The 288,358-nt window shown below is 39.0% G+C and overlaps 4 protein-coding genes across 7 annotated transcripts; 3 read left to right on the forward strand and 1 right to left on the reverse strand.

Moving 5' to 3' along the window:
• Nucleotides 1–18,663: 18,663 nt before the first annotated feature.
• On the forward strand, nucleotides 18,664–227,670 carry GRIP1 (glutamate receptor interacting protein 1). The gene is made up of 24 exons (XM_041411206.1): nucleotides 18,664–18,796; nucleotides 128,021–128,101; nucleotides 151,705–151,840; nucleotides 152,771–152,916; nucleotides 155,738–155,821; nucleotides 156,667–156,742; nucleotides 158,070–158,215; nucleotides 179,506–179,653; nucleotides 181,252–181,421; nucleotides 186,631–186,786; nucleotides 191,622–191,808; nucleotides 193,159–193,304; nucleotides 194,358–194,438; nucleotides 201,730–201,799; nucleotides 202,057–202,202; nucleotides 206,081–206,225; nucleotides 207,264–207,403; nucleotides 207,570–207,758; nucleotides 210,371–210,524; nucleotides 212,729–212,929; nucleotides 215,291–215,402; nucleotides 217,997–218,230; nucleotides 224,654–224,800; nucleotides 225,838–227,670. The coding sequence occupies exons 1-24, from the start codon at nucleotides 18,664–18,666 to the stop codon at nucleotides 226,069–226,071; spliced, it is 3,462 nt and encodes a 1,153-aa protein (XP_041267140.1). The 3' UTR covers nucleotides 226,072–227,670.
• HELB (DNA helicase B) lies at nucleotides 227,556–242,944 on the reverse strand. Of its 4 annotated transcripts, none has more exons than XM_041411207.1 (13): nucleotides 242,741–242,944; nucleotides 241,261–241,635; nucleotides 238,774–238,982; nucleotides 236,602–237,465; nucleotides 235,368–235,539; nucleotides 234,476–234,617; nucleotides 233,380–233,510; nucleotides 232,271–232,355; nucleotides 231,325–231,384; nucleotides 230,564–230,768; nucleotides 229,776–229,910; nucleotides 229,128–229,565; nucleotides 227,556–228,635 (listed from the first exon to the last, which is right to left on the reverse strand). In XM_041411207.1, the coding sequence occupies exons 1-13, from the start codon at nucleotides 242,925–242,927 to the stop codon at nucleotides 228,546–228,548; spliced, it is 3,093 nt and encodes a 1,030-aa protein (XP_041267141.1). In that variant the 5' UTR covers nucleotides 242,928–242,944; the 3' UTR covers nucleotides 227,556–228,545. The 4 variants fall into 4 exon arrangements, with proteins under 4 accessions (XP_041267141.1, XP_041267142.1, XP_041267144.1 ...); XM_041411208.1 differs by having other exon boundaries at nucleotides 241,261–241,441; nucleotides 242,741–242,937; XM_041411210.1 differs by lacking the exon at nucleotides 241,261–241,635 and having other exon boundaries at nucleotides 227,557–228,635.
• Nucleotides 242,945–276,408: 33,464 nt separating this feature from the next.
• TMBIM4 (transmembrane BAX inhibitor motif containing 4) lies at nucleotides 276,409–283,358 on the forward strand. Its single transcript, XM_041411243.1, has 7 exons — nucleotides 276,409–276,589; nucleotides 277,662–277,770; nucleotides 279,029–279,134; nucleotides 280,206–280,239; nucleotides 281,190–281,307; nucleotides 281,792–281,837; nucleotides 282,515–283,358. The coding sequence occupies exons 1-7, from the start codon at nucleotides 276,496–276,498 to the stop codon at nucleotides 282,719–282,721; spliced, it is 714 nt and encodes a 237-aa protein (XP_041267177.1). The 5' UTR covers nucleotides 276,409–276,495; the 3' UTR covers nucleotides 282,722–283,358.
• Nucleotides 283,359–283,885: 527 nt separating this feature from the next.
• LLPH (LLP homolog, long-term synaptic facilitation factor) lies at nucleotides 283,886–286,760 on the forward strand. The gene is made up of 3 exons (XM_041411244.1): nucleotides 283,886–283,993; nucleotides 284,108–284,291; nucleotides 286,532–286,760. Exons 2-3 carry the CDS (start codon nucleotides 284,111–284,113, stop codon nucleotides 286,693–286,695), a joined length of 345 nt encoding a protein of 114 aa, XP_041267178.1. The 5' UTR covers nucleotides 283,886–283,993; nucleotides 284,108–284,110; the 3' UTR covers nucleotides 286,696–286,760.
• Nucleotides 286,761–288,358: the final 1,598 nt, after the last annotated feature.

Below are 288,358 nucleotides of genomic sequence, written 5' to 3' on the forward strand. Positions count from 1 at the left end.
CACTTCTGCCTGGTGACACTTCTGGTTTTACCCTTAGAATGTCTAGTTAGTAGTCTGTGCAGCTTCTTGAAATTTTCTAGCTCTAAGTAATCCACCTAAGTTTTACAGCTCTTAATTTAATCCAGCTCCTGGTTTTGTATCTCTCCTGGTCTAGTAACAAGTTTAGCCCAGACATGAGAACTTGTAAATTAACAAAGATATGTAATTGAAGTGTGTTAAATGCAGTGTTCAGAAGAGAAGTGGTATTAACCTAATCCCTCTCCTAAGTCTGTGTTTCAGAATCCTCTCTAGCATGTCTCTTAAATACAGTATTTTATGGGATCAGGTTACAACAGTCTTTCCAGCAGCGCTTACTGTATCTTGTTTGCTAAGGAATATATTTTAAAAATTAAGCAAGTCATTGGTATTACCCATTTTCAACAAGCTGGTAAGCAAACTAATTTGATTAGAATGTTAAAAAAAGGAGTTTTTATTTTTGTCAAGTGCACAAATTAAGTGTATAAAATCTTCAGAAGCTCCCCACCCAATCAAACAGCATTTACATGACAAGTATCATTATTGACAAAGACTGCTGTCTGTGTGCCTTGTTCTGTAAGTAGCTAAATGTCATGTTCAGATAGCACATAAAATGTTGTGACAATTTCTGCTTTTCCCAGAAGATACACAGTACCATAAAAATCCTATCCCTGGAACTTTGCACTTGCAAACAGTAGATTGCCCTTGTAAGTTGAAGCAGAAATTTCTTTTCTTGTAGGTAACCCTTCTTACTGGAGAGAACCTCTGTCAAACATCTTGGCACTTTTCTCAGTTTGGCATGTGGGGGAATAATGTAATTTGCTGTGAACCCCTGAGAGTTGTGTTGTTCTTTTCTACCATTAGTTTAAAATTTTTCTAAGAGGGTGCCAGTTGGTTTTGAAGGATAAAGCTTCCAGCAGCGATTGCTGAAAAAGTACAGAGTGTAAAATGATAAATTTTGTTTTTCCAATTTTCCTGTTATTTAGGAGGGTTAATCCTCCTTCATTTTTCTGCCGTTAAATTATTACTGAAGTCATGCATACATTGATTATTGTAATTATGAAATCTTTAGCTTGGATGTAGGGAAGTGAGAGAAAAATTACTCACTTCTAGTATATATAGTTTCATCCAAGGTTTTTTTAATTTTTATTCCTATTGCACATGCATTTGTTCTTGTTTCCTGGGTAACAGCATGTTTTACAAACTCAGATTTTTACTGTGGTAGAAGTAAGTAAAGCTAATCTCAGATAAATATGTAGCTATCAAAATCCTACCAAATCTTAATATTCTAAAATCTAAATTTCATATTTCAGTAAAATATCTGTGTGTGCATGCTTTTACATATACGTATATAGGTTCTGGAAGATAAAAGCATATATACTTGATTAACTTTAAATTGTAGCAGAATTGCTAATTTATTTCATGTTATACCTACACACTTTCAAGTTTAAAGATCTGCCTTTATTCTCTGTGGATGATATGTATATATGCATACTTTATGTAGCTGAATCACCAAAAATACTAAGAATGACTCTAAAAGGAAATATGTATATATAGTTATAAAAATAAATGTTTATATGCAGGTCGAGATTTCAGGCTTCTCAGAAAGAAGTAAGCATTCTGTTGTTTTCTGCCTATATGAAAATAAGATTTTTTTTTTTTTTTGCCATCCTGTGAGATGCATCTAAAGAACTTTCTTCACAGAGTTTGGGAGCCGTCTGGACTATTGTTTGAGCTACAATATTGAAGGACTTTTACAGCTTTAGTTGGAGGAAGGGCAATCTTGCCTTTTAAAAGAGTTATGAAAAAATAGTCGCCTGGCCAATATTTCATCTGGTAATCATGTTTTTTTTCTTACATAAAATATGTAAAAAACTGTAGATCTTGATAATGCAAGCAATATTTATTCTTTTAAGTTGACAAAATCAGTCACATGAAGTAATTGCTAATACTGTAGTCTCTCTTGCCATTAGTGGATTAATGTAAGCAGGTCCAACCAAGCTCTTTCATTTATCAACAGCTTTTTTTATGTTCATTATGAACATAATGTCTGCGCCTTAAAGGAAATTTGTGTTAGTATAAAGTTTTAATAAAGCATCTTTATTTTGCATTTGCACATTCAAAATGATCTCCTGGCATGAGAGAGGAAATGACAGAATTTTGATTTTATAATGTCTTTAGTTCTTTTGTCAGAAGGTATCAGCTTAAGGTTTAGTTCTCCTCCGTGGACTGCATACATCCTCACTGCTCTCTAAACTCTGTGAGATATGGAAAATAGGGTTGTATGATCATCCTTCCAGTGTAAAATTAGTTTTAGAAAGCTTATGGGTGATCAGCTGAAGGATCTTTGTTCCTGCCTTGAGTATTTTTGGGTTATCCAGGTAAATTCCCTATGTGATACAACCAATCTCCCTTTGTCTTTTGTGCTGTAAAGGCCTTGAAAGTTAAAAAGGGCTTTTTAAAGAGATTGTGCACAATGTATTCCTCTCTCAGTACAGACTGTCAGCCCAGCACTCAGAGAAGGTTCCAGTTTTGGCTGTCAGCAAAGTGCCTGAGAGCCTCTCTGGGAATTGCAGATAGGATAAGGAAGTATTTGAAAATATTGTTTTATGTGCTGCCTATTATAACATTCTCCCCTATAATTCTTCCCCTTGTTTTCCATGCAGTTTGGTATCTAAGATTAATTTCTGAATATCATTGCTATCAAATTTCTAAGTATGCAATATGCAATATTTGTTCACATTTATAACCCATTAGCTAAAATGAATGAAGCACTGTACACACAATAGGGAGAAAACTCACATTCTGTCTGAATATTTATTTGTGCCTTTCAGTCTTCAGGACTGCAGGAAAAAATAGCTGGAATGAACCTCTGGAGATTGTATAGCTGGTCTCCTAGCCCAAGGCACTATCTTTGTCATTCTTCACAGACGCTGTAGAAGAATTATAAAATTTAGGTAGGAAGGAACTTCTGGAGGTTGCCTGGTCCAGCCTGCTGTTCAAGGCAGAGCCACCTTTGAAGCTGGGTCAAGTTGCTTAGGGCCTCTATTCAGCTGAATTTTGAATAACTTCAAGGATGATAAGTCTTCCCTGAGAAACATGCTCTAAAGTTTTACCGTGCCTCCATGATTTTTTTCCTCCCCTCTGCCTAATTAGAGTAATTTGAATTTCACTTTCTGTAACTTAAGTCTGTTGTCTTTTGTCCTTCCACTGTGAGTCTCTGAGAAGAGCCTGTATCAGTCTTCTCCAGAGTCTTGAAAACAGCCCTCAAATTTCCCTTAATCTTTTTTCTAAAGGTTAGAAACTAAACAGACTCAAGCCCTTCAGCTGGTTATGGTACACTGCATGCTGCAGCCCTTCATCACTGCCATGCCCTCCACTGGGCTGGCTTTGGAATGTCTCTGTCCTGGACTGCTCCAGATGAGACAAAATGCTGCACATGCTGTCTCACAAGTGCTGAATTGTGCTGGAGAACCACACCACTATACCTGCTGTCTGTGCTGTTACTGATCCAGCCCAGTACGGAGTTGGTCTTCATTTCCACAAAGCTGCACTGCAGGCTGATGTGCAATATGCTGTCAGCCAGGACCCCCCAGTCCTTTTCAGTGGAGCTGCTTTTCTTTCCAGCTGGTGCCTGTACTGCAGGTCTTGGCATTTGCTTTAGTTCATTTTCTTGGGGTTTCTGTCAGATCATCACACTGCCCTTATCTGCTAAATGTTTTATTTTATGTTCCACCTGAATCTTCCAGATATCTCTGTAGAAAATGGAAAATAAATTTTATTTCTTTTTCATGGTCTTTGATGTTTCTATGTATTCTGTTTCCACTTCAGTCCTCTCTGCTTCTCTTTTATTTCTTATTCTGATTAAATTTTACAGATCTTTAATCTATGCACACGTATTTTTTTCTAAAAACTCTGACATCTTAAATTTGGACAGAAGCATCTAGTTCAGGCCTTACCATTGTAGGAGAGCAAAGAAATATCTGTGTGTGTTATAATGCTACTAAATATATCTTTATGATTGAGTAGTTTACCATAGTGGGTATTGTGGAGCTGGGTTTAACTACTGAATGACTGTGGTAACCAGATGCTTTCCAGGGTAATGTCTACCTAATCACTTGTTCTTCATCCCGAGGTTATATAGTTGCATATTCCTGCTTATTGGGATGTCTGGCATTTCTCCTTATTGAAAGACATCTTGTTTTTTTCAGATGATTACTTCAGTCTGTTTATTTTCTGTTCTAGTCTGCTCATCAAGAGTGCTTGCATTTGGTCTAAGATTGATGATGTCTTGGGATTTATTTGTGACCTAGATAGATAAAAATGGAAATTGCACATTGAGGATTGCATATGCATAATGTATAGAAAGTAAAATATTGAGTAGCAGTGGATCCACATCTTCCAAATTATTTCTTTTCTGGTTGGATTCAGTATAGCTTTCCAGTCAGTTTTGCATTCACCCTGACATAGGCAAACTTTCTTTAAGAGAGTGACATATATTGCACACTTGTGAGAATATTTAGTTAGCACATATGACATCTGTTGTGCTCTGTCTACATGGTTTGCTGTCTTGCTGCTAATTTGACACTATTTAATCATGAGAGATCCAGGTTGGCTGTTAGGTTTTTTCCCAGGCGTTGTTTGTTGATTTATTGTTTAAATGTTCTGTTTAATTTTTTAATCTTGGTATTTTCTTGAGTGGAAGTTTAATACAAATCATATAAAGATCTTCCTCTCCCACCTTCCATCTGCTTTAAGACTGAAGTTGACCTTTTCTAGTCTTGTATCTCCATGAGTTCTCAAAGATAACAACTAGTGGCTTGCAGACTCTAGAATTAGAACAAGCCCAGCTACCATATCTCCAGTTGCAATACTGAGGAAAATCTACCTCATGCAAATGTAGTGGAATTACCAGCAGTTGCTGAGATTTTGTCCAGTAGACACATGTGTTACATCAAAGTGCCATGGGCTGTTTAAATAATCACAGATGACTGATCCTTTATTTTAGATCCACTTTGAAACTACCGGAAGAGTCTGATTCATATTGACCATAATTGTGACTGGGAAGAAGAAATTAATTCTCTTTGTGCTAAATGGATGTTGATGTGCCCGTTAAAAATAAATACACACGAGTTTGAAGGAAGGTCTTCACATAGCTCAAATATTGCATTTCTTCACTTGCGGTCAGGCTATTTGTATAATTTAAACATTGTTTGGCATAAATTTTTAAGCAAATGTACACATACATTAGCATAACCCCGTTTCTAAACAATCCCCTGCAACTCCATGCTGCCAGTTTAATACTGTTTCAAGTGATTTGCCTTTATCTGCTGGCACATTCACTATCTACTAACTTGCTGAGAGTGTAAAAAAATCCTCAAAAGTGTTTTCATTTGGTAAATAATTGCCAGTCCATGTGTAACTCCTGGAGTTTGTGGTATTGTAGTATTTGGCCCTTTGAGCTCAGACTGCCATTGCAGGGGCAAAAGAGTATGGATGAGTGAGAAAAGGAAAGATGCTGGTAGGATGAGCCAGGGATTAACCCATATACATGATTTCATTGTTTCAAGGTGCTGGTACCCTTTGCAATTCTATGAATCACTGTGATCATAGAATAATTTGAGTTGAAAGAAACCTTGAAGGACATCTAGTCCACCCTGCCTTTATCTCTGCCACAGGCAGGAGCATTTTCAACTAGATAACATTGCTCAGAGCCCTGTCTGGTGGACCTTTAATGTTTCCAGGGATGGGACATCCACCGCCTCTTTGGGCAACCTGTGCCAATGCTTCACCACAAGCATTGTAAAAAACTTCCTCCATATATCTAATCTAAATCGACCCTCTTTCAGTTTAAACCCATTGCCTGTTGTCCTGTTGCAACAGGCTGTGCTGAAAAGTCCCTCTGTATCTTTCTTATGGGCCCCCTTTAATCCTGAAAGGCAGCAGTGAGGTCTTCTTGGAGGTGGTTGGCTCAAAGTCAGCTTGGCTCCAAGTCAGCGGTGCCCTATCCAGAGTGAAAGGGCAAGTCCTACTACCTCAGTCATGAGCTGATGTCTCACAGAAATATGGAATGTTTTTTCACCTTGCATTTTGTAAATGGGCTTGTATTTTGGTTTTCTTGTGGTTTTCTCCTCCCTCTGTTTGGAAATGTGGATTTTTTGTGAATGTTAGCCCACTCTGTGGGTTAGCTTCTCATTGCACGAAGATTGAAAGATTCTGAATTTGATCAGCTGAACAATATTGCCAATATAGGACTTCAAAATATTGTACATAGAAGGGGGAAAATTAAGGAGAGGGATAAATTCAAGGAGTTAGTAGGGAAGGATCTGATTTTATTTGTGTTTTGTCTTTCGACTTGAAGAGTATCTTTAAATTACATTTTCAAGATTGTCTCTTAAATCTTGTCTGCTTTCAAAGTACAAGTTGAAATTCTCATTTACTTTAGTCCAGTAGCTAGTTTTAAAGCAGCTTATGATATATTAATAGGCACACAATACCTTCAACAATGTAGCTTTCAGAAACAATGCTTCCAACTTAATATTGTGTCACGTTTTCTCTTTCACCTCTTGGAAGTCACAAGTGGCATCAGAGGGAATTCTGGGAAGATTGCATTGGCAGATAGAACCCATCTCATTAAATTGAATTTAAACCCTTGCATGATGAGCTTAATCGTGATTCATAATTTTTTTATCTTTCCCTCAAGAGGTTATTGAATACACTAGGTAAAATAGAAGACATAAATATTCATAAATCGATCATGTGTTCCCATTAGTATGTACTTGATTTTAACCCAAATGGTTAAACACTATTAAGGAGTATAGACTAGTCTTCCTAAACCCCAAAATTAGACTTTTTCCAAAATTAGCAACAGAAAATCTTCCATTCCTATGTTTATATTGCAAAAAAATAAAAAAAGGACACTGTAGCAGGCATCAGTTCTGTGTGCAAATACACTGTGTAAAATCTTAAAGCCAGGTATGCAAGTTGGATTTTTTTCCTCAAACTCTTGCAGGCTTTGGTTTTGCAGATACCTGCCAGGTCTTAGCTTTTGGACTCAAGAGTAACAGTTGATGACATCAAGGATGTGAGCTGCAAAAGACAGGGTCATTCCCCACCTGTCCTTTCATGCTACCATTTCCTTTTGGTTGTCGTAAAGTAACCACTAAAGCTTGAAATCAGAATTTGACAAAACCCCCTGCTTCTAAGTTATAAAATCGTTGAATGGTTTGGGCTGGAAGGGACCTTAACAATTATCTAGTTCCAACCCCCCACCATGGGCAGGAATGTCATCCCCTAGATAAGGTTTCTCAGAGCCTCATCCAAGCTTGAACATTTGCATAGGGCATCCACTTCCGACAGTGGAAGTTTTTCCCACTGTCCTCAGTAGATGCTAGTATTCAGAGAAGGTGTTTTTAAAAGTAAGAGTAACCAAAATAAAACAATTAACGTAATGACCAAGAGAGAATCTGGTCAAGACATTTTGCATTTTAAATCCAAAACCAAACCATGTACAATTTAGATAGAAGCTATGTCTGTTTCCGGACATGGTGGTGTGGAGCTTGATTTTATTCTTTGCAGAATCTTTCTGATTTCAAAGTAGATCTGTCCCTGTGGGGAATCAGTTATTGGGATATTTGTTGGTGGGGTGGAGATGGTGGATCTTTCAGAAGGGAATCATTTGAGACCAAAAAAAAGAACATACTTAGAAGCAAACAAGCAGTACTTCAGATTAACTTTTGTTTGCTTTTTATTTTCTTTTTTCTTTCAAGATGCAAAATGCTTATTTTTCAACTTCCTTGTTTATTTACAGTAGTTTACAACTCATTAGAGATCTTAAATCCTTTCCAGAGTTTTGCAATTCTTATTCAGTTAGTCTTCTTATTTGGTAATTAAGCTGAAAAATGTGATTTGATGTATTCAATAACATTTGAATTGGTAATGAATGTCTTGTAACTGAACAGGATTTTTTTAGGTAACTAAATCATTAAAAAAGGTATATCATTGCATATATTTGGTTGTTTGGTATAGTGACTCTGGTGTAGTATATCAAATGCGGTAAGAGTATCAGAAAGCAATAGCTATTCCTTAAGAGAACAGGGTTGGAATTTTTCCTTTAGTTTTCCCTTTAAAATAAACATCAGAGTAGATTTGGCCCATGTGAAAAACCCTGATGAATTTACGCCTGTGTTCTGTAACATTTCATCATCCTCTCACACAAGACCATATGTTTTCACTGGCTTCCTAAACAGGAAGCTTTGGTTTTGACAATGTATTAGAAAAATAGCATACAGGTTTACTTTTTATGTTTTGTCAGTAAAAATAATTCTAGGAGTATTACATATATAGAAAAAATTAGCTTCTGCATTGTCTCCACATTTTTAATTTCAAGACTGAATTTTTCATGACAGTTCAGACACATGGTTCACTAATGCACTTTTAGTGACTCTTAATGATAATGCAGTTTGTAAAATTATTGTGAAGTGAAGTTAGAGTAAATGTGACCTAACTTTGCAATTCTGCAAAATGTGTAACAAAGGGACTAGCAAAGTGACTTCATCCATCTGTGGAATATTTCAAGGTCACACCTTTATTGACTACAAGATTTCTAACTAAAAAGACAGAGGATGACAGTACTTACGGTTTGATAATGTTTGCTTACTAAGCGTGAAATGAAATTTAACAGTGCAGCATGCCTACATTTGTGAATTTATTGTGGTTGTTTAGACTTCTTGGAAAATGAAATGTCAAGTTATCACTCTTGGCTTCCAGGAAGTGATCTTCAGGCCCAGCAGGAAAGTTCACTTTGTAAACTTTTCTTCTTCAAATAAGTGTGACAATAATTTTTAAAAATTTATTTCTTAAGCGAAACAAAACTCCTGGCATGATTGCATCTGAAGTTAGGATGTGGCAATACCAGCACAGCTGGGAGCATCTAATACAGCAGCTGTTCATTATCATAGCCCTTGATACCACCAGGTATCATTTTCAGCTCAGTAGGACAGTGAGTGAGGTTAGTTCTTAAAAGATTTTGAGATTGACATCTTATATCATAGCAGTACAAAAATTGTGTCATCTACGCCTGAATAAGTAGTGCATGAAGCAATTTGCAGGAAAGACAACTCTAAGAATAGAAATTAGGATGGTCAGTTGTAAATACCTGAGACACCTTTTTTTAAGGGATTGAACTCAGACCTAAGGGGATTTTTATAAGGAGGAAGAAGAATTGCAGAATAGTTTATTAAGGAATCCTAACTGTCAGTCAATACCCCGTGCAGATATTTTGTGCAGATACTCTACACAAAATTGCATAAAGCTGGGGAGAGTGCATGAGCAATCTACAGAATTGCTTTAGTGCTTCTGAGCAAAATATTAATGGTTGGATAATCCAAATATCAATAATTATTAAGTCAGTTCGTAAAATACACATCCTGTCTGAATTTGCATCTTTCATAACTATAGATGTATTCTGAGCAGCTAAAAGAGTGAAAAGGTTTCTTGGGATATCTGCAATAATTACAAAATTCTTTGGGATTGTGAAGTTTTAGCTGTGTCAGTTTTGCATGCTAACTGATAATGATTTAACTGGTCTGGTGTAAAATTTCCTTAGTATTTTCTTTTATTATTTTGTTAGTGTGGGTGAAAACTGAGGTCTCTCAGTATCTTGGACTCTTGAATCTTGAGGTGATTAACTACATGCTCTGGCACTTCATGTATGTGTTAGGAAATAAGGAATTTGCTCTTTGAGCAGTATATTCATTTTCTGTTGCTTTAATAATTAACAAAAAGGAATGGTATATATTTATTGATATGCACATTTTTAGTCATGTGACCAAATACATCATACGGTACAAAATCTCCAGGAGTTGTGATTTCCCACATTAAAATCTTCATACCAAGAGAGAAGCAATGCCTGGAGGTATGGATCTTACTGAAGAGCATGGGGCCGAGTGTGAGGATGAAAATGATTCTTAGTAAGTGTTGTAAAGTGGATGTGTTGGGGATGACTTCTTGAGAACAGCTTGAAAAGCATTTGTATTTACCATGGATGAGGAGGGCCACAGAAGAGGAATGAAGCAAATCCTGGTGTATAAAGTAGCTCTAAAGAGAAGTTTGAAAAATCAGACTTATTTTGTTTCTTCTGAGTGTCACAGAATGTAAATTCCAAGTAACCTTTCATTCGGGAACTATCAGCTTTCAAATAGAAGAAACCTCAACTATTCTGTTGTGTCTGAAATGTATGCTGAGGTCAAGGATCTCACAGTCTTTACAAGTAAAATCAGAATTATTTGTTACAGCCTTTTATTTTACCCTGTAAAGAGTGCAACATTGAACAAGTGATTATATTTAGTCTCACAATTTTATATGGCAAAGTTGTTATTGTAAGAGTGAATTTACAGCAGAAAATGTCAAACTGTATAGCAGAAGTAAATGAGATTCAGAAGCTCAGGATGTGATGCTTTTTTTTTTCCCCTTTGGTTTGCCTCTTAACATTCAAACACAGAAATGTGTTTGAATGTTAAGAATGTTCTCATGGAGGACAAAGCAGACAATTTTGAAGTCTGTGCATTTGCTTTGTCTGTATTTCTTTTGTTAACATCTTGGCAGCAGCATTAAGCAGATTTTCTCTATTTTTTTGTTTTCTTTTAATTTTTCCTTTTTCTGTTCCCCTGGATGGGAAAAGGTGGACTTGAACTAGGAAAGAAATTACAAACTGAACAGCAGAACCTGTTCTGTGCCCTTGGAATAGGGACAGAAGGGAAGTGAAACCTCATACATAAAGAGGTGTCAGCAGCTCTCATTTCCCAAACTGCTGTTTGGTGTGAGGGAGATGAAGTACCACACTAATGTTCAATGGGCCTTGCTACTGAGAGCTGCTGGATGGAAACCTCCATCCTTCAGTGCTGTGGGCATGTACTTGGGCCTCATTACTGTGAGGTTACGTGGGAAGTTGTCCTTTTTGCCTTTCAAGTATTTTTGCTTTGTATGCTTTGCAGTTTCAGACTGTGTAAAGACAACAGGAATTACTTAAAACTGGTTACGGAGGGTATTGAGCGAGAAGGAGAAGGGTTAATCCATCTGAGCAACTGGATTCTTCATTGCCATCATGTTGTCCTGTGCCTCTAGGGCAGTGGAGTCCAGATGGATGGTTTAATTTGCATATATATTTACATAGTCTTTTATTGTAAATTCATGTGATCATAATGAGGATTTCTCTGTAGTAGTCTTTTCTTGACAGTTAAGCAGAATTTTCTTCTTGTCAGAGCTCACCTGCAATAAAATCTTTCTATTTATCTACTGTATCTTGACCCTGATAAAACATGGAGTTCAGGATACAGCTCAGCTTCTTTATGCCTGTGGGTTTTTTTTTTTCCCAGAGGTGCTTCTCCATTACTTCAATTTCATAGTTGCCTCCACATTTTTTGTATTTTTCCCTTCAGATTTCTTTCCTGTTGCCCATCTTTTATTACTTCTAACTGCTATTGCAGTTTATTAAACAAATTACAGAAGCTTTTTGTTGCAATAATTGGTTCATCAGAGAAATGCAAAATATATGACTGGTGGATGTTTTCAGTAATGAAACATAGCAAGGTTTTTACTGCTCTTTGCAACTAAATATTGGTAATAGAAGAGGGGGAGCACAGCAAAAAGTCTCTTACATGAACTTTTACGTGCAAAGAGATGTTGAATGGTTTATTCTCTTGTGACTTAACTTAAATCTCACACAACATATTCAAAGAGGTCTTCCACTGCCAATTAACTGTGAAATCCCACCTTCTGCAACCTTGTTCGATGGCACGCTATAGCTCCTGTGGTCTGCAGCCTAAGAAAATATTTTGATGCTTTTGTTTTAAGAATTCATTTAATGCATTAGCTAGGTATTTTTGTTCTGACCAGCTGTAATTTCATAAATTAATTATTCTTTCCAGTGCTCTATGTGCATTTTAATTATTGTTAGAGTTGAAATGCAGTTGTTGAAGAATCGAAAATAGGGAAATATAATGTTGTTTTTACTCAGGAGGATAAAAACCATATCTATATTCTAAACCACTTTTTCATATGTATTTCATAGTTGATTTGAGATATCCTTTGTGCATAAAACAGACACATGATGCAAAATCTTGGTAGTGTTCCCTCTAGCCATTTGCTGCGTTTCTTTAGAAAGATGAAAACACCTTTTACTCAGACTTTCCAAAGAACTGTGTTCTAGTTTTACTATTTTAAAATTTCAGTCTTCTGCTTTAACCCTGAAGGGATTTTACATATGGTTGTAATAGTTCTCTGCTTAGCTTTTCTTGGAGAATGATTATTGGTGTCACAAAATATTAAGGAAATTCAAACTTTTTTTGTACTTAATTTTACCTGAGCAGTATTTCCTTGGTGGTGGTAAAATTAGCATTTGTTAATGCATATATGTATATTCTAATTAGCCACTTACTTAAAGCCAAATAGGCTAGAAAGACAAGAAAAAAATAGAATGTATGCAAACGGCTTTAGCTGAATTGAAGGGGGAAAAAAAAGTGTTTTTTCCCCTGAAGCATACATTTTGCATGAAATTCAACTTGACAAGTGACCCTTTCAAAACAGCTCCACAAAGATTTCTCGGTATTCTCTATATATGAGAGGCAGCATTCTTGTATTGTACAGACGAGCAGTCCCCCAGTTCCCTCTAAATGAAAGTAGCCTCTTCCTCTATCCTTTGTGCACTATTTTACCCTCATCCCCGTGTTGGCATTCACATTTATGGACACACTTTTATGTGAGAAAATTTTGCAAAAAAGCAAAACCACTGGGGATGTTAATACAAAACAACATATATGATCAAATACAATAAAGAACTCAAGTTCTTTATTTTATTTATTTCAAAGTATTGAAAATGTGTGTGTGTGTTCACTTGCAAAAAAAAGAAAAAAAGAGGGAAAAAAAAATATTTGGCAGTTAATTTAATTTACAGCTACATGACGCAAAAGCTGAACTCCCAAGTCTCAAGTCTTGCATTAATTTAGGAGCAGAGGACAAAAATGGTCTATGATTCTGTGTAAGCAATTAATAACAGGAATGTATGACTTGTGAAACTGAATGTAAGGCATTAAAATCAGAGCAAACTGATAATTTAACAGTGTATAACAAGTATCAGATCTTAAAAATAGCAGTACGGATCAGCAGTATTTTATCACCATTCAGTTCTCCTGCAGCAGCAATCTAGAGATAGTGCACTAGGTTATCCTGCGTGTATATAAACTGTCAAATGGGAGAGATGTGCAGTGCAATATTTAGTATGTCCCATGCCTTCATATGGGATGCTCTTTTGAGATGTCTTTAGGAAGAGAACAAAACTTGTTCAGAATCTGGCTTGACAGAGGGGTTTTGGGTGGGGCAGTGCTACCTCAGGGGGCGGTGGGCTGCTGTAGGTGCTCCTCACACACAGTATTAGCTTTGAACACAGCGCTGCTTCTGTGCATATGGGTCATATGTTCTGAAAGAGTGTAATAGATTGTTGATTACAGGCTTTTTATAATTTTCAAATTGATAAGCTCACATTTTGCACCAAGATATTTAGGGCAAAGAGTGGAAAATTGCGGCCTTGGCATGAGCAATTGTCGTGTGTGAACAAACATCACTTGAAAAACTAGAAAGTCAGACAAGATGATACTGTAAGATAAATAAGGGGAATAGTTCCTTTATTAGTTATTACTGGTCTTCAAAAACAATGACAGCGGGTTATCAAAGACATCCCTCAATTGAAGGAGAACCAGAGGAGAAACGATAATTTCTTCCCTTTGAGGTTTGCTGGACCTTCCTGCTTAGGGGTTCGAGGGAGGTGGGGAAAAAACCTGTTTCCTCTATTCAGCCAGCCTCCAAGAGCTGTTTATATTAATCTTAATTTTTGTACTGTCCATGTATAATTCTGTGGGATTTTTCCACAAGGGTAACCTGAAGCAGGTAGCTCTCTCCAAGCCATTGTGTGCTCTCTTACATAGTTGCCTCCCAATGAGGAGCATTGCTTCCCCCAGCAGATGACTTATAGGGGCTGCCCAGAGAAGCAGAGGGAGATACAAGAGGGTAGGAGGGTTCATCAGTCTAAACTATTCTTCTTTTAAACCCTGCAACAGTCTGATTAACAGGGTGCAAAATACTGCCCCAAACTGTTACTTGGTGCCCATTCCATTCTGTATTTATGACGCATTTAGAGAGTCTTGCTTCATATACAGGCTCTAGTTTCAAAGCATCATGTTTGCAAGTACACTCAAGTGGAAATACTTGTTAAATATTTACTACCATAGTGGCTTATCCTTGGATACCACGACATTTTTCCTGCTGCTTTTCCCAAATACTGGGAAGTATGTCACTTGTGAAAGTTTACCTTGATAACTGTATAGCTAATTTTGTGCAAATAAAATCTTAAATGCAGGTATTTTACATGTTGAGAAACCTAATCTTTGCTTTGAGTAGGGTATAAAGACGAGTTAAAGCTTAAATGCTGACATCTGTCTTCTAGAAAATTTTCCATGGCTGCAAAAGCATTTATGTTTCAGCTCAACTTTTCAAAAAGGACTGTCTTATTTATGTATGTTTTATTATTGCTGTGATGTCTTTTCCAGTAAGTCACTGACATGAGAATGATTCAGTTTGATGGAGCTTCTCCTTAACTTAAACAAATTAATTATCAGAATGGAGTATGCAAATATTATCTAATCAGTGCCACTTGGCAACATTTTTGTTGTGCCAATCATGCTGGAGACAGCACAACAATCCTTGCTTCTTCTAAGAAGTCCCCTTGGAAATGGTAATAGAATGCTTGCTTTGATTGGAGTAGGCCGAAAGGATGAGCCAAAGAGCTTCAGACATATTTACATTGCAACTTTCTGTTGTGGCATTAAAACACCAGAAAACTGATTCTCCAAATTCTAGTTCAGAGACAGCTTCAGAATATAAACCAACATCTAATTTTATGCCCTCTGGGCACAATTATCTATTCTCTTTGTCATTAAGGATGAAACTCATTGTCATCTCTGATGTTTTGCATTTTAAAAATTTGAAAGCCAGTGTTTGTTTCTTTCTCTGCTTGTCCTGTACAATCTATATACCTTTCTGAAACTGCCATATGCCTCTATTAGTTTCTGCTTTTTTATTTCTTTTCAAGCAGAAGGTTGCAAGAACCATGTTCATGTTCACTGAGAAATGAGTTCTTCTCCACAAGAAGCTGCAGAAGGGTGAATCCTGAGCAATGGGGGAAGCAGTAGTTAAGCTGTTTATTTGGGTTTTATTTCTAACTACTGTGATTATGAAACTGAGTTCTCTGTGTATACCTTTGAAAGTAGGACTGTGATTAAATATTTACAGGTGTGGCATGAGGAGTAGCTAATGAATGTCTCCAGCATTTTCAGCAAACAGTAGCAGTGGTATGTAATGCATATGAAACAAAAGTGTTGTTGAGAAATCTTGCTAGTATAGTAAAGCTTTTAATGCTCTGCCTCGTATTAATATATAACAATGTCCTCAGTTAAGGTATTTCCTTCTCTTTAAATTGCCCCAAATACCACAGTATTTTAGGTCAGAGAAAATCCAATCAAAAGCTTGGGTTGCTCTATGCTTTTTAAAAAATATGTAAAAATTCTGAATTATGTGTGTCTGTTGTTTGCATTCATTTAAAAGGAAATGGCTGCATGATTTATGCTGGCAGGATTGTGTTAGAAACTGCAGGCCTGCTTCTGCATCTTTAGCGTAGGAGATGGAGCCTGGTCTGTGTGGAGAGTGGTAGGTGGTGGGATAGAGTGAAGTGCAGCAGAGCTTGAACCCCCTCTGCTTATCTGAGGAGAGCTTGTGCTGCCCCGCAACCCCTTCATACTTTACACACAGCATGGGAGGGAGCTATTACCATGAGCCCTGGCCAGTAGTACCATTTGGTGCATTATTTGCTGCAGCCATATAGCTGTGTGATGCATCTCATGAGCATGAGAGAGGAGGGGAAGTCCATTGCACAAGGTAATAATGTGCTTTCCAAAGCTCAAAATTTGCCCAGTCTTACACTGGTTCTCTCTAGACAGTGGTCAGGCAGTTGATGTCCTGCACCTGCTGCTTGTCCTGCTACTTTGGATCATTTGGTTGCTCCCTTATCTGCTTATTTGCTGTATTTGTTTGTTATGGAAAGGCCTGAAGTCTCCCTGGGGTGTGCTGAGAACTAGGGAAACTGCTTCTGCTGCAGCATGTTGAGAAACAGAGGCACTGGAAAATGTTGTATTTACTTAGTAAAAGCCAAGTGTGTCTGCTGATTCCAGTTTTCAGCTTCCATTTAGAAGACAGTTTAAAAGCCAGAAAGTTTTACATTTTCTCCTTTTTAAAAAGTTTCGTAATTTTTAATTAAACTTAATAATTTAACTTCATGGGGCAGTGATAGCTGCAAGACTTCTGTCTTGACTGTTTCTGACACCTACAAATACTTTTTTCACGTCTGTCAGGGAGAGTCCTCAACAGGGGCAACAAGCCAACATTTCCTTCTCTGAAAAGAGAGAGTCCTGCCCCTGCTGTAGGCTACATCTTTGGTTTTCATGTTTCGTGACAGTAATGTTTTTGCTGCTCAGTGGCAGAGCACAGAAGAGATGCAAGTTGAAACCTTCAAAACTTACAGTGATCCCTACCTAAAGTCCATAGGTGAAGTTTTATTGGCTTTTTAAATTTTGGTAATTTGCCTGTAATACTCCTCTAAGGTCTTTACCATTTGAAAGTTGAAAGCTGTGTGATAAAAACACAGCTGTGTGTAATGAAACACAACTTCCTTATAGAAGTCTCACTAAAAATAGCTCTGGTGGTGCCCTGGGGGTGTTCATCAGCTAGCGACAGCGACTGCATTTTCACAGCGGGCAAGCAGGGCTGGTGAGGTCAAGGAGGATGAATGTATTCCTGTGGGGAGCTTGGCAGGAGCATCCAGGTATTTTTGAGCTTTTATGGATAAAATGAGTGTGGGTTTGTGACAATACTGTTTTAAAATACCTGGAAAGCTGGAACAAGCCCAAAAGAATTCCAGTTCCATCTTCCACTGTGTGTGAGTGTTTTAGGATCCTCAGGTATCAGGTCTAGGTGACCTCTACTTATAACTTTCATGTTTCAAAACTAGAAAATTCCAACTTAATACCGATTAATGTCTGCATACTTCTTTTGAAACAGAATTGCTAAGTTACAATCCTGATTTTTGCTTTACTTTTTCTTTTCTTCTTTTGAAAACATTGCCCTGGTTTACTCTTTGCAGAATGACTCACTGAAGTGTCTGCATCACCAGAAACTAATCCCTGCTCTGCATGCTCTTCCTTTTCCAGACGATGAACCTGTAAAATCTGTTTTACAGGAAGACTTTCTGACTTCCTTATGCTCTTAAGTGCAAAATGATATCTCTTGGGAGCCTGGATGCAAGTGACCATGTTCAGCACATAGTTTGACTGAGGTGACTGCTTGATCCCTGACTTGTGCCAACAGACAGAAGTCCTGCTGGACTAGAGACTTCCCAGGTCTTGCAGGAACGTGATTACAATAAAAAGCCCCTGACAGATGTCAGCATGATAAAATTCGAGCAGTTACTGCTTTTGTTTTTGTGTGGGAGGGAAACTTCATCAGAAACAGGGATGAAATTCCAGCCTTATCTCAGGGAATGCATGTGGGTTTCAGGCACGCAGCAAGAGAAGAAAGCCAGCGCCTTTTCAGGCTTTTTGCTTCTCTCACCCTGAGCAAAGGATATTCTGCTACGTCTTAATTTTAAAGTTTTTTGAACTCTGATGGGATTTGAAATGAGTATTGCCATAGTGTGCTTGTGTTGTCGCTTCCTTTGTTTGCCTATTGCCATATTCCCTGGCCAGCTCTGTAGGAGACCTGTCTGGAGTGCCTTTTAATGTTTAGATCTAGCAGTGATTAGAATACACTGATGCCCAGTGGGTATATGTGTCATCTTTTAACAGCTGCCGAGCTTTCTCCCTGCTGCTCCAATTAACGCATTCGGTGCACATTTGCCAGTGAGTGGGCTGTGTGTATGGATTAAACCACTTTGCTATTTATTCATCCAGTGTATGAGATGCCAGAAATGGATTGGCATGTTTCCTGTTCTTACAACAAATGAAATCAAACGTGCTCCTGAGCCTTTGCCCGGGTAGATATGAGGGCAGCATTTAACTGGCGAATGGAAACCTGTTTTGCCGTGAGATATGGTTCAGTCCATTGACTAACATCTATCCCCGCCTCCCAGCCCCTCTTCAAATGATGGAGACACAGGATAGGGAGCTCTCAGTGCTGGGCTTCCCCTTGCTGACAAGCAGATCTCTTCAACTTTGTCCTCTGCTGCTTAATAACAGTGTGAAATGCTGAAATTCTCCTTTTGCTTCAATGCTTTCCTCCTTTATTTATTTTCAGGTTGAAATATTCCAGTCAGTGATAAAGTGTGTCTGTGTGTGTGTGTCCCTTTTTTTTTAAAAAAAAAAAAAAAAGGGAAAACAATATGCTTCCTAATCACAGCTGAGATAAGGGAGGGGTTGTTTAATGGTAGCGGAGCGGCTGGTGGGAGCTGCAGCTCTGCTCCGGCGCTTGCGGTTGATTCATGCTGGGACAGCTCTTTGTGAAGCACAGGGCGACGGGGGCTGCCGGCTGGGGCTGTGAGTGAGGAAGGACATGGAGCGCTTCTTGGGCTTTGTCAAGCAGATAAGAAGATCGAGAAGAAGAAAAGGCAAAAAGTACCGGCCAGAGGAGGATTACCACGAGGGCTATGAGGATGTCTACTATTATGCCTCAGAACATTTTCGAAGTAAGTGTTTTGCATAACCTCATTTTCCTTTGGCTGTGATAAACGTTATGTTCTTAAGATGTTTAAACTCCAAAAATGCAAGCAGTATTCCTCCCTTGCTAGAACCTGAGCCTCATGTATGTATTAAAGTCCGTTCCTGTGAGAGCTCTTTCTGGCTCTGCTGCCGATGAACAATACAAAGCATCTGAAGTGGCACAGAAGCTCTCAAAGTAAAGAGGGTCTGTTTGCAGACCATGGTGAGATTTCAGATGCAGTTAATCCAGTCTGACTGCTGGAAACCTTTTGTTAAAACACTGTGTTGAGGAGCGAGTAGGGTGCCTTTGGAAGGCTGTGTGGATATTTTTAAAGCACTACAGAGGCAGCAAGCACTCATTTGTAAGTTGAAGTTGATGAATAATGTTTGCTATTGAGGGAGAGTCAGTTTACTAAGCCTCTGCCATGACCTGGTCTTTCCAGTAGTGAGTAAATTGAGTGGGCTGGTTCCTCACTGCAGGTCCAAGACCACTGCTGGTGAATTAAGTGGGCATTTTTTGTGCTGGCACTCACGTGGTGGCACTCAGCAGCTCTGCCAAAACCAAAATAAACCACCCGCTCAGAAATCCCTGTGCAAACTGTATGCTGGACCCTGCAGCTTCTTAGAGTTTGTCCACTGTGCCTGTCAGGTTTCAGAGCTGCTGGTCTGCCGTGGTATTCTGGAGAAGAGAATGTGCCCAGAGGTGCCCACAGGGAGGGTGGGAAGGAGGGAAGCCACATGCAGCCCCTTCCTTGGGTCATGTGTGGCACTGTCAGGACAAGGTGTTGGCAGTGTGAAAATAATTCAGCCATGAGCAGAAATTGGCTGTTTCTGCTTTTGGCCACTGGTTTGGGACCTTTGCAGTGAAGCTGTGCCTTGTTCAGTTGCTGAAGTTTGATGCACTTTTTTTTGTTGTTCTTGTGAGTGACTGTCAGTATCTTTTTTCTTCATTTCCACTTTGCTGAAATAAATCATAAGAACCTTATATTTGTTTTAAGATAGCATGATAAATGTGATTGTACCTTACCGCACCAGAGAACTGTTATCTTGTGGAAAATTGGGGAGCAAGAGTTATTCTTATTGGCTTTCTCCCAGTGCACCATGCTTGCCTATCTTCCTAAAGTGTAGCATGCTTGGTTGTTTATGGGGCTTCTTCCTGATACAATTTTGTTTTTTTTCCATTTTTAAGAAAACTTATCGTGCTGATAATTCTAAACTATATGACTTATCTATGTTGTTAAGAGGGAGTTCTTGCAAGAAAAAGACCTATTTGGGAGGCAGTGCAGTTATAATGGGTAACATAGTGACATGAACTCTGCTACACAAAATCTACTACACAAGAACTAAAAATTTTAAATCTGTTTTGCCCTGAAGAATTTGAAAGTGATATATGTTAGTGAAAGCACGTGACTTCTCCTTGCTTTAATGTGTAAATCAAAAGAACATGTCAAAGCCTCAATATATCAAAATATTTCCCTAACTGATTCTTGTTGTTGAAGGTCCTTTAAAGAAGAAAGCAAAGCCCCTCCAAAAACTGTCAAATGTAATAAGGATTTCTTGACTGATGATTAATAAATTATTAGCTCTTAATGTATGGCGCTAAGATTGAGCTAAATATCTAATAGGTTTTTCCTTTTACTCTACTTAGAAAATAGAAGAATAGTATATACTTTAGATTGTGGAGGTCATAAGTATTTCAGACTGGATGAAATGTGTGTCAGATTTTGAAGTGATGTTTACAACAGTGTTCAAGTACTCAGATTGAATTGAACTCAAAATAGCACACATCCCTATGGAGCTGGATGCACAAGGAGTTAGCTACTTCTCACAGTTACTTAAACCAAAAAGTCACAGGAGACTTGAGCCATGCAGTCTTTATAGAGATGCCATCTCAAGCACAATTCCTCTTCAAGTGCTTTTGTCTGGTCTTTCCATGTGCTTTATGTGTCAGTGTTTTGGTTGGTGTGGTAGTTACTTAAAGCAATGCGCAAAATCTGAAAAGATGCTGCTGGTGCTACTACAAATGCACTCTTCAAATTGAATTTCATGTGTTTGGGACAATGAAATGTTTCATATTTAATTTAATTATGGTCTGGTGTTACCCTGTTTACAGTACAAATTTAGAGTAATTACAGTGCTTTTAATAGCCATTCCTTCTGCAGTCATTTACTTAGAAGAAATGTGTGTGCTTGCAGGAAGGATTGTATTTATTGTTACGATTTTTAGAATATCAGAGCTAATGAACTCAAATGCCTATTGTTCACTCAACTGAACGGAGATGAAGCTTTTTTAGATTTAGTTTCCTTTCTCTATGTTGTTAGGCATCCCTTCTCCATCATCATTTATGAGTTATATATCCAATTAGCCAGTACATTTGAAGATTGTCTGAGACGATCACTTTATGAGCTTGTTACTCTCTCTCTTCTTCCCCCATTTGTAATATGGCTTAGAGTGTTGTACAGGAAGGCAGAATTAATGGAAACATGCAGAAACTGCATTAGAATTACCGCAGGATCAAACAAAGACAACAAAGTTAAAAACAGAATAGGCCTCCGGGAATCACAGGAAAAAGGTGACTTTAGTTTGTCCTCAGCCCAGCTGTGCCTGGATACTGGGATATTGTGGCTCCCACTGTTTGGTATGCTGTCTTTACTCCTCCAAAGCTGTGCCATGGAACACCATATTAGCTGTCAGCTGGATGACGAGAACATGCAATGCTGCCTAAAGCTCCCTGAGTAAAAAAAGACACCCCAGCTCCTGAAGCAGATGTGTTTTTTCTTGGATGTTTCATCCACTTGTGTTCAGTTAATGGATAACCTTAATTTGACATGCAGCACCAGCTCTCCTATATTTCTGAACTTTCTGTGCTATGTAATGCTAGAAAAACCAAAGTAATAATTTTGGTACACAAGCACATATCGACATCAGTAGTGCAAGCATCATACTCACTTCAGTGAGACTTTGCAGTGAGAACATAATGGATGATGAAATTGCTACCCAGCCTACTCAGACAAGTTGGTGCTTATTTTATAAAACACTTTAAAAAGCATCATACTTATCTTGAGCAGCATTACAGCACTGCCATTCAACCTGTTCCTTATAACAAGGCTTTGTGTGAAAAAGGCCCTTGTTATATTATTGCAAAGTCTGTTTGCAAACCATCAGGAACACTGCGTAGCAGAACTTGCTGGAATGCTCCCAGAAATTACATAAATCCAATTGCTGAAGTTAGGGTGTTGTGCCAAGACCTTTGAGTTTCTGCCTAGTCTTGAGTGGGAGTGTGGTTTTGGGACCCAGCCCAACTTGGTCACCTCTGACCAAAACAAACACTTTTTCCCACACCCTAAAATAATTTCAGCACTAAGTCTTTATTTTTCAAAATACTTGGAAGGATTTGGGTATCTTTTTGGAACTTCACAGGTTTCATGAAACATGCAGGTCTAGAGCGTGAATGCATCTTTTTAAATTTTGCCTTATTTATGGTACTTCTGGTGTCTGTCATCCATCTCCTCAAAGATCTTTTTTTTCTCATTGGTGGTTCTTCTTATGATGTTCTCCTCAACATGGTTCACAGCATAGTCTGTTGGCATAAAGATTTTACTTTCTGTGTAGCTACAGTAATGATCTCAAAAAGCAATGTCTGAAGAATTCTGCTAGTAACCTGAAAGCTCCCATGATTTTAGCCTTGACCTTAAAATGTTCCATTTAGTCACCAGGGTCCAATAAATAACTTTCTTCTATCCTTTGTCAAGGCCTAGTATATGTTGTGTAACAAGAGCGTTGATATGTTAGACAAAGTAATCTGCCGTAGTCTACATCTGCAGTGAAGTCATGTATCATTTCCCTCTCTGATGCCCTTTATTAATTATTTCACAATTCTGGTTTAGAATCGTCTGGTTCCTCAGTTTAGGACCATCAACCTCTTCAAATTGGTTCTCTGAATACATATGGTGGTCTCCCCAGTGATTTGCCCTTCTGGCTCCCTGTGTCAACACTGGAAAGTGAAGGGAAGGTATTTGATTCCTAGCCTAGCAAATAAGGTTAAAAAAGGAAAAACTGAAGGTTTTATATGACTCAGAATTGAAAATGTCTCTTTGTTGATTGAAATCTGGGAATTATTAAAATTAAAATTGTAGGTATGATACACTTCTCAGGATGGTGTCAGCAGAAAAACTGCACTTGGGCATTATGCACAACAACAGCTCACTGTTATGGTTTAGAAACTCCCGCACCATAGCTGCAAAATGTTAGGAATAACTGTCTTTGCATTTCATACCCAGGGTAGTTTTGAAGCTGTATTAAATACATAAGACAAAACACCAAAGGGAGTGACATGCCAATGGTTTCTTAATGATGTGGTCAGTAGCAACATCACTCTTGTCAAGATTTTCTCCATTTTGTAAATTGGTAAAAATAGTTCTTGTTTGTAGCAATCTCATGGATTTGATTTGGGTTGTAGAAGAGTTAATGATTTTATGAGTCATGTGGTGACAAGGTAATTAAGTATCTCTTGCTCAAGCTGTAGAGATGTTAATTGATCCTGAGGAGGAGGAATGCAGGACAACTGCTTTTTATTTTACAATTTTTGTGCGTTGCTAGTTTGCAGTTAACTGGATGTGCATGTGTGGGGAGTTGTTCTTCACCTGTCACAGATCTTGTCATGTCAGTACAGTAAAATCTCAGCTTTCCTAGAAACTAAAGTATTTGTTGAAGCCTACAAGAAAAGGAGGCTTGGTAACCTGAGTAGAGGATATTGCAGGCTTTGAAAACACTATGAAAATAATATTTAAAAGAAATAACTAAAATTTATTTAAACTTCTTATTTCCTTCATCTTAATAACTGTTTTATGGTTGTTGCAATCTGGAGATTTTCATTAATGGACCACAGGTCTTGAGTATTTCTATTTTACACATGTATTTCTGTTTTCCACTCTTTTCCTGATATATGGATAGCCCCAATGCCTCCTTTTCATCATGGGTGTGATGCCCATGTCCAGACAGACTCTGTCATCACAGGGCTACCACCCCGTGTCAGTTTGCAAGCCAGCCACGGTGATAAAGGAAGCTGCTGTGTTTGAGCTTTATTGCTGAGGCAGGCGGTGTCAACTTCCCCATTCAGGGTTTTCTGAATGAAACAAAAGTGGTAGCAAGTGATGTTGGCTCTGCTTCCACTGCTAAGACTTCCCATGTGACAATAGCAATATTTTCCATTTTGGATGAAATTCACACAGTCGTTAGATAAGGGTCTACCCACATGCTATTTCTCTTGCTTTTTCATCAGCACACATAGGTGTTAAAATTGTTAAAAAACTGTTGGGTTTTTTTTAAGCAATTGGTCATTGCATCTAGTGCAGTTTTTTATTTCATGACATCCATCCTCTTGCAGAGAATCGCTTGACTTCTGATGAGGTATGTGTGTGTTTTGGAGATGATCCCATTTATCTACCATCCTGTTCATTGTGGTTGCTAGTGAAAATGTTCTTTCCAGTGGAGCCTAAGTGGAGGAGAAGAATTACATACTATGCTCATTTTGCAGACAAGCAGACTAGTAGGAGTAGGTAAAAAAAGAAGACTGTTAGCAGCTCTTCAGCCTCCCGTGAAATTATTTATGTTTTCTAAGCACATAAGAAATATGCATATATTAAAATCTTATTTTACCCCTTTTATGGTTTATATTAGTTAAAACATGTAAGTCTTGGGATGAGGCTTGTGTTTGTAGATGTTTAGTCTATTGAATAGTAGCTTTAGCTGCATTATGTTGTTTATATAATTAAAATATAATAAATTGGTGTTGTTCCTTGTGCTGCAGTAGCTACACAGTCTGTTGGTGTGGCACCTAAACCGAGGCTGTGGGGTTCCCTGCAGGACTGGAGCAATGCATCTCTTCTTGCTGAGCGAGTGTGTGCTGGTTTTGGTGAAACATTTTCAGTATTTGTGAAACAGGTCACAAAAACCTAATTTTGTTTTTTCCTTAAAACTGGCTGTCGTGCAACAGCAAGTCTTAAGTTTGTTAGTAATAGGATTGCTTTTTAAAATGACCCTTTTGCTCTTCTACAAGTGACCATTAGGCTCCTGGGGCAGCACAGAGCATGGATAGTAAAACACTGCTTTGGAGTTACTTCAGGGAAAACAGCTTATTTATTTGAAGGCACTGAAATAATGAGACCTGAGTTATATAATTCTTTGCATGAAGTGGAAACACTTCTCCTTGCTAGCAATTACAAGCATGCAATTTCTGTGCCACTTTTCTTTCATTTACTTTCTAGTCCTATTCTTTACTGAATAACTAAAGATTCTGATTTTCCCTGCTCAAGGAATGTACTCCTTCTAGGTCTTCCTCTTCTTACAGTGGCTGCTGGTATAAGGTTGTACTTCAGTGTTTTAGAGAATTTGGCATCCTTTGTGTTTTAGTGTGTCTAGAATATAGGATGTTCACATTCAGACAAAGAGATTCAGAGAGATCTGGGCTTCCTGCTTCCTGAAATGATGTGCGAGTCCTTGGTTTTAATCATGGCTTTGTCAGTTTACATCATGAGCATGTAGTGATGTGATTATTTTTTCCCCTTGGATATTGCAAAGTGAATGAAATATCAGGTTTTATGAACTAAGATTAAAGAGAGAGGTAGAAGCAACTATTGAGGTGTCAGTTTTAATATCGGCCTGCAGTTCCAATGGAAGACTTGAAACAATTAGTGGAATGAAGAAAGAAACAATATAAGTCTCCTGCTGAGGAGATTATAAACATTTATTGAATGATTGCTGTGTTTTGTTAGCAGGGCGTGACAGCAGCTGTCGTTAATCATCATCATGAATATAAACACACCTGTTTACCGTAGTTATTACTTCTGTAAGACAAATGTGGTGGTACTCATCGTGTGTACAGAAATTATTGGGCAATTTTGTGTGGTGTTTTTCAGCAGAAAAGCACAGGAGTTGTGCTGTGACTGGGTACTGGGGCTGACAATGACTGTACTGCTGCTAACCCAGGCACCTTAAAGCTACTGATTTTTTTCAGAGGGTTTTCTAGTTAACCTCTGAAACCCAGGAAATGATACACAAATCAGCATTTTGAGGGCTCATAGTCCAGATTTAAAAAGCAGCAGAACTAAGGGTGCCTCTAGGACCTTAATTTGGCCTCTCATTAAAGAGTCCTTAATGAAGGATCTGATTACGTTTGCTGTAGTGCTGGTGTGACAGAGGCTGCACCAAATCCTGTCAGGGCTCATCCCTCGTTTTCCTCACTTGAGAGCATGAACTTGCAGATGTCTGGCACCAGTTGCTGTAGCCAAGGGAGGTTTGTTTTTTATATACAGCAATTACATAAGCCTCAGTAGTCTAAAAATCCAGCCATAAGGCATCTCAGGCCTCAGCCTTTCAATTCTTGCATACCTTTGATGATAATCTCCCTGTACTTTGGTTCTCTGCCTGTGAGGTGGGGTTAATGATACCTCTCCTTCACAGATATGATGTGGAAATAAACCAGTGTTTGCTAAGCTAGCAAATGCTACAGTGATGAGCAGCACAGAAGAACTTGGGGAGAAATGAATGTCTGTCCAGAGAGAAGGGCTTGAATAGAGAGTGAGAATTAAGGTATGGAATTACACTTTGAGCAGTGAGGGGAAAGCAAGATCTGAAACAATTCATCAGGTAGTTAAAATAATTTCTTTTGGGCATTAAATGAAATGAGGTCTCATGCAAGAAGTAGATCAGGTAATTAAAAATTGTGTTGTAATGCATATGCAAAAGGAGGCCAAGTTGAGAAATTCTTAAATTTGGAACTTGCAGTTTGCTTTTTTAATGGTTTGTGTGTGTGCACATGCATGCAGTAGAGAACATGGAGCCAAGAGTTCCTTGGGGTTTAGCATGCCATGGAAATTTCATAACAACATGTTATGGATGTAATATTCGCTATAAATGAGCCAAAATCTCCTTGAAGTTAAGATGCAGAAGTGAATTTTGATGAGTGGCCATAGGATCTGATCAGATGTGTATCACTTCAGTGCATTCTGTAGTAACAGTCCCTGTGCTGGCACTTCGAGGGGACACTGTGGGCAGCTGTGGGACAGAGGAGGGAGGAACCAGACTGATGTTTTGGCTGTCTCTGGGCACTTTGAACAGATGATAAGGGACACTTGAGGTGACTTATCTTTGGAAAGATTACCATGGGAAGAGCCAAACTTTGGAAAGCAGAAAGGAGAAAAGAGATTTAAGACAGCTCTGGCGGAAATACTGTTTGAATGAAACTGTGAAAAAGAAAGTGAAATCAAAAGTACACAGTAACGATGTGAAGTATTAACTCAGTAAATTGTTTTCAAGTCTGTTTGCAAATGCTTCCTCTGGGGGTGTTTAACAAGCTCTGTGGCTGCTCAGGTCTATTTTATTTTGATAACGTTGTCACTCTCCCAGAAGAGTAAAACTCCTCACTTAACAATGCACTCTGTCAGCTGGTAGCATCTCTATTAAAAGAGAAGAGAAAGTATTCACAATGTATTACAAGTAAATGCAGTAAAAAATGAATGGTATGCAAACATATATTAAAAACAGACACGTATACACTTTTTGCCCTTGCTTTCTGTAGGTTGGAGTAGGAAGTACTTTAAAGCCCTGATGACCCCCTACCTGCACCCCATTTTTAGGAGCCCAGTTAAGTTGTGTGGTCATCAGGGGATGAGTCACAGCAGTAGCTGCAGGCTGCGGTGCCAGTTATATTAGCGCCGAGTGCGTGGAAATCAGAGGGGATGTTTGCCACACTGTCTGATAGGGACGCTGCATCTGACAGCCCAGTTTCGGGAAAATGAGAAAATGCTTGTGAAGGAAAGTTGGGAAAGAGCCTGGATCTGTGGCAGAGCACTGCCAGCAGCAGCAGTAGTGCTCAGGTCAGTTGTCAGTAAAGCTAAATACGTCTGGTGGCAGGCATTTACAGTTTGGAAGGCAGGAACGCGGATTTTCCATTGCGTGGTGGTAGAATGTCACGTGACGTGTCATGAAAATGCTACGCTCCCTTTCATTGCTAAAAGAAGACCAGAATGAATTCTGAAGTGAAGAAATCAAAGCTGTTCAGGCTGGTGGTTATAGCTGCCCATCAGTAATTAAATAGAGTGCAGCGTGGTGGTGGAACTCTGAAATCCCCATGAATTTAATGACATTTTGGTTGTCTCTGAAATGGTCCCTCTGTAACTTGACCCATATTTCACCTGGGCTTCACAGATTTGCAGAGGAGTTACATAGGCATCCCCAGCACTTCTAAATCTGTTGGCATTCACTTCTGCCATATCCTGGCAGGAAAAAAGAGAGGAGTCTTCTGAAGCTTAAGTTAATTACGATTTACCTATGATTTTCTTGGTTTACACTAAACATCTCACAAAAATAGAAGTGTATTTATGAATGTGGTAGGTCTTGAAAACAATCAGCTGCTCTCCCAGTTGTTATGTGTGTGTTAGCTGGCTTCTTCAGGCAGGGAATACCCAGCCCTGTGCTACAGGAGAGCAGGGAGGGTGAGGTTTGTCTGCTGGAAGAGCACAACCATCCCTTTAAAATGCGGCCACTCCCAAGCATATCACAAGGGATGGAGAATGCACTGAACAATTTTGTTTTGTAACTGGTACTTGATTTATGTGCTGCAAATCAGTGTTCATGTTTTGTTCTTGGGTGGGTAGAAAATAGTGCTTCTTTCTAGTTTATTTTGGGTTTTTTGGTATCTTTTTTTTTCTTCACTACTCCTTTGAACTCAAGCTCTTATAATAATATGAAAGGCTGTGGATTTTATAGGGCAGATTGTGTCATGCAAATTGTTTCCACAGACTGAGCAAAACTGTTGAAGGCTGTTCTAGTTACAGCCTGGAGTTTGTGGTCCTTTGTCTTGTGCAGATAATTGAGCTTTTTACAGCCACATGTCCATTCACAATAGGTTGTTTTCTTCCTTTTAGATAGTGAAAGAAGTTTATTAGCTGTTGGTTTAAGTCTCTTACAAAAATGTTGCTCATGGCATAATTATTAAGGAGGTTACATCAGTGTGAGTAGAGGAGCAGGCCAAGGTAACACAGCATGGATGAAAATATGTTTAATATATGGAAACTGTTCAAATCTTCTTTCTCACAAAATTGAAATTAAGACAGTTTTTTAAATTCCCTAAAAGCAGTTGATTGGAATTAATTCTTACACAGCTTTAATATGATGGCACTCCATGCGCTAGTAAAATGTTGGTGGATTTTCAGATAAGGAAAATGTAATTTTGGGGAGTGAGCTCTTATTTTGTGATAAAATTTCTTTTAAGTCTTGATGACTTGGTAAGTATGTCTTATATGATTAATTAATGGATGGTTAATAGCATCAGCTTTATGCCTTAGTTTTATGTAAACTACAACCAGCTGATAGGAACATATAGAAATAAGGAGAAAAATGAAACTTGATTTTGAATAACCTACAGAAGGTGATTAATAACCACTTATGATCACTTCTGCTCATTTTATCTATTCTCTAAATAGTTAAAATTGTTCTTGAAATTACTGGTAATATTTTCTTGGTCACAAGTTAAATGCACTGCAAAATTAAGGTGAAAAAAGACTCTAAGAAACAAGCAATATTTAAAAATCTGTAATAGTTGAAGAGGTGAATTTTCCTGAGTTTTTCACTTGATTATTTTACTGTTAGAAAATGATCAGTGCTTCCCAGAAGATCACTGAATGGTTTATTTGTCTATAAGCTTCTAAACTCAGCTTGTGGAATCTGGAAAATTTGTCCAGTTTTGAAGTCCAGTCTAATATAGTAACAAGGGCCATGGTGTGGAGATAAGGGTTAGGTGATCATTTCTAAATGAGAGCATACACTTACTGGCATTAGATACAGCCCACTGTGTACTACTGTGATGACTTTTTTTTTTTTTTTTTAAATCCTCCCCCAACCCCCTTTCTCTCTGCTGATGCATGTAGTTCTGTAATTCTTCAGCTGGGCCCTGGGCAATTGGGTAACCCTGGTTTCTTAATTTTTTTTTTCCCCAAAGTGGAACTTTTATGTATTTTCTGAATTACATACATGGAACTTCTTTCTCCTCGTGTATCCTGAAGTCCTTTAAAGTACTTGAAAAATAAAGTTAATGGCACACAGTACCTCCTGAATTTGGAGTCTAATAAGGGTTTTTCTTGTAGTTTTGTCATAAAAATCAAACCACTGTTGCAAAGGGGACAAAGCCAACTCATGCCATCTGCAGTCATTAAAACCCTCAGGCAAGGAAGGCTTTCTGGTCATATTCAGGCAGGAAAGGGTGTATTCAGAGGTGTGTGTCTTACTAATGCAAAATGGAAAATGCCTGCTCATGATCTACAGTACATGGTTTACTTTTAAAAAGCATAAGTTCCTTGTATTCTGGCTGCCAGCTGCTCTTTCTGCTTGCTTATTTATTTGAACAGACTAGTGTGTGCTGCTCAGCAAGCCAGGGGACAGTCAGTTGTTAAATGTGACAGCACAGTCTAGAGCTCAAGATGTGTGTGTCCTGCCTTTAGGCTTGACCCAGGGCCTCTGGGGGTGCCTTAACTTAAGGCTAGGTCAAAAAAATGTAAATAGGAAGCTGTCTGGGAAAGAAGCAGAGGAAGTGAAGTTCAAATGGCCTTTGCATTTGCAAATTCAGCTGTTTTAGTCGGAGGTTCTGGTCTTGGGTTTTAATGTGTTTTCCTGTGCATCTTAAAATGCATGGGGAGATTTATTTGTTTATAGCTGCTGCATGGAAAACAAAGCTCGCAAAAATCTGTTTGCAGTAATTGCACTGTTTCTGCTTGGTGTTTATTTTATCAAGCAGATTTGCAGAGCTAACAATGGGAGGTTTTTTTGAGGTTTTGTATTGTCTCAGCTGTGCCTTGCTGTAGGGCAACCAGAGACTTGGTCCTGCAAGTGCCAGGCATGTAACTCCAGTAGTGTGAGTCGTGCCATTGGTACAGGTTCAATATAAGTCTGTAGTTGGCAACCTGAAAGAAAGTGCTGTGTGTGGGTAGAACAAAATAGTAATTCTAGTGGTTTCTTCCCAGTGTTTGTTGTCTGTATTGTGTTTCTATACTCTGTACCTATTTCTGACAGAGATAAAACATCTTTTAAGTGAGAGATCAGTATCTCTGTATTGTTTCCTCTAAGAGAATTTGTAAGCATGGTGGTTCTATTTCATTTTGGTTCTCAAGGAAATTGCTCAGACTTCAAAAACAAAGACAGTTGATTAGTTCTGCATTATTTCATTTCAGTGCATTATTTCAACCCTGTTCATTAAAGCTGAAGAGGAAAACCTGGTTCTGAAGGACCACTGTTGACAGGAACCACTGGTCTGGAGCACAGAATTCAGTAATCATTGATTAATACACTTTATTGCTGATTTCTTTTGTTTGGAAAAGCCAATTATTCTTGCCAATATCTTTTATACATGAGCCTTTACTTAGAATTTAAAATTGTAACCTATAATAATATTAACATTTTAAACTGTATAATGCTTGCTGGAGGGCAGGAGGTGGGGAAAGAAAGAAAAGAAAGACAAGAAGTGAGGCTTATTTGATGCTGACCCTAAATTGCTGTTCTACTGGAGCAAAACCTGAAGTAGATAGATGTATTGTAGTAAATATTAAATGTGTTAAATTGCCCGCCAAGTGCAGTGATTTTTTTATTTATTTCATTTTTATTCACTCTGGATGAAAAATGAGTTTATATGGAGTTTTATAGAAGATATGACTGCTGCTCTTTACTGTATGAAAGCCAATTGCTGTTACAGAATCAAAGCAAGTGAATGTGTGCTTCCTTTGGTAGGAAGGCTATTGGGGATGCTGTAGTCATAGACTGATTTTTGGACAGGAGCTAAGCACGTCTGTATGTGCACGTAGAAGATGCACGGGGGCTGGATAAGTGACAGCCTGAGGTTCTTTGGTAGGGTATGAAAGATTGGAAATGTCAGAAGATGAGCTGTGTGTTTATATTGATCTCTTTACTTAGAGCAGCTCAGTGTTGTTTCTTCAGATGTGTGGAAAGAAGGACCTGAAGAACTTCCAGCAAAGCAAACTTCAGAGGTGGAGTCACTGTAGAATAAATCATTTACGTCTATAACTTAGGGTTGCAGCAGGAGAACAAAGGTACAAAGCTTTGGTCTCTGTGTCTGCACTTAGACCTTAAGTCTAATGCAGAACTGAGTGACTGCCCTTGCTGTATGAGTCCTGTTGGTGTCCATGGGGCAGAGGGCAACAGGCATGGGCATTCCTTCTTCTGAGCTTCTCATGGGAGAGCAGCTATTAGGGGAAAAAACCCTTGATGCTGAAATTTTAACTCAGATACCTAACTCAGGTATTTCAACTCAGTTATGTCTCTGTGTGTGTGTGCAAGAGTTCAAACATCTTCAAAACCACTTCAAACATATTTGGGTATTTATCTGTAAATTATTTTCTTGGCTCTGTATTTTTCCATAGGATATGAGGAAGTAAGTATTTATTTGACACAAAGACCTTATTTGTATTGAGTGTGCTGGGGACACCTCCCTCCCAGGCTTGTCTGCAGGCTGCCTGGCTGTCCCCTGAGGATGATACTTCCATGCTGCTCAGGATCTGATGGACAGCACTTGGCATGTGAGAACACCAGCAGTTTCTTTTATTAATATTTTCTATTTTTTGCTGATGAATTGTGTATTAAATCTTAGCCTGCCACTTCTTGAAGAATGATTGAAATGTAGGAGAAACTTTGTGGGGGTCTTTTCTGTTTTGTTTTGTTTTTGTTTTCTGGGGCTTTACTGGTAGTCTATGTAGTTCAGTTTCAGGTGGGAGCAGAGGTGCTGGGTGAGGAGGTGCCAGAGGCAGGACAGTGTTCATCTCCATTTCATTAAGGTTGGAAAAGACGTCTAAGATAATCAAGTCCAACTGTTAACCTAACACTGCCAAGCTCACCACTGAACCATGCCCCCCAAGGGCCACATCTAGATGGTTTTCCAAAAACTTACAGGGATGGTGGTTTCACCACTTCCTTGGGCAGCTTGTTCCAATGCTTCACAATGTCAGTGAAGAAACATATTCTGATATGTAATTTAAATGTTGCCCATGCTCATATCTGCTCCGTAGCAGGCAAAAGTGCATTTTTCCTAGACATATCTCTAGCACCAAATCTGGCCTCAGTCCACCTTCTCCATGGGTACATCCTACACAGTCCTACTGAAGACAAAATAATGTGTGATTTCTATGGGAGCTTCAGTTTATCTTGACATGGTGAGGAATGTTAAGGCTAAGAACAGGTTTGTCTCAATAGGATTTTATTAAATGTGCACATGGAAACAAATAGATGGGCTTCTCTCCTTGCCCCTTTGTATTTTTTTTCTGTACAGAACAGTGCGTGTCAATCTCAAGATTGGGAGTCTGTTCTGGGAAAAAGGGTTTGTGACTTTTGGATAACCTTTAACTCTAGTAGCCGTTCAGAGATGCAGAGTTAGAAAATTATTTTTAAATGTCAGCCTGTCTACAACTTGTTTATCAAGTATTCTAAGACTAAAGCTGCCTTAAAATATTTCATCAGTGTTTCTGTATTGTAAAAGTTGTTTTTACTAAGCAACCTATGGGACCACCACTCTTGTAAAGTACTGAAGACTTGTTTTCGCTTCCTCACTTTATTTAATTTGAAACCAGTCTCAAAAAATGTGAGGGAATGTGATTTATTTCTACAACAAGTAATCTGAGGGGCCCACATACACCCTCAAGCAAGACTGATGAGTGTTATAAATGAAATACCATGTTTAGAGCAGTGGTGTATCAGACAGGAACAGTATCCAGTAGAAGGCCAGAGATTCCTTTTATGTCTCAGCCACATCCTCTGTTTGTCTATTAAGGGACCTGCTGTGTTTTTTTCTAGCTTTAAACACTGCTGGAGGCCCAGATTCACGAGCCCTGGCGTTAAGCTGGTCTGTCACTGTTCAGGTCAGGAGGGTACTTGGGCTTGTGGGGCTTCCTGGCGCTGCTCATGAGGTGCAGGCTGGAGGCTGCATCCCAGCCCCAGTTGTCCCTCGTCACCTCTCCTGAAAGCCCTCTTCATAGGTGAACACCACTGATGCAGCAGCTCCTGGTTTTAGCTTTTTCTGGGCCAAATCAGATCCCACACTTACTCACCTAACGTACTTTTCTGCAAAGCATTTAAAGGAAAAATAAAGTCTTTCTGAAAACAATGAGGAAGAAAACAAAGAATAGTTAATTCTTCTTGTCAGCAAGACTTTGTTTCCAGTCATAAAATGCTTGTAGTGGTGACTTTTTGCTTGTCTAATTAATACTGGCTAGATATTGACTATATGTATAATTTTTTTTTTCAAAGACACCTATTGAATTAAGGGAAATAAAAATACTTTGCAATTATTAACTTTTGCCTTAGCTGTTTTTGGTGTTTTGATGTACAGCCTTTTCCTGTACTGACTGATTGCCTAACCTGAATATTTTATTTTTCTCTGCATGTATTTGATACCAAGTAAAAATTCTTTCTATGTGAGAAATACTTATTAATGTATTTATATGTATATAAAATATAGAAAATGTGTAATATTTGAATTGTCTTTCTGAGCAGTCTTCATGCTTTTGACTTGGAAAATGCCTGGGCATACTGAATGAAATTAAGTGTAGGTTCAGTGATTGCAAAGATACTATTTTTGAAAATTGAATGTCAGGCTATGTAGGGAATACCAAATATATGTAAATCTGTTGAGCAGGGTTGTGGGGAAGCCAGACTGAGGGTGTATAGATTAAGTTAAGTGTGTTTAGATGTCTAAAATAATTGTTTCCAAGCAACTAATGCCAATTGTTGAGAGTGAAGTTAATTTGCTAATGGGAACATTGGACCCTTTGAAATGCCATTTCAAGCACCAAGTTCATTTTAGAGATTTAATAATTAATCAAAGCGACCGTATTAAATGTCAGTGACTATATCTATGTGTTGCTGTCATACCTCTCTCTCAACATTAGTTTCCAGGCTCTTAATGATTAACACAGTGTAATGTAGTAGTAATGCTGGTGCTCTGGAAGGCACAGTACCTCTTGAACATTCTTACTGCAAATTTTTCAGCTTGGACTTTGTTACAAGCAGTGGTTATAAGGAGTGCTTTTCATGAGTTAACCCACACCCACATCTTGCTTAGAGGTTGCTTTTCTTCTTTTCAGAATAGACTCCAAAGATACAGGGCAGGCTCTTCATCTCCCATTGTCATTGCCCCATGGCTTCCCTGTGCTGCTCTACTGGAATAGCAGATGTTGCAAGGAAGATGCCAGGGTTGCAGAGAGCTGCATTTAGCACAGGGAGCTTGACTCATAGAATTTGTCTTTCTGGTGTATTTCTTGTGTCTAGATGCACATTTAACTATTCATGTGGTCATTCATGGTGTGCTTGTCCTGTGAAGGAGGATTAAAATTATTATTATTATTATTATTATTAGAATGTCTCATTTTACACACGTGCAAGTGTGCATGGATCACTCAAGGCATCAGAAATGGTAATGCAAGAAATTTGCAATAGCAGCTATATGTGATACAAATAAACTGAAATTGCAACTTGTAGCATGTTTTTCCATGATTGTGTTCATGGAAAAGCAGCAAATCTTTTGCATTAGCAGAAGTCTCTCTGTGGTTGTGTGTTGTTGCTGGTAGTCCTGTACTGCAGTGGATTACAGTATGTGGCTGTACACATGCACACATTTGAGATAGCTCAAGAAAAACCTTCCAGCCTTCTGGCAACAAAGAAATCACTCAGGTCCTAAAAATCCACTTATACGCAGAGCGGTGTACTGTCTAGAGTGGCTTGTAGTGCTCTCTAGAGCAGCATTGAACCACTGAACACTTCCTCCAGCTCCTTCATAGTGATCCTCTTTTCGGGAGAGGCACATGCTTGATGCATTATAATAAAGAAGTCATGTCAGTAGTGAATACTTAGATAATGTAGTTGCCATATAATCATGGCATGCACAGGTCAGAAAGGACTCTGGAACATAAGGTTTGGTAGTGGACTTTTCAAAAGCTTGTAGCTCAAGCTGGTGCTTGAGGGAAGGTGTTCTGGGCAGTGGTGATGTTGTGTTGAGGATTTGTGTCATAATAGTCTGAAGAGGGCTACTAGAGCTCCCAGTCAGTAGACAGCATTGGTTCCTTGAGGACTCAAGTCACTCAAGGTAAGCTGCCAGGCTGTGTTCTTTTGGTATTTCCCACAGCTTCCCTTGTAAGAGATGACAGTCGAATTGCACAGCTTAAAAAGTCTTGGGGGGAAAAAGGCGAGGCTGAATTTCTAAATGATCAAAATTATCAGAAGACCAGCATCAAAAAAGACATCAGCTTTGAAAAGGCATATTATAAGGCAGTAGGATCTGTGGGGGCTATGATTCTTTCAGAGCTGTATTTTTATCTCTCAGAATCTGTATGGTTCTTTAGAGACACCATCACCCATAATCTAATATTATTAGTGTACAAAAATATTTGCAACATAAACATTGAGGGAAACATGGCCTGAAATAGGAGGCCATTGAAGTAAGTAAGCTATATGGCATTTGCTTCTGGAAAGTTTGTAGTTAATCCAGGTAGTTAACATCCTAAAGTAATTAAAGAATTCTTTTTGCTATACAGCTGCATGCATCCTGTCACTCCATGAGTTTTATTCACAACGTTGTTTTCCCAGAGCTTCAGAAAATTGTTAATTAAAACTAATAAAGTTAGAGATTACTTTGTATTTTTTATTAGATGTAACTCAAATTCAGAGATGTTTTTTGTTCCAGCTGCAACACTGAGCTCCCACCACTTCCCTCCCCTTTCTGAGGGAGCTGGTGACTGCTCTTCCATTCAATATGTGCTCATCACCTGCTGGTAGGTGCAAACAATGCAGGGGGTGATTGTATTGTCAGTGGGCAAGAATTAATAGAGTGCAGTAGAGGCAGTTGTATGCTACAAAACTGTATTGTTTTATCACTGAAACTGTGCTGTCACTGGAGGCTTTGAAAGCATTTTGTGGCTGTGGGAAATGTTTTTCTTCGTTTACTGGAAAATGTCTCAACTCCGGATGGAACACTGTACATTAAGAAAGGAAGCAATTAAATGTTGCAATGTGCCTGTTTAAAAGACCTAAAATGGGAATTGCAGGAAAAATGGAATTTCTTCTAAGCCTTACTCTGCTAGAATTTTCGATAATGCAAAGATGCTCAGAATCTTTTTGTTTTGCTCTGCTGAAATTTGGCAATAACATCCACGTTTGTAAACATTTTCATGTTTGTACAAGATTGTCAGAGTAGTAAAACAGGGATTAAAATAGTGAATATCATTGTTCTATTTTTCTATTTTCATTCATAACATTTACTTTACATAGTTTTTTTTTATAACCACTTCATTAGTTGTCATTGTTTTTATCAACCTTTGCTATAAAATTAGGAGAGAGTTCAAAATACCGTGAAAATTGACATGAAAAGGAAGTTCCGTCCTCTACAGCAAATAGAGCAGAGCAGGGTGAGCTTGGGTCTGTTTGCTCTCATTCATGCAGCTGTACCGTGGGTTTCCCCTGAAGTCTGACCCTTTCTTGTTAGTTCTCCTTCTTACATATATACTTGTATAAATTGCATATATCTAGATATTATCCACACGTATTTGTGTAAAGTAGGTAAGAAATACAAATATATCAGAAGGCAGCATTTTCCCTTCCTGCCTGTGAGGTGGGGGAGCAGGCAGAGCTGAGGCAGTGGCAGCTGCGTGCCCAGGCCCCAGCCATGCGTTCCACTGGAGCGTGAAGCATCGCCAAGGCATCGCTTGAGCCTTGACTGCCAGGCATGACAGTCCTTCTGCCCTGAGAACATGTCAGAGTGCCTTGAAAGACTCTTATGTCAGGAAATCCTCTGGGATTAATTTCATTTCCTCAGAGCATTTTTCCTTTCAGTCACCTTCGTCCCTGCTTCCCAAATTTCAGATACAGGAACTGAGAGGGGAGATGAGTCACCAGAGCTGATTAAGCGACAGGAGAGCATCGTATTAACTGATGCTCTAGAAAGAACTTCCTCCCCACAGCACATGGGAGCTGCCCCAGCTCCATGGGATCATGTTCTGCATTTGCCAGGTCAAACTGTGCAGTAAACCTATAAACCAAAGTAAATTCCCACCCCACTCTCCTTTTCTACTGCGTATAAGAAACCAACAGACACTCTTTTTGTCTCTTGAAAATCTTCCTAAATGTTTACCTGATTTCATTCTAGCCCTGCTGAGTAGAAATTCTAGAAATGGTCCAAATGGGAAAAATGCTTCCAGAAGTGGTTGTTCTCTTGCCTTTCTGGAAACATAGCTGTTGCCCAAACTGCTTTTATGGGGGAGCAATCTTTGCCTGTCCTCCCAAGTAAGCAGAGTGGAAATGAGATGGATATTTATATACATACAGTGTAGGCATGTAAATATGAAACTAACTTTCAGATCTCTGGACAGCTAAAATTGTTTTCCAAGTACTCCCCATGAAGGTTAGAAATTGTGTTTTTGTCTTTGCTCTCAATATTTTGCCTCAGCTGTGTATCCCAGAGCTTGGCTCATAGCAGTCAGTGAATTGTTCTTCAGGTTGGAGAGAGAAGTCTGTTTTAGAGAACCAATTATTGATAAAATACACATGCTTTTAATAATGAAGGTAAGAACAGTAGCACTGAAGTTGTGTGATTGCTTGTAAAATGGAAATGCATAGTAGAGACTAAAATTCCTCTGTGGCTACAGCTGGAGGATTACTTTCTGGTTTTCCTTTGCTTTTCCCCACACTGTAGTCTTTGGATGCCACAGCTGCTAACACCTTCCTTTGCATAGGGATTCTCTCTTGAACATCTTTCTTTCCCTCAGTTTTGTTGTACTTGACCTACTTTTCAGTGTGTTTCCCGTCATTAACCAACATCCTCCCTAACTGTCAACCTGAGAGGAGCAGCTAAATGACCATGACCACCCCTCAAGACAGTGCATAGCTGGGTATTGCAGAAAGTGCAGCCCAGTAGTTCTTGTGGACTGCAAAGTGCTTCCTAATGAGTTGCAGTTGTTTCCTTTAGGCTGTTTTTAACAGCAGCACCCACAAAGGAGATCACTATAGTTATCTTCGGGTAGAGGAACAGTCCCTAAGCTGTGCACTCAGGTCTGCTAATGTTGAAAATGAGTCTGTAAGGGGAAAAGGTGAGAAAATTATCAGCTGAAATGAAAGTAACTTTTATTTCTGGGAAGTATTATAAGCCAGTGCTTTGACAAGGTGTTGTAAGAAAAATTTCAAATAACTGTGTATTCCAAATCAAAAGAAATCTTGACATTTTGAGTTGACACTGAGAATCAGAACAAATGGTATTGTCATACACAAATGTCAAAGGATTTTCTATATATATTTTTGAAAGAAACCTACTGTGCATGTAGCTCCCATTGTGGCTGCAGGCCTGTAAACAAGGCTGAGTTCTTTGCCTGGTTGAATCTTGCATGGTTAGCACAGATGAGCTTCTTAAACATAGCATTCATTTAGCATGTTGAAATGACCTTCATACTCTATATGTGGGGCCCAAGCTGTTTGAGCCTTGAAATAGTTGGTTAGCCAAATGGTAGACTCATATGTGGTTGAAATCAGGAGATTTTGGAATAGAAGATCCCCAAATGAGAGTCTAATAGATGCTGTGTGTTCCAGGATGCAGTATGTGAGCCTGTGCTTTCCCTATCATCTTCCTGTGATGCTCAGAAATACAGTGCAAGTAATAAGCCTGCTGTTGTTGAGAGAAACTCCTGCAGATTTGCTGTCCATGCACATTAAATTCAAAGACAAAGCTTTTGCAACCCAGTGGAATTTCAACTCTTAAATTAATCTACTGAAGAAAAATTCCGGGAGGCATCCCTAGAAGTCTTAGCTAAATCCAAGCAAAAAGGAAGATAAGATTATATGTAAACTTCGGGAGATAGTTTGTGTGATGTGGCATTTAAGGTGTTTGTCAGAGACAGCATGAAATTATTATTGTGACTGAGAGAGCTGAAGTAAGAAAGTATATAAGCTTTTATCCAGTTGCAGCAGGTCCATTTTTAGTCAAAATACTAATTTACCTGTGTTCAGAACTGTGCCTGCAAAGATGAAGCACTGTGGACTTCTGCTCTTGGCAATGTCCTTACATATATGCTCTTTCTGGTTGCTGGACACAGTGGAGGATGGATTATACTGAAGAAATATGTGTAGCCAGTTGGCAAATGATGAGTTGTGGCAAATTACACTGAAATCTGCAGTGTTTCAAGTGTCATATTAGGGCCAGTCCTAAAAGCATGATCAATTTCTATCTTCCCCAACAATTAAGAGGGTCAGAGTGTTTTGAAGGCCAGAGGATCAGAGATTTTGGTGAGAAAGGGCATAAACTTATTTGTAAGTGTCTCTGTCCAAAAGCCTGCTCCAGAAAAGCAAAATGTATGTGTTTTGTATTATCTGCCTTGTTCTTTTGGGACATTTGAGCCAAAAGCTGCAAATGGAGAAAGACCCTTGTTAGGACTTTGCCAGCCATCTCAGTAACTAACTTTTCACAAACATTGTACCAAGAACGTGGCTTGGAAATACGTTAAGCTAGAGAAGTCGGTATCAGAAATGGAATTGCCCCCTAACACTGAAATGGTCTGTTTGAAGTGTAGAGCAAACCAATCTTTTTTCCTCATTCCTTCAAGAACAGTTGTCCATAGACAGTGTCTTATTGTAGTGTATTGCCCACAAGACCTAAACACATAACTTAAAAGGGTAAGGTTATTGAATATGGAAAACTGAGGCTGATGGAGAAATAGAAGTATGATTCTGTATATAGGAGGCCACTTGTCATATATTGTTGCTTAAAGACGACTGGAAACAGGTAATATCTTCCATCATATCAAGAATGTCTTATTTGTGACACAAATTAAAATCTGCTCTCCTGACTTCCACGTAAAGAGGACCAGGAAATTATTAGAACACCTGTTGGTTCAGGTACTAGAACTGCTTTGAATTCCCCAAATTGTTATATCCCTTGCTGCCTTGTTTTCTTTCCTGAGAAGGAAGGCAAGCTACACCTGTCTTTGGTTAAACTTAACTTTTTCTCACCTAGTGCTGAAGAGCTCTTGCAGCCCATTATAGGTATTAGCTATGATTTGATTATGAATACTGAAGATGTACCAGCATCACAAGGGTCCTTAAGAATTGCTAATTCAGTAAGCACTCCAGATTAAATACTTTGGGATTAATTTATCTCAAGAGAAATTGCTTAGGCAGTTACAAATTATGATATTCTGGGAGGGTGAGGGGGGGCTGCTCAGCTTTCCATGTGAGAGAGCAGCAGGGATGCATGGTTCAGACAACTGAGAGCTTATGGGTCAGGCAAGTGCATAGACCAGCATAGGTGACATTGTGATGGGTGTTTGCTACAGTCTGCTCCATCAGGAAGAAGCAGTGCATGATGCCTTCAAGCAGCTGGAAGAAGCCTTGTATTTGCAGGAGCTTGGTCCTGGTCCTCAGGAGGACTTTTTGATATTTATTGAAAGAATAACGCAACAGTGCATAAGTAATCCAGAAGGTTTGTGGAGTGCACTGATGATAGTAACTTCTTAACACATGTGATCAATAAGCTCATGAGCGGAGGTGCTTTCCGTGACCTTACACTTACCAGTGAGAAAGAACTGGGCAGGCATGTGAAGGTTGAGCAGTCTTGGCTAGTTTCCATAATAAGGAAGAGTTCAGGATCCTGCAAGGAAGGAGCAAGACAATTAGCAGGTTGAAAATGCTGGACCTCATGAGAGCACATTTCTGTGATAGGAGGCCTGCAAGGAGCTCGTGAGGAGGATCCAGGGAGTCACAGGCTGGTTAACCTCACATCAGCCTGTGGGAATGTGATGGAGCAAACAAAGAATCCTATGGGCAAGAAGGTGATTTGGAGCAGTCTGCATGAGTGTAAGAAGGTGAAATCGTCCCTGACCAACCTTGATAGTTTTCTACAATGAGATGACAGCTGAATGGATGAGCAGAGAACAATGGATGTTCCTTATCTTGACTTTCTTTTGACACTTGACTTTCTTTTGTCCTCTGTATCATCCTCACAAACTATTGAAGTATGGACTAGGTAAGGGGTCTGTGAGCTGGGCTGAAAAATGACTGAACTGTGAGGCTTAGAGGATTGTAATTGGCACCACCAAGTCCAGCTGGAGGTCAGCCATAGGTGGCATACCCTTTGGTCTGATACTCGCACCACCACTGTTTAACATCTTTAATGACCTGGGTGATGGGACAGAGTGCACCCTCAGCATGTTTGCTGGTGACACAATAATGGGAGGAGTGATGGATACAACACATGGTTGTGCTCCATTCAAAGGGACCTTGACAGGCTGGAGAAATGGGCAAACAAGAATCTCATGAAGTTCAGCAGAGGGAGATGCAAAGTCCTGCATGTGGGGAGGAATAACCCCATGTACTGTTCTATTCTGGGGTCTGACCAGTTGGAAAGCAGCTTGGTAGAAAAGTGCCTGTGTGTGCTGATGGACACCAGGCTGAGCAGAAGGCAGCAATGTGCCCTGGTGGCCAAGAAGGCCAACAGCCACCTGGGCTGCATCAGGCACAGCCCTGCCAGCCGGACAAGGGGGGTGATCCTTCCCCTCTGCCCATCCTGGTGAGACACACCTGGAGTGCCAGATCAGTCCTGGGCTCCCCAGTGTGAGGGAGACATGAACAGACTGGAGCAGCTCCAGGGAAGGGCCGTGACAGCACCTGACATTGGGAGGGGAGGTGAGAGCTGGGGCTGTTCCACCTGGGTAAGGGAAAGCTCAGCAGGGTCTTACCAAAGCACGTGATGAGAATGAGAGAAGAGGATGGCTCTTCTCAGGGTGCCATCAGGCGCCGATGGTGGCAGGGCAAAGGTTAACAGGAACAAATAGGAGAAATTCCAATTGAAAATAAGAAAAATGTCTCACGACTGTAAAATGAGAGATTGCCACAATAAAATATTAACAAATACACAGTGAGTAGACACCTTAACAGTACTGTATGTACTGCTCTGCCTGTAACAATTTACAGAGTGCCTCGTCAAGGACGAGGAAGTTATTAATCATTGTAAGTAGCAAATTGATCTTGGTTTTACAGACCAACTGAAAATAAATGTTCAGCAGAAAATGAGTTGATTCTTTTTCGTTTTGTTGTTTTGCCAATTTCTGCTAAGAACGCTGTTATGATTCTAGCAGTTTGTCAAAAAAGGCATGATTACATCCTAAGTACTGTCAGGAAGAATATAAAATTCAGCACTCTTGTGAGGGAAGTAAATGAAAGTGCTTCTGTGTGTTGCTGGCAAAAAAGGCATACTAACATTCATCCAGAAATGCTATTTTTAGTCAGGCTGTCTAATAAACTTTACAGATGTACTTGTTACCCTAATTATTACTTAGCTTTTATTTGTGGTGATTATTCTGGTTTACTATAATCCTTTCTATTAAATGACATATATGTACTTTAGAATTAGAATGGTATATTAATATAGATGGGAAGATTGTAATCTTTATGGGACAGAGGAAATAATTCATAGGTCATATGCAATAAAATGTAAAGAGGGAAGATTAATGTGCCTCCATACCTACAGACTACTAAAAGGATTGTAGTGATTTCTAATAAGAGATGTAAAGGAAAAAGCAATTCTATAGTCCATATCATAAATGAGACGTCTGTCTTTTTTCTACCATCTAGACTACTTAATGCAAACTCTTACTGTGTTATTTCTGTAATAAAATCTTGCTAACAGACAGGATGCAGATAATACGTTTCTGGATAAAATGTAATATCAGTAAAAGTTAACATTTCTTGATTCTTTATGTATTATGTTAAATCTTGTTTGTTGATGGAATATTTTTATTTATGTGCCTTTAGTGCAATTGCTTAGAAGCTCTCTGGTGCTTGTCTTCAGTTATATTTTCAGGATACGAAGCTGAGTTAAAAAAGAACAGTAAAATAAATTACTAGTTCAAGTGTGTGATTGTGGCACTTGATCTTGTATTCTGTCCTTGGGAGATAGATGAAATAATGATTATAAAAATAGCAGGGAATGCAATCAGAGAAATACAACCAAAGTATGATTTTATATGCCAAACTCTCATTGACTGAGATTGGGAGGGCATGACTGGTGTGTACTTATTGAATGTGACTGCTCTGTGTTTGAATCTTACTGTAACATCAGTGGTTAGAGCATGCAGAAATGCAAATCTTAAGAAGTAATAGAGGTACATAAAAAGTGTGTAGCACATTGTTAGTAAATGCTTCAGAAAGTGGAAACTGGGCATTTATCACAATTTATAACCAGTTTCTGTGTTTTGACTCAGAAAAGCCATTTTCTGAAACAAGAAAAAAGCCTTCATTGCGCATCTGCAATGAAGATCATTGTGGCACAATGGGTAGTTAGAGCTGTAAGCAGCAAGCTATCTGATGGTGCTACCATTTGTCTTCCTAGGGAGTGCAAGCACCTGCTTCTCTACTTTATAATTTCTGTCACTTGAATAGAAAAGGAAGACTTAGCAAGTTTTAAGGGAAAAAGTGGAAAACAAACCCTTTGGTAATCTGGGAGAATAATGTGTGCTTAGCAGCTGGCAATGTCATTTTTGATTTGTATGTAATTATTATTCAGTTTTTGGTGCTGCTTACAATCTTTGCTCCTGATGAGAAGATTCCTTTGTACACATCATTATTATCTCTTCTGACATATGCCTTAGTGACATTAATCTGTGTTTTATTTTCTGCAGTGCTAATAGTGGGCTTGTCTTTCCCTAGCTTTATTATGTTGTCGGGCTTTCTGAAGTTGTCCTCATAGTACAAAGGAAAAGTATAGCATAGGGATATTCTCTAGGGAGAACCAAGTAACACTGAGTGCGGGGGAAGCAGCTCCTCTCATCTTGCCTCCTCCTTGCCAGGCTGTGATGTGCTTTCCTAACACTGGTGGGCAGGCAGGCAAAATCAAGTTGTGCAATTGAAAAATACTTAATTAAATGTCTCTAGAAAGGGTGCAGCCATAGAAGCTTTATATTCTTGACAGGAACATTTAAATCCTCTTTGCAGTTTATTCAGGAAACATGAAAGATTGTTGGGGGCAGTTAGAGATTTATTCACTTTTAGCTGGACTGAAATAGCCTCATTACTTTCAGAATGCGAGCTGATAAAATGACTCACTCATTTCAAACCATTCAAATAGTGTTTTTCCAGAGCCTCTGATACTCTTTGCTTTATTACGAGATGCTAATGAGTTGTTGTCAGACTGCTGAGGAAACTTTGGGTCCACTGTGCTGTGGTACATCCTGGCTAGTGCAGTGGTGTAGATGTACTGTTTTCTTCTGTTGTCTTCTTGCTTTCCTGTTTTTTTTCCCTACACTTACTTTTTTCCTACACTTACACATACATACTTTATGTATTAAGATCTTTGTTCTGTCTGAGAATATTTTTTGAAATTTTCTATGAAAATTCAGTATTAAACCTTGCACATCTGATTGTACTATCAATATGACAAAACCTATGATATGAAATGTAAATGGAAGATGGAAGTTTCACCTGAGTATCTCCACTTTTCTTTCTGCTTATGTTCATTATCCTCCTCCTCCTTTGATGAATTACTGTATTTGAGGAAGATAATATATGCACAGTAGTCATATAAAAGAAGTGTATCAATATTAAAAAGTGAAAGGTTAAAATTAGGGGTTTGCCTTTGTTTCTAGTCTGCCAGGTATCATTCCTTTCCCCTTATTGCCTCCATTATAATACTTGGAATTTATTCCCCATCATATAAAGTCTTCATCTTCACATATGACTAAATGACTTTGTATTATGGAGACTTATTTTATGAGAAAAAAAAATACCCTCTCTTTATGATGTTGCTGGAAATGTTACCCATTGCTTATTGAAATTTTTAAAAAGAGGTCTCGGATTCCATGAGACTGAACTGTCATTGAAGGCAATGTGTTCCATTGGTGTGGATAGCTAAAAGTCTGGGGCAGGGTGGTGGTGGAGGATTGGTTCTAGCTTATACATGGTCTTGGATCATCTTTTTCTCTCATTTAAGAAAAAAAGCCAAGGAATTGGGCTATCCCTTGCTTTATTCATTAGTGTATTCACATGACCTGGCAAGGAAGAGATGTTGCAGTTAGAATGTGATATACCTCTTTAGAATGTGACTATATTCTTTTCACTGAAGAACCGGAACATTTAAATAATATTTATGTTTTCCCAGATTTCAAGAGACTCCTGAAAATTCTTGTTTTGATGCCCTGTATTTTGCTATTCTCTAGTAAGGTTCCCCAAAATCCTGCATGCATGGCTGTCATGACTGTACTGAAAATTAAAGCATAGTCTCATTGTCCTTCAATGTTTTGCAGCATAAAGTGCAAATGTGAGAAAACTGTTGTGTTTTTTCCCCTTTTCTTAGTCTGAACAAAAGTATTTTCTTTTACAGGCATTTAATCCACAAACAAATAAGTCTAATTACTTGTTCATCTGTGTGTTAGACTATGCAACACTCTTTAATGTGCTTGCAGTTTTGAATTTATGTGGCTGCTTTAAAATAGTGATAAACACCTCTTTATGGTGTGATTACTTAGGAGTGGAGGTGCAGGGTGATATTCATTTTGGCAAAGCCCTATTGATTTTGGGGTTGTCAGAGATACCAGTATGGTATCTCTTTATGTTACTACATAACCTCATTTACTGGTGACTTTGCTTGACAACATTTATTACAATCATTACTACTTTTACTTACCTTTTATCATTAGTGTTTGGCTTTGTTGGAACAATAATTGGGTATCTTGAAGGCATGAGCAGTTAGTGGAATAGCAGTATTTGTGAAAATATCAACTCAGTAGTTTTGTAGGGTGTGAGAGAAGATACCATTGCCATAGTGTACAATGGATCCATCAAAACCTTCCCCTGCAAGATACCCTTGATGGACTCCTGCAGACAAAACCAGGCTCTGTGCTGCATGGAGAATTGAGTTTTATGAGCTACAATGTTGAAAATAATGTTATATCCCCTAAATGAAAATACAGCTTTTGGTATTGTTGCCATTTTAACCAGTTTCCTTAAAGATCATTCCACATGTTTTTGTTACAAGATGAATAGGTCACAGGACTATTTATCTGTCTTTTAGAAGGAAAAATGCTGCTGTTGCCAAAGATCATAGCAGACCATAGTTATTTGCCATTGTTCTCAATGTGTACAAGCATTCTGATTCTGAACATGTTGCCAGAAGCAGGGTTTATACTGAGGGTTTTTCCTCCTGAAAGGTTAAATGTATCAGTACACTGTCATGTAAATGAATGTAAAGCAATACATTAGACAGTAATTTTGGGTAGTAAATAAGAAACAAGCAAAACAAGTCAAAAAGTAAGTCTCCTATTAGGAAAAAGAAGGTGAGAGGTCTTGCAAGATAAACTTCCCATGATTGAAAAGAATTTCTGCAATTTCTTCAGGACGAAATCCCATGCAGTTGGTTCACTGCTTGGAGAGTAGTTGGATGCCCATGTTGTACACAGCTTGGTTGGTGTTCATCCATGTAGGATGGGTGCACAGTGCAGTGGTCCTGGACATGCTCAGCCTGTCACCTTAGACTGCTGTTGATAGGAGGGTATTTGTGTGGGAAAGCCTGGTCACAAATACAGACAGACACTGTTGTCTCTCCTGTTTCTAGTATGTGTTAGAGGAACATGTAGCTCCGAGCAAGACAAGGGACCTGCAGCGATAAGCCTTGTGTATGTAATTAAAAGACAATTTCTGCCCTAGAGAGATCCTTGATATAGCTTGTGGCACAGATGGATAAAAAACAAAAGGAGGATGACAAAGAACCACTCTTGCACTTGTTCTGATGGAGTTATACAGTCTAAAATTTTCATCTGTGCTTGTACTGTTCGTGGACCACTGGTTTTGTGGTAAGGGCTGAATTTCCAGCTATCACTGCATGCTTTCATGAGGATACATCTTGTAGAACTGCTGTTGAAGGCTGCCTGTGACCTTATTTATAATTAGTTATAATTATACCAACTATCAATCTTTGTAAAATCTTTTCATTTTTTAAGAACTGTTGAGCAAGTTCTTATAAAGCCCCTCAGGCAGCCTGAGATTTCCACAGTTGAGAGATTTGTAGTTAGACAGTAGTCTGACTGATGCCATTTATGAGCCAACTCTTGGTAATAGGAAATATGTCCCTTTTTAATAAATATTTTCTCCAAAGCAATATTTCTCATTGCTGTAAAATCTGGTGCTCAGCTTTCCAGCCTACTCCAATTATCACTGATCTCCGTGTCTTTGAAATTCAGGTCACTTGGGCTTTGGCAAATAAATTTAGCACCTCAACTTTAGTCACCCAAAACTTACAACCCAGACTGTATTTTTTTACCCAAATTTCTACCCACTTTTGAAGAATAAAAGTGAATTGGTAATAAAGTTAGACCTTTCCTTGGCACAGTATTCCCCTGTGCCCTATTTCTTCCATTGTTTAAAATGAATAGCCTGTCTTTGCCCCTCTGTCCTTGCTGACTAAGTTGTTGGCTCTGCTGCACCTCTTATGTATTGCTTTTGCTGAAGGGCATATTTTCCCCAGCTTTCTCTTGGAAGAGAATAAGGGGATTGTTGCTGATAAGATATACTTCCTTGTGGTTGGTGATTCCTTCATACGCACAAACCTTGAGTTGTGGAAGCCGTTAATAGCCAGAATTAGTCTGTGGACTGAACCTGGTTCACAACGCAATATCAAGCCTTGGCACTACAAAGGTAGAGTTTGGCAAAGCCAAACAGTTAGGATGAGCAGTGGCATGGGGAGCGATCCAGTAGGTTTTTGAAACATCCAGTATTGCCTCCCTGGGTAGGTGTCTTGTTTTAGGGTCCAGGTTGAGTGGGATAGGAGGTGTTGATGGAGAAGGAAGACTTGCACACCAGATGATGAACAACAAGTCTCAAAAGTTTATTGGATAGGCACACACATTTATAGCAGTGTTAATAAGGCTAATGCATATTGCAAAAGTTGAGCTCATCATTGGTTAGTCATTTATCAGTCAACTACGTCTACGTTTACATTCTTGTGTTCACCTTGTTATGGTTTCTGCTATCGTTCCTTCATTCTTGCTAGCTAACGAGCTTCTCCCACAACCTCAAGTTTCGGCAAGGGCACAGTGACCTTGCCACTTTTATCCTTGTCTCCTTCTTGCTTCCAGCATGATCTTTGTTAGGTAGCTAACTATCTACAAAATCCTCTACATTTCTCCTGTTTGTATCTTGGGCAAATTAATCTAGCTGTGGCCCTTATCCAGGAGCCAGCTTGTTACAAAGCTCTCAACAAGGTGTACAAAACTGGGGGTGACAGGAAAGCTCCTTCAAGAAGAGCATTCTGGGCCCTGGGCAGAGGGCTCAGTTTGGCCTTGGTTGCGTTTGCACTATGTAGAAAGCTGAAGAGCTTTGAGGATGAGTATGGCAGCAGTTTCCTTGCTAGGACTATGTGCGCAAGTGAGGAGGTACAGACCAGGGTGATGGGCAGTGCCACTAGAGCAGAGGTTTGTAGTGCGCAGTGACTGCTGTACCAGGACATGGAGGTGTGTGCTGTCATGGCTTGGGTCTGTGTGTGAGTTGAGGTTTGCAGTGCACTGTGACTGCTGTACCAGGACATGGACTGTGTGCTGTCATGGCTTGGGTCTGTGTGTGAGTTGAAGGGCACCATCACCCTTCAGCAGTCTGGGTAGGAGAAATACCTCCTCTGTCAGGAGGCGCCGTGGCTGTGGGGTGCTTGACCATTGCCCAAGAATCAATATGCAAGGCAGGGAAGGGACCACGAACTCTAGAAAAATTAGGGGAATATTTGGAAGACTGGAGCTTGTGTCTGTAAGAGTAGCCATAATGTCTCACTGTCCTGTCTCCACCTGTGAGCTGCTGCCTATGGAGTAGCCAAACCAGTGTGCAAACATAAACAACTTTTGTAACTGAGTAACTGAGGCTACCCCTTTTGTAGCCTCAGTTATTTTTTCTGGTTCTGAAACCACTTGAAGAAGTGGCTTTGCAGTTAATAACCATCAACATATCTTTGTTTTATCTTGTTATCCATTTTCCTCTTGAAAAACATTAAACAACAACAGCATCCTTTGGCACTGAGTTCCCCAGGTGTTCTTGGCTGCTGTCTGGGGTTAAACCACAACCAAGAGCAATCACAGCGGTCTGTTGTGCATAAAGCAAAGCTAAGCATGGCTTTAACACAAAGTTTGTTTTCCTGAAGCAATTGTAAAAAGCTCACAGTGATAAGACATTTTATTTTGTTGTTTTTCAGCACATCAGAAAGTCATTTAATCAAAGTAACTGAAAATCATTTTAGGCTTAGCAGCATGTTGGGACAAATGATGAAGTATTTAAAAGCCTCATTTTAGTGAAGAATAACTGTCCTTAACAATTAAACTAATTTTAAAAAGCTTTCAGAGAGGTACAAAAGAAATTTAGCTTACAAAATTGACAACAGTTTGGGATTTTTGGTTATGTACAGCTTTGCACTGATGGTTTCACTGAAGCTTCAGAAATACAATTAAGATCAGCTAATATTGAAGACTTTGGCCGGTTTTGTTTTATCACTGTTACTTTCCTAGTCTGCTGTATCAAACATGAATTAACACTTTACTGTCCCTATTCTTTGTTGTTTTTCATATTCAGTGTGATATAAATATCAAAATGTCATAGTTCATTTCAAGTTTGAATGTCTCAAAATTCTTAGAATAATGTTCATGTTATTTATTTCTCCAAAAAAAAGAAAGGAAAATAACACGGTTCATTTGTTATGTAGACACTAGATTCAGACTTGAAATAAATTTATGTGTTTATATAATCATGTGAAGTGTTGTGCTCATTGCACTAAACCTGTGCTTGGCCTTAACAGCTTATTTTTCGTACTATTTGGTATTTCACTATGCTAGAATGCATTTATAATTATTTTTACTGTTGTGTTAATTAATTATTCATTACCTAGACATTTCCATTTTAATGGATTCCCTTGGTTTGGATCACCCAACAGCCATTGGCTCAGGCATTCTAGTTCTTGACTGATGCTGCATGGAAAAGTTGTCATGGGATATTGCTGTGTCCAGAGAATAGCTTGTATTCAAGTCTGGCTTGACAAGCAAAAGTATTGGAAATGTCTCTATTTTGGAAAAAACTTTAAAAAATAAATAGAAAGTCTAGCATGTTTTACCCTGCACATTTCTTTGGTTTCCACTATACCACCAGTTCATAGTTTTCCTTGGTCCTACAGTCAACACAAGCTTTTCCAGACCCTTCCTTCTGCATTGCCTCTGCTCGCCAATTTGAAGGTTTTCTTGTATTTGTTTTATTAATAGCAAATAATCTTAACTACCAGGACAAAAGAAAAATTAAAAAAAAAAGGAAAATAACATGCTTCATTTGTGATGACTTCTTTATCTCTGTAGCTGGTGAATCCTTTCCTCATGTTTGTTGATTCAGCTCAAGTTAAATCTTTTTTAAACCCCAAGTTTTCATTTTTTGTCCCTTCCTTTTATTTTAAAGAATTTCAGTTTAAAACTGTTATTGCTTCAGTGCCAATGACATAAGTGTAGACTAGGTAGTGCATACATTTTTTGTATGTAAGTCTATCCTGTAACATTAATACAATTGCATATTTTTTTTCCTAGTCTAATTCAAGAAATATTGATTTCTGTCATTGCTGTATACTGCTCTGTCCCCCTTCCTCCCTCACTCCCTTAACTGAACTCTTATACAGGATGGCTTTTTTTTCTTTTTTAATTCATGTGTCTAATATTGTTTACAAATAATTTAATTCAAGTTTGTGTGCTTCATAATTTTGAGACTTAAAATTTCTATGAAATTTTCCCTCTTACTGAATTTCTACACTTGGAGACTTTACCTAGATTCATGGTAATACATATTACTAATTTTGATCCTTGTTCACAGTTACCAAAAAAAGATAAATCTTTCTTGTTTGCTCTTCATATAGCATGGCGTTCTTCACAGAATCACAGAATGGGCAAGGTTGGAACGGACACAGTGGTTCATCTGGTTCAGTCTCCCTGCTCATCCCAGGGTCATCCCAGAGAACATGGCATAGGATAGCACCCAGACACTTCTTGAATATCTCTAGTGAGGGAGACTCCACAACCTCTCTGGACAATCTCTTCCAGTGTTTGCTCACTGCACAGTAAAGAAGTTCTTCCTCATGTTCAGGTGGAACTTCCTGTACATCAGTCTCTGCCCATTGCCTCTGTCCTGTTGCTGGGTACCACCAAGAAGAGCCCAGATCCATCCTTATTCCTTCAGATACCCATAGACATTGATGAGGTCTCCTCCCAGTTGTCTCTTTTCGAGGCTGAACAGCTCACTCTTGCAGTCCCTTGTAATGTACTTGCTTTATTCCAAATGTGCCCTGCTTTCCAGATCCCCTGGTTGCCATTTTGATGAAATACTTAAATTTATTTTTTTATTATTGTGTCAGTCCATTCAAAAAATACAACTTTGCTGGGTTTTATTTCTCTATCAAATTGGGAAAACTAACTAGGCATGTTATTGTGCTTTTCAACCCTCAAAATTAAAGTTTTCATTGCAGACACTGTTGGAGATCTTCTGTATCTCTGTGCTGTATTTTAAGTGCAATTAAATCAGTTCCTTTTTCAAACCATCTGGTTGGGGCGTTTTTTCATTATAACTGCAAATGTCTAAATGTAGTTTCAGTTTTTCAGTGTAAAAAATGTGGTCATTGTAAATAAATTTTTCATTTAATTGATTTTTCATCTCTTTCTGCAAAAGGAAGATGGTAAGCCACAGAGAAGAAAAAATGGAAAAGCTAAAGCTTAAAGACATGGATATTTGGTAAGATAATTATGCTCAAATATAGAAGTATGAAAAATTTAAATGCCTTTTTAAGAAGTATTTGCTGTCTAATGCGCACTAGACAGTTAAATTCATGAGAAATCAGTAGAAGACAACAATGTGTACACTTCTACAGAGGTGCAGAAAGCTGGAAAAATTTCTACATAGAAATGTATCCTATCCAGACCTCTGGAGTAGTTTTTAAGTTGTGTTTATTATTTGTCTCAACAAATGCCTAAATTATTTGCCTATATAATTTAAAAAATACAATAGAAGAGTTATATAAAACCTCGTTGTATTGCAGCACCTGTGGTGTGATGGTTTGGTTTTTAGTGAGCTTTCCAATGTGTTTGGAATGTGGACAGGCTTGGACTGGAGTTGCTGGATTGGCGCCTTGCCCTTTCTGCCCATCTATATCCTGTCCAGCACAGTAGGCTCTTTGGGGCTTACATGCACACTCTGTGCTACACTCTCTGTTTCAAATTGTGTTTGGAGACATAATTTGGCTTTTTACCTCTTAGAGTTACCAATCATCAATGATTTAAAATGGTGTAGGAGTACAGTTTCATCAGGTATACTCAGCCTTTACTTATGGCTTCCCAGAACTGACCATGGTGTGAATCTTAACTCATGTTTCTGAGAAATGGTTTGGCAGTGCTCAGGGTGCTCTGGAGTGTATGAGTCAGGCTGGGTGTATGCCACCAGAACCTTCTTTCACCAGCTGGTGAGCACATCATGGGATTGTGGGCAGGGTCCACCACAAATGCAGCTACCTAGTGGGTGTGGTTTTTTAGACATACTGTATCATTATGCCTTGGGGCTCTGCCTAAGGGATTTGAAAGGGATCACACAGCTGTAGAGGATGCAGGACTGAAGCTTGGTTCTGTAACAACTGGAGAATTTTAGTAATTTGCCTTTAACAAATTGAAGTAACAGACAATTAAAACAAGCTTCAGGAATAGGAGAGGGGAGGATGAAATAAATATGGGCTGGCTGTTTATAGGAGTGGTATGTCTTGAGAGAGAGGAGATATGCAGAAAGGATGTAAAAGCTGCATCAATCAGAGACAAGTGTGGGGCAACTATTGTGGTCAGAATGTGGCCTCCACAGGCCACAATGGCTGGAGGAGTCAGGGTCATTTGAATTATTCTTCAGAAACTCAACATCTTTTGTAATGGGGGCACTGCATTAGTAAAATCATTGTAAATGAAGACCTAAGAACAATTTGTGTGTGCTGTTAGTGACAACCTGTTATTTCATGTTGCACCATCCCCAGAGTCATCTGAAAGTTGCTGTGCATAGATTTTGAGCTGAATGACAACAATAAATACAGGCTGTATCAGAAGCAGAAATGTATCCAGAGTCTGCGTATTTCAGCAAATGTGTGACTGAAGGAGAAATACTGTTTGTTCTAAAGCCTTCCAGTAGGATAAGATTTTGTTTATGATGTGTGGCAGTAGTTTCAATCTACGTGATGCACTGTGAGCCGCGCTGGTTATCCACCAAGCTTGCAAGGGAGTAAATAGACTGTGTGCTCTGACTGTCAGCAGTATGACAGATAGCTGAGGTGTTCTGGGACATTACTCCTAAGAATTGTGTTTTCTCGGGGTTTTGTGTTTTACATGGTGAGGTTCTTGTTGTTGTTTGCGAGGGGGAAGGCTGGTGTTTAACTAGAAGATTTGTTTTTATGATTCCTAGTGCTTAGAAATTAGATACTCAGCTGTTACCATTCTTTAAGGCCAGCATAGACGTTCAAGTTAGCTCCCCAAAATGGCCTCTGACCAATCTCTTGTGTCATTTTTGTAGGGATGCTGTAAGAGTTGTGTTTCCAGTTTCAAGTCCCAGATACTAACACTGCCAAGTTTTTAAAATGAATGTTAAAAGTGAAGCATCCCCAAAGAAAAGCAGTGCCATCTTACAGGTCCAATGTCTGCATTAGTAATTTTTCAGTATGTTATTATAATGCAGTAGTGTCTAAAGCCATGAATAGGTGGAGGGGTTTAAGGGTGAAGTAGTGAGGTAAGAAGTAGCAGATACACTTGAGAGAGTTGCTTGTCTAAAGGCTTCAAAAGCCTTTTTGGTTTGAGGTGTAGTGCTTCAGTTTTGCTACGGTAACATTTTCTAACAAAGTCAGTCATGAAATCTCAAATCAGATAAAATTGTTAACTTACCCTTTCCCCATCTTAACTTTTAAAAAAATTGAGAAATGCCCTTGTGTTTGAGGCATGCTGGGCACAGTGACAGAGCTATTGCAACTTATGTAATGCTCTTCTTCTCCATCATCTTCATATGTAAAGAAAGATGGAGGGGAGCAGTTCCTCTTCAATGACAGGATATTTCCTTCTCACCATTGATGTTATAAGAGCTATTTTGCCTCTCTGTCTTTATTTTAGTTTCACTGTCATGAATGAGAGAGGCACAGGATAGATTTAGGAAACAGGTCTGTGCAGTGTGAGGTGGGGTGGTTTGAGGGAGGGAAACGAGTTGTGTTTTGGAGGTAAGTGAACTTGATGGAGAGAAGTGGAAAGAAATAAAATGAGAAGTACTTGCTGAATTTACAGAGGAAAAGATGTGGTGTGAAAAGAAACGAAATACGCAGGGGCAAGATAGGAGGAAAGTAATAAAGCACCAAAAATGTTTCATTACAAAAAGAAAAAGTTAAATTGGTCACAGCAGTATGCTACAATTTAATTTAAGGCCTTAACAGAGAAAGTACACACTAGGAGCTCTAAATTTTATAATTTTTAATTATTACTGTTTTGTTCAGACAAATAAAATATTTGACAATAATTAAAAACTTCTTCCAGGCTGAGGCTTGTGAGGTTTTCCACAAACACATTTGTAGAGTTTGGTTATAAATGCCTGGAAATAGATAAAAATGAAAATGCTGATACAGTGTAGAGTGTGGTGATGATAATATGCTTCAAAGACATGAGACATTTTATTGCATTATGTCTTAGGATCTTAGTGTTGAATAATAATTTCCCATTCATATCAGTTTTTTAATTCCCTCCTCTTCCTCTTTTTTCCACTCTTCCTCCCAGTCTGAGAGTGGTTAACAAGCACTGCAGAATTCTATTTTGTATGAGCATCTTCCAGTGCACTTCACTATAATAGTGAATGTGCTGCAGTTCCCAGGCGAATTGCTCTTGAGCTGGTGTGTAGGTCATCACCTTGAGCTTTGCTTTGTCTTGTGTCCAAAGAGCTGCTAAAGCTCACATTGCTGTGCTGTGGCTTTCCAGTGGCTCTTGCAGGTTTGTTAGAAATCAGTGTCATATTCCTGCACCTGCAGCACAGCTTTTTGCTGTTTGCCAGGCATAAACAGCAGGTGGTCCCCTTGTAGGAATATTTTAGGTAAGCAAAGCCTTTTCACATTTAGCTCTGCTCCTGCTTCATTGCCACTTCAGGCAACAGGCAGCAGCTCCTCCAATCTCTTCAGAAATGTTCCTTGGTGAAAGAGCTTTCTGCAACTGCGGAAGAGTTAAAATTGTTGCTTAGTTCAAATTATAATGGGCCTTGTATGTTGGGCACTAGCATGTGGCTCCATTGGGGCATATATAATTGAGTATACATTTTTTCTTTTATTTTGGTCTCTCATTCTCTCTCACATGAGAGGAAGCTGCATTTCTCCATTGTTCAGCAGTCTGAGCATTCATATGTCCCATATTACTGAATGAATGAACTGAAACAATACACAATTTCCTATTTCAACTGGCTTTTATGAAAATCGGTGGCCAGAAATGTTAGACTGACATTTGGTTTTCCACAGCTTGAAATGATTTGCAGAATGGGATTCACCACAGCAGTGTGATGCTGGCGGCACAGGGACTGTGTACACAAGGCTGCTGGGTCAGTTCTTCAGTCATGTGCACCAATTTCACACCGCTGTAGCTCCAGTTGCCACATTCTCCTGACTCTCACTAGCTAGCAATACACCAAAAGGGAATGCAAGTTGGTTTTCCCATGATCTTGATGCTGATTTAAAAGCAAAGATGGCTCTGTGCTCAGCCTTTAACATTGCTTTCAAAACATCAGCGTTGTTTCTGTTGCCACCTCTTTGCTGAGTTTGTGCATCTAGGGCCCAGATGCAACCCTTGAGGCCATTCCCAAAACTCACAGACATCCACAGAAGTGCTTTGTCAGGGATGTGGATGATGTGCTGATTCAGGACTTAGGGCTGCCCATCCCCTCCCCACTCCCCATGGGCAAGGGTATTGTCATCACTGCTCTTTCACAGAGACCTCCCCTTCTAGAATGGCTGGCTCCAGTCAACTCTATGGAAAAGGAGCATCTCTAAACCTTCCTACCCCATTGATGTGTCCTTGTGGAATTGCCACAAAATGTGGCAGTCAAAATTTAGCAAGATAGAGGGCATCAGCAGCCATGCCCAGCTGTAATGTTGGGTTTGTTTTTTTTTTTAAGAAAACTAGAGGTTATGGTAAGACACAACATATCTCAAATGAAAAGCTTTTTACTTGAGGAAAAAGGGATACTGCGGCAGGAAGGAGAGAAATGGAAGGGAGAACCTCATGTGCTGAGTGCTCAGGGCTGTGTAGCAAGGAAACTGAAAATGTGCAAAATAATGTAGAAGAGGAGACTAAAGGAGACTAAAGGTTTAGGTTGTTTCAAATCAGGGGTGTCTGTTGGAGTTTACTTCAGAGTACTTAGAAATCAGATAAAAAAATCTTTGAGTCATTAGGGTTCTTAAGAAGCCATGGAAGGAGAGAAATGCACTTTGAGAGGATTAGGGAGGGACAGAGATGGATGCCTTTTCTAACACAGAAAGAGAAGTTATTGGTAACTATAAAACAGGTGTTGCAAAAAATGGAATACATTATTAAATAATTTGCAAGTACTTGGCAAGTAGCAAGGGAATACCCAAATGGATTTGTCAAGAACAAATTATGTTGAACTAGTCCAATTCCCACTGTTGTCAGACGAACTGGCATAAAGTCTAAGGAAGAAGTATTAGATGTGATCCATTCTGACTTTAGTAAGGCTTTTGACACTATTTCACTTGACATTGTACTATGCAAACTAGGGAAGTAATTTAAATGAGGTATCTCTAAAGTGACTTCTGCGGTGGTTGAAAAACTGCAGCAAAGGTTTGGTTTTCAGTGACCTGATCATCCAAGTGGTGGGAGTTCATTTTCCCAAGGGCTTTGTCACATGCCCTGTTCTCTTCAGCATCTCTTTTATGATTTGCATAATGAATTTGAAAATACTTATGAAAATAGTGCAAGGTGCTCAGCTGAAAGGGGTAATGTATGTTTTGCAGACATGACAGACTTCAAAATATTCTGGAAGCCACAGCTGGGAAGGAAAAATCAAATATAAAACAGGAAATAAGGAGCTAAGCAGCTGTGCTGCAGAGCAGAATCAGTGTTCATTTTTAGTGGGTGATAAATTAAGCAGCTTAGTGGTGTGATAGCATTGCAAAGAGCAAGAGTCTTGCTAAGTTTTATAATGATTGTGTGTCCCATGTGAAGCTGTTGTGGATGGTGTCTGCTGTATTTGGCTATCACACTAGGAAAGGAATAGACAAACTGAATAGGGAGTGGGAGAGAGGATTGTTTTGGAAAACATGATGTGAGAGAGGGATGAAGAACTAAGACTTTCTTTACTTGAATTTAGGAATTTTCTGTTTTTCTGGGCTTTTCAATTTAACAAACATCCCATTACTCTAAGAATAATACAGCACTTTCAGACCCACTGGACTAGATAAAAAAAGAAGCAGGAATTGGCACCATCTGAAATTGGAGACTATGAAGTTGAGCAAAATGAAAAAGACTTCAAAGAGGTGTACAAATTCATGGAAAAACTTTGAGGAGCTTTGGGGTTTGACTGTTTTCTTAGCAAAGAGAACTTGAATTCTTAATTCAACCTTGTTACTCCTACTGCTTTTTCCCCACTGGAATTAATAGCACTGCACATAACCTTACTATTTAAACAACCCCTAATTAGGATGCCAGTGAGTTTGCCTTCCAGGTTCTCCCACAAGTTGATGCCATGCTGCCTTTTCCTTTTCTTGTAAAGGAGACAATCCAAGTAATTACCTTGTCATTTATACTCTCCTTAGACACCTACTTCATTCAAACTACTCTTAGGTATTTTTCCTCCTTTTCATAGGGAAAATGCCAACTCAGATTCCCCGAAATTACCATTTTGCTTATGTTCTTTAGAACAACTTGGTCACTGAGAAGTTTTCTATGCTCTTATGTTGCCCCTGATGCACTTTTGTGGTTGACAGTGTTCCTTCTTTACAGTCTCTGGTTTGTTCTGGAAGACTTTGGCATCATCTCCCAGAGCAATGGGCCACAGCTATGAAGGTGAGGTCAGCAAACCACCACCTTCACCACTGCTGAGTTTGTCACATCATCTCTCTTGCTGTAGAGACTGATGATGTCTGGTGGAAAGTGCTCACCTGACATCTGCTTTCAATCCCCACCTTGCAGAGCAGCATTGCAAGCTCAGCAGCTTTCTGCACTTCAGTTCTGCTGTGAGATGCATGGAATACTGTCACCTGGTAATTGTTGGGCCTTTGGTCTTGTGTCTCAGAAGATCTTTCCCTCTAACACTGGAACAATAGTTACAGTAGTCTATCATGTTGAAGTTTCTGTATAGCATTATGATGCATTGCAGTAATTATTAGTAAAGTGAAGAATGTGCAGGGGGAAAAAGCTACGAATGCATCTAGCCAGAAAGAACTGTAATGACTAATGTTTTATAAAGACAGAGTGAGAATCTATGTACCATATAACATCTATGCAGATTTTCCCAGGGTATTCAATATAAAGTCTATGACTTCAGTATTTGCTCTATTGGCAGAATTTCTCATTCTGTTAAAAAAAATGCCTTTCTGTGTATGAAATACCTCTGGCATATTCTGTAGGCATATCCTGAAATGACTACAAACTAGTTACAAACAGTTATATTCTGTAACAGAGCACAAGGGTGAATATTTTAAATATCTGTTCATCAGACTAAAGAGGGGCTTTGGAACTGGATGTGGCCGAAGTCACTGGAATTGTGCTCTAAAAACAAAACAAAACAACAAAAAAAAAAAAAAAAAAAAGTATTCCTTTCACCTGACAGTGCATTGGGCTTTGGTTCAAAACTTGGTGCTGCTGATGCACACAGAATGTACAGCAGTAAGAAATCTCCTGCTGCTGAGGAAGGGGGAGCAGAAGCAGAGAGCTCTCCTTTAACTGTGTGCAACATCTATGAGAGGGGAGGAAAAACCACAAGGGAGGCTTTTTTTTATTGCTTGCTCTAAGGATCCCCTTTTCTTTCATAGCCCATGGCTTAGTTATCTTTCCCTTAATCTCAGGGTTGGTGGCAGGCTGCAGCTGTACAGCCTGTTGTTGCGTGAGTTAATGATGCGAAGGAAGCCCCATAGGAGTTTCTGTGGGGGAAACTTGTTTGGTTCTGCTTTCCAGGTGGTGAATGACAGTTCATTTCAGGAGCTTGACAGTCAGTGAGGAGGGGACATGGGAGCAGCAAGAGGTTTTCAAGCTGGTGCTTTTTTGGCCTTTTCAGGCAGGTGGCATTTGGCCACATACAGAATGAAAGCAGCAGGTGAGTTTCTTTACACAGCAGGTCTGCCTGCCAGGCTGTATAGGACCCCGTGTTTTCAGTCAGAGAAGAGGTTGCTTTCTTTTGAGTTTTTTGGAAACATTGATAAACCAATATAAGACAGTTCTACGTGGTGACAGTGCAGTTGTTCACTCTGTCAGAGCCAGGGAGAGCTGCAAAGCCTCCAGTTGCAGAGGAGTTGAGTGTCACTTCATGTGCACTTAGGAGTCTTGCTTTAAACTGCATAGGGAAGAAAAGAAGGGGGAAAGTGTGATGCCTGCACCTAGGAAACAAAGGAAAATTATTATATTTGAGATAAAAATGGAGAAACAATAAATAACAGTTCTGTCTGTTGGTGCCATTTTATAGTCCAGTTCTGAGTACAAGCTTATATTGAATCTCATTTGACCAATACATTCTGCTGCTTAAGCTGCCCTTGAGATGATCACAGTTTACCTGTGGTAGTTTATTATAGCTAATGCCAATGCTGATGTTTTTCTAAAAAGAAATCTCCAACAAGCAAATGACAAAAATACCCAACTACAGTGTTATGCAGAATTATCTTTTTCACTCGTAAATCAGATTTCTTCAATTATCATGTGCAAAGCTGCAGTCCTATTTTCATATGAGCTATTTGCCTGAATACAGGTCTTTATTTCTGTCCTGGTTTTGGATGGGACAAAGTTAATATTCTTCCTAATAACTCTTCAGTGTTGTGTTCTGGTTTAATATGAATTTAATGTTGATATCACACTGATGTTTTTGTTGTTGCTAAGTGGTATCTACAGTAAGTCAAGGACTATCCAGCCTGTCATTCCCTGCCAGTTAGAAGGCTGGAGAGGCACCAGAAGTTGTGAGGGGACACAGCCCCACAGCTGATGACCCCAGCTTGGCAAAGGGATATTCCAGACCATACAACATCATGCTCAGTATATCAGCTGGGGGCAAAGCTGGTCGAGGGGTGCTGCTCAGGGACTGGCTGGACATCACTTGGTGAGCACCTGCCTCGTGCATAACTTGTTTTGTATATTTTACTTCTTTTATAATTACTGTCATTATTATTATTATTATTTTCTTCCTGTTCTGTTCCATTAAACTGTCTTTACTGCAATTCATGAGTTCTCTCACTTTTACTCTTTTGAGTCTTCCCCGTCCCCCTGTGGAGGGGAGGTGAGGAGGAGGAAGAAGTGAGGAATTGGGGGTGTGGTGCTTAGCTGCTGGCTGGAGTTAAACCATGATACTCTCAAATACTTAACTGAGAAGGGTCTGTCCCTCACCATCATAGTTCAGGCATAGCTGAACTGAAGCTGACACAGATCAGAGTTGTCCACTGTGCAGAGAAAATACTTTGTGCTGCAGGGTGTCTAATGATTCTTTGATGCAGAAAGAGCCACATCAGGCAGAGGCTCTGCTGAAGGAATTGTAAGTTTAGGACTGCTGTCTTTTAATCTCAAAGTTGAGACTTCATGCAAATTCTTCCCATAGGAATCTTCTCCGTTTTCCAAGACAGCCAGTCTGCTCCTCTCAGCTTCTCCAGGGGAAATATTGGCATGCTTTGAAGATGAGTGACTTTGGTGTGATCACTTTGGCTTTCTCTACATCCTTGGAAGGGGTTGTGGCCACAAGCCCAGCAGAGCAAAGCCTCAGTGGAGATGGTGAACTTTTCCTGCTGGGGCTGTTCCTGTACCAGCTGGTATAAAATGTAAAGCTTGAACTTTCAAACTGCAATTCGCAGGGAGTGCTTGTGCAGGGAAGGTCAAGCTGATGGATTGTCAGCTTTAGTCAGTCCCACAGGGAACGGCGTGGCCTGAAATGTTGAAAGTTCACTTCATGCTGCCTTTACACAACTTTTCTTTTTTTTTTTTTTCCATTTTAATGTCACAGCTTCTTGTTGCTGACTGTTTAAAAAGATAAGTGAATTTCTTTCAAGTCCTTGTGGCCAAGCTGGCTACATCCCAGGTATTGCCATGAGGTGTTTGTGGGCTGTGTTGTCAATCCAACATTTCAAATATGTCAGTGCCTGTAAAATTTACTCTTGGACTTAGACACGATCATAGTCACTGGTGTTGCTTCTAAGGCTAGACTTGCATACCTGTTAAAGGTGACAGCTTTTGCCATGTGCATTTTTAAATTACTGGGTTCTAATTATGAAACTTGCAATAGTTTGTAGTTATTCAATTACCTCCTTAAACTAGACTTAGATTGTTTTTTGGATCTCAGATGCTCTCACTTCCACCTTCATTTTCCCTTGTCATTATTGTTTCCTGTCCTCAGGTTGCTTTTCCTTATTCATTAACAATCCTTCATTTGCCTGGGTTGCTCACATTTGTTAAAGATTTCACTTCACTAATGTTCAAAAAGAAAAACAGTATCTCTTCTTTGTGAAGAGGAGTTTGTAAATCCTGGATAAAGTTGTACAAGAAAACATTTTGTATCATTAGTAAACAGGGCAGTGCAGTGAGTTGATAGTTTCACTTTCTTTAGAGAAGATGGATTTTTTTTTATGCTCTTTGATGTCAGTTGGAAGAGGAAGGGAATTTGTGTATAGTGTGCCATTCTCCTGATTTCAAAATCAATGGTTTTGCCTTTTCCCTTTCTCCCTGGACTACTCAGACTTAATTATATTCTTCAGTTGGGAACATAGGATTTATTTGCATTATCAGTTATAATTAAAGAAAAGTCCATGGTAATTACTGACTAATATGCATTATCATTATATGCAAATGTTGAATTCTTGCAGACAGCCTTATAGAGCCAATTAAAAAATGATCTGTTTAAGATTAGATTCTTCAGACTTTTTCCATTCTACAAATAAGAATCACTTTGGTACTATATTTGCTGGCTTTAAGAGATGGCTGAGCTTGAGGAGACAAGCTGTCATTTATAATGCATGTTCTGTTTTTCCCTTACTTTTACTGCTATGTGTTCCTTATGCAAAGCTGCAGTAACACTTTAGAGCAGAGTTTTTATTAACTTAAGAAGATTAACATTTGCTAGGACCACCACCTAAGTTCCTTTATGCTACACAGAAGTGCCGCCTGTAATAAAAAGCACGTTTTTGCAACAGTGAACATGTATGTAGTCAGCTTTCTTCTTAAATGATTTAAGTATCTTGTGGTTTCAGTCACACTTACACAAAGATGATGCTCTTGGTGAGAGGGAGATTTCAATGAACCAGCAGGAAGCCCCGAGACAGCGCTGCTGGCTGGAGCCTGCTGCCCTCTGCCTGTGGAATTCGGGAAATGTGTTTTGCTTCTCCTCTCAGCATTTAACCTGTCACTGCAAAACTCGCATTTTTCCCTTGAGGGAATCTCAGGAAATCCCTCCCATTAGAAGAGCTTCTTTGCAGAATTTTTTAACAACCCAACTTTTAGGGTGACCAGTATTGTTACCGTTTGCTAATCATGTGATGAATTATTACAGCCGCGCTTTCTGTGAGGAGAACCATCTTTTGGCTATGGTACTCTCCCCTCCTTTGCATAAGATTTAAAAAATAAATTTAAAAAACCAAACAAACAGGTTTGTGCCTGTAGAAGCTGTTAATAGTGGTACATGGGTGCCATGTTGCCTAAAGGATCATCATACCAGCACTCCCACTTTTTATTTTATATATGAAGCCTTCTGGGATAATAGGAATTTTCTGGTTCCAGTTATTTTCTGATTTTTCTGATAGAGGCCTTTCTGAAGAAGCATGTGGTATTCAGAGAGTTTAAATAAAAAATGAACTGTGTGTCTGGAACTAAAGTAATAAAGCAAAAAATATGAAAAATATGGGTTTTTTATGATTATTTAAAAGATGGTGATAATGTCAGGCTTACTTATGATTTGAAGAAGTTGATAATGTTTGCATCTGTATCCCATTTTTACAATGTGTGCAAATCACCAAATCACCAAGTGTACAGATGGATGTTTGTGTGTTTAGGTATGAAGGATGTTATATAAGCAATGTAAAACAAAAGTTCCATGTGTGGTTAGTAGAGGCTTGTGGAGTTGTGTCAATCTTATGATTACTTCATCATGCAAAATAAATTTTTTAGAATGGTATTTTGAGAAACAGAGCACTTTAAAACAGCTTACTGAAAAAAGCCATAAAATCTATCTCTCTTATCATCTTAATGACATTCATTTCTAAACTTGTCTATAATGAGTTGGTTGAATGCTCACATTTATGGAAGTAGTGTGTCACTTTAGCAGAATACAGCATTTCGATGAAATGTGATAGCAGGCAAAAAAAAATCCAAGAGATAACAATTCATAGGTTTGAAATGAGAGGCAGAGTAAATAATGGTCTTGTTCCTGTAATTAATTGAGCCAAAAATGTAGCAGGCTGGTCGCCCCTACCAGGTCCCTTAGGTCCAAGGGAGGGTGAAGGCGTGTTGATGGTAGGGCTGGGGCAGCTTTGCAGCCTGTCAGGCTCCCTTATGTATATCCAGCCTCTTGCATTTCAAATTTCACAGTAAAATGCAAGCAGCGATTTTCTTTTTTAGAGAATTCCATAAATATTTTAAATGAAACGGAACATTCCGTTTCATGAATCTTGCATTATTTATTTTAAGCCTGTTATAATAATGAAATCTGAAAGTTTGTGTGGAGTGAAAGGCAAACAGAACCCAGTTTCATATCTCTGAACATTACTGTGCAAACTATAATTAACATTAATACTGCTGATGCTTATCTGGAATTTGCTAGGAAGCTGCTTAGATTCTTTGTGCAAGTTATCTTGCAGAGGCACACTGCAAAGCAGCCGAGCGCCAGCACTGAGTGAGATTTGGCGCAGTGTACTGCAATGTTCACGTTGTGCATCGCCAGCAAAAATAGAGGTGTTTTTTGGAAGAGGAAAGTGGCAGCTCTTGCCAGCAGAGGGAGTCGATGGATCCCGATCTGGGACTCCACATCTGTGCGTCGGGGTGCTTGGAGTGGTGTGTGCTCCGCTATGTGTGCAGACACCCTCAACTTTCTGTGTGCTTCAGTCTTTTTTGTTAGGAAAATCTTGATAGATATTTGTGCTTATGGATCAAAAAAGGTGAATAAATGCATCAGTGTTACCACATTTCACTTGTAAATAAGAGGGATGAAAGTTAAAATAATTACCACCTTGCAGACTGATGAGGCAATATGACTGTTTTCACCATTTTACTGTATTTTTTGATAATATCTAAGGATTTTGCAAAAAAAGGTATTTCTTTTTTTGTTACTCAGCTCTATTCACAGAGAATCTTTTTAAACCTTGGCATCAGAGGGCTGGAGGCAGCCCATCCCCATGGTTCTGAAGCTCTGGTTGGAGGAAAAGGCAAGGAGAAAGGAAACAGCTACAAAGGATGGATTACAGGGGAGCATTCCCCGGCAGACGAAGAGCCGCTGGACCCAGTGATGCCATCTTTGTGCTTTCCAGACTGTCCGTAAGGGAAGGACAGATTTAAGATAGTGGTTGCTCAGTGCTTTAGGAAGTGCTTTGACCAAAGCAAAAAAAAAAATTCTGGGACCTTCTGTCGTGTCTTAGTGATTTCTAACACCTAGATGAGCATCTCTTGCTTTGAAAGTGGAATATTTTTCTCTAATTGAACAGTGGCAGGAGACTGTTGTTCCCCATCTTCTGAGCAGATCTGGCTTTAAATCCACAGTTACCATCATCTCCACTCCACCATCTGATTGAGAGAGGAGCATGGTGCTCTTATCAGCTGAAAGGTTGCAGTTGTTGCCCATGCGTGACTTTGTCTCCTGGGTTGTCTTTTTTTGACGGTTGTGGTGGGGTTTCCTGAGGTGTTTGGAAACAAACCATCTCATTTTAAAAACAGCCCCTAATTGCTGCTTTGGCATAAGTAGAACAGTCTTCATTGTGTTTTATCAGAAAATACTCCTGTTTATCATTACATAATCCAAAGCAGTGGGGTTCTGCTTGCTGGTCACTCGGTCACTGCCAGTCACTGCTCTGGCATCTGATGGCAAGTGTCACTTCAAATCCTGTAGTGCAGTCACAGGGCACCGCTGTGTTCCAGGCCTGACGGAGGTGATACAAGGTCTCATTACATTCCTTACATTCCTTACAGTGTAAGGGATCAGTCTGAGGCCGGAGACTGCAATGTGTGACAGTGACAGAGCCTCCTCCAAGGCAGTTTTGGAAGTTGGTTCATACTTGGAGAGGATTTAAAACAATTCCAGCCTTCTCTGTTTCCTTTTTCAAACTTGGGGTTTCAGTTTTGTCTTACCACCAAGTGTTCAGTTCAGAAATATCCAGGTGCATTTCCTTTTGGTGTTGCTTCAACAGGTTTAAAGTGAAGAGGAGGAGTAGGAAAGCTTCATTTAAGAAGCATCCAAAAGACGCCGAAAAAAAGCACTTGACTGAATGTGAAATGAATAGATGTTCCCCAAAAGCTGTTTGTAAAGCACAAAATAAAATGCAGCTGCCTTCCCTGAAAGCTTGTTTCTTGCACCCTGCATAGAGCAAAGGAAGCTTCTGCATCGTCAGGGATTTGCAGCAGGTTCACCAGTGCTCTAATGCTGCGTATATATTCTGTAGCATAAAGGTATGAAAGGAAACTTATTTTTGATCTCTTACAAAATCAAAGCCTACTTTTATGACACCTGTTTAATAATCTAACATAGCAGAGGAGTATGGGAAACAGCTCTTAACCTTGAAAATCAACTTGGGAAAAATGCTATGAAGAGGATTTATATGGTGACAAATGTAACAATCCACTGAATTGCTTTTTCTCCTGTTGTGAACTTTTATAGCTGTCCAATAGAGACATGGTATAAAACACCAGGAAAAAAGTATGCTTTCAATTTTAGAAAAAAAAAAAGTATTTGTGGCCAAGTTTAAAAACTAGTGGGTGACTTATTATTAGTATAATAAAATTTACAAGAGGTTCTTTTATGTTTTGGGGGTTTATTTTTTTAAGTTTCTAATTGGGTCTTGCTAAGTTTTTTATTTGGTTTTACGGAGCTGGTTCATTATTGACTTAAATCATATGTTCTCTCCACTCACAATGGAACACCACATGGTTCAGAAGCAGTTGGAGAAAGAAAGGAAAGACAGAATTGTAGATTTTGTCACCCATGCCTGGGTGACATATTATATACATATAATATTACATATAATTATTATATGTAATATATTACATATTTATGTATAACACATATATATAAACATAAAATATAACATATTATATTACACATATAATATGTACATAATATATGTAAAATACAATATAATAATGTATATATGAAGAATGGAACAAAAAGAACACTGGCTGTAAAAGTTAAACAAACAAGAAGCAAGCCCCAAACCACTTTTCATAGTATTAAAACCAATGACAGACAACAGAACAAAATCAAACTAGAGCAGTTTTCTAAAATACAGTAGCCTTTTGTGAAGAGTATATGATGTGGGTCTTCTGCTTAATTATAATTCCTGGACCCCACTGATCAAAGACATGATCTTTCCTTGTTAACAAAATGATTCATTAGCTTCTTTGGAAGATAACTTCTTGTGTCTAACACCACTCTGCTGAGCTTTTGAGCAGGCTCATAATGTGCATCATATTATACGTTCCCTTGCATTGTTCTTGTAACTTTTAATTTAGGCTGTCTTTTATTACCCTGGTTCATACTGCCATTTTGCTGTAACTCCTTTCCTTACAATTAGGTATGCCCCATCCCTGAAATGCAATTTTTATTGTGCTGGTAAATGCACAGCACAAGTTTTACATGATTCTTTTCATGGGACTTCTGTGTTTGATAAAAAACTAGGATCAGAAAACGGTATCCCCAAGGCTGAGTTTCGCAGTACTTGAAGCACTTGAGGCAAGTTTCCTGTGGCCAGGGCAGTTCTAGTAAGGATTAAAACTAGAAGAAAATTATCTGTGGAAGACTTGAAGGTGGGTTGTGGGTATCTATCATTCCTACTCACCACTTAGTGTTTTGTCAGTCTCTGTCTGTGAAACCGAACTGAAATGACCTTGTTGATCCTGACGGAGAATTAAACAGAGAGGAGGCAATGTGATAGAACTGATCATTCAAATCCATTGCTAATGGCAGAGTTTCCTTCCAAAACCAAAGACAGGGCTGCTCCCAGCAGGAGCTGTGCTGTCCAGGGAGCCAAGTGGAGGTGAGCTACACACTAGCCATAGCTCAGTGCCTTTCTGCAGGGCCTCATCCTTCATTCTGATTAATGTATGACTGCACTTAGTGGATTTGGAGGATTGAGAAAGAACCTGTTCACCAATGTGTGGTTTTAAATAAAAGGCAAACATTATAATGCAGTTTTCTTGAGTGAACAAAAAGTAGCTTTTTGTTAGTCAGCCATCATATAAGCAGTACACTAAGTGTACTGTTCAAATAAAACTAGGATGGGTGTATTGAGGGATGTGCTTTGATATAACTGTAGGGATGTTATTTATTTCCATGCTGAAGCTTAAGGTATTTAGTTGCTTGTGATTTCTTTCTGGTATCTGGGCATAAGTTTCCAAGCAGCCTTACACAAAGGGTGTCAAGTTGCCTCTTAATTAGTATTGAACCTTCTGGGAAAGGACTGCTGACTCACTATATAACACACTCTGCAACTTCTTTGTCATTTGTCATACGCCACTAAGCAACTCTTAGATATTAGAAACCATCCATCAGTACCTCCCTCAGCTGGATCCAAACTGACAGCTTACAAATGAAAGCCTCCCAAAATCAAAGTCAATCTTCTAAGCAATTCAGTCCCTTAAAACAACATTTCAGGTGGAATAAACGGAATATTAATGACACTGATAAGAAGGTGAACCTCTGCCATTTTCTCTTCTTCCTTTCTTCTCAGAAGAAGTGGGTAGTCTTCTCCTTGTTTGCAGCTCTCTGTGGGGTTGAACTCCAGACAGTGTAGGCATTTCAAATTGGTTCCACCCCTCTTCCCATTCCTCTTTGGCTTAAAGAGCTAGAAGAGAGAGCAAGGGCCTTTAGGGACTGAGTTGTGCCAAGGACTGGATTCACAACCACAAATTCTGGATGAGACATCTGTTGTGCCTCTGACTGTATCAGTGCTGAAGCTTATTGCATTATAGCTGTAGTTCAGAAACTCAACCCTTTAAGGGAAAATATCAGGGAATATGTTTATTCATATAGGCTTCCAGATTTTGCATCAAAGATAAGGGCCAGAAGTTCTGTGAAAGCAAGTGGAGAGAGGAACTTGAGTTCACCTCTTCTCAGACCTTAAAGGGATATAATCTGTATAGGTTTTATTACCAGGCTTTATATTTGGGGGTGGGAGGGGGGAGTGGGTGGTGAAATCAATATTCATTTTTGCTAGGGGACCCAGATACTTTATTTAAATGGGTTTGTATTTTGCAGTTGTGATTTATATGTGCTTATTGGAGAAGGGGAAAATGGACTAGGAAGGAACACACAAAATGAATATAAATGAAGTACTTCAAAATTTATGAAAACTACTTACTTTTCCTCATTGTTTTTGGTGATAACATCTGGTAGCAGTAAATTCAATATTTTCAGGATTCCAGGTAGTCTTTCTAATAGCTGCACCAACTTTGCGGAAAAATCAGGGAAAAGACCTACACCTCAGATGCAGACACATCTCAAATCTGTCAATTTAAAATGCCTGGGAAGAGGCCAGTGGGCGGTGCAGCATCATGCATCCAGCAAAAGGCTGTTACAGCTGTGTCACTTGGAGATTGCCCAAGTGAAGAGCCCTTGGTCATCACCTTTTCATAGATTTGCAAACTTAAAATGCACAGCCTGAAATGAGCATGTTAGTTGAAAATGTGCTGCCTGTCTGAGTGGGTAGTGTGTAAATGTGGATTATTATTTTTAGGTGAAGCTTTTTGTTATACTTGTTTTGGAAAAAAACAGTGCATCCTTACTGAAGCCTCATGTGAAAATGACAGTAGCTGTAGGCTCATCTTCATGTTAGTAAGATGTGAATTGACATAAATGAAACACCTCTTTCAGGAGTATGCTGTGCTTCTAATTAAAAAAAAAAATGAAGGTATAGACATGTTGTTACATGAGGGAGCGCAGTGGATCTCTGTTTTTTGACCAACTTAAGGAAGATGCTTCCTCTTTTGATGGCTTTGCATATCCAAATGAAAGCAAGCATAGATTTACTCTGTATATATACACGTATATTTATACTCTTTTTGTTTATACTACACGAAGTGAGTATCTTGACTTCCTGCAGCCTCACCCGTTTCCCCCAGTGTGTGTTTGACATTACTAGAGGAGCCAGCATCCTTGTTGCTGGAGCACAGCACCAGCAGAACTCTCTCTCCTGGAGCTCAACCAGCCATGGCAGTTGCTGTGCAAACATGGGTCTCTGTGTTGCATTTGCTCTCAGTAGTGCTTCTGCCCCAAAACGAGGAACTTCATTATCCACCTGACTCTGAATGTCTGGGTTCTTTGTTAACAGGCTGCACCATTAGGGTTCTCCTCCATGAGCATGGAAGGTGAGCCCCAGGTACAGCCGCCAAAGTTTACATAAGCAGCTTGAAACCCCTGGTGTGGCCAAGTAGAGGATGAATCTTTAATGCCTTCTACTTGAGCTGCATTGTGTTTTCATGCATCACAGAAACTGCTGCATTCAATCTTTATTTAGATTTTCCTACCAGGTATGAAATGAGCTGATGGCAAAATCTGCAGTTACTTCATATTTTTAAATGATGGAGATAGATGGCTGTAATCTTCTGTCATTTGACGTGATTTTTACCCCCATGTTTTTGTGCCTTGGCAGAAATGATGGGAATTCAGATGGTAATGAGGTGGCATCCAGATGCACGGCACAAACACGTGTATGCACAAAATACTGATTTAAATATGTCCTGACAAGCTGGTCAGGCAGCAATCTGAAGGAAAGCAAACTTCTGAAGTGAAAGAGAAATAATGACAATAATGAAGAGGCAGAACATTGATTTTAATATGTAGCAGCAGTATGGAGATGTGGATCTGATGAATCAGAAGGGGAAAGCTGGCACTGGAGCAAACTGTGATTTGTTGCATACATTTGTTTCCATTTTTATCCATTAGCAACACTGTGAGCATTCAGATGCAGATGAGACATCAGGAATGGGAAACAGGGGGAGGGGAACTTGGGCTTTTAAAACTTGGATAGGTGATGAATTTATTATATCAGCTAGCTTTCTAATTTCCTGTTAAAATGTCCAGGCCCCTTTCTCCTTGCCTTACTTTAAAATAAATAAATAAATAAATGGCACAGTTACCATCCTGTTTCTGCATTCCAGGCTGCAGCCTGGGAGTATTTCCATCACCTCAACAGTTTTATGGACCTTTCCAGTAAGGCAGCAGGCCTTGGAAGTTGGTGCAGTACCATTAGCATATGCCTCTGCAAAATATTTCATCATTTTGTGACTCCCTTTTGATCAATTAAGTTTATGTAGCTCTTTCCAAGTAAGTTCATAGAGAGAATCTGTACACAGCAATCTCTTTGTGGTACCAAGTTTCTTTTCATTGTTGAAGTGCAGCAGCTGGCGTGATGCAAACTAAAACGTATGTTGGGAAAAATAGTAAGTACATCAGGAGAAAATGCGTTGAGGGAAAAAAAGTAAGTGCTTTACAACAACTGCAGTATGAGCCAGTTTTCATAAAGCCTGTGCCACTTGAACAAGTACAAAGAAATTCAAGTGTACATTTTTTGCCACTTTCTGTCTCTGGCTGTGAACACACTGATCTTTGGTATCTCGAGGTGTAATCTGTTTGTGTTTACCCAGGTAGAGTCTGACATTCTGTTTGAAAGGAAAGCTAGTGGCATGCCACAAAAAACACTAATATGTGCACTTAAAAAGAGGAGAGGGACAAAAAAAAAGGACAAATTTTGAAGAAGAAAGAAAGAAAGAAAGAAAGAAAGAAAGAAAGAAAGAAAGAAAGAAAGAAAGAAAGAAAGAAAGAAAGAAAGAAAGAAAGGACAAATTTTGAAGAAAGAAGAAAGAAAGAAAGAAAGAAGTTTCGGCCATAATCTTCTCCTTGATTTAGTGCTGGAGTCTCTAAAATTTCAGTAATGAAATAAATATTGAATAAACATTAAAGAGGGAGAAGGATTTCAGATCTTGAAGGTAATGTGAATATAGTTAATAAGCAGTATAGATTTGTAAATAATGAGCTCTGTCACAGTTTGGGATATCATACAAAATTAATGGAAAAAGTACTATTGCTTGATGCAACTCTGCAGGATGTTTTTGCATCTTTTAAAACATTTAATGTATTTTAAATGCTCATGATCTAAAAAGGGAAAGTACCTTAGAATGAGTTGGTTGAGAAACACCCCCAGGATCTGATTCAAGGATAAAGACAGCAGTAGTGATTTAACACCCTCATTAACTGTTGATAAAATTAGCAGATGAAATTAGATCAGGAGACCTGCATAGTAATAAGAATGGAGATGCCTTTAACTAGTCTTTAAAACAACTAGAAATGTGCAATATGCAGAAGAATATCATATGTCTTGGCAAGTAAATGTGTCTGTGGGGAAGCAATCCAAGATATGACGATATACTGTGAATGAAAAGCTGGGAAAGCATCAGTGCTTAGAGGGACCAGCACATGTGGAGAAATAGCAGTTAGGTTTGCTAATCTCTAATAGCAGCAGCAAAAAAGGGAGTAACTAATGCTGTACTAAGAAAGGTCATGTCACAGGCATAGGAAAATAACTGCCCTTTACTTACTCAGGTGTCTGTTGGACTGCACCAAGGCTGGTAAATGTAATTATGGCTGCTTCTCATATTGAAACACAAGAGTGCACAGAAAGGGTTCCGTAAAAAGCAGATAGATTCCATGCCTGACTTGTTGCAAACGTTAAAAATTTGTGTGTATAGAATATTTGTATACAATGATTATTAGAAGAACCCAGATACCTACGGAGAGAGGAAAGTTCTAAGGGAAGGTTTGGAAGGTCCCAATTGTTATAGAAAAGTAAGGGGAAAAATAAAATTATTGTTAAGAAATTTTCACTGTTACTGAGTCATATAAAACATGCTCCAAAAAAAGATTTTTGACTGTGTGACATGAAGAAGCAAGGTAGCAGCTTTCAAAAGAGCGTGGATGGCAGAAGTGTGCTGTGACTGATGCAGCCCCTTTAGGGTCTCAAAACCCTAAAACCAGTCTGAGACCTTTGAACTCATCAGGAATTCAAGATGGAGTTGTTTGTGCTTTTAAAGAAGAGATGCAAGTACAAAATTACTAGTTGGTTAATGAAGATATAATGTAGAACTTGAAGTTTGGTGTTCGTTGATAAGCTCTAATTTCATTCCTGACAGTGCAAAAGAAATGTGTGAGAGGGTTTTTGTATAAAAATGTTGGAGTACTAGAAAACTAATTAAAACACACATTTGTTACTAGTTGATAATTTGTAAGTGATACATCCACAATAATATAGGAGGACCAGTGCTTTTTTTTAATTTACATTTTAAATTTTGCAGGGGTAATATTTGTTTTGCTGATTGGCATATTTCAGTTTTCTGTTGGGCTGTTCTGGAATGCATGGTTTTGCTCTTTGCATTTTTTTATTGGTCATTTTTGTATACAATACCATATTTACCTTTAGAGATTGTAGGATTCCTATGATTTAAAAAAAAAAAAAAAAGAGAGGAGAGGAAACAAAACTTCTAAATTATAAAGAGATAAATATTGTATACAGCCTTTTAAGTGTTGATGTTATCTGGCCAAGCTACTTGTTGGAGAGTATTTTAAAAGGAACTATTAAAGATGTGATGAATAGCAGTGGGACACCACTAAAGCATTAATGATCCATGGAGGAATAACACTAAAACAAGCTTGAGGCTATCAACCTTTCACTTTTGAGACTTACATTACAAATTTTTCAACCCTATGCATAGGAATCTTTGTTTGTTCAAATCTAAAGTGAGCAAATCCTATCATACATGCAGAGCTGAATGTTGGGTTCTAGTATAGGTCTCTGTATTCAAGGCAGGTTCTTGTTCTCAGTCTGCCCCCAATGATACAAGCAATGATTGCGTTAACCTTCTTGCCACAGTTGCAAGTTGTTGGCTTTTCTTGAAATGGTAAAGCAGCTGCTGCCATGTCTTCCTGCAGCTTGCTCATGGTAGGTACAAATGAATCAGCATTTCCCTTCATCTTTCAAAGGCTTGAAGTTATTGCCAGTCAAAATTGCTTGTGCCATCCTTCTTTTTGCTGCATCTCTAGAGCTATAATATTCCATTGCCATCCTTTTTGACCCTATCTTGAATATAAAGACTTGCACATAAAAACTTGCGGAGTTAATTCCCAAAAAAATCTCTTTCAGTAGATTAAATGACTTTATATTCTAGACTCATACCTCCAAATACATATTTTATTTTCTAGTGTGATATTCCAATTTCACGGTTGCTTAATAGGTTGATAAGCTTATGGGAACAAAGCAGAATAGTTAGAGAAAGATACAGTTTTTCCACTTTTGTTCAAGTGGTTTTAGTAGAATCATATTTTTTTTTTTTTAATGAGAGTAGAAGCAGCTGTTTTCTGCTAAGTCTCTGCTAAGAGAGAGTCTTCACTTCCAGTATGGTTCTTTTGAGGGAATGCTTAGCTTTGTTTTGTTAGAGACTGATGTAGCAGTTGGAAGGTCATCATTTTAATTAATTAAAAAAACCTCTACAAAGTACAAAGCCTTACAGAAATTGTAATTACAGGAGTCTCTAGCCATGTAGTGCAGCATGTGGAAGCTACTTGTAAGACAGAGTCATCCTTTAGTTTTGAGATTACGTTAAATCCCCAAGCCTGTAATTATATGCATGTGGCTGGCAGGAGCCCATGCTGGGCTGATTGTGTTCAATGAACAGGGTCGGTACTTGCTGTTTCTCTCCATGGGACCTACAAGCATCCTGGAAAGCAAGTACCTAGTGCTTCCACTGCTGCTTCTGCTGACATGTCAGACAGACTACTTCGGATTTGGTTTATTTCATTACATTTCGACAGACTTCAGGTTCTTTACTGTCAGTTCAGAAGATGCAAGGACAAATTATTAGTAATGCTCCAGAAAGTGAGCACTCTCTTCTGTCATTGTAAACCAAACCAAAGAAAGGGTACAGACATGTCCATACTAGAAATGCAGTGGTACCTGATTTGTAAGCTCTTGATTTTGTGAAGAGACTTGATGCAAGGTGCGCATGGGTTGAGGCAATCCTGAGCACAAGTCCAGGCCAGGCAGAGAAAGGATTGCGAGCAGCCTGGCTGAGAAGGACTTGGGCACACTGGTTGATGAGAGCTGAACATGACCCAGCAACATGAGCTCACAGCAAAGGAGGCCAGCCACATCCTGGGCTGCATCCAAAGCAGTGGGACCAGCAGGGTGAGGGAGGGGGTTCTGTCCCTCTGCTCTGCTCTGGTGAGACTCTACTGCACTCAGTGTAAGAAGTACATGAACCTGGAGCAAGTCCACAAGCCCATAAAGATAGTCCAAGGTCTGGAGCACCTCTTCTGTGAAGACAAGGCTGCAAGATCTCAGGTTATTCAGCCTGGAGAAGAGAAGCCTTCAGGACGACCTTAGAGCAGCTTCCAGTAATTAAAGGGAGCCTAAAAAAACAGAGATGGCATTTTTTTTGCATGGACAGATAGTGATGGGGTTAGGGGAAGCATTTTTAACCTGAAAGAGGAGGGATTTAAGTTAGATGTTAGAAAAGAGTTTGTTACGATGAGGGTTGTGAGACGCTGGAACAGGTTGCCCAGAGAAGTTTTGGATGCCTCATCCCTGGAAGTGTTCAAAGCCAGGAAGGATGGGGCTTTGAGCAACCTGATCTAGTAGGTGGCAGGGAGATTGAAACTAGATGATGTTTAAGACCTGTGCCAACCCAAACCATGCAAAGATGATGATGATGACTTGTTTCTGAAACAAATTTCAATTAGTTGTGACTATAATTGAAGTTACCTTTGAGAGACTACAATGTACTTGTGCTACTAAAGTTTCTAATTTTCATAGTGTATGCGGCATCTTCATATTTTCCAAATCTTTTAAGTCTGTAATTATTTTTAAACAAATATTTGTAGCTGGAAATGGTGGAAAAAGCTGACCAGTGTGTTTGCCAGTAGCTGAAATGAAGCTAAAAGTCAAAGTTGTACTCAAAGGTTTTTTAAGCTCTTTTTCTAGTAAGAGACATCTCTTAACGTTTGTATATCAACACAATTTCACTGAAAAGGACAGGTTTAATTTTGCCAGCAATTGAAACAGACTGGTAAGGTAAAGATTTTTTTGTAAAGCTCTGGTGTGGGATTCTCGTAAAGGGTAATGTAGGCAATGCTGTTCCTTAGGTTGTGCTAAAGGGTAATGTTCAGTGGAGAGTTATTTTCATGTAGAAAAGATGTATGTATTCTTTCTCCTTTAATACTGCATATAAATTTTTAAAAATATATTGTTAAATCAGACTTTAAAAAAGTAAATTAAAATATGAATCTGCTGCTTCAGCAAAAAGCCATCCCAGCATGTAGCAATACTGACTGATTTTATCACCACTTACTTAAAACCTACTGATTCAGAAAGGTTAACATTGCTTGGAGCCAATAAATGAAGATTTTTGGGGTTTTTAACTTTGAAGGCCCCTAAATTATTTTTCCCAATCTCTTCTTAGGCAATAAAGCTAAAATACTTGTATGGTGCTATGCAACAGCATTTTGGCATCAACTTAGATCTTTAACAGATGTATTCTTGTCATCTGTTAACCACTTTCACCACACACACGTCCTTGCTTTTCAACGTGCTGCATCTCGTACATGAGGTGTTCTCCAGTGAGGATCTTCTGAAGCCAGAGCAGCTTTTATGACCCCTAATGACCTGTAAAGCATTCTGCTGCAATGCCTGCATGAAATTACCCATCAGTGTTGCAGAGATGGTTGGTTATAAAGCTAGAAAATAGCTGCTGTAGTTGATTTAATAAAAATGTAAATTTACAAGATCCTCCAAATTATGCAAAGCTGACAAGTTGTCTTTTTTTAATAATCTGAGCACTGGGGAATAACAGGGTGTCTTTATTTCACTCGCCTTTTTATTCCTTCTCCCTGTAGTGAAGGGGAATCTTCATAACAGAGCAGTATTCATTGGAAAATGCTGGACTGACTGTGCGGGAATACAGGTCTTCTATTTGGGATGAAAAATTTTGTTCAGATAGGCATTCCTGGTATTGTTATAAGGTTGTATCAAATACTATAGTGGAAATGTTTTAGTTTTCAAAGTATCCATATAGCAATTTGTTATTTTCAGAGCTAAATTAAGTCTCTTTGTTCCTTAAAAATCTGACTTTCAGTTTGACTAATGTGGTAGATGCCAGCAGTAACTTGTAAAATGATGAAACAAAGTACTGACTTGTACAAAATCCTGATGCGTTCACATTTCATAATAATTCATTTCAATTTTCTTATGCGGGTAGATCCAGCAGATATCACTGTGTCTTCCTGACACATGAAGCACTTGATATCTGCATGTCTGTATCGTTGCCTTCATGTTTTACTGACACTGTTGCTTGAGTGCATTGCTGTCCTTACTGAACCCCTTTCTTTAAGGGTCTGGCTCTGTGGTGAGCGTCACTGTGACCAGATGAGTTCTCTGTGGTACATCTGCTTCTGTAAAGAAGCAGATGCACAAACTTAGGCTGTAAAGAAAAATAGGAGCATGCGACATCCAAAACCATTATAGCGGCTCTTATGGACACATCCCCTGACAAGTGAAAGAGGGGATGGTGTGGAAATGGTTTTAAGGTGTTGTTCAGTCACTGTATGAAAGGAAGTGTTTGATACAGCATGAGTGGAATTATACCTAGGGTGTCTTTCAGGTGTGTATATTCCTGTAAAACAGAAGGGTGTGTTTTCTGCATAAGAAGTTCATTTTTTGAAAACTCTTTTTCTTCCCCCCAAAGACAGTTTCATATTTTGCAGAATTTGTATTCTTCATTGAATACTGGCACTTTACAGAAATTTCCCAATTGTATCTAAATGTCACCCTGTATAAAGATTGTAATCTTCAATTTAATTTAGAGAAATTTCATTACCTTTTCTATTTATCCTACAGAGAAGTGTAATACATAGTAACATTTTTGATTCATTTATTTCAGCTAATATGATCTGATAAGATTAACCAGAAGTTTGTGTTAAATAGGATACATATATTACACTGCCTGTCTTATCATATGAAAATATAAGCTTTTTTCATCTAGGCCTTCTACTCAGTACTTGTGAATAAAAATGCAGTTGATGAAGTATCTGTGTGTTATATATATTCTAGATTTATAAATAATCTTTCAGACTCCTGAAAAAAGGACTGAGTGCACCAATAAAAGTGATACAAATTCATGCTGCTGCCCAAAAGGATTACAATGAAAAAGGTTTTTACAGATGAGTCCAGAGAAAGTTGTGACTAAATATGTAGCTGAGTTAATTAATAAGGAAGAAATATAATTACTAAGAGTTTAAGCTGTGTTATATAGACTATAAATAATTTTTAGTATGTCTGAAGGGTTTTGATCTCCTAATATTATATTAGATACCTTTTTGTTTTTACCTCCTCCCCCATTTTTCCTCCTGAAACCAGCTGATTCCAGCTGCTGAGTTGAATGAATGACACTTCAGAAAATGATGGCTGTCTTTGGAATGTTGAAACACTGAAAAAACACAAAATACTTAATTTGGTAAAAAAAATACGTATATATATATATTAACATATGAGGTATAGTTAAATTAATTTCAGGAGTAGGACTTTGGACAAGAACAGTTCTGTTAATCCTCATGATTGTTGTCCTGAAAGAAGGTGATAAAACCATGTCTATCATAAGTGAATATTTTAGAAATTGTTCCAATAAGTGGATCTTTTCTAGACCTAGCAAAAATGAGGAAAAAAATGCAGTACGTACAATAAATCATTATGTTCCATGCTGTATTTGAAGTATGAATATTTGTCTTCTGAAACATTTTTGAGAAATTCAAATATGTACACAACTTCCCTTGGCAAGGACAGAAAAATTGTCTGAAGAAACAAAAGCAAAAAATTATCCTGTTGACTTGGTCGGAAATGACTGTTGCAGTGCTTCAGAGACTGTCCAAAATACACACCATAATCAAGGAGTAGTAAACAATACAATAAGCTTTTTGGATCAAGGAATGAATGTATCCTTTCACTGTTACTAATACTTCATCTGACCTGCTGGGTCTGCTGCTGGTTTTGCATATATATCACAGTTTCTGTACAATTATTACAGTTTTACACATTTCTACTTAATCCCATTGTGACTCAGCATTTCCTCACCTAAAGGCTTGATTTTTCTCCAGTGTCTGAAATCTGTCTTTTGCAGCCTCTTAGCTCTGTGTTCTGTGTTTTGCTGTCTCTGCCAAAGGGGCTGAACCAGGGTAAGTCATGAAGCCAGATCACAAAGACAAGCAGCAAGCAGTTCTTCCTCGTGGTGTAGCTACAAGCTCTTGCCATTCTCTGCTCAGCAGAAGTCTTCAATGATGTTAAAATTGCACAAAAGTGGACTCTTGATTTGAGACCTCCTCACCAAAATCATCTTCTTTTGAGGGGCAGAAGGAGCACTGCAGGCTCACCCAGCACTGATGCTGGCAGGTGGTGACAAGGTGCATATCCAAAGAGGTGGGAGTGGAGACCTTACTGCCTGGAGTAGACAATGCTGACCCCACAGCTGACTGGGAAGAATCAAAGAACAAATGTTAGGGCAGCCAAACTATCACCTTGGCAGTGTCTTCTGGTTGCCCGTGAATTAAGGGCAAATGTTCAATCTGGTGTGCCTGGGTCCAGCAAGGTTTCTGGCATTGAGGACAGGCGTCTGGCAGATGAAATGCAGTAATAAAGATTCTGTATGGCAATCTGCAGAAAGAGAGCAGCAAGTTCAGGCAGCTTCGGCATTTCAAACCTGAAAACCTGTGAACAGGGTCTGTGTGCTGAGCCGTAGCCTTTGGTTTCTGGAACAGCTTTTCCAGGGGAGCAGGGAGAAAAGAAAGCAGGTATAGGGTGGTATTTATTGGTATTATTATTGGAAACTCCTGTTATCTGAGCGAGAGGTGGCAAGAAAGAGTGGTGGCAAATTTTTTCATCTAAAAGCATATTGGCAGAGAGAGAGAGAGAGCCACTTTATGGGAGACCAAGAACACAAAACTCCTCTCCCCTTTCCTCTCCCTAATACTGCCAAGATTTTGTTTTCTTTCTTGACTACTGAATTACACTGACATGAACCTCCATCTTCATCCTCTGGTTTCACCCCTCCTTGAATGCCCTGTCCATCCTTGGCCAGAGGTTTGTGGTTATAAGGATGGAGCCATCAGTTCACACCTTCAAGTGCATCTGCTGTTCCACTGGCTGGGTTTTATGGCTCTCTGGTACAGGAGCAGCTACAAGAAGCAAGGTTGGTGAACAGATTACTCGATTACCCCTATCTGGTTTTAATGACGATGAAATAAAGTCAATATTCACCAGGTCTGTCTAGGCAATTGCAATGGTGCTGATGGAGTGTTTCACCTCACCCTTGGAAATATGGCTGTTGGTCTAACCAATAAAACAAAAATAAGAAAAACAATCACTGTAATAGGTAGTTGGAGTTGGACTGTGGGAAGCACAGAGCTGCTGATGCAGTGAAGAGCAGGCAGGGAGAGAGAAATGGCTCAGAGTGTGAAAGCTGTCCATGCTTCCTCCTGACTTTCTGTAGCTGGTGGTAAAAGATGAGCACCATGACACTGGACCATAACATTAAGTTACAGTGATGGATAAAAGATGGCAGAAGAGAAACTAAGCAATTTTGTAATCAAAGCATGTGAATGAGACAGAATCTATGAAGACAGTTTAAAATATATCATTTGAGTGAAGCATAAATCATGAGAAAGAAATAATTATCCATTGTCTTAAAGGAGAGTATCTGGTGCAGGACTTGGGGTTTGTGCATAGATTTGACATTAAAAACTCCGTATGGAATATTTTGGTTTGCTTGCTTGGTTTTTAGAATGGACATGCAGTTTTGTTCATAAAGGTGGTATGGAACTCTAGTTTAAGTGGCATGCCCTACTGCATAATTTTCTGAATGGATTGTAAAAGCAGGTTAATCTGCTGTTTGAATCAGCATGAGAGGGCATAAAACTCCTTGTGATTTTATGAAATCTTACAAATGGTGCAAAGTTTGGCCAATTCAGCTGCTTTAAAATCTGCTCTCTTCTCCCTTTAGTGAAGGCAGAAAACTCAATTCACTGTGTGCTTTCTATCCAGCATAATTTTATTTTGGTGTGATCAAATGCTTGGTGGTCTTGCCCACACACAACAATCCATCAATTCCCTCCACTCTCTCCCTCCCCCTGTGGTCTGTGCTTCTTCACCCGTTGTAATATACTTGTATACAATTGTCAAAAAGCTTTCCTGGTTATCAAATCAGGCTTTTTCTTTTTTCTCCTTCTATATAGATCAGTAGGATTAAATCTTTAGTGTGCTTTGATTAGAATATTTTCATTTGAAATGGGCTCCTTCTCTCCCAGAAGTAGGATTCCTGGTGTTTTTGCCCTATTTATCCAGAGGAAACACTAAGGGAAAGGATAGATACGAGGAAGGAGGAGAAAAATCACCATGTCTTGTTGAAATGTGGGGCCCTTTGCCTGGCACAGCAACCATCACTCCCTGCAGGGTAGGGGAATGCGAGAGGCTGGGGGATGTGTCCCTCTAACATCCGTGTCTGTATGTGCAGCTAGGCGCTTTCTAGCTTGTAAAGAAATATGGCTTTTGAAGCCTGCATCTCCTCATGCAGGTGGTGGTGACGGCGCTAGTAGTGAATGACACAGCTTTGCCAGATGACACGGAGCTGATCTCTGCATCAGCCAAGAGGAATTAAGCTTTGTCACTCCCCGCCGGGGCTACCTTTTGCCTGGTATGTGCGGGAGGAGGAATTCACAGGCTGCTGCTGCATTCACCCAAGCAGAGCCCGGAGCGTGCTTTGCCAGGGGAGGCAGGCAGCCAGAATGATAGCTGTCTCTTTTAAATGCCGCTGTCAGATCCTGAGGAGACTTGCTAAAGGTAACGTGCTTTCTTCTTACTCAACCAGGGGCTCCGTTGCATCCTTCCAGAGACACTGCCTGATTTTTTTACTTTTAAATATGACCGTCCTTCCTTACTGTCAGGCAACAAAGAACTCCTGAGACAGGAGGGTCTAGGAGCTCTTTCAATTAACAATCCTACATGTCCCAGGCTGTGATCCTGCCAGGAAGATAGATCCCGGGGGGTTTTCTGTTTTTTGGGGGGTTTTTGTTTGGTTTTTGCTAGAAGGAGGATTTTTTCCCCAAGTGAAGTGCTAAAGTTATTGTGGAGTGTTATTGTTTTATATTTCTGCTAACTGCTGAGAGGCATCCCTCCTGGGTCAGTGCACGCTCTGCCTTACTGGGAACAACTGACACTGCTGTCCTGGACGTGTATCCAGGACGAATTTCTGCTGTTGCATGTCCTTTGTGATCTATTTTTACCTGTGCTTTACATGCCGAAGGCTGTTGTATGTGATGAAGTAAGGATAACAGCGTGTGTTTTTTCGGGCTGCACTCTCATGTCACGCTTTGGAAGTTAATTTGCCTGTTAGAGCAGTATGCATTTTATCTTACTGTAAATCTTTGCAATCTCTCATTTTACCACTTGGAACTTTAAAATACTACCCTGAGTCCTCTGTGATTGTTCAAGCAGATATGTGAAAACCTGACTAAGACAACTTCACTGTTCAGGAATGAACATATCTTATTTCTAAAAATAACTTGTATTGTTGTTTTTTTTTTTAAATCTGTTATGTTTGGTAATTTTTTCCTTTGTGTAAAAAGGGTTGATTTGGGATTTTAGCTTGATGTTTTGATGGAAACTTCCAACATTGTAACAGCATATTGTGTCTGCAAATAAGAAGCTTCTATTTTTTATCTTGGGTTCTGTGAAATATTTAATGGCCGTTACTGTGCAGCTGGATATACATCCATGTGTGAATGAAACTGTTTTTATCAGCTTAGCTTGAAAAATCAGATTTCTTTGATTATTAGTCAGGATAGCTCAAAATCAATTAGTGTTTTATTTTGCAGAAGCATGAAAAGGTAGCATGCTAATACAATGAGAGCAGTAATAGGAAAAGAGAAGCATACTGCAATCAAACTTATATAAGCATTTTCCTTTTATTTAAATTGCTCAGTGGGGTCATGTTGTTCAAAACATAGGAACTTAAATATTTATTAATCATCCTCTCAGTAGATTTGCTTCTCTTTCAAATCTGTGCCGGGTAATGCCTGTTTTTCTTGTTTGTGTAAAATGTTTCTATTCTGGTAGCTCTATTACATGTTTATCAGGTTTAAAGTCAGTGTATTCTCCTTTCCTGGTGCGAGCAGAGCAACCTTTTTGTCTGCTGATGTCTTTATCAGACAGATCTGGGCACTAATTTAGTTACTCACTGATGAGAGTTGTTGTTCCACTTAAATACAGTTGCCCTGTGAATAATCAATAATCTAATGCATTATAGCCATCTTAATTATTTCATGCTTCCATCATTCAACAGAACTCAGGCTAGTGGGTTTTTTCTCCTCTGAAATAATCTTAACTACCATTGAGACTCTTTGCTCCTCCCACTCCTTCCCAACAGGAACTGGCATGATACTATTGATTTTTTACATTAGTGTGCCTTATGCTTGTCTCTGGTTGATAAAGAAAAAGACAGTCTAGAGGTATGTTTATATATCCTCCTGTAAGCCATATGCACACTGGACTGATGTTGCAATCCTAATTGACAGGTTCCTGAATTTTCACTGTTTTGAGTGAAATCTTTGATTTTTTATCTAATTCTCTAGGAGTTTTGGCCTTGGCATTCATAGCTCAGAAAACAGTTGTGGAGTGCTCAACACAGCCTAGCTGAGGACAGGGATGGACCTTCACATTTTTATTGTGGAGAGGATTCTTGCCAACAGCTGGCAAACTCCTGCTGCTGTATCAGCTGGAATATCTCCTTTCCTTCTAACCTGCTAGGCATGGGGTTTTGCACATTCATTGAGTTTCTCTGCTCCAAAAGCAGTTTTCCTTGCTTTAGTACTTGCCCAGCCTGTCTCTGCTAGGGTCTTTTTCTTCTGCACCAATCCTGTAGCTTTGTGCAGTTCCCCAAAATAATTTCTTCACTGTCTTTCAGGCCCTACTGTCATGAAAAGATACAAGTGTGCTGCACACTGTATTAGTGTCTTGTGTTTTTAATAAAAGCTGTGTGGTTAACTGTGCATCAAATGTGGAAATGTCTGCTTTATGTATGTTGTGTCATTTTTCATGCCTGTCTTGACAAAGTAAGCTTTAGCTTCATTTCCTGTTCTTTCAGATAGGGATGTAAACAGAAATGCCTCATCTGGGCAACTGAAGAGTCTCTAAAAGTAATTCTTTCCAGTAGGGAGGTGTTCAGGCAATATTTTTTTTTACTACAATTGTCTTCCCTTCTTCTTGTACTTCTCCTTAACCTTTAAAAGCAAAAAGGAGAGGTTATTTTTGTGTTTCTTTGCATTGTTGCATGTACTTACCGTCTAATTGAAAAAAATTCTGGTGGGAGAATCTTCAAGTGCTGTGAGCTAATTTTAAGGCAGAAATATCATATATTATGGGAATGCTCTCCAAAACCCAGTCAGTGACGCTCTAGTTGTGAGTCAGAGCCTGCAACAGATAACCCTTTCCTCTCTTTACCTCACCTCCATGGTCATCTTCAGATGGGAGCATTAGTATTCTTCTTTGTCCTCTGCCTTCCAACTTACACCATTCATATAAGACAGGCACAATTTTAGAATCACAGAATGGTTTTGGTTGTAAAGGATCTTCAAACATCTTCCAGTCCAGCCCCCTGCCCCTCAGTCCTGCTTCACTGCTGCCCATGCCCTCCTTTTGTGCCATATTGCCTCTGTGGGTACGAGGGCTACTGTGGCTGCTGCAGCTGCTGTACAGAAGTCTTCTTCTTCTGTATTTCCACTGTACTAATCACCCCCTCTTAAAGCAAAAGATGTGGCAAACAAGAAGTGCACAATAATTATTCATGCAGGAAATTTAGAAGACTATGAGATTAGGTCCCTTAATGTGTATTACACTTCAGTTTTGTGAGTCTTTATTTTGGAGATCAGTACATTGTCATTAATGAAATTGTATGTTACCAAGGTCAGATGAAGCTTCATGTTTGCATCCATTAACAAGCAACCATGAAAGAAAAGTATTATGTTATTTGATGATGCAATTTGCAAGAACGATGCTGTGAGACTTTTCTCATAGCTGTTGGAGACATGATTTGAATTTAGATGTAGTCTATCCAGTTAAAAACAAAACAAAAAATTCTGGTTTTTACACCAATGTGTTGTTTCTACACCACTCTGGTGTTTCTATGCTATTTTTCCGTAATGCATTTTTTTCATAGCTATTAAAATGTTTATTGTGGATGGGAATTTGTGCTGTAATTACCTGATTTCTTTCATTAATAAATCTTTCATGCTTTTACTTTTGAGTAAAATATTGCTGGGTCAATCTCTTTTTATTGTGATTATCTCTATGTGTTTGAATCTCTAGGTGTATGTATATACATTTTAAGCAATGTTGGAAGTAGTTAAAAGGTTCTGAAAAGAAAAGAGGTATCTCCTTGCTGTATTAAGTACCAAAATTTGCACTGAGAAGAGAGTTTTATAATTTTTATGTATTATTTTAATTTTTTATCTCCTTTCTGTGCCAAAAGAGCACAGTAAGCCAAAAGCTACATTAAGAATCTACATTAAGTTTTCACTAGGAGAAGTACTGGGCTCAGAGAGAATGATAGCTTACATTTGGACCAAGTGTATATAAGGAAAGGCCACATTTGTAGTTGTAGGACCAACCACAAATCTGCACTTTGTACAGCTGCTTGTATTGTAGGATTATTTTTTTGTACAGTGGAGAAACACTAGGGTTTTTTCCCCTCCAGTTTATTCATATAAGACCTTGGGCATTGAGCAGTATGCTGTGCATACCAAAGAGGCTGTGGTAATCCCTTACATTGCATATGTATGTTAAATAAAATTTACAGTTACTGTGTGAAGTAAAACAGTGAGCAATATACATATATAGCACACAATAGTGAAAAGTTGCTGAAATGTGTAGGCTGGTCAGGTTTACAGGTAAATTAACCACTTTATAGTATAAAAATTGCCTTTCAAGTTGTGCATTACAAAGCCTTGGCTGTGGTTAATTGATGTATGGACACGTTCATGGTTTTGCTTTATTAGCCGAAAGAGCAGCACTTTTAGGAAGCTGTGTCTGTAGTATAAAGTTGTTACAGAAATGGGTCTGTTCGTTAGAGTCAGGAATGCAGTTTTGCACATACACAGATCAGTGAAGTTATTCTGGATTTTATTATAATGGAAACAGAATAGGAGCACTCTGATAAAGATGTCAACTGTTGTTACACAGGGCAGAGCGTGAGGAGCTGAGTGGAATGCCTCTCACCCATCAAAGCTTTATAACCTATCTTCAGGATAATTTATCACCTACTGCGCATACAGATCCTTTTCTGCAGACATATATTTTTATTCTCCCAGTATGTTTCCAATACAGCGAGATAAAGCAAGCTTTAAAGGCAAGATGCTGCACTCCATTTTACAAGATGATCAGTTATCTAAAAATTGGATTGGGGCCTAAAAGCATCAAAGGATGAATTCTGAATTCTGAATTCTGAATGTAGCTGGACGTAGGTTATACTTTGCCTTGCACAGAAGCAACTACAACACGGGCAAAGCCAGAATTTTTGTTTTTAAGTATGGAATTAAAATTGTGTTGAAGACTTGACATTGATGCTATATAGTATCTTATTACAAACTTGCTAGTGTTTCAGAGACTGATCCCTGCTTACCAGCCTTTGAATTATTTTAATAGTAATTCTGATTATGTGGTCTCTTTTTGCCAATAAATTGCTTATAAAAATACAAATTTAACTACTAGAACTGAGTCAACAGCTTGCTTTGAATGAGGTAAAAATCACAAATAACAATATCTCTAGGGGCATTAAAACATCCTGTTTAAATGTTTAAACGTTGGTTCCCTGCCTTTCTAAAATTAGTTCTGAAGGTTCAGAAAACTCCTGAGTGTCTGGTAAGTTCTATAAATAGGCAGTCAGTAAGGATTTGTTGGCTTTGTGCATTTGGTTGAGGTTTCAGGAATACACTTTGAGGTTTTTCATATTCAACACCTGTTTATTCAATTGGTCCATATTTCCAAGTTTTTTGCATTTTGTTTCTGAAAATGACTTCTGTGCTTCTTCTGATTTAGTAAACAAACTACAGTGAAGGAATAAAAAATAGAAGCAAAATCTGGAAAATTTCTTTTCCACTAGCATGTTGGAACTTCATGGCCACCTCCAAAGTTGCAGCCCTTCTTCAGCCTTCTTCAGTGGGTACTTCGTGAGAGGACAGGAGAGATGCCACAGGGGAGAGCTGTGGACATCTGTTAGCAAGGGAAATTTCGACATTGCTCTTAGTGCTTGTGATGTAGTAAATACAATTTTAAAAACAACCAAAACAAAAGCATTCCTTGGTACTACTTGGAATTTTTTTTTTTTTTAATGATTTTGTTTCAAGACTTGTTTGTCAGGTAAGAAAATGGAGGCAAAGAGTGGCGATGACCTGTTTTATGTCACTCAGTGGGTCCATGTTGGTCCTGGGGACAACCCTCTCCTCCTACACCCACTTGTTCATTGCAGGTTAGGAAAAGTTACAAAAATTAGCAAAGACTGTGAGAGAGCAGAGAAGACACTGCATGACTTTTTCCCTTCTAGATTTTTCACCTGTTTTGACTTTTTTATTTACACTTAAGAATGCCTTTGGCCAGGATTGTTTTAGGATTGCTTTGAAATTGTAAGTGCCTGCATTATTATTGCTGAAGGAGAGGGAGAGAGATGAATTTTTGTTAAGATATTCCTTCTATAATTGGTATTTAGGCTTTCCAGCACTGAGCAGGTGAAGAACAAAAGAGGCAGATTTATTATATTTAATGAGCATTACTAGTTCACAATATTGTCTTTTTTTTTTTCAAAAGAATTCTTTGAACTTATTGTTGCAAGAAGTAATGAAAGGAGAAAGGATTTTCTCTTCTAGAGCAAGCCAATCACAGTTCATAAGTTCAAGCAATATTTCTTCACCACTAATATATTCAAGAACTGGCAAACTCTTTATTAATTATTCAGGATGATCTGAAGCACAGCAGCATACTAACCAATCTATGTGATGCTTTGACAAAAAAAGAAAGACATAAAAATACTTTCCAAATCTAGCATGTACTAGTTAAAGTAGGAGCACTGCTGCAGCCCTTATGGTCTGAGGGTGTGTGTATGACTGGAGTTCTGCAGAGAAATTTTTTAGCTTAGATAAAACAGATATAATTGCATGCAGGTGCATATAAGGTGTGAAGAGAAAGCTGAAGTCATCTCAAGAGAGGGTTAGTGGCCATTAGTTATCTTTTATCTATCAGATATTACCAGCTGTTATCTGATGTGGTTGCTCTGATATCAGTTACACATGGGAAAAATGGGATGTGTTTTTTCCAGCTTGTGTAGTACTACCTAGATGTTTTAGGAATATATTGCAAGCTGAAGCTCCAGGTGGAAAGGGGCTCTGGTTCCTTGTGTGAAGAACGGACTCACTCTCTCATAAGCTTATATAATCTTAGTCTGGGGGTCTGCTGAATCTGAGAAACACTGTGCAATAGGGTGAGAGCATACCTGCCTTCTGAGGCAGATTTCTGCAGCTTGATCTGTCTCCCAGCATGGCCCTGCTTAGTAGTGCCCCAGTGCGTTTCACATCGTGGTGCTGCTGATGTGCTTCTGCCATGGCAATGTCCTGCTCTGGGCATGGCCCCTAAGCAGGTGAGTCTGTCCCTGTCAGCATAGGTTACAGCACCTCTGCAAGCAGCTGTCAGTAAATGAGCAAAGGATGTATTTTTTTCCTTCTGCCCTATCTGCATTCCCTGCAGGAGTTCTACTGGCCTGGGGAGATGCCTGCTCAGCAGGGCACGCAGGGAGGACTGCCCTGGTTGGAGAATATCACAAAGGGCCAAGTTTTCGCCAGTTGCAAGCAAAAAGAGAATGGTTCATAACATGTTCTTTTTTTCCTCAAAGGGAAAAAAATATTAAAATTTTTAAAAATTATTAATTATCTAAATTAATGGAACCTTCTGCATCAAAACTGATTTACCTCAGTGTTACCACCATGTCATTCCCTCACTCTCATAGGATCGTTTAGGAACATTTAGATTGAAAAAGACCTCTAAGATCTTTGAGTCCAACCACTGACTCAGCACTGCCAAGTCTACCATTGAAACATGTCCCTAAATGCCACACCTACACATCTTTTAAATACCATTTCCCTGGGCAGCCTGTTCCGGTGCTTGACAACCTTTTCCATGAAGGAATTTTTTGTAATATCCAATCCAAGTCTCTCTCAGCACAACTTGTGGCCATTTCCTCCCATCCCATCACTTTTTACCTGGGAGAAGAGACCAACCCTACCTGTGTACTTTCAGGTGATTGGAGGGAGCGGTGAGGCCTGAGCTCTTTCCTCCAGGTGAACACCCCCAGCTCCCTCAGACACTCCTCGATAGACTTGTGCTCCAGACCCTTCCCCTGCTCCATTGCCCTGCTCTGGACACACTGCAGCCCCTCAGGGTCTGTGCTGTACTGGGGGCCCAGAACTGAGCACAGGACTCAAGGTGAGGCCTCACTAGTGCTGAGTACAGGGGAATGATCACTGCCCTGGTCCTGCTGGCCACACAGTTCCTGATATTTCAGAAACTGCTGGCCAGGTCCTGTTGGCATCTTGTAAGTGTATGAACTTCTAAAGATACTCATCCTTTATGCCTCCATTCTTCTCTTGGGCATTTGCTTTAAAGCAATACTCCTGTAATATTTAGGAACCTTTTAAGACTCTGGGCAAAAGTTAAAAGGAAGCTTCAGCCCAGAATATTGTTATTACAGAAAAAGGAAAAGTATTATGTAATTCTCCCCTGCAACTTCAATCTTACCCCTTGAAGTTTTTATTAATGCTGTTGGGAATTATGTTGTTATTAGAAAAGGAGACTTCCCTGAAAGTGTATTGGGGCAGAAAAATTGCTCCAGATTGGACTGATTATGAAAAGACAAACACTAGAGAAAATGTGTTACTGGAAATAGTGTCACATCTAACAGGCTTATTCTGCCTTAGCTTTTCAGCACTGAATAGAGAAAGATGTTAAGCAAGGAAATACCAGCTATTCCAGTGACTGCATTACCATAGTGCATTGGTAAATGACGCCAATAAAGCATAGTTTAGATCCACACTGTTCTTAAGGATACATTTGTACTTTTAGTGAACTAGAATTTGACAGCTCTGTCTGGCAGAAGAAATTGTTTCTGGCATTTAGTTTTGGTTGGCTTTTGCTTTGTTTAGTTTTGTTTTTCTGGGCATCCAGTGTGTCTTGTGATCTCTTAGAGACCAGTGCAGATTTACTGTGGGCAGGTTGTTCTCCTCTGTATCACAGGCCAGTGATGAATAACAAAGATGAAATTTCCTACCGTGTCAGAAGGCTTAAGTTTTGATATATAATTTTCTTTTCCCCAGAAGTCCAAAAGGGAGGGCGCCTTTGAGTATTTTAAGCTTTCCAATGACAGGGTTTATATGTTTTTTTCCTTTACTGATATGCTTATACACATAAATTTCTGTAGACCCTAAGATAATGTGATATTGTTATATCACCTGTGGGTCAGGAATCCATTTTACTGAACCTGAGCATAAACTTACTGCAGATTTTGTTTCATTGAGCTAAAAGGCATTAGGAATTGAGATAAAACCTGACAGCCTGAGCTAATATGTAATATGAACAGTTCTTTTTTACTGCACAACAAAAAAACCCCAAAAACCTCCACAAAGCTGGAAAGTAAAAAGAAATTACATTCTTCAAAAAGAAACAGACATAAAAACTTTTTATTTAATAGCTGTTTTCTCAAAGAATGAGAAGGAGCAAGGAAAACGGGGGTTCTAGTTCAGGTTTTATTTTACTACTTAAAAAAAAAAAATAGCAGAAAAGTGCAGGGTTGGTGGGGGAGTTCCTTGGGAAGTTCAGCAGTCCAGAAGATTGTCTAGTTACATTTTGTCTGTTTTCACCCTGAGCTGTGTAATGCAGTGATAAATGTGCCCAAAGGCCACTTTTACTCAATGTTCCAGAGCTTGCAAGGCAGCAGGAGCCTGTCCTGATACACAAGTGGAAGGTAGGTCATGCCTCAGGAAGCTCTTGAGTTCCCTTTGTAAAAGAATAGATTTTCCTCTTCATTGCTGCTGTTGTGGACCTTGTCAGGATGGCTCAGGCAAGGCCACCAAACCAGCAGCAGCAGCAGTTCCTGCAGATGCCCTGGGAGGGCCACTCCCTGTGCACATATGCTGTGTAATGCTGAGGAGCAGCTGCTCGGTGTTGGCTGACAGCTGCACTGAGGTAGGAGCTGTAGCCCCAGGGAGTAAGGCTGACTTCTCTTTTGCTGCATCTGTGGCAGTAGCACAGTGTGGTGATCTCCTCTGTCCAGTGTAACAGAAAATCTTCCTCACTTACTCCCTGCAGGAACATGAGTATAAACTCTGCCCTAATTTTTCATGAGATTCACATCCTCACAATTTATCCAGACTGAGAACTTGGAGTTGTTGGGCTAGGATGTGCCTAGTATTGAGCTTTTCAGCTGTCTCCAAGATTTCAGATCTCGGTGTAGCCATAAATTGAAATGTTCATTAACAGTTCTAGACAAGTCAGTTTGACTTTCAAGACATATTTCAGACCTGCTGTGTTGCTGCGGTGTACTGTGTGTTTTGGTGACTGTCAAAAAAAGTGCCTTTACTTTTGCAAATAGGTAGCTGGGTAGAGGAGATCTCAAAGGTAGTACTGAAACTAGGCTATTTCTTTTTCATGGTTTCCAAGGGAATAGGGAAGAAACTTCCAAACATTTTCCTGATTTCTGCCATTGGACATTTGGGAAGGTTGGACCTTCTTGAATGGGCACTGGCCACATGGGCCATTTTGAAGGGGTTTGCATGTTGTGTCTGTATATCCAAAGCATTTTGAAAGCTCCAGGCCAACATGCTGAGGCAGTTATTCAGTTTGTCAGGGGTTCAAGTAATGCCCTGGGTAGCATATTATAATAGATGACTTAAAACACATCTGTGAGATACCAAGTGTGTTCTCTGTGAGATACCAAGTATGTTCATCAAAGTAACTTCAAGTTACTTTGATGGCATCTTCAGTAGAGAATTTTAAGCAGTATGGTCTTGATACTGATGAAATATTATGGACAGCTGCTTTAGAAGAAATTAGGACCTGAGTTGACACTTCAGCATAGTGTCCCACTGAGGGTAACATTCAGCACTGTTGTGCATCGACTTGGATGCTTGTTCACAGTGTGATAAGTTTCTCTCCTTCAAGTATTGCTCAGGAATTATGCAGGAGCCAAAAAATTACTGTAATAAGCTCCTCCACCATCTATTTAATCATAATTATTATAGAGTAATGAAGTAAGTGACATTTCCTGTGACCTTTTCACAGCAAATTCTACTGTCCATGCTACTATAAAAAGAAAAGAGCAGAGGGATGATGTTGGAAAGAGCAACTGGCTTGTGTTTATATTGGTTCCCCATAAGTTCCCCAGTCTGTCCCACAGTGACATCTTTGTGATGCCAAAAGATACCAGAAGAGGTGGAGCTTAGTAGCCTGTTTGAAACACTGGATTTTCAGACATTTGAGTGATTTATGGTTAGCTGAAAGAATTTGCAAATTATTTTTATTAATCTGGTTTTCTAATTGTTTTCTTAAACTGTTCAAAAATTACATTTTCAGATATTTTGTTGAGATTTCACTATAAGCCCAGGTTTGAAAATCAGAATGTGATTTAATTTTATTGGTTTAATTCTGTTAACATTTGTGGTTAATTGTGATTGAATGTGAAGAAAGAGGAAAAACTGATTTAATCTAAAATCATTGTGTTTCCTATCCAAGAGCAAAAGATCTATCTAATGTGTTGTATATCTACACTGCCTATCTTTGAGACATCAAATGTAGTGATATGTGAAGCCTGTGCCTTTACAGATGGAGACAGAGGAATACTTGAAGATGTCAGAAATTGTGGTGAATAGCAGAAGGATAGAGTAGGCAATCAGTGTTCAGAAAAAAACTTCAAGATTGGTTGGTGTTGATTAGAAAGCTAAAGATAAAACACCAAGTGACTCTTGCAAAGTTACCATGAACAATTTACAAACTCAGAGGAAAAAAATCTCTATATAATTCTGACCAAACTTAATGGGCAGTGTAATGGGCAGTGACAGCAGAAAAATTCAATGGGGGCCCATGAGCTATTCACAGCACTATTTTCAAGGGGCCTGCAAATGAAATCAAGGAAAGCAAACTTCTGTTCTGCATTTAATTTTCACTGTTATGGAAAATACTAAAACAACTGAAAATCATAAAAAAATGGAGCATATATGTGTTTGTGTAAATATTCAGGTGTTTATATATGCACACATATGTGGACACATACATACAGCAGCTATCTTACTGCTGAAGCCACAGTTCAAATCCCAAATAACTGCAATAAAAGATTTGAACAATCTAGGAAGGAATAATTCTAAATTTTAATTTCCTTAGAAGAGGAAAAAATAAATCTAAAACAATCATGTTCCCTGCAACCAGTCACATTACTATTGTTGCATATCTGTAAGCAAAGAGTTTAACATTTGCTGTATCTGTAAAGATTATTTTTAATAGGTTAATCCAGAGTATAAAAAATAGTATGAGAAAGAGTGTTGCAGGGCATCTGAATAGTCAGTCCCAAATTCATAATTCTTTGAGAGCTGAAGTTATGAGAACTAAGCCATTCTTCCAATTTGGATGATAAATATAAAATAAGTAAAACATCGTAGCTTTACAGCATGTAACAAAAGATGAATAAAATTCTGTTCACTACATAAACATCATAAAGCTTGAAAAATGATAGCTAATCTTTCTTTCTTAGGAGAACTTTCTGGAAGACATACTTGCTACATACTTTATGACATGGATCTCATATTACCCTGCCGATGTGGAGGGGGAAACATGTCTGCACTGTTAAGGTTCTTTAAATTTTAATTAAGAGTTAAGATGAACAAAATCAGACCTCCTATTTCAAGATCAACTTTGTCTTAAATAGGAAGAACAGCAAACATGGATTATGTAAGAAAAACAGAGAGAATGTGCTTGGATTAAAGCTTCTTCATCCTTGTTTGCAATCAGGGTGTCATTGGGATATCCAGGAATGTTCTCATGCAGAGAGCGTGAAGCTCATACATTTTTATCTGAGCAGCTGAAATACAAAGAATGTATGGTAATTTATTCTCTTTGCTGGTTTTCATTACAAGGGTTTTATTCTTGGTAAGCCTTTCCTGCAAAGGGGAATAGTCTTCCTGTAAATGTAGGTTTTGTGACATGAATCCATGGGGACTGTCTGTCTGATTTGAAGTTGCTAATGGATTCGGCATATTGCTGAAGCATTTGCTCATCTAATACCACCTCCTTGAATCATGAATTACATTCAGGTTTTGTTCTTGGCCTCCTTCTCTTCAGCTTCTCCTTTTGTGGTGTCTTTGCCAATGAGCACATCCAAATCTATTTATCTGTTTCTAATCTTACTGGTTCAGATTTGGTTTTGAAAGCATTTTGTGTAGCTGTTCCAGCAAAGTTTGGAGAACCAAAATTGCAGGTGCAAATGCTGAAAATATGAATGTATTCTGTGCTCTAGCCCCAGGTGTCAGATGTAAGAATGAGATCCTTTTAGTAAGGAAAAGCTGGCCAGGATCTGACTGTGAAGCTTTAGATACACATATATGTATTTATATGTGTGTGTGTGTGTATATATATATATATATATATATATATATATGGTTGTATTATACATGAGATAAGTACAGATGCTATTTGATGAGCAGCATGGCTGTGGTAGACTGGGGATGGAGCAGCTACATGACAGTTAATGTTGGGAGGGCATTTCTGCAACTCCGTCAAATCTGTCACACTCAGGATAGGTAAGAAATCACAGCTTGGAGTTTTGAGGGGTGGTAATTGGCGGACTCTTTGGATGATCCCTAGATTATTTCCAGCTAAAATGCTGCAGGAACAGTACCAAGCAGACATGAGGGCTCATTACATAGGCTTAACTGGAGAAATGCACCAGCTTTTGTATAGCATTCAGTAGTCTTCATTCTTTAAGTGATCCTTGGACCCCTAAAGACCTTATCCTAAGGTCCTTTCCCTAAGGATTTAAAGTCCCTGGTCTTTAAATGTCACTGTTCTCCAGCATTTCATGTAGCTAAAAGTCACAGCTATATCTGGCTGTCATTTATTAAGGCATAATGAATTTATAGTGTTTATTTTAACAAGTTGTTGCTGCATAGGTGCATTGATCAAGAATCACAGTTTCTTTACAATAATGGCTTATAATGCCTCAAAACTGTTTTACCGATGTGAAAGGTATCTGTCAGTAGCACAACTTGGCTATTTTATAAAATTGTTTAAAATATTAGCAGTTTGAGAAATGTTGGCTGTAATTTAATTTCTGGGTTTATATTCTACGAAATGATGGCTTGTTTCAACTATTTCTTAAGCAACCATCTTAGTACAATATTCTCAGGAGTGGAAGATGCTGTCAGACAAAATACAGGTGGTTCACACTGCTGCTACCTAGCTGGAACAATATTTTTATATCTGTGTATTTATATAGATATATAAATATATTTTTCACTCTGTACAAATCAAGTGCCTTTCTGACTGAACTCTTAAAACTGTCAGTATTCAAACCTTAGCAGTTATACCATTTCATATAGTTTTATTCAGAACATCTTACAGCACTTCTAGGTAGCTGTATTTTGGATTGTTAATGTTTTCACAAGGCAGTAGTTTGGGCAGCCATTGAGAATTCGTAGTCATTGCTTTATGCATTGAAGTTGTACATAGTTATCCTTCTGTTATCATGAAGATTTTGGCTGAAGTAATACCTGAAACTCTCAGATTATTGAAAATTGGTAACTTTACTTTTTGGTCAGATTGAGAGCCATGTTTTTGATGCTGTATTGAGTTGACTATATATTCTTTTCAAACTTGATTTTGCACATCCCTTAAAAATAGTTTTAATCACTGTTATATTCTAGAATACAATTTTTTGTTTTGTCTTTTTTTAAACTGGTATTTGTATTTATAAACAAAATGAAAAACACTCTTCAGTGGAGAATGGTGAGAGAGTTGTGGAGGTTAGACTTTTTGATTGTACGTAATTATAGTTCTTCATTTTGATGAGAAACAATTAAGAGAGTAGTGACAGTATTTCATTCCAAGGATGGTCAAGAATATTCCGTTTTATCATACTTTTAATTCCTCATGGTCATGTAGTATTATGCTTGCCCAACATCTCACTGCTGCATTATATTCTACATCAGTAATTTGGCAGAGAGGTGCTGGGATTTTTTAAATTCTCAGCACTAAACATTCATATTTCCTTGTTTTCTTTCTGTGTCTGAGATCACCTCTATTCAGTTTTATAAGAATTTTTGTTTTGGGATTTTTTTAGTTGCCTATTCCGTTGTTACTTGAGAGAGCCTCTTCAGAGTAAAATGTGTCCGTTAACTGATTTGGCAAACCCTACATAACAATAATTAATGTAAAATAGGAGCTTTCTTTGATTTTTATAAGATGCCAGAATTTAGTCTCTTATTTTGCTGTGCAGAAAATAAATTAACAGATACAATTTTTATAGTGTGAACGTGATTGATATTTGTGCCTTAAGGCAATTGTGGTTATACATTAAAGAAGTTAAACGGTAACAGGTTCTGTGTACACTGCATTCACATGTCTTTCCTGTACCTGTTTGTCCTTTCTCAAAAAGCCTTGACTTCAGGAGCAGGAGTGGCTCCTATTTGCATACACAAACTGTGAAGCCTCGTGTCTTGGATAAAATACAAGGAAAGTATCACTAACAGCTGTGGTCCATTCAAGTCCCCTCTTTACACTCAGCAGTTCCCATGGGCTCTCAGTGAGTTTCCAGATTCTTGTTATCCTCTGTCAAGGGATATTAGCCAAAGATCGTTACACCCCCCATGATGTGGCAAAAATCATTTGATGCTTGTCCTTCCATGTTTTTTTCTTAGAGCCTTCTAAAGGTAAGGCTGGAAATGTTATCCTGGTTTGTGGTAGTTTGCTTTTGAGCCAGGGTGCTATGATTTCACCTCAGGACTTGAGTGTGAGGTTTCTGTGCTTTAATTCCACTTCTCTGCCTGTGGGGCTGTCTGGATTTAGACCACCACAGGAAACAAACTCTGTGAGGGTGGGTGTGATGGGGGCGAGCAGAGCCTCATGTTGCCTGGCCACACTTCCTGCTTAAAATTTTGGGAGCCAAGGAAAGATATGTAGTCCCTGACCTTGACTCTGGGTTCTGACATTGAAGTGCAAGAAAGCAAATGAGCTTTCCAGAAACAGCTGTAAGGAGAGGGACTCCAAGTGACAGATGTTACCTGAGAAGACATCAGTATCTCCAGATTGTTTTTTGTTTAACTGCTAGGAAACATGTTTCTATTGAAATACTTCTTTGCCATTGAATTTGGTTTTGCTCTCCTTCAAGTTGCATCTTTTCACTAGATATCTTTGCTGTTTGGCACTAGGTATATGTGAAAGACAAATTAAGTGTTTCAGAAATTGAAGTCTTGCTGCTGTTGGAAATAACCATTCAATATCCATGTGTCACCCAGTGTTAAATAATGCCATTTTCACACATATGTTGAGTAATTCATGTTATGTGTAGAAATTTCAAAGTTCCATCTATGGAGGCATGTATCAATCAGGAGAATGACATATCCAGTTACATCTTTTCTGAGGCAGAGGGTAGACCCAAAGTCATTCAACTATTTCCAGACATGCAACATTTCAAACTACTAATGCAGTGTTAGTTTCCTAAATGCATCATTTAGTACTGGTATGGACTTTCAGGGCTTTTCTTCCAATTGTGGTACAAGTGGACAATTCTATGAATCAATCAAGTAATTGATAATAGTTTTCATTTCCTGGGGGATATATACAGTTTTCCTTGTGTCACCCCAAAACTTTAAACTGTGGGTTTCATTTATTTGCTGGTTCTAGCTCTTCTGATCAGTGTGTGGTTCCTACCACATCCTAGCATTGTGAATTATACAGTGTACTTAAGCCAAGAGTTGAAAGTATAGTGATGGCAACTAACAAATTGCCTTAATAATTTTGTTAAGGATGGATATGAAAAGGGATATAACTATAAATTAGGATGATACAAAAGACACACTGCATTAAATTACACCATGTTAGTAGTTTTACCATTGCTGTAAGTACAGGCAGCTCTACCAGCTGAATAGACAGAGCTATTCTGCCCTTTTCTCTGCTTTTTGTCACATTGCTGTTGTGCTACAATGACTTCTCTCAGTTTGTCCATTCATCTTTTTTTTTTTTTTTTTTAATGTATTCAGAATGTGCAGCAAGCTCTTTCTTCCAAGGCACGGAGCTCTTTTTTCCCCCAGTTTTGATGGAAGCTCAGTTTTTTTATAAGGTCTGATGCATTCTATACCAAGGGAAAACTGATATGGTGAGTTCTTCCCAAAGATGCATTCTCTCTATTGAAACACTTAAATGTTGTCCTGTAAACTGATAAGACTCATATAAAAGAAATACCAATAAATGAAAGCATTTGAAAAATAATGCCAAATATATCTGTATTTCATGTAGAGTTGTAAATAACTTTGTAGAACGAAGCAATAGTTTAGTATTCTAAAGCTGGGGAATCTACTTTCTCAGTGGGGAAAAAAAGTACATTAAGTATGCTATTGCTTTCTTCCCTGCACATTAAAATGTATATCTTTACTTGGATTGTATAGAAAAGCTTTTCATAGAATTAAATTAGTTGTGACAGTTGATTGTGATTAATCACCAGTTTTTCACTGAAATAATTCTGTTTTTCAGTGTTGAAAAATAGGATTCCACAAGGAATTATACACAGTGGGAAACATCAATCATATTTGTATAAAATCTGAAAGACGAGAAGTATGTCATATTAATGGATGCTTGTGTAGTTTATTTGGAGGTTAGAGTGACCTTTCTTTTGTTACCTTAAAAACAGGTCGTGAGGTGGAGAGAGAATTTTGGCTGAAAGGTGACTGGCAAGCTACTGTGTCTTTGGGAGTTTTTCATGCCTCCCACAATTGCTTGGTGTAGGCACCAAGGGTAAAGCAGAAATACTAAGTTGGATACAAGTTCAGTTTGCTACAGGTTTCCATGAAAGAAACTCTTGTGTGTTTCTGAGAATAGTGAGGGTTTTAAAAGTTGTTAAAGGCAGAATGAGTCCCAAGGGCCATGAAGGAACCTTGAAAAACTCATTTTGTGCCCTACTCAGCTTGAGCTTCAGAATAAACAGTATAGTAAGTGAAGTACTAAGTGGCTTAGTCTTTCTTCCAGGCTGGAGCTCAACATAGGGGTTAACATTGGAAGACCTTCTATATTTCTGTGACACACAAATTTGAAAGGACTTTAAAAATTTGCAAATACTTATTGTGTTTGTACATGCAGAAGTAGTGCTTGGGCACAGATTAAGTATTGGACTAATTTTGAAGGAAGTTATTAAACTATGAAGTATAAAATTCTGACATTTTACTTGGTAGCAATTTCAATACAGGGATTTTTACTGTGCCACAGATAGAGGAGTGCTATACATAAGGCATTCAGGTGAAGTTATAATTGGGGGCTAAATTGTTCCCAGCCTTAGTAAGAAGCTAAATTCCTTGGGATGAGGAAAATTTTCAAAGATTGAGATGAAAGATTTCAAACAAGATCACATTCTGTTTTATAGCTGGTTCTTAATGAGTTTTACTTCATAAGTCTGTGTTTTAATTATCTTCTGTGTATTAGCCTGAGCCATCCAGTATGTTTGCATGTGTTAATTCTTTCAAAAGTTATTTATATATGAATAATTTTATCTGAATTCTCTGCACCTTAATTAGTCTTGTAGGGTTTGGTTCTCCAAGCATCTGCATAAGTATTTGAAAAATCACACCCCAGTGAAAATACTGCTGCAGCTAGCAATCTTAATAGAAATAGTAGAACTCTTGGAAAAAATCACATTAAAATGAGTATGAGAAGCATTTTGCTGTCGTTCCCACTTCTTTTTGTCAGAATTCTGGTGATAGTGTGACTCTGGTAACTGTGTTAACAACTGTGAAATGCAGGTCATTAGGGAGATGAGGCTGGCAGCCAGTTGCATTATTATTACCTTTCAAACTTACAGTGCTTGGTAAATTATGAAGTACTGCAAGAGATGTAGCTGTGTGTTTTCTTTATTTCTTGAAAACTTTTCAAGGATATTGTGTATGCTAAACAAACATTTCTAATGCTGCAATAGGGTTCTTAATTGGATAGAATATGTAACATACAGTCATAGATTTCTATCCCCAGAAATGATAAATGGTGGTGGTTGGAGTTGCTCTTATGCAAATGTAATTACCAGCAGGAAGAAGCAGCACTTCACTTCATTATGCATTCTGCTTTTGTCTTTTTGGTAGCTTTGCAGCGTTATGCTTGTACATTACCCTGACCATCTTTGGTATTTGTTAAAAAACTGTACACCATATTTATGCAGGTATTAAGACAGTAAGCATATATTAGTAGGTGAGACATTTGGATGGATTTAGATTTATATGCATACAGGAAAGCACATATGGCACACATATACACAATGCTTTGTTTTTTGCACATTCTGAGAGATATGAAACTTGTTATAAGCAAAATCAGCCTCAAGAGAATCAAACTACAGTGAAAGAACCTTGAAAAACTTATTTGGTGGCACCCCTTACACTCCAAGCTGCTGATGCAGAAGCATATGCTGAGCATTAGACCAACATTGGACATATGGCAAGTGTCTTATTTTTCAGCCCTTACAAATCCTCTCCCCACATCTAAGTATGTATATCCAGTTCAACTGCAGTAGGTGAGGCACTATGATATCTTCAGGATCTTACATTCTCATAGATCATAGCAAGATCTGGCAAAAATATGTAGTTTGCAGTTATGGGCTTCTGCAAGTCACCCTTCAACTTGCAAATATTCTGGTTTTAGATTTTCCTACTTTATTGAACTAAATCCTCTTTGAAACAAATAGTAGGATTTTTAGTGTAAGTTTTATCAATTCAGGTTTTCAAAACCTTCTCAAAAGAGCTCCAGTTTCACACTTGCATTTCCTCTGCAGAACTTTAGGAGGCTAGAACATGTTGTACATCAGATTTTTGTCTTGCTTTAATTTGAGATTAATGGTTCAGAGAATACAAAACAACAACAAAAAAGGCACATTGGCCTGTCTGCTTCTTTAACACTGTTGTGATTTCATTATCTATTTTATTTTCAAGTCATGTATAAGAATCTTGGTAATTTTCCTGGTGATTCAGACTTCTATAATGTTTGACTTCCAGAGAGGAAGGTTGTTTGCAAAAGCAATAGGCCCTCAAGCGTCTGCTCTGTCTCTAAGTCTTTTTTAGTGCAACACTCTAGAAATTCTAGTGCTGAGTAAAATGGCAGTGATGAAACTCCTTCTGTATTCCATAGTATGTTTAATTAATACATTCATTTTAATAGCCTTTAGGTATTTGCCTGTTATGAAAACAAGGATGTACTTGAGGGAATAACTTGAGGCATCTTTTACCTGTATATAAAATAATTTGGACTAATAAATGTAATTTTAGAAATCCATAGCATGTGTAAGATTTAGAAATGTAGCTAATACTGTTTTAGCAGTTCTGCATCAAATATTTCTGAACAAAAGACTTCAGGTTCTTTAAAAAGTCTCTGAAGGAACTACTCAATCAAGTATGACAAATTATAGGGAAAATTAACTTAAACAATAAATTATTTTAACAAGAAGTGTGGGAAGGCCAGCAGGTGAAATGTAACAGGGTTTTTCACTGAGATATAGAGGCATAAGTACCCATGTTAGTTTTGAAAATGTTAGTTTTGCCATTTTGGGCTAGATCTCCTCCTTGATGCTGAGACAGTAGGTGGATCTCTACTATGCTTGTTCATGAACTCACAGACCTCCTGCTAAATGCCCGTGTTCCCTACGCAGTGTACAAGAGAATTGGCCATCACAAACTGGGAGCTCAGCTGCACAAAGATGTCAGCAAGAGCTGGTGTGTTGCTGGCACACCTCTTGCATTTAGCTTGAATTAGGCAGCAGGTAATTCTGAGAGTGTGGTGGGCTGGGGGTTCTCTTGAGTCCACAGAAAGATCGAGTTTTCCAGGCCAGCTCTGCAACTTGTGCATTTCTCTTCCAAAGGTGCATGCGCATATGTACCCTTTCTTAACAAACTCAAGAGAGACAGAGAGCGGAAGAAGCCACTCTTTTCTCTAAAAATCTGGGTGCCCCTTGTGTGATTTTCCATTTTGTCAGTTTGTGGGAACTTAGATTCCACTCTTTAATCCTGAAGAATTTGAACCTCTACCTTCCACATGGCAAAAGAGGTCCCTGAGTCACACCACTGCAATGGTACACAGTAATGGAATTTGTGCTGACAAAGTTTTGGACGAAGATGAGAGAAGGCAGAAGAGAAATTGCACCCTTGCATCTTACAGGAACTTGGCCTTCCTGAGAAAGGGTCTTTTTGACTTCTCCTTCTGGGAATATTTCACTGTTCCACAAGAAAGAGATTGCAGGTAAAACCAAATCTGTATCCTTATGAAAGGCCACCTGAACTTTGGGTCACATTTCCTTTATTAGGCAGTTTATCCAGCCAATGACAAATGGTCTTCTTAAAATCCTTTAAGGTCTGATTTAATTAAATTTCCAGGCAAAAAAAAAAACCAAACAAAAAAAAACGCCAAAAAACAAACAAACAAACAAAAACCCAAAAAAACCAAAAAAAAAACAACAAAAAAAACAAAAACAAAAAACCCAAACCAAAAACAAACAAAAAACCACAAACAAACAAAAAAAAAACAACAAAAAAAAAACCAAACAAAAAAAAAAAAAAAACAACCAAAAAACCAAAAAAAAAACCACCTCAGAATAATCTCAAGGATGATAGACTTATTTAGGCAGAGGGATGCCTCAAATTTCTGAGTAACAATCAAATGCTTCCAGCTGCTTCATCCTGTAAAAAAAAACAAGATACAGAAGCTGCTTTTTCAGGTATTATGGGACTGTACATGGGAATTGTGGTTTGCTTTCTCTGTGGAGAGGTACATGCCTTCAGAAGCTGGTGGCACAGAGCAAGGATTTTTAGGGTTCCATTATGGAAATCTGGAGACCTAAAAGCCATTATGAAGTTTCCATGTAGGTATACAGCATCTACACTGAATCTATCCTTCAAGCTGTCTTGAATCTCATTGCTGATATTCATATTCTGGGGTACAATAAAAACAAATGTTTTTTTCACTGGCATTTGTCTTTATAGAATGTGGCAGATGGAAACTGCATCTCTTAAAAATTTGAAGTTTGTTGTTGTTTTTCTTCGTCTTAAATGTTGCGTGGAAATTTATCTGCCAACATTCAGCTGTCTGGGATAAGGTATAATGGAAATTGTATCCCTGCCAATTTAAGAGTCCCTGCAAGGCATTCCTGACTATATATATTTGCATAATGAAGCATAGCAGTATTTCTGTATAAAGTTTTTGCAAGATTTTCCCTGTAATGTATTACAGTTAATATTTAGGTACTGGATGGAGATAACCCACTCCAATTCAGGATAGCATTTAAGTGCACACAACTGAACTTTATAGGCTTGCTTAAATCCCAGTGGCTTACCATGTTTAAGTACAGTGCTGAATTATTAAGCTCCTCAACTAGTTTATTTGGAAATATTACCTGTGTAGTTTTATGGTTTTGGTAGATTGTGAGATATTTCAGTGGAAAAGGGAACTTAGTTTTCTTGAAGCTTTTTGTACCTCATTGTTCTCTAATTTCTTTTAAGTGTTGGACAGATTAGTTATGATTAGACAGTTACAATTTTGACTGTGATATATTTTATTGATGTACTCTAGTATCAAGAGAGGACAAGCCCAAATGTCCTGTATCAGAAAATAAAAGTAGTACTAAGTCATGTACCCCAGTACAATGCATGCATTCCTGGTGCAAAATGGTTTTTTTTGACCTCTTAGTATCCACAAATAGATGGAACAAAGGCAAAGACCATTAGAGGAATTTCAGTATTATTTGAACAGCAGTGGGATGCTTTTCCCCAGTACACCTGGGTCAACATGGGAGTCTCAGAATCCAGTATGTGTTTCCTGGCTTTCCATTATTAATGCAGAGCCAGTTACCATGTGTACCTTTCTGAACAGGACTAATGCCTAATAAGAATGCCAAAAAACTGTAATAAGCTCAAACCTAGTGAAAAGGCTATACATGTACTTTATAAATGTATTTATCAAATGGATGTGTTTTATCTTCGTTGAAAAATCAGCTTTCAGTTGTAGCAATCATGAATTGAGAGAAGTGAAATTATGTTTTCTAAGTAACAGTAGTACTTCTGCACCTTTCAGAGTTGAAAAATTCCTTGTTGGGTATAAAATACTCTCTGAGAGTATTAATCAACCTATTCTACACAGCATTAAGTGCTTGTAGCTTGTTTTATTGGGCATCACTGATACTTGACATTTATAGAAAGGAATGCCTCTGGTGCACATATTAATAATAGTCATTTTAAATTAATCATCTAGGTATAACTACAGACATTGGAAAATACCAACTTAGCCAACTATGGCATTTAAATGGATGAGGTCAGATTGCTTGAAAACAGACATGAAATGACAAAACAAAACCAGCACTCACCTACCAGGTCGTCTGTGTTAGTATCAGTTAGGATATTGTGCTGCCAGATTTGCAATGGGATTGCAGGATATGGCCCTTCTGTCTGTTGGTGAAGAAAGGTGTTTTATTGCATTTTCTCTTTGACAGTTCTCATGTCATGTGTGATTTCTTGTTCCATTTAGTTTTGGGGAGGGATTATATTACTGCTGCTTGAAGGTGGTGCTCTAATATAATTTACAATTCACCAGAATAATTGTGAGAGTTGTGCAAACTGCTTTGTATCTCTAATTCCCACTGGCTTGATTAGCAACACATTTGCTCTTACATAGGCTGAGAAAGTGATAATTACCTCCATCTTTATGAAGAAAGCTTGGAAAAGTCTTTCTTGACAAGTCTTGAATTTGCTGAGAAGCAAGAGGTAGATAGAGATCAGAAATATGTGCATTTTCAAGGATGATTACTGCCAGTAATTTTGACTGAAAAAGAAAGATGATTTCCCCAGATGCTGCAGTGTCTTATTTCAGCATTTTCAAAATTAGATCTGTCCTCTTTCCTTTCAAAATATTTTGGAGCTTTTTACTGTATTTTTTTATCCTTAAAGAAAACACGTTTTTAAGGATTAAATAACTTTAAAGGAAGTATTGTATTTTGGATCAAAAATAGTACTTTAGGTTGACCCAAAAAGTCATTTATTATTGTATTATTTTACTATATTATTTTTCATCATTATCTGTTTCTGTAAATTCAAACTCTTCCCCCCTTTTTTGTTTACTTTTCATGTTTAAAACTGTCATCAGTTCAGTTCTAATCTAGAGTTTTTATGAAAAATCACTTGAAAGTTTCCAGTAAAATGGATGTAATTTATATTTCAGAGTAAATACAATATCTCCATATAAACCAGACAATTGCCTCAGAGTATGTTATTAGAATATCACACTTTACCAAACAGCTGGTGCATGTTAGCAGCTTTACAAACATGATCTATAATAATCACATAGGAGAGCAGATATATTGCTTCCTCCAGTTTCCTGGAGGGAGTTGCAAGCCAAGAACTGGTGGTTCCCACTGGAGTCTTGTATTTTCAGGGGGTATAGACTGAGCCTTCTGAGGTGGTGTTTTCAATCCCTTTTCTGATCCATGACTAGCAGCTGAGCCAGGATGATGCAGCAGTGGGAGTTCAGAGAGGTGCCTGGGTCTCCACAGCCCTGTAGAAGATGGGAATTGACCACATCCATCAAGAATGAAAGCCAGAGCAATTGCTGTGATGTCCTGCAGATCTGTCTGTATTCATTCACTTGTGTAGTAATTTTGAATGTTAAAATGATCATACTGAATATCAGTTTCTATTGTATTCCTTGTGATCAGACAGTCTGTGAAAGAAGAGGGGCCCTTTCTTTATTCAGATCTGTGCAGTGGGTGGTGAGTGTAACCTTCATTGTGTTGCTGAGTGGGTTTTAGATGCAGAGGTGCTGAAGCAGGTACTTCCTTCTCTGGCTTCACTGAAACTTGTCTGGCTTGCAAGGGGGTCCTCAGAGCTTCCGTGCCTAAGGCAGGGATGGTTTGCCTTGCTTAACCCCTTCACTCTTCCTGCTGAAACTACTAGGTTTTATTCCAGTATTTAATTATGTGGATGCAGTTTCTCTTCTGGTAAGTAGACATTGTGGTGTACCTAATCAGCTTGTGTGAAATGTTTCTAATGATGCTATAGTAAGTTCCCAATAAATAATTATCTGTTTAACAGCCTTTGCACAGAAAACAGTTCAGATCTCCCTGGGGAATAGGCAAATGATGCTACTATTTGGTACATTTCAGATACATTTTGCTGCCTGTTTTGTTTTCCTGTTGTCTCACATAATCTTTTGTGCCTGCATGTGATTGTCAGGTTGAGTATTCTGTAACTGAGAACACAGGAAAGCCTTTAATTTAGGAAACAAAGTGCTGTATCAATGCATAACAATTGAGCATGTGCCAAGTGACTGTGTGCCAGCTTTGGGGAATCCTGGTGAGTCACCTTGGTGGGCAATATTATTCATGTTCTTACCCATTTGTGCTTTTCATCTTCCACCTCATGTCCCAGGATGCAAAACCCATGTTTAAAGCTTCTGGTCTTCATTATTAACTTTATATTATGACAAGAAGGTAGTGCATCTTTGGAGGTTGACATGGATTGTTTATTTTTTGCAGTTAAGGGAAGTAAAGTGTAGTAAATACTTCATGCTGTTACTAAGAGCACTAGGAAACTCCTACCACCTACAGAAATAAATTTCCTGGAGCAGAAATAGTTGTGCTTTAATACCCAGGATTTTTTTGTCCATGCGTTCGCCAAGTATCTTTGTTCTATGTGCCTGGAGTTGGGCAACTTCAGACAATTTTGCTATAAGTTGAAATGGCTGAGAGATTCAGGGATAAAAAAAGACAGAATTGTTGTGCAGGGGAATCTCCAAGAACAGCAATACCAGCAGTTGTTCAATTTTGTAGCAGGCAATAAACATACTTCTGCACACACAGTGGGTTGTGCAACCCTGTTCACATGAACTGTTAGTAATTTCCAAGCACAGGAGAAGATGGAGCTGCCACCTTGCCCTGCATGTTTCTGAAGGCTGCAGGAGGAGACATCCCCCCACCTCTATGCTTAGGGCAGGCTAAGGGAAGGGACAACTCTTTTCCTAATATCCAGTCTAATTTCTGTGTTTCTGGCTGACCATGCAGTTCATGCTTTTCCAGACTGAAGTGCCTATTCCCCTCAGGCAGACAGCTGGTAAACTCATAACTCCCCAACACTGTTTTGGCCAAATCTCGTGATTTACATGTGACCTGGCTGGTACCATGTATGAGTCTGGCTCCTCTCTGTCCAGCCTGAGAGTATGAGTGCTGCTGCTGGTGTCCCTTCGGTGCTGCTCTGGGGTTGAGGAAAAGACACCAGAGCCTCTCCTGCTCCTTTGGCTGGGCTCAGGACCAGGGGTATGCCACTTTCTGGCACTCCATGGTGCAGCTGACCTGTTGGCCAGTGCGTCACCTTCAGGTGACTTTCTCAGCTCTTCAGCATCTGTTCTGGAGCCTTGGGGAATTCCTGTATGGCACCATCGTGTGTTGGTAGCTTTGACAGCAGTGCGGTTCAGCAGTAATGGTTACCTTTGTGTACCTTTTAATTACTTTAAATACACAGTCTGTATCTCTGGAACAAACTGCCTGATGCCCCTTAATCTTTCTTGCTCTGGTTATCTTCAACATGCCAGTCAAATACTTGAAAAATGTCTGCAGTGATTTTGTAGTATGGCTTGTGTAATACAAGTCTTTGATTTCCATAAATTAAGGAATTAATCCTATTTAAATTTGAGCAACCTTTAGATAAATATTGATCTTAATTTAAAAAAATGTTTAGTAATGGAAAATGAACAGTATTCCAAAAGAGTTACTGAAAATCAGTATTAATGATCCAAGAGCTTTTTGGCTTAGCTGTTGAATCAAAGTCGTTCAGACCTGCTGACCGTGGACTGCCTACTTTGTGATCGTTGAACATCATTCTAAATTATTGTTGACTTAGAAATACACTGTTATTGTCATGATAAGTTATGTAATCCATTGTTTTTTAACAGTTGTGATTCTTCTTCCTAAAAATAATGCACAGAGATTTTTTAGAGTTTTAATTTTGCCAAACACAGACTTTTTTCTTGAAACCTCAAAACTTTTATAGTAGATCTCTATCATTGATAGTTTGTGGTTTCTGTGCATCACCATTTACTTACTTATACTTTCTCTCATATCAGTGAAATATAGTGACCTGTAAACTGGGAACAGCATTGCTGCTGATAAGAACCCTAATATGTTCTCAGTCATATTCCTTTCTCAACAAGTCTTAATTATGCATTTTAATTATCTAATTTTGCTTTTCTTCTCACACCAGTACTTTTATTATTTTCAGCTTAAATTTTTTCCCTATGCATTAATTGCTCTGACACCTCATTTCTAGCACACAGGTTTCTGGTTCTGATGCAGACACAATTATCTTCACTTCCTACTTCCCATCTTTAGTAATTTCAAATAAATTAGTTTCCCAAACCTTGATTTTTAATTTTTTTTAATGCTGGATGAATATCCATTTGTTCTCTCTAGCCATCCTCTCCAGCCATTCTCCTTTTTGGTATTAGTTCTGTCAGCCTGATTGAACTAGTTCTTGCAAGGTTGACTCCCGTTCTGCTGCACTGGAGGACACCTAGGTTGTCAGCCTTGTTCCTTAAGAAGATGGCCATGTCCCATAGAGGCAAACCCTTCTGTCTTGAGGGTTGCTGACACATCTGTTTGCTGGGTTAATCTTGGAACAAAGGGAAGCCTAATGTTTGACGATCAATGGCGATTTGGGAGGATGTGCAATAGGGAACAGATGTTGCATCCGGATATTTATCCCAGTGCATCCCTGTGCTGGCCAACAGTTCCAGTTTATCTGAGTTGGACACACACCAGCTGGCTTTTATCCAGATGCCAGACATTTGTCTAAGCAGGGGATGAAAAACCACTGGGCATCTATGAGAAGTGACATATCTCATCACACCAGAGTTGCCACAGCCCAGACCTCTCCAGACATGCCTGTGGCTTCCTGTGGGAGCAGTGCTAGGGAAAGGCAGCCAGGCACAGGCTCTCTGTCATTGCCCATTGCCCTGTGGACCTCAACAACTTCAGTCATTTCATTCTAGGCATAAATCTTTGCCCAGAGTGGCTGACCCATGCATTTTGTACAGGCTATACCCAGAATGGGCAGGCTGAGCTTAGCTATCAGTTCATGAGCTTTGGTTTGCACAAACCACCTTTGCTTCAGTAGTGCAGCATTTTGCACAGCAGTGATAAGCTCTTGCTCCTCTGGAGGGCTGGATTGCTTGTGAGTGGGTAGTATTTCCCAGCTGCAGAGAATTTCACTGAAATTCCCAGATCATTACAAATTCTGCAGCTGTGCTGTTGCCTTTGAGAGGTTTTTCTTTTGTAAAGAGGAGCCCCACCTAAAAAGAAGTCCTCTATCTGCCATGCTTTCCTCTCAAGCAAATAATGTGTTTCCTTTGTAATTTCCCATTTCAGGAACTCTTGCATGCCATGGGGGGAGAGGTGCCAGTGAGCGCTCTGTGTGCTTTTCTGCTGCAGGCAAGGGCAGTGCAGCTGAAAAGGGGCAACAAGGGGAGGATGGCCTAGAGAGAGCTCTGGGACAAACAGCCCTTGGCTGGCAGAGCTGGGGGTAACCTGACTAGATACAGGGCTGTAAAGGTAAACAGGGAGAGGGAGACCGAGAGAAACATGAGTTGCAGCCAGTTCACTGGGTCTGTGTTCAGGTGGACCTGCTTGCTGGGAAGGTTGTAGTGGACAAAAATGATGGTGGATAGCCCACTTACAGGATGTAATAATACAGATCCACAAATACAATCCTTATTAGAACATACAGTCATTAAGACTGGAAAAGACTCTTAAGATTATTGAGTCTAGCCCTTAGCCCAGTATCACCTTTTTTACCACTAAACCATGTCTCCAAGTGCCACATCCACACACCTTTTGAACATTTATTGTTCATACTTGAAAATAAAGTTCTAGGCTAGATCAGTGTACAAATTTTTCAAAAGCATAAAGGGCACTCTGTAGGACCAGAGGTGGCAATATCCTGTTGAACCTTACTTTACAGCAGTTACTAAAATTTGATTTTATGGCTTTGTTTGTCTAGAGTGAACAGTGGTCAGCATGGTTAGCTGGGGAACAGTGTTCAAAACTGACTGAGAGAGCAGAGCAGTCTCCCTTCCTCCTTCATGCTCTCATTCTTAGGGAGTGATGGTAGTTAGACACCAAAGATGAAGGCAGGCTAATGAGGAGCATATTTGAGGGTACTAGGGGGAAGTCAGAGCTATAGTTATCCCTGGTAGTACTAGCATGCCATTGTTTTTTTCCTCCTTTAAGTGTTTCAGCAGCAGAAATAATCTGCTTTCAGCTTGTCAATTTGCTGCTGTAACCTTGAAAATACCTGCCAGTTTTAGTGAATATTTCAGATGGCTGTAATGGAAGATATGCCTGTATTGGGTCTGGAGAGGCTGTTGTCACCTGCTGTGGTGGAAAACCCAGTGCTGCTGGGTGGCAGTTAAAATTCTAGTCCCAGTAAGCCATGAACCCTGCATGGGTTTATGTGGCTGCACACCTTGGAAAAACCCCATAGGCTCCATTTAGCATCAAACTTAGCAGTCCAGATGAAACATGGGTCACTACATAGCTGTCCTTTGTTCTGCATGGGCTCAGTTCAGAATCTCTCTCCTGTTTGAAACTTGTCTGGCAGGACACATGTAATTGCCTGCAGGATCATTTCTCCTTCTTGCTGACTGCTTCCAGCAGCTGTGTGTGACAGCAGGGAAATGCTCCCTGACAAGTGGAGCCAGGCCAGTGCTGGCCATCAGGCCATGGTGAATTGAACCTAGATTAACAGGACGTTTTCTTGCAAGAGCTGGAAATGGTCATAAAGTGCACTTCATGAAGATCTCTCCTTAAGATTTAGTTTCTCCAGAGTAGCTCTCTCTTGTTAAGTTCTTCATAAACGCAAATTACGTGATAAATAGTAGATAATCAAACATAAATTATGTTTTCCAGAAACAAATTTGTTTTCCTTGCACAATGTTCTTGAAAAAATGAAAGAATTACTGTGGTTTTGTAAAAGTCTAGTGACAGATCAGATGATACTTTATTTGGGGGGCATTTCTGACGTCAACTAAACTGAAGACGTATTTTATCTAGGGTCTTTATTTGCTTCATTTTTAAGTGTAGTGTCTCATAAATTGAATCAACTGTATAGTCCTTTTCTAGGGAAAAAATGTGGATTTTAAGTGTGAGAATAGGTCTGTAGACTTTTTAATAATTTAAATGTCTTGGCTTCATGCTTATTTGGCTTTTCTGCTAGTATTGATACCACTATTTTCTGATTTTAGCCAGTTCATATAGAACGTCTTAAGAGCAAATCTCAAAACCTTACCACAAATCTTACTGTTCACTGCAGTGGTAATGAATATTTTCGGTTTATGTATGATCTCACTGAATTTATGTTGTAATGTTAAAGGTGATCTTTAGCAGAATCTGGTAGCAAGAACTTGGGAGAAGCAGCTGTTGTATTTAAAATTAGCACATAAAGTGTCATTAAAATAATGATAGAGGTTCACAGAGTTGCATTCTAAGTGCTAATCATCCTATCTTGTGGATGAGTTGACTGCTGTGCCTTACTCCACAGTGCTTCATGGGTTTGGATGATGGGCCTAAATTATTTGGTGAAAGGCTGATAAAAATAGGAACACATATATGCATAATGTGTGACATCTGCCTAATTTCTGCCTGCTGAACCCATCAACTAAATTAACATTTTCTTCTCCATCCTTGATCTTTGCCAGTGTCACTGTTAGGTGTAAATTACTGTCCTCTCTGGGCTGTCGTGAGGATTTTCAGTGTACTGGCTTGAATTGGCAGGGGAAGAAAAAATTAGGATGGACTGGCAGTAGTCTAAGTTGTATGAGGATCTAGCAGATTGCCAGGGCTAGAGTTACTTTTTGGCAAGCTAAAATGTCAACATGAAGAAATGATGATTCACAAAGATTGTCCAGGAGAGCTGTAATTATAATCATAACCCAGAGTGGCTTTTCTCAGTTCATTTAGGCAGGTTTTCATAAGGGAACTGTGTCAGTCAAATCAGCACCCATACCTTTACAAATCCACACTACTCCTTTATCACTTTCCTGCTCACATAAAAATCATTGTTTCCATTGTACAGTGGAAAAGACTAAAATTTGTGCACGAGTGGAGTTTCGTTGCAAAAAATGCATGAATGGTTGTGAAGTCTTTTAATACTAATTAGTGAATTAAAGCAAAATTAAGGTAATAAAGTGGGTTTTTTTTTTTAAGTGAAAAGCCACTGTAGTGGTGTTTTTTGTAGATCAGTGTCTGTATGCATGAATGGACTGCAGCCTCTTCTCTTTCAGCACTTTGCACTTCAATAAACGTCTCTCTATTTTCAAGTGTGTATGAGCACACAAAAAATCTGTGCAGAAAGGGATGGTAGCCCACATATCTGGGAATTTCAGAATACATTGTGTGTTTATAAAAAAATGCTGGACAATCTTTTATAGCTTTTTATATCAAAATGTTGTTATTCTGAAATTGCTATTGTTTTGTATTGTAAATCACTGTGTTGGAAACATTTATTTTTATGAGCTTTATGAGAATAAAAGTTAAAATACTTTTTAAAAGAGACTAAAATGATGAATGTGTGATTTCCGATATCCAGATTTTTATTCTTACATAGAAATTGTGTATCAGACTTGCAGACAGCCATGCTCACTGCAGTTTGCCAGGGTATTCAGCAGGAAACTGCTACAGTAGTGGCCTGGTTTTTTATAGCTGCAATTAGGAATGTGATATTAAGTACCATATTTTAGAAATGCGTGTAGAAATTATGGTGTATAGATTTGTGATGGATTTTTGCTTACTTTTCCTGAGATTATAAAACATGATACAATGTCACCACACACAAAAATGCATTATTGCGCATTTTTTGGAAATGTACATGTCTTGACTTTCTCAGTGCACTTAGAGAGCAAAAAGCCATGTGTGTGCCTGAATAGCTGCAAAACCAGAGCAGGAGAGCATCCCAAATCAAAACAGCATCCAGCCTGTGTTTGAATCAAAAGCGGTCTGCTAACTTTAAAATCCCACTGCCTTTTCATTTGGCTTTAATAGGAACAAATGATCCCTTAAACTGACATACTTTATCAGAGCAGGGTCTTAAGGAAAATTATTGCTTTTACTATTGCTGTAGTAGCCAGTCTAACTAAACTGAAAATATTCTGGCAATATTCATGAAAGAGTAATCCTTTTGTGTTCAACTTTCTTGTTTTAACTTCTGATTTAATTTGAATAAATCCATTAGAAAAGGATAATAAGAACATTTTCTTCTTTATCATATTCTTTATTGAAAAGAACATCTTGAAATAACTTATATTGCTTGTATGAAACATTACATATATATGGGTCTTGTCATGAACTCAGGGAATAGGCATTCTTTGATCTCTGTTGTAATGTTTTTCAACTTCTAATTAACTTTTTACATTAAAGTCTCAATAGACTTTCATACTGGAAGCAATGGGAGCAATTCTGAGGCTAATGCAATCCCTTAAAAAATCGTGCTTGAGAAAAAAATGTGTACAACAGTGGTGATTAAGTAAATAATTTCTCTGCCAAGACCCTATGTTCACTTTGTTTTGTCTTCGTCATTGACATGTCTATATTTTTATTTCATCCATATAATGACAGCAGTAGCACTATCATTGTTATGTGTGCTTCTCTGCTAAGCAGAATATTAAAGAAATTATCTGAACCAAAAATTCTGCATGGTTGCAAAAGTATTAAGGGTTTTGTTTCCTGAACTTCATAGCTTGTTTTCAGTTCCCACTCGGGTTCCTTGAGCTGGTGATGGTGACAGAACATAAATACAGCTCTCACTATCTCCCTTGCTCATTTGCGTCTCACTGGAGAAACATTAGCCTAGAGCAGAGGAGTCAGTTTGGGAAAGGAAGCAGCAAAATATTAGTTCATGCTGTGATTCTGGTGTCTTGGGTGTTTCTTGCCAAATCAACTTGTCCAGTGGATTCTCCATTGGCCTTTTGCTATTAGGAGTAGGAACTCAAAGCCAAGGACTTTTAACACCTGCATGATTTCAAAACAGGCTGCTTCAGTTGTACTGTGTAGTTAGCAAAGGATATGTAATTTGTTACAGGAGTTTGGGAGGCAATCAAGAAGGAACTGAGATGTGGGATTAGTCTCTTCCCATTCATCCTCTCCCGCACTGTTACTTCCTTTCCTATTCCTTTGCAAGCCAACATCATTTGGTTTTGCCCTTCTCTCCCTCTTCCTTACTTGACACACAGCATCCATATGCATATATGCATGGCAATATATTTATTTTCTGTTCTGTTTTTTGCCAGACCTCATCTCATTTTTTATTCCTTCTATTCTGTGTACACTGTTAGAATGTATTGACCCTTCAGAGGGAAGAAGTGTGGTCTCAAAGAAGCAGGCAGAAGGAATGCTGCTGTGGAACATGCGAAAACATAGCTTTATGCAGCATCCCTTGCCTCTGGTCTGACTTTACGCGGAAATATGAAGCATGGGAGCTGATTTCACAGAGCTGTTTGGTGGAAGTGCCTTTGACAGAGAGAAAACAACATTTTTATTATAAACTCTGGGACAGATTGGGTTCAGAAAGCCTAGTGTCAGTACCACCAGCTCAGCTGCCCTGCAACTCCCTCAAAGACAAGTCTCCTTGGGTTTGTACTTTACATGGAAATGGCAGGTGACTGGCAGCTTTGAACACCCATAAACCTCATAGACAATGAGTTTATTATTATTTATTCTCTTAAAGCAAGAAGACAGAAATAGTAATGTAATTTTTGTGGAGTATGAGAGACAAGGGGAAAGTGTTAGCAAGATGTTTTATAAGCCTGAAAAGGGATAATTTTACTCCTGTGTTATGCATAGTGAATGGCAGGGGTTTTGCTGGTAGACCAATTCAGGTGGGTTTTAATGTGTTTGTTTTTCAGAGTGATTGATGGTTATTTTTAAAACATGTCTGCCTGGACATTTAACTTAGAGCAAGCAATCTTCCCCTCCTCCTCCCAAACCTACCCTTCTTTCTCCCCTACCCCTGCCCCCCCAGGAATTTTGGACAGACAGGTTCTGTTTATTTGTTTATTGCAAACTCTTGGCGCGGCTTCTCCTTCTATTTGATGCTCATACATCTTCAGCATACACCAGCAGGTTCACCACTGATTCTTGTTGCCAATGTAACAAGAATCCTCTGCACCCTGCCCTGCTGATGCTCCCACCCGCTTACATACTCATGCACTCCGACAGAAGTCTCCTCCATGGGCCTGCCTGTCTCCCCCATGCTTTCCTCTCAAGGAATGTACCAGAGAAGCTGAAAGCACATTGAGCTGGTGCTGTCCATCAGAGGAGTTAACAGTACTTGTTCCGCAGTCCTAACTGCTGTTTGGAAATGTTTTCAGAAGCATTCACATTTCTAGCCAGCTAAAACCCATGCATATCTTTGAGCTTCTGTAAAAGCTGGAAGTCAGAATGTGTTTGGCTATGGAGGGCAGAAACTTGTTTTGTTCAAGGTCTCAGGGAAGATGATGGTGCCTTTTAGTATTTAAGGCTTTATTTTTCTTTGTTTAGACTCTTAGTCGTGCGGTACACTTTAAGAACTAGATTGCAATAGAGTAAAGGAGTAATTTATTCTTAAGGGCTTTCAAGAGATGTGTCACAGTAGTGTGTGATCTTTTAGGGCTTGACAGACAAAGGTTAAAAGCCACTGCCTTAATCAACAATTCTTGTGAGTCTCAGTGGCTTGCTTTTGCTCACAGTCTAAATGAGTGTGTTCAACTCACCTCTTTGAATCTGCAGCAAAGCACTTGCTTTATGCAATATGGAAATCATAGCTTCAATTAGTTGATTTTTTAAAAATACCAGTTATTTCTTGAAATACCTGAAAGTTCAAACTTGTGCTATCATCTGTAAGACATTGTGCCCTGGTTATTGGTACAGATACTGTCCTCTGTGTTTTCTTATTGATTTGGTCAATAAAATTCCAGCTGTGCCTGTGGTTGTATTTCCTGCTTGATAGGAGTGCTGCTGCTGGTTATATGTCTGCTTCCTGGCATGGTTAATAAGATGCTGTTGCCTGGATTGTTAAGCTGCAACAAGGAATTGAAAGCGTTTTGCTCCTTGCATGCACAGGAATGTTCTCCCTTCCTTCTCAGTTTTTTACATTAATGAGAGTAAATACAGTTTACATTAATGTGTACTGTATTCTGCACCAGGCTTTCCTTTTAGAGACTTCAGATCATGAAGGAAATAGGAAATAGTGTCTCTGTGAAATAATGATGTGGCCTATTTTTCTTAACTTTGTTTTTTCAGAGGTTTAGTACAGATGTATTCCACAGCCTGAACAGTGTGCAAATGTTAATATATTTAGCACTTCATTGGGTCTGAAGTCTTACACACCATGTCTTATTAATAGTTATATTCTACTCTGGCCCCTAAAATCAGCTTGGTTTCCCTCAGTCTTTCATTATAAAAACCTGGACAAGGCACAGGCTAGCCATGATAGAGTGATCTGGACTCTGGCATTCATCATGCTGTTGGTCTGCCAAAGCAAGGACTTATTTGACCTTCATTGTATGGCCAGTCTGGAAGGTCTGAGCTTTTGCCTTAAATATCATGCAGAATGAGACCTTTAGCGGCATCAGGTTGATTTAACTGATTTTTAATATGCGATATTTCTTGTTATTTTCAGTTGCTTTCTGTTGTCTATTTTGAAATTATTTTATGAATTTAGTAAATGCATTGTTAGAATTAAACGTGCATGCACACACATACTCCTATCGTGATAAATCTGAAATTGCTGGCAATGTGCTGGCAATACACAGAAAGATGCAAGAATTGCATCACTATTACTGTAGTGTTGGGAGAAAAAAGTTTAAATATCATTTTCACAGTATGAAAAAACAAATCCATATTTATTCTTCCAGCAGTTGTGGCTGGCAATAAGTTAATGCTGTTGTTGTTTCTAGTAGACTCAGAGCCAAAGGCATTGTGAAGGTACAGCTGTGAATTCCTGAAAGAGAAGGGATCCTATTTAAAAGGCTTGGGAGATTTGTGCATAGAAAGATTAAAAATTATTTGTCTACATTCTTGAAGGTTATAGGGGTATAATTATTCATGTGTGACATACATTCATTTTTATCTATTTCTTTATTGCTGTATTTTCCACTGGATTGCAAAAAGCTGATCCACACATGGACTAAGTTGCATGTAGGCAAAGATGTGGGCAAGCAGATATAATAATTACCATTTTACAGAATTTGAGGAATACTGCAGACAGTGAACTGCTTGCCCTAAATAAGCTTTGAGATTAAATAGGACCCAGGAGACTGGCAAATAAAGATTGTTTGACAGGTTAAAAGCCTTGCTGTAAAGAACTACATGCATGGATAGATGCTGTCTGGAGCACAGAAGGTGGCCTAGGCTTTATGTGAGCTTTAAGTAAGACAAATATGTATATATTGTTTTGTCAACTTGACATCTCTTTTGTTGCTATGCTTTGTTCCCACTTCTAAAAGCACACACCACTTTATTTAGAAGGAATCTTGCTCTACACTGTGTTCAAACCTGTCACATCTTCCAAAATCAATGAAGTTTTGCTGACAAGTGAAGTTAGTCTAAATTATTGCACAGTCTCTGTGGATATATTGAGTAAACTCTTCCAGGGTAGGGGCTGAAAGTAGGACAATATTTCACAAGGCCATGAGGAAGGTGCCAGGTTTATGGCCTGACTCTTGAAAGAAGTGCAGTCTGAAAGATCTGTTTTTCACTAAGTCTGAGCCATGCCAATTTGGACTAATGTGCACCATTTGGATTGTATATAAGAGGGACAATCCCACTGGCATGCCAGTATAAATACACTTGTACTGGTATAATATTTATTCAGCTCCTAGTGACAGGTTAGAATTATTCTGTGAATCAAATAAAGCTTGTTAGTGGGATTAAAAAAAATAACTATAATGCTGCAAATGTATACATTACAAAGATGGAAAAGCATGCTTTACTCTTAATGCTGTCCACACTAGAGTTAAACTTGTGTAAATTCTTGCTTTAAAATTAAATGGGATACTCCACCAAATGAATATCTTAGTCAGTGTGTGCACTGTGCTTTGGTGACAAGATCAGCCAGTGTTTGTGCTAGGTCATGCCAGGTAAGAAGAGCTGGTAGAATCTGAGCCTAAAGCAGTAGGCTCAGTAATCTGTGTAGCTTCTGGAATGAACAGAATATATGAGAGATAGTCTTAGTAAGGTCTCCTGAAGAGTGGAAGAATGTTATTAGGAATAATAGAATGACAGTTAAAGTAAGGAAAGAAAATCGCAGACTGATGGAAGGAACTGTTTTCCAGCTGTGAGACCTGATGCATCCTGTGGAGCAGCTTCCAGAGGAAGGTGATGAAGATGTCATCACCAGAGACACTTGCAGACACAAATAGGCTGAAAAACACATTATATAATTTACTGCAAATAGCATTAGTACAGCGCCAGAATTGAGATGGGATAACTAAACTCAAGAAAAATTACCGTTTCTAACTTCTCTTCTTTGAAGAGAGTGTTGTGACTTTGATTATTCCTATTTTCCATGAAGCAAACTAAACACCTGTTTTCTAAACAGTTTTACATATTTTAAGTATTTTTTATGCAACTTGAATGACAGTCTCACTGACTCAGCTATTAATTTCTATCACTGGCTTCCCCCTGCACACATGCAACTAGCTGCTGCTTTCCCTGGCATGCGCTAGAGAAGTTCCTAGTTGACATCCTCTCTTCCCACAGTCCCTGCCAGCTGTAATGTCAGGAGATTGGGCAGATGGTCCTGATCTGCTCTGTGTTGTGCTCTGCACTCCTAGAAGATGGTATGTCTCTTCCCCTCTTCTACTTCCTAACTTCCAAGCAGTCAGACTGTAATGAAAGCCTCTGCTGAGCCTGGGCTGGAAGAGCACAGGCACAGCTGATGCACAAGGACATGGCTGTTAAGATCTGCTGGGACAGTAGAGGTGCCATGCAGAACTCAGATGACCAGTATATATTTCTGCTGTTGCATTTTAACCACAAATGTAACAACAGATCATACCTCACATTGTGAAACTGTGCAGTACATTCCTTACAGTGGAATGCTGTTGGCCAGGATGCCAATTGCCTTTTGTCCAAAGGAGGCACAGTGGTGGGCAGCCACAGCAGTCAGGAGCACGGTGGCGTGGCTTCAGGCATTGTCCAGGAGCCACGGGATATGGCATGGCCCCTTTTCTCCCTACCTCCATCCCATCTGGGAATGGGTAGCTGAACCCAGAGTAGGAAATTAAAGATAATGCTAAGGTAACTGATGCATTTTTAAAGCTAATAGCTATTCATAAAAGTGTTTTTCCATGAAGTGTGGCATTAATGCTGAAGTATTCTTGAGGGATGCTGATTTAGCATTTATGAGTGTTAAAGTAATTGAATGTATTAATTATTAGAACTTTGTAAAGAAAACAGTTTTCAATATATTTTTTCCCCCAGAAGCTGATGAATGGCACTTTCATACAATGCCAGCATGCAGAGGTACATCAGAGCTACACATGTGCAAGGACAACAAAACCTTCCTATGGACCAGGCTGTTCAGAATAAAATGGAAGTGTGAATATCTGGAAATGCATCCTGTCAGTGATATCTGTGTCACTTAAGAATTGCCTTTTAAATGGAAAGGTTTATAGCCCCATCCTCTAGGATAAGGTTTTCTGCAGGAATTGTATGTACAGAAAAATCCCAAGACCGTCGCAGAAAAGAAAATAGTTTACGTCCACAGTTTCTTCAAGCTTTTTCACACACCAGCCTCTTCAGTTTCTAGCTGTTCAGGGTAATCCTCATGCATATCACTTATGTGATGCCTGTATTATTTCCATAAACAATAAACAGCAGCTCAAGACAATAAATGAAACTCAAGTTGAATTTTAAAATTATGTAACAATTCAGTGATGATTCTGGTTTATGGCACTTGTGCTTAATGCTTGATGCTGTATAAACAAAAAGACATATTTATCAGATTTGAAGTAGTTTGTGGTTGGGGTATTATTTAAATAGGATTACTTCTTTATTAGATAATCCACTGAAGTGAATTTCACCATATGCTAATATCTCTTGAGACACATTTTGAGCTTTCTGCAGATCCTGCATGTTTTAAATGGTTTTGGAAGGTTCTGAATTTTCATGAGCAAAATAGCTTTGAGAGGAGATCAGCATACTTAGTCATTTAGGAAACCAAGCATTTCCATTCAGGTGCCTAAGCACCGGCATAGGAAATTAACTTTGCACAAGCAAACTTGGAGGATATTCAGATCATTTTTCAAACAGTCAAGCTTGCTGAGGTATTGCAAATATCAATATGAAATGGATTCACAGTTATGCATAATTACAGTACCCTACTTTTCTTGCTTCTAGATTAAAACTGAGCTGCTACTGTAATAAGTAACCATATAATTCAGAAAAAAAAGAGAATTAAATTTACATAAAGTATAATAACATTGAATAAATTTTCACTTTAGAGAGGCAACACAGTTATTCATTGGTAGTATAACTGTTAAAATTAAGTTTCTGAGAAAATCAGAGACATGTCTGCTAAATGTGGAAAAGAAAATTACCAGAGGAGCTATTCTAACTCTTTCTTCTCATAATTTTTTCATGTCACACACACCAACAAATGTTACTTATGGAAGCTTTTGAAACCCTATGTTTTCTTAACAAAGACTGCTCTCGAGACCACTGAGCACACAATTTGATGAGAAAGGATTAAGATTAAATACATATGTATTTGTCCTACTTGGAGCCTAGTCCATTAGTGACTACTTTACATGCAATGCTTAAAAAAATTTAGATATATCTAAGCACTACTTTGAAGAGCAGCATTGCCATTTCAAAAGTCAAGTCTCATTGGAAGTGACTGAAGCCACAGCTATAAAATCAACTTGAAAAATTATTATTCTTCTGTACCAATAGGAGAAATTAATGCTTTATTTCACGGTTGGAGCTCCCATAACACATCTGAAAGGGTTAGCATATGGGCAAAGCAAATTGTTGACATTCTGTTGTTTCCTGAATCATATACATTCAAAATCTGTACATTATACATCTGGTGAAATAGGCTAAGATAATTTTGTCTCTTTTTCAACAGTTTATAGTCCCTTGTGCTCTGACACAGCTGTAGTGACATTGTAGTAACCATGAATGTTCCAGGATGTTAATTTTTCTCTAGACTTCAGCATTATTTAAAAGGAAATCTTACAGAAATATGCTACTTTCCCAGGAAAAGTACGTTCTCTGCGATATTTTTTTGCTGCTTTTGTCAGAGTGAGCTAGCAAGACTAAATGATTGTGTAGCTAGCTGGGAGTTTGGGTACTCTCTGAATGTGAGACTGGGCTTCAAGTCCCTGCTCTAAATAGTGTTTCAGCTTTCTCACAGAAGGGAAGATCTTTAACAGAAAGGTCTGACTTTAGAAGAGAGTCAGTTGCTGCAGGAATGATCCTAAAATTTCTACCAAGACTCTTCGTAAGCCTTCCACAATTTCAGAGCTTCTATAAACCACAGGCATCAGTGGATACATCTTCATTTTTATCTGTAAAAGCCTCTAGCTGCAAGCATTGGAGATAATGAACAATGCTGTAGCTCAGAATTTGCCTTTACTGGTACAATATTGTGCAAAGAAATATGCTTTTAGATAACGTTGAGCTTTATGCTATTTGAAGATAAAATTCAAGGTAAGTTTCAGATATAGGAAGGATGATAACCTATTGTATTTTGTGCTATACTGGCAGGATTCATAAAAAATTGTTGTTTTTGGTGAAAAATACTCTTCTTTATAAAGTTAAGGAACAACGAATTTCAGTGAATGGAATATTTCAGATCTAGGAATGTGTGAAGTAACAACTGGGAGTCTGGTGCTTTTATTTTTTGAGGAACTAATCTTGGGCATGTTCTCTCAGTTGCAACCAATCCTCTTGGCAATTTGTGGTGTTGCCAGTCTCTATGTCTGTACAGGTATGTGATTCTCTACTTGTCTGAGGTGCATGCTGTCCCAGACGGTGCAAACACCAGCACATGAAGTTGATCTTACTCCTGTACACTGAGACAGCTGGAGGTTAGCCAGCTGAAAATGTCATGTGCTTCTTTGAGGAGGCTTGGGATTCTGGTTGTAGATTCCTGACAGTGGGGAACATTTGAGAGCACCTCAGATTTAATTTGTTTGGGTTGGGAAGTCTACTTGGGTCCTACATGGTTAAGCTCTAAAATGATTTAAATTCAGTTTTTCCTTGGCCAAATAATGGCTTGTTCTGTGGTGGGACATAAGTAAAGCCATCAAAGAATGGAAAATGAAGAACTGAAAGATGGAAACTCTGTTCTCCTTCATAATGCTTTCACATCTACTGTTGAAAATATTTAGTACAGCTTTCAAGCTCCTAAATATTAGAAAATCCCTGTGTTTGAAATTCCTCATGTACAAACTTGATGCCACATTATTCACCTGCTCCCTCTAATGCAGGTTTTGTAGTAGAAAAGCAGGTACAAATGGTGACATAGAGCCGAGAACAAGTGAAGCATCTTCACATGTAGGGGGCCATGTGGGAGGGGCACAGTGACAGCCTCAGAGTTGTTCAGGAGTTGTTCCCAGTGGGGTGGGAAGAAGCTTCCCCTTTGTATGAAACAGCATGTAGCTGTGCTTAGTCACCTTCTGGGGCCACCTGGTGCTGCACAGGATTTGGACACAGGTACTATGTTCAGCAGTTATCACATGGACATGCATGGCAGCAACAGTGAAGAAAACATCCTCTAACCCCTTTTGAAGACTTGAAGGAGGGAGTGCCCTTGGCCTTTACCACATCTGTAAACAACATCTGTGTCAATAGCTTTCACAGCCCCCAAGAGAGACACAAGAATGGTTCAGTGGTCATAAACTGCCTGAAGCATTGAATGTCTAGACTTGACTGTTGAGGAAATATCTTTAGGCCTTCCTTTTATTCCATCTTGTGTTCCTCCAGTTGGTATCCTTCAAAGGATGTTAAACTAAATACAGCAAATATCTAATGATGTCATATGGTCATTTTGCTGACACAGTACCAGGCACTTCAGATATGTATTACATTGTCTCATGTGTAATCTTTCTGGGGTTACATCTCTGTTCTTTCTTCTTGTTCTTTAGAGCCGTTAGTCTTGGACAGATACCCCACACCTGTATATTAAAAGCAATGCAGAATGATATAAATAGGTCACAGCATGGTCCCTAACTCAGTGAATGAATCATTCAGTTACAGGATAGAGGTGCCATCAGGTTAAAAATAGGAAGGAAATTATCTACCACACAAGCAAAAGGCAATAAACCTACAGTAATAGCTGTAAGCAGTAGGACTTGCGTGTCCACTTGAATATTATCTTTGTAGTATTTAATGGTATACAGGGCTTTGAAAGGGTGATGTGTAAGCTCCTGTTACTGGTATTCAGGACTGTTTCATGAGGACAAGTAAAAGGAGAAGACAAAAAGGTAATTTTGTTTTGCTGGTTAAGAATCCAAATAATCTGCAAGGTGTCACCTCTGAGATTATCACTTGTGTTCTGCCAAGAAGGAATGAATTAACACAGTGTCCATCTTTCACTATTGCACATTTACAACTGTAAGAAACATGCAAAGTATGAATTTGGTGGAAATGACCCCTGCCTCTTAACAGCGTAAGAGGGTTGGTTTCCTGTAGGCACTGAGTGAAGAGATCTGCTGGCACAGCCGACACCTTTGTGCGACCTACTGACAAGCTGAAATTGTTTACTCTAAGTTGTCTGATTTTTTAGCCAGAGGGAATTATGAGAGGAAAAAAAGCCAGCAGTGTATCAAAGGCAGCTGCACAAGTGGATGGGTGTAGCTAAGCTGGTAGGGAATGTGGCCACCTGTGGAGCGTTCCTTCACAAGCAGACTAGAGTCCATGCAGAGTGGCAGGGTTTGCAGCTGTGTGTCCAGGGGAAGGCATTGCTGTGCTTTGGGCGATGCAGTTTGGCCTGTGAGTTCCTTATGGACTGTGGCTCACTGCCTGCTGATGATATGCTACTTCTAGGGGTGTAAATAGGTGAGATTTATGTTTCTGAATCTAGCCTGTTTCTCCCTCTTCTTTGTATGTGTGGTGTCTTGAAATACATCACAGTTTTTCCTGATACTGAGTTATTATCTCCTCTCTGGAGGCAGGGAATGCTTCATATCCTTTTGCCCCTTTGCTTTTTCTGTGTGTTGGTTTGCTGAATTGAGTTTCATCTCCAAGTCTCTCATTGCTGGTAATACAAAACTCTCCTACAAATCCCCCTAGGCAGTGCTGTCATAAGACATTTTTGCATTTTTAAGACACTCCCTGCTAACTACAGAGTGGATAAAAGCATAAAGAAATTTTAATTTGATGATAAATACTTGTGGCTGCTCATGCAACTTCGTTAGTACGTACAAACAGATTTTTTCATTTGGGGCACCATGAATGGTGTCTGACATTTCAGGGCTCTCAGGACTTCCTTGTCTCTCTGTCTTCTTTAGGGTGACATGTGTTTCTGCATTTGTCTGATCTTTATTTTGCTCTTTCCTGTCTCAGTTAAGCATCTCAGTAAGACTCAATAGGAACTCTTTGTACAGTTGGTTGTGTTTGTTGTCCTTTGCTTCTTGGAGTCCTTCATACCTATTTCTAGTTATGTTTCAGTCTGATTTTACTGTTAAAAGGGCATTGGAAGAAAATTCTTTCCAGTCCTGAGAGCAGCTTACAAGTCCACTGATGGCTCATTGTTCTTTCCCAATAATAATAGGGTATATTTTGCATTTATGGGGTTTCAGAAGTTTATGAAGAAACTTTTTGGACCCTTTGTTTTGCTACAAGAATCTGTGAGCTGATTAAGAAATGTAATGCAATTTCATGCCTACAGTACCCACCCCATATAAACTTTCAGGTATAATAGGCTTCAATTAAAATACTAGCTTACTCACCTGTGTAGTCTTAGTTACTTTCACATCTACCAGTTATTATGTACAAAACATTTTTGCTCAGGCTCCCTAGTAAGTATTTGAATGTGCAGTCCCCTCCTCTCATTGGTGATGTTAACCAGAAAGATTTGCAGACTTGTTCTGTGTTCTGGACTCAGAATAACCACAGGTGCTCCTAGTCCAGTGCAATATTGGGAAAATCATCCAGCATGAGAGTGGAGATTTACTCATTAGCTCCATGACAAAGATTCAGTGGAAAAAGTCTAGTAGTGAAAATTCTTCTTTCCTTTTTTCCTCTCCCTCAATCTGATGACAATAATTTGCAAGAAGTCTGACTTGGAAAGGACTGTTTTGTTCTGTAAATAGATTTTTCCCAGGTAGAGCATACAGTCAAATAGAGCCCAGAAGTCATCACTATCCATCAGTTATAGAGAAATTGTATTGTTTCCTGCCCACTTTTTAATAGAAAAATGTGTGTGACTCACACTATCTGCTGTCATGTTCAGCAGCTGCAACTAAGTAGTAATGTATAGGACATTTAAGTCACATGTTCACTTTCTTTGTCTTCAGCCTTGAGTTCAAGCTCAGTGGTGCTTCTGCTGTGAAAGAAAAAAAAATATAAATGCTACTTCTTTCGGAAGCTTTAGTTCAGTCTTACTATATTTTTTTTTTCTTTAATGAGGGGGTGTATATTCTACATATGCAATAATATTAGCTTATCAACTTACCTCAAATGGAAGGATAAGGCTTTACATATCTTTTTCTTAAATTATGTACCTAGCTCCATGTTAATATTTTTTCCATGCTTCTCTATTTCCTGTATCTGGCAGCTTTATTTTCCTGGTGTTTGTACTAGCGTGTAGCATAATCAAGCCTGTTAATCTTCCACTTGTAACATTGTAGTCCTAAAACAATTGCAGTTCATTTTACTGTAGAAAACACAATTATATTGGCTGTTGTGCTACTTTACCAATACATGTTCTTCACTAGTTGCTGTATTTTCATCAAGGTTCGTGGCTATAAATAATTATTTTGCCTTTTCCTTTTTTTTTTTTTTCCTTTTTAACTAATTTAAGCTTTTTGTTGTTGCAACTGCCTAACGGTAGCAGACTTCATTACAGAAGTTCTGGTTCTATAGGATAACCAGCTCTTTCAGTCACTTCTTTGAGACCTGATTTTAAATTAAATTATGCTAGCCAAACCCTTATCTCACTGGTATAAAAACAGACTGCTGTCTTTGATGCAAGTTTCTAAAGGAGTTTGAGACCTCACCAGATGTAAAGAGTGCAATCAGCAAAGAAGGATTATACTGTCAAGAGTGTCAGCTGAAAAGATGGTCCTCCAGAAAAAGTTTATATGGTTCTGTTTGATCTGAGGATGCTATAAGAGATAATGTAGTCTTTGATTCCTCTACTCATTGATCAGTATTTAAGCATGTACTCATGCACATGCTATAAATGCATCAGTCATTTGCAATCTGAAGGAAAATATGCAAACAGAAAGATTTGTGACACTTCAAAGTCTTTGAGCACTCAATTAAAGGGAGGGCAAGGCAGAAGCCTGATTTCTTCTGAGTCTTCTTTTGATTGAAATGATAAAATGCATATACTATTTCTTCTTTTATTCACATTTCTTTCCTGCACTTATAGCTTGTCCTTTTCAAAGCTACAATATAGTTGATTTTTTTCCTTACCATCATTCTGCTCTTAAGAGGGATGTAGAAGTGACTCACTTTTCTGCCTAATGCTGTCTCTAACTGGTGACTCATCTGCTCATCCCACTATTAGTGGTCTTTTATACACTGAAGTTGATCAGTAGGTGTTCCACATAGCTTCCTATTTAGACAGGTACAGTGCTGTTCTTGAGGCACAAATGTGCCTGGCCTGTTTGGCAACAGCTTTCTGATGTTTTCCCCAGTCATTTGTTACAAAGGAAAAGGAATCACCCACTGACAGATCCTAAAGGAAAAGGAGTGCATCTTCCCAGACAGAATATTCAAAAGCTTCTGGAAGCCTTTTACGCCTGAGCAGGGACAGTGCCTCTGCCATTCAAGTCTTTGACACACGAAGCTTCTAAACACGAGAAAAGGACAATTTCTATCACTATATTGAACCTGAAAAAGCCTTTGTATATCAGGCCTGTCATCAATATGTGTTACCTCCAGTCTGAGTTTTGGCACATCCTTTTCAGCTCTCCTATTCAGAGCCTTTGTCATCGAGCCTAAACATGACATTGAGCATTGACTCAGCATTTAGAAATACCCATCTTCATCTGGCTCACAGCATCTCTTGCAATCTGCTCTGCTAGTTCATACAGTATCTGGATAAAAAAATGTTGGATTTAACATTATATTTAACAGTAACTGGAGGTGTTGCTTGTTTCTGTTTAGATGAGAGTCCTTACACAAAATCTGCAAACCAGGCAAAGGCACCTGATGGAGCACTGTCTGTGAGGAGACAGAGTATTCCAGGTAAGACTTGCTTTGCTTTTTGTAACACCTAACTTGTTTTTGAACAGCAAGGTAATACTAATCAAAATTCAACTAGTTATAAAAAGCAAATGTATTACAGTTGCTATCAAGCAACTTTATAAGGAAAGTTCCAAGAGAGCTGTAAGAAGTTCCCACAGTTAGGTTGCCTCAAGCTTTTGCTGTGAAGAATATCCCCATATCTCTGTGTTTCGCAGCAGATTTGAGACGCTGAGCATAACAACCTTTTCATCAGAGGCTCATATATTTTCAGACCCTCTGAAATCTGCTCTTTGCTATCTGGTTTCGATACTAGAGGGAGATTAGCTCATATTTTCCAGTACTCATCAGCCAGGCTCAGAAATCTAACAGAGAAACACTCTGCCAGAGTTCTTGTCTTCATGTGATTTTCTGCCACATGCAGAAATGCTTGTCCATCCTTGTCCTTTGTGTCATTGCATCGCACAAAGCTGGACCATTAGATCAATGGTTAGTTAAAGTGATCTTTCCACCTGTGTCTCTTCTAATTACTTCAGACAAGTCTGATATACGTACAAGTTTGACATACATATTACGAGCAATCTAAAGGGATTTTCACCTCAAGTAGTATTTTAGAGACCTTTTAATGAAAACAAATGAATGCTGACCTAGGGTGCACTCAGGTGGAATTACTGATGTTACTGTTCTCACCTCAAGCACAGTAACCTCTGACTCGAAGGGAAGATGTATTGTAATAGAAATCAGCAGATGTGAGATCATGTCACCCACCCTCTAATGGTTAATATTGCCTGTGCTAAGTGGCTTTGTTATTGAACAAAGACACACAGCCCACAGAGAGTCTGTGGATGGAGGATGGAGCTCAGACCTTGCCACTGCTAGGCTCAGATTTCATCCCAACAGCTGTAGTGAACAGCCAAAGGACATTTTGTAGATGCTTTGTGTGCATGTTTCTATGCATCAGAGAGAGCAAGCTGCCTTATTTAGTATTGCTTATAATGAACATTTGTGTTCATTCTTGAAAACACCATAGGGATTTAAAAATTGTTATTTTTATGATAGAATCATAAGGATCGTAACCATTGTGAAAAGACACAAGTACAGCATCCAGTGTGCAGTTATTCTTCTAAGAAAATATTTAATTATACAAACATCAACCAGGTCTTTTTTATACAAGTCAATACAAATTGATATTCATTGTTCTTCAAACTGAATGAAGACCTCCATATGGTGCTTTTCAGGTAATGCTGTAGCTCATAGGTCAGTAATATTTTTGGCCTTGAAAGTATTCAACCTTTTGGGTTTTTTTGCTGTGATCTTAGTAGTTATCATTTATAGTGTCATTACTGTATTTATAAAACACTTAAGCTGGTTTAAAACACTTAAGAGGTTTGAGACAGGCAGAAGTTTGTGGTTTCACATGACATTTTGAGGACTCCTGATGGTTTTCGCTTGTGTTCTTTAAAGAGAAAGTTTGATGAAAATGTACTGGTACAATTTTTCTTCAGAGTATCTGATAAGATTAGGAATTTCAAGTGTAGAGTAATAGTCATCATGACTAATTGCCATTTATTTTGATTTTTTTACAATTTTTATGCACGTTCTGGAGTTTTTGACAGCATTGCGGATAAACTTTTACTGTGTGCTTTGCATAAGTCACAGTTAATTCGGGGAGATAATACAAGTGTTTGGTGAGATGTGCTTTGCTGTATTTCAGGTGTTCTGAAAACAGCTGATCTGTGCTTATGTATATTCTTCAGCTTTTAATATAGTGATGACATTTATCCAAATGCCTTGTTCCATCTCTAGACCTTAGGACCTCCAAAGAATAAATGAGATTGAGCTGGTTGGATATTTCAAAAAATTATATTTAAAATTATTCATGCCTTAGCAAATTCTCATTGTAACACAATGGATATTGTGGGTTTAGATACACAAAAGGCGTTGCAAAACTAAGCATTATTTTGAGAATTAACTTGAACATTTAGGAGTTGACTGAAGTTTCTGAAAATAACCTATAAACGTTTACATCACTTGACACCATGTTTTGTATGTGAGATAGCACCTTGTGAATAGCTTCTATTCTTGCTTGTGTGTGAGCATTTTATTCACGTTATGGATTAGGCTTGGCAGAGGTACAGAAGCATCCCAGCTAGCCAGCTTTGTTTGGCAATAGGAAGTTCACTATTAACTAGTAGCATTAATTAGTACAAGACCAGAAGCAGAACAGCTGCTTTTGCTTGGGAGCAGGATCACCCTTCTGACATTATGTAGGTCAGCTCCAAATAGCTTTTGAGTTGGAAGGTGTGGTGCAGTGAACCCAGTAAATTCTGCTGGACCTGGGTGGGAACATGTCAGCTGGAGTTACTGTCAGTAATCCTTACATGGAGATTTTATCCTATATGGAAAGCATTCATTTCTCTTCCCCCAGATGGTATGCCTGATAACACATCACATTTCTGAACTGCTAGTTTTTCAAGCTTGAAGTATGGGAGTACCTTTGACAGTACAGCTGTCTATTCCACTTGATGCTCTGTCATTCCTAAGACATGGACAGCAGATGTTCTATTCCCAAGGAATGCTCTGCCTGTTGAATTAGGCAAGGGAAAACTTCTGGTTTTAGCTAGGTAAATGATTGTTATGCAGAGTTTTGCACAGGTTTGGACAGTCTGTGAAAAAAAATACTAGTGAAAATACACAGAATGTGAGGTGTAAATCTTCCAGCTTGGTAATGGGATCGTGGCATCTCCCTGTGTCTGGTGAAAGTTCCTTCTCATGACATTTGAATTCACTTTAAAGGGTTTCACTGTTCCATCCTTTTGGCAGCTATCAAAAAGGCGAGTTTTTGTTGCTGCAAGGCCTGAAACTGCTGTACCAGCTGCAAACCTCTGGAGGTGGGCTTTACCCTTCCATGTGAAACTGTATTGAAAGAGCAGTATTGATGAGCACTGACTGAGTGCACAGAGAAGTAATGTAATTCTGTAGAGGTTACATGGAGCTCAGGCTTGGTTTATTTTACAGGAAAAAATGTTGAAATAAGCATTTTATAATTAAAGTCAAATGAGCACATACTGTGAGATCAGTGCACTGAGTTTAATTTCTTTCATCCCCAGAAGGAAGGAATGGATTAAGCATCTCCCTGGAGCAGAACCTGCTTATTTGAGATGCAGAATGCATAATTCATGTGATGAAACTACATGTCATATTTACCATGTCTTCACATGGTGCAAAATCAACAAGCAACAGATCCTTTCAAAGGGATTTACAGAATTGCTGAAATAATAGTTAATTCAAATTATATGCATTAATATAATGCACTTTGAAACATGGACTTTATTTTGCATATGTGTAGGTGTTTAGTTACAGTTATATATACATGATTGTTTGAAACGTTACGTAGCTTCACAGTCAGAATTTCTTAACTTAAAAGTAAGACTTGAGGTAATGCTAGCATGAGAAGCAACTTGCAGTCAGAAACAAACAGATATTCCCCTCTAAATAGTTAAATTTAGACTGTCAAGCAGAATATAATGAACGCTTATTGCTACCATGTCCTTAAGGAAGCCAAGGGAGCGAGTATGTTGTGCTCAGGTTCCAAGCTCCACTGGAGAAACTGTCAGGACTAGTGTTAAGGCACATCAGTGAAAACAATGTGTTTCAGAAGTCGTGGGTTAGACCCTTCCCTCACAATCATAGATGCAGTTAAAAACAACTGTAATTTAAAATTAAGGAATTTGATAGGCAGCCTCTTGAATCCCTAGGTTTAGATGGACATAGTTCCCTTGAGTTCTGGGCTGAGCTTTCCTGATTTGCCAAGGGTCCAAGCAGTGCCCAGCCAAGGGAAGTGTTGGCTCAGTAGCAGGTGAGCCAAAAGTGTCATTCCTGGGATTGCTTATTCCTGCAGGAGCTTTAAAATGCACATCAACTATTCCTGTGGCACTGATACAATCTCAAGGGCTGATGGCACTGTTATAGAGGCACTTTGAAGTCAAGGAGACCTTAACATTTACTCCAAGATAAGCATGTTCCTGTGCTGTCCTGAATATGGACAGGCTGAATAGCTGTTCCCATGATTTCCAAACTAAAATCCAATGCCCTCTTATCTGTTTTAACAGCTTAGGTAAATCAGTCAACAGTAATGATGTGTAGACTGTTCATTTTATACATCTATTTCTTTATTTTCAATTCACTTACTGAAAACTGGGAGCATGGAAGGGAACAAAGTGACCTGGCACAAGAATAAAAATTATTGCTTTGTGAACTGAGAATAAGACACCATAAATTTAAGACTGATTAAAATATTTCATGGAATCTGCAAAAAAAAGTTTCATTTTGCTTTTAGTCCATATTTTTATTGAGTCTTAAAAAAAAAAAAAAAAAAGTAAAAAACACCACAAGTTTTTTTTGAGGTGAAATGTTTCAGCTTCTCAGTGTTTCATTTTTGTTTTGTTTTTTTGGGAAAAGTGAATCTGTGCTCAATCTAGTTGGCATTAAATTTTTAAAAAATTGAAAATCCATCCTTCTGTCTACTGACCTAGACATGTGCACTGTCTCAGACTTCTGTCTTATTGTCTGAAGTAGTCAAGGGCTCAGAAGAGCTGTAGTGTGAACTATACACTGGGAGAGCTATTTGAATAAATTGTGAATTCTGAGATTTTGTTTGGCTTAGGACGATTGCAGTTGTGAGCTGTGTCTTTCCTAAGTAAATTCTTGTTCAAGAAACGGGCACCAAATAACAAAGAGTAGAGGAAATATTTCCTCAAAGAGAGGAGTTTTCCTGTTGTCTGGGACAGAAGAGTAACACAGCTGCCTGCCTTCTGCTCACCACACCTAGCAGAAGGCCCTTGAGTCTGGTCCTCACCGTGTTGTCCAAGCCACTGTTGTTTCACCTGCCATATAACCATTGTGCTCCAGCTCTGCCTGCCTCTGGGACCCACAGGAGCCTTCCCAAGTCTCATTCCAGCCACCTTCTACTCCACAGTGATAGCTAATCTGCTGAACAAGCAAATTATCTGCATTTATGGAGTGAGTACATGCAAACCTTTGCAGAGGCAAACAGGAAATGATCAAACCTAGATGTTTAAGTCATTCTTTTGAGGTTTTCTCCAACAACAGGAGCCTCTTTTCCTCTCTAATCAGCTTTTTTAAAATAATTATTTGTCATTTGCAAGTTTTGTACATGGCTGCAGGGAGGTACTAACAGGTCAGTTATTAAAATAGGTCACTGTGCTCTGAAGGAAAATTGTGAAGACTTTAAAGTCTGAAATTAAAGCAACTAGATCTTTCAGTTCCTTTGTACATGTGTAAAACGGCACTTTCTTTCCACACTACCTGATTCTTTGAAGCGTGCTGTAATACAGGTTTTGTATTTCAGCGCAGTGTTTGATCTCAGAAGCAAGGGTAGCCATCCAACTGGAGGGAAAATAGAGTGAATGTACAGCCCTGAGCACATCCTCTGCGGTGGCGCAAGATCTGGAATTGCAGTTAGCAGATGGTTGCCAGCCTTGTTTGGGGGGAGCTTGGTAACAGGAATTTAATGCAAAAATAAAATGTTAAACAAACATAATTTTAGGGTAGGCTGAATTTTGAACTGCTTAGCTAGAAGGGAGCACATGCAAATCAAAGAAGCTTAAAATGCCTTGAAAAGATAATATTTACAGAGCTGATACTAAAAAAGTAATTGCTGTGTGATGTAGTGTCCTCAATAATTGCTTAGGACACAAAATATTCCTAAGAGAAGCTATGAAATACTAAATTATTGTAATAAAACCAATAATTAACATCCTGGGAATTTTCAGGCTCTGAAATATTTAAATACACAATGTAAATGTCATTAGAAAGCAGTAAGGCAGTTTTGATCCGGTCCTTGGCTCTGAACACATAGAGGAGCTATTTACAAAAATACAGAGGTATGCCTTTTTTTCCCCCTCTCTGGCCCACGGCCCGCTGTGCAGCAAATGCTCATATTCTGTCTCAAGCTGCATCAAATCTGGCTTTCCTGAGGGGTTTGTCTACTACCCACAGCTGATGAACTCAAATGTAGGTCAGGTGGAAGCTGAAGAATTTTAAAGACCCTTCTTCTTTCTTCACTATGATTCTTGGGCTTTTGTACGTCTGGAAATGTCTGTTTAAATATCTGTTTAAATATACTATCTATTTAAATCTGTTTAAATATACTATCAGAAAATTACTATCAGAAAGCAAGCAGAGGTTGTGAAGAAATAAGAAAGTAATTAAATTTATATATATCTGTATATGTGTGTATATATATATATATATATATATATATATATATATAAACCCAAAAATTCCAGGATCCAGTCTAAATTAAAGCCAGAACATGTGATCCAGTTATGATGTCACTGAGTTGCTAATATAGAATTGTATTAACTGGATTTAAGATCATGTGTGCTGGGCCTCAATTTGAATGAGGAAAAGTTCTGTACTGCATAGATGGAGTGCATTAATTTTGTGTTGCAAGATAATCTCAGAAAAAAAGTGAGAAATCTGGAAAGTAAGATAGAGAGATAAAAGGGTTTCTAAAAAAAAAATCCACATTGACTGAAAAGAAAATTCGTCTTTTGAAGTGATCCTGGGATCTAAGTTCCATTAAGTGACACTGCTCGGGAGGGAGATGGCTCCCAGGTTATTCCTGTAGCTCAGCTCTTAACATCTGTGCCAGGTTCCGAGGGACTGACAGATGTGACAGACGGATGATGCATCCCTGGGGGTACGTGTTTACCTGTGTGCAAACACTGCTCCAGAGCCAGTTTTGTTTTCCGTGGTGGTTAATATGGCATTGGCAAGACAGTGAGTGTTCAAAAGCCACGGTTAACTTGGTCCAATTCCTTCAGGCTCCTCTGCTGAGTAAAACTGCAGAAGATTTAAACGATCCCTTTTTTTTTGACAGAGTGCTCCTAACATCAGCAGATCCCCTTGCATCATTTGCTACAGTGCAGCCACCTTCTCAAGCAATGTTGCCTGACTTGTGCAGTCCTCAGTCATTTTTTTCATCCTTGTCAAAAGAAGCCTGCCTTGCCTTTAACTTCAGCTTCCCTCAGATTTCAGAAGCACTCTGATGTCACAGATGCAGCACTGTGTTACCTAATCCTTCATCCCCCATCAAAATGTGAAATAGTCTTCATTGGCTAACTGGTTTTGCAGAGTAAGAGCATGATCTGCCTGAGAAAACCTGTCAAAAACATCCCCAACCTTTTTCATAGTTCTCATAGTGATAAAAAGGAATTCATTGCAGAAGTAAGACTTGAAAATAAAACGTGTATCAGTAAAAGCTGGGTTAGGAAATTCAAATATGTGTTTACAAAAGCACTTTTTTCTCTCAATTTGCATTTTTCTCATAGACACTTACTTTTACTATGTACTTTTAAAAATCAGCACAAAATGCCACTGAAGAGATTTTAAGCATTTAGAAATCCATTAGCTGTAACCTCTGCAGTCACAGTTATTATGGTAACGATCTTGGGTGATTTCCGAGCAGAAGCAAACGTTCTGACCTGTGAAATGCAGATCACAGGCTAGTAAGCTTTTCTGCACTTGAGGTGTTTATTATATCTGCAAAGTCATTTGCCGATTTTCATGTTTGATGAGAGGCTCCAGTTGCTGTATCATTTACAGGCTTCCCTGTGTGTTTGTTTAACCTGCTGGAGGTTTACCAAATGGTCTGTGAAGCAGCTGCAGAGCTATATGTCTTTTCCTTCCCACTGACATTGAACATTTCTGAATTTGCTTTCACATGTTTATTCCTGAAGATTTCTTTCTTGTCCTTCCTCCTTTTCATCAAAATAACTTTGTTGGAAGGACTTCATATGTCATTCATGTTTCATACACAGATAAACACAAAAGAAATTTGTCTCTTGTAGAAAATTGACAAAGGTCACTGAGTTCTTACCTAATTGAGATTGCTGATGATTTATTTATACATATTCTTTACAGGTCTGCTACATGCTGGTGTTTTTCAATACTGAAAAGGATTAGAATAGAGAACAGTCTTATTTGACTCCTTTTACCATGAAGGAGAAAATGTATTAAGAGCAGTACTGTACACAAGGAACATGCACTTTTTCAAATACCCAACTGATTCAAGGTCTGAAAATTTACCTGACTTGAAATGATTTTTGCTATTCACCAGGAGCAGGTTTTACTGCTGATGGTACCAAACACGATGCATATTTGGATTTAATTTCATATAGTTTTGCCAACCTTCAGCCTTTCAAATAAAATGTATTAATTTATTGCAGCTGCATTTTTTTTCCCAGAAAAATCAGTTTAGCTATATGTAGCATAGGATGATATACCATATATCATCTATAACATCATTTAAAAAACTGTCTCAGCAGTTTAGCTGTTGCATCCACATTTTGGGGCAGGGATGGGCAGTTCTGAGCAAATTGTAATGTACTCAGCAAATGTGCTCGCAAGTGTGTACATGTGCATGTACTCCTCTGGCCATTTGCTAGTTTGAAGCACTAGTCCCTAGCCCCTGCCTTCCAGTTGTGGTGATACCACAGGATTTTTCAGTGGAGCTTAGAACCTGAAAATAGGCTAGCATCAGTGAAGCATCAGTGCATCTCCTCAGGTTGGGGGTCCCATCTTCCAGAACAATTGTTTTCCTGCATGATTCTGGCATGCTCTCTAAGCTCCACAAAGAGAAATTGCCCTTGTGATGGTTGGTTTTGTTCATTTTTATCAGTGTTTGTGATGTTTGTTGAAAAATTTATTCTCCTTTAAAGATTTCGGTTAGAAGAGGAAGCATGGTGTAGTGGACATGTGAGGAGAGGGAAACAAGGAGAAAAAGAAAGATGGTCAAAACTAGGTTTGAAATAGCAGCATGGAGACAGTCTCTGAAAGGGACACTGGACTAGGTGGGAGCATGGAAAGAGGGAGGAATACCATATGCTCTTAAAAGGTCATGGAAGGAGGTGCCAAGCAGAGGGAGATTTGTAACGCTGGGATTGTGCAACTGATTGTGGTCCTTCCTGGCTGAGCATAAAACTTGCCATTCCAAACAGCACTGCTGTCTACAAGAAGTTGTAAAACTTTTTGAAACAAGACTGACTGTCCCTTGTGGAATACAGCAACCTATTACAGCTACTAGAGGTTCTTCTGGGTAACAGAAACTAAAATTGAGTATTGACCTCTTGCAAAGTGACTGCATTTTCAGAGGATAGCACAGCTGGGCTTTCTTGGGGCAAGAAAAGGGGGTATCTTCAGAAAAATTGATAGTACATGAGAAGAAGATTCAGAAGGAATGCTCACTCTGTTCAGAAGTAAGGAAATGTATTAAAAAATTTTCATGCAATATATTTTTTTCTCTGAGTGGAAATCTATTTAAACATTCTTTTCTGTACTGCTTTCAGTCCAGTATTGGAGGAAGAATGTGTATTCAACAGCAAAAATTATTTCTACACCATTATGTTGAGATACTCATGGATCCAGTATCTCTAGAGAGGAAGAGCAAGCAATAAATCTGTGTGTACAGAACTGTGTCAGTGCATTCAGAAGAGACGGAATGAGTTAATTGCCAAGTGCTCCATATGTAAATATTCAAAAGACTGAGAAGCATTGTACTCTCTAATGTGACAATACTGGATGTCAAGGAACTGTGGCAGGACCACACTGGGCAAAGTAGGCTGGCTCTCATGCTGTCCTTAAACCTCATTTTCTTGCTTTCCAAGATGGAGCAGGATTAGATGGGGTGTTGATCTGACTCGGGAGAGCATTGCTTTCTTTCAAAAGTCTTGTGTTGCACAAATCTGTAGACAGAAGCACATGACTAGCAAACAAAATCCAGTCTTGTTCCTTTAAGGTCTGGAAAGTTTGCTCATCTGAGAAGTTTGGGATAATTTTTTAATTGTTTGCCTGCTTGAGTCTTTTTGCACTTAATAATTTCTTTTTATCTTACAGTTATAGATAATTAACTTGATGTTTTTAATGTTCCTAATATAATTTCTAATACCTCTTTAAAGGACTTAATGCATGATTTCCATCTGTTCAGGGTTTTTTAAATATCTCTTTCAGTTTCTTCAGTGATTATAATTTCAGGGCATGAAAATAGCAAGGAAATAATATGCCATCCAGAAAGATAACACCAAAATATGCTACCCCAGATCTGGATAGTAGTTTGCCTCTTCTTTTCAACTGTGTCAGTGGAAACTGGCTCATTCTCACTCTACAGCCTGATTTATACACAAAAATCTTAAATTATTTTTTGTTGCTATAAAATTCTATGTCCATTTTGCCAATATGAAATGGGTCAAAGTATTTTGTATGGAGGATGGAGAAGAGGTTTCTTTGCTTGTTTGCCTTATAGCATTTTCATGCTTTCCATTCATTTCTTACAGTCAAAAGAGGAAAAGAGATTATTGTGCTCGTGTGTCTTCCACATCACATCCATGGTACATGGGGCAGACAGAGATGTAATGGCATGCTTCATAGTGTAGAATAAAAGAAGTTTGGTTTGTGCAGCATCGGGAAGACAAGAAGTTTATTATAACAAGTGCAAACTAGCTTTTGTTTCCTTGATATTTAGAAGTGCAGTGGTAAGAACAAAAGTCTTGTCTGTTCGAGTTTCAGTGTATTTATTGTGAATTTCTGGGGCCAAAAGAGGTATTTTGTCTGTCCTAACTAAACTTACAGCTTCCTGGAATTTGTATCTCAACTTGTATTTGAATTAAATTTTAGAAGGACGTTCAATCTATTTATGGTTGCCAGTGATGCAAAACCCATCACAACCTTTTTTGGTTAGACTCACTGCATTTATTTTTAGCATAGCAGGTTCAGCTTCACCTCATTTATAAGAAAGAGTTGTTTTTCACCAAAATTCACCTCATCCTTTATAGGCACTTCACTATGAAATCACCATTTAATCTTCCCTTTGTTAAAATAATCAAGTTGTGCTTCAGGGGTCTTTCCTCCCAGGCATTTTCCTTTAACTATTGTGAAAACTCTTTCATTGCTTTCCTGTCCTCTCTTTTGTTACTAATAATCTTGGAGAATTGTGTCAGAAGAAGGAGAAAAAGCATCTGAGTGACAGTCACTACTCCACTGACACAAGGTGTACTAAGTACTGTTGTGTTAAACTGTCTTCTTTATATATTCATGGTTTGTATTAGTGATTCTGGCCAGTGGGAGGTTTGATCACCTGGGAGAGTTTCCAAATAACTTTTTGGCAACTTTAATTTTGTAATTAATTTACTGGGCACCTGTTGGGGTTCTTTATATATAGGGGCACACATCCATTCACATCTTTTATATTGGTAGAGTAAGGTACTTTTTAAAGTTTGTAGGTGATATACAGGCTAGGAGCATGCAGATAGTCTTTTTTATTTATTTATTGTCCCTGTCCAAATTGCAGATATCAGTCTCACGTTATGTCTATGTAGTTTGTGGAATCCACTGATGTTATGTGAATAAACACATAAAGAAGGCTCTTCAGTAAAGTCTCCCTTATTACCAACCTGAAAAGAGTACAAGAAAGCAAAACAAGGAATATTTTAATAGGGGAAAATAGCAACAAGGCCAGAGACAGGAAATTTCATTGCTCTTCTTCACAGAAAACATTGGTAGAAGGACACTGAATATCAATCCGAGCAGGAACAAATGTCAGTCTTCAATGCTAATTGATTTTATTGATGAAGCAAAACGAGCCCAGCTTAATAGTCAACTGTGAGACAAGATTCTGCCAAGACCTTCTTTCTATATTAGATGACACTGTGACCCTGAATACTTATTGGATAAATTATATAGAAAATGAGCATTGACCTTTGAGATACTAAAGACAGAATGTCATGGACAAATGAGATGTGTTAGATGTGTGAATTTTAGATATCACTGCCAAATGATGAGTGATCATACCTGATAACACAACATGACTCTTGAACCCCAAAATATTGCTTCTGTAGAGGAAAGTGAGATGTAAAAATTAATAGAGGTTGTACAGGAAAATCATGCCATTATGCCAAGACTGCAACAAAATGAACCAAATCTATCAAGAATAAAAATGCTACAGTACAGATAATAATTTCTAAATAACTTGTATTTAACGTACTCACATGGACCTAAAAGTATTCTCTTTCAGAAAGATTTCAGATTTATTTCTGGAATTCAAAGTTTAGCAAATATATTTGAAAGTCATTACAAACTTGTAGCTACAAACCCAGATGCCAAATAAGGAACTTTTGCAATTTTATGATAACAATGGTATGTAACTGATGAGGCTATTAAAAACCAAGGACTTTTTCCTTAGCCACTAACAAAAGGTAATGGTGCAATAGAGAGCATATAGTGGGTGGGAACATCTATCCAATCTCAAAGCTTGGCTTACTTAATCACACAGCACAGAAAATAATAGGAAAGCTGTTTAAGTCTGTCTAGTTTAAGTGCTAGCCAATGAGGAAGATAGCTGGGTATGATTATAATGTATGGTAAGATGTGCTTTTCATGGCCTGGTTAAGGGTATTGGGGAAATTGGACTATTTTTGACAAGTTGTAAATACATTTTAGACTCCCAGTTTTCTCTGTGTATAAAATTGGAGTAGAGACTAGAACATTTATTTGCTGATCCACTGCAAATTTTAATATATCTACTACCCTATAAAATTATCATTGACCAGTAGTCAAAACATGGGAATCAGAAGATATCAGGGCATCATCTTTTTTCTAATGCATATATACTTAAAATTAAGCATTATAAACTCAAATCCATACCAAACAGTCTTATGAGATTGTAGCAGCTAACCTTAAGCTGATTATCTCTGTCTCCATCATAAGCTCTGGGTCTTCACTAAGGAAAATATTACAACCGACCTGTTGCAACCTTTGGTAAATCAAGAAGGGAAAGAAAAAACTGGAGCGAAGACTATCTTACAGACATTTTGTAAGACCACAGGGAGCAGAAGTTTGTTTATTTCAAAAACACCCCATATTGATTTATGTGGAGAGGAAAAAAATTTCAGACTGCACTTGTTTGTCTAACTTAGCAAAGTTTTATACCAACCTGGAACCATATGAAATGTAAAAATTCCATAACTTTTTGTCTAGGTCTGATTAGCAAATTTTACGCTCAATGATAGTGGAAGATCTCTGTGCTGAAGCCTTTGTATTGAGAAAGGCCTGCTAAGTTCCTTAAGGGATTTTTGTAAATTTAAAATAATTTAGAATTTAAATATTTTCTTTTAAAATGCTGCCAGTATATCCTTTAAAAGCAAAGGAGAAAAAAAAAACCAGAGACAAACACATCTTGTGAATTGTTTGCGTGGAGTCAGCAACCTGAAGAAGTGCTCTCATGCTCAGTTTTCTTCTGTTTAAGCACAGCCTTTATTAAGAGTCAGCTCTTTTTCACAGGCAATCTCACTTTAAAATAAGTATTTTCAACAAGCATGCTTTGAGTTGTGTTAGCAGTTTCCTCATTTGCATCCTAGTTGAGATTCTGTACATTGCACTTTGCTTGGAATGAAAGATGTCGTTAAAGCCTACAGGCAGTACTATTTAGCTGAATCTTTGTCTGTTTCAGTCTATTTGAAGATTTTAGCTATTTCTTCAATCCATATAAATATTTTCCTGTCTGTTTTAACCTCTTGGTCACTGAAAGAAGAGAAGGACGTAGCAATAGACCCAACAGACAGTGTTTTTGAAGTAGAGGTGAACCAGAAATTACAGTTAGCAGGTCTTCATGTTTTTGGAGAGGAAGGTAAGTGTAACCTTTGTTCCTTTTCACCCAAAGTTTCTGGAGAATAAGCGTTGAAAGAAAAACCAAAAAACTTTCCTGTGAAACTTACATCATGTTTTGAAGTTTGACAGAGGAAAGTCTTTTTCCTATACATAATAATGAGGCAGCTCTGGGATAATATAACCTCTTACGTTGATGTTACATTTAGATTTTTACAAAAACCTGCAAACACCTTCCTGAAGTGACCTGAAGAATGTGAGATGTTCCTCGTCTCACAGGATAGTGTGTGCAATGTCACTATGTGCTAATATGATGCCATCTCAGTTTCTGTGCTAATTTAATCGGATATGGTGACAATTTAGATAAAAAAAGAAATCACATAGGTAGATTCTTGCAGCTGGGTATTTTACTGTTTCACTGCAGTGATTTGTTCAGCAAGCTTGACTATCTAATAAGCTAGTTCATGCAAATGAAGGCATCTGTCTTCATCCCTCTTTGCCATTAGTTCATTATGCATACATTAAACTTCAGGGAATAAGCACAGAGATTGATTAGATTGTTCCAGAACACAGGTTAGCACCCCAGAAATGCCTGAATTATTCCTTTTCTTTTCTCCCCTTTTTCCTCCCATGTTGGCACACTTACTTTACAGGAATAGTAAATTCTTGTGGATCTTAAATGCTTATTGACATCTAAAGTCATAACTATTTCTGTGATTTGGTATATTTTAATATAAGCCACTAGCTTATTTTACAGTTCATTAACCCTCTTTTTCCACTGGCTTTAACCGCATTTTTTTCTTCATCTTGAATATTGAGTAAGTTAATAATCTTTTTGACACAGGCACTTATTTTTTTTCTTATAAAAACCTAGTAAAAAAACAGTGCATCCTGTTTGTCAGGTTGCACATTGAATTGCCGCCTAAGCCATCCTTGTAACTTTAGATTGAAGCATGCAAAAAGAATGAGTCATTGACAGATCACTTTTTAAACCATTTGTAGAAATGCATTCATCCAGCCTGATTTTGAGCTACCATCTTCCAGAGGTCAGCATTTCTGGGTTGGGGTTTTCCACAAAGGTGAAGAGTAAGCAAACCATAAAGATCTCAGCGGTCACTGAGCACAAAGGACAAATGGTAAAATGTGTGAGAAGCGTTCATTCACATTTCCCATATTTCTCATTTTTTTCATCCATATCTCATTTTCTCAAGGGTAGCCTGATCTTCTACACAGAGACTTTGATAAACCCTTTTGTCATCTGTCAGCTGAGTCTCCTTCAATACTACAAAGTAGAAAGACAGGGCATGCATGTCATTCAGGTGTATTTGTTCTACAGTCATATGACCCCTAAAAACTTAAATATCTGTTCATTAATCTGTGTACTACAAAAAGTTATGCAGTCCCATTCCTCCAAGTTTCAAGTACTTTAAAATTCACTACCCACTGTTTGAATACATGAATGATAGTTTTCCTAAAAAGGAGGACACCATTACTATATCCTTTTCTTATCCTTACTGCTTTGGTTTTGCAAATGACACTAATGATCTAGCTTCATGTCACAAAAAGGAAAACCATTGTCTTGTGTTAACTAGAATGTTACATTATATGGCAACTATAGATCATAAGAGGCAATGCAAGGTATGTCAGGAAAAATAAATGACAGCTCAAATGGAGAAATGTGATTTAATGACGCTATTGCTAAAATTTACCTGGTAGCAACAAGATGTTAAAATATTGTGGCAAACCATGTCTTAAGTAGCAAAAACCTAAGCAGGTCAGACAGTTCTTAATCTAAAAAAGAAAAAAGATTAAGATATTATTTGATCGCAGGTCACAGTTCTGCATCGAAGGGATATCCTGAATGTAAGAATGGTACTAAAATGAGATCTTTGTCTTGAAGGTTTGTCTACTCCTAAATCAGATAGGCATTATCTACACATGTAGCAGAGTTTTCATCACTTTCAAAGTCACACTGGATATCTTTCTAAAAGGTAATCTGTAGGTGGAGATACCACCTATCAAGTTTCTCTGCTTGTCTCACTCAGGTGATGAGGGCAAGAATTGTTTTCAGTGGTTCTTTCCTTCTTTGAAATGCACAAATGCAATCAATCCTGTAATCAATCCTGCCTGATCCATTTTGGTAACTGTTGAAAACAGAGAAACTGCAATAATTAGGCTGTGTTTTTGTGAGTAGTGACACAGTGTAAAGATGCGCAAATTATCAAGAGTTTTCTTGGTGTTAATGTCTCATTAAAAAGAAATTAAGAGGAATTTGGAGGTGAATTCATCATAATTATGGGAAAAAGTTTTATAAATCTAAATTAGTGTCTAAGTTCTGTGCTGTTCTGCACAGTAGGGTTTCTACTAGCGACGGAGGGTTAATGAAGCCCTTATCCATTTCAGACAGAAATGTAGAAAAGACTAATGTCATGGGGCTCTATCCTTTCTTCATCACTATTGTCAACAGAGACAAGCAGAGGAGATCAGGGTCGCACTGCTGAGGCACAAGCCATTCTTGAGTTTAAGATTTTGTTGCTTATTGCATGAGCAAAATTTTCAAAAGGGGATACTTGTTTCACGTGGGAGATATAAATTTGAGATAACTACGGGCATAACCTTTAGCTCAAAAGTACCTTCTACTACCCATTCTACACCCAAGCTAACAATGATATGGTGTGGAGACATGGAAGTTTGAGCTCTGGAAAGCCCTGCAATATCTGCTGAAGAGGTGAAGGTTGAGACCATCAAGTGCTTCTTCACTGTGCTCATTTTTACCTTCCAATGTCTTTGCTTCATAAAGCTCCACCTTGACAGTTTAGTGAGCTGCTCTGCATCCCACAGATGTTCAGGAATTTGACTGCCATCATAGATAATGAGGAAGCAAAAAAATGCTTGAACTTTCTGAAACATAGCAAGTGCCTCAATGTGGAACTAGTCCTCATCTGAAGATAAGGAAGTTGATGATTGCAGATTTTCAAGTGATCAGTGGATAGTGTAGATACATGTAGGTTTTCTCTGAAAAAGAACCATTGATGAAAACACTAGAACTTCGCAGCTAGCTTAAGGAATAAATGTGCTGTCACTAGACTACATCACTGAGCAAGTTGTAGTTTGCACTGCATCTTTATTCCACCCCTACGGCAAGGTGGCATGTTAGGGATAATTTTTTTTTTTTTTTTTTTTTGTAGATAATAATACAAGAAAATGTTTTGTTTTTGTGATTTAATTAAATCTGGATAGTCCTATAGTAATAAAGAATTAAAGCATTCTTATTTATTGAAGCTAAATATTTTAATGTTTTATAATTTTTTTTAATAGTTTTTCCTCCAGTTGAATTTCTCTGCTCAGGGATTATAAATAGGGAATGATTGTGATTAGTCTGATTTTTCCAATCCTTGATGTAAAGAAAAAAAGTACAGAGAAAAGAATTCAGAAGTGTTCACTGACAGAAATTCCTAATAGACTCAGCTTTCAGAAGAATTAAATGCTATCATCTGTATTAAGATAACTCACATTGATCTCTTTGCACAATATCTGTCAAATTAATATTGTGAATGATTTTAGGTGGATAGTACTTGGAATATTTGGGAGGATTTGGAGTATCGACATGTGTTCTCATTTTGTTTTCTGGCACTATTGTGCAATTCAGTTGTAAATACAAGGGTAAAAAAAACCAAACCAAAACAAAGAATGCTTGAAAATGCTCTCAGTGTGAAATTTTTTCAAGTAGGACTATCTAGAGGACCAAAAAGCCTGTTATTTCCTCACCAGCACTTGTCTGGCTTGAAAAAGTATCTAGACATGTGGCCATCCATTTCTTGTTTTAGTCTGCATATCTGCCAAAGTTAGCCTGGAGGAACCTCTCTGCTTCTTACACAGCTGCTGCCATGGACCACTTTTTCCTCTAAGTTAAAAGCAGCTTTTTTTTTTTGTACCCTCATATAAGCCATACTTTGTAATTTGACGTCACAGAGATCATTCTTGTCTTTTTTGTGTGAAGCTTCTTTAGTGTGAAAACTGATTTTATACCATGCCACACTTATTTTTATTTTCTGGTGAATGTTGTCTACTACTCCTTTCTTCAAGGTGTGGATTCAGGTGCAAGCAGGATGTTGTTCTTTGAGCAAGTGCCATTGGTAGCAAGGCTGTGCTGCTGCTGGAAAAGCACTGGGGCTACACTGTAGGCTGTGGGATGCAAATGTTATGCCCTGGGAAGGTAACAATGGTTTACTTCAGTCATTTTTCACTCCTAAAATGTAATTAGTGAAGTTATTGTTGTGTGCATTGATAATGGTGTCATATATATTTCTTTCAGTACTCTTCCATTAAGAAATTGGTGATGTTCTTTCATTAATAATTAAGAGCCTTTTTTTTTTTTTTTTTTTTTTTTTTTTTTTTGTCTGCAGCTGGCTTTCTGGTGGTTATTTGGCTTTCAGGCTTGGGATATTTGTATTAAATTCTGATATTTTAGTTAGAAACAGAATTTAAAATATAATGCTTACATTTGTGGTTAAATTGAAGACTTCCTTTGTTGAATGCCTCAGTTGGAATTTAGAGAGTGTTGGCTGCCAAGGATTTTGTGAATATGAAAAATGTACCCAAAACCAAATAGCACAAGAGCTAAGCTCATTTTAGACAGGCAACCAATGAACCCAGGTGTGAACTGTGCCACTGTGTCCTGCAGGCCTGGTATTTTCAGTGAATTATGTGATCATGTCCTGTATATCACTGCTTGTGAGGGATCATAAAATACCCTTATTTCCTTTTCTGTGTCATGCCTAGGCTAGGCAGACTTTTTCTAGTCTATAAGCACTGGTGGAAGGTATTTGGATTTAGGTAATATTTTTGCAATGGCAAAGTCATCTTGTAGATGCTCTTAGAGCTGGGGGAAAAAAAAAAAAAAAAAAAGATAAAATGGAGATCATCTAATGCCTTGTACACAACCAGAACAGGTGTCAGTGTAAACTGAATCTGTTTTAGACAGTTTTTTGCAAGTGTCTTAGCCTTGCCTATCTCCTTTGCTTTCGCTGAAAACGGTACAACATTTCACCTGTATATTTATGCAGATTAACCTGGCTGCTGACCCAAGGCAGCCTGCATTGGCAGACTTTTAAATCTACAGTGTTGTTGGTAACTACGGTGTGTTGTGCCTTGTAGATGTGCTCTGCTGCACCCTGTACCAATTTGTCTTCCACTGTGGGTTGCTTGCTTCTGAATTAGGACTGGTTTGGGGATTGTCCCTCTACAGGCTGGAGGGGAGGCCACAGGGCAGGTTGTGACCAGCTTCATGTCTTCAGGCTCTCCTAATTGATGTGGGTTTTTTTGTTTTTGATAGAAATTTAGGTGGTTTAGAAGTTAGTGACAGCCAGTGAGGAAAAGGGCAACAAGGAATGGACTGTTGATCATCTCTTGACATCCTTCTTGTCACACTAAGAGAAATACACATACCCACAGGACTTGAAACACCGAGTAAATGTGATGTCTCCACCATAACAAACTGCTATCTGTTCCCAAAGAACTGACTTTATCTTTATGTGATTTCTTATTAAGCTGTGAGATACCTACTGGGATGTAAAGCAAAATGTTCTCTCTGCAGAATTTCTGCTGACATACAAGGGAAAAACCATTCCAGGGCAGTATTCACTATATTTTCAGCAAACATACCAATTACTTACTTTTTAATTATATATGGTTTTGCTAGGAAAATGTCAATAACAGCAGGTTTGGGGTTTTTTTTACTTTTATGTTCAGTTCCATTTATGCCCTGTTCCAGCTGCACTTAACTTATTCACTAGGTGGAGAATAGAAGCAAGTACTTGACCTGATTGTGTAGATTTTAGACATTTTTTGGGTTTTAAAATGACATTTTCACAGAATGGCCTCAATATCTGAAATGAAGGCAAATATTTTTGAGTTTTACTTTAATATGTACATTAAGATATAAAATTATAGTAATTTAGAAAATATAATAATTTTGACTGAGTTCTCTCAGCTTTCAAATATTTTTTCTGTGAAAAAATCTCTTCTGTCATTTAGTATTGTTTTCTTTTTGAAGAAGTGAATATATTCCAAGTTCATAAGTCTCATGAGAATTTCTTTTCCATGCTGTTTATTTATTGAAAGATACTATTTATATACGCCAAAGAGTAGAAGAGGACAAGAAGTCTGCTCCTGTATAAAATACTAGAAGCTTTACTATGTTTCTGCTATTATTGAAGAAAAATTGGTCATGGTGTTTCTTTACTTATCTGCAAGTTGTTCCATGTATTCATCCTCTCACAGTAAGATTTACCCAGTCTTGAACTTGAGCATCAGCTTTATCTTTGAAGCTGTCTTGTGCTATGTTGAGTATCCCTGTGGTCCTCCAGGCTGCAGGGCAGGTCACAGTGTTAATGCACCAGCTGATCCAGCTGCAAGTCAGGCACACACAGTCAGGATATTGCAACAGCAAGCCTGAGAGAAGCATCCAGACCGGCAGCTGAGAAAACAGCAGCAGTGTAATGTTTTCTTTAGAATTCAGCTGTGCATGCTTACAGAGCTGGAGATCTAAAGGAAGCTGTTTGGAGCAGAAACCTTTCTTTTTCATCTTATGTCTGCTTGTGTGCATATTTGTGCTCCCCTTGCCAAGCCATCTCCATGATTCACCGGGATTCCTGAGCCCCATTCCGGAGGTGGGTGATGCCAAGAAAGCTGTAGAGTGGCTGGTGCAGCATGGACAGACATGTACCTGGGGTTGTCCTTGCAACAGCAATGGAAGTCCTGAGGCAGTCCCAAGACCCTTCCCTCCATAGGCTGAGGGAAAGCAAGTCCAAGCGTGAATTCATAAGAAGTCTGGAAATAAATTCTGTGCTTTCCCTTCAGATGCCGACTATGCTAATATTATTACCCGTGTGGGAGTTCATGTAGGAAAGAACAGACTCCAGAGACTTCTAACTAATTAGGAGCTTGCTGGTTGGCATAAGTAATGAATTATGAGTGAGGTGATACATGAAGTAGTTTGATTTTTTACCCTCCAATTGTAACATAGCATTGTCTTAACTAGGAAACAGAGACTGACCTTGCATTAGTTGGGGAATAGCATGTACAGATGTGGTTGCATGTTGGATTGGAAATGAAATCCCAGGGTTGTTCCGATATTAAGCATTTCAATAATACTACAGTGGATTAGTCTCTAATAATAATGCCAAAGCAATGCAGATGAGTAAGCATGTCATATATGGCATTATAAGGACAGTAATCATGTGCGATTTAAGAAAGTGAAGATGAAAAACAGAATGATGAGGGTATCAAATGGGCCTGGTTCAGAGCACTTGCAGGGATAACCGACTCTTACAAGCAAAACCAGCTTAGGTAGTTTAATTTCTTCCTGATATGATTATGTACAACAAAAGCTACAGAATCCTTCAGAGCAGCAAACCTAATGAAACTAGTGTGCACGCCTGGATGACCTTATTTGTCAGTGTGCAATGAGCACTTCACACCACTCCTCCCTTACAGAGCTGGTGCATCTTTCCCTCCTGCCTACCAAGGAAGAGTGCCTAGAAGTCACTGTTCTGTTGGCAGAAGTAAACAGAAATTTGTCATAATAGAGGGTGAGGAGGAACAAGCCTGGTCATCACTTTCCATGCCAGTAGTTGAAGGGAATTGTATAATTGTTAGTCTGCTTAAAATACTGCTTGGATCTTCTGTTCCACGTGTACTTTGGGCAGCAGAGTATTGCCTAGCCTTGGATTGCAAACTCAGAACATGTGTAAAACACGTGACAGTATTGTGCTATGGCAAAAGATTAGGTATTGCATTGCAGTGCAGTGCATTGTTCATGTGTTGTGTACACATTATGGCAAAGTATTTGTTAAAAAAAACCAAACCTTAGTTGGTTACTAAAAGCCAGATTGTACTACTGAGAATTAAAAGGAAGAATTCAGTCTGGGAGATGGGAGAGGAGGGGAATTTTCCTTTGGACTCCAGATCTTGTGGTTGAGTAAACCCTGAATAAACATGTGTCACACACTGGCAGAACACCTGAGGTTGCATGGTGGGCGCCAATGTACATTATCTTCAGCTGCAATAAGTACTGTGACTAACTCTTGTATTCATTATGAATACTTACAGGTTTTTCTAAAACTGAAAGCAGCATTTTGGTCCATAGCATCTCTACAGCTATGCAACATGTCTGCATGTTCAGAAGCAGGTAATCACATCTGGTCTTTCTGAGCTGTCAAAAAGGCCAGATGTGTGCAAACATTATGGGAGCTCAACAGCTTCCAGATGGTACCAGATGGTGGTTTGGTGCTAGCCAAGTTGGAGAATGCACTGGTTAGCTATGCTGCTGTCTGCTTCTGACAACCTGTGTTGCTGAATACATTGCAGAATTTTTTGGTAGTAGAAGCTTTATAAGCATAGAGGAATTCTTGTCCAAGCATGTAAGTCATGCTGAATAACTGAAGTGAGGTCATCATTGGCTGGAATAGGTAGAAGAGCCTGTCAGACACCTAGAAATGATCAGGAGCACAGGCTGATGCCACATCAGAAAAAGATTCAGCAGCTAATCCTATTAGAAGTACTTCCAAGGATTACAAGCCTATGCACCAGGACTGGAGTCTCTTCTGAATTATTTCCTCTATCTGTCACCATTTCCTCAAATACAGAGATAATGGTGGTGGTTTGGCAATTCTTGTTCAGGACAGCAGTTCCTTGTCATAAAGTGAAAATGTGTTATGTCATCTCCTCAGTCATGTGGAATAATCTTGACAGAGCCTTGTTCCTATTTATATAGTGCTACTTCTACAATTAGTGGTGAACATTTGAATATATACAAGGACCTTGCCTGGTTTTGGGGAGACTTTTCCTCTTTAAATCTTATGCTGCGACAGCAAACTTGCTGATGCAGTGCAGACATACTGTTTGTTTACAGTGAATATATGATGTTTGTATCTGATCAATTCACCTAAAGCTGTGTATTAGTACAGAAAAGGAGGATCCTGAGATGGATGATGCTTTCAGGATTTTTCCAGGTTCTTTAGGATTTCATGTATTTTTCCAGAATATCTGGGCAGCTGGTGGTTTTACTAGGTCTTCCCTGACTGCAAACAGTGGACATGTGTCTTTCTAGAGTTGCAGTCCTGTTGAAACTGCATATGTAGGTTACCTTGTCCACCCATGTGCAATAAGAACACCTCTTTGAAAGTTTGAGGCTTTTTGCTGCATGTGGCCTGCCTTTGTTGTCTGTGGAATTAACTTATCATTTTCCAAGAATGAAGAAACTGCAGAAGAAGGTGTTTTAGCATGTGAGGGAAATTTTATATACACTTAATCACTATGAAAGCCCTTCACTGACTTTATACCTGTTCTGCAGAAATTGCAGAGAGTTACAGTGGAGCTGTATTTATGTAAAAATAAGGAATAAAACTGTTAAGATCTGATGTATCTCTGTCTGGATTCTTGCTATATTCAATTGTTCTATTAACACTGACACAGGTCTCAAAGTGAGTCTGAACCTAAAATTATAGTTCTGTTACATCATTGTGTGGTTTACTCTTCTATATAATCAGTTGAAGTGCATTATAAAGCACAGAGGTCAGAGGTAGAGAGCAGAAAATGAGAAAATATAGCTTTTTTAAAATGTGAAACAACTATCTTTAGTTATAAGTGTTCCCAGACTTCACATTTGTGGGCTCTGTATAGTATACTAGCACGCTGGTGTCTTTTTTAATAACCTTTTACAGAACATATGGCTCAAGATTTATCTATATGCAGAGCCTTGTGGACAGAACTTGTAAATTGTAACATAAAAAATCTCCAGATGTACATGTTATTTCTCACTAACACAGAATGATTTTCTTGGGAAGAAGGTGACATACTAGAAAGGCAACATCTGTGTTACTACTTAAATTTTAATAATGTGAATAATTTTCTTTCAACAGAGGAATTCAAGGGCTCAACAATAGTTGAATTAATGAAAAAAGAAGGCACCACCCTAGGGCTCACAGTATCGGGTGGTATCGACAAGGATGGGAAACCAAGAGTATCTAACCTTCGTCAAGGAGGAATTGCTGCTAGGTAACCACATCTCCAGCTACAAAATGCATTATAATATGTGATTGCTTCACAAATACATACTGCATCAGAAAGGTCACCTAAAAAATATGTGACTGATGCATCTATAATGGCAGCCCATCACTAGAGAACCTCAGAGGAAAATGGCAGCAGCTAGTGCTTCTTTTTGCTCAAGGCTACTTTGATAAAAACTGGAAATACCAATGAAATCTTTGAAAGTTGTCATAAGACTCATGTTATTTCTTCTAAATTATGTATGTTTTATTTCTTGGGTTTTTTTGCCTTTGGACAAAAATTTGAGAGGAGTAGCATAACATACTAGGGGAAAAAAACCAAAATGGATAAAAAGAATGATAGTGCTGCCATAATTTTATTCTTTTTTTAATTCTTCATTAGATAGCTTTGAGATTAAAAAGACTCGAAAGTGATAGGTACCTTGCTTACTGCTACAGTGGAAAGACAAACGCTTTTAATCATGAGTGAGACAAGTGAAAAGATCAGGGTTGAACTAAATCATCCCAAGTAACTAAGTAGAACATATGCTTTTGGCCCTGGCATATGATGTTAGCTGTGAAGGCAACCAGTGTCCAAAACAAAATTGTTTATGGACATTTCCCAAAGAGAGAGACAGGGATGGGAACATGAAGAAGATGACTTCCCAGATCCTATGCCCAAACCAGTCAAATCATCCAACTCCTTTATTGTACAGATGGTTTTGTACCTTAGGAGTGAATAATGCAACAATGTTCTTTTAATATTTAAGAAACTAGAGTAGATTAACATCTTAAAATGCCACTTTCTGTTAGAAAAATCAACTCGTTTTAATCTAGATTCATAGAAAAAAATTCTTACAGTCACGAAACAGTAATTTAAGGGATTTAGTTTGGTTGATCAGATTTGTCTTTCACAAAAGGAATATGCACTTTTCCCTAGGAGTGACCAGCTGGATGTAGGGGACTACATCAAATCTGTGAATGGAATCAACCTGACCAAATTTCGCCATGATGAGATCATCAGCCTGCTCAAGAATGTTGGTGAAAGGGTTGTGTTAGAGGTGGAATATGAGCTGCCTCCAGTCTGTAAGTATTTGCAGAGAAAACTGAGAGCCTATTTGGAATAGCAGATGTAGTCAACAGTAAGATGGACATGGTTGGTAGTAGTCATTTTAGTAGTGGTTGTTTTTTAATTTTCTTTTCTTAATTCTATTTTTTCCTGTGGCTTATAACAGAGCATTGAAGCAGTACAAAAGAACTGGCAGTACAGAGGGATGCTCTCACATATTTTAGAAGCAGAAATCCTGCCAACAACAGAGCAGAGTTACCAATCTCTGCTTTTTGTTGGTTTTTGATCTTCTGGGGATGAGGGTTGGTTTTTGGTTGGTTTTTGGTTGGTTGGTTGGTTGGCTTTTGTTTGGGGATTTTTGCTCCGAAGCTGATGAACTTCCCCACTGCTTTCTAGCAGCTGGAGGGTTAGTCTAGTTATGTATTTGGGGTTTTTTAGGACCTCTTGACAAGCACATGGAATAATTTTGCATGTCCTCTGTTGAGTTAAACACAAACTCTGTTAGTGTTTGCCTGTGGAGAGGGAACTTCATGTTCTGAAGCACAGTATCTGAATTAATCAGCTGAGTTCAGAGTTACTTCACTGCAGATGTAGTTGTTTCACCAGTATTATTTGTTTTGCATTTATTCAACTGGGCTTTCTTTGGTTTTCATCCTCTTTTTGCATATGTGCCACTCTTGTTCACTGAGGCCGGATTTTGAGATGCTAAATTACAGCAGCATTTGTAACTTTTTCTTTAAGTCCTTGTAATTTCCAGCCTCTTCATACAAGAATAGATAATAAAGTTGGAGATAATTAGCAGTCTAGTTGTTTCCATGAACTACTAGTAAGCAAGCTGCTTTTGTTAAACATGTAAGTTTTCCAGTAAGTCATGTGGAGAAGTCCTGGCACTTCCTTCCCAGCCCCATGCATAATGAAATTCTACTGTTGTTCCCATGCTTGCTCCCTTAGAGGGAGGACTGTCATAGTTTCAGAGCCAAAAAATGTCAGTCTTTTAATAATGATGGATTAAATTTGGCTGAGCTCTGGTAATCCCACTCCCTAGTGCTTCCTTCCATTTCTGAAGTGTTCGCAGCAGGAGCATCCAGCTGCTGTTTTCAGCAGGAGCCACCTCAGTGTTTAAAACTGGAAGGTGAGCAGAGCCTGTCCCGTGTCTGCCTTTCCCGACTGGCAAGGGTTAAGGAGTTTTTTTTCCCAGAGCAGGCTGAGGCTGGGGTGCAAGGACAGGCACCTGAGTGGCTGTCCCCAAGTGGAAGGAGGCAGCTGCCATTGCTCACTGCTGAACTGTGGGTTTCACCTCTCCCCTGTGGAAGTTACACAAATGGCCACACCAAACAAATGGGGAAGTGCGGATTCCTCATGAGCTACGTGCAAGGTCACTTTCTGTCAATAGGAATGAAGGCAGAAGTTGTCTTCTCCTCATGGTCCATTTTTAGTCAGTAAAACGTTTCTAATTGAAAAGAAAACCACATGGACTCAGTAACACTGTCACGATCTTCAAGCTGTACCAGGAATTACTACAGCACAGAGCAGTGCTCTGGACAGCCATGTTTCACCTGTTTCCCTAAGAAAATGAGATGTATGTAATTTCACTGGATGGTTCTCCTGGTTCCCTGCAGTAACTTTTTTAATAAGGACTGAAAAACTCCCCAGAAGGTACATTACATACAGTACCTCTCCTGGAAATTAATACCTGAGTGAGTTGGGAGCAGGGGAGTCCTGAGAGAGACAGAGAGGGGCAGAGGGCGCTGAGGGCCCTCTGCTCTTCCTGGTGCCTTTCATTATGGGCAGCACACACAGGGTAGCCTGTGACATCCCTTGCCCCCTCAGGGTATCCTGACAGGGAAACTCTGGTTATTGCAGGCAGGAGCATTGAATGACACAAGTTTTCATTAGTTCTGCTGCTCACAAATATGTATTTTTTAGAGCTGGGTTGGTTTGGTTTTGATTTTTTTTAAATTTGATGTGTGTTTGTACTGTTTGCAGTACTTGAGTGGAAGGTGGAAAGTGTGAGTGCATGTGATTTTGCACAGAGTCCTTTTCCCATTGGAAAATGGAGTTCTTAGACCGTGCCAAAGTTTTTCCTGTAAAAGCTAATAGCAAACTGTCTGCTGGTCTCTTAACAGCAGTGGTTTCAAATTCTGTGAAGTGAATTATCACACCCAAATGCATTGGTCTGTCCATTAGGCTTCTCGCCTCCTAGTCCAGCTGTACACCAGTTCTTTAGTACTTCCAGAGAAAATACTGACTCAACTACAAGCCAAAGAATGTTTTTACTAACTCACCAATTATAAGGGAGCATGCTACATTTTGAAAAAGAAAAAAAGGTCCTTGTGATAACAAAATGTATTATGCATTGTAATCTAGTAACCTAAGGTCAGAGAAACACCCCAAAAATCTTGATTGTCTTCTCTCTAAGTGACAAAAGCAATTGTGTTCATAGCTAAACAAGAAGCTCAATAGGTACTCTTAAGAATTTCATGTCATTTTTGTCTCACTGTGTATTTCCATGTTTTCTAATTTCCATGTTTTCTAGCACTCTTCTGTAACTATAACAAAAGCAAAATTATGCCATAATTATGCCATAAAAATCTCTCAACTGTTATATGCATCTGTGTCTTTTTTCCAAACCATTGTCAGTTTGCAAAATATCTAGCCCAAAATCCTCTGAAACAGGGGATGAGTTCTATTTAATTACAGGTCTTCAGTCTGTCTGTTTTGTAATTGAGACTTTCCAGTTGCATGACTCAATATCCATCTTAAATTAGAAAAGGTGTAAATCTGTGTATATAATTAGAAAAATAATAGCTATTAAGGTTTTGATTCTTTTTCTTTTAGCTGTACAAGGATCAGGTCTCATCTTTAGAACTGTGGAAGTTACTTTACATAAAGAAGGGAACACTTTTGGATTTGTAATAAGAGGTGAGTTATTGCTGAGTTTGAGCTCTGTATTTTCTTGTTAAAAAAAAGTGGTAAGTTTTTGAAGCACAAAGAAATATGGCAAGATGTATGGCTTACAGTTTGTAAAAATCAATATATTACATTTTCCATACTCTCATATGCTGCTTTTATGGAGTGCTCTAATTTTTGTTTATGGAAGAATTTTAAGTAGTCAACTATGTCAAAAAAAGTTACAAACTCTGGTCACATAACACCAGATTCTGTTACCACTGAAATCACCAGGAAGATCATAGTTGTTAAAAAAAAGATTTACATGTAGTACTTGTATATATTAGGCGTGAAATTTGGTTAATACTGCTGGTAGTCTGAATTGAACAATTGAAATATCACTGACTTGGGAAACAGAAGAAAAGATGCAGCTGTTAATTACAATACCCGCATAATGAATTATTATTTTCTTCAGGGAAGATGTGTTTTTTTTTATTTAATACATAAATTATTAGTGGTCACTCATTATTCTGAGTATGCATAAAGTACAGATTTTTGTTCTCTGTGCTGCAAACATTGCAGAACAATGTGTTCACACTTAGATCACATTTTCAGAGTGAAGGTTCTAAGGAAAAAATACTCATTTAGTATGAATCCCTCCATAGAAATGTTTTTAAAGACTCATCTATACATAGAATAAGTTGATTTTATTTAGGTAGAATTCAGTGGAGGGTCATATTAATCGCTTGGCCATTTTTTAATTTTTTTAGCCCATCTGTGAAGGTGCATGCTGCAAGATGTAGGCTTGCCTTTTGGAAATGAGTTTTCATAAAAAGCATAAAATGAAGGCATACTTTCTTTGACTTTTTCCTTTCTAGGTGGAGCACACGATGACAGAAATAAATCTCGTCCTGTAGTAATAACATGTGTCAGACCTGGAGGGCCTGCTGACAGGTACAATTCATCTTTCTCTGGAGTTCATGTGAAAGAGAAATGGAGAAATGTGAATTATTCGGGACAGAAGTTAAGATTTTGAGTGAAATAGATGCATTTAAATATAGTCCTTTGAAATTCATGGGTTTGCCTTTAATTGTAATAGAAATAATAACAACTGCAGCAATAGTAATGGGCAACCACAGAGGCTCAGCACGTTATTGTGTGTGCGAACTTTAATTTAGAATCTTGCACCCAAAATAATTAGAATAAATTCCTGAAATAGGTCAGGGCACATTTTTTTGCATTCTTCAGACAACTGATGTAGCTCTTAAGTATGCTTTTTATACTCTAACACCACAATCTTTTTATCTTGTGGTTCAGAATAATACTGTGACCAGTTTGAGTGGTTTGTTATTCTGTTAAGATGTTTGTACATATCTGCATGTGAGGTCACACATAGCTTTACCTAGAAAACTTCTGGATACAGATTTATGTTTTGGCCATATTTGTATATAATACCATATATATATATAGTAAGAATATTCACTTTATTTTTATGTACAAGCTGTATTTTCAAAAATGGCATTTGTGTCCTTAAACCATTAAAGAAACTCAAAGGGCAGTTTCTTTAAAACAGATTGATATCTGTAGCCTATGCTGACATATTTGACCTTGGAAACTGAGAAGAAAATATTTCAAGAGAGCGTTTCTTTTGTTCCCACACTTTTTTGTCTCCCTCATTCCCTGGTTTCCTTGTTTTTCTCCATAATTCTTACGCTGACAGTGTTAGTATTTAATTTTCTGTTATAATTCTTAATAGGTTGTGAGATATGCCTAGGAGACAGCATTTTAGATTTAGAGCTGAATCACTTCTAGGTAGGAAGAAATGAAAAACAGAATTATGCAAGTAAAAGATATTTTTAAAGAAAATCAATAAATGGGCATTCATATTTTGCAATCTGTTTCAGCACCCATGTGTTTGCACTTCGTGTTTATTTTTAAGAAAATATTGGAGAAGGATGTGTTTATGTGTGTATGAAAACAGAGTTGTGTGGACAAGGTAGAAAGAAAGCATATGTTGAGCAGAAGCTATACTTGGGTGCAATTTAACATGACTTGATTATTTCACTGTGTGGTAAGCTGTTTTCCAGTCACTGACTTTCCAATTAAAGCAATTTCCTTTCCACTGTGCCCTCTGATCATTCTCGCTGTCAAAGTAAATGTTAAGTGCAAGAGGGATGGATGTCAGGGAGGGTGCGAGAGAATCGCTTCGCATAAAAATGGTATTATCTCCAAATCAATTTGTCTTACACTAACAAAGATCACTCCTTTATTCTCCCTTCAGAGAGGGCACAATCAAACCTGGGGACAGGCTGCTGAGTGTTGATGGGATCCGACTGTTGGGAACAACCCATGCTGAAGCCATGAGTATTCTGAAGCAGTGCGGGCAGGAGGCGACTCTGCTGGTGGAATACGATGTCTCAGTGATGGGTAGGTCGTGGGATAGGAAGTGGGGCTGTAACACTGGGAGCCATCTGTGATATTTTGCTGCCTGTTCTCCATGAGCTATTTTAGAAGTGATTGTGACCTGTTATGCTCCTGGTAGCACTGCTATTCCCTTCTGCATTGTATCATTAATTCTGGGTTCATAAGGAGGTGAGCAGTATTTTACTGTAATTTAGCATTCTGACAATTCCGTGGTTTGTAGGCTGAAACCATAGTGTGGATTCTAGCAACGTAACTTTTCCAGTGACTAGTTTATAATAAAGGTTAATGAAGTGTAAGCATTTCTGTCACATGAAGGAGGGGAATACTTGATCTAACAAGAATTCTTTTGCCTTTTGCTAGAGCTGTTAGTTGGACAAGACATAATTAAAAAGTCACAAGACTGCCACAGAGAAAAGAATAGGGGAGAGAAATTTTGTTAAGAATACAGAGGTGGCAAATGGCTTGAAAAATGAGCTTACATATTATACAAACTTTGATTGAACTCACTGAAAATATGGGAGGTTTTTTTGTGAATTCAAGTAGACCAGATGATTTTTAATAAGAGATTTGGAATTTATTTGTTTCCATTTGTTTTGGAAATTGTCATGTTCCCTCAATTTTTTCAAGATACAGAAAATTCATAGCAGCAAGAAACAGAAATACTCACCAGTCAGACTGAAATATTTCTTGTCTGTTTGGGGATTTTTCACTTCTTTTTCTGCTCAGTTCCACAGTCAGGTTTCTAGCCTAGCAGTAAAGCAGCCTCCTAGGGATTTGTGAAATAGCACTGTTGAACTTCAAAGCCTTGGAAAAGATTAATACTGAAAAGAATAATGTCAGATATTTGCTTATTCTGGAACAGCCCTCTTTATTCTTCTCTGAGACACAGATTTCTCTTTTTTTGTTACAATATATGTCTCTGTTTACTTAACTGTCAAGAATTGAAGTGGCAGGTTTGTGTAGTGTCTGGCAGGCCTGATGGACAGTTGTACAGATTCTTGTCCAGAAAGGTGGAGACAGCTCAGATGAGCTCTAGCTTCTGAGAACTAGAATTCAGGTATTTTCATTTGTTTCTTCTTTTTCTTCAAAAGACGATGGATGACCAAACCCTGTCTATCATCACAGTTAAATCAATATTCTTTCTACTCCACTTTTTCTGAAATGAACCCCTGGCTGTAGACAAAGTTCCCAGCAAACTTTCATTTCAGAGAAAACTCCCATCCCCATTTTCCTTGTATACCCCAGGGGGAGAATAAGCCTCCATTTCACTGAGGATATTTGGAAATCTTTGAAGGTTTCTCTAAGGAGGAGACCACATGATGAAATACTCTGTTGTGTCCTAAATTGCAGCTTGTTCAAGGCAGGAACCGTCTTTTCAGTACTATCTGGATAAAGCTCAGTTCAGGAGGATACAGAACTTAGGTGGTAATTTCAGGCTTGTAACTCTATAGGCAGCATCTAGCAATTAGTCTCTTTGTGTCATTTGCTCTCTGAATAAACTTTTTGTTCTCAGCACCAAATCTGGATTTACCATTCTTGCCTTCCTGGCAATGAATATGTTATCCAACGGAATTAAAGGAGGTAGAAGAACCTGAGACTTGTGGAGTCATAAGGAAGGAAGGAAAAGGAAAAACACTGGGAAATGTTTGGAATGGTGGTCCAGCAGAATCTGCAAGAAGAAATAAGGAGGGAACCAGTAGACTGTCTTTCTAATGCATTGTGATATTACCTAGCCCCCAGTAGGTTTTGACTTTTTTCCAATTTGCGTGCCCTGCATAGTATTTTAGCAGTGGTGGGAACAAAAGATTTTGTTGGGAAGCTCTCTTGTGCAGTTATTTTATGACCATGGTGCAAAGGCTGAAAATCATTCATCCTAATCCATTGAATCCTGGCCCAGGAAACCTTTTCTGATTTGAATCTTCTTTTAGTTCTGCTCAAGAGCAGGAAAGTCAGAGTTGGGAGTCACATGAAAGAGAGAATGTGAGTCGTGAAGAGAAATTTTAAAATTACAGAAATGTTACTCTTTTTTCTCAACTCTTATGCTACCCATAAACTGTGTCTAAGGGTTGATGAGAATTTGAAAATAGGCTAAAACAAAGGAAGAGTATTGGGTAAGGTGACTTACCAATAACTGAAGCTTGAAAATCTGTTAGTAGGTTAGCCTGCTTGAAGGGGGCAGAAACAATCCAAAAGTTACACAGAAGTCTAGTATATTCTGTAGGGTCCTCCTGGTATAAGCTTTCAGTAGAATATGTTACTCCTAGAGATATAATTGTAGCACTGTTTGCTTTAATACCTTCTCTTCTGTTAGTGATGGTAGTATCCTATAAAGCAGCATTCTGTGTGGCCAGAACTGGGAAGAGCCATAAAATACATTCTGATAGCATGAAATTGGAACTTGATTTGAAATGGTTTTACTAGATGAAGAAAATAATCCTGAACTATTTTTCAACTACAGTCCTGTAGTGTGTAACTGACTTTTCTTACTCCTGTAAGCATAAGCTGTTTCAAAGGTGCTCTATTTCTCAAAGTTTAGTTCTCCCAGCTGAAGTCTTCAAGAGGTCACTTGGGAAGCTTGTACATTTTATTGTTTCTGGACCCTAGACAAACTGGAGTAAAAAAAAGCATCAAGGGGTTCTGTGCAGGGTAATCAAGTGTGTATATAATGTAAGAGATGTGGCTGTTCATGTTGAATTCTGGGGTTACACCTGTGCTTGCCTAAGTACATCCCGAAGTCTCCTGCTCTGCTGGGTCCTAGGAAATAAACTTGTCAATTCAGCTGCTTGGAAGAGATTTTTTTTTTTAGATTCTGCTGAAAATATTTCCAGGTTGGTGTGTGGAGTGTACTGCTGTGTAGTTTCAAAGAGACTTTGTCATAGTAGGACTTTGAAAATACCAAGATAATCCCTGAATAAAATTGAAAAACCTAATTTCTGAGAAAGCATTTTGTAATGTGATAAAAGTTAAATTTGAAGTTGTGGAGGATGCAGTCTTCCAAATGTCTTTCTGTTTTCCCGAACACATTCTCCAGTGTTTAAGTACTGTGATTGCTTACCTTTCTTGTTGATTTTAGAGGAAACTGCCTGTGTTTTTTAACTCTGTGATGCTTAAATAATGCTGCACTTCGGTGTTTGCAAAGGACATGGATATGGTGACTGGCTGTACACAAAACTGTATAGAATTAACATGAACTTTGTGGGCTTTATTACTTTTCTCCGTAGTCCTTACACCTTAAATGTCTTTCTGGTTATGTGGATCACATACTTTCATCTAGTAGTGGGACAGGTCTGTATAGTGCAGCTCTCTGCCCTGTGATTACACCTGAGCCCTCATTTTGAGGAAGGGGAGAAGTAGAGGCAAGGTAGTAGCTAGCAGTGACTTGCTGCTGCTGTCAAGATAATTTTACAACCTGAATCCTCTCCTGTGGCAATAAAATAAAAAATATTAATTCCAGGCTATAAAATTAGGTTGTAGAGAGTGAAATTCTCACTATTAGGCAGCGGTCAGAGGAAGTACCATAATTAACTTTCACAGCTAGAGTTGTAGTGAGAGTGAGAGTTATAATGCAATACTAATAACAAGCTACAAACAAAGATTCACAGGGCCTTTGTCTAAAACAAGAAATAAAAGGTTATCAGTACATTGAGGAGATGCAGTTTCCCTTCAGGTTTTCAATGATCTGCCATGATGCCACTGGGCTCTGTGTGGTCTCTATAATTGGGGTTGTGTCTTGGGTAACCTTCCATATTTTCTCTGAAAGGGAGCAATCAGACAAGTTCAAAGGTAGTGACTACCTTGAGTTTAAATTCTGGCCATTTTTATGTAACTAGTTCATAAATGGCTGTTGATGATCTTTTGCAGCAACCTACTTTTTAAGTCTTGGATGCTCATGCTGAGGCAATCTTTGAATCAAGGATACTGTAGTTAAACAAAACTAACAGCTTTTGCCAGAACTTGGGCACAAAAGAAGCATTTTTTAGTTGTTTGCACTTGTGAGACACAACATCTTCCTCTCTTCAATGGGTGTTTGTTAGTTCAAACCACTCTGTGGTGTTCAGGAGTAAAGGAACATATTGCACTTGCAAATTCCATATGTTTCTCTGGCTTCTTTAACAGTTCTTGCTCTTATTTGAGCCAGAATAGATTTGCTGGAATGTGGCACCCTGTAAGTTTTCTCTACAAAACAGAAGTAGTCAACTTGTTCTCTGTTGCAAATCTACCAGTCATCCTGGCACAGAACCGCTTGATTTTAATGAGAGCAATGCCCTCTATTTTGTCAACTCAATGTTTAACACTGATAGAACTCCCTAGAAAGGGGAATATTGATGCAGACATTTGCTAGTAAATCTTTTTGCTAGCCTCCTCCAAGGCTTTTGCCTCTTTAAGTTCACCCATTAAAATAAGCTAATTAATTAATTAATTAATTGGTGCTGTAATGATCTTATGAAAGTATATTTACAGAAACCTGCCTCACCTTTCAGCAATTCTGCCTGACAAGAAGAGCACTAGGGAGAGAAAATTTGCACAGTTTAAATATCAGGTGAGATAATCTACAGTCAAGTGTAGACTTTCAGTAACGTGTGGAAGGCAAGAAATTGAGGAGAAAAAAGAACTTCTGGGCTAACCCTTAAGTTTCATAAAGCAATATCACTCAAGTGCATCCAGAGCTGTGGAGACCCTTAAAACCTAGACGTTTTACAAGCCCAAAGGAGCAGAAGCCCCAGAGACTCCAAGGACTGACTTGGGATCTTCATAAGCCTTTTAAGTGTTGCAAAACCTTGCAAGTTGAAGTAAGGTCAGGAGCCCTGTAGGATTCCACACTGCCTTTTTCTTTATGTTGCTTTACAAACTTAAAATGTACATTTCTCTTGTCTCATGTAGCGTTTTGACAGAACAGATAGGTTAGCATACTCTAGCATTGGACTGCAACTGCTGGTCTCCTGGCTGTCACAGGGCAATAGATTTAGATCCCTTGAAATTCTAAGTATGAATTAGCTGCGTAAGATTTTGAAGAAGTTTTCCTGTCTTATGTTGCTTCAGAGACAGATAGAATGAAAATTAATGTGCAAAACAAAGGTCATAATAGCTGTATTAATTGAAACATTACTTTAAATACTGCTACACAGACACATACGCAAGTTATGTTATAAGTCAATGCTGGATGTCAAAATGTTGAGTGTTCTGCTTGGGAAATGTCAGAAGTGAGACTGTCTGCTCCGTCACTCTCCAAAGGGGTGTGCATACAGTGCAGTCACAAGAGCCACAAGAGAGATAATAACCTTTTATGCAGCTATTCATTTTGAATTTTATTTCTGTCTCCAGTGTGTGACCACAGGCTTATTGAAGGCACTGCCCAGATCCTTGTCTAAATGCAAAGTTATTAATTTCCTGGTGTTTCTTCCTGAGGCCCTAATCCAGCCACAGTTTAAGTGCTTCAGGCAATATGCAGATCTCAAGGTGAAAACCTCTTGAGTCCCAAGGTCATTCCGTATGTATTGGATCTTTCTTACAGCAAAAGATAACACAGACATAACTGTCACAGTTCCAGAAATATCGGTGAGTGACACTCACCGATGTGTCGCTAGGTGAAACACATGGGATTTTTTTGTCTCTCATGGAAGCTAATGGGTGATTCACATTTACTGAGCAGATAGTTAAATCTACGTGCTATGGCACATTAGTCTCATCTCCCTGTGCAGTTTAGTTGCTCATCAAACCCATGGCCATGTTCTGTTGTTGGTGCCAGATGCCTGCATCAGGGACACCAGTATAAACTGACAGTCAGCCGTGGATATATACAATAAAAAACTTTTCTCTTTGTAGTGCTGGCAAGCTGTGCTAAGGCACAGGGAGGTGGTTCAAGACAGCCAGCACAGTTTCACCGAGGGCAAGTCCTGTCTGAACCACCTTTTGACACAATTTTGTGTACCATTACCTGGGTTTCTCTGTCAGAAAAACTTCAAGCTTCTGACATCCATACCAGAAAAGTTCTTCAAAAGAGTGAGAACCACAAAGCCTGCCAGCCTGCTCTCTCTTAGGAGCATTATCAGACCAGCTGTCCAGCACAGTGCACATGTGATTGATTCATGGACACCAGAAAAGTCTTCACACACACACACACACATGACTGCAGGGTTTTGAAGGCATTTGCTGAAAGTGGAGAACAGCTGCAAGGGTTCTGGATCCCATGTTCCTTCCTGTCTATTTCATGGAGGCATGATGCTTCTTTCCTCCGTTCGTTGCTCTTATCCTGGTTCTGAGCTGCATTACTGTCTTTTTCCCAGTAGCTGCTTAATTTTTCCTTTCTCTACTGACCCAGTTTGAGTCGTCTTTTCTAGAAGGTCCTAAATCCCCAACATGCTATTCCCTCTCCTTACAGCACGGTTTTTTCTGCTGTCTTTTGCCAAGTAAGCCTTAAGTAATTTTCCAATACATTTCTCTCACACTGCTGATTTCCCTCTTTTAAAGGCCTTTTGCAGTTTGCATGCCTGTCCTTCTTTAGCCCTTTCATGTCTCTGTCTCTTAGCAAACCAGTCCCAAGTTTCTTGTTCTGCAACTTCTTTACGGATCAATAATCTACTCACCTCAGTTCCTCCCCTTCTTGCCCAAAAAGTCCTTCTCTCCCCTCTTCTTAGGTCTTGATTCCCAGTGCCTGATCTGTCAGGTAGAAAGGACATACAGAGAACGTGAATTTTCCATATAAAGCCTATAGAATTTTCAGGGAGAAGGGCAGGGCAGGTGGGGCAAACTCTGGGTTTTCCTAATGACCTGTTTCAGCTAAAATAACTAAGGGGAGAGAAAAAGGTATAGTCTGAGAAAGGTAACCACTGCAAGAAAAAATCACACCAAACATTTGTACTGTGACCAAGTTGTAAGTTACAAGCAGTTAAAAACAAGATGTTTTAATCAGGAAAGTATTATTTCTATGACTCCCAAGTCTATTTGCCTGATATCTTTGTCTGGTTGTGATTTGCTGCTGCAGTTTAATAGCCATCTTGCTAGTAGGTGATTGCAGAAGGGAGGAGTTGTCATGTTTTACAAGGACTTCCTAAATCTTACAGGTATTTTTTTCTTTACAAACTTCTTGATCATCCCTAAAGAGAAATAAAAGGAGTTTAGCTGAACCATATAAGTTACAAATTACTCTAACAGGTCCAATTAAAATTTATCTCAAGTGCTTTTGAAACTATGACCTTATTAAAAGCAGCTTAATAAACATTGCTTTGTATGGGAGAAAAAAACCCCAAAACTGTAAAGGTGAAATGAGATATCCCTGAAACAGAAAATTAAAGGTACAATTTAATTGTCATAAATAACTAGGAAGGGGGAGGATTTCTACTTCATGTATGAAAATATTCTGTTTTACTTACTGAGTTCTGAGAGTAATGGAAAAATTTGTCTTCCAAGACGTTTCAGGAAGGTGAAACCTGCATTTGCTTGCAGTTAATCTAAAATAGCCTACAATTATAAGAAATCAATCTGAAATATCAAATGTATTTCATGATGGGCATTCATTTAAGAAGACACTTGCTAATCTGTGTTAATATCTCTTTACAAAGCACATCATCTCATGATGCTAATTCAGGGGCTAAGATCCTCAAATGGCAGCAGTCTCCACCTCTTAAAAATACGCTATTTTCGTTCTTTTTATGAGTAATTAAAGACAAATGATGGAAAAATATCATCATAGTAATCTCTCCTGTCATCCCGGCTTCAAGAAAGCAGAGCAAAGGAGCAAATGACCCTCACAGATACTTAGTAAAAGATGGGAAATAAAGGACTGATCAAATCTTTCCACTTCACTTATCATGAGGGCTATCCAGATACACCATGAAATGCAGGGTGAAAGAGAATTGGCACCCCTACCACATGCTCATACCTTTGGTCAGCTGGAACTGGGTCAGTAAGTTGGCTTCGCTGTTAGTTAGCATGCCTTTCAACAGGGACTATGATAACAACAGGATAATGAGGTATCCTGGCTTGTGCTTGTCTGAAAAACAAATTAGGCAGGTACCTGCAGTACTTAAATTCAGAGCGCAGAGGTGAAAGTTTTACAGAAATGGTGATAATTAAGTTTTGTGAGATTAAAGGATCTTTTGTATGTGCCATCCAATTCAAATCAGGAGAAACTCTGTATTTGGAAAAAATCCAATTATTAAAAAAAATACAGCCCCAGATTTGTGTTAGTGCCACTGCAGTCATCTGAGAGACTAAGGAATAAGAGACAGATCTGATTTTCTTTATGCTAGAGAGAATTTGTGCTGTAACCCCAGAAAACACTAAATATCTCCCAAGACTTTCCCTGAGGGGAGGCATTTAAAAAAACCTGGAACTACACCACTCCATCCTCTTGACTTTTATTCATTGGTATGAGACATTCAGACTGTGCCTGACAGGTTAGGTCAAGGCGGGAAGAAACCCATGAGTCCCTCAGGTCATTTGCGTGAACAGCTGAACCAGGCATAATCTAAGAGGTTAAAATGGGATGCAGATTTTTGTTCCTTTACAGTAAGGTTAATGGTTCATTAATCATTACACAGAACATTTATGCTGAAAAGGTATGGATTTCAAAGTATGAATATTTTTAGATCTTTTTGCCTAAATATGACCTCAGTTAATGGTGTTGAAGTGCAAAACCCATGTGAGTGAGAACATGTTGGATGGACAGCCACCGTACATTTCATTTTAGTTTTGGCTTTCACATAACAGACCAGATTTCAAATGTCAGCATTTGATTTTATAAATCATGGCAACGTATTGATGCTGCTGGTCTTATCAGTACATCCTGCCATTCTTTACTTGGATATGGAATATGGGAGAAGCATCAGCTGCACTAGAAATCAGCTGCAAAGGGAAAGCAAATAAGAAAGCATGTGTCCTTCCTGTGCTTCTTTGAGATCTCCCTTGCTGGAGGAATGGCTTTTTTGCTACATTCATAAACTGACTCAGAGTTAAACCCAAGATTTGAAAGATTTTTAAAGATAAACCCAAGATTTTTTTGTGTATATTTTTTGTGAAGTTTCTTCTTGTTTTTGTAAAGTTCCTTTCAGTTCAGCCCTTCAGGGATTAGACATGTAAGAATTTAAGATGCCCATGCAGCCTTACTCAGATGCCTTGGTGCATATGTTACATTACAAATTTTAATTGGAATGATTGCTTACATTTTACCTTCCACAGTCACCTGCTGCATAGTACTAAATGATCTGAAAAACAGTCATGTGAGAGAAATGCGCTAAAAAAAGGTGATCTCATCTTGGTGCAGATACCTAAACTGGGGCAGGTGAAACACATTTGTCAAATGCCAGTTTTCTTGGGTGGTTGTAGAGAGAGAGTTTAGGCTCAGGTGTAGCTACTTCAGGTCTGCCCTAGAGAGGTCTGCATTTTGGTGCAGTGAACCCCAGCACAGGTGTCTTAAAACCTCCTCTCCAGACAAATCAATGCTTTCAGCTTTCATTTCTTTTATCCTTGTTTATTTATCTCTACAGTGGGAAAAACACCACGCTTTTTTGCTCCAAAGTGTGGTTATAAGAGAAAATCATTAATAAACATGTGTTGTAGGGAATACTCAAAGGCTGCAGCATACAACAGCTCTCCCCCACCACATATGCTAAGAGAAGATTGAGAATACTGTTTAGTAATTAAGGCATGAGCTTGGAAAAAAAGGGAAAAGTGTTCCTACTCATTAAATATTCACTGTCTACCTTCCATATGAGGCTCTCGAAGAAGGAAGTATATGTGCTTATTTAATTAAAGAGGGAAGGTAAAAATAAGTACATCCAGGCAATATTCATTCTGGGGATCATTAGGTTTGAAGTGCTTTGTGCCCACATGGTAACTGTAATATTTTGCTTTTAATGTCATTCTGTTTGTAAACAGACGTTTCTGATTTTTATTGGTGTACATGTATTTTTATGATGATTTATATTGATATTCTTCAGATTTTAATCAACTTCTCATTTGGGTTTTTTTACACCTTGCATAAGCACAGTTTCTCTGTTATGGTCAGCTCAGCCGTGTTGTTTGGAATTGCCTTTTTCTGAACACTGTGACCTCTAATTTTTCAAGGTCTTTACAAAGACCTTAGGTAAATACAGGTGGATTTCACCAGTAAAAGAAAAAGAACAACCAAAACCAAAGAAACAGACTGAAAAGAAACACAGATGAAAAAAGCTGTTCACAGTTTATCCTTTACATAAATTCAGTAATTGCTTAATTATAAATATGAGCAATGGAACATCTTCAGAAAGAAACAAGTCACCAGACAGGGGCATGAGAGGACTGGAGCCCCTCCGAGCCTGGCAGCAGGAGCTGCTCTGGCAGGAGGTAAATGTCTTGTCCTGCAGCAAAGGGGGAGCCACATGGGAACCTTGCCAAAGGTGACCCTGGCAGCAAGCTGGCAGGCTGTCTGCTGAGATAGCAGATGATAGAGTGCCCTTCTCATTGCTATGACTATAACAGTTATGGGCCACTTGAGTTTCTAGAGGTTATTGCTTAGCTGGGATTTTGGGACCAGAAATATGGGGAATTAGTTTTGCTGGAAATGTATGCTGCAGAGAACAGGGGATATAGAAGCTTTCTTTTACTTTAAATGTGTGAATACTCCCAGTAGTACTCTTCCTATATTCTTTGGAACAAGTACTGGGAAGGGAAAAGCTGGAAATATATAAGCAATTCTAGATTATTTTTGCAATGAGGGTTGAAAGAGTTTATGTTTAGGACCACGGTTTCTGTGTTGGATTTAAGGGCAATTTACCTAAACTACTTTCTCTGTTTCTTTGAAATGTTTTTGCTGAAATGCTGCTGAGGCAGTACCAAAGCAGAAGGAGAGGACAGTTAATAAACTTGTTTACTGACTCATTTTTTTCTGACTCAAACATACCAAAGTTTGTGCAACCCCTAAGAGCAGAAAAACTCTTTTGTCCTCAGTGCAAAAACCTCCAGGTCAGATCTCAGCCTCAACTTTCTGCATGGTAGCCTTTTATAATGTTGCTGTGCCAGTGCATCAATTATTTTAAATTTCCTCTGTATTAGAGCAGAGATTATTGAAGAAGCAAAGTTTCAGGTGGAAAAAGTGGTACCAATAGTACGTATTTGAAGGATTAGAAATTCATATTATCTGTTACAAACATCAATGTGCAGTTTAATTTTTCTTTTCTTTTGGTTCATAGTTACCTGATAGGCTTTGCAGAGGAGTTTTAGACTAGTCTGAAACTCCTGCCTGTTCAACCAAACCAACTCAGCTGATGTCAATGTTAGCAGAAGCACACCCAAAGTCAGCTTTTCAAGGCAGAGACTGCAATTATCTCATGTGCAGAGGTCACTAACACATGCAAATAATAAGTAACCATGAATGTATGAGTTAGTATGTTTCAGTACAGAGGACCCGAGCAAGGTCCAGTCTTGCAGCTCACGTACACCAAGGAGCTCAGCCGTATGGGGATGGGGCTGTACTTGGGTGAGTCATCCTGTTGACAAGCAGGAGTGGCTGTCACAGCCTCAATATCTTGCTTATGTGGCTCTGCTGCTTCCAGGCCTTCAGCTCCCACCACCATGGCAGAGAGACATGGGCAGCTGAGGCATCTCACTAACACAGCATTGACTTATCCAGGTGTCCTTTGCTCCGAAGTTTTTGGCATTATCTGAGATGTCCTGTCTGGTGGACACTTGGATGGATGGGCAGTGTCAGCTCAATGCAGAGGCTGGGTACTTGGGTGTTCACAGTGCTTGTTCTGCAAGTGGCAGCAGTGAGGGCTTTGTGCTCTGTGGGCTTTTGAAGAGAATCCAATCCCATTCTAATTATTAGTGTTCCTGTTAGATGGAACTTAGGGGCATTGTGTCAAATAGGCATAATTAATGGGTACTGCAGCTCTTTGTATTATCTATAGTGTGTATAGCATATGGATATGCTATTTCAAGGTTGGCTGATGTAAAATCAGCACACCAGCTGTGATTGCAGATCTTAGATTGCAGGCTGAGGTGCAGATTGTGTTGTCCTTATTTGTTCTATTTGTTGTAATTAGTCAGACACAGAATCATGCAAGAGATGGAGAGTTTTGAAGATACCAAAGTTCTTGTGCATTTTATTTTCTGTCCTACTTGGAGGAGAAAATAAGTATGGGAAGTTCTTTTGGACATATATATCTGTCTACCAGGCCCTGAGAAGTTTTGGATATTTCATAACTGAAAGTGTGCAAGACCAGGTTGGATTGGGCTTTCAGCAACTTAGTCTAGTGGAGAGTGATGCTGCTTTATGGAAGGGGATTGAGACAAAATGGTTTTTAAGGTCCCTCCCAACTCAAACCATTCTGTGATTCAATCGTGCTTTGAGTTCATCTGTGATTTGTGCCATAGAAAAATCAATGTTTTGTATTGCAGGGCCTCAGCAGAGGACATATTATTTGCAGTTTTTGGGGTTTGTCTCATTCTGGAAGATGGTTTTTAAAAATAATTATTTGTAAGTTCCATTCCTGGAATGAAATGCAGACAGAATTCTATTGCTGCTGATTTCTGCAAACATTTCACAATCAATCTAATGCTATATAGTGTTTCAGGGCAATTTTCAGGAGCCATCCTTCAATGGAAAGGTTCTATTTGAGGCTCAGGTTGCCAAACTAACCATAAAGGTGTACTTGTAAGCTCCCAAGTTCTGAAACCATGTGCTGCCATCAGGGGGTAGAGATTTTGAGTTCCTAATAGTTCTTTAAGTGCCACATGAATTTTCTATGTGCAATTCTTTCTCAAGATAACAAAGGCAGAAAGTTGCAGTACCTGGGCTTATTTACAATAATAGACTATCCTCCAAGAGGCAGATCCCAGATTTTCTGTACAGGTATCATCTACCAAGTTGCTTTTGTGTAGTAAATTGTGCAGTAGACAGATTGCATTTTAGATTAACAAGGCGTATGAAAAGAAAAAGAGAGATAAATTAAGAGACTGAGATTTTAGACAGCTTTTGAGCAGGGAAGAGGCCTAGTAAAAGGGAAAGGTGTGAGCTTGAAACAGTTAGCAGGAGGAAGCAGCATCCTGAAAATTGGGGAAAGTATTTTGAGCTGACATTGTTTAGGCAGGTTTTTATGGTCTGAACATGAGAGAAAGTCTGAGAAAGTCCCAAAGTGATTTTGAATATATCCACATCCACACTCTGGGAGCATTTTTAAGGCAGAGATGGTTCTTCAGCTAGTTAGTGATATTTCTTAGCTGAGAAGGATAGTGCGTCTTAGGTTGCAAAGTATGAAATTAGGTAAAGGCAGCTCCTAAGCTTTTGATTTGAACAACTTGGCTAAATTAGAAGCATATAAATGAGCTGCAGGAATTAGGCAACAAGAGGAAAATGGAAAGACTGTGACAGTCAGTTGACAAGAATATTAAATTGTTTGTGGATAGAGGGGATAATAGGTGGCACATTTGTTTAGAGAATAATGTCTCAGTTTTCCATTCTGAGGTTGAGAGGTCTCTCTGATTTTGCTATCACTCATTCTGCTGGCATCCTCTTGGAATTATTCCTATTTATCATTTTTGAAATGTGATTATTCTAAAGGTGAGAGAGTATAAAATGCCATTCGTGGCTTTTTTCCTCAGCAGAGATTCATGGTTTTTTTCTCTGTGAACTCTGTGATATTTCTCTCAGTAGACCAGCAGTTCCAGTGCTGTCCTTTTACTTGCAATAATGGAAAATATACTGTTTTATTTATCTATTTTTGGTACTGTTTTTGCATCTCTAGTTCTAGTTCAGGTAAAATTAGAACAGCTGTTGCTCATTTTACAGCCTGCCTGAAACACACAATACCCCAAAATCAAGGGAATGCAAGGAGCACATATATTGTATGATCGATTGTAAGTCCAGCCTTGGAGACTGACACTTTGAACACGAGCAATATTTAATTTTTAAATACTGGCTCTATTATTAAAAACTGCTATCCTTTCTCTGCAAATATTACTTGTAATACATTGTCAGCTTACTCTATTTTATAGGCTCATGGAATAGTTTGGGTTGGAAGAGACCTTAAATATCATCTAGTTCCAACTACTCTGCCATGGGCAGGGATGCCACCCTAGATCATGTTGCCTAGGGCCCACCCAGTCAAACCTGACCTTGAATGCCCCCAGGAATGGGGCATCCACAGCTTCTCTAGACAGCCTGCACCTGTGCTTTACTACCTTCTGGTAAAGAGTTTCCTCCTAACAGCTAAACCAAATCTCCCCTCTTTCAGTTTAAAACTGGTCTGCCTTGTCCTGTCACTATCTACCCATGTAAGAGGTCACTCTCCATCTTATTTATAAGCTTCCTTCAAGTACTGAAAAGCAGCAGTGGGGTCTTCCCAGAGCCTTCTCTTCCCCAGCTCTCTCAGCCCATCCTCACAGGAAAGGTGCTTCAGTACTCTGAGCACCTTCATGGCCCTCCACTGGAGCTACTCCAACAGTTTCACAGTTTTCTTAGCTTTCCAGAAATCCCTTCTAGAGCTTGCTAGCTGTCATTGATTTTATTTTGCCCATAAGATCTGAGATGAGTAAAAGGTTACTCTGCTAAATGAAGCATGAACAAAGCCAGGGTGCAAACATTATGCAATATTAGTAGAATGGGATACCAAAGCCAGTACCGTGAATCATGCTCTGTGCGTGGTTCATTTATGACCTTTAGCCACAAATGTATGAGAAATCAAATATTATTACTCTGAATGAGTGATAATGGTGCTACCCAGCTGTAGGCCATCTTGAATGTTGTTCCTGTGCCCTTTAAACACTGCAGAAGTCTTATTCCTGCCTCTCTTCCTCACTGCTACATTCCATCTTGAAACCATTGACCCGTGATCCCAATCTCAATTTCTTGATTAGATCATCTTTAAAAATATGTAATTATATCCTTCCTTTGCAAAATAGAGATCAAATAATCTTTGCAGTGCAAGGAAAGGGTATTACATAAATAAGCGACCTCCCATGCCCCCACCTCCACCCAAAAAAATCAGTATTTAAATAACCATCACTCAGCTCTCTGTAAGAGACTTGGCTAGTCATCCAATTGCTGTGAAAAAAATGAGTAAAGGAAAATGCCCCTACAAAAGAAATTTAAAATGGTAGCAAAGTGGCCTAAGTGCTTTACAATGTAGATGAAGAACAGGGGCGAAAGTGGGGTTTTGTCAGCTCTTTTATCTGTGACTTGGTGGAACCTGGAAAAATGAAAGAAGAAAGGTGTAAGTGAATTGAAGCAGAAAGGAAGGAGAAAAGTAGAGAAAAGCTTCCCTACTTGCAGCAGATCTCTCTCTTGCACACCCATTTCTAGTTGTGGCTCTTGTTATTGCAAGAGATCATGGAAAAGACAGACAGATAAGTTGACTGCCTGTCTCTGTGGCAATCTCAGAAAAACATGAGAAGGGACATAGAGGAGACACATGACAGAGGACTACGAACCTCCTCCAGCTAGGAATGCAATCTTGCACTAGACTGTGAGAAGTTGGGACAACTTTAAGTGTATCACTCTTACGGAGAAAATATTTTATGGACACCAAAAAATGGGGGGATTGGGCTGATATTCACATAAAAGAAATAGTCCTTAAGAATACAAAAACCACACATAGAATGACAAGATTCACTAAGTATAGTTTAAGGTACTGTCTGACAGTAATAAATAGTCTGTGGGTGAATGAAGAAAAGTGGATGTGAATGCTCACGGAGTCCCTGAGTGCTTTTACATTGCTCTACTGTCAGCTGAGCAGTCCTGTAAAGGACCTTGTGAAATGGTCTGTATGGAGAGTTCTTTGGGTTGGTTATCTGGTCTCAAGTTTGAACCGTTAGCTGTGGATTTCAAGTGCCGTGTAAGATTTGTATCGGCTTTGATTTTTGCATTTCAGCAATCTAGCTTCCCTAAGCAGTGGCAGATACTCAAAACTCATGGTGATAAGTCTGTGGTATTTTCTGTTCCAAAAAGCAAAAAGCTTCTAACATTTCAGCTCTTATTTCTTAACACAGAAAACAGGGGGGCTAATCCCTAGCACACTGATTCTGAATGGACTGGCACAACTGCATCTGCTGTGCTTTCCTCACCATTGATTATTCTGTCAATCATAGAATGATTTAGGTTGGAAAGGACCTTAAAGACCATCCAGTTCCACCCCCTGTGCCATGGGCAGGGGCACCTTCCACTAGACAAGGTTGCTCAGAGTCCCATCCAATATGGTCTTGAACACTGCCAAGGATGTGGCATCCACAATTTCTCTGGGCAACCTGCTAAATAGATTCATATGTACAAAAGAGCTTCTCCTGCTTATATTTTTTTTCAGGTAAGACAGGGGGAAAAGCCAAGCACTTGGATTTCTTCAAAACATTCTGCAACTTCTCTGGGCAACCAACCTTGTATGTTATTCTCAGCTGAGACTGAGATACCAAATAAAGGCACAGATTTGTTGCTTATTCTGTGCTTTACACATCAGTTTCATCTCTGCTGATTTTAAGTACCTTCTGCTTGTGTGCTGAGTGCTGACAGTTGCTTGTTGGGATGTCTCAACTCTTCTGTAGTAAGAACTGACTGCAATGGAGTGTTTAGTTATCGGACCCTTTCTGGAACTCACACTGGCTCGTGTACACAAATGCACACACACACTTACATACTTCTCCTGCATTCTTTTGGGTTTTGTTAAAGAAAGCAAGTTCAAGGAAAGGCTTGTGCATTTCTGCATTTAAAGGTTTGTGAGTGTCCATCTATGAGAGTTTACTCAACAGGTTATTTGGGGAGCAGTCAGTGTTGTCCCTTCTACATCAGAGCTGTCACATATATGATTGCTGAGCAGGTACTGGAAAAGGATCATTGATTTTTGTGAACTGAAAAAAGAACAGAGAGAGCAGAGGAAAATATGGATGTAGTCTAAGGCATTTGGGAGTGGTGGGGGATTGAAACTGATTTCTTCAATCATGACTTTCTGTAAGTGTTCCAGCTTTTTGCTCTTAAAGGCAAGAGTGTCAAAGATTTCAGGGTTTTTCCCAGTTCTTAACAATCTTCCTTAACTTATTAAGATATGCTTCTGTAATCCACTACTCTGAACATGAGGCATGCAGCCAGCAGCTATAAAAATTAGGGTTACAGAAAAGGAGAAAGAACATAAAGTTTCAGGTGTACTGACAAGAACTGAATGGAGAAAAGGGAATTCCTACCTGAGAGAGAGATTGCTTTACTTAGAATCACAGAATCTTTATGGTTGGAAAAGACATCTAAAATCAGGAAGTCCAGCTGTCCAACCTTACTTGCTACCTTTAGGCTGCAAAGATTATGTGTGAGGGGAACAAAAAAAGGTGTGAGGAGTAGAAGAGCACACTTCTTTGATGAAGAAAATCTATTTCTGTAAAATACTGTCTTTGTTTTTAACATAAGTAAAACGCATTTAGATCTGTGAAGGCACTGCTACAAAAGTGTTAAAACTGCATTGCAAGAACTACAAGGTTTGAGGACCTATGCATTTTTTCTGATCTGAACCAGCACCTTGCCAGATTTTTTGACTACTGTCAGTCAGAGGATCACAACAGAGAAGGCTACAGGGACCTGCTGTGTACACTTTTAAGGTGAAAACCTGGTTAGTCTGTGAACACCTAATAGGGAAGAAGCTTGGAAAATTAGTGTGAGATAATAAGATATCCACTTGTTTGTCACATCATTGCTTATAAAGTACAGCAGCATCCAGGAGAGGTCAATAGCAGTCTTCTGAAGCTGTGTGTTTCAATTGGTCCAGCTGGCTCTGTAGAGACAAAATCTATTTTGACATCCTTCCTCTGTGTCAAGCTCTTTTAAGCTGCTCAAAAAAATGATTTGTACCTTGTTTTGCTGTGACTTTGAAAAAATAAAAGAGCAGCCCAAACTTTGCAGTTAGAGAAGTGAGAAGCTGCAGGGCACAGTGTTCCTACACTCAACAAGCTCAGTAGCTGTACTTCCCAGTTTTAAGTAAAGAAAAGCTTTGGAAACGAAAAAAAAAAAAAAAAGCATCATAGACTAAAAAGGTTTGGTTTCCTGTGGATTTAGTGTCATTATTGATCACAAGCTATGACTGGAGCGTTTCCCCATCTAGGGCATTTAAAGGTACTGTTTCACATGTAGATCCTCTGCTGCCTAATGCAAGCAGCTCCCTTTATGTTTCCCCACTGTGGGAATCCTGGTGTTTTGTCCTCCACCACCCATCAGTTATTGACCTGGATTTCAGATACCATGAGGATCAGTAAGGATTAACAGATATATACATTTCTGAGGACATAACGAAACACTTATAATGTGATGTCTTTATCAGGTTAAAAATACATTTTTCAGGTTTCAAAATGATTTGTGATTATCTTTTGAGGCAAAGGAGGTTGGTAACACTGCTCATTTTATTAAAAAATTTCTAAATACGATACTACATACTATTTATACTGTACTAAATATAGTATATTTACATATCTTGAAATTATATCCAGAATAAAACCCCTTGTTTCCAGTGATTTAAGCTGTCAAATAAAAAAGGTGTGCTGCTATCTAGCTGAAGAAATGTATTAGCATGCAGAAAGCAAGGCTCCTTCCTCTGGGAGGTTTTAATCAGGCCTCTTGTAGTGATTGAGATGCAATACCCTAAAATGAGAAAAATTATTAACAAAATCAAAAATCTAGAGTGCCTTTCACACAATATTCATCAGTGTATCTTACATAATTACATAGTCAATAAATCAACATAGTGTGTAAGTGCTTCAGTCATGGTGTAAATATCTTAATGACTGAAACATCTTCACACATGAATAATTTATACCTGTATGATTCATTTTTCATATCCACGCTTTACTTCAGCATGAAAAACTAATTCTTCTCTGTCAGAGAATGTGTGCTTGATTATTACCTTCTTTCTCTTCCTTGTGCTTATTTTCCACCATCAGACACACCCCATTTCTTCTCTTCTGGTTCCTCTAATGTAGTTATCTTATTTATTCATCCTGTCTGCCTTGGTTTGTGTTCCCAGTGCATTTCAACAGGCACCTGGGAAATAACACTCAGGCATAAGCTGCTTGTGCTTATGCAGTTTCCCAAGTAACTGGAAAAAGGACCAGCATCTTGAAAGACTTACACATTCTCAACAGATATTTGCATTTGGTTTCCTCTCCTCAAGGCAGCCGTTGCAGAAAGAACTTGTGCAAGTTGGGCTTTGCCATTTTCTGGATCAATATGAGTTAAAATTTCTGTCAAGGTATTGATGACAAATATTGTTTCAGTCTTCTTCCCATATATTTGTAAATGTGAAACTTGTGTGTAGCTCCAGGACCCACTGGAATGTTCAAGATGAAAATAACTGTTTTTCAGTGCAGGAACGGGAATAGGGAATACATAAATTCTGCTCTGCTGCACGTGCTTATTTGGCTGTTCGCAAGGCACTGCATGCATCCTGCCTTAATTAGACCTTTAACCAAGTCATCTAAGACAAGAATTTCATTATGATAAACTCCTTCTTTAGTTAGTAAGAGGAAGACAGGTAAATTAGTAACTTTAGTTACTAAGATAAAGACTGCTGAGGGCAGTTCATCCAGCTTTAAAGCTACTTAGTGCTTGAAGCTCCAGACAGAAATGCTGCTGGGTGGACTCTATTCTTTTAGCTCAGAATTTAAAGATCAGTTCAGGTTTGTGGAGCAGCTTATTTTGTAGTGCCTGTGAAGGTTGAGCCTTTAAAAATTCAACCCTAGTTGTGTGCAGAAATTGTTCACTCAGATTTAATGACCACTTTCAAAATTGCTGAACCTTGCCTTCAAACTCTCAAATTTGAACTTAAAAAAAAAAAAAAAAAAAAGAAAACCAGCAGGAATCTAAAAATTATTTCAAGTTGTGGGGGGAAAGGAGTTCTATAATAATTAACTGACACTTTCCTGGTATTGTATGTTATTCCATCCAACCTTTTTTTCACTCCATTTCTAGTTTATCTACATTACACTCTAATGAGGAAGAGCACCTTCACTGAGTGTTCATTACTCTCTCATTCAATTTCTTATATTATTATATAGATTGTTTTGTATGCTAATACCGTTTTACTATCTCTTCTCTGCCAGTATTACATGTTTTGTAATTTTTTAATTTTTTAGATTTAAGACTGAGTGGAATATCTTATATCTGTCTTCTCCCCCATACTTGGAAGCCCAGCTGCAGTTCTTACACAACTTCTGTCTTAGTGTCTTCTGAGACACATCACAATTGAATGCTGTCTTTGTATCCCCACAGCTGGTTCCAGTATGTTGTGAATGCCAGTCTCTCCTGCTTGCGGACAGGACGTTTGGTAACTTTGATCCAGCATAAGTCTTCATTTATTCCGGTTTTCGTATTCTGATTGAAAGCACCTCCAAAGGCTTCTGATAGCACTTTGTTTGTCTCAGTCTTTTAATATCCTTAAAGGACATCTTCTCTTACTGTATCTTACTGCACTGAGTTATTGATCAATGGGTATTGGTTAGTAGGAGTTCTCAGCCAGTCTCCAGAATGTACTTCACCCTGATCCCTGCCTGCTTTGTTTTGGCATTTAGGAAGAAGCCTGCTGTGTTTTTGCTCTGCTATGTCTAGCACTTTTTCTCCGGGGTAGTATCTCACCAAGTCATCAATCATGACTGTTTGTCCAACTTATTTTCCTGTTTTCTGTATTCAGTGTTGATCATTTACTATGTCCTGTTGTAAGGCAGTATTTTGTCCAGTGGTACGATGTTAAAAGAATCTTCTGAACCTCCTCACATATATTTTGCTTTAATTTCTAATACTTCTAGGTGTCACACCTCCTGCACTTTCACCATTTTGTCCTTTCTTTTGTGAAGGATTTCTTGTAGACCCTTTCTTTATCTTCTTCATTTGATTATTACAGCTGCCGTCTACAGACCTTCATTATGTTTTGTGAAAATTCATTTAGCTTCCTTCTCTAACCTATTCACTTATTAATTTTTTTCAGATAATTTTTGACTTTTTAAATTAATTCTGTTTTTTCAGCATGTCTGTTTAAATTTTGGGTAATATTTATCTCCAGTTATTCAAGAGAATGATTCACTAACACATCCTGTTTCTCTCATCTGATCCATCTCTGATTCTGACACACTCTGAAACTTTTGGACATCCCAAATTCACAAACTTCCTCTTGCTTTTATCGTTTTCAACATCAAGAGCTGATTATTGACTCCTTAAATGACTATTCCAGTATTTCTTGAAGTGGTATGTTATCTGGTTAGAGAAATAGAATAGCCATGGAGATTTTATGTGGGGAAAACATGAAAATGGCATAAATACCACATTGGTATAATACTGATCTTTTGTTGTCTAATTTTAACAGATTCAGTAGCAACAGCTTCTGGGCCACTGCTAGTTGAAGTTGCCAAAACTCCTGGTGCTGCTCTTGGGGTTGCACTAACTACCTCGATGTGCTGCAACAAACAGGTCATTGTCATAGACAAAATCAAATCTGCAAGTATTGCAGACAGGTGAGTGTGACAGAGAACTGACACTGCAGGTCCATGCATCCATTTTTCTTCTTTTTTCTATTTGGTCTCGTTTTAAAGGAACCCTTCCCTTTTTTGAGAAAATCGACTGAACCAGGTCCTCTCAAGGTTGCATGTCTTAAAATTAGCACTTTGTCAGACGGCTGTTCCAGACTGCCAGGTCTAAGACTTCCATCTCCTTTAGCTCATCCGTGTAGTAGTCGGTGACATAGCCAGCCCCCATGTAATACGTGACTGGCTGCTTGCGCTATGCAACACAGGAGTCTGGCTATTAAATGTAACACTGTGGCAGAGATCAGTGTTTAAAAAAAAGAAACGTAACCCACTGGGATTCTTGAAGTAAGCCCACCATATGGAACAGCTGTCAAGGGAAGTAAATTTTGAGGCTTTGCAACCTTGGAGTGTTCTTTTAGGGTATATCACTCATTCTTGTGGCACAGTGAAATGGAACTCCTTATGTCTGGATTCTTTTACTGATATTTTAGAATACAAATGAGGTATAAGAAAGACTGGCTTCTGTATTTCTAAATTGTTTTGCTGTAATATTTCCACTTCATTTAAACCTTCAAATAAAACCATTTAAACCATTAAAATTATAGCTAGATATTTTTCCCCAGTGGTCTGATCCTTTGCAACAGATTTGTGGGATCTTTTCTGGGGTGTGTGGGCGTGTGTGTGTGTATGTGTGTGTTTATACATATACAATATATTTCTATATTCATATCTCTACTTGATTTTTTTTAAATATTATGTTTCAGCAGCAAATTCCTCCTGCATGTCCCCAGTCACCCTACCTTGTAACTCCTCTTTAGCAACGGTGCTTTTGGTAGCACCCACTTGTAGCAGTGAGTCTACAGCTCCTCTGTGGGCTTTTCCCTACAGTAGAAACTTTGAGAGTGACGGCCATTGATCCAGGGGTGTTCTCCAGTTCAATGGTGCAGGATGCTTTAATTTTCTCCCTCTGTTTTTTCCCATTTCACAGGGGGTAACCAATTAAAGGAGCTGTCCACTTGACTGGTACGTCGGGATGCTGACTGCTGTGTTTGCATTTCTCAACTCATCCAGTAGCCAGTCTCTTGAGTGCAGCAAAATTTAGCAGATAGCCCCCTCCCCACCCCACTCCTAGAGTCACCATGCTAGCCCTGGTTTCATTATTTGTTTGACTACTGCATAATTTCATCATCATTTACAGCTTTTGTACTAATAAATGTTTGAATTATAACTCAAAAAATGATGAACTGGGTGCTTGTGTGAGGGATATGTGACCAAGTTATTCGAGTCTCCTTAAGCTCTTCTCATTTTATCCTGCTGCCATTCACATATATTTTAGAGTCAGCTACCCCATTGCAGTTTGCAGTTCTGTGAGTGATGTCTTGGCATATACTGTATTAACGGAATTGTTTTTAAGGTTTGTATTAATAGAGTTAAAGTCTGACCAGTGACAGTGCCTACAAAACACAAATGTCTCTCGAAAAAAAAGAACATGTTCATAGTTGTCATGACCAGTTTGAAGGCAGAAAAACTCACTGTGCAAGCAAATAGCCTACCTGATCATACCAAGTTTTTCCCCTTTTATATAGATGTGGTGCATTACATGTAGGAGACCATATTCTGTCCATTGATGGCACCAGCATGGAGTACTGTACACTGGCGGAAGCAACGCAGTTTTTGGCTAATGCAGCTGATAATGTCAAACTGGAGATCCTTCCCCACCACCAGACTCGGCTAGCACTGAAAGGCCCAGAGCACGGTAAGAGGATCTGTAGCACCAAATACCTTTTTCTCTTTCTTTCTTGTGCTTTACCTACCCAAGCTGAATGGTCAAAGCCATCGCCGCAGTTATGTCTGTAAATGTTTCAGCTCCCCACGTTATGCTTCTGCAGTTTCTGAGCAGCTCTGTGTGTTCTTGGTCTTAATGAGCCCTCTGAGATTGCTGTGGACAGAGAGGGAAACATTTTGCTAAGAAATACCTCTACAAACTTGCAAGTGTTCATAAAGACACCTGTTGACTCTACAATTGCAATTGTTGCAATTGTTGAGGGTGCTATGAGATACTTCAGTAAATTAATCTCTACATTGATTCTTAAATTTAGAGTGGGGAAGTAGTACCACAGCCAACTTATTTTCAGCATATTGATTTGACAGTTATGGTCAATTAATTACACCTGTTCTCCCCTAAAATATGTAAACCCCTCCCGTATTTTCTCATGTTAATGGCATTATTATTTATTGCCATCATCTTTTAAAGTGCTTCTGAGATTGCTTCACAGGTTCACTGTCAATTTGGAAACAGCTCCCTAGATTGCAGACCTTTTCACTGTGATACTTACTTCATATCAACATGCTTGAATAGAGTAGCTTTGCGTTCTCAAATAAAATGTTTGTAAAATGTCTTAGTATTTGAAGATGGAGGTTGCCTGTCTTATCTTCTAGCTAATCATGAGAAAGTGGCTAATTCACAGTAATCCTTGAATTCAGTCTAAAATAGCACATCTTGATAGACATCAAAACAGTAGCAAGGGTTGTCAAATACACAGAGAATGTGTATTTGCAACATGTGTTGCAGCATGAACCAGTGGTATAATTTTTCTGAGCCTGTAGTACTGTGCTTCTGCCTGCTTTAGACCAAGGCCTAAAGGTCTGAGGTCTCAAAATGTCAGTGATGGTAAATGTTCTGGGACATCCATGCAACATCCAGGTTGTCTCTTGATAAGTGGTGTTCTAGACAGTTTTTCAGAGTAGGGAATACTGAACTAGTGATAGAGGAGACATTAGTTTCTCCTAGACCAGGATGAATAAAAAGTAACCTTTGCAATTACATGTTCTCCCTGTACTCAGCTCTTTCCCTTTTCTACTTAAGCTGCTTAAAGCCACAAGGAGCAGAGTGATACTGCACAAGCAGAATGAGTTGAAGCCCAAATTTGCAATGTACTTCCATTCCTTTCGGTTATGGCAGTACATTGCAAACAAATCTTTCTTTTTCTTTGAAGCAAAGATGTCATGCAGTTAATTTCTGATGGTTAAAAAATTTTGAAGACTGTTTTTTTTGGGGGGAAGACAAATGCTGGGGCCAGTGATTTGTGTAGATGATTGTGTTGCTTGAAGCAGTTGGTTGGTAAACCAACATTTATAACAGATTGATGCTGTTAATATTCTAACCAGTGTAGATGCTTAGAAAAAGCAATGCTCTAGCTATGCCTGAGTTAAGAACTGTCCGTTACAAAATCATATCAAGGTGATCAGCAAAAGGTGATATATAAGAGCATCTTTTGGGGGAAAGTATCCCTAAAGTAATAAAGTTGCTTTCTTCAGTAAAGCACAATAACTAGGATGCTTACAGATTTTTTCAGCCCCTCACCAAGTGGTGCTACCACAACATCATGACCAATTCAAATATAACAAGCTTTATGGAAGCAAGTTCCCTCTTAGAAACAACCTTTTATCAGGTGTGGTATGACCTAGAGGCTGCAGAGAGTGAAAATCTCCCTTGCTATATCTGGAATAAGCTGAGTCATTAGGGCTGTATCTGCTGAGCTCAGTTATTGGTCTTGTGGGAATATGTTAGGAATTTAAAACAGGCAGAAAAGTCAGTATATAAAATAAACTGAAATTTTAGCCCTAAAATAAAGTGAAGAGCTCTATAAAAGATAGGATTCTTTTTCATGTTTTTTTTTTTCCTTTATACTGTGGTGCTGACATTAATTTCTCTTGCTGCCCCATTAGTTTTATGTTTACTATACACAACCCTGTACTGGAAAAGCTGAAATTACCACTAAATTACTCTGGTTACACACAAAAGGGTTTTCTTTTACAGAACTTTTTTTGAATTGGGACTATCCTTCTACAAGCTGAGCAAACTGAATTTGTGTACTTTCCCACTTTGTAGGACATTTTTATCTCTACTCTCGGCATGAAAATAAAACATTAAGAAATCTCAAGGACTGCCAGATAATTTCCTGCTGGAAGCAGTCTTTTTTAATTAAACAAGGCTCACAGCAGCTTGAAAATAATGAAAATCCACCTGGCCACATTGTTCTTATCAGATTTTAATTTTTTCACTGTAGTTAAAGTTAAGAAATCTCACTGTCTGTGCACATAATTGAAGAGATGGTTTCGTCTGAGAAGGCATGCAAAGTTTCTAAGACACATAAGGTCATATCAGGCTGCTTCTGGTGTTTCTGGGAGTTTTCTGGCTAACATGAGATTTTCCAAAGTCCCTGAGGGTGGTGGTGCCAGTGGGTGAGGAACCCCAGGAGCACAGACCCAGCCTGGTGCTGACATTGCACCCCTCCCTTACTTTTGATATCTGATATTGGGGCAAAAAAATAATTCTTCTGATTCAAGTACTTACCAGGGCACAGTGTTCTCATGGAGGGATGCAACTCCAGGGCAATCTGGCTGAAGACACAGGGCCAGGTCAGGCAGCTCTAGGGTCTGCAGGGTCATGGTGAGCCCCTATGCTCCCCTTTCCCTGTCCCTTCCCTGGTATGCACTCCTTAGATCCACCCTGTAGAGACAGGCATCACTCTTGAGTCAGAAGGAGTAGTAGAGTCAGGCAATTAGCACATGAGGGCTCATGTAATATGAAGTGAAACCAGAGGACAGCTTTACTTCTGCCAGGGCACAGGGCTTGCTGTGGTGGCTGCCCTTTTCCCCCCTAATTTTGTCTTGTGGAGTAAGATATGAACACAAGGTGTAGGTCCAGCCTAAATGCTCAAGGTTTTGGGCTCCTGTAAAAGGCCAGCGTGGGGACAGACAAGTCTGCAGCCATTGTAGGTATAGCAGGTAGTAGAGCACATGGGACAAAGACAGCAAACTCTGTTTTATAGAAACAGATTTAGAAACAGTTTAGATTAGATATTAGGAAGAAATTCTTCACTGCGAGGGTGGTGAGGCACTGGGACAGGTTACCCAGAGAAGCTGTGGCTGCCTCATCCCTGGAAGTGTCGAAGGCCTGGTTGGAAGGGGCCCTGAGCCACCTGGTCTAGTGAAAGGTGTCCCTTCCCATGGTAGCAGAGTTTGAGCAAGATGGTCTTTAAGGTCCCTCCAAACCCAAACCATTCCATGATTCTGTAGCATGGGTGAATCCCTTGGTGTTTTAAGACAAAAAACTCAGTGAATACTTCCCAGTTTGAACTGTGCCTTTATGGTTCAGCAAGGATACAGACATGCTGAATTTAATGATGGATATACTGTATTTAATCAAGGAGACTTCAATCCCTTTCCTTTAAGATTTTACAACTGAAATGCTTCCCATTCTCTTAGTAAATACCGGTCTTCACTTAGAGCACATAGAACCTGCAATTAAATAATGAAATACAGTTTTCAAATTTCATCCAGTGAAGGATCATTTTAAAGTTTTGAAGATCAAGATTAAAAAAAAAAAAAACATAAAAACCACAAAACAAAAATACAAAATTGCAAATCCAGCTAATCAATAAGACCTCTTTTCTTTATTAACCAGATTTCAGGATAGAGTTTTCCTGCTGCTGGCATTGGGAAGTCATTTACTGCACAGAATAGCAGAATGCCAGTAATAGATTGTGGCAAAAATTAAAATGTCAATACAGTAAATTGAAATGGCAGGGAAGCATCTCCATTCTAGGCAATGCCATGTAAAGTATCTAGTTGGTCTTTTAAAAATAGATTAATGCAAGCAGAGAGTTATTAACCTTCAGTTAGTGGTCGTGTGTAGTATCTTAGTATTTTCTGAGAAAGTTTGCAATCTTAGCCCCTAAGCCAGAAGGAGATTAGAAATTGATTCAGTAATCATAATGTTTTAAACAAATAGAAAAAAGCAAAAAAACTCAATCAGAAACATTTTTTCTGAGAAAAAATATTATTTCTGCTCCTCAAACTAGAACCCCCTGATAAGAAGACAAGACCAGGTTATTTATTACTTTATTTTATTTTATTTTGTTTTTATTTTATTTTATTTCATTTTATTTTCAATTTGTTTTCATTCTCTTGCTTTTGGTTTGTAGTTCTTCTTGGTTTTCTTTGTGCAATTCAGTTACTTTTACTTCTTCTCTGGTCCTTTTGTTTTCTGATTTTCCATCATCCCTTCATGCGGGCAGTGAAGGTTGAAAGAAGCAACAGGCAACTTACCTGGGATTCGTGTGCCAACAGCCACAGCAGCCTCCTCACCTACCACCATTATAACACCTACCACCCTGACCATTGCAGGATGCCAGCCCTGAAATTCCAGAAAGCGCCTCCTCAAAAAAGCCTTCGTAATGTTCCACACCTTTTCCTGCTGACATACTCACTTTTCTTCTTCTTCCTCCTCCTCCCTCTTCCTCCTGCTCCCTCCCTTCTTCTTTCACTCATACTTTTCCCATTTCAGGCTCTAAAACCTTTTCAGTTTTACGGATGCTACACTTTTTCATAGCCATACCAAGGTTATTTCTGACATTTTACACCTTTTCTGCTCTGTAACAAAGCAGCCTTTGTAGACAGGAAAAGGCTTGAAAATTCTGAATGAATCAGCTCTTCTTCTATGTATGAGTGGACCATTGGATTGGAAAAGTATATATAAAGCATGATTTTTGAATGCAAAGCATTGCTTACAAATCTTTGTCAGAAATTACCTACTACAAAAAGGCATTTCTAAAATCAGTGTATCTAGATATATTGATTTGCATTAGTTTGGGGATATGTGTTGAAAAATTTAATTTCACATGGTTTTCTTAAAATAAGTTGTACACTATGAATATATCTTTTGTGTCTACATTATCATTGTTAGCTTCCAGCAACTGTTGTCATGAAATGCTGGCTTTACTTTTTCCTAGGGTCACCTGTGTGGTTTAATGTCTTTGTTATTGGAAATGCACAAAGCATTCCTGTGCATCGTACACAGCCTATACGTAAAATGTTTGATTCATTGATGAGTTACAGGCGTGTGCCGCGCTCTTCTGTGAAGACTGAGTGCTGTATGCCAAGTGTTTGATTTCTTACAGCAGCTCTGGTGTCTTCATCCTTCTCTCCTACCTCCATGAGTGCATACAGCCTGAGTTCCCTGAACATGGGGACCTTACCTCGCAGCCTCTACTCCACCAGCCCACGTGGGACAATGATGAGGCGGAGGATGAAAAAGAAGGACTTCAAAAGCTCCTGTAGGTGGTAACTGCATTTGCTCAAAAATGTGCAGTGAATTAATGGGTGGAGGAGGGGGAAGATGCAGAAAAAAAGTTGCACAGTACTTTAATTAATACACATATATTCTGGACAGGAGAGAGAGTTTCTGGTAGATGTAGGGAAATATAATGGTAAAAATATTTGTTCCATGCTAAAATGAGATGAGGAGATGCTATGCAGCATAGCCATCTCATCTGAAATTTATAAAGGAATGTTTTCTTCAGACAGTGCTGGAAGAGTTTGTTAAACCATTACTGAAGTGATTTTAAAATTCCTTTCTTAACTCTTCCAGTGTCCGTAGGGAATAGAATTCTTAGCTGAATAGCCAAAAACAGATTGCTGGTAAGCTCAACCAGCTGTCACATTAGGGAAGGCAGAGCTTGCCACAGCACCTCATAGGTAGTTCTAATGTTTACAGCTACACCATGACCTGTACAGTTATTTTGGTGAGGAAGAGCAACAAGTTACAGTGAAGACTAAATAGTCTCATTTGACCACTCTCTGGAACTCAAAGCATGGATTGCCTATGAGTCAGTCATTTCCCAAGCCAGAACAGATCTATTCAGGCTGTTCCATTTTGCATATTGCTAAGTATTCACTGGGCTGGAAAGAGTGTGGCTGTGTCAGTGCATTTTTTCCCAGGCTCCATGCAAGTGCCATCTCTCTTTTGGCTTGTCCATCCTTGTGCGATCCACAGCAGCTCAGTTCCTCCAGAGCAGGGAGGTGAGAACTGCTCTGTAAATCATTCGCTCTAGATAACAATGCTCAGAAGTCCACTCTGAAAGAACTGAGCTGCTGCACATTACAGCACTTGCTGCTGTGTTTTAAGGAATCCCCATGGTCATAGTAAAACCAGAGCAAACAAGCAGCTTCTAAGGCCAGTCACTACAGAACTGTGAGAATACATTAGAGAGGAACTGAGGTTTTGCTTTCTTGCAGTTTTTGTTGCTTGCTTGTTCTTATTTCTTCTGTAAAGCACATATTTTTGCATAACATTTGCCTGTAAGTGCATTTTTTGGTTTTAATCTGATCAGCCATTTTTAACAGCTCATCTGTTGACATTTTAGCTTCTAATGCATTCTTTTGGGTCATGGGGGGATACTGTGTCTGTCATGCTGTGGTATCAGTAGAGGTCCAGCTCATACATGTTCTTCTCTGCACGTGAGAAACAGTAGTAGTGTTACACTAGCAGTAATTTATTTGAATTATAAAATCAATGCAAAAAATCATTCATCAATTGTGCTATATTGTAGCTGTTCAACAAAGGATGAAATCATCAAAGCCAATCCTCTTATGGATTTTGGATGCAACTGTAACTTGCATTGTTAAATTTTTCAGATATTTTTCCTTCAAGGAAGCCTTGTCCATGTTATCTTGCAAAGACTCAAAACAAGGCCAGTGGTGTGGCATTTAAGTGGAACAGTCACATAAGTACTGCAGCCCACCTAAAAGATTTTTCAAGTCAGAAGGCCCTGGGGATGACAAGCTGCTATGAGTAAACAAATCTCTAGATAGGAGAAGTTAGGAGAAGGCTTAGTTGTGCCTCATTTATTACCCATTCACATTGTGAGGTCTTGATATAGAGCATTACAGAATACCTGAAACTGGCCCCATCACTGAGTGGTCAGTGCCTCGTTACAACCTGTGACTACATCAACAGCCCTGAACTGCAACGTGTTTCAGAGGAGCTGGCTGGCCAGCCAGACTTGTTTGCTCTTTTTGTGAGTTTGCTTATCAGCACATGCAGAGTTCCTTACTCTGTTAGTAGACTTATACCCATTCTTGTGACAGCAGTAACAGCCAACTTAAGAGACCCACACTGCTCTGAATGTCCTGCAGTGGACCAGGATAGAGAATGTCCAGTCCTGTACATTTCCACTGTCCATTGACAAGGCTTGAAAAGCTCTCCCTTTGTGGGAGACTCGTGAGAACCAGGTAGATTGACTGCTGTGCTTTTCATGGAAAAGGAGTAGCACAGTCTTAATTTTAGGGTTTTTTTCTTTAAGCTAATTGGATCATTTGAGAGTTTTATTAAGGTAAATTTTAATAAATATTTTAGAATGTTACTTGGGAATAAAAATATGTAGGTTGTTATAAAGTTTACATTGCAAATTATTTAGGAATAGTTGCACAACATAATGTGATCATGGCATAATTCATGAAGATGAAGTGTGATGGCACGAGGGGTTACAAGACTTTTATGGTCATGATTTACCAATCATTGCATTAGTTATGCAGATCTTCCTAAATATGTGACTGTAAAAAGTGAGGGCATGCCCTGCTGCTACAAGCTTTTTTTATGCCACTTGTTTTCAGGTTTTGTTCTTCCTCTAGTTTTGTTTTTTTGTTTGTTTCTTTGTTTAAGGTGTGGGATTCTTTGTGGAAACGCTTAGATTATTATTTTGTTAGAGTTTAAATCCTGAAGTATTTTGTAACAGGTCCCTATTAGTGGTTGGAAGAGAGACATAATTTATATCAATTTACTTTACTAGGGTTGCATATCTGATAGAAATTGGAGAGGGTTTTGTGAACATTTTTCACTTTCTTGTGGGTCAGAGTGGAAGACTGGAGGTATAGTAATCCATAGATGCACCTTGAAGCACATCTTGTTCTGCTTCTTGTATAACTGCAGGCATAAAAGTAACAAGTACATAATCTTAAAATTCACAATCATGATTTACATATCTGCAAAGCATATAGCAAACTGGCCCCCAGGAATGTTGCTAAGAGTTAGAGGAGGACTATACAAGTATGCTGGGACGTACCCCTAGCAATAGCAGCCGGTGTTCACTGGAAATACCAACACATCCATGTCCCCTTTTGAAATCAACAGCGCTGCTTCCTGGCCTGTAAAAATTCTAATCCATCAAAGAGCCAAAAAATGCCAGTGTTTCTTGCTACAGTTACTGCTGAGTTACAAACCCCAACGTGCTCATGGGTTTGGGTACCTTTGGTGTTTAGAGTCTTAGGATATAGCTTTTGTTACATGATTAGGAAAGGATGATTTCATCTCTGAGGGGTTTTTTTGTTTCTGTTTCTCTTTCCTTTTCTTTCTGAGTGGAAGTTCCTAATTGTCGTATTTAAGTGTTGGCATCATCAAAATGTTTGTCAGAGTGAGTTTTAAATCCCACAGATAGTGACTTCATTTCCCAATGTGAATTAAAACTTTTACTGTCCTGGAAGTTGAAATAAATTTTATGAGATATTTAAGTTCCTGGTAGGACATTATAAAAAGAGTAAGAAGGTTACAGAGTCAACTAGATACCTGCTGCATGGAGGGAATAGAGACATAAGCAATGGGAAATAGAGATGAAGTTAACAAGTAATTGTTATATGACCTTTAAGAAAGAGAAAATTGAACTTTCCTTTGCCCTAAATAAGGATGTTTCTAGAAGGTGTCTTAGGTATTATATTAATTTATTTGGTTTCATCATATTTTAGCCTTTGCAGCAATGAGGGCTGGAGAAACCTATTTCTCACATGCAGTAAATGCTAAAGCTGATGGAAGTTTTTAAGAACAGATTTTTAGTATTTACATTTGTGTGTAAGCATATCTTATTGAGTGCAGATAAAAGAAAGAGTAAGAAGGAAGCTATTGAGTATCTAAAATAATGCACAGTTCTTAGAAAGAAAACTTAAAACAAGATATGAGGAAGAATTCACAGTTATTTCGAAGAGGCAGTTTTAGAGTGGGAAGGAGCTTTGCTGGAAGAAAACAGAAACTTGTGAGGTTTTTGGCAAGTGAAAATTTTGCAAAGAACTGTCATTGCCAACTGTGCCACATCAATCAGATTTATACTAACTGATGTAGAGCAAAAGTTGCAACCCCATAGTGTGGGAAAATACTTATATGTATACTCTGACATCTTTTTACAGTTTTGCTAATATTACCTATAATGTCAAAATTTTTTTCCTGCATGTAAGAGAAAAAAAAAATGCACAGGTAAACTATCCCTCAAATAAACGATGACATTTTACCTAATTCTTAGCAGACATGCATATGACATGAAAGGCAATAGTTTGTCACTGGGGGAATTCAAACCATAATGCAATAGACATTTAGACAGAGGTCAGGGAGGCAAAGGTGCAGTCTCCTCCTTTCACAGGTAATTGTATTGAATCTCACTGTTGTTTTTGTCTTGATCTGTACTGCGGAAGTGTCAGTAAAGCAGGGGAACAGGAGTAGCTGCCCAGGTTTCTCACAGAAGGGTCCCCCAGTGGCTTTGAGAGATCCAACAGAACTTTTTTCTCACAATGCCTTGAGATACACTGGTTGCCAAAACAGAGTGGTTTGTTCAACTTCCTTACATTAACCAATTAGCCTGACGTGTTTGACTTATAGCAAACATGTACAAGAAGGTATCCTTACTTCCTGCAAGCAAGCCTGATCCATGTGCTTTTTTGCTAACAACAATAAATGGCTGTGAGATGTTCAAAAGAGGAATGTGCCTGAATAACAGCTGGGCTTGTGCCTCCAATTCCCTTAGTTCCTGTTGGAGTTTTGCTTATCCATGCCTCCAACCTAATGCAAACAGAATTCAAGGATGTCCTGAGATTTTTGGAGTGGGGATATCAAACACATTTATTTTACTCAGAACAAGAACTATGTCTTTGCATTCCAGCATACAGCCAGATGTTTTCTATTATCTTATATGCCATAACTGTTTGTACATAATTTATAAACTCTAGCCTAAATTGGCTTTTAAACAGACATTTCATTGACTAGATGTATTGTAAAGAACAATTTTCTAAAAAATAATGGAACTTCTGCTGTGTATGAATGTCTTTCCTCCTGGTCTGCTCTGTTTTATAGTGTCTTTAGCCTCTAGCACTGTTGGTTTGGCTGGGCAGGTCGTCCACACAGAAACCACAGAAGTAGTGCTGACAGCTGACCCCATAGTGGGGTTTGGGATACAGCTCCAGGGCAGCGTGTTCGCTACCGAGACCTTGTCCTCTCCTCCCCTCATTTCCTACATTGAGTCTGACAGTCCTGCAGAAAGGTGAGCCTCTTTAATTGACTGCTGAATACATTCGGTGAGAATTCCTTGGGTGCTTTGGGCTCGTTGCTTTCATTCAGTTTGTGACAAATTGCAGGGCCTTGCTCAGTGGAGTGGGGCAAGTAATACACTTTCTGTTCTGACAATGGTGTTTCATGCACTTGATCAGCTATAAAAGAATGACAAGCACCAGTGTTCTGACCATACAGAGTCCTCCAGAAGGGGGCTGGAAGCTATATTAATGCAAAATAAAACAAAACAAAAAAATCAGAAAAATCAGTGGAGTCAAAATAGTGATAATTGAGCGTGCCAGGGGGAAAGCTATATCCAGCTCTGTTCAGTTTCAGTACAGAATCAAATCTTAGGGAGTACCAGAATTTTGACTTACTAATTATTTCAATTACATTTTTATGCTTATATATGTATTTAATCATGTCGTGAGAATGATAGCAGCTGCACAGACAAGCACCAGCTGCCATTTCACCTGCAGCCCAGGGTCAGAGGCACAGATGATGTCCATGGGTGGGGTGGAAGCAGCTGGGACCCCTCTTCCTGGGCCCCAGCACCTGGAGGGCATGACCCATACTGGGAGTGCTTGATGGTGTCGTGGTACAAAGGGGCTGCAGCCTCTGTGCCTAGGTAGCTTGTCGAGCTGCTATGCCACAGTTATCCTTCAGGGTCTGGTTGAAGGTGTTTGATCAGGTGGGTCATATTAGAAACTGCGTGGCCAGCCAAAAACCAGGGCAGTGATCATGTCCCTGTGCTTGGCGCTGATGAAGCCACACCTCAAGTGCTGTGCTCAGTTCTGGGCCCCTCTTTATATCAAGGACATTGATGTGCTGGATGTGTCCAGAGAAAGGCAGTGGAGCTGGTGAAGGGGCTGAAGAACAGCTCTGAGAAGGAGCAGCTGAGGGAGCTGGGGGTGTTTCATCTGGAGGAAAGGGAGGGGAGCCTTATAGCTCCCCACAACTATCTGAAAACAGGATGTAGCCAGGTGGGGATTGCTCTCTTCTCCCAGATAACACGCAACAGGACAAGAGGAAATGGCCTCAATTTTAGCTAGGGGAGGTTTAGATTGAATATTAGGAAACATTTCTTCAATGAAAAAGGTTGTCAAGGACTGGAACAGACTGCCCAGGGAAGAAGTTCAGACTCTGTTCCTGGTGGTATTTAAAAGACATGTAAATATGGCAATTCCACACAGAAAGGGTGGAACTTGTCAGTGCTGGGTTAATGGTAGGGCTCAGTGACCTTAAAGCATTTTCCCAACCTAAATGATTCTGTGATTCTGTGATACTGCTGCTTCTGGTAACATGAACATCTGATGATTGTTTTGTATTGTTTTGTACCAAGGTGTGGGGTGCTGCAAATAGGAGACAGAATAGTGTCAATAAATGGTATCCCAACAGAAGACAGCACATTTGATGAGGCCAATCAACTGCTCAGAGACTCTTCTATCACCAACAAGGTCACTTTGGAAATAGAATTTGATGTTGCAGGTATGAATGTCCTGTTATTCTGTCTTGCAAGAAAAATGAAGGAATAAATCCCAAGTACATTGCAAGTGTTAGGCATCTGAGGTAGAGGTTTTCTTCTCACATCTACACCATTCAGTTTTCAAGTGACTTATTTGAAACGTGGTTTCTTGTACAGCCTTCTCATTTCACACAGCCCTGCAGTCTACTTCTGAAAGCAAATAGAAATGACAAGTCCTGTATTAAGATCTGGTGAGTGTCTCTCCTCTGAGTTATTTCCAGACATTTTTCTGGCCTGAGGTAGAAATGTTGTGCTAAACAGAGACAAATCCTCTACAGGCCAAATAATTAAATGTTTCGCAAGACAGAAAATTATTTAAAAGGGTGGATAAACAAAAAAACTCTTGAGGTGTTTCACTTACAGTATCTCCAAATAAAATAATAGAAAATTAATTAATAAAGGCCAGAAGTATAATTGTGAATTTTTCTGGTGAATATTATTATTAATGGCATTCCTTTATTCTGTAATGTGTTTAAGCATGCAGAATATACCCATGAAATCAAACTGTGTATATCAAGTACACATTATATGTGTGCACCACATATATTATATAGATATATATATGTGTGTGTGCACCACATGGATTCATTTTCTTCCTGTTAGATGTTAAACCCATGGCAGGTACCTTAGTGGGCAGTTAAAAATAAGTGTTAGTCCTGCAGCAACAAAGGTCAGAAATCCTTACGACCCAATCTCCTGTCCTTTTAATTAAAAGCTGTCTGCCAGCAGTAAAATTTTCCCATGTGCTCACAGAACTTGCATATGAGCTAAAAACCTGCAGTCTCAGCTGGCTGCTGGCCCATGCAATCTCCACAAATTCAGTTAAACCTTAAAAATTTGAGTAACAGTGAAATTACCAGTAGAGTTATAAATCATACCTCCTTCATTTTAGCACCCATGTTTCATCCCTGCCTTGGGACTCTGATGTGATTTCATCAACTTACATGCATAGTTCCATGCTCGTGGAATTGCTGTGCCTTATAAATTATCTAACATTTTTAATGTTTTTTTTATAGAATCAGTTATACCAAGCAGTGGAACATTTCATGTGAAACTACCAAAGAAGCATAATGTGGAACTTGGCATCACTATAAGTTGTAAGTACAGGGGCTTATTTTTCAGACCATGTTTATGGGATAATCTGCAGATAGTGGGTCTTGTAGCTGCAGACTAACATTTCTTTTGGTATAAACTTCTTTTTCCTTTTTCTAGTATTTTAGTATTTTGAAATACTGTTCTGTAATATATTTATACTCCCCTTTGAGTAGTTAACAAAGCAAGAAGTTTGCCAAATCTAATGTTTGACTTATTCCTTCACATGCATAGTATGTATTTAACTCCTATTAAAGTTATTAATTAAATAAATAAATAAATAAATCAGCAGAATTAAGTCCATGCAAAAGCATTTCCATAGCTAGGAAGTTTATAGCAGAGTCTGTCATGGTCCCTCACAGGCTCCTGAACAGAACCCCACTGAAGGGTCTCACAGACAAGAGGATCCACATACCTGGTGTTATTTTCTGCTTCAGAACCCAGATACATCCTCATTCTCTATAACTTTTGGGCAGTCTTGAATGTGTGGGTCACAGCAAAATCCCCTTTCACTGGGGATTGCGGAGATTGCTGAAGAAAGTCACAAGAGCCTGCATCAGTCTGTTTCTCAAAAAGTATTTGTTGCTGTGGTTTGAAATTAAAAGTGTTCCTATACTTACATTGTGAGGAGACAGTAAAGCAATGTGTTAGAACTGGATTTTGACGAGGTGAACTCCGGCGTACTGAATTCAGCTCTTGACAGAGGGAAAAACAATCCATATCAAAGTTAATGGGCTTGACACTGCAGAATCTGGTGTCATCAGAATTAACATTCTTTTATGGCTGTGGCCTTTCTTAGCCTATTAGTCTTCCTTTGGAGTTTTTCATCTGTCTTGTGGGAAGGTTGTGCTTTGTCTTCTATTATTGAAGCTTTTACCAGCACAGTGGAATATGGTTAATCAAAAGTACAGCAGGGATCTCAGTGCTGAGGATTAAAATGAGAGCCACTGCAGGCCTGTTTGTTTGTGTTGCACACTTGAATGAGTGACTGTTAGACTCTGTAAGATGTGATGTGATAATAGAAGCAAAATCATAGTTGTGCATGTATCTGTGCACATGAAAATATTGAGAAATGAGAAAACTTGGAGCGAGGCTGTTCTATTTACATGTTATTCTTAAGATTGCTAAAGGTTTGTAAGGTTATTTAAATATATGATCTTACTAGTAATTTGATTTCTGTTGTTTTTGGAATGCAGACATCTACTTCTTTTTGTCTGTAGGAATAAACTTTTAATGGAAAGCTAATTTTCTTGAAATTTAGTTTTCAGCACTCCTCTTCCAAACTTTGCATGCCTTACTGATCTGGAATTTAATTCCAAAAAATAAGTGCTTTATAAAATTAGTGCTTTATATAATCAGAGTAACATGTGGTTGGTCTTAGCTCTCTGCTCTTGTGAATATACTGCAGTATCTTTAATATTTAAATTAAATTATCTCTTATACATCATAATCTCGATAATAGCATTTAATTAATATACAATTTATCTAGGATAAATTATTTACATGGTTTTAAAGGGTTTATATTAATAACTGATAGAAGTCTCGAATTGCTGCATGTCATGCTTGCTTTTCAGTGTTTTGTTCTGTTTTACCTAATTAACTGCTAGATAAGGCAGTTTGATTTGAAGAATATAAGCATTTTATATTCATTTTGTCAAATTTCTGTCAGGACACTTTAGGACATTAGCATGCCATTGATTACTGATATTTTCAGAAAGGTATATGATTTCTTTTAAGAAACAAATACTAAGGGAAACTTGGCAGAGTTGGTATGTCTTAAGCAGGGGAGATGGAGGTGATCGGATTCATTGTGAGCTTGATCTCTTAAAAGGGCTAGAGACCTATTTCATCCTCTTCCTTCTCAACTTAGTGGAGTTAATGGTAAATGAGAAAGTGCTATTAAAACATTACAGAGAAGCACCTTTCTTACTTTCCATATCCCCTATTTAGTTTGGGATTTGTGTGACAAAGTCAGGAAATTACCTAATCTGACAGACAAGACAGACATTTTTTGTCAGACAGGAAGTGCAACTTGACTTTGGGCTGGCATGTGAGCATTTGTCTATTTTTAAGTCCAAGAGTTCTTCTAGGTCAGCTGTTAGGAGTCAGAGATCCTAGAAGAGGAATTTATTTCTCTTTCTTGGAATTGTTTTCTGTGGTAATAAGCACCAAGAGTGCTTGCACAGAATTACAACCAGTTGCTTTATTGAAGGCATATCAGAGGTGACACACAACACTAATAAGCTTGTAATAGGAGAAGAGATTTTCTTTAGTTTCAGATTTATTAATGCAAGAAAAAAATAACAGAAAACCTTAAAAATCCCCTTAGATAGCATAACCCCTTAAAAGCTGGAGAGAAGAAAGTTTCATGAGCATCGTTGTTAATGTTAGTCCAGGGCCCTGAGTTTTGGATAGTTCATGTTAGTTCTCTGTCTCCCAGTATAGTGGTCTTGCCTACTGCTGCCTTCATACACACATTGCAGTCCTATCATCTGTCCCTTACCTCTGCAATATCTGTCTAATTTTACCAATGACAAATACTTACACTCAATAAAGTCCTTATTTCATATTTTCATATTTTGCAAATACACGTGACTTTATATTTAATGCTTCACATATCACTAGTTTCACACCCAGTTATCTGATTAGAGCAAGTAGAAGGTCTCAGTTCTTAAAATTATATCATCCAAATAAAGCACAGGGGAATGTTCCTGTGCATGTGATTATGCTTTTGTAGCAGAATCATTCCCTAGAAGAAGGAACATTTTACAAGTAGTGCTAGTGGTACTCAAAGCTGTTTCAATTTATTTGACATTGACATTGACTTTAAACCATGTAATGAATATAGATTTTCTTCTTAAAGACAAAAACCTTTCTTAAAGGTTTTTGAGGCAACTGGCTACTTTATCATAGGCTAATTATTTTTTTGTCAAGAACATTGAATGATGTCCAGTAAAATGACTTACTAGTGGATTCTGGTAATTGTAGTTAACAGTTTTTTGGGTTTTCTTCCGCTTCCTTTTCTTTTTTTCTGTCTTATGTAAGATTCTGATATCCTTACTGGTAATGAACTGCAGCACCTTGCTTCATAAATAATCTCTCTGAAGCAAATGGGATTACTCAAGAAATAAGAAGCTGCAAAGCTGGTAAGAATATCAGAATCTCACCCAAACTATCACCAGTTTCTCTGAGTCACTTTGACTAGCTGTAGTCTACTATACTGTAGTCTGCTTTATTGCTTTTGTATTTCATCAGAAATAATTATTTTCAAGACAGAAAAATATCAACAGATTTCTCAGCTGCTCCACATGAATCAATACTTAAGGAACAAAAAAGCTGCATCAGTGTAATTTTAAAAAGCTCCTTCATCTATTTATTAATCACGCTATTCCTTAAAATGTCTAGTAGCTGTAAACCAGCATTGTGGATAAATAGACTGACTTTGTATAAAAAGTATTTTTCCATAACATGAGCATTTTCCTTTGCTTGTTCCATTTGTTCAGAGTTTGATAAAACTCCAAAGTTTGAAGCCATGCTGAAAGTAGTGAGATTTGTCTGGGTGGTGGGTGAGATGTGCACCCCAAAATCTGTTGCAGTCACTGCGGGGGGGGGGGGGGTGTTTAAATTAGCAGTGAAATAAGAAAGGAGCATTGTTTGAGGGTTTTTTTAATGTAATGGAGCAGCTGATACACAGAACTGACATTACTTCATTGAACTTACTTTCAAGTGGTTGGGTAAGTGTAGTAGAATAGGGTGGAGGCCTGAGATGGAGACCCAGGATCAAATAGTAATTTAAAGACAGACGACAACTTGCTTAAGAGCAGCCGTTTAGCTGCAACACTGAATGTAGTACTGAAATGAGTAACTTCTGAGTACTGAATGGAAGAGTAACTTCATGCACTCTTCAGTCCACTTACAGTTATTCATGCAGACTCTAAGGTCTCTGCAAAAGCTGAACAAGTCTAACTGCTGGAACAGGGAGGAGAAAAGATGAGATCTTCACTGGACAAGCAGAACGGGACAAGGAGAGGAAAGAAGTGGAAAGCTGTAACAGAGATAGCAAATGAGGGGAGAGACTGAACTGTGATCAGGATTAGGGGCAGCTGGGACTTGAACAAGAAGGCGGGACATGGGTGAGTGGTAAGGTGCTTTATCTATAACGGCCTCTTAAAACCAGAAATAATTCTGAAGTAGAGACTGGAAGCTGTACAGTGTCACTTCAAGCTTGCATTAATTGATGTGGATATATTAACTGGTCAAATACTGCTTTCCCACTGGATCTCTGGTTTCTCTGCTGTCTGGGGAGAGATGAAACAGTGGTGTGTAACAAAGGGGATGGAGGCTGCATAATGAATGAGATGGAGTATTGCAGAAAGATAAAGGAGGCAATCTCATGGTCAAGGTGGTTTAATGATACCCTGGAGAAATTAGGGTGGTTTTTCTTTTCTCTGCAAAAGACTTGTGCTGAGACAAGTCATTCTGGGAGTGGGGGTGGAGATTTTCCACAGGTGGCTGCTTGATTTTATGCAGAAATATTGAGATCATGGGGTTGCACTCAGAAATGCTACTCATCTGCAGCTGTTGCTGAAAATGCTAGTAGTTGTATTTCAGACATAGAAGCTGTTATATTCTACAAACTATTGTGACATATAAAGGCATGGATATCTCAGATTGCTCACTGAAAACTGTCATATTTTGACCAAAATTTTCCTGTTTCCTTTGCTTATCTGTAAAATCAGGGTAGTACTCAATCTTCTTGCTGGAGACAGCATCTGTTCACCAGTGTTTGGTGGCAATCTTAGCCTATAGTAATGTGCAAAAAGGTACAAATGTTCCGGGGAAAATTCATGATTTTATCTCTGCAACACAACTTGAATAATTTGTAGGAAGTATGCCATGAGCATTGAACAATAACAAAATGAAGTGTGGTGTATCTGCTTCTCAGTATGGGGGGATTCATCTCACACAGAGCTGTTTGGTGCCTACAAAAAGGCTTTCATTCTCCAGACCAAATAATAGCCCAGGAGAACTCTTTAAATACTGCTGGTTCACACTTCCTCAGTTTGAAACTGTGGTAACTTTGTGTGCAGCATCATAATCTTTGCATCCACATGTACTTTGTGGCTCTGCTCTTTGAGCTCTGCTCTTTCCCTAATTGTTGTTCTTCCTCTCTTCTTTTTACAACAATAATGGACTATTTTCTTAAGTTCTGGTAATTTTGAAAGACACTTGCATAAAAAGTATTTCAAGACTCAGACCCTAGTCTGCAGTGGGTAGCCTATAACCTCAGAATAAGGCAACCCAGAGAGTAAAACCACAGAATTAAAAAATCACCAAAGTGATACTCTAAAATTTTAACAAGATACTAATTAGTAAAACAAATCCAAAGGATTCAAGCAAATTATGGTGTTGTAATTTATTTGACCCATGACATGAAAGTATGAGAAACAAGCTACGAAAATAACATATCTTGCAAAAAGTTAATTACTGTTCTCTAAATTGCAACATAATCATTTCCTGAAAGCATGCTGTTTTAGACAAATTTCTAAAAATTATTCAAAGTCCTTGTATGCCTGTCTTCTGGGCTTTCACATTGCATTTGAAATATGGCTCTTTGGCAGTTCTTGAACAATTCCTTTGGACATTCAAAGGCTGTCTCAGCCAGGGCAGCTAAGGTTAACAAGACCTGTTAGCATATTCTGTTGGAAATGTCATTATTAATTTACCATGTGGTTGCTGGAGGTGAAGATCTGTCATTTTGCATCAGAGAGAAGATTCATGAGCTGCTAAAGTAACTGAGATCAGGATTTTGTAGGTGATCCTCCAATAAGGGCAGCTTTTTGGGTGATTGTCAGTTCAGGCGTGGGAGCCTGATGGAAACGTACCTTCTGTGAAAGGATGCAGAGGGCTGAGTTCACAGGGCAGGAATGGTGTGGGGCAGTTGAAGAACACTTAATGTGTAAAACTAATTAGTGCTTTCAGGAGAGCTGAGAGCATTTTACCACATGGCAATGTTTTATTATCAGCACACTCTTTGTTAACAGTCCCAAAAGTCTCTGTGTTCACCACAGAGCAGCTGTAGGTGATACTCTTCCCAGAAGTAGACAGCATGTGCCACAGAGATATCTAACAATGTCTCTTCCTCACCCTCAAATTCTAAGCTGACTGCTTGCCACATCAGATCTACAGTGCAGTCTTGTGTCAGCAAATGGATGAACCCTCCAAAACAATGCATTTAGTGGAGCCACTTCAAGAACCAGTCCTCTGAAAGAAGACAGTGATCACTGTTGTCTTCCTCTGGTGTATTTAACTGCCTCCTAGGCAATTAAAAGTCAAGCAAAATTGCAGACCAAATTTCCTGGCCAAGGAAAACTTGTCAAATAATTTTGCATGACTTGGTAAAGAATTGCAGTGCCTGGCATTGAAGAGCAGAGCATGTTTTTAACCATGAGGGACAGATAGAAAAAGTGACTGTTAATGTCAGATTCTTCCAAAAAGAGATAAGTGTGTGAGGAGAGGATTGGTGGGAGTTTTGGTAAACTAACTGGAATTGCAGGGCTTCTAGTAGGTACAAAGTTGGTAGAAGTCCACAGTTGTTAAGGTCTAGCAGCGGCACAGGGGGGCAGAGTTACTCATGGAAAGAGGCACAGGTTGCTTCCAAGGAAGCTGCAAGTTACAGTGAAGCAAACATCCGTGTGCTGTAAGCTACACCTGTGCAAACATGGTAATAGTGTGTCAGCCCTGTGGGGTGTGTCCACAGCATCTCCTTTATTGGGAAGTGGATTCCTGCTTCTCAGCCAGAACCCATTACCTTCATACCTCTGCCTTAATCACTGGATGGGACAGAAGTAGATGGAAACAATGTGGACTAGCTCACTCTAGATATTTTGCCAGAGCAGCTCTGTTGGTCATGGATATGGGAAAAGATCATCATTAGTAGTTGCACTGAAAGATTGTTACGGCAGAAAGTCTTCCCTATGTGTTACAGCTGTGCAGAATTTTATGATAGATCACTGGAGCTGTACTGTGATGACTTCACATGCCTCAGTCCTGAATTCAGACATACCAGGCTAAATTCACTTTGTACCAGTCACTGCAATTCTGAGATTTTCTAATGTTTGAGGAGTGTCCAGTGCTGCTGGTGTTTGTTTTCACCTGAAGTTCAGATAGTTTAGGGGTAGGAGAGGAATATAATGCAAATAAAGAATGTGTATGAAGTATTGGTTTATGGTCAAAATTAGTCCATGTGCATGTCTAGAAACAAAAGCAAATGTCTGTATATATTCTTTATTACAGCTCCATCAAGTAGAAAACCAGGGGACCCTCTGGTTATTTCTGATATCAAGAAAGGAAGTGTTGCTCACAGGTAAGACATTAGAGTTCCCAATAAAAATCTGTTTATATGTGTAACCAGCCAAATTCAAGTTAAACAGAGAAAGCTTGTAAAAGACTGTGCGGTTTTTTTAAATAAATACTTTTGTGAAAAGTTAGAAACTAGAAGGCATATTAAGAAATAATTGTTCAAAAAATCCATCTTGTTCCTATAATAATGTTTAGACCTTTCCAGATACCTTTATTTTAATGTTACGTGAGTTTCATGTAAGCTTGTTTGCTTGTGTGCAGAACTGGGACACTTGAACTGGGTGATAAGTTGCTGGCAATAGATAATATTCGACTTGACAACTGCTCAATGGAAGATGCTGTCCAGATCCTTCAGCACTGTGAGGACCTTGTAAAGTTAAAGATCCGCAAAGACGAAGATAATTCCGGTATCAGCAATGACTATTGCAGATTCATTTTCAGGATTTCTAGAGCATAGGGGATTTCTTTTCAATTTTAGTGATTTTTTTTTTCTGAACATGGTCTGGTTTATGCTAATGATAATCAGAAAATGTCACCTAAAAAGAATTTTAATGGTATATAAAGTGTTGAATTTTCTCACTGACTATATTGCTTGCAGGAGCTGCACTGTAAAATTAGGTCTTCAGTTCACTGAAAGGACAATTGGCCCTCAGGTGCAGCCATATAAACAACATGATCTGTTTCTTACTGGAGTATTGGGATTTTCTCTGCTTTTAAAATTGGCATAATGGTTAGTAAAGGATGGATCCCTAGGCTTCAGTTCTCCAGCAAAGTGGTGTAGTGTGTGCTTTTAAGTCAAACTTAAAAATTTGACTTTTAACATGCTCAAAGGTAAGTAGTACTTTACACAGTGTGCTGGATATCTGATGGAGGAGCCATGTCTGATCAGCCCAAGAGAATAATGGACCTGCCATAATTTTTGATACCTACACCTATTGATAGTCACCTTGTGTCTTCCCCACTGTGGATTCCGTAAGAGCAGACTTTCTACCTGGAGGTAATAAAGTGAGTTCTGTTATGCATTGTAGTGCAAAGGAAGTAAGACAGTTATAGCTACTATTACTGCTTGTGTTTACATTACAGTGTTACACAAAAGCACAAACTGGAGATTCATTTCTCTTCAGCTCTTTATAATCTCACAGAAAAAAGGCACAACCTGCTACACTTTATTATTTGAAATTAAGTGCAGCTGTTGAAGTGGTGTTTAGAGTTGCACTAGAAGACTCTTTTCCTTTTTCTTTTCCCCTCCTAATTGATTTTGAAAGCAAACCAAGTATCTTCTCAGTATTACAGTAAAAAGCAAAGGCAGCTGCATTTAGTACCTTGTGCAAATTGTTACTGTAATTGAAATGGGGATTTCGGTCTCCACTCAAGGAAAATAAGATCTTGGCACTCTTAGGTATTGCACACCATGGTATCTGGAACAGATTTTAGTCTCAGTGGGATTTTTATACCACAGTTTTCTCTTACACACTCACATTGTTTGATATAAATCTATATCAAGATTCTCACACAACTACAGTGTTTTATCCAGACATGATTGCTGTAACTGAACAGATTCAAGTGTAACTGGACAGCTGCTCAGAAACCTATTAAAAAAATTCTTTACACAAATTGTTCTTGTAAGAGTTGACTAAGTGTCAAAGCATAAATGAAAGTATTTACAGCAGATTTCAGGTACTTTGAAATTTAAAATGAGTGTCTCCTCAAATGTTAAAGAAAAAATATTTAGTGGCATAACAGTAGCAAAGGTGTAATAAAAAGTATATATCAGTTAAAATAATTATTTGTGTGTTTGCCATTAATTTACTTACCAAAGATTTTTTTCCTCACAAAGGAAGAAATGTGCCGCTCAGACTCAACAGAGGAAAATAATAAATTCCCTGAGAAAATAAAAGCCTAATGCTGATTGATGAGTAGGCATGGAGCACTCCAAAATGTTTTGTGAAACACAGAATAAGATTAAGATTTAAACTTCTTTTTATTTTGCACTGCATGCTTTTTTGAGGAGGGTGAGGCAGGGAGTGGGAGTCTCCGAGCTGTGTTCCTCCAAGCCAGCGTGCAGCTGAGGCCGCGGCAGGATGATGCATGTCAGGTGCTCCCCAGCCCCTGCTGCTCTTTGCCCTTGTCACTGTATTGGTCAGATGTTATTCTGATGAGCAAGAGGCCAGTGGGCAGAGCAGAGGCACTGCAGCACAGAGGATCTACTTTCTTTAAATGTGGTTTCCAAGAATTAGCCACGAGAATTGCATCACAAGAAAAGAAAGATGGAAAACCTCAAAAACATGAGACCCATACCATAGTACTTAGTTATATCTTCTCCCCAGGTGGAGGTATGTTTCCAGCAATTTTTCTCTTTCCTTTTCTTCTTGCCAGCTTCCCAAATTGAGGACAATTGTAAATCCTGATTAACCTAATGGCTAGATCCCTTTCCTGAATATCACCATTCTTTGCTTTCACATGGCAGAACTGGCCTTCCTGGTGAATTCAGACCACATGTATGCCCTGTTCTTGGATAGCTCCAACATTCTGCTCAGCATAACATCCTGCCAATAATTTTCTGACCTACAGCTAACCAGAAAATAGACATAATGGACCAGTCTGCTTTCCAGTCATTCACTGAGGTCTATAGACTTCCAGCTCTCATGTGGAAGGGCTGCTGATTGTTAGTAACTTTTTATTCACTTTGTGTTTATAGCAGAGAAATGTTAGTGTTGTGTCACTTGTTAGCAAGTGCTGGCTATTAATCTTCAGTTAGCTTGGCGTGTTACTTTTCACCTTCCAGTTGAAGTCCTGTACCATGTCTGTGCCACATCTGGATGAGCAGCGCCAGCATTAGACCCCAAGGGATTAGTGATTGTTCCATAAATGCTTTAAGCAAGCAAAGCTCCATTGTTCTGCTGTGCAGGGGCAGCTAGCCCCCTGTGTGCCACACAGGGGCTTGCAGTGACCTCTGGGGAGCTGCGTGCTTCTGGAAAGAGCATGTCAGACAAAGTGCAGTTGATGTGAACCAAAACACTGATGGCAATGCCCCAAGCAGGCACCAAAACCCTGTATTCTTTCTGAATGAGCACCACTAATTCTTCTCTTCTTTGATTCTCTGTGTGTAGCATTTTCTGTACATGGATACCAAGGAGGAAATAGAAGAGTGGAAGGGGAAGGTGGGGGGCTGAAGATCTCCATTTTCTGAAAGTTGGGAAGAAACAAAGTACCTTCAAAGATATTAGTGTTCCTTCAGTTCTGCCTAAAGTAACACATTCAGTATTAGAAGGAAGCAACTCTTTGAGCCTTTGCTAGTGATGTAGGTTTGGGGCTTTTTTAAGTTTTTCTATCTACAGGAACAGGAAGTATAGCTTTTGAATTTTCTAAGTTGTTTTAGTTTTAGTAACATTTATGGAATGTGCATCCTAGGCATTTTCCACATTCACTGAACTGCTTAAAATGTCATTACCCACAGATCTGAGAAATTTTGCCCACCAGACCAGTTGTCCTGGCTGAATTCCAATGTCAGAACATGAGCTAGAAAGCATTTGTTATTTTGATTTGAGGAGAATTCTGGCATTTTAAATTTTAAAATGTTACTTCACAACTGAAAATATGCTGCAGTTGATTGCTCTCTTGCTGTGGTTGGGGTTTTTTTAATAATATGTAAAGAGCATTATATAAGTACAGGCACATATCTTGTTGGTGCAATGCCTATTGAGTGTTGTTTAAGGAAATACATTGTATTTAAGTTTACTCAGTGATAGATTATTTTCCAGTTCTGATAATTGTTTGGTGACATAAAACTTCAAAATAATGAAAATTACTTCATGCGGTATCATGAAATAATATCTAATGGACTTACTATTCAGTTTCGTTGATAATTCAGTGTACAGAAGATATTTTTGGTTCTGTTACAAAAAGCTCAAAATATGTCCATCAAAAACATGAACTATTTTACAAATATGGCTGCTCATCTTACAATGACTTTTGACTTTTCCCAGAATTCTTTTAAGAAAGTTTGGGTTTAAAACTTTCAAATTACCTTTAATTTTAAATACTTTCCATTCAGTTCAAGAAACAAATCAATATTAGTATTTTTTATTTTGGCAATAAAAAATTGCATAATAGGTAATTTTTTTTTTTTTTTAGAAAATAATCCAGTAGAATATTATTAAGAATTGTATCTGAAATGTGACCCTTTGATAATGTTGTTTGATTACCTGTTACTAGATTGAATATGCTATTTTTTCATTCCTTCTTTCATAAGAAACCAATTGCATCCCCTTGGTATTTATTGCAGATGAACAGGAGAGCTCTGGAGCAATTATTTATACTGTTGAGCTCAAGCGCTATGGTGGGCCTCTTGGAATTACAATCTCTGGTACTGAAGAGCCCTTTGATCCCATAATCATTTCCAGCCTTACAAAAGGAGGATTAGCTGAAAGGTAAGTTGTAAAGAAAATTATTTTTAATGTTCTCTCTGTCAAGATAGAGGTTCATTTTGTTCACCTAAAAACCCTGATTTTCATGGGTTAGCAATGGATTTTTTTTGTTATTCTCCAAATCTGAGTTCATAATCTTTTTGCTGTTGTTTTTTGATCATTGCCAAGCTCCAGGAGCATGAGTAGGATGTACATACTATACAAGGCAGAAGATTGTGATTCTTATTATAGATCACTAAGGAAAACCTAATCAATCAAACTGAGCTGTTTGAGTCTCAGGAACATTGTAGCAGCCTTTTAGAACCAACAGCATTATATAGTACAATAAGCAAAGAAAGCACTTCATGTGTGCAGGTTTATCTGAACTCATCATACACTTATCTGCCACTGCACCTGCATGTGCACTTACATACACCATAGGAAGCGTTATCAGAGAAGCAGAAATGCTCCTCGTGGTAAGTGATAGATAGAGAATAATGAAAATGATCAGGATTTCTGTCATTCCTTTATTTCTCAGATTGGTTGAGTTGTTGAAATTTGGTGGTTTCAGTTTTGGTGGTGGTTTTGGAGAGAAGGTACAGCACACAAACATGATACTGTGCACAGCCAGAACCATTTACAAATAATTTATTTTCTTTTCTTGATTGACCAATCCTGAAGGCCAGGCTTGTGAAATAGCTGGTTGCTTGCTTGCACTGCTTTTTTTATGTTATGAGACTTCTAGAAACTTGACTCATTTTAGGACTTAGTAAGCTGTCTCTTGAGCAGGTGGGCTGCAGTGAGTATCATCCACAGGTGATTAATTCAACTGTCACAGTGACACAGAAATCCACACCATGCCTCAGCTCTGCTATTGTCACTACAACAAAGGTGACTTGCTTTAAGCATTTCTAACAAAAGAATTACTCTGTGACACAGCAATAAAAGCAAAATAAAAGAAAGAAAGGGAGATGAGACTTTAATGCTCCAAAATGCAAAGAAATTGCCTTTGTTGCCTTTTACACTCTCTTCTCAATGTTTTATTTCTCTCTCTTTTTGTAGGACTGGGGCAATTCACATAGGAGACAGAATCCTAGCAATAAATAGTAGCAGTCTGAAAGGAAAACCTTTGAGTGAAGCCATTCATTTGTTACAGATGGCAGGAGAAACTGTCACCTTGAAAATCAAGAAGCAAACAGATGGTGAGTGTGGCCAAGGGTACCATCCATGGTCCTTAATGCATGTGTTACTGCAGATTAATAAGCATTTAGCCCATCCATGGAAAAGCTTGGTGTCAGGAGTAAAAACCAGATTCTCAGAACTGTAATAAATCTAGGATCAACACCTTTTTTATATAATCCTATTCAGCTACCAGTCCCAAGAAATTTTCTGTGCCTGTGGGTCACGTGAGTGAGCTGAGCGATGCTGAAGATGAAAGCTCTGCTGCACAGAAATCTGGCAAGCTCTCAGACATCTATTCCACTGCAGTCCCAAGTGTCGACAGCGCAGTGGAGTCATGGGATGGCTCTGGTATTGATACCAGCTTTGGAAATCAAGGTACTGTCAAAAACACAATCGACATTTAAAGCAGGAATTACTGCCTTCATGGTTGACCTTCCTTTGCCCTAAGCAGAACTTTTTTATCTGTACTTTTTAACCCTGTACTTTATAATGCGCTGCTGTCTCATTATGACCACACATCTCGGCAGGCAGCATGATTTCTTGTACTTGGCTGGCCTCAGATTCATTCTTTCATGAGGATGTGATGTGTTACAAAGCATTTATCAATACATTAACAGGCTTTTGTTAGCTTTACTGACATCTGAATAGCTTGGTCCATAGCTCATCCACAACTAAATGAGTTTATCCTTCAAGTACAGATCAATGCAAGGCACAGAGCACTCTGGAGATGTTCATGAGTTTGATGCCCATATGCATTAATTTTTAAATGACAACAGATTTATTATAAACTGCTCAAGGGCAACATTAGTCATTGCCTATAATTTGTAAATCTTTTGCTTCTTCCTCATTCCTGCAGTATTAACACCTAACTCTCAGCTGTCAAAACAATCATTCCATTTAAAGACATGATTTTCTATAACGATAATTTTTTCACCTCTCTCTGACTATTGTTTTAGATAGGATTTTTAAATAATTTCAGTTTGTAACACATGTTTATTTAGGCAGTGAAGGATATAGACATCTTGTAATATTCTTGATAGCAAGACAAGTAACTTACACGCAGCTTCAGTGTTTTATTTAACTCTTTTAAAATGTTTCTTTCTATAGAAAAGCATGTATTCCCATTACTTGGGAGGTACTTGGACAGATTGATCCTTACCTCAAATAACTTTTCCACTGGAGTTGGAATTTGGATGAATTTGACCCCTTTCCTTAACTGTGTTGGTCAGTTTATCACAATAAGTTATATTTTATTTTCTTCTGCTATTTTTGATAGTCCTAAGGAGAACTATTGCTGAATAAATGCCAGGATGGTAATTCTCATTTTCTGGATGAATTGAATGTATTTGGAGCAAATTATTCAGCTGTGGAAGGGATTGAAGCCCAGAATGCTTTCCAGAGTCCTGATGATTTGGATTTTGTGTCAAAGCTGAACCAGTATCTCAAGGCAGATTTTTTTTTTAACTCCCTTGAAAAAATCAGCTCACACTTGGCTGGATACATGGCACCTCTGCTAAACAGCCTGAGTGCAAACAGATTTGTGCCTTTATCCCTTGGTGTTGTGGTGGCCCCCATTTGTATAAAAGTTCATTCTGTCTTGACCCATCAAGCTGAGTTTGGCTTTGCTCCAAACCCTTCCTGGCAATAAGCACAGACGAAGTTTGGGGGGATGTTTCTGGAGCACCAGATAATGCTTTATCCTATTAATTACCAATTTAATGTTGGTGAGCTGTCTTTTCTCTCCTTGAATTAATACCCCATTTTGTGCCTTTGTCTTATGTTTCTGTTTTAGTAATCCAGAGCCTTCACCACACAGCAGTCACATTTCCCAACCAATACCTTTCCTGTGTTAATATCTGCCAGTTTGCTGGAAAATGCTCACAGCTCTGTAGTTACACAGCATTTGAGGGAGACAGGTCTAGACTGATTCATGGAAGCAAATTACCCTCTTTAGAGGAATGGCAGCAGTGATGATAGTCACCAACAAAATAACACTTCCTAATCCAATATGCACATCAAAAAAAACACCAACTACAGGGCTAAAAAAGTAATATATCAAGGTGCAGTATATTACATGTATATGTTATATATATATATATATATATATAAATGTGTGTGTGTGTATATATACATACATACATGTACACATACATATATATATATAAGGTATATCAGTTCTACCATAATGGATTTTGCTTACTAGATCAGCATCAGCTTGTGACCCATTGATCCATGTGTTCTTCTTGATACATCACTTGGAATCTGCTTCCTACTTGGAATTCAACTAACACCTGATTTCAGTTAAAGAAGTACTACTGAAGTACTGCTTTGCTAGTATGATAAAAGCACTAAGAAATAAACTCTGCAGGTATAAAAGTCATCTGATGCCACTTACACAGCATTGAGACTCTTAGAAATGGGTGATGGAGATGGTGTATATTAGTCCTGGGAATGTGTGCCCGTTGTGAGACAGGCCTTTTCTGGGCTCTTAGAGCCCTAGCAAAAGAGCACATGAAAAGCCACATTCATGGGATTTTTTTAATGCATCTTTGGAAACTTTTTTCAATACATCTGAAGCAGTTTTATTAATAAGTTAGCTTTACTTTTGGGCATGTTGCATATGACCATGTTAACACATATTTAACACATCCATAACACGTGATTTATTCACTACTGTTCAATCTAGGATGTCAAATTGGAAATTGATAAATTGTGGCAGTATCTAGAACTAAATAGAGAAGCAGCTGAGACATAAACAGTAGGAGAACAGTGTTAGATGTATTTAAGATTTTGCTTTCAGTGGACTTTCACAAGATAAACTCTAGAGCATACCTAATTCCAGACATAATCTAGGTCAAATAATCTGGCTACATGAAAAGATATGGTAACAATGACATTTCCACAGTTCTTGAGAAGCCAGCTTCAGAGGTGTGCTTTCCTGTCATTTCAGCATATGCATTCTGCAAAATAATAATTCATCTTTTTAGGACACACCTATCAGGCTTCAGGATACAACTTCAATGCCTATGAATGGAGGAGTCCCAAGCAGGGCAGTTTGTCCCCTCCAGGCAAGCCACGGAACCACCCGTTCCATGATCCAGGGCTGAGTGACGACGAATGGGATCGACCTGCAGCAAGCACGTAAGTTCCCAGAAGAGTGTCTGTTCTCTGGTCTGCAGCTGCAGCAGTGCCTCAAAAATGAACACTAGCTGTCTTGAATGAAATTATGTTTTTCTAATGAAGTTATAGCAGCTCTTCCATTAAATATGGGACACTTATATTTAATGAAGCTTGCTGGGGTGGATTAGTGGTCTTTATGGAGGATTATGATGCCAACACCTGTGGCATTAACATTCTGTGAACATGATTCCTTCGCCCAGGGCTTTTCTCCTGGGAAAGGCAGCAAGAGGCCTCAGAGAAAAGAAAAACAATTCTTATATCATTTGCTTCTCCTGTGTTATGCTCATGTGGAATGTATTTGGAGATTGTTTACCCAAGGTGATTGCTTGATTGGACTCCGGTGTGAGTTGTTTTGACTCATTGGCCAATTGGGGCCAAGCTGTGTCGGGACTCTGGAAAGAGTCACGAGTTTTCATTATTATTTTTTAGCATTCAGTAAGTATCTTTTCTGTATTCTTTAGTATAGTATAGTATTGTTTAATATAATATAGTATAATAAAGTAATAAATTAGCCTTCTGACAACATGGCGTCAGATGCATCATTCTTCCCTGCCACGGGGCTCGCTGTGCATTTACAATAAACACCAAGACCTATATTTATTTCAAGTTACTTCAGCCTATAAAACACAGCATTTATCCCTTAAGAATAAACAAACAAAAAAATTAGGGCATTTCCCTGGGCAAGTTTCAGAAAAGATCTTATCTGTTTTCCACTCCACGAAAGTAAACCTACAGATAATGTGGCTGAAGACAACTGGTGTGTTAATCTTTTGTCTCCTATGAAAATTCATTTTGGTTTGGGCAAAGAAGCACAAATTACAGTCTCCTTCCATAAATGCTTGAGACATTCACATTCAGTAGGAGTAAAAAGGGATCCAGGTACAAATGTCTTCTCCAAACTATTGGTATTTTGCCATACATTTGTTTCTCCTTTCCTGAGAAGTAAATCTCATTTTCAGTTAATTTCTCTGCAGACAAAAGCACTTCCTGAGAAAAAAAAAATTTGCTTCACATTTCCTGGAGATAGTGAAAGACCCAAAAATCTGTCTTCTGTTCTAAGTTTTCTTTTCTTTTGGATTTGTTAGTAGATCCACTGCAGAGACTTGGGTAATTTTGCCAATGAACACTTCTTCCTCAGACGTGGGAAGACAGGCATCACAGTAAAAGAGATTTCAGTGCTCTTTGCAGCCACCCTCAGGACCTGCAGACATGCATGTCCTTCATGAGAAATACACTTTCTTACTGTGCCAGCACAGTGAGCCTGAAATCCCAGTCTGCAAAAAATTCAAGTCTACTATTAAAAAAAACCTTCCTGGTGCCTGTATAAACATACTGGGTAAGGAAATCCATGGGGTCCAGTCTATAAGCTTTGAAATACAAATCAAGGCAAAGATTAGATGCTGCTTTCAGATTTTGAATGACAAACCCTCTGATACAGCCCATGGCTTTGTGGCATTTTGTCTGGAGACAAGCCTGGTGAGATGACAGCTAAGATATGAGCAAGTGTGAATTCTCAGTCCACATCCAGCTCCTTTGGTCCCTACTGCAGAAGCATGCTGGCAGTTTTCATAGGCTAGTAGTGGACAGTGTTTAATAAAGGAAATTAGATAGCTTTCTTCATACTTGGTAGCCCATTCTTGGTAGCCTAGTATTTTTAGTTTAATAGGGTCTTTATCCACAGTTGTAGCCCGTATTTTGTTTCTCAAATGAGATGCAGCCGTGGATTCCAGAACACCTACTGTTTTGCAGCTATGTAAGTAATGGGCTGAAAAAGTTGATGAGCAGTGAATCAGGGAGTTGGATTGTAAAATACAGAATCTTCTAAATGAAAAGCATGTGTTCTATTACCATTTTAATGCACTGTTCAGCAGAAAGTATGCACATTAAAGAGTCTTGTTCTGCTTGTCAATGTGACTTACACCTGAGAGATACAGTACAAATTAAAATAATGATTACTTTAATGCTGTATCTGTAAAATAGATGATGCCACATCTGATGGTGTTGCTATCCCAAGTGCTGGAGTGTTTGAGAAGGCTATGTCTGTCCTTCAAGCCTGTTACAGGAATCCTGAGAAAAGCACCACTTTTCTTGTAGTTCTAGCTAAACAACTTCTCTTCCTCTCTAGCTGTAGAAAGTAATTTTTTCTTGCCTTTTTTTTTGTGTAGCACAGCTTCCAAGAATATGTGGCAACAGAAGGAGACTGAGACATTGGGAGAGAATCAAGAAAACCATTTAAAGCAAACATCTGTGGAAAGATCAGCTGGAGAGAGCATCAGGAGCATGAAGAAAGAGGGAAAGATGTGGAAAGGTGCCTCTGGAGGGCAAAGGAAAGGTGGGGGACAGCTGGAAGAGTGGAATACTTCCAGGTAGGAAACCAAAAAGTGCACAAAAGTGAGATCCAGTTGGGCTGAGGCAGAGGTGGGGGGCAGGGAGTGTGAGAAGACAAGGGAAGAAAGGCAAATCAGTTGAAATGAGAAAAACAGGGTAAAAGCAGAAAACACCACAGTAACTTGCTGTTGATTGACAGAGACATTTCAGTGGGCAAGCAAATGAAACCAGAGAACTTAAACCACTCTCTAGCCTGGTGTCTACCTATCACTGGCAGGTAGAACAAGTCTGTTATAGTTCCTGCTCCAGAGAAAATGTTTAACATATTAAAACATCAATGCTTACAGGAATGAGTCTGCCAGATCCAAGAACCTCCTGATTAAAAAAACTAAAAAACACAAAGATTTTGTGTCTCATATGGGAGTAAGAATCAAATCATAGATACCCATATCTTCATTATCTGTCCTACTGCCTTTCCTTCAGACTTTTTAAGCATCAGAAAACCAAATATGTTCATTATGGATCAAACAATTTTTCATATGAATTAAAATCAATCCCTCAGGTTTTAGATAAAAAAGACATCTAGATAAATTATTTTGGTATCTCTTCTGGTTTTCTGGTGTAGTAGCTGAGCTAAAAATTACTCATGTGGCTATAATGAACATGCAAAAGTTGAGATTTCACAGACCAGGAGACAAGACTCAGAGAAAGAGCAAAAGAGGAGAGGAGAGCTGAAAAAGAAATTGCTTCCACTAAGAAGTCCAGACATAGAGGATCATGGTTTTCTATTTCACAGAAGTCAGAGAAGAAATGGACCTCCAGTTCTAGGAAATCCAGGTTTTTCTGCCACAGACAATTGCCTCAAATTATCCTGTTCATTAGCTTAAGTTCCATTTGATATCATTAATGTGCAGTATAACAAGAGATATTGTAATGGATAAATTAGTCTGTATTCAAAATTGGCTATTGAAAGAACTACATAGAATTATTGAAAAAGCTCATTTCAGAAGTCAAGGATCTTTCTAAAATCATGTTTTAAATACTTTCTTGTCTTGCCTGGGAGGAATTGCATCCGTGATCTGAGTAGGTATTCTTGCCATTGCTGTATCTATTGCAATATCTTAGAAGAGACACTGATGCTAGGTGGAGAATCATTGCAATAAGAGATTGAAATGGCTGACCATTGTCTGCTTGACTGATTGTAGCTGTAAGAAAGCATCTCTGAGGCAGAGTATCATGTGTGTGAAGCATTCAAGCTGTCCTCCCTTGTGCTGGGCAATTCTCGTATTTAAAAGCTATTCTGTAAACAGAATTACATTCACGCTATTCTCAGTAATACATTGTTTGTCAAGCAAGGCCTCAGATGCTTCCATAATAGTGTTTGCTCTGTTTATGTGCTGTTAAGCACCACTAGCTGCAGTCCATGGGCAGCTGCTCCAAAGTAACAGCTTGCTGCCACCAAAAGGGCAAATTGTCACTTTCCTTCCTCATCCTTCTTCCCCTGTGCCTTTCACATAATCAGCCCTCTCCCATGCAGCAGCTCTGATGCTTGTGTGAACCTTTACTGAGCTGCTTCCCCTTGCTAGGGTAGAAGACCCTCCTGCTTCCCTCCCTGTATACACACATACACTGTGAAGGTGTTGCTTTGGGCTGTGTCGCACAGCCCAGAGTTGTGGTTTTTATCAGACCTCACTTGCTGAGCAACTACCTAAGCATCACTGTTACCAACATCTGCTCAAGGGTGCTTTTAATAAGGTTTTGGGTGCATTTATGAAACACCAGAGACCTAAGTTTCCGTGCAAGACAGTGGCATTCCTGAAAGTTTCTCTGTGTTTATGTTTGAAATGATTGGAGCAGTTTATATTATGGCGATCAGGTGGGCTTAAATTGATAAATGCATCTTAGGTTGAAGGAATCAAGTAAAAAGCACCACCAAGCCTCTTTTGCAAAATGTTGTTTGCAAAAAAAAAAAAAAAGACGACTCTTTCTATATTGCCTGGGAGAAGTCTGTGAGGTTGAAAGGTTTTATTGCAAATATTTGTTGCACGGAGCAGCTCCACACACAGCTACTGGTTGATTCATTAATTTTCAAAGGGAAGTCCTGGTTTCAATCCAGCAAAAATGTGTATTGAATTGTTCTTGGAATCCATTTATCTCCTTACTGAACAACTCGCTGCTCAGGTCCTGCCAGCTGCTAGTGACTGCCAGGTTATGAGAAGGCTTGTCTGTCATGTGCTCTGCATGTCCATCCAGCCTCTCCTGGTCAGCGACTCTTCCCCACTCTCCTGCATAACGTTCTGTCATTCAAGTTGCAGTCTGTGGCAAGGCACGTGTGTAATATATATTTTTAGAGGGGGGGGGAAAGTCCACATTTTTTTAACTTCTCATTGTAAATCTAGCTTCACAGGTACCCATGATAACACCGAGGCTGACCAGGAGGAAAATTTCTGGTCTCAGGCTCTGGAGGATTTAGAGACCTGTGGCCAGTCAGGAATTCTGAGGGAACTAGAGGTAGAACAATCTTAACCTTTCTTTCCAATTATAGAGAAATATAATGGTTTTGGTTTGGTTTACATTCATTTTATTTTCTCCTTTTTTCTTTTACATTGCACTAATCACACCAATTCATTTAAAAGCTTTAACCCCTCTCTACAGGACAAGGCTGACAGGCGTCTGTGTTTGAGAAACATGACTCTCTTGGTACCTACCCTTTACCTTTATATTTTTGCTTGTGCAGCTGCCTCCCCTGCCCCTAACCAGAGCTGTTTTCTTTTGTGCAATGCAACCAAAATTCTATAAACATGTTCACCCCAGTGCTTTTGACTTGCAGCTTCTGCTGTGCATAACCATCGATGCTGTCTGTACAGGCAGCAAATGGCACAGAACTTCTAAGTGGGCATAACCTTCCTGCAGCAATACATTCCACTCGCTGACAGACGCTTCATGCAGCTTTTCTTAGCATGTTGTAGGTTGTCTTTTAAATTGAAACTTAATTTGATTAAGATGAACATAAAAGAAAATCAGCTTCTCAAAATGTTTACCTATAATCACATCACTCTGAAAGAAAAAGAAGCTGCCAGTATGAGAAATGTTCATTACGCAGCAATTTCTTCACTGTGTAACAAATCTTCATATTTCATCCTTAAGTTTATTACAAATCTGGCCGTGCTTTGTGTTAGATTGTGCTGAGGACATTGGGGGAAGAAAACAGAGACAGAGTAACTTGGGAGTCTTTAATTGTCTAATCACCTTTTCTCTAAGTTATCTAATCAGAACAATTACCATTATACCATTATACTGCCAATTACAGAATGAAAGGTCCTAAAATATTTTCTTTTATGTTCTTTTAAATTCCTGGAGCTGCAAAACTGGCAGAATCTCATTTTCATTTTTGTGTTATATAAAGTCCTTTAGCAGCCAGGAGGAATGTGAATGGCATAACTGGGTGAAAGTTTTTCAGTTCAGATTAATTTACTTCCTCAGATTTATGGCTTTTGTATTGCATGTTTGGGTAGCAAAATGTGATTCTCGTATGTTTGTTATTGAAAACCAGAGAAATGTAGGAGAAAATGTTATATTAGTTTAATTCCATAGTTAGATATGGTTTAGTACTGCAGGCTTCTCTTGCAGTTTCCAGTATTCAGAGCATAATAAAAGGATATGGAAATAGATAATTCCAAAAGAGAAATAGGTCATCTATGCTGACCAGAATTCAGTTACTTCAACACACTGAATTTTCCTCAGCCTTTCACAAAAGTGAAATTCAGAACCGTAGACGTCCCATTTATAGCATTGCCTCGTTGCACAACCCCCAGCTCTGAAAAGAAAGCCAGACTCATTCAGTGTGACAGGATGCTGAGAGTGGCCATGTCTCTACTTTATGAAGTGCCATGGCATAGTCAAGGACTCCTTATCATTTTTCATTTCAAGGTCTTCAACCAAAGAGCAAAGAAGGCTGATGTTTGCCAAGTCCTCTGGCTGCTTTAGCTCCATCAGGCAGTAATATCAGTCATTACTGAGCACAAAAGAGTGTTATGGCTACAATCCATTATCTTATAGTGAAAGTAGTGCTGCAGCTGTGAGAAGGAAGGGTGACAGACATGCTCACCAGAGTTATAGGCAAACATTTATTTGTTTTGCCCTTATTTTTTACATCTCCCATTCAAGCAGATCGTCTGCATCCAGTCCCAGTCAGAGTTCAGGTTATGGTCTTTAAATTTCCCTTTCCAGCTGTCCATCAGAAAAGATAATAAATAGGAAATTCAGCACACCCTGTTCCCACAGTGGCTGTGCCAAAGTGCATATGCCTCCCATTCCCCAGAGCAGAAAATCTTTCCCAAGGTTGAAGGCTCCTTGTTGAGCATGGATTCTTTTCAAGTTCAGTCTGTTCCACTCAGTGGGCGAGGTGACTCCATCATATTTCATGATTTCGTGTATTCTTGCACCTAAAACAAAAGGCTTTTCCTGAGATTAAAACCAGCAGTGAGACCAGGGCCAGTATTAGTGCTGAGCTAAGGCAGCCACTCTTGCAGTGTGCATGTCATGCAAGGTTTCTTTCCAGGCAGTGAGCTCACCTGCACTGAGTTTTCCCTGAGCTTGGGGTAGTAGCCAGGCACTCTGCCCATGCTGGCTCTAGAGCTACCTACATATTCTGCTGGCTCACACATTTTTACCTTGCACACACAGTCTGAATTGTAAATGCTTTCCTGTAGTTCCAATTCCAACAAATGCAATTATGCCACAACTTAGATGTTGTTTTATTTATGTGTAAAATATTTTTTAAATAAGTTATTACGCTACGTACTCTTCAGTCTGCCAGGGGACTGGCTTACAAGCATAGCAGTTCTGGTGCTCAGTATTTTAGTTTGAAATGCCATCTGAAAACTTTTGCCCATAGGGTTCATATATTGTTATTGTGTTTTGTTGTGGTCCTTTATTTTATAGTGACTTGCAAGCAGATTGAACATCTATCCTCTTGCCTTTTGCTGTGCCCTGAGTGATTGTGTTCTAACAAAGAATAGAGGTGTTTTTCCTACTGCTATGAATTAACCACAAACTTAACCCGCATTCTCTGTTGCAAATTAACCTGTTCATTAATGCTCTAGGCCACAATCATGTCAGGAAGTACAATGAGTTTGAATCATGAGAACCCACAACCTCGTAACCAGCTGGGAAGACAAGCCAGCTTCCAGGAAAGAAGTTCTGTAAGGCCACATTACAGTCAAGCTACTCGTAGCAACACATTGCCATCAGATGTGGGGAGAAAGTCCATGGTTCTGAGAAAATTTAAGCAAGAGATGAAAGAAATCATGTCACCAACTCCTGTGGAGTTACACAAGGTCTGTAATTTTTCTTCTGACAGCTTTGAAATAATATATTCAGCACAGGAACTCTAATTATATGGCAACACAGTAAGCATTTTTTATAATGACTCCACAGATGTAATTTGGGGGCCATGCATATTAGTTCTTACAAACACATTAATGATAGATCCTTGTGGGGGAAAACAAATGAATAAGATGCATCCTTGTCTACTATTTCATTTTACAATAAATCCTCAAAAGGCACTACTCTTTTGAAAGGAGCATCCACTGGTAATTTGAATTGACAGCACCAATAACTCTTCTCTGCAAAATGTGTTCATTAAGAAAGCAAAGTTTAATTTCTAGAAAATACATTTCTTCAGGAAATTACTCAGGAGGGTTTGGGGCTCCCATAGGTCCTTTTTTAAATTAACACTCATTTTGAATCAAATACAAGAGATTCAATATACATAATATAGAATGTTATTTCAAATTAGGTATTGCTTCTTTTCTCTTTATAATTCCTTTGCTCTAAAAAGGATAAATAATCTTCAGACTATACAGATTTTCACGGCTCAAGATGGTTGAAATCACTCAGTGATATGGAGGTGCACTGCACTCCTAGCAAGTACTGGATAAATTATGTTTGGATATGCACAGCAAGCACCTGACCACTTTAGGTCTAAAGTCCAGTGAGGCCGTAAGAGCAACCAGTTTCCAAAACTTTGAGGGACATTATAATGCTGTTCTTCCTGATGGAAATGAGCATCTCATTTCCTGCACCCACCTTCCTCTTAAAGGTCTGAGATCTTTCTGGAGAGGAGGCAGAACACAGGGAAATTTCATTAATATGTCACCTGGTCATTCTCATCCTGTGGATTTGTCTGAGTTTAGTCTGTAGTTCAGTTGACTTCACCAAGGTAAGGACTTGCTGAGTGTGGGCTAAATAAATGTTTACAGAAGGTAGTAAAGAATTGATCTCATATATGGCAAATTAAATCATTGCCAGTGTATATGACCAATAAGGATGTGTTGTGATAGTTTTAAGCTATTCCTATTTCCAGCTTGAAGTGATCAGTGGAGTTAGGTACTGTGCTCATTTTTTCTGAGTGGTGAATAAATGTGAAATATAAAACCAAAGTATGCCAGTAGGCATTTCACAGTGTGCTCACATTCAACAAAGGCACAGTTCTGGATTACAAAGCCAGCCTTCCATGTTAAAATTAATCGTTCCCTGGAAAGGAGTCCTGAGATTTCTGTTAATGAGTCAGTGGCATCCTGTGATAGTAACTAGCTGTTAGAGCCTGGGCAGTACAAATAACCTGTCAATGAGCTTTCTCTTGCTTCAGCTGCCTATTTTTAAGATTGCTTTGACCTTCCCTTGGAGTAATTTCCAGATTTTGTTCAGACAATATACCCAGTTTTCCCCTGTCTGCTGAAGTGATGCTGAGTTTGCTTTTACTGTCTGTTCTGTCACCCAGAGAAGAGTCATTTCCTCTCTAAAAAATCTAAACATTGAACCTGTACCAAGGATTTTCCAAATCCTTACAGTCATTCAAGAAAAATAGAAACTAGTGACTGGCTCTTATGCTCTGATTCCCCAAAGTGAGGTTATACCCCTGTGACACATGCAGGTTAGCCCAGGCAGCATGGACTGCTTTTTATCTGAACAAGTTCTTACTTGTTAGTTTTCCTCCTGGTTCTTGTGTAGCAGTGTGCCTGCTACTTTCTCTCATGTATTCATGTTTATTTTTGTATTGGACCTCTAGTTTAACACTAATAACCTCTTCCTTTGGACAGCTTGTTCAATCAGAATTTTCCAAAAGAGCTGCAATGCCACAGGAATGACTTCACCGTCAGGGAAATGCCTTGAAGTGTTTTTTATGTATCCTCTTGCTGGCAATGTGTTCTGCCCTCTGCAGGCAAATGTCTTACTTAGCTGGGCCACTGAAAAATAGGAAGACTTGAGAAATATGTGATGGTATGGGCAGTTTTGGGATACAAGCTGAGGCCCAGCTTGTCGAGACCTCCCTCGGCAGGTTCTCAAGCACGTACTCGGCTCTGTGCTGCGGAGCTTTGCCAGGCTCACGGGCAGGGCAGGGCAGGTGCCTTTGTCCTGTGTCACTGTGGTGGGTCTGCATCCCTGCTGGGACAGGGCCTGTGTGCCCACAGGCCAGAGTTCACTGTGCAGCAAAGTAACCTGAATTCTTCACTGCTCCTTCTTTCTGCATTGCGTTCACCAGTTGGGCTCTTGAACTGTCTGCGTCCTGAGGAAACTAGGATTGAGATAAGTGTCCTACAGATCTCTTCAAACATTTGTTCTAGATGGTTTAATAACTTTTAATTTAGCTGGATGGTGTATTGCTATATCAGTACCCAAATTTAATGAATGTCTTTAATGATTTTATCTACTTAGGTAATAGTATAGATTAATATTTTTCTAAAAATCATAGAAGACCATTTTTTAGAAGTTTCATAGAGCACACTTTCCTCTGAGAGCAAAAATATGCACTAAGACCAGATAATTTTTCAATATTATTATTGCAAGTAGTCATTAATCTAAAATTACAGTCAGTTAAAATATCTCAATAGCTGATCTGTGCAAGATGTATGAATTTAAATTAAGCATTTTCCCATAGACTTGAGAGGGAGAAGAGGCATAGGCACAGACTAAAAATATATAAGCTTGTGTTTAAAATTTGTAGCTATTTAATTGCTTATGAAATATGAATTAAATTTCCAAATCCACTTTCTTTTTCCCTTAGGCTCCTGATGTAAATTTAAGAGTCTAACAAATCACCCAAATGGAGATTTTGCTATTGAGATCAGACCTTCCAACGAGTTGTGATCAGCAGTACAGATAAACCAGCATGATTTAGGTGTTGTGTGAATTGCCTGCAGTTTCATTCCTTTCAGAGAGGGTTGCTGCAAGTCAAGATGAGGAACCTGTGGTAGGGCTTTGTCCATACCTATTATTGAGTAGAAATTGAGTATTTCAGATAGCAAGGCTTTTATCAGAGATTCTCTTTGAAGAATATATGTTACCCTGGGAAGAATTAACCCGAAAATTATAACCTCTAATACAAAAGAAAGTTGTCTGCAGATGACTTCCATCTGAAAAATGTGTCAAACATGCAACAAAGTTAAATTGCTACCTCATCCCTGAAGCAAGCACCAGTTTCTTTAAGTTCCAAGCTCCTGTTAAGCACAGCAAAAGTCAAGAGAAGATAGCCATAAGGGAAGCAGTTTATAAAAATCTAGGATCTGTAGATCTGAAGAACCACAAACTTTAGAACATATTTTGAAATGTGTAAGTTGTGATTGATAAAAGACTTAGGATGATCATTCCCAATGCCCCTCCTTGTCCCCTGCCTTGCTACTCCATTGCAGTAACTTCCCACTGACCCTCTACAGCAAAACCCCTCTTTCATGCCCTTTGTAATTTTGAAATGCTCCATTTTTTGTCTGACAAGGTGGGCATGAAGTAGCACGTGCATTATTACAGAAAAGACCCAGGTTAAGGTGCATTAATGTGTAATGGCTCCTCCTGTGCGTGTCTAGAGTCAAACTTGTGTGTGTGCTGTTTGCTGATAGATTGCTCACTGAAAACAGGGAAAAAAGCAGCACTGTCATGGAACATATGAATGGGACCACCATCCCTGGTGAGCTGTTCTCCACTCCAGTTTGGCTTTGAGAAGGTCTTGACTGTAATAGTGTCCAGTTTGGGATCTGAAACTTAAAGAAAGATGTTGACCATATGGACAGGGTCCAGAGAAAAACAAGCCTTATTTCACATCACTGCAGAGAAAGAGAGAATAAAGTGATCTTGTTCTCTGTGGATAGCAACAGGCTTAAGCCTCAGCAAGGGTGATTTAGTTTAGACCCAAGGGAAACATCTGAAGGACTAGAAGGGATTACTTTCATAGACTGTGGAATCTTGATCACTGGAGATTTGAAAATGTGGGGCAGATAAAATGTATCTCTGAAAGGGTTTAGGTGCAGTTGATCCTGTCTTAGACAAGAATACAGTCTGGATGGCTTCAGGGAGTCCCCTGTTCAATCTGCTTTTGTAGTTCATCTGGGGCTGGATCCAGCTCCATTTGACTCCAGTGCCTGAAGAACGGCAAAAGAAAAGGAGTAAGTGGAAAAGGGAAGTTCCTTTTAAAAATGTGCCACCTGTGCTGGAACGGGACAGAGTACTTCAAGTCTTCTTCTCTTAGGCATTGTATCCCATTTTCACGTGAACTTTTCAAGGCTTCTTTAAGAAGCAGTTAACTTGAAGAACTGTCCTTTGTGATGATGAGGAAAAAAAAGTTATTTTGCTAGAAGAGAATTTGGGTCTTGGTCCAGAGCTATTTATTTTTAATTTCTGCTAGGAAGTGCACACAAATCTGTCAGTGAAATATACCTCCTTGCATTTTTTTTTTTGAGGCCTTCAGAATGGTGGTCTTACAGCACCTCTGTAGCAGCTTCAAACACACTCTTCATTAAAGCCATGTTAAACATGCTGTGATAACACAAACAAAAGCCTCTGTTCATAGCAAATTATAGAATTTCCCTAGAGTCCTGCTGATAATAGCATCTGTTGATACAAATTAAAATCATTCTATGATTAATTATTGTGAGTTTGCAGATAGGTTTTTCAGTAGCTGAAATGCCCAGTGACTCCTAAAATTCATGAAGGGATGGAGGACATATGGCGGGTTCAGGTAGAAGTTATCTTGGAGGAGGATGGAGGAAAAGAAGGCAAAAAACTTAAACACCACAGTCCCTGAGAAGTATGAAATGACAGCTCATACCCAAAAAAGTCACTGGCAGGAAGAAAACCTTTAGCTTAAGGGGACTTTAGGTGTAGCTTTGCAGTGCTGTTCAGGGGGAGAAAAACAAGGGAAGAGGATGAGCTGGGGTAAAGTAAGGGACGAACACCACGTGGGGGTGTTTGTGCTCCCCACGGCACAAGACTCTGATGTTTTCACAGCAGCTCCACAATGCACCATCCACACCTACAGAGAAAATGGTGCTACTGCTGCAGCCACTGCCCTTGTATCCAGCTTCTCTCAGCTGCTGCCCAGGACAGCTACCAAACTTACTAGGGAGTGTGATTTCATTCTAGCCAAAGCAGGGCTGATGCACCCCTAAACCCAAGTCAAAAAAAGAAAAATGCAGAGAGCAGGAAAGAAACCCAAATTCCAAATCCTTTACTCTCGTTTTGAGACAGCCTGGTCTGTTCTGGCATCCCTTTTCACACTGGCAATTTAAACAGGAGCTCAGCAGCTTTCTGAAGGCAGCACCAACCAGTGCTGTGCCCCAGCACTGCTGTGCCTTGGCATCCTTCTGCAAAATACTGACCAAGTCCTCAGCCTGCTTTGAGCAGGACACTGGACTAGAGACTTTCCAGAGCCCCCTTCAATTCAAATGATTCTGCAATTCAGGAACATCAGGAAGGAATTCAGTGGCTGGTGCACACACAAAGATGCAACACATGGAGCATTATTTGTACCAAGCCATTATAAAATTTTGGAACCGTTAATGTCATTTTTATCAGCCACGGTGTGATAAAACCAGTGCATTTTGAAGCCAAGGTGATACATGCTACAGTGCTAAAAACACAGGTTTGACTGTGCAATTGTATCTGTGCACCGTGGCACACCACTCACACAATTTGCTTATGTGGGTCAGCACCCCTGATGTGAGGGAGGACCAAGAAAAAATAAAAACCTAAGCATGCCACTTGCCTACAAAGAAGTCTTTATCTGTCAAATAGCTGAATTCACAAAACTATCTGTGAGGATTTATCTTCTGAATACCTGAAAAACCTTCTCCTAACTCTATTTCCTGCTTTTTAATGACCACCTCATGGTTATGTAACTGTAAGAACACTGCCTGCAAGCTCTTCCAGAAGGAGCCTTATTTGTACTTCCTTAAAAGATTGCATTATAACTCTTATACTGAGCACTTCTGAGGTTAGGCTTTACAGGGTGGACCACTGCCTGGCCAAAACCAAGCAGTCTAGAGCTTAAACTGACAATAGTCTTTATTCCCTTGATTGCAAGACACAACACCAATTGTTTGACTGAGGGCAGGTCTTCATACTGAAGCAAAACTAAGCCATATCTTGTACTCAGATCCTGGCAGCTAGAGTATAGAGAGACAAAATACTAAGAATCAAAAAGTGACACCCGAAATTTGTGGTATTTTGTAAATACCACAAATTTCCAGCTGGCAAGCAGAAGTGAAAAGGGCTGTTTATTTACAGAAGAATAAGGTGGCTTCTGAGAATATTAACATAATGTCAAAATGGAGACAACTTTAATACTGTAAGTACCAAATAGCAGGTAAGTGATCTCTCTAATGTGAAAAAAAAATACCAAAACCATCCTAGGAAGAAAACCTGCCTCATGCTTGTGGAAATGGGGACAAAGGTTTTTTCTTTCTCATCACATCACCTCTCCTCCACAGGTAACTTTGTACAAGGACTCTGATGGAGAAGACTTTGGGTTCAGTGTCTCAGATGGTTTATTGGAAAAAGGAGTGTATGTTAAAAACATTCGACCAGCTGGCCCTGGTGATCTGGGAGGTTTAAAACCATATGACAGACTGTTACAGGTAATGTTCCTGGCACTGTGCAGGTTTAGCATGAAGGGATGTGACATACAGATTACTTTGTAAAAAGGTTTATAACCACACTGGGGGGTATTTGGGTATGTGTTTTGCAGTTTTGTTACTTGGAACGGTCCTGTAATCTACATTGCTTATTATATTTTAAATAATGAGCACCACTGTTTGTTTGTATTTCTGCTGGGGAGGGATGTGTAGGGGAACCATGAAGGACAAATGACCGTAATTGCTCTGCACCACAGGCTGTGCTGTGTAGATTTCTCAGATTTCTTTTCTTGGCAGGAAAAGGCAGCACTTAGTGGAGCTTTGGACTTTTATGCAGTGGCACTAAAGCTGGATTTTCCTGTGCAGTCAGGTTTATAGCAACAAATTCTTTCAGAATATTTTGTTTTAGAACTCCAAAGGAGACATACAAATGCTCACTGGGAAGCTGCAATTTCCCACAGCATTTCCAGACAGATTTTTCTTTCTTGTTTTTCTTGGTACAGACCTGAGAATTATTTCTGTGTTTAAACCAAGTGTTGACTGACATAGCTGGAATAATGTAATACTTACTCAGCACCACACTTATCACAGTGCCAAGACTATGATGGAAAAGCCATATTATTTCTCAATTAGCCTAATAAAATACTTCACATAAATTTTTATGTATTAGGTAAAACCAGAGATTTGAACTGAATTGAAATTACAGATGTGTTCTACTGCATTTAAATTGACAAACACCATGAAAGACAGAAAAACTGTGTGCTGTTAAATGTCATTATTGGAGTGAGCATTGTGAAAGCTGGCAACAGCCAGCACCAGTGTAAATATCCCCACGTCTGCTACATTCTCTTTAAAAGTGAATAGAAAACTTAATTGATGTCTTCAGACCAGACATCACAGTTAAATAGTCTTATAGTGGGTGATTCTCTACTTGGAATAATTAAATCAAGCTCTATAGTCTCAAGGATAAATTAGTTTCTCTTGTGATCTCATTTTTTTTTCCTAAAATGGTAACAAGAATCAATCATCTCATCAATCAGGTAAACCACGTTCGCACCAGAGACTTTGACTGCTGTTTGGTTGTGCCCCTCATCGCAGAATCTGGCAATAAGCTGGAACTGGTCATTAGCAGAAACCCCCTGGCATCTCAGAAAGGAAGCTCAGAACACACTTCAGGGAGTGGGGAGTGGAGCGACCCGAATGCTGCCTTCCTGCAGCAGAGCGGACACACCAGTGTTAGCACGGAGACACGGGATCCTACAAATACCTTATAGCAGAAACCACTGGAGCAGGACATTCGGTAACAAAAGACAATTATGGTGCTAAATCCACTCAAGATTTCTCTGAGACTGAGGCTCAGATGCTGTACAGCACTGAAAAGCACAGGAGGTCGGTTGGTCTGTCTCAAGGCTTCTATTAATTCACTGTTACTTTAGAAATAGTTTCATTCTTCATTAAGTCAAGTCATTTTCCATTCTAAGCAATCTAGGATTAGTAACAGTGGAAAAAAAATAAACACATAAGGGCCTTTTTTTCCCCCAAATAAGAAACTGGGGAGATGTTTTAAACATGATCTAAATGTTCTTCTCCCTCCAGCAACAGCAGCTGTTTGAGGGAAAACCATGGAGTTAACCTCTGCTAACAAACAGTAGTGTCCAGGCTACCCTGTTTTCAGAAATCCTTTTCTGAGGAAGGTGCTGCTGTCTGATGGACAAGGCAGAGTGGTTTACTGCACTGGGTTTTCCTGGGAAATGGCTACATCTCTGATTTTGGAAACCTTTATTCGCTGGCGAGAAGGGTGCACTTATTAGACAAAGCAGGGTTACAACAAAATGCTTGCAGGAAGCTGCAGCTTGCATTGAACATTGCTCCCCACTTCAGCAAACTTCGTTAGAACATATGTTATTCCCTATGCAATGAAATATTTAATGGTATGTCTTGCAACCTGTGGGGATTTTTAAGCAGAGATTTTTTAGTGGGATAAAACTTCTGACGAGGGATTACGGAAAAGAATGAAACTGAAATGAGTTCAGACAAATTAGAAAGGTTTTTTTAAAAGAAAATGGCTTTTTTTAAAATTATGTCAGTGGAGATTGATACAAAAGCTCTTTAATGATCCATAAACCTGTAAACTTGTACTGTCACACATGAGCTTTTTAAGTCAATCAGTTTCTTGAAGGAAGAAAGGTCCTATTTAATATGCTTTGTTTTCAGCCTTCTTTATGATAAACATTACCCCCTGCAACACATTTTTAGAATATAAAATTGTAAATATGTTTTACAAACACATCACACAAATTGCCTCCTCTCCCCTCTTCCCCCAAGCAATAAAATACTGCCAGTTGCTTTATATGCCCACCAGCAGCTGCATTGGTTTATTCTGGTATTCAAGTTGTTATTGGTAATTATTGTTATTGGTGAATATAAAGATACTGGATTTGTATATTTGTAGAGTTTCCATATCTAAGCAATCACCTTACAGAGTTGTTTCTGGTCAATTTAAACTGTTTAATGTATCCCTGTTGCTGTTTCCAATACATAAACAAGCTCACCTGCCCTGCACACACACAAGTATTTCTGATTTCTATTTCAGCACTGCCAGAAAAGGTCAGAATGACATTATAGGCTGAATCATGTAAAAAAGAAAAAAACCAACAAAACAAAAAACTCCAAGGTTCATGAGTCACATAAATATGTATTTTTATTTGTAACAAATAAGTATTAAACTGTAAAGTATTTTTGTACAAATTTAATACTTTAATAGCATGATATTTATCGTCTATGTTATGTTTTTTGAAATTCAAACTGTTGCAAATATTTGTATGGAAAAACTGTATAAATTGAAATAAACAGTGATTTGAAGACATTAAAAATGAGGTAGAGGTTTTCTACTTCATATTTTTCCCATTTTTTTCCACAGTTTTAGAAAAAAATACCATTTTTATATTTGTTGTATACTTTTTCCTACCATATGTGAAAAGGAAAAATTGTTGAAGGTAAGCAGGTTGTACACATTTTAGTACAATGTGTCTGATGTTTGATTTAACATTCAATTTATTAATCTCAAAACTGCAACACAGCAAGTCCCAAAGTACACATGAGAAAACTGGAAGTGGAATGTTATTTGAACTCTGATTTTGAGTTTTGCTTTTCTTACCAAGATCATCATCAGCACAGAACCATTAGCTAAAGCAGCAATGGCAAGTTCTACATCATAGAAAAAGTTTTCTATGTCACTGAATGCAACTTTCTTGTTATGTCTGTAACAAGATTAAAATCCATAATCCATCAAAGTTTCATGGCCACAAATCTGCCACATCATAAAAACCTACAAAAATTGGGTTTTTTTCTCAAGGAATCTATAGTTTTGGCACATCAGTAAGTGCAACTCATCACTATTGTAACATTTGGAGATGGATAAATCTTGGTATGGACAAATAGGAACCTTTAAAACAAAATACATCCTGGTGTATTTTTTAAGAGAACATCTGGAACCTCAAAGACCTGTAAGTTCATTCTTCAGCAAAACAAAAGAATTACATGATTTTTGATGACTAGTACACCGGTGAATCTACTAAAAATGGATCACTGACAATTTAAGAGGCTCAGCATAAAACAAGCTGTTCTTCACAGAACATGCAAAACCAAGAAAGCCTTTGAAAGGCACCTGCATATTCAGTGTCTCCATCCCAAAAATCTTCAACAGGTTCAGTAAAGGTTCATACCAAGACCAATTAATAATTGTCTGTTAGCTTTTGAAAAGCTTCCTAGGAATTTGCTGTCCCAGTGTCAGATTCTTAAGTCTGGAAGATCCAAGTGGGGATTCTTCTACTGTTGTCTGTCAAAACAAAACAAAAATGTTACCCAAGTTTGAAACAGACCTAAAATATAGTAGCTTCTTCAAAACAGGTTCTTTATACATGAGCTCAGAAATTAGATGTAATAAAAAAAAAAGCATCTGTTATCAGGTTTGACTTTAAAAAAATCAATTTCAATTATTAAATTTCATATACATCTCTCACAGCATGTCACCTAAAATCTGACATTTGTGCACAAACCATAAGCTGATACAGGCTAAGCTAGCCAACAGATCACTCTGAGAGTAAAAATATGTATAAGCTTACTACTATTAACCTTTTTTTTCCTGTATTAGCCATATATTACTCTGCAAAGACATCTGCCAAATTTGACTGCTTCCCCTCTTACTGGTCAACTTGAAAATTATTAAATAAATGCTAATAAAACAATTGTAACAGTGCCCTGGTGACTAGCAGTGGTGAAAGAGAGTGCAAAAGTTTGTTTTGAACTTTCTCAGTAAGGAGATACTTACAGGGGGTATTTCTGTAGCATCCTCAGATGCAGGGATTTGTCTTTTACATGGACTTTGCTTCAAAGTGCCCATCTTCTCTCTACTGAGAACTGATGGCCCTTCCTCTGTCATAAGGTCACTCTGAAGCTCAGGTGGGTCAGGAGCGCCTTGAGTAGCAGAAACAGACTGATTCTTGAGCTCTTGACTGTTCCAGCACTTCATCAGGGGAGAGGGCATTTGTCTGGGACAGTTGTTTGTTTCTGCAATTGCCTCTCTCAAGAATCTCTGCAAACGCGTTTTCCTGGTGACCTCCTTGCTCTTTACTGCTCTCCTGAGGTGCGGCTCCTCAGCCACGACGTAGACGCGGCAGCGGCCCCTGGTCACAGCTGTGTACACGTGCTGCCAGTGCTGCCGGCCGGCACTGCCAACCACATACACCACGGTCCTCTCCTCCGAGCCCTGAAACGGGGGAGAGCTCTGGTTCAAAGGCTCCTCTCCAGGAAACAGTTAAAAAAAAGACAAGAGTGAGGAAGTTGGAGGCAACTGGGGACACTCTCGAGAATATTTTCTATCCTGCTTTCAAGAAATTCTAGTTTCAAGAAAAGTTTCCGATTCTTCCATGACAGAGTAAGAATGCAATAGCTCAGCTCACAGCTGCTGTGGTTTTACCTGGAATGTGTGAATAGTTCTGGCCCAGGCATGCTTTATGTGACACAGCTTCCTCAGTGCCGTGTAGTTCACAGTGAACGTGGAGCCGTACGTGGTGCTGATGGTCAGCAAGCGCTGCTTATCAATTTCTGCATCCTAAAGGAAAAGCAAAACACTCAGGAGTGACCCTGGATTAGCAGCAGGAGCAATGTCTGTACTTCCCTATTCTGGCTTGCCCTGAAATTACAACAGCTGCAACATCAGCCAGCTCAAAGTTTCAGAAGATGCTAAGCCCAATAAAGCGCTGTCTTTCACGGACCACCTGAAGGAAAGCAGTTCTCACTGTTCAGAGCCTACCCTAACTACTGATACTTTCACTGCTCAACTCACTCAACCCAGCAAAAAAAAAGTTTTTTGTTGCTGTTACTTTCAGGCCAGCTTGGTTTTCTGCCAGGGAAACCTTAAGCTGTAACATTACTCTTTACTTCAGACCATGTGAATTTAAACATTATCTATTTCAATTACAGTACATTTTCAATTACAATACATTTGAGTATTTACAGACTGTATTTACACCGAACACAATCAGCTGAAACACATTGTACAAAAAAGTCCAGAATTGAGGGGTTTTTAAAATTTTCTATTGTACCTTGCCTCTTCCATGCCTTTTACACAACTGTTTAGCAGAACTAAGTAAGTATTATGGGCCAAATTTAAAAGTGTGAGTTGTTTTCTTCTGGTGATTCAGCAAGCACTGAATCATTTCCCACCAGGTTTTCTTTGTACAAGTTCTTGCTGCCAGGACTTACCTTTGTTATGAAAAATATATCTCCATTGCAGAGTCGTTTGCCCTCCTCATTGGACTCTGCAGGGAGTGTGGTTTCTCCACTTCTGCATTCCTGGCCATTAGAACCCTCTCTGACATCACAGGTTGCCAAGAGATCCTTGAGATAAACATTGCGTGTGCTGGCAATCTTGTCCCCAGTTTGAAACAGAAGTCTGTTCTTATGGTCTCTAGGTGAGAGAAAGAAAAAGGGGAAAATGTATTTACGAAGTGTATATTTAACATCTCTCAGTACTTTTTCTCTTTCCATTCTCTATACTTGACCCAGATTAAAAACTTGAATAATATTCAAAATAGTCAGGATAACACATTTATGACTTGAACTTTTGTAAAACAAATTGGTAAAAAAAACAATAACATAACCCAGTAATACAGAGTAGCACAAAAATATTTCAGAATCTATTTATAAATCATATAGTAGCAAAAAAAAAAATAACCTTGAGGGTTTTTTTCATGTTGCTTTTATATGAATTTTGAATATTCAGTAGTAACTTAAAATCTCAGAATTCACATCATGAATTTAAATGAAAAGCCTTTTACCACTATTTAAAATGAGATTAAAGAACCCATCAAATAAAGTTTATTATATGAATGATTTGTAACATAATCAGATCTAGATGGAACATTGGAAGTTTTACAATCCTATTTTATGGTATTGGCCTGGCTATAACACTTTTAAAAACAAAATTAAATTGGTCACAGGAAAAATGAAAAACACTGGCTTACCTGGTTAAATGATTTGAATAGTGTTGGCAACAAAGTTCATTTATTAGATCACAATCTTGCCTAAATCATACAAAACAAGAACATGAACAAAGTCATTATATACAAAACATACAATTACAAGCAGTGTCACTGTCACATAAGCCATTAATTTATAAATAATGGAAAAAGCCCTTTGTCTCTCTGATGATCTTCCACCACCAATTAAGAACAATTACTTATTCAGAGTTTTGAAGACAGAGCATTAAAGGAACAGTTTTGTCTAAATACCACAGAAAGCTCTAGATTAGCTAGATTTGGTTTTAAGATCAAGAAGAAAACTAAAGAAAAACTAAAACCTGGACAGATTATTTTCTGTCTGTGGATATATTAAAAATAGCAAGAAGATTTATTTACTTTTTAAAGACCTGGAATTTTAACTTTTAAATGCAGCTTAAGAACCTATAAATACATTCTAGAAGAATCATACAGAAAAATCACTAATAACAGTCTTGTACCTGAATGCAGTCTGGAGTCAAAAAATTGATACCAGAGTTACTCAGCATTCACAAATCACTTATTAGCTCACTGGGACCCTGTAAATAGTGGGTGTTTTTCACTTACTGAGAAAATGTTCTTCACAATTAAAGGAGGAGGGGTTTTTTCTTAAGTACCCTTTTGTGCAGAACTCAAGGTTATGGACTAGTGGTACTAGTGCACATTATCCCTTTTATCCCTTCAGTTTTTCTGCAAAGCCATGCACACTATTCATGCTCCTGTGATTACTGACTTCCATTCTTTCTTCAAAGTGAGTTAGAGCCCTACATCCTATCCTTCTTAGGTGATAAGTATTCCAAGTATCTAGATTTAGGCTATTGCCACTAGTCTCTCCAACTCAACACACTCAGCTATTTTTAGATTGTGGCTGCTAGCAAAGATTTTTTCAATGTCTGCCTGCACACTCCATTACCTTCTGAAAGCAATGAATTGTGATTGTTTGGCATCCTCCAATCCTGGCCCTTTTTTAAGTAAAGTCTTTATTGCAGTTTGTAAATCTGTTTTAAAAGACGTAAAAGATAAGACATAAAAATATTCAGAATTTCAAAAAGAAAAATATAATTCAATATGAAATTGCATTTGCTTATTTCTTGCTTTAATGACATCGCAACTTGTTTAAAACAAAACAAAAAAGAAACAACCCCTCCCCCAAAAAAACTCTTACACAAAACAACACACTCTCAAAAGAAACAAAAATACACCATAAAACTCCCAAGAAAGCATCATGCAGTTAATCCAGTATTAAAACCTGAGAAACAAGAGTGATAGAGAAAGACACAAATTCTTATTTCTGTGTTAAACAGCTGCATGGAGCATATTCATGCAAAACAAGGTTTTGATACAGCACATTGAAGAGGGAAAGATTAAATATTTTCAAGCCACACACCTATACACTTGGATTTCACAGAAGAAATCTACTTTCAGTGTTCTGCTTGCTGAGTATTTTGCTAGAGTAAGATAAGGTGATAATGTTTGTACTGGTTTTTTTTTCCTGCATTCCCCTTGAAGTGTTTTGATGCATATAAAAGAGAGGCCACTCAATCCACTTATACCCAATAAATGTCAAAAAACCCCAATAAACAACGGCTCTAGCCCTGACCCCAAAACAATTTAAAAAAAATACTGGGATCCCTTCTTAGAATTTTCCTAACTCAGTTCTACAGCTCGGAGCACATTCCTGTCCAGCACACCATACTGTTACAGTCACTTTTTACTCAAATGATTCACCTCTGAATCAATTCTGAAAATCTCTTAAGGTTTGACAGCTCCAGCTACAATATAAAAAGACAACCACACTTGATTATAGTGGTGGAAGTTGTCCCCTATTTCAAAGTCTAACTGGTGAGCTGGAGCTCTACAGCCCATTCTTTGCACTTACTTAGAAGTAACTTACTTAGAAGGCAAAAGACAAAGCATTTAAATTTATACCACAAAGCCAGACTAAAATTTTCCCAAGATTTTTGTTCCAGACAATAGTCTATGATTTACCAAAGGGAAAATCAAGATAAGAAACTGACATACTCTCACAATTCCCGCCAGCAGGCAAAGCAATAAAAATAAATTTCTTCTCTGGGATTGGCATTGTCATTTCCTCATTCCAAGCAGAAACTTTCAGCACCTCATCAAATTCAGGAAGCTGCCGGTGAGAGATTCTGGACCAGAGCATTGGAGGGAAACCAAAAAGTTATTTTCAGTTAAAGAATTCCAGCATATCATCATCTGCATCAGCTTGAAGTTCACCACTTAGAAGTCTTTTGTCTAGATCTACACTACACACCCTGAAAACTCTTTCCTCAGAGTATAACTTGATTTCACATTGAAAAAATTGGTACTTTATTCTCTAAACCCTCCATCACTGCAGCAGATACTTAGTATTACTCATACAGTTCTTCCCATGGGAGCAAAACGGACTGAAACAGAAGTGTTAACAAAAAATAAGTAAGAATGTTTGTAAAACACTTAGTAGCTCTGGACATCTTGCAAATGTTCAGAATATTCTCAAATTAACATCAAAACCTAGATTTTTTTCTTAGAGGTTTAAAAAAGAAATCAAGCACTGACAGGAAACAGGATAATTTCCAAAACGAAAGTAATGCAAATGCTGGAAACATTTTGACTCTAAGTATTGACAGAGAAAAAAATACGAAGAACCTGTGATGTAATGGCCCTTGACATGTAAACTCTCCAAGCAATTCAGTCTGTTTCAGTTGTTGTCACACTTATCAGCACTGTCTTTAAAACTTCCTTTTTAGAGGAGCAATTGTAAGCTGTTTTGGAAGGCAAAAAGTCATTTGTGCATTTACAATTCATTTGAAAAGAACAGAGAGTATCTGACAACATACTAGTGAAATACATCCCATAAAATTCAAGAGCATTCCAGCACACACTTTTTTTGTCCAATATATACGTCTGAAAAATCTGTAGGGTTTTGTTGCTGTTGTTTTGGGGGAGGGTTGCTTGTTTTTAAAACCAATGCTATGGATTTGGATTAAAAATGCAAGCAAAAGAAAGAAAAGAAGCAATACTACAGAGTCAAATCTGGATGGACTGCTATTTGCAGGTAAAAGGCTGGGCAAGAATTACAAGAATTCTTCACACACACATCAGGATATCCTACCTTGATGCATTGTCTACAATTAGTTGTGATTCAGCTCTGTGGTTAGTTCGCAGTTCCACAGAAAAGCCTCTTGATTTTAGACCCTCAAAGATATCAGCTAACATGTTTCCTGGGTCTATGCTTGGTAGCTGTCTAGTGTCACCTAAACAGAATGCACGTTAGTTTTTGTGAGAAGGAATAACATATCATCTGCTGAAAATTGTCTTTAAAAAAATGAGTACTTGTATGAACAAATCCTCAACCCTCTACATAGTAACATCCATGCTTAATGCAATTCACATGAAATCAAACATTCAAGGATCTAAGAAACTTTGGGAATAAGGTTGTAGTATAGTTTTTTTATACTCCTCAACCAGTCATACTTTACTAGCAAGTGCAAATTCTTCTGCCTGATGAGTACTGACAGTGATCACATCTTACTCAAACACACTTTGAAAGCTACATATTTAAAAACAAATGCCATAAATGGCATGTCAAAAAGGAAACCTCTAAAAAAGCATCAAAAATTGATTTTACATTTCTTTGCTTTCCTTTCTAAATTAAAACAAGATGATCCTAGCATTAAGAATGGCATGAAAACTCCCTTCTAGCATACAATTCGTATGCTAAGAACAGCTCCTTCACATCTAAGGAAATCAGAAAAGTTTACCATTTGCAAGATGTAATAACCTACCACATGGAAGTCAGAATAAGACAAAACACTGCTAAACAGATAATGGAGATACTGATACTTTCATACTGACATTTGGAAAATTGTCTGACCTTAAGAAAATAGCAAAAGTATCCAAGTACAGAACAATGTAACATTTTAAGACTCGGGAGCTCTGATACTTATGCTGTATACTGGGCATTATTAAACATTGTACAATGCTAAATTTGCTGTTTGACTTACCTAGAATAATAAGTTTAGCAAGCTGAGCATGCTCACACAAGAGTTTCAAAACTAAACTAAGAATTTGTACAGACACCAAACTTCCTTCATCCACAATGAGAACTGTAACTGCAGAAAACTTCCACAGCTGTTCTTGGTCAGTCCGCCTCCACGATTTAAAACTATAGATAATCTAGAAACAAATAAAGCAAGCTCTGACACTAATCAACTCTAAGTGATGTCATAAAAGTAGACAGCGTGGTATCATCTGACGTATGTAGAGCTATTATCCAAAATTCTGAACTTACACCTGTGAAGACCCAGAAGACTCAACCATTCTGTCTTATTTTCTTCCTCAGTGAATGTATTTCTAGCTGAGATTAGCAACACTGACATACATAAAAGCACAGTCTTTTTTTTCCTGCAGGAACTGTTAAAGACACTAGGTCAGCCATTAGGTTGCTCAGTCACAGGACACCTCCTACTACAACTTGATGTCATTAATAATACCCAAAATTGCATGGGGAAGGGGAACAGGCAAGTAACTATCCAGTCCCCAAAGATAAAATAAACCAACAGTACTTTTTAAGTTATTATAATTTCTATTTATATGGGTTATTCCGTAATTCCAATGTCTTCTTGGCACCTTTGCTACCTAGAACAAGACAGACTTGGCCTAAGTTTATTAACAAAGTTTGCTTTCTACTTTTTTCTAAAAGAATTCCAAAATTTTCAAAAAAATTCCACAAAACCTAACACTAATTAAGGAAACACTGTGCAAATGAAATTTCTCTCATTCAACTCCAGGCTACTGATCTTTTCATGTATGTGCTGCTATGATTGCTAGGCAACAGGATCCTAGAAAACAGCTCTACCACCTAGAAATCATTTTTGTCTTGATTAAACTAAAATGCAGAACTGAGAAGCTGAAAAAACCAGATGCCCTAGAGAAGCACAAGTTTCAGATGTATATAAATAGTAAAGAAACAAAAGTTGGCAAATAATGTATTTCAAAGGACTGATTTATGATTCCCCCAAAACATAATGCTGATTTTCAGATACTGATTAGCTGTACCCAAGCATTAACATTAATACCAATAATAGGCTACACATTTCTTAAGGGAAGTCCAATAACAAGCTGCCTTTTTGGTTTTTTTTCCAAGACAAGAATGGACAGTGCCAAAAGATGTTTCAGAACCTAATTAAAAAAAAAAAAAAAGACAAAACAAGAAACAAAACCCAAAACAAACCTTACCTGATGCAGTGTATATGCAGGAAGCTGCGTTTTTTCTCTTAAAAGACTTGTCGCCCTCCCTGTAGGTGCAGTGAATAGTACATTCAAATATTTTTTTGCATACATATTCTCTGATTCCCAGTGGTGATCAAATGTATTCCATTCCTCAGATGCATCCAAGTCTCCTTCAAAGTCCTTTGAAGCAGCTTCTACTTCTTTTTCCATTTGGTTTAAATGACGAAAAAGGCAGCTAACTATTGTACTCTTCCCACAGCCTCCTTTTCCACTTATGATTGTGACAGGATTAGAACAAATTTTTTTTACAGCAATCACCTGATCATTGTCTACCTCTGCTCTACTTTGGATAGCAGACATAGAGCCCACCTCCTTTTCAGGAAAGTGATCTTCACCATTATGACTGTCTGGATTATTTTCCTCTACTTCATGTGCCTGAGTAATATTCATTTTGTTATTTGCAGTTTCTCCTGGTGTCTCAGAAATGTTAAGTATCTTTTTCACATCCACATCCAGTTTCCATGTATGGTTTGACAGAAGGTCACCTACATACCTTGCAATGTCTTTTTCAGATTTGTAAAGATGAGGCAGAAACACCAGCTTTTTCTCCCTAATCACTACATTCTCATCTTTCAAAAATTCCAGAGATTGCCAAACATGCTCAATGGACATGTGTTTGGATACCAAACGAGCTAATTCATCTTGATCTTCGTATGTGTGTCCCATTTGTCTACAGCGTGTCTTGAGCTGATCATACAGAATTAACGCGTTCTTCTGCAAGCCAGGAATCTTCCAGAGGAGATGTTCACACTGACAGAAGGCAGCCCACGTTGCCTCACAGTAAGCAATGTTCAAATCCTTATACATAATCTTCTCCCCAAAAAGAAAAAAAGAAAGCATAGATTTATTTCAGAAGATTTTAGCTTCTTGCTGAACATTCCTCCTAGTAAATACAAATTGCAATTCAGAAGGTGGAAGTTTGCAAAAATTTACTTAGTTTTCATAAAGCAAAATACTTAAAAGTAAGCTGGAAGGATAATTCCTCTTACTTACCCTTCTGTATGAAACAGAAACTTTAAAAATAAAAAACCTGGCAAAGAAATTGAGTACTAGGGAGAACTCGTGCACACCAAATAACACATTTTCACATAAAGGTACACAAACTGTAGAAACAGAGCACAGGAAAGGCATTAGCCAGAATTCTCTACCAAATTCTGAACATGTTCAAGAAATATGCCACCTCTACAGACACTAGCACTTTCACAAAAAATAGCAAAAGATTGAGATGTGCAAAAGAGATGAACTCTTGAGAGCAAGAAAAATTAATTGCACTTGCTCAGTCATACGAGAAAAAGCTTAGAGAGTCTTCAAGCAATAAAAAACTGCAGTGAGAATGCAGGTCCTTGAAGCAAGAGAGCAGCAAGTCCATATTGCAAAAGGAACAGTCAAACCGGACATCGGGAAAATCTTTTCAAAGGAAATTACAAGAAACATTGAAATATATTAGCTACCCTGCTGAATCTCTGAAATTAGATTAAGGCAAATCAGAACCTCCATCAGTAAAGCACTGGAGGCCTAAAGAAGAGGAAAAACCACCGATATTTGTGAATATCTAATGCTCTCAGGTGAGGTCCAGGACTGCTAAGGTGAGGTGCGGCAGCACAGCTCACGGCAAGCACAGCAAAGGAAAACAGGAAGGTAAGCAACCACTGCAAATCCCACTGCAAAAAAATGAACTGCTGAACCAGATGATCTCTTACAGAGAAACTTATCAACCCTACTAAGAAAGCATAGATATTGTTCTATATATTAGGAACAAAAGTCTCACTTACCAGTATAAAATCTAAGAGAACAGTTGAGGATTTTAAATTAGCTGCCTAACTTTTGGCCCAATTACCTCAAGCATTTTATTATCTGTCTCTTGTAGAAAATACTAAACAAATGGTTGTAACAAAACCACTTTCAAAAATCTTCTGAGATTAATTAATTCTAGACCAATTGGAAAAACAAAACCCTTTGCTAAAACTGAGTCCCATATATCATCTATTTCCAAATGAGCTATGCTTAGCCCCTACAAATGCCCATTTAATCAAGTGAACCCAACCAAAACAGTACTGTAGTCTAATGCACCTCAAATGCAGCAAACACCATATTTTTACCATTCATAACATTACCTACCCTGCTGAATCCAAGTTTCCATGGCTCATCCTTTAGTATCTCATCCAGTTTTGTTCCCAACTCATCAGCTACCTCCTCACCATCCTCATCAGCCTTTCTTTCCCAACACATCTTCTCTAACAGACAGCAAAAGTGGCGTGGCAGAAGAACTGGCAAGAACTCCAGTATCCTCGGAAAAGCCAGAGCTCCCAATACCGCCTTTCCTGCAACTGCACGCACCATAAACACAGGAATTTTTATGTGATATGCAGATTGTTGCAAAGCAATTTACAGGGACTCTGGCTTCGTCCTTCTGCTTCCATTATATCCAAGACATCACAAATTTCTCTCATTTTCTTACTTTCCGTAACCCTTTTCAAAATTTTTTTAAGTCTGTTTTCCCTGACATGCCTTAAGAAAAAAACAATGTAAACAGATGACATAAAAACAGCAACTAAATGTATTCACTTGGAAAAATATGTACCATTCACATGGTTCAAACTGCATACTCAACAGCATTTTGTACAAAGTCAGTTCAGACCTCACCATGCCCGCCTCTTACCTAGAAGTGATTTTCATACAGATGTACAGAAGAACATTTCAAATGCAAAATAAGGAAAGATGCTTCTAAATTTGTAGTATCAGATCAGAAGAGGAACTTACCAAAAAATAGTGCTCTCCACTGGCTTTCTCAATGACTCCAAAATTAAGCTTTCCCTGACATCAGTCACAGGCTGAGAGTGAGGAATAATGAAACTGATTTGCTCTACATTTTGCTTTAAAAGGTAATTTCAGAAGAAAGAACAACAAATTTAATAAGAAAGTGAGACTTTCAAAATCTTTGGCCCTTGGAAAAAAAATAGGCTATTTTTAATTTTGTGTTAAGGAAAATTTACACCACTGATTTTTCTCACTTAAGTACTTTTTCTGATCACTGTCTTACCCTCATAAAGACAAAGAGAAAACCTTTTCCCTTTTAAGTAATTACTTAATTTACATGTATATCATCAATACACACTATTTCCACACAAAAAAGTACCATGAAGGCTTGAAGAACAAACTACTCAAGCCCATAACAATTAATAACAACCAAAACAATTTACAATACTAACAGTAGCAACTGGGGTAGGGGAACGGTCTATATTGCTCAATGATAAAGATTAAAGCTTAAAACTTAGCAAATTAATTTAAGCTAGATACTAGGAAAAAAACACCAACTGCAAGAAATGTGAAGAGAGTAGGGACTGTGCAATCTTTTCTATCATTACAAAATGAGAACAAAAAGCCTGAAAGCCTACAGAGCACTTTCCTCCCCTTACAAATGGGATGTGAAGTACAGTCAGCTCAAGTCTAGCAGAGGCTCAGAACTCTGCTGTTACACACAATTTGACATCCAAAAGTGATGTCACCTCCATCACCTGACCTGACACTGCCCAGTGAGCCAAGTACTGGAAAACTCTGCTTGCTTACACCTAACAGCAGATAGACCCAACCTGTCTGTACAGGTTATGGAAACAGATCATGAGAGCAAACAAGAGCTCTAACGCCGAGGCCACATCTCAGACACCCTGATTTTCTCTGTATTGCAGTGTTTTGCTTCAGACCAGCTAAGTCTGGTGCCACAGACTTAGCCCCTACAAATGCCTTTATGGACTGGAGTACCTCAGGAATGCAAGTGAACACACTGTTTGGGTTTCACCCAGCAGGGACACTCAGTCAGTACTCTCAGAGACTGCATCACAGCAGGAACAAGGGGGATGTCTGCTTCAAAAGCACACTCCCGATCCAATCTCTAACACTCAGGTAGTCACACTCATGTAACCACACCAACATTGCCCACAACAGTATCCTCAGAAGTCTGAAGTGGAGACACTCCAGTGACCACAGTCTGCTTCCAGCCACACCAATCTGCTGGCAGGTGGGATCCAAACACACCTAGACAGTCTACTTAGTGCAGCTGATCAGGACTACACTGAACTCCTTCACTGATCCCTGTACTACAGAGAGGCACCTGTACTACTTTTGAACAGGTGCCAGCCCTAAAAGCCATCACCACCCTGCTTAAGTAGTGATGAACCCATTTTTCATTAAGACTTGTTACAGCTGAATAAACTATAGGGAGCACCAGTGTCTTTGCATGGTAGAATCACAGAAGCATAAAATGGTTTGGGTTGGACCTTAAAGATCAACTGGTTCCAAATCCCTGCCACTGGCAGGGACACCTTCCACTAGACCAGGCTGCTTAGAGCCCCATCCATCCTGGTCTTAAACACTTCCAGGGATGGAGTATCCCTAGCACAGACAATTCTACTTAGCCTACAGAATTCAGCAAAGTCCTTCTGTATGCCTATCTTTAACTGATCAACTGTCCTACTGTCCTGACATATTTTAAAATAAAAGAATCATTTGAATATACATTTCAGATGAATATATGTTAGCTTGAATGCTGTATATGAGGCAGAACTCCTTAGCTTACAAAACAATTGGAACAGCACAGGATATACCTACATGATTTCGAAACATAATGGAATATGTCGTAATCCTTGGTATCTCTTTCGATTGCTCTTGGCTGTAGCTGTGAAACTTGGAACTGTTTTAGCTTTTCTTCAAGGTTGCTAAAACTCAGCACAGACTCCATAGGGAGCCAAGCAAAAAATTTTTCCTTCCAATCTTCAGGAACACGACACTCCTTAAGAAAGAGTGAAAATACTTGTCGGTTGTTTTCTTCTACATCAGTCTGCAGAAAATACGAAGGATATCCTTGCACAAAGTATTTCGACCCCATTTTTTTAGCTTTAACATTAACTTTCCACCAAGGGTCAGCTAATGGAAAACGTCCAACCACTTCATACTCCTTTTTGGTGCCACATTCCTGTATAATAACTGAATAATTAAAAAGAAAAACAAATTCAGTGTTGACAGTCATAAAAATTAAAAGTTTGTGCTGATTAAGAGTATTGTTGGTTCAATGCTTTTTCTTTTCTGTAAGTTGCAGTAGTAATAGTAAAGCAGAAGTTTCCCTAAACTCCTGATGCCTGTGTCTCCACTAGTATTTAAAAAAAAAGTGAAACCAAACTCAGAAACAAGCACTAAAACTTCTTCTCTAAGCATGAGGAATAAATCTTGCCTATGAATTTATTAAGCTAATGAAATACATATGGTTTAATATTATGGTTTACTATTTATTCCACCTCAAGTTTACAACTGAATTTGTAACAGTTTTATCGCAAAATATTCTATCACAATGCCTGCAGAGTCTTCAGATATGTTTGTATGCCAAATATTTCCCGTGACTGGAACCATCAAAATTGTAAGGAATTAACATAATAAATTCTTAACATTTTGTATGATCTGGTTTGCCTTAAAAAAAAAAAAAATTACACCATTCCCTGATGGACAGCGGGGGACCAATTGCTATGACCAGAGCAAAGTGGGCACCTGTGTTCAGCAGGGCCTCTTCCTCACCAGGACAGCTCCCAGGTCTGTAATAACACATTCATTTCCCCCTGCTTATTTAGCTCAGCTTAGCCATTTTATAAACAACTTGCAGATAAAATACTTTTTAGGCAGAGGTTGTTCCAATTTCACCTACTTTTCCAAGCTCTAAGTAGCAAGTTGGAAATTATTAACATTAAGTATCAACACTCTCATTTGTCACGAAAGAAAAAAATGCGTTCTGTATAAAGTTAACCTGAATGGGAAAACCTTATGTTTTCCTTCTGCTGCAAGCCTGTGCCCGTAGAAAAGCAGAGATCACGCTTCCCTTCCACTCCCTATTCACCCAGTACTTCGGTTCCCGGTTCGGCTCGTGATCAGTTCCGGCAGGGGGAAGGGCCGAGCCGGGAGCTTTCCCTTCCCCGGGCCCTTTCCCTCACGCACAGCGCCGCTCCCGGGCGGGCGGGCCGTGGCCAGCGCCGCCTCTCCGCCGCCATTCCCGCAGCGCCGGCCCCGCTCGCCTCCCCGCGCCCTGCGCGGAGCCCCCCCTCACCGGCGCGGCGCGGGGGCAGCGCGGCCGACAGCTCCCGCCCGGCGGTCTCCAGGAGCGCATCCTCCCCCAACAGCTCCTCGAAGTCCTCGTCGCTCTCCTCGTCGTCGTCCGCCGCCTCGCAGCGCGGCGACCGCAGGTGCCCCCAGAGCTCCAGGGTCGCGCCCCGCTGCCCGCGGGCCTCCGCCATGCCGCCCCCGCCGCAGATCTGCCCGCCCCCGCGGAAGGGCGGGACGGCGCGGCGGGAGCGGGCTCGGGATAGTCCGGAGCGACGAGTCAATTATTTATTTATTTATTTATTTAACACTTCGGGACATAATTGTCCGTCTTTACATGACCCCTATCACAAAACCATCAGATCATAACATCGCACTTCCAGTACATCCGATTGCGTTTCACCCAGCTGCCCCCGGAGTAGTTTAATGTTATGTATGACTGGCAAACTCTTCTCCGGAAGGCCCTCGTGGAAAACCACCTTTCCTTCCCTACACTGTAACCCTGGCCGTTGCTGCTTAGTCTTGACTTCTTTGCCTTTTCTGTTCATTGTGAAATATACCAAGCCTTCTCACGTTCAGTATTGATCTCTCACTGAAGGCCCCCAGAAATGCTGCTCTTCAGTCATGAAAGCCAGTCTTTCTACAACCTGTTTTAAACTGATTTTCACTGGTTAGTAGATAGCAGGTTAATATTTGCCATGCTGTTACATAGCTCTGTTTTTTCAGCAAAATTTTGCAGTTGTATTTTTGCATGTTCACACCACTAGCAAGCATGTGTTTTCATCAATGAATTAAGTTTTGTAAGATTTATTTTTCTAAAAAAAATCATTTTGCTGATTCCTATATTTGGATTCGCCCTCTCTTTATTTTTTTAACTACTTTTCTTCCAACTTCTTCTGTGTTTTGCTCTATACTGTCACACAGTACACTGCAGGTCACTGTGGATGTCTCACTGCTACATCAGAGTGCTGGCAAGCAAATTAAAGGACACACAGAAGCAGCAGGTGCTGGTGGATTCTTCTGACTGAGATTAAATAACTGGGTGGTTTCATACCCCAAAAGACCAACGTGCAACACAGAAATGCCCCCAATACTACACTAAATAGAATGCAGCAAATAATTTGCCCAGTTTGCAAGAAGCTGTCAGCAGCAGACGTACCCTTCAGAAAGTAGCACAGGTTGTTTGTATGTGTGTTTAGAAGAAGTGATGTATAATAAAATAAATCAACACACAACAGTTACTTTCAGTCTAACCTAAAAGAGACACAATTCTTTTCCACATTGTTTCATGACTCCTTCCCATGGATGATCCAGGAGGCCTTCCACCCGCAGGACTACCCTACAAAGAATGTCCCCCTCTTTGCCACCTTCCTCCTAACAAAACTGACGGGCCATCAGCTCTCTCACACAGAAGCATGGGACTCTCCCTGTGCCCTGGCATGATTCTCTGCCACTTCTCCATCTCTGGGCACACCTACATCACTGTGTCAAAGTAATACCTATAACATGACAGAGACGTGTAAATACTTCTGTTACTGTATTAAAACCCAACTGCAAGTCTCAAGCACACATAAGAATATTGAAATAGTTGTTTTCAGTTCTTATGTGATAAATATTTGGGTTATTTCTCCAGCTTAATTCACAGACAATGAAGTAACTGCTTTACATGGCAGGCTGAAAACACATGAAAAAGGGAGACATGAGAGGGGATGGAAACATTGATGTTAATTTTAAAAATTTAAAGCATTAGCTTATTGAAGTGTTTAATGGTGTTAGGCAGTCATACATTTGACTCAGTGCTTTAAGATACTTTCTTCTTATGAAACATCATTTCACATTTAACTATGTATTTGTCTAAGTGAAACTGGATATCTGATTGCCCCAGTCTATTCTGAAAATACAAATTTAATACTATATTCAGCAAGGTTGACGGGAATTTCCTGGTCTTTCTACAATCCATACTATATATGCTGAATTTCTGTATGTCTTAATCTTTTTCCCTTTGTCCTTATCATCCAGTCGGATGCATCCTGATTATGAATGGCTTTATGTGTGCCCAGCATTATTAGGTAAGGCTTGATTTTCAAAAACATTACTATTTGCCACTTATGTGAAGTCAGATTGTATTTTTAGAGATAGGCGAGTATTAGATGGGGGTTTTTTTAATATTTGAGACTAAATGTCTTGCTCCTTTCAGGAAAGGAAATGAAATCTTGTGATTTCAGTGAGGATCAACTGGTCAAGCTTTAGTCCTCTCCCTGCACTTTTTGTCATCCCATTTGCTTTTATTGTTTTCGCTTCATTTCAGAATTTTCTTAATTTCTTTTAGCATTTAATTTTTTTCAGTTTCTTCACCTGTCTCTTTGTTTACCTTTCTTCCTTGGTTTTGGGATTTCAGTGTGAAGAATTTTGGCAACTTTTGGTCCTTTACACTGCACCTCATTTCATCTCAGTACATTTTGTTGTAGTCACTCCATTTCCAAATTTTCTTTTTTTTTTTTTAATTGCATTTAATGTTATCTCCTTTCCAGAGTATTTGTTACACTTTGTTCTCTGATTTCAAGATCTCATTTCCTTTTCTGTCACAAAGATTTCAAATCATACTTTGAAAAACACTTGGAAATCTTAGATAGCCTTTGGGGACTAGCTTATTCTCCATCATGTCTGACTTCAAATATCACCCTAAAATCCAAAAGTGTACAGTAAACAGCAACATGCTTTGATAGCCCTTTGATTTTACTTTCCAGTGCACCATGATATCACCGTCATGATAATTAATGACTCTTAAAGTATAATCTGTCATGACACTAAAGAAGTTAGTGTTACTCTTCTGTCTGTGGAGAAAAAAATCTTTTATAAAATTGAATAAAATATTGATGCATTCAGTGAAAAAAAAAAAGCAAATCCCTGAAAAGCAGACTCAGGATGAACAAGGAGAGATAATTTACTGTCTCTTACTGCTTTGTGTCTTGTCCCACAGTAGCAAGTTTTCATTTCATAAGAAGTATGCCCATATAAATCTCCCATTTTTAAATAGGTGTGTAAAATCCTGAAAACAATTTTCAGAACATTCTGACAGGTACCATTTATACACTGAATGGTTATATTTATGCCAGCCTCCAGATCTGAAGAAGACTTGCTACAATTTTTTGTGTTTCCCCACACCAGACACCCTCTTTTACAGGATGTCTAGCAGCTCATCTTCAAATCTGACTAGGGCTGGGAGCAGGGGGGCATTCCCTAGTCTCAAATTTGCCTTCATATTCACTGCTTCCTGATCTGTGCTGGGATTCAAGACATTCCTGTCTGCTGAAACCAACAGTAAGTCTGAGTTTGCCATCTCTGAGCAGCAGCTGGAAGTCCTCAGAGGATGAAATCAGGTGATGTGTCTAGCACAGCAGGAGGCAGGAGTGGCAGAGGAAGGGTTAAACTCTCATTCCTCTTGAGATGGAAAGGTTTTGGTTTTACCCTGTGGTCTTTCAGGGTGTCATGGAGCAATCATGTCTGCAGAAATACTTTTCAGGAAGTGAAATTCTGGGCAGCAGCAATGCAGTCTAACTGCCTTTTGAGATGTCACACTGAAGTGCTGGACCCAGAGAGCAGTGAGTTGTCCTTACTGCTAGCCACGAGCCTCCTGGAGCACAAGGTCCACAAGTGGTCACCTACCCCCAGCCTGACTTAACAGTGGGACATGGGATTTTTGTGATCTAGGGATCCCATAAACAGGTGTCAACATATGGAAGCTTTCAGAGGGTGGTGGCTAGTGAAAAGGGGCTGTAAAGTGACTGCAGATTAATTAGCACTTTTACTTACCAGAGTTTCTCATGTGAAATCTCTTCACAGCTGGGTGACATTTTTACAGATGGGGCAAAAAGTGCTAATTCCACTGACATTGCTTTTTCCCTAGACAGTAAATTTCAGAAAATGTCAAACATGCCATTAATGAGATGTATATGTCTCACAGTCCTCATTATGAATGAAACTGGTAGAACTTGAGACATATAAACATTCAGAATCTTTAAAAAGTGAGAGTTGTTATAAGAGCATCATATTGCAGCCTGCTTAATCATAGTCTAGAAGAGGGGCTTTCTGAAAACTTGATAGGTCTAAGATAGAGCCCCCTGGTTAGGACAGATGTAGTGATTTAACTTGGAACTCTGCCAATATAAATCAGCACATTAGCAATAATGTTGAATTCTGCTTAGAAAACATGCTTGGCATTGTCAGGGCTTAAGGAGTCAAGGCAGATTCTTTGCATTTAATTCAAAGTTCTGACACAGGACTGCTTCTTATTAAAAGCTTCAGAAGAAAACCAAGACAACCTTTTCATTCTCTTTTCTTCCCAAGGCCACAGAATGTTTGCAGCATCTGGCATGTATTTCCTCTTACAGAATGGTGACCTCATCAAGATGTGGGATCAGGGTCACTTTAACTTAACCATACTGTTGCAGAACATTTTAAAAAAAGTTATTATTTTCTGTATCTGAGGGAGGAAAAAGCAAATCCCAGGGAAAAAAAAATCTGGATAAAATGGCTGCTGTTACAGCCAAAAACAAGAACCCACCCAAATTACTATTTTTATAATTAGATGTATGTGTACAAAGATTTCTGCTTGAATATATTACATTCATGCACCAGGCTTCATGTCATACTTGTGGGTTTGTATATCTCAGGAGAGAAATCCAGTACTGTTATCTGATTTGCCAGGAACACATAAAACTTCCCTTAACAGTGTTTCATAGTGGGTAATACTTGAAAGTACTTTTTCTAAAACAGTCTGTATCTTGGTGGCTTATAGAAAAAAATTTCCTATGTTTATCCCAATGTGTTCCATTAATGAAAAAGCTACAGAAAACAGAAACAACAACAAAAGCAAAACCAAACAAAAAAAAAAACAAAAAAAAAAAAAAACCCAAAAAAAACCCCCAAAACCCTCAAACCCCCAGAAAATGAAAGACAGCCTTCTTAAGAAATGCCTGAAATTCTCCAGTTCTACTTGTAAATGAAAGTATGGGTAACTTTAATGACCATGTGATAATATTTTGGTTCACTTGTCCCTGGCTGCCCTCCCTCTGCCCCTTCCTCAGCATCCTTTCGTAATTAATGGTTTGGTGGAGAAATGAACTGCATAAGTCTGCATTTTTGCAAGAGAATTCAAGATTTATTCTTTATAATTTATAGAGCTATGTTGTTCTGTAATGGTGTCATCTCTACATTCCTGGTGAACCACACAGCAAAGATCTGGTTAACAAACTCAAAGTTAAATAGAAAGAAGTCTCAGGAAAATTCTTTGTATTTTGAGACTGTCAAACAAAAGGATATTAGTAAATATGTTTTAAGTATTGTTGTGTAGTTGTTCATCTTTGCTTTTTGAGAATATTTTTCTGATAACAGGGAGGTGGGCAGAGGAGAGGGGTAAGAGGGTGGGATGTACGTTTCTCTCAGGATTTGACTGAAGACTGAAGACTAATATTTTCTGGGGTTAATGGAATGGGTTTTTTAATTTTCCTAAGCCAAAGGTCACCCTGCTGCCAACAGTATCATACTGTGTCACTGTCAGGGTGTGATTCTGGGCCCAATTTTCATGTATGTTTGCAAACTATCTGGGCCAGAACAGGGCCTGAAGTGGAGGTGTGCCGCCATCCACACTGTCTGCTGCTGAGGCACTGTGGCACATTTTTGCCCTGTGTCAACAAACACCATCTCAGATGACGCCCAGGCCCTGAGAGTTTTTCTTCCCCTTCTCACAGTTGAGAATCAGGACCAAAGAACAGATCCTGTTTTCTTTTCTGGTTCAGAGGTAGACAAAAGCTACCCAAGAGAAGTAATTTACCTGCGTACAGTTCTACTTTGCAGCTGTTTGCCACCAAAGGCCACGACTCCCATTAGCTCTATAAAGCTTTTTGTGATACTCAGATCTGGAAAACATTGGTAGCAACTTTCCCTCTCTTTAATTTTTATCTGGAGCTTTCCTTGAAAAACAAATAAATAAAAATGAGTAAGCACTTTCACTTAAGTCTAAGGTCTGAGCCTGTTTCCAGAAGGTCCTTTGAGAGCCCTTCCAGATACTTGCCTTCAGCTGGGCTCCTGAGTTTAGCTATTAATTTTTCGTTGTAAATAAATCACATCTGTGCACTAACCCCTCTTTGTTACTGTTCCCCAAATCTTCTATACTTTTTAATGCAATTTTCTTCATGTGGTCTTATAAGCATAATGAGCAGATGGAAGTTCTCAGATTACAGCTAAAACCAGCTTAACTTTTCATCTTCTTTTGTAATAAAATCAATGGGTACGAAGATTAATTTCTGACTAAGTTTGATTTGCCTCTTTTTCCTCAAACAGCCACTCCCAATAGGTGTTCTGCTGGAAAAAGTAAGGTTCCAAGAAGGATTTACTAAGGAGAAGGGATGGAGAAGGAGCAGATACTAGCAGATACAGAGATACTAGTAGAGTTGAGTGTTACAGGAAAGAACTTCACAATCCTCCCATTCATCCCAGCTACTTCCAGGTCTGGATAGAGAGTATCAGACTGTAAACCCTGCCTTTTGTTTTTATGTAAGGCACTCTGATACAAAGGACTTGTGGTTAATAGAAAAACTGGAAAAGGTGGTGGTGTCTTGTAGATTGATGCTGTCAAGCAGCAATGGAAATAGAGGTCAGGAGGATTTAAAATCCACTGGGATTAATGTCACTATGCACTTTACTCTGGGATGGCTTCCATCCTAAATAAACCACGTGGAGAATGGAAGCAGTTATGACAAGAGGGATATGGCAGCTCTGAACTTAATAAAAAGTTAAAATGCTCACATAACACAGTGCTGGGTCACACATCTAGTATGGATCAGAAGATACTCATGGAAAGTGAATGCACAATGACAGCCGAATTGCCCAAACCATGTGGTTTTTTTAGCATAGCAGGGATAGTAAAATAAAGAATAAAGCTCCCTTTGGGGTGCTCACACAGAGTGAAATTTAAGTTTTCCAGACCAAAATGCCAGATGCTGGTAGAAACGCATTGTGTTTTGGGATTGATAAAGTGCTGCAGCTATTATGCTTTTCCTTTGGAAATGTATTAGACCTTTAGTGATCACTGCAGGCCAGGACTTTGTTATTTCACAGATTACAGGATGATTTTTTTCAAAACTTTAAAAGATTTTTCAGTCTTGATTGCACATAGCAATTGTTTTGTTATGGTGAAACCAGAACCTGTTCTCTTCACTGACATGTTTGCTCCCCTTTTGTTGATATACAACAGTTTTAGCAGGTAGTGGGTTGTGTGTTCTGGGTTTTGTAGTTTCATAGATTTTTGTTTGGTGTCGTTTTTGCAATGAACTTTTCATTTCTTCTGAAGCATAAAATTTGACACAACACATGGCAGATAGATAAATTAGAAGGGCAAGTCTAATGTGGAGTTCTAACATTTGCAATTTAGCCCACATTTCTCTCGTAAGCGATGGAAGAGTTTGCAGTGGTAGCCAAGGTGTGTGGGAGTTTCTCCCCCTATCTCCAGTCATGCAATGCTCTGCAGTAGTGCTGACAGAGCACACAGACAGGGAGCTTGCAGGGCAAACACAGGGAAATGTGGGAGCTACCTTGAACCACAGGCTGAGAAATTTTAGAGGGTGCTGGATGAATGGAGGAATTATTATGCTGGATTATGGAGGAATGGGAGAAGATGTGAACATGGAAAAGAAAAAGAGGTCCTTTCTAAGGATGCAGAAGGAAAAAGTAGAAAATTAATGTAAAATAAAGAAAAGAAAGGCAGACTTTCCATAGCTGTTTCTCAAGGAAAAAGCCCAACACTCTTAATAAGCAGCGCTGTCTCCACTAAACTCATTTAGAAACCAGATCCTGGCTAGAATTTTGATTAGTAATTATGAGCATGTTTCCTTTCACCTACAGCTTTCCAGGGAGAGAGACAAAACATTGACTGAATCCACTGATTTCTCTTTTGTATTAGCACTACTCACACATCGTTCATAATGCCCCAAACAGCAGTAATGAACATGTTCTATACAGTGAGCTAATTGCATCAGGAATTAGTTGTTTAATAATAAGAAATGTTAGTTTTAAGATGTAATGCAGAGAAAATTATTTCTTGACATGACATGTGGCAAAGGTTTTCTAACACATAAAGGTCTTTCTACTCCTTTCTATATGAGTCTACTCATGTAGCAGCTATTCAGAAAATATAAATTTGTTTATATTAATGGGATAGATTTTGAAATTTAAAACTCTTCTCACTTATTTACTCTTAATTTAAGAGAGCTATTCCTATGAAGCATACTTGCATGATAACATATTTGTATTTTTGGTTCTAACAAAATGAATTTTGCTGCATTCTGACTCATTGTGTTCACAGCTGAGAGTGCTTGCAGGACACCCCCTGAATTTTTTAACACAATACCAACAGACACTTATATTCAGACTGGGTTTTTATTACTAATGAAGACAATCAGTGATTTCATGTATTTAATCTGATATTAAATTAATGAAAGACAACATGTATGTAGATTGCCAAGATCATTCTTCCACAATGCATTTCACAGTAGAACTCAATTTTATGTGTGAATTTTGAACTGTGACAATGTACTCAGCTGCTACCACATTTGAAAGAAGAAGCTCTTTACGGAAAAAGATTTTTTAATGGTTGTAAGACCAGCCTAATGAGTTTCAGGACATTTACCTTGCAACATAGCACTGGTCAGGAACAGAACAAGTTTCTTCTTCTCTCCTACCAATCATGAGTCCATTTTTTGATTATTCCCATCAATACATTGATATGTGGATTTATTGCTTACCTGGCTATTCGACTTCTTGATGAACCACTCTTTTGGCCAGTTGCCATGAAGGTAAATGTTGGAGCTGAGACTAAGCTGTGGTCAGATGGACCAGATGTTATCACAGCCCATTTGTTTCTCCTGCTCTGCCAGCCTCCACACAGGTGAAGCCACACACCCAGGTCTGCCAACACTCATCTGCTCTTGCAGAGTCCTGGTCAGTTTATTTTAGCAGCTTGCAACAGCATTTTAACCTAAACTGGCCAGATTTCCCAATGACAGGTGAAGGACATTCATGCTAAACATGATGAGGCAAGCAGACAGGAGAGTTTAGAAGCATTACCTAAATTCTTTTACCTTAAAGAGAAGACTCTGATCAGTTACCTATGCTCAGGCATTTTGGCTCTGTTCTTGACTTGTCACAGGGTTCAGGGGAGAAATCCAGATTTGTTGCGGTGCGTTTTGAGGTGGAGCCCCCCGGGGATGTCCCCAGAGGGCCCCCTAGGCTGTGAGTTGGCTGGCAGCAGCAGGCAGGCAAGGAGACTCCACACGGCTTCTGATCAGATGAAGGTTTATTTGGGGTCCCAACCCCGGGTACAGCATGGCTACTGAGGGAAAAGGGGAGAAGGGGGAGGGAGGGGGAGCCCCGGGGAGGGAAGGGGCAAGAGGGGGGAAGAGGCTGAGAGAGAGGAAGGGCTAAGAGCCAGACTGATCCCCTAGCACAGCTTAAGAGGGGAATTGAAGTGGGCGCGGAATCACATTGGGCCAATGGGATGACAGATACAGGATGGTTCAGGGCAGGACCACAGGCTTAGAACATACCATACATTTCAGAGGGGTGAGACAGAGCATACCATTTACATAAAATGGAATACAACACAGATTTGTTTGAAACAGCTCTGAGAACAGCAGTTAAAAGTATTTCTTGAACATACCATATATATACCTTCTAATACGTAAGCATTATTTTCCTTCATTCTGATATCAAAGATGTGAACTATCTTCAGAGAATGAAATACCATCTCAAGATAAATCATGTGATTTCTTACTAATGCTGCTCTATCAGAGCATCCAAGTCAGTGCTAAGCAATCTAGCAAGTGGAGGAAAGGGTGAGTCATTATTAAATTTATGAGAAGCTGCTTCATAAATCCTATATAATCACTTTTTCTGAGCTGACTTGGGAAAATCCTTTAAAGCTGCCTCATTCTATTTGGCATCCACAGTAGCTCAGTGTGACAGAAGAGATTTACCTTTCCCCAGACACCTTCCCAGAGCCCTTGCTTTTCAGCTGACAGCGAGAAAAGAACCTGTAGCAGTGTGTTTCAATTTAGAGTCAGATGTAAATTCTTCGAAGGCACCTAAATTTAAGCAAAGCTTAGACACATAAAACCAAAATTACAACTCAAACCCCCTCATAATGTAATTCCCTCATTCTGGAATTATTGAACCACCCTGGGTACCTAGCTTATTTACTTCAAAGCTTTCCATGTCTCTGCCCAAATCTCAGTGAGGATTCAGAGTTGGGGTGTTTCTCCTCCTAACTTTCCCATGGGGTCTGCTTCAGCAGCCCTCCTGGATGCCTAATGCCTTAGCAAAATCAAAGATTCATGGGTGGAAAGTAAAAGAAAAGGAGCAAGATGAAAGGCAGATGTTGAGCACCGATCCAGGGCAGGGAGATCCCAAGGTCTCAGCGGACATTTACAGTGGCTCTTCCATGCCAGATAAGCTCCTCAAGCCTCTCTCCTGAGCTGCATGCTCCAAGCAGATGTATGTGCCCATCTCCCAAGGTGGGCAGGATTTTGGATCATACATAACCCTCAAAGCACCATGCTGGATGCTCCTTGCTGGCCCCCTCCTCGAGCTCTCAGCCTCACACGTGGCCCTGATACCATTCCTGGCAGCAGCATCTGCCTTGAAACAGGGGCAGGGCTCCAAGGTCAGTTTCAGTGCCCAAAATCTGGAGTGGCAGAGCCTAGCTCCAGCTCTCATCAGTCTGGTCCCTGGAGTGGGAGAGGAGTCTGGGGTTCTCAAAGCCTTGCATCTGCAGCTGAGTTTCTCCTGAGCTGAAACCAGAGTCTGGAAAGCCAGAAACTGTACTAGTGTGCCAAGAGGGCTCTTCAAAGCTGTCTAAAGCAATTATTTTTATGTAATATTTTTGAAATATTAAGATGTATTTTTCATCTTTGAATTGCTGAATGACAGTTACATTTTTTACTTCCCATAGCTCTGGAATATTACCCAGGTCCAGAACGGAATTCATTACCTTGCTAATTTTGAAGGGTTTGACTTTTTTATGACCAACCCTCATGTTCCTCCTAAATCCCTTAGCTAATCAACAGATCTATCAGGGTATGCTTCTGAAGTATACTGTGCTTGCATTTTACATCAGTGACTACTGGCACAGAATCAAAAAGCCTAATTGGGATTAAATATTCATATAAAATAGAGAACAGTGTCAACAGCAGAAGCCTTACTAGCACGTTCCTGCTTGCTGGCCTTTGCAATAGCTACATGTCCCTCTTTTACTCTGTTCTCATTCTTGACTATACTGATTCCTCCTTGTCATGGAGTTTATAAATAGGGCTTTTCCTTCCCTTTTGATTTAAAACAGCACGTGTAAGAGCTCAGCAGCTGCCAGTGTTATTCTTTTATTTAAGCCATATGATTCACTTTCTTATATCAATAAAGGAGAAACCCTTTTCTTCAAAATGCTTTTCTCAGATTTCTCCCAAAATTTACAGTGCTTGTGAAGATGAACAAAGCTCAAAATGGCTCAATTCTCTGTAAGCATAGCAGATCTCAGCTTGAAACAAGACAACCACCTAAACTATACATTTAATGTAGTGCAATTTTTATTATAAGGTGTTTCTTAAATATTTCATGATCTTCAGCTACAGTATTATTGAAGACAATCTAATTCATTATTGTCTTCCAACAGAAGAATTCATTACCAGAGGTTTTTCTTGTTTTCATTGACATGACCAAGTAATGAATAGTAATTAATGTCTGAGAAGAAAGTTACTAATGCAGAGATTTTTAAAATAACAGACAGAAAGCAATTTAGGAATAAATTATCAAAACTAGCCCTTAATTTTTTGGTTTAGTTTTTTTTTTTCCTTGATTGATGGAGGGAAATTGTACTGCATATATATCTTCTTATTCAACATTGGATTTGTTTGGATTTCTTTCAGAGTGTGTTGATTTTATTTGCCACCATTTCTTTCCTTTCGTTTGCAGAAACTCTAAAGAGTGCACATCCTTCAAAACAACTGGCGTGACACAAGACCAGCAGTGTGCATGTATAGAATATCAAGAACTTAAATAACTCTCATGTTGCATTCAGTGAGCTGACTTTCCATGCTGCAAATGTAAATGCCATGTTCAATTTTACTTTCTGCTGCTGTAATGGTAGTATGAATATTGCCATTTTATGTAAACCCAAAAAGATCTGGCAAAGCAACACTGCTCCTGGGCTTGACAGTGATGGCAGTGTTTCAGCTTCCATTAAACAAATGGGAAAAGACTTAAAAAATTAAACACAAAGTTGAATATTTCATAGTGACTTTGCTAAATGGGACTGATCTGTCTCTTCCAGAGAGCTCTACAGAAAGTGACCCCTTGTGGCAGGTGCATGTCCAAGACGTCCATCTGCAGGTGTGCAGGGACTCCTGCACCACAGCACCTCCCAGGCAAGGCTTTTGTCAGCTGGCCAAACCAGGGGACTGTGTCCCCAAAGATGTGAAACGCAGACTTTGGAAAGACTGGAGAAGTGCTGCTGCTCCTAAGCACTGGCCCTGTTTCTGTGCCACTGCAAGATCTTCAGATATCCTCCCCTTCCCTCCCTAGGCTGCAGAGAATCCAAGACGGATCTTACCTGTGCATGAGGTTATATACAAGCTGAGAAAATTAACAAATAATGACTGGGTTTTATGTTCCATTTCCATCACAAAAAAAAACCCCCAAAAAAACCAGATTCCCACAGTTTTCATATGCCACTTGTTAATTTCTTCCCAGCATTGGGTGACACTAACTGGTTGATGGCCAGACCTCTGATCTAATGAGCTCTTGTGGTACTTTGGGTGTGTTTGAAAGGATTGCTGTGAGCAGGGGCTGGCAGCACACGATGTGCTCTGCCTAACACTGGAGGAGACAAATAATCACAGTGAGAATAGTCAGGGCTGCAAATGCACCTGAACAGTCAGACCACCAAACAGAGGCTGTGTCAGTTGTTGATGAGAACGTGAAACAAAGATGTTGCTTGTTCAAGGAAGCCAAGGGGAGCTCAGTGAAGAATAAGGTGATGCTATTCAGCCCATCATCCCTCCTCTGCAGTGAATGAACTGAAGCATCTCTGCTTTGTAAAGCTAAACAGTAAAGCAGTTGCTGTGCCTTATGTCCCATTTGAGTTTCCCTGTGAAGTGTACAAGCTCTATTACAAAATAAATAGCCCAGCAAAGATCTTCTGGAAAGTTACATGTTAACAGTGTTTTGAGGATGTTCACATTTTCTCGGTGCACTTTCATATATATGCAAGCTTGTGTTGGAATTGATCCCCTAAAAAAGGGCTTATGGCTAAAATATGCTACGTAACGATTGATAAAATTTTATAAAATGCAGCTCATAAAATCCCGCAGAATGTCTTGTATGGTATAAAGCTGTGAAGTGCGTCTCATAAAATACTCTGAAACCTGTATCTTGAAGCAGAGTATAGATCAAACACTGCAGCAAATGAATTTGGATGACACCTGGCTTTCACAGTGATGGGTTTATTATTGGAATCTGCTGTGCTGAAAGAGATGCAAGGAGGGAGGGGAGAAGGTAGGGGGAAGGGAAGCATGCTCTGCCCTCTTGTGTGATGAGCCAGCCTCAGCTAGGGAATATTTATATTAGTGTTACTAGAAATGGTACCTTTCTGTCCCTCCCAGCACAATCACTATTCTGACCAAAGAGCAAATCCATAGAAATCCCTCTCAACTGGGCAAAGCTAAATAGGCATCAGCTCCCTGGAATGTGGGAAACACCATGTCTGCCTTCCAGTCTCTTAATTATATATAGGCATGTTTCTCTTGTTTAGTGTAAGAAGCACAAGAAAGAAAATTACTCTAGCTTCTTTCTTGGGGCTGTCAGGACCAATGTATCCCAACTGCGTGTTGTTGGGAGAGGTTTTGTTGGAGGGAAGATTTTGTTGTAGGCTAAGGTCTTTCTGGAGAATCATGCTTCCCCTTTCACCAGGGAAGAGGTGATGGAAAACTGGAGCCTTTCTAAGCACTTGGCCATTCTGACACCTCTGTCACAAACCACTCATGCATGACATGTCAAGCTGTCACAGTTTTGTGACACTGGCTCACACTTTAAATATCATGCATTTGAGAAGTCTTGCTGAAGCTGAATAAAGTAATTACACACCTGGACTTGTCTACATGGTTCCTGGGCACATACTAGTGTGAAGGTACATTTGCACCATAGTTGTGGTTTTAAGCATATGCTGATCATATACAGACTCCTGGCATCTATTTCAGTGTCTCAGGACCCATGATCCCAGCAGCAGACAGCAAGAATTGCTCTGATGTTTCCTGTTTGAAGTTCCCACCATTGCACCTGCCCAGCAGAGCCCAGCAGCAGAGCGAGTGCTTGAACATGGGGACCTACTCTGGACAGGTTTCAGTATCACCTCATAAAAGCACCCAAAGCCTGTCTGCAGCACTGTTTGCTCCATTTTGAGCACCAACACTATTTCCTACATTGCTAAACATTGCAACATTGCTAAAACAGCTCTAAAACTTCTCACTGCAGAGGATGCAGGTGACATTGGACTTCCTCATCCATTTTCCCTATCACACTTTGTGGAGAAACAGCCTTTGCCTGGGGCTCCTATTTTTACATCCATTTATAACTGTGTAGTGTCCTCCCACTGCAACTGAAAAACCCCACACACATGCCAGATCCCAATTTTAGTCACTTTGTACACTCCAGATTAACCCAAATATTTCTCCTTTCTACTTTCTAGTTAGTTCATCTTTCTTAACCTCAAGCCCATGTAGATGGCTTTATTTTACAGCGACTTCATTGATGCTTCATAGAAATTTCCCTCAAAATATGCAAGGACAAGATATATTGTATGGGAGGACAGGCCACCTTGTAAGAGACCCAAATTTTAAAAAGTACAAATTGACAAGTAATGAGCGCATGCTATACTGGAAATTTTACAATTGTTTCTTCCCAAACTTATCCAGGTTATCCAGAAAAAACTTATCCAGGTAATCCAGGAAAATCTCACAGTTTTCCTCACAAATATCAGTAAAATCCAACAATGCTTCCCGGAGGCATTTTGCAAACTATGGTGGGTAGTGGTATTATCCCCACTTGGCAGCAGTCCCTTCACATCCATGTGCTTCTCCAAATAATGACTTAACCTGTGTCAAAACCAGGCCACAGTGACATATACAGAAGGTCACTCTGGTATCAAATACCCTGCTGTAATAACTGTCAAATGTAGTGGATGTATCAAAAATACATCAGAGTCCATTCAAACGGAATAAAATTACCATTTTCTTTCTTTTCCAGTGCAGAAGGAGATGATACCATTTGGTGTCCATTGTTCACTCCCATAAGACCATGAAGATCTTGTTCGAGTGCTACAGCCAGGTAAAAGAAGGTTGTATGCTCCCAGAGGTATCAGGAAGCATGGGGTTTTTTGGGGCTAGAATGGAGAAATGGGCCATCACCACTATCCTTTTAGTGGCAATTTTTCTGCTGATTCTCTAACTGTCTTCTTTTTCTGTTCAGTTGTGACTTCAGAACCACTGTGCTCAAGAGGAATTCTCTTTGTTCACTTTTCTGTTTTGGGAGGAGGCAAAAGAAAGTTTTGGTGTTTCCTGTTTTCTACAGGTATATTTTGAGACTAGGAGCCTAAAAGATGAAACAGTGTGAAAGACTTCAAAGATCATGGCTGACTGGCAATGAAACTAGGAGTCTAGGGAGAATTTTCTAGTGTCCAATGCCTAAAAAGCCCAATTAGATGGAGAGACAGAGTCATTGCAAGTGGCTCTACCAAGAAATCCCAAAGCCAAACTCTGTGACAGTGTCTTGAATCAGTGTAAGTAAGTGGTTCAAGCAAGTAAGCAGGTGTTCAAGACACACAAAAGCAGAGTTGTGAGAAACAGCTCCTATTCCAAGCAGGCTCAAGCTTTTTCTTCCCTCACCATGTTTTCTTTCAACTTTTTGTTGAAAGCTTGTCCTGCTTCCAAATTCCTCCCATCTATATTCCCTACTGCCCTTTTAGTGATCTTTTGTTACTTTCTTCCCTCCTTTCTGGTCACATGTGGTCATGGTACAAGAAAATAGAAAGTGGATGACAACCTAACTTAAAGGAGACAGGCAATCTTTCAGAGAGTGCTCTGAAAGATTTAAATCAAATCAAACACATTATCAACCCTAAGTGACCCAAATTCAGCTTACACGATTATATAAAAATACGCATTGTTTGCATGAATATATAAAACACGGGTGCAAGACTTCCAAATGAGATCTGCACATCACTAAATCATTCAGGAAAAACCACTTTCGCTTTGCCAGCGGCTGACGGCTGGCTAAAGGTGTAAAGCACAAGCGTTAACGAGCCCTAATGACTGACAGAAAGAGGGAAGAACTGCTCAAGACCAGGACCGGTTCCAAAAGCTATGGTGCTACTGCCACCTGAGGTTTTCTTCTGGAAATACAACTTTTATGTGAAGGGTTGCGCAAAAATTGGGGTAGAAGAGGCAGCCTCTGCCCTCCTCACTGCCCTTGGCAGCCTGGGCAGAAGGACTAGAGATCTCCAGAGGTCCCTGCCACATGATTTTCCCGGTGATCCTGTGATCGTTAAGACAGCTTTGTTATCATACAATTTTTTAGCCATGCGATGTTTCAACTTCATATGTAAAAATTATTTTTATCTGCTGCTGCCTTGACCTATAAGGATTGCAATGTAACCAGAAAAAGTGAAGGCATTTCACCATTGTGGTACTGGCAACCTTTAAAACCAGCATCCTGGTCAGGTTCCACACGCACTGCTCCAGAGCATTACACCATGGTTGGGATCTCTTCCCACTCCACACATGGACATCTGTGTTGAGCAGCACGTGGGAAGAACTGGTGCCCAAATCCATATAGTCCTGATATAGCATGTGACAGGGAAAATGAATGAAATTTGTGAAAAGCCCAGTAAATTTTTTTTTTAATTAAAAATTATTTATATACATTTCATCATCTTCCCATCTTCTGTTGTTGGTATCTGATTTTAATTGGGAAAGACCATGCTGTTATTCGTGCCCAGTTTTTGATCCTGTTCCTGAATTTCTCCTATTTGTTGTAAAACACTATTTTGATTGTAAAAGCTATTCTCTCATACAAACTTCTCCCATAGTGGATCTCAGCTCTGCAAATGATGTACATCTGCAAGGCATGAATTTTAAAGTTTGTTTTCTCCATCATGTTCACCATTACATCTTTCTGGCTAGGAAAAAGAATAAACTAGTTACATTTAAAATAAAAAAATTAGAAACATAGCATGCCATTTTGAATTGTGACTCTCACCAAGATATTGTTCTGGACTCTTTATCTCGTTTCAAAGCCTGTCAAAACTTCCATTATGGCCTAAAATAGTACAAAATAAAGCTACATTACTTCTGAGATTGTAAAATATTAATAAACTATGAATAACCAACTGTAGCTATTAAGTATATTTTAATAGGGTTTTAATTATTTTATTATTTATTGCCTGCTTAAATTCCTTATAATGATAAAATCATTGCACAATATTTAATGTCAAATCAAATAAAGCAAAAATAAAAATTAAGATCATCTCCCCTACCAATCAGATAATTCAGGAAAAAAAAAAAAGATTCTTTTACTTTACAAAGGTTGGTACTTGCAGTTCCATAGATTTAGATGTCATTTTATAGAAGGTTTGCCCTTTTCAATAACTTCTCTGTTTATCTCCAGAACTGATTTGTATTTGTACTCTCAGTGCAAATATGAACTACCACTTGGGATCTCAGGCACGACACAGAAAAATCTGACAATTTTGGTTGAATGTGGTTATCCAAAAGTATGTTTGTACTGGAATTGTATATAGATGTATATGTATCATTTACATATGAAAAAAGGTGGGAAGGGAGAGAAGAGATGGAGGGTGAAAAATCAGGCAAAGGAAATTCAATGCTTATATTTTCTTAATGCACCAAATTCTTCCTGTTTCTTATATTAGTATTTTATTGTTCATTATAGCTCCAATGAAGCAATTCTGTTCATGTGTGTGCTGGAAGAAGAAGTCTATCACTTCTAGTGAGATTCCTTAAATATTTTCAAGATGAGCAGATGCTTGAAATAAGCATACACTGGACCAGCGCCCAACTGCACTGCTTGGTATTTATTAGTAGTAGTGCGTGGCTAATGTAATAGTTACTTCCATTCTAAATTCTCTCTTCAGCTGTTCATAACGTCCCAAACCAAATTCCTTTGAAACCTTAAATTCTAAATACTTGGCCTCATGCAAAAGACAATCTTTGTGTATTGGTTCCTGTAAAATCCATCCATCTGAATTCACATTATGTGGATAAGACAGAAGTGATTACCATGAACTCTTGCTCAGTTTTTTTTTCCATATAACTGATAATAGCCATGAATTTTCAAGCATGGCTGAAATTGCAAAATTCAGCCTCTCATTTTACAACAGATCTTCTGCAAATGCACCATGATTCACACTCATGAGTTCATTGAACTCAAGGAAAATTTGAGGAGGATCAAAGTTTCACTTGTATGGTGCTAGGAAGGACTGAGCAGGCACAGTCCCTGCCCAGGGCAAGGAGCCATGTGGAACTGCCAGCCGGGGATGTCCATGAGGGAAGACAGCACCCCTCAGCCCACTGCCAGGGGTGTCCGTGGTGACACCAGGGCTGGGGCCCAGCTGGAAAGTCTGCAAGTCAGGGTCTGGCTGAACAGGGTCCACAGCCAGGCAGGGATGGGATGAGGCTGGGGACATGGTCACCTACAACTTGGACAGGGCCAGCCCCAAAGGCTGAGCTGAAATGGGGTCCACTTTAATGCCTTTCATTCTGCAAAGAGCTCTTCATAAAACTAGGCAACTGGACAACAGTAAGGCAGTTTATTATCCAAACATTTTAAACCAGAAACTTTTTAAGAGAATGAAATGGTTACATTCTTTAGAACCTTTCCTTTCTAAATACATGTCATGCCACACTGCTTCCTATTGCTCTGTCTGTGTATGAATGCTACACAGCATGCATGAAAATATCATTTCTATGACATACCTTGCAGTTCTGTCACAAATCACAGTGCAGATTTGGACAGTATGCAAATACTGAAAAATTTTGGCTGCTCCTATTAATATATTCAAACTAATTTGCTAGTATAGAGAGAACTAATAATTTGCAAACTAGAGGCATTAACTAAGTAGGTAGTCTGTATATGACAAAACTTCCACTTCAAAAAGCACAACAACAGATGGCAATCTCATAGAAAAACACCATATGATAATTGCTAATAATATGATAAATGATAATACTTCTGGTTTTGAATGTAGAATGGATATTCACTGAAGAGCTTTGATATACAAATTAATCTACATTCCCTCCAACTGAATGGTCCCATTTGTTTTTTCTTCATTAAATGCTGCCCAGTTGAGTTTCGTAACCAAAATTAAGAAATAATTTGTCAACACTTTCAGAGGGGTTGAAGATCATACTACTCTTGTTCAGTAGAAAATAATGACACTACTCCTAAAGAAATATAGAAGTATTTGCAATATCAAAACGCTTAATATCTCCTTTTCTTACCTTTATAAAATATAAATGTTTAAAACACACATTGAAGAGCTTGGATTGGTATAAACACCATCAGTAACAGGATGTTTTACATCAAGTTGTACTGGAGGCTTTCAAACTCCATTTAATACTAAGAAAAATTTATTGCTATTGCAGGTTTCAATTATCGGCAACAAGGGTTTCTCAGCTAATGTTGACAGGGAAAAATCCATTTTCAGTGCAATTATAAAAGTATTGGCAGAGACATGGGAGATTATGTGCCATCACATGTCTTGAAAAGGTGCTGAAAATGCTTTTGTTCGGTACATGGCAGGATTAAATAATTTTTTTGTCTGTCTGGTCTCTGCTGCTTCTCTTACATCAGACTAATTAGGATAAATGAACTCCCATTTGACCCTCTTCACTGCCTGTGGTACATAAACCCAACCTATAAGATAACACAAGTATTACACTTAATCCCCAGTTCAGCAGAGCACTTAAATGTATATTTTGAGACCCGATTTAAAGGTATGTTAAAAAGAAACATTTCTTAATGGCACTGGTGAATTGGGGCCTTAACAGGCTTTCACGGTCATTGCTTGAGGAAACCATGAGTTAATGTCAATCCTTGGAGAGCAGCACTTCTTCCACACCTCACACCAGCAACACAGCTGGACTGCCCAGCATGCTGTGTCCCAGGACTCTCTGCATCCAGGCACCGCTCCACGGGTGGCGAGATGCACAGAGCACTGCGTAGCCACACAAGGAAGCAGGAAATCCTAAACACAAACCCAGATAAAATTCTCAAACTAAAAGCACTCTCCAGCAAACATTCTTTTCTTTGGAAATGTATTTTAATGTAGTCGACATCAGGATACCTCGTATTGTATAAGCAAACATTTTTATAAAGTCTGACACAAAATGGGAGTGCCGGTATTTATTTGCCAATTAAGGCTTCTGCACTATTTTTAATATAAATTAGAACAGCTCATTCCATGAGAATATCCATTTATTTCAAGTGAGCTTGGGTGAAGCAACCGAGGCACTGGGTACCTCTACAGGCCTTGATTGCCAGTAGGAAGGAAAGGACCAGTATTTCATATATGCCAGTATGGTCTCAGGAAAATCACATTCACAGACAATAGCTATCAGCATGGAAAGGCATTGAATGAAGTAAAGAGTCACTTAGGTAAATGTGTTATGAATTTGAATGTAACATTGCCTGATGACAATACAGAAAAAAAAAAAGACTATAAATGAAGACTTAAATTCAAATGTAATGGCTTTGAACATTTTCTACAGTGTACCCAGTACAAATTGGTTTTTAACCATAAATAAATGTTTGGTGCATAAAGCCTGTAAGATCTGCTGGCAAAGATGCATGGTCAGAGCTATAAATATGTGGGAAAATCTAATAGTTCAAATTTACTCCAAAGGTCATCCGGAGTATAAATGTATTCTCAGAAAAATTATGCAGAAATTTTATCATTCTCTTCTTCACATGGGCTGAGATTGCAGGAAATAAGTAAGTCCTCACAAAATATAATGACAGGAAGAGAAAAATGCCTGTGCTGTGACTGAATCCAGTTTCTTCTAACAAATTATTATGTGCTCTGTGACATAAATTCCAACCATTAATCACTTCCATAGGCATGGAGCCAGAAGAATAGCACTATTAAGACCAGTTTCAGCTAACCCCTGAAATATTTTACTCTTGAAAAGGTTGCATTTTTCTAGACAAAGGAGGTTTACATGCAGCTTGGCAAGAAGTTAATGTGAAAAGGAAAAGCCAAAACAAAATCAGCTTACAACTGCAAAGCTTTGACTACTGAATGAAACAGTTTCTTCATATGTTTTGCCTATATATAAACCAGGAAACACATATAATCAGTGAGTAACAGTGCACAGATGTACTTAAGTCTTGTTAATGTGGGATGCAACTCCTCTATCATAAAAGGAAAATGCAAAGTCATTTACCTCACTGACATCCAATACTTGGGCCACAGGGAACATGCAAGAACCGTGTGTGCTTGCCAGATCAAAATATAAGAATAAATCTATACCACAGAAGATGCCAAAGACTTTTCCTTTTCCTTTGCTTGCAGATGGGCACAAGGTCCCAGGAGAGCTATTGCATTGGGAGTGTTTCCAGGATGGCTGTAAGAGATCCAGTTCACATAATGAATGGGAACAAGCTACACTTCGTGGGAGTACATATATGCTAATTAGCACCATTTCCTCTGCAATTGTATTTTTATTAAGCAGCCTTTAACAGAAATCAGACTGATAGCAAGTCCCCCCAAAACAAGCACACAAAAAAGCCCATGCCTTTTCAGTTGCAATGGCAGGGAGCTTAGATTCTCACTCATGGCTGTAAAGTTGCAAGAGAACACCACATAACAAAGCCAAAAAAATTATTACAGGATTTTCATATGTACATAAAGTAAATAAAAACATGTGCAGATACTTCCTATCCTCTTATATCTCAATAACACTAGCTAATGAGTTATTCACAACATTCTTGACAGCAATAGGTAACTTAACTTTCCCTTCTTCTTTTGTTCTATTCTAAACATTTATCCCAGGGAGTGGAATTTAAGTCGATATTGGGCATGTAAAGTTTTACATAGAAAGCTGAGCATTATTTATCAATGATTTATAGAATATTAACAGCTCCATGGTCCTTTCCCCCTTTTTTGTCACTGATATTACACACTTTTTTCACTGCTGTGTCCACAGAATTAAAATTAGTAAATGAAAAGAGAATGGTCCAAGGATGATGAAGGTGAGCTCTGGGACTATGAAGAAGAGAGAAAAATGTGCCCCCCTCCCATGGGATTGTTGCTCTCTCCAGATACCACAGCTCAGAGCAGTGATGCCATGATGGAGCACCAGCACTGCTGGCAGGTGCTGGGGACTCACCATCTGTGCCTGTGCTGAAGGCAGGAAACCAGCTGCAGGAAGCTTTCTCTTCTGTACTGCCACATTTTGGTGCTCTTCAATCTCTCCACTCCTTCAATCTCTCCAAATAAGGTCTGCAATAAAAGTAATAAGAAGAATGAAGTGGCAATGCATTTCTTAGGAAGAAGCAAATGCTAAGCAATAAAGCTATGCAAACCCAGCATTATTATGTTCATTTTTTTAATATTGACAGAGGTACAGCAGATCCTCTGACAGATTCTCTGTCCTTTGTGTGTTTAACCATGGTACTTCACAAAGTCTTATATTAGCCTACTTTTTCATCTGTGTCACAGGAGTGGTGATGCTGAGTTGCTAAAAGACTTACTAGGAAAAACAAAAATTTACCTTTTTTGATATTCAAAATTAATGTGATTTTTAAATATTATTTTTAAACATTTTACATTTGAAAGCAATACATATTTTGATACATTAACCCAGTTTCTATATTGTCAGAAACCTGATTGGAGTTTTCTTAATCAAGAGCTTTTCACATAAAACACATTAATGTCATAGGAAAACACAGTCCCAGAATTAATTAAAGTAGAAGATTTATCCTTTATTACTTCAGGTGGGTGGAAACTGTGTCCTATCAGTTGGATGGGACAACAGTGATACACATTCTCATGGTTAGGTTGAGGTAACCTAAGAGATGAAACTACAGTTTCACTCCAAAATAGAACTGTGCTAAAGTCAGTCTGTATATAGAAATACCATCAATGATCCTATAAATGGTCTCTACATAATGGTAGACTGTTAAATTAAAACATGTCTAAAATTACAAAAATGCAGCAATATTACATTTGCTTTCTGTTCTGTGCAGAAGTAACAAACTTTGCAGATGCATAATATCAGTAAGCATCTGAAGGAAAAATCTGCATTTGTATTCTGAGAACTCAAAGGCACTTAACATGAGTTTTGTAATTTATTGCCATCATGGGAATCATAACTTTCAGGAAAGCCTGTGAGTTTCTCAAACTATATTCCCAGCATCAACCTATTTACAGAAAGAATTTCAATGAGAATTACAATTATATGTGGGGCTGATGAAAAGCATCTTTTCCCACATTGGTGCTGCTAGAAACTGCCAGTCAAAGCTTATTTCAGTTTTTTCTGTCTTAATGATGAGATTAGGGAATGCATATACACTAAATGTTTCCAAAAACTAAAAAAAAAAAAAAAAAACAAAAAACAAAACAAAAAAAAAAAACAAAAACAAAAAACAAAAAAAAAAAAAAAAACCAAAAAAAACCAAAACAAACCAAAAAACCCGAAATACTGTGTGTTTATATATTTCATTGCTTACCTTAGTGTATTAATGTCTATGCAAAATTCAGCATGCACAGCCAATTAAAAACATGAGTTGATGAATACTTACATTGCAAATTGGCCTCTGGAAAACTCTTGTCTACCATCAGTCAGATCATCACAACAATTGCTACAACTGGTCTCTCAAACACAATGTCTTATGTGCTCAAAGTCCTGCTTCTACACATTTCTCTTTTAAAAAGCTACAAATTATTTGGGTCATTTATGCAGTCACTGTATTTCTAGAGTGCTTAGCAGACATGACAGTGTTCTCTAATGTTGCCCTAAAATGCCATTAACACAAGCTTCAATTAGATGAATGATACCCTCTACTTCCTAGGAACACAGGATACAAAGAATGTTTAGGTAAAATTTTCTAGCACTGCAAATTTTACACCTGTTTTTGTATGAGAAAGATAAAACCATCATGAAGTCAGAAATTTTTGTTCCTCTTGGCTCATCAATGAAATCATATCCATTTGAAAATGTTCCAGATGTGCATTTCAGATGGAGGAGCTCTGCTTGCGATTTATTCCCCAAAAATAATAAAATCTGACAGGACTGACACCTTCAGCTGCCTCTTAAGTGCTTCCACAGTGTAACCACAGCAGTGCACATCTCAGCAACATACAAATTTCATAGAAATGTGAAGAGAAAAGCAATGTGATTTTGAAGAAAGTTTAAGGGAGAATTCACCATCCAGATAACACTTAACATCTGTCATCCATTCCACTCAGGACACAGATGCAGATACAGCAATTTTCAAAGTATTTTGAGACTGAGAGTGCATTTCCATCTCTGGGCAAAAGTCCTAAGAAGCTCAATATGAAATATCATTCCAAACATGTATTTCTGAGACTGGCAGAGAAGTATTCAAAGTTTTGGCACCACAACATGGCTGGGCACCAGCTGGTCCTGTCACGTACATCGAGCCACACACTTTTACACTGGCACCTCGTATGTAACAGAGCTCCAGCCTGATGTTATTTTATCATATTGTCCCAAGCCTAATACTGCTGAAGTACTAATTTATGCTCCAAGCAACATTTGAATGGGATAGCCACAAAGGAAATAGTTGGGTCAAATGTTACCTAAAACTGTGATTCCATAATTAGCTTAAGCTGCTGGAATGCAGGCTGTCACCAACCCTCGCATGCCCATTGCCTTCCTCTCCTGAGCACAAACAGCAGAGTTCAGCTCGTACTGGTTATGATCTACACATTGAGTTATTCACTATGGACTTAGATGAAAATGTGATTGTCTGCTCCTGAAGTTCTTCAGGATGAGCTGCTGCACTTCCATCCATGTTCCTTTCAATGTAGCTTAATATGCAGTTTTTCTACAAATCTTTGTAGAAAAATCAAAGTGAACCAGTTTAGGCAACAGTAAAGTTCTAAGTCAGTCCCAAGTCCATGCAAACTGCTAAAACTACTGCTTAATGTTGGCTATCAAAGTGGGACTGTAAATCCCACCTTTTGAGGAAGAACTTCTGGCTCAAGCAACCTCAAATACTGCCCTATTCCACACCCTCAAAAAAGTACACAAATCTTCAAAATAATCAGTGTAGACATGCATTGCAAAGCAGTCCAGAAAAACAGCAGTGTGACTATTGGGCAAGGAGGGTATATTTCTCCTGCTCTAATGCAAGAGACACATGCTAGGCAAGGAAGACTTCCACAGAGGAACTCTCCACTGATCTGGAAAATTCAGTTTGCACCAGCAGCCCTAGGAGTTCAAGCCCTACTGTGTGCATTTGCTTGTATTGAAGAAACAGACCCTGAGGCATGGTGTAGGGCATTTGAATTTTTTTTTCCTTAATTTGTGAGAGGAGCTTACTGTGAGTTTGGGGGATTTTCTGAGCTTTTTACCTGAAATTAGTTGCATCCCAGCCATGTAAAATCAGGTACCTCAGTCTTGCTTTATACTAGGGCAGAGGAGTCCTCAGACTGAGATCCAGTACCTAGAAAATACCTTGGAAGTGCTGCTCCAGAAACCAGTTGACAGATTTCTTTCTCCTTTTGACTGTTATTCTTGAAAAAGGAGAAATCAATATTTGAATATAAAGGCATAGGCTCCCCAAAAATCATAAAGCTGGAAGTCTCATGAAGAACTATAATTATGCTAATACTTTGTACATCTGTTCTCTTCAGAAGCCTCACAGAGATGATTAAGTAGAATCTCGCCCCAGCTGTATTTTCAGAAAAATGGTAGCATCTAAAACATGGCTGCTAACTTTGGACATAGTGGTTTGAGGGAACAGCAGAACAGTTGGTGAGCAATTATGGGTTTTGGCCAGTAATCAAAAAACACCATTAAAAGGGTTCAATTGCAATTACAGTTATTTTCTTGGCAGGTATTAATGAATGTGTTTAATATTTTAGTGGAGATATTAGGTTTCTAATTAGATTAGATGTCTAACACTAAGTATTAGATTTAAAGAATCAATCACTTTAATGGCTGACTCATTAAGATACAGAGTCAACTATCTATGAAAATAATTTTAAAATCTATTTTTCTCAGGCAAGGATCTGTAAAACACAAAATCGGTATTGAATAACTGGATTAGGATGCAAACAAATGCAGGTGTGCTCCAAATGATGCATGCTGCAGAATGCTCAGTAAGATCTCACATATGAAAGTAGGCCAAGTTTAGTGATTTACAGCAGAAATTTACCTGGGCACTCAATTTCTTAGCATAACTAATATTACTATGTAATTCTGGTTTCTTTCTGCATGCTTAGTATTACCTATCTCTGAAACAGCCTTAAAAGCAAACACTGCTATTAAAACAGCATCCTTTAAATTTAATCAGTGGATTTGACCTATCAATTTGATATGGCTCTGCTTTCCTGAAAAGCAAAAGGTTATGTCTCAGCATGGATTTTCCCCTTTCCCTTATACAAAGTTAGATACATCACTCTTTGGAGGGCAAGAGCTCAAGCACAGCTGGTGTCTCAGCAGAGAACCTTTCCACGAGACCACGACAGGCTCTATATGCCACAGCCCCCTCAGCCAGCACATATCCTAAAGCTCCCTGTTATTACCAGTGTGGGTATTCTCTTCCCAAGTGGCAGTGGGCTGCCAGCCACCACCAAAAATTACAGTGAGGGTGGTGAAACACTGCCACAGGTTGCCCAGAGAGGTTGTGAATGCTCCATCCCTGGAAACACTCAAAGGCAGGGTGGATGGGGCTTTGAGCAACCTGGTCTACTTGAAGCTGTCCCTGCTTATCACAAGCTGTGGGACTAGATGCCTTTAGAGGTCCATTCCAACCCAAACTATTGTATGATGATTCTGTGTTTTGTAGAGGTAAAGTCACTAACAGCAGTCCTTGTAGTCAAAACATCTGGAGTTCAACATACACATACAGCAAAATATGGAATTCATTCTTTTTAAATGAACATGGGGCTGCTGAGCTGCTTTATTGCTGCAGGAGAAAGGATGATTCTTTCTAAGTCACAGCATTAACTTCTGGCACTCATACATCTCAATTCTAAAAGCACTGGAAACATCTAACCCAAATTCCACTTTAAAAAAAAAAAATTTAAAAAAGAGCTGTTTTTAGGTTTTCCCAAACATTTTCAACACAGGTGATGCTGACAACAGTGTGGGAAAAAATGCAGAATACAACAAAGATGATTGTCCAGCTCATACTCTCTGTTGAGGTACCACACACCAATTAATCCTAATCCTTGTCAAAGTAAAACTCAAGTTTTAAAAGGAACATCTAGCTAAAAATTCAATTGTGATTTTCCAAATCTCTGTCTCACTAATGAACCACTGTTCTTCCTGCTAGTATCTAAGAATGTCAAGATTACACAAGATTAATTGATGTTTTAGAAATGGTATTTAATTATTAACACGAAGAACACTCAGTTGAAAGCTCTGTCTTCAACTCTTTTCTGTGTTGCTGTTTCAAGTGTAGTATTTAGGGAGCTGTGGCAGTCTTTCCTCGCTGCTGTTCCAGAGAGGCACCTTGAAGCGACGTGGAAGTACTTTGCTGTGTCTGGAGCCATGAGCTGTGTTTCTGCCTTATGCAAAGTGAGCAGCAACAACATATCTGGCATACATCTCCTGAGACAATGTTGAAGAAGCTGACTTCAGACAGCTAAATAATTAACCTTATGAATAAGCAAAGGATTTGCTGCCGACCCACTTCCCAAAGAACCTGCATCAGGCTGACTACACTCTTGTTCCATCAGCACCACAACAAACATTTCACACCACTTTTGTCCTTCCCTCCATATTTTTCAGTGATGTGAAGCTCCAGGAAGTGTCTTGAAATCCACTCAGCTGTGGAAAAAAGGTCTGGGAAAACTAAGGGCTGCTCAGCACTTTATGGCCCAAAGGCCCCTTAGTGGCCTTGGTATTTTTATCTGAAGTTGGTGAAAGACTCCAATTACCTCAAGTTTCTTGTCCCAGCCCCTGTGCAGGACACTGCAGGAGTTGCATGCAGCCTCTGCACATTGGGGTCAACACGTGTGTGATGGCACCATGGGGAAATGAGGTGATTTCAGCCATGCCTTGTGCCTTTTGAAGCCCCTCTAGACAAAACCTGGGTGCAAGCAGTGCCTGAGGGTGAAGTGTGTCCTCCTCTCCTCCCAGCTCTGTTAGCACCAGTATGCTCCCAAAATAAAGAGGGCCATGTCTGTGTGGGTACTTCTGTGCTGATGAAGCCCTCCCAGCAGAGACAAGACTGCATCAACATCAAAGGAGGTTTGCTGGCTTGGTTTTATGGGTGAGCCCTCACATACACATCTCTCACAGAAATAATCAATGCCTTTGGGGTTTTCTGCCAGCTCCTCCTCCCTCTATCCTGTCCTTGCTATTTGCCCGGTCATGATGTATGTTCCACATATGCAGGGTGCCACAACTTACACATTGGAATCTGGTGTCTTTCAGGATGCTCCAAGGTACCTGAGGTATTGCTTGGCTTTGCAGATATAACAGAAAATTTAAAGAGGTTCAGTGCCTTCACAGAGGAGCAAATGGAATTGAGATTGATAGCCTAAGAGCCATAAAATGGCACCAGACATGTTTAGGCATCTGCATGCCACCCTTATTTCCACTGACAGTAATGGTTGCTTAGGCACTTCTTACACATGTAGATAACTATTTATAGACACTTAAGTGCAGTTATTTTCATCTAGAGCTGAATCCTGCTCTTCAATCTCTGCAGGATAGATCTCACCATGGGCTGAAAAGCCACTGCTATTTTAAGTATTTGGGTTTTTTTTTCTCCTTTAGCAGCATACATACTATTAATGTTGTCACATGTGACAGTTCTAATCAGGATTGGATTCAACTAGACACTCAAACAGAAATAAGCACATCTGACCTCAACTTTTCAAAATGCCAGGAAATAAAAGACTCAGAATTAAAAGTGATCGTAACAAAATAAGTTCAAATGTTGAGATAAACTAATTTATCTCAGGTTTTAAATGACAGAATGATATTACAGGTGACAGAGGCTGATCAGTGAGGACAACTGAAGACAATTAAAACACATTGGAATTTGTACAGAAAGGGTAGTTAAGGGTTTTATAAACAGAGTCTGTATTGCACTCCAATATTCAAGCAGCTCTTACTGCTAAATTGAAACTGAACAAAATAATAGCAAACTCAGAGCAGAATATGCTTTGATGTTTTGTTCAGAGAAACAAACTGAAGAATAATCTGCCTTCTGTTTCACAAGGTAGTGCAGTTATTAAATTGGTTTCATTTGTAACATTACTTCCATGAAAAAGAAAAAAATCCCTTTTTACATAAAAAAAAGGAAAAAATGCCTATATCTGGGCTGTCAGTGTAGCATTTCATATTTTCCTAGGATTCAGTCTTACACATGGAATAAAATGGTAATGCTCTTTTTATAAACTTCAGCAGCTACTGAAAAAACAAAGGTGTGATAATAAGCAAAGATAGATTCCAGATTGATCCTGACCTTAAAATATAAAATCTCTCAGCTTGTTAAAATGAGATGGCATCCTTGAAAAACATGAGACTTGTATAAATGGGCAAAAACCTTGAAAGAAGACTTTTAATGCTAGAATTATTAGGTACCAGTACTACCCTATTAACTGCAGAGGTATATTTATCCTGAAGTCCTGTTTTCAAAAGGAATTGGACTCACCCTGAGCCCATTCAAAATGTCTCACCCAATGTCATGAATCAAACCAACATGTCTGTTCAAGAGCTGTTCACCGTCCTTAAAATAAAGGTCCAGGCTTCCACATTGTGCTCGCTGGCAGGAAAGCTTGTACCTGTCACAGTGATGGACTACTGCCTAGTGCCTTCAGATAGCTCTGTTCCTAGGCACAACCCACTGCTTAATGCAGCTAGACCTCCACTGAGAATAAGATCCAAAACTAACCTGTCATATCTTACCAGAAATGTACATGGTTTTAAAAAAAATTTAAAAACTACTTAATTGAGTTACAAGATAGGGTGAGGTGTAATGAAAAAAAATTACAATGGATATGGGATTTAACAGGAAAAAGAATCATCATTAGGCAAAGATGTGGGCTGTAGGAAACCAAAGAAACATTGAGAGATGCTTTTTATCCTGGAATAGCTTGGCTTTGTGACCTGCTTGCTAAAGGGTAGAGTCTTTCTCATGAAACTGTAAGTACTAAAGGAGATAAACTCTCTTCCCTTGATCAGCGGATTTGAAAATTCACCATCATGGATTTTACAGCAACAGATGGCACATCTGTCTCTGAGTTTCCTTGTTATTATTCTGCCCTGTAAGAACATCATGATGGATTTGCACCTACCTATTTTGTACACATTGAAATATAATTTGGAATAACTTTACAATTACGTGATTGTCTCCATTTCCCATGGAAAACCTTGCAATTCTGAGTCTAAGGATAATTTCAGAGTAACTCATAGAATCATTAAATGGTTTGGGTTGGAAGGGACCTTAAAGATCATCTAGTTCCAATCCCTCTGCCATAGGCAGCAACACCTTCTACTACACCAGGTTGCTCAGAGCCCCATCCAACCTGGCCTTGAACATTTCCAGGGTGGGGCATCTACAGTTTCTCTGGGCGAGCTGTCCCAGTGCCTCACCACCCTCACAGTAATGAATTTGTTTTTAATATCTAATTTAAAACTACTCTCTTTCATTTCAAAGCCATCACCCCTACCACTACACGCCCTTGTAAAAAAAGTACATCTCTGCCTCTCCTGCAGACCCCGCTTAGATACTGGAAAGCTGCTACAACTCACACTTCTTCAAATTAGGGTTCCTCAGGATCACACAATTAAATTATTCCTTTAACTTAGCCAGCTGTTTCGAAACTGAGAGACCAAAGCTCAGCTGGGGATAAATTAATGGTTAATGGCCATGCGGATGTGCCTACATAATCTCCTCTGTTTTCCCACATTGCTTTGTATCCATGTGTGCTGTGCTGTCCTGAGCACAAATTGTCTGGATGTTACTTCCCTGTGGAAAGGCTGGCAGGCAGCCACAGGGCCCCATGTGTGACCCTGTACTCCTGGAACCACACTCCAGCAATACTACAGCAGTTGTGCCTTACGCATTTGTACGGAGCCACGCAGAGGTCACGGACTTGGCAGTCTGGGAAGAGGAGACCATTTAGTCCTGCCTCAACAACAGCCGTGGTGATGTGAAGATACACAGATGTATATCAAAGCCATGCTGAGAGGGGTCACTCTGGGAACACTGCTCAAAGCAAACGAAGGGTCTCTGGCACAATGATTTAAAAACAAACCGCTGGAAAGAAGCAGAATCCTGGCAACGCTCCAAGTACCTTTCCCAAGTACCTCTGAGCAACAGATGGACTTTTTCCAGCAAAGCCACCGGTTATGTATAACGCAGACAAAAGGCACAGAGGAGTTCATGGTCCTTACCCAGGCCTCCAGTGACAGCGAGCTTCCTCTCCCCACACTGGAGGCCAGAGCAGAAGCTGGGAGAACAGAAAGCTCTTTCACCCCGGCACGCACGCACACGGAGTGGGAGCGTCTAGCCAGCCCGGAGCGAGTCACTGTGGGACTGCCGTGGTTTCAAATAAAAATAGTGTGATGGAGGTATGTTTATGAAAACATCAAATGCAGAAAAGAAAGGCAATGTAAAACACACTTTCCTTTTTATAAGGCATATTTAGCATTTTACAAGGTATACTTTCCCAAGTGAGGAATGGAAAATTGCTAAGACATTGAAAGCACTCAGACACAGTGTCATTAAATGTTCATTCAGTACAGTAATTCCAAAGAACTGCATTCTGTATGTGCAAGTAACAAGAAAGACCTTAAGACAAGAATTGCTCTCTTTTGGCATGAAAATCACAGCCTTTATCAGTGTTGCAGATGTAAATAATTTTCCATTCCCATCTGCAGCAACTTTGGCAGACTGTGCTTTTTGGTGGCACCACTGAGTGATTTTTCTGCTTTGTCTCTTGCCTTGCTGAATAAACTGATTACTGATTCTTGGTGGCTTCCATCAGACCAACATCTTCCACACAGGAGGTGGGTGTGTGAGTGCAAAGGCTCACGTGCCTGCTTCCTGTCATCTCCTGTCTCCCAGTCTGTGCCTAAACCACAGTACTATTCCACAGCTTTACACTGATTACTCTTAAAATTAAAAGTACTCAAGTTTTCACCCTGACTATTTTCTAGGGCAGTTTAAGCCATGCTACCTCTTATGTGACACTTTCTCCACAGCTGGAGGACTGCAACAGCCTTATAAAGAATATTTGAAGGCTACTATTATATCTGTCCTTCAATCGTCTCAAGCCTCAAACTATTTGCAGGAGTCAACTCCTGCAGCAATGCTCTGAAATTTTCTGTTTCTCACACAGAACGCCTCTAAGAGGTATTTTAAAGAAAACAGCACTGCATGTATTGGAGAAGGCAATACCAGATGCCTTACCAAAACTCTTAAATACTTCTTCTGGGAGAGCATCAGTGTTGTGCTTCTGCAGAGGCAGATGCAAGAAAGCACACAGCATAACTGTTTTGAAACAGTTACCATTCAGCAGTGCATAAAGCTCCAAATTCAGGATTTAAATGGAAAGATCCTACTCTGCAGCAACTAAAAAATGCAAAATGATGGTAAGAAAATAATAAATACTTCCCAGAATATAAAGTTATGCTCATAATTCTTGCCTCTGAAAGTGAAATGTAGTATCTTAAGTCACCTTGGTAGAAAAGCTGCTCAAGATTATTTCATCACGAAATCATAGAATTGATTTACTTCTCCCTTGAGAAGTTGAATACAGTTCAGGCTACTATTTTCCAATTTTCACAAGCACTTCCAGTCAAATCTGGAAAATTACATATATTTCTAAAGTGTCTGTTGCTTCAGTTTCTCGGCACACTTTAGATAATATTCAAGAGTTTAAAAGTACCCTGCTGCACAGGTTATCCACACCCCCGAACCGTGCCTTTTGTGACTGCTCAGTGTGAGCTACCATCACGTCCGACTGCACCAAGTGCTTTGCGACGCCTGAGAAACGCTGGGCATCTTTGGTTCCTGTTCAATTACACTGAGTTTGAACGACGGGACACGAAACTAGGAGAAGGCCGAGGTAAATTCTGCTTCGCATGAAAGGTTTCTGGAGGTGAAGCTCATCCCTGTGGGACACAGGCGGACGAGAGCACCAGGCCCGCCGCCGCTCCATCAGGCACCGCTGATCGGGCAGCGTGTGCGGCAGTGCACAGCCGCTGCCTGCTGTGTGCGGAGAGCAGCTGCGGTGGAGAGCAGCCCAAGGGCTGGGATTCTGCAGCCACTGGCACTGCCCCTCCAGGCCTCCAGAGCTCAATGCACAAGGGCAGCCCGCCGCCACAAAGGCAGCGCCGGCCATCGACGCGCTCGGCCGCTCGGCGGGGCGCCCTGCTCGGCGCTGCGCAGCGCGGCCGCGCCCCCCGGAAGCGGAGGCGGGCGGCGGCCATGGCGGCGGAGCAGCGCTACCCGCGAAGCTCCATCGAGGATGACTTCAACTACGGCAGCAACGTGGCCTCGGCCAGCGTCCACATCCGCATGGGTAAGGACCACGGATGAGTGGGAGAGCCGCACGGCCCCGCCGCAGCCCCCCAAGCGCTTGCGGGGAGGTCCCCGTTGCCCCCAGTGGCGGGGCGGAGAGGGGACGCCGCGCCCTGCGCTCCCGACAGGTGCCTCGGCGACACCCCGGCCACCTCTGGCCCTGGGCTGCCCTCGGGCTCCGCGCAGTGTTTTAACCTGGCTCAAGGTTGTGAGTGCGGAGCCAGGGCGCTGTTTAGTCCAGGTTAGGCCTGAAGGGTGCGGGGCCGCGGCCGGCGAAAGCTTTGTCGTTTAACCGTGAAGGGGGCAGGTGTTCTCCTGAGAGGGGTTACCCCGTGTACCCGGTACCCTGTGGAGATTCAGGCTTGATTTTGTTCAGAGTGATGAGTTTCGAAGTCCAAACATGACACATGAGATGCGCAGTCCCTGCAGAGACGCAGTCCCGGAGGTGTTGAGGTAAAGCCTGGACGTGGCGCTTGGTGCCGTGGTCTGTCTGACACGGCGCTCTTCGCCCGTAGGTTGGACTCCGTGCTCTCACAGGTCTTTTCCAACCGTATTCTTTCCGTCATTCATAAACACCAGAATTACTGACTGGAATTACAGAAGTTTAACCATGAGATTGAAGGACTGGAAGTTCTTCTGTGAAGTTTTAGAACTTCTGTTTCTTCCACCGAAGCATTTGGCACGCATTCCTTGTGAATCCTCTGTCAGTTAGGTCCGTCAGGCACCAGTAACATGATGGAGAAGGAGTGCTGTCAGTATAGTGAGAATGGGTGTACATAGGTCTGAAACTAGTCCAAAGTAAATTCCTTTCAAGTGTATATTCTTCTATACACTTCTATTCTTCTATAGTTCTTTTGACATCATTGTTAATAGTTAAATAATTATGTCCAGTAATTTTGCCGTAATACTGTGTCAGGTTTTTAAAGTAAAATGGCTTTTTACGACTTTGTTCTGTACTTTTTCACTATGACTTTATAACGATTCCTTATGAAAATGAAAACTTGTATCTGATTTACTGTTGAACTTTGAAAGTGTAAGTCAAAAGTGGTTTTATTTTTATTTTCCTTTTCCAGCATTTCTGCGAAAGGTCTACAGCATTCTTTCTGTTCAAGTTCTATTGACCACAGTCACATCTGCAATTTTCCTATACTCTGCTGGAGTGCAGGCATTTGTTCATGAGAGGTAAATTCTAAGGTGAAATGCAGCTGTTTAGCATGTGTTAGGCATAAATTATGCAAGTTGTTGCTACACTTCAATCTTCTTAATTATTTTTATAACCTGTGTTTTTGTTGCTGCAGTAGATACTCTTTAACTTGATTAGGGAGCAACTTCTCTGACATTTTCCTCCTTGGTTTACTATGAAAACTATTATTATCTTTTTTGTTGTGTTGTTTATTTTAATCAATGCTTTATTAATAGTGCTTCTTTCAATATTTATGCTACGCAAGCTTTTACATGAGTTGCAGAACATCTCAGTTACTGATATTTTTTGTTTTGCAGTCTAAATACTTTTAGAATCTGTTTGGAATGCTGTTAGTTATAAGTGCCTGTTCCAAAAAGCAGAATTATGTCTTATTCCTCTTCCTCCCTCTCCCATCTTCTTATTCCCCTTACCCCCTCCCCACTCCCCCAAAAGAATTAGTCTGCTGAAGTTCCTGTGGGTCTGCTTCATTTTGCCTCTCAGATTTTCATGATAAAATGAGTCTCAAAGTGCAAACTGTGGAGAACAAGCCAGGGAAAAGAACAGCTGGAAAAAGAGCAGAGCACTGAGTCTAGTTTCTGTCTTCCTCCAAGTGCACTTTTGGACTTCTACTTTCACTTTAAAGCCCAAATATAAAGGAGGATCAAACACTGCATGAAAGTTTCGGTTTCTGTATAACCTATAGTGGTTGTAAAACTACAGTTTTCTACTTAAGCCTGATAATTTAAAATTATTCTGCTCGCTTGGAACTGTTGTGATTTTGTGTTTCATGTTGGTCCCATTTTTCCTTGGAGGGCTGCTTGAATGATTTAGCAATACTTACTGGTCACTACTGATTTTCTTTGGCGCAGTTAGTGCCCATGTTTGTTGCATTCAGGTGCTTGTGAAAAATAGTTCCCTGAATATGGAGTTCAGGACAGGCAAAACAGTACATATACCTTAACACTCTTACTTTGTATGGGTGTATTTTCTTCTTTGTATGTGCTCATTTCCAGGTAATGGATTACTGGGCAATCTTTGGCTTTAGTATGAAAAAGTTGTCTTTACTTGCGACTGTGCTATTTTTAACTGATTATCTGTAGTAGTGTGTTTTAAACAGTTTTGTTGTAAATTTGCATTACATTTAGTTTAGATATCTTTTCCTAGATGATCACGTAAAAATTTGAATTTATATAAACTCTTCCACAGTCTAGCAGATATTCAAGTTTGAGTACTTTTTTTTAAAATGGAATTTTACAGGCCTGCCTTGCTTTTGATATCTGTATTTGGATCTCTGGCTGTAATTGTGGCACTGACCCTCTACAGACACCAGCACCCTGTTAATTTATACCTGCTGTTTGGATTTGTAAGTGTTTAATTAAGTTAAATTATTCATTGATTAATCAATTCAATGTAATAATCCCTAGAATATCTTGCATTGTAATTAATTCCTTGAAACTAAAGGTATGTCATTTGTTTTTCTTGTATTCCTTGAAAGACATCCTATATATTTTTGAGGGTCTGAGTTAGTTTTTGGAGATTCTGTCCAGAGGTTGTTCCTAGATAGCAGGCACTTCAGGTTTCTCTCAGCATCTTTTTAGAAAGAGTGTTAGAACTTGGAATCAGTTTGAGCAGGGGTTATTGCGTGTATGTAGGAATCCGTCTACTCTCATTGTTCTGTTGATGTCGGGGATTTTTTCTATGCAACTGCTCAGTAGGAAAGGAGGAGATATTCCTGTTACCTAAATTGTTTCATGGACAGCCTTCAGCAGAGACCCAAACCAGCCATATTATTTGTTCCTCCAGTTGTTGTCTTTTTGATGCTAAATTCCCAGCATGTTTCCAGCACAGGCCAATCTGTCAGAGCTGTCCTCAAATTTTAGTTTTCTGCCTGATGTTGTGAGTATGTAGATTCAGGCTAATAGTTGCTCTTGGATATTTTGGATTATGTAGCAAATCAGTCTTCTGAAAAGAAGTCGCAGTAGCTCAATTAAAATTTGATGTTTTAAGAGTTGCATAAATTGTATTTGTGATAAAACAGAAAGACAGCTTTGCTGTGTGAGTAAACAGGTTATTTAAAGGATAAATGTGGTAAGGAAACTGATGCAGACACTGTGTTAGACAGCTGTCCAACAAGACACTACAAATGTATTAATTTTATAGCCCCTTGAATAGTTTGTAACAAGTGCCATATAAATGCTGTGCACTTACAGTAGAAAATGTAACGTTTTCCATTGGGATAGTCTCTCACTCATTTTCACTTTGTATTGTACTTTTATTACATAACACAACTTCCAGCCCAGAAGGACAGTGTGATTGCCATTCTCTTGTTAAAAATTAAACATGTTTTCATACACAAAGATTTAACAGGAGACCCAATGTTTAATGGTTTGATTTTTTTCTTACCCTTCTGTTTTTTTGGGTTTGCTTTTTGTAGACGCTACTGGAAGCGCTGACAGTTGCCATTACAGGTAAATAATAGCCATCCTATTGTCTGATTCCATAAAGAATTTGGAAAATGAATCCATTATATTGTACTAATTGCCATTAGGGTTTTCTAGATGTGACTAAAATGAATCCTGTTTGAAAATTTTAGTGACAGTGATAGGAGTTCAGCAAAACCAGGAAATCGAGAGAGAAAACTGAATTCTGATTCAGAAATAAAACTGTATAAACTTGGAAGTGAGAAATTAGTTGGAGAATCCATTATTTCAGTATAGTTAAAAATGTTCTCTTTCATAATGTTCAGCTCTCAGCAGAGCTGATCTTTAAGTTGAAATAGTCCTACCTGCCCCCTCAATTTCCTCAAAGGGAATCTGAGTTTGGAGAATTCTGTGCTTCATGGCCAGGGTTGAAATGAGGCAGTGTGCGGTCGCGTCATGCCATCACCTTGAACTATACCTTACAGCATAAGATGAAACCTCTTCATTGTGGCTTATGGTCTCCTGACCTGGGGAAAGGAAAGATAAAGGAGGAAGGAGGGAAGAAAAAGGTTGCACATGTTTCTGCTATCTTTCCCCTCCTGTCCCCTAATCAAAACTTTGAGCCTTTGTAGGGTATTGTTTTATTTCCCCCTTGCTTCAGTATAATGAAAAGCTCATACAGTTTTTTTTCCTTAAGATCTCAGTTATCTGTGCTTAAATTATTTTTGTTTTGTTTTGTTGCTGTGTTCATAATTTTGACTGGGGAAGACCTGTTATTTTCATTTAAGAAGCTACAGCTGTAAAGTAACTGTCAAACTTAGCCAGTACACGATCCCTGAGTCCTATGAATCATGAATTTGAAATGCAAAGACAAGTTCAGGCATAATTTACTTAATTTTGTTCACAGTTAAGTTTAAATTTCTGTTTCCTCAAAAGATAACTCAACAAATACATAGTGTAGAGTTCTTTAATTGACAGATTACTTTTTCTGTTTATAGTGAGTTTCTATGATGTCTCCATTGTCTTGCAAGCCTTTATTCTTACTACTGCTGTATTTCTTGGATTGACTGCATATACCTTGCAATCAAAGAGAGACTTCAGCAAATTTGGAGCAGGGTATGTTGTCATATTGATGATTTTTTAAAAAAAAAAATTTTGTTGTTGTTAAGGCTTTGAGTTTTTTCCTTTCTTAAATGAAGCTTTGCAGGTATAGTAAGGAATACAGGTCAACAGAACCTGCTTCAAAGGAATGGTGAGGGTTATTTATTTTAAATTATTCATTTTTCCCAGTTCTGATCCTTGGTAAATTCTTTTCAGTGATAAAGAATCTTAAAACAATTCGAAAACTAGTTTACATGGATTTTTCACTGGGAGAGAAGGCAGATGTTTCAAATCTTTAAAAAAATTGAAGTTAGAACATAACTTTTGACAGCTTTACAAAACTTTTACTGCTGAGACCAGTGAACAGTTGGCATCTAAGAATTCCAGACATTTACTTGCCAAATATATTGTGAAGAGATTTTAGAAGAAAGGAGGGTGTTTTAAGTTAAGTCTGAAAGAAAGTATAGTGTTGGTTACAGTGTAATTTATTTTCTTTCAGCCTCTTCGCTTGCTTGTGGATTTTAATCATCTCGGGTTTCCTGAGGGTAAGATACTTGGTGTTCACAGTTAAAAGATATTCACAGAATCACAGAATGGTGTGGGTTGGGAGGGACCTTAAAGATCATCCAGTTCCAGCCCCCCTGCCATGAGCAGGGACACCTTCCACTAAGATCAGTCACTTTTAATGACTTGTAGTGTAACTAAAAGGTTTGGATCAGCCCAGTATAGCTTAATGAAAGAAAATTGTTAACCAGATCCATTACTGTTCTAGATCATGCTGGTGATCATTTAACCACACATTTTCATTTTAGATTTTTGTCGGGTGCTGTTCTTGCCAACATAAATGTTGGGGTATTTGGGTATTTGGGTTGATTGACAAAATTTGTCAATTGAGATCCACTACTTGGTGGAAGAGAATGTGAAGTAGATTTGAGATTTAATTATATTTTGGTTTTCTGGTTCTGCTGTTAGTATTCTGGAGACCAGAGCTTCCTCCCTCTTAAGTGGAGGCACTTTTACTCAGTCAGAGATTGGAGTGTGATTGGTGTGACTGGAGAGTGCATGGAGTAAGAGCATTGAAATATCACCATAATACTGTGGTTTTGTGTACATAACACTAGAAAGACTGTGTTTTAAATGTGGCATATCATTATGTAGGGATTTCAATATTTAAAAAAAATGAAATTCACGAGTGTCTTTTTCATATTTTATCTGCCTCCAGCTGTTTTTCTATAGTGAGACAACAGAGTTGGTGTTTGCTGCTGCTGGAGCTCTTCTGTTCTGTGGATTTATTATTTATGACACTCATTTGCTGATGCACAAGTTATCCCCTGAAGAGTACATACTGGCTGCAATCAATCTCTACTTGGACATCATAAATCTGTTCTTACACCTGCTGCGTTTTCTGGAGGCATTTAATAAAAAATAGTCAAAAGCAGAGTGGTTTGACTACAGCACAATTGAAGTTAAGTTTATGGATGATCTGTAAACTCAGTAGTTTTGCCTTCTAAAGACTGAATCTTTATTATGTTTGCATTCCATGAATATTGGTCCCTCCTTAGGGGGAAAAATGGCTTTTTACATAGCTACAATTCTTCTCCACACCATGTATATTATGTAGTTAACATGCTCTCATCATGACAGTCACTTTTTTAATCACTTTATTTGCAGTGTAATTAATGATTGAAATTTTGCCGACTCCTGTTTGCTTCAGAGTAAGATTCCCTGCTGTTCTCTAGCTGCTGAAAATGTTTCCTTTGGGATTGATCATTCGTTTATGTACCACGTAAGGGCAGCATGACTTTACCATTGTGCAATGTTTCACCAAGATAATTTTTTTTTTAATTGTTGTTAGGAAAATTGAAATGCTGTCTGTGACAGAGGTACTCTGTCCTAGTTAAGGGCTGTCACTATGGAAGCTGTGAGGGTGTGAAAACAATTAAAGGGAATATTCTTTATTTTAGTACTATTTATTGCCTATCTTTCAGTGTTCTGAAAAATCATTCAGAGATTGATTATGGCATTTTATCAACTTATGTATAATAAAATTCACAGTGTGTCAGTAACAATTGGAAAGCCTTTAGTCTGTTCTTGCAGCTGAGGCTGGAGGTGATGCTGAGAGCGAGCGCTGCAGACGGGTCGGTGCTGGCAGGGTGGAGGTGCTGTGCCTGCGGCTGCTTCCCGCGCGGTGGGGATGCTGGAGGGAGGGAGCGTACGAACGGTTTGGAAAGGCTTCCCTCCTATTCAGCACGGGATTGTTACCGCTCGCCAGTCCTGTCAGTGAGAGGCGGGAGACGAGGAATGCAGTACCTGGGGAAGGTGCGCGTCCTGCCTGCCCCACGCCCTTACCGGGTGCGCTTTCCGTGAGCCTGTCCAGGTACCACCGCGAATGGTTTGAGCGAGTGTGATAATCTCCCCTTTGCCTTCGGATTTCATTCAGAACAGCGGGGCAGGAGCTAAGAATAAATCCTTGCTTTTTACGTTGTGCTGGAGCACGTCAATCCTTCCACGCCTCCCCTCGCCCCGGCCGCGCAGCGCTGTGTGGGCCCGGCCGCGGAGCAGGCGTGCGCCTGCGCGCTCGCTCGGACACTTACGGTACGGCCCATCAACCCCCGCGGGAGGCCGGGCGCCTCGGTTTGCGCATGCGCGGGCGGGACGCGTGGCCTTGCGCGAGAGTGTGTAGCGGCCTCGCGCGCGGCAGGTGAGCGGGGTGCCCCCCCCCCGTGTGCGCGCGCGATCCCCCCCCGTCTGCGCGCGCGATCCCCCCCGTGTGCGCGCGGCTCCCCCTCAGCTGCTGCCGCTTCCCTCCCCGCAGGACATGGCGAAGAGCCTGAGGAGCAAATGGAGGAGGAAGATGCGGGCGGAGAAGAGGAAGAAGAACGCGCCCAAGGAGCTGGAGAGGCTGAAGAAGATCCTGGGAACCAAAGCGGATGTCATCATGGAGGAGGTCAAGGAGGTGGCGACCGTGCTGCCCCCCGAGAAAGTGCTGGAGCAGAGAGGTGAGCGGGGCTCTGGCTGGCTTTTCCTGCTGCAGTGGCCCAGGTGCGGGAGGTCCTGCCGTGCTGTCACTGGTCCTGCGACACTCAGCGCCGGGATCAGCTCTATGGTTGTCACAGGAGGAGAACAGGGAGTCGGAAGGCCTGTGTTTTAAAGCTAAAACACTGAGTCTGGTCATTTCGCAACACTTGCATCCATATTGCCTCCGGTCACTTGCGGAAAAAGGTTGTCAACATTAGGTTTTAGTACGTAAAGTAGGTGATGTATTGTATGGAGAGACATCTCTGAGAACATCAGGTGAATGCAGATTCACCACTTAGCAGTTGTTCCAATCGCAGCATTATGTTTGCTGCCAGACTGTCCTGATTTGAGGAGGCTGCTAAACATTGGGGTAGAAGTAGTACGGGCCCAGTTTCTGAATACTAATTAGTGCTGCATTGCACACGGTGCAGGAGTGGATGGTATTAGATGTATACAAATAATGCCATCTTCCTCCTTGTGTCTGGAATCGAATGTTAACTGCAAAGGAAGTAACCCAGGAAGGGGAAACAGAGGTTTAAAACAGCTGCATACTGGATGGGAGTCAGAAAGACACCTCCTTTTTCCAAAACTGACATCCAAAGTAAATCATAGTCTTATTTTGATTCTTCAGTTTGTGCCACTAAGATGTTCTGATACTGGAAATGGAAATAAAATGGTGTATAAAAAATACTTGTCCAATTAAGGTTAGCTTCAAGTATAATCTGTAATTTTATCCATGGTTCAGATTTGTCCTACAAACCAGGTATAAAAGTTATTCTTTAAGGGTTAGTTAGAATTGAATTTCCAAAACGTTTTGGAACATTGTCAGACTTCTGATACTAAAGTTGAAGGAGAAATCATTGCCTTAAACCTAGTTGCTGAAATAAATGCATAGCTGTCTGTAATTTTTGCACCTCCTTCTAACTCTGCTGGCAGCTTCTCTACAGGTGGCCAATTTTACTTGGCTTTTGCAGAGATAGGAGTCTCAGAAATACCTAAGAAAATACATATTTCACAAAACAGCTACCAGTTTTGGGAAAAAAAATAGTGTTTTCTTTGGGAGGGCTTTTCAAGACTAACACAAAGGAGCTCATATTGCCAAGTGTTAGGAGAACTGAGGTAGCTAAAAACTTCACCCATAATACATACTTCCTGCAGACAGATAAATAATTTTCCAGCCAAAGAAAGTATTTAGGTATATATTACAGGCATCTTACTGTGTTACTTTAGGGTGTTGTAAACTCAGCACACTAAGAATTTTGTTTTTCAGTTTTTCTTCTTAATAAAAAAATAATATAAGGTCTGCCGTGCTGGATAGGCTTTTGGTTCTGCCACCAGGCCCCCGTGCTGATTCTCTGCTGATTGCAAGTATTTGCAAGCCCCCCAATTTAGGGCTCTATGAGCATATCTCTGGTGCAGATTCCTGTAGACTATCATCCTCAACTGTTGAAGCAGCATGTTGGCCTTTTCCTTGTGGTAAAGGCTTGAGTTGCACACATACGGTTTGGAAACAAGGTTGGGATGGAATGACAGAGCACAGCTGCAGTCAGTACTTAGCAAGGTGTTCCTCTTGCACTTTGTTACCTCACTGAGACATGACGTTCATGGGGTGCTGGGCAGCTGGGGACGCCGTGCCTGGGAGTGACCGTGTCATGGGCAGTCCTCCTCATCTAGAGATTAATCCTCTTGGTGCCTGTGAATGTGTTAGACCTGATGTCATGCTCACTCCTTGAGGAGTGTTGGTGGCATCACTGGCTGATACTTACTGCTGTCATTGTATTTCACCTTTTCTCCTTGCTGTTCTTTTTACTTGTATTCATCTTCCACTCAGAATAAATTTTTAGATCAGATCTCAAACTGTGAGATCTGTGTAATTGTGCCTATCTTTCAGTAAACCTATGGCTTCATGCATGTTTCCATGATGGAATATACAATGTTCTTAGACACAGGATTGGAGCAGATTGCAGATGAAAGAATAAGATGCTTTGTCCAGACGTGGCCTTTAGAAAAAATATTGCACGTTTACTATCAACTGTTGAAGTTCCTGGGTTGCAGTTACATTGGTTTGGAAAGTGCTTTCAGTTTATAAACCAGTCAATTCCCTATGTAAATACTATTGTGTCTAGGGATATTTTCGTCGTTTGGGGGAATCTAGTGAGAAAATAGCTTCTATGAAGCGGATTCAGATATTTTACTCACTAAAAATACCTTTAATTTTCAGATGACTGCAAAATGGAGCTGGATAATAAACGAAACAAAAAAACCCTTCTAGACCAGCATGGACAGTACCCAATATGGATGAATTCCAGGCAAAGAAAGAAGCTTAAGGCTCAGCGTGTTAAAGGGAAAAAAAAATCAAAATTGGCCAAAGGCCTCGTCTGGTAAAATCAATTTTGTAAAGATTATGAATATTTTATTTAACAAAATAAATTTTCCACATAAGTTCGTGAGATTTTGTGCTTGGTCACCGCGTGTAGTTTATTGTGTTGAATGAATTTTTGAAGAGACTATTTGACCAGCAAATGATGAGAGAAGTTGCTGAGTGCCTTTGAATAGACTAATTGTGTGTGGTTATCTGTTTTCTTGGGAGGGCGAGGGCTTCATCTTTTGTACTATGAGCACCAAAAACAGTAAAGGAAATCCTAAAAGTAATTAAACCAAGTGTTTTTGTACTGTGGTCTTTGTCAGTGTAACTTGTCTTTTAGTAAATATAACCAAAGGATTCTGTAGACACACAGTATCCTTTAAATCTTTCTGTAAAATTTGTTGCACTGACTTGTGTTGCTTTTAACATCTGATAATTAACAAAAATATATTTTCATATGTAACTCCAAAATTTTTATGCTGAAACAACACCAGGGGCTCATGAAAATTCTGCAAGTAAAATGAGAAAGTGTCAGTCTGACATAAGTTCACAAAGAGAACAGCAAAATATTTCATTGCTGTCTGCAACAGAAATATTGTAGGAACTAAATAAGTGAAAGTACAACCAATTCTTTTATTATTAAAATGAGAGAACACAAATGCGCAGGATGGAAATAAACCAGTTTTATTTAAGATCTTTTCCAAGTTTTAGTAAAGTAATTGAGAATTTTGCTTTCCATATGTATTTTCAGTAGCCTTTTATTCCTTTTGAAATGATACTTACCTATCCTGCTTTACAATGTGTGCATAGGATAAAATACTGCATGATTGTGTAACAGATGCCATTTATGTGATTAGCTACGTTTGGGTGCATATTACTTGGCAATAACATGTGATGGCAGATGCAAGGTTTACTTGCCCTGAAAACTTGTGTTTTTAAAATGTCTCTCATTTCAAGGATGGAAATAATTACAGTACCAATGCTGCAGTATGTTGCCTTTTCAAGTACCAGGCATGGGTACTTTGCATAACCTTTGTCCAGCTTCATGCAAGATGAGATCCATGTTCTGCAATTACCCACAAATTGTGATTTGTATCCATTGTGATAACTTGGGCATAGGAAAGAAGATCTAGTCTTAATTACACTGGGTTGTAGTATGCTAGAATCTGGTAAGGTGAGCTCAGTGTGATAGAAAACTTAAGTTTTTCTGGAAAAATACTGTGTGTTTATTAGTATTGTTAGGGGAAAGGTACATAAAAAAACTACGACGTTAAAGGAAAAACCAATGTGTCTTCTGTTTTCACATAAATGAGCAGTTGATGTCTTGGTAAGATACATAGGTCACATATTACCAAATTATATACAATTAATAACTTTGTATTTTAAAAATATTTCCATTAAGTTGATAAAAGCCCTGCTAGTTGATAAAAACAGCTGCTGCTATGAATTTTTTTGGTCTTACTAGATAAATGGATCTCGATTTTGGTATCAAACTTATCTAAATGTTAGCATGTAGATTAGGACTACTTTAAAATTGATTCATGTGGAGGAAACTGTTTATGAATGTGTTTAACCAGGAATGGATGGAATGAACAGTCAGATTGTATTTATTTACTGTTGTGATGATGTAGGGTTTATTTTGCTTAATACATGCTTTGGGGAATTGAGGAGAGGAGCTTCTTG

The sequence above is a fragment of the Onychostruthus taczanowskii genome, unplaced genomic scaffold, assembly GCF_017590055.1.
Source record: "Onychostruthus taczanowskii isolate IOZ18803 unplaced genomic scaffold, ASM1759005v1 scaffold35, whole genome shotgun sequence".
NCBI classification, from domain to species: Eukaryota; Metazoa; Chordata; class Aves; order Passeriformes; family Passeridae; genus Onychostruthus; species Onychostruthus taczanowskii.

Excerpts from the sequence above, each read along its gene's own strand:
- TMBIM4 (XM_041411243.1), top strand. The coding sequence starts at position 276,496 with ATGGCGGCGGAGCAGCGCTACCCGCGAAGCTCCATCGAGGATGACTTC. Across the intron at positions 277,771-279,028 it reads CAGGCATTTGTTCATGAGAG|GCCTGCCTTGCTTTTGATAT; the intron begins GTAAATTCTAAG and ends GGAATTTTACAG. Across the intron at positions 281,308-281,791 it reads TTCAGCAAATTTGGAGCAGG|CCTCTTCGCTTGCTTGTGGA; the intron begins GTATGTTGTCAT and ends ATTTTCTTTCAG.
- GRIP1 (XM_041411206.1), top strand. The coding sequence starts at position 18,664 with ATGGAGCGCTTCTTGGGCTTTGTCAAGCAGATAAGAAGATCGAGAAGA. Across the intron at positions 191,809-193,158 it reads TCTGACAGTCCTGCAGAAAG|GTGTGGGGTGCTGCAAATAG; the intron begins GTGAGCCTCTTT and ends TTTTGTACCAAG. Across the intron at positions 210,525-212,728 it reads GATCGACCTGCAGCAAGCAC|CACAGCTTCCAAGAATATGT; the intron begins GTAAGTTCCCAG and ends TTTTTTGTGTAG.
- HELB (XM_041411207.1), bottom strand. The coding sequence starts at position 242,927 with ATGGCGGAGGCCCGCGGGCAGCGGGGCGCGACCCTGGAGCTCTGGGGG. Across the intron at positions 237,466-238,773 it reads GGAAACTTGGATTCAGCAGG|ATTATGTATAAGGATTTGAA; the intron begins GTAGGTAATGTT and ends TTTGGGGAGAAG. Across the intron at positions 230,769-231,324 it reads TATTCAAATCATTTAACCAG|AGACCATAAGAACAGACTTC; the intron begins GTAAGCCAGTGT and ends TCTCTCACCTAG.
- LLPH (XM_041411244.1), top strand. The coding sequence starts at position 284,111 with ATGGCGAAGAGCCTGAGGAGCAAATGGAGGAGGAAGATGCGGGCGGAG. Across the intron at positions 284,292-286,531 it reads GAAAGTGCTGGAGCAGAGAG|ATGACTGCAAAATGGAGCTG; the intron begins GTGAGCGGGGCT and ends TTTAATTTTCAG.